This window comes from Balaenoptera physalus, assembly GCF_965194825.1.
Source record: "Balaenoptera physalus genome assembly, chromosome: 13".
In the NCBI taxonomy this organism is placed as follows: Eukaryota; Metazoa; Chordata; class Mammalia; order Artiodactyla; family Balaenopteridae; genus Balaenoptera; species Balaenoptera physalus.
The window spans coordinates 62,485,262-62,765,212 of NC_138892.1; the positions used below are offsets into that span (position 1 = coordinate 62,485,262).

A 279,951-nucleotide genomic window follows, 5' to 3' on the forward strand; every position below is an offset into this window, starting at 1 on the left:
TGACTTCTACAAATGGGTAATGGAAAACTCAGGATACAGTGCAAGTTTGGTCTGTCAACATCTTCCTGAGGGCCAGTCACTTTTGCCAGTCTCTGTTCTGTCCATGTTCCTAATCCCAGGTTTTTTCTCTGGAGAATTCTGCCTTATACCATTAGGAATGAAAGTTCCCTTGTTAGGAATCCAGGAGAAATGACTGAGTCTAGGAATGGGGTGGAATATATACATAAGATGATCCTGCAGCATCTTTCAGTGCCAAGAAGTAAAGAAATAATCAGAAAGACCCTGTAAGAGCTCCTGATAGACAAATTGGAACAACTTGAGCCATAAATAAATAGATAGACAAATAAATAATGTACTGGATTATAACCCAAATTATGAAATAATTATTCATGGTCCCCACTGACGTGAATAAGGGATTGACTAAATTGATCAATAAGGGATGACTGACAACTCTTAGGCAGAAGAATTTCATTTAGTTACATAGCTGCTCCCCAATCAAGGAAGGAGTGAAGAACTGCTCCCCCCTAAGGGTGGGCTGTGCACAATGACTTCCTTGCAAAGAGCACAGACTAAAAATGGGGGAAAAGAGTAACTTTACCGTCAAGAAATCAATCAAACACTTCCGCAGCCAGGTGATCAAGGGTAACACCGACAGTAGTAAGTCTGGTTCATAGCAAGTATCCTGGATATGATGTGATGAGAAGGGCACACGTCATCTCTGTGGTCTTCCTCCCAAACACCATAACTCCAGTCGATTCATGAGGCAACATCAGACAAAGCCCAATTGTGGACATCTACAGAACACCTGGGCAGAGTTCCCCAAAACTTTCAAGGTCATTAAGACAAGGAAAACCTGACAAACCGTGTTAGCCAAGAAGGAGACACAATGACTAAATGGAAAGTGGTACCATGGATGATACCCTAGAACAGAAAAAAGAATATTGGGCAAAAGGTAAGGAAATCCAAATGAAGTATAGACTAGTTAATAGTAATATATTTATATTGTTTCCTTCATTGTGAGAAATATAACTAAAGTGAGGTATTAATAATAGGGGGAATGAATGTGTATTGTGTACAGACCTCTTTGGACTATCTTCACAATTTTTTGTAAATCTACAACTATTCTGAAATTAAAAGTTTATTACGAAAAACACTTAAAGTGTGGGGCTCAAAGTAACATCTGTATTTTTCACTAAACGAATTTTGTACACAAAATTATGAAACAAGTAAGGGAGAGAAAGAGACAGAATCACAAAGGAACACAAAGACGGTTGCAGGGCCAGAGATACAGAGAAATCACTGAAGAACTAATGCTACAACAATAAGGTTCATCATCTCAAGCTGGCGTTAACTCTAGTAAACTGTCTTTCTTTTACGTTGTGTACTTTCTTCATTTTTTGGTGTTGAACATGTGTCATTTCAAAAGAGAAAGTGTGTTCCCCACGATGTCCTCATTGTATGACATCTGAGATTAAAGGCGGTTACCCTTTTTGGTACTAAGGAAGGAAAGATTCAGTCTCTAGATTAAGCTCCCTGAGATTAAACCATTCCGATTGATTTCCTTTGCCCACTGAGGACTGAATAAGAGGAAACGTATTTCTTTCGCAAGAGCAAAGACGTGTTTTTGAGTCAAGGAAGGACTCGGCAGTACTGACGGTCCTTAGATACTGGATTTGACTCCTAAGGAGGCTAGCCAATTGCCTCCTCCTGTATGGAGTCCATGTACCTGGAAAATATAGGACATACATTTTAAAAATAACAACCTCCAATAGAAAAACATTTTCCAGTTAGAGGCTGTATCCAAAGTTCACCTTACCTGAATCCTCTGTGATTCAGAATGATCACTTGTGAGCCATACCACGTGGATTCTAGCTGCATGGGCTAGAATGGCCAGTACAGCCCAGTGCATGGGATCCCAGCTCACGGTGGGGGCATGGGGTGCAGAAGAGCCAGAGGAGGGAGCGTTTCTACAGGTGCTGAGAGCAGGCTGCTCTTCTCTGCGCTGCTCCGTGCTCCCAGAGTCATCCCTACAGAATCCCTTGCTAGCTAACTCTTCATTGTACTTGGCCTTGAGAAAAGCTGACAGTAGATCCCAGGATGGGAGGAGAAAGGGCTTGAGGAGTTCTTCTCGAACAGCAGCTGGATTCCTTTAACCATGAGTTTTGCTGGGCAGTGCCTTCTCCTCAATGCTCTTACTTCCTGGACTCCAGGGGTGTCCCTTTAGCACTAGAAAGTGAGTGGCAGAGGAAAACCATCCTCTTGAGGTCTCGGAGGCCGGTCCACTCAGATGTGCCATTTTCCCCAACACTCTTACTGTCCCCAACCTCCTCATGCACCTATAGAACCCCCTTCTTTAACCCCACTGCCATCTGTATCTGTCCTCCCTCCCTTAAGAAACTCCTCTCCATCAAATGTAGTAATGGAAGACCTTTCCTTCCTGCTTCTGTTTGAAACTGCAAGGCTAGAATTTATCTGGATTCTTATGAAGGTTTTCCTTCATCCCGCGTTTCTATCTCTCCATTCCTCTTGCCTAATCTGAGTTTCTTCATAGCACTTGCAGGGTGTAGCCACAAAGAAATCAGAAACTGGATTTAATAGCCCTCTTTTTCGTAATAATATTGGTACTGTTAGATTGACACTATCATAGGTTTGTTTTAGGATAAAGCAAATAAGTAATATATCATTCAGAGCTCAGCTTTTCAGAGTGAGTAAAAGAAATACAGGTAGAAAATCATCCTGTATTCTATTTGAATTGGAAATATCAGTATCAACTTCTGATTTGAGTACTTGTCAATTATATTTTTACATTTTTCTTAGCTCTATCCATTGAAAAGTCAAAAAATAACTTTCTTTATTACATTTGGAAATTGCTGGTCTCCCAACCCACTCTTCTAAAATTGCAAAATAAAGAGAAAGAAGCACTTCTTCTGCCTTTCCTGTATCAATTAAATACATATTAGGTTACCTACAAAGGAAACCATGACAATGCCTTCCTTACAGATGACTGCCAGGTGATAAATGCAGAGGCAGGATGTTAAATTAATAAGTTACCAGTTTGCAACCCCTCATGAAATAGTCAATCTGAGAATTGATCAATGAATATTAAAATATTAGATGACAAATTTATTGGACACTCTTTAATGGAGGGTTAAGGCTGGAACTATGGATATACCTGGATCAGTCTTAACATCACTAAATTGAACAACTTGTATTATATGCCTCATGATCTGATGCAATACGGGGCACACAGCACCAGCTGGGACATAATCTTGCCTGAAACAATGGAACTAAATCTAATCAACTCTAATATAACTAGTAACGAGGAAAAACCGGCGTTAGAAGTTACGTGGCACCAACAGAAACAATGAGCCAAATCCAGAATGTAGCCGTTCTAGAGAAAAGAACAATTTCTCCACAAATCAGTGGTATATAAAAGAAAACAATGGAATCTCTTACAGAATGAAAGAAGCTTAAGAGAACCACCAGTCCAATGCAATATGTGAATCTAGTTAGGATGTTGCTTCAAGCAAACCAGCATAAAAAGACATCTTTGAGATAATCAGAGAAGTATGAACATAAATGAGTATTAGGTTTCATTAAGAAGTGACTGTTGCTCATGATCGATATAAAACTGTTGTACAGTTAGATTTAAAAGTCCTTCTCAAGAACTTAGACATGCATGCAAATATTGACAAGTGAAATGACTTCATGTCTTAATCTCCTTGAAGATACATCCACTAAAGTAGAAGATTTCAATATGAGAACTAGTGGAATTCGATGAGACAAGCTGAGAAATATGGATAAGTGTTTAATCTGGGGGATTGGTACATGGTGGTTTACATACTATTCTCTTTCATTGTATCTGTTGGGCTTTCAATGCTGCAAACTGTGATTAAGCAATAAAGGAGGTTCTTCCACTGAGGAGAGCACAAATACATTTTGGGATTAAATTTCTGATGATGGTAAATATGATGGCTTGTAGAAAACTTTCAGGTGACTCTTATCATGGCTCAGGGAAGGGAGAGGCCCTGAGCACAATGATGTCTTCATTGAAGCCAATCGTTTCCATGCAGCGCGAGAAAGGAAAATTAATATTTTGAATTTCAATTATTGCTTAATAGTTTAAATGCTATATGTATTTTAAATATAAATATATGAATGGGAGACTTCTGAATGTAGCTTAATGGAGGAAAGGGAGGCATTTCCCCTTCTCAGATATTATCTTAAAAGAAACAAGGAGAACAAGAAACGTAAAAGTAATCTCCACCCTCAACCCCCAAAAGGAAAACATCGTAAAGTCCTTCAGTCAAAAAAAAAAAAAACAGAAAACTCTTCTCACAGAAAGAAAGAAATCAAACACAGTTGTTGGGAAACTGAGAGAGAAGATGCCCTCAGGGCAGATCTCAGAAAATCCAGTGAAGAACACTCTTGAGAACAAACAAATCAAAACTAAACAATGTGGTGACCACAGAGGCACAGCACACAAAGTTAACCCTGAGGTTTTCCTACTGCCAGGCACTGCTGACTCATGTAACTCCTACTGTGTGAATGTGAAGAACACATCCTCAGGTGCAAATCCAAGAATCGCTGCTTTGCAACAGTCGGAAGTGGGTGTGTGTGTTCCAGGGAGGACCCATTTGCCATGAAGTTTCAAGACCCAGTGAAGGCAGGGTTGAGTAAGGGATCAGAGGCAAGGCCTATTGGCAACAGGTTGTCGGGGAAGCAAAGAAGACGGAGACTGAACTGCGAGCCACGCCGCAGCCATCTTCCTTGGCTTCGTCTAATTAAAATTAAAAGAATTATTCACACAGCCTGTGCCATAATGAGAATTCCTGTTAGCCTGGTTGCAGCCTGGCCCCTCCTCCCAGAATACTGTCTGCAAAAGACAGGTCCAGAAGGAGCTCGCCTCTTTCAAAGATGAGCCCTCGTTAGAAAGGAACCATTCCAGGCCCCACGAAGGACACTTTACATTGAAAGAGAAAAACAAGAGGCACTTAGAAAACACTCAACAGAAAAAAGTGACAAACATTATTACCGAAAGGCAATGAAATAAACAGCACGGTGAAATAAGAGAACAAAGGGGCAATAGAGTGAGAAATAAAAGATGATAATATTAGTTGATAGAGCTCAGAAAAGGAGCAGAGAAGAAAGATAAAGCCACAATAGAAAGGAAGGCCAAGCTGAAAGCAGCATAAGACGTTGCTGATGCACAGCAATGGACCACAGGTAAAGGTGGAGAAAACAGCCTGTAGGAAATAGCATGAGAATCGAGTGAAAACATAGATATGGGAGACAAAGTACATACAGCGTGAGTGCAACTGCAAAAGGGAATATATATGTGTGTTTCATATATATCTGTATGTATATATTCAATGTATATGCTCGCATGCATCACACATGCCCCAGGAAAAACACAGAAACATATCGAAGTGACGTGACTACAAGGATACACAGGGAAGTGGCAACACTGCTTTGTCTTCCTAGACAGGAGTGGGGAATGATCTTGAGCATGTAATTGTTTCCTTAACCATGTATTACTTGTTTAATTTTTCAGTTAATAAGTAGGTGTGTAAATATCAATATTCAGTATATAAATAGGCATTCTATGACATCTGTATCTGTAATGTTTAAATAGCTAGCTTATTAAGCTTCTAGTTTGAACTGTCAGTTTACAGGATACACAAAGGACACGAGATCATGCTCAGTAAGATAACATGACTATGCAAATGCACAGGACAAATAACCTGTTTTTTATTTTTTTTTCACAAATAGACTGCAAGTGGTAAAGCGGAGGGGGATTTAATGAATTAAATGATTTTACAGACATACTACTTTAAAGACATATCACCGAAATACAAAATGTATGGAACTTATTAGGATCCTGATTTGGACAACCAAAACTTAAAATATAAATAACACAAACGGATTTAGTTCAAGATTGAAGAGACACTCCTTAATGTTAATGAATGCATAAATATTAAGGATATATAAATGGTATTTGGTTATGTATTTAAAAGAGTACCTCATTTACAAAATAAATGTTGAATTATATACTAAAGAAATGATATGATCTGTGGGATTTGCTTTTGAATATTTTAAGATTGATAGGGAATTGGGTGGGAGTATAGAAGAAATAAGGCTGACCATGAGTTAATAATTTGTATAAAATCCAGTGACAGATATACAGAGGCCCATTATATTGTAAATCTACGTATCTAGCTGTGGGAAATTTGTAATGAAAGCAAAAATAAGTCATGTTTAACTTCTGCAATCAGTGAAAACGCTACTAATTATAGGTAAGGGATAAGCAATAGGTTATTTTGACCTCCAGTATTTCTGCCTTGTGGGTGAAACACCAGGCGAGAGGAGCCTCAGTGCATTTCATACACGAGCGTAACATGGAGAACCTTTGTGTGAGTCAGTGACTAACTCCCAGCTAAGTGAATTCACACTAGTCTTATTGTACTGAGAGCACTCAAAGCTGGAAGGCAGGAGAACTTTTCCCTGACTAAAGGAAACCTCAAATGCGATCTTCAGATTTCATAACTTTTCTAATAAAGCCCATGTGATCTCACTGTTGGTAAAGCCCAGCCTTCCCAACCTGCAGGCTCACCTTCCGGCACTGAGCCCAGCCCATTTTCTCCATATATAAGCCACTGCTGGCAACCTCGTCTCACCAGTCTGCTCCTCTCAGCTCTACCCTCCACCTCTCACGCCCTCCTCAGCCTCTTCGACTTCAGGAACCATGACTTCCAAATCCACCGTGAAGAGCCAAAGCAGCAGCCGCCGTGTCTTCAGTGCCGGCTCAGCCAGAGTCCCTGGGGTCAGCCGCTCTGGCTTCAGCAGCGTGCCCGTGTCCCACACCAGGGGCAGTGGTGGGCTCGCTGGAGTGGGTGGAGGAGCTGGCTTTGGCAGCCGCAGCCTCTATGGCGTGGGGGGCTCCAAGAGGATCTCCCTCGGAGAGGTCGGCTGTGGCTACCGTGGTGGATATGGCGGCAGCGCTGGAGGCGGCTATGGCGTTGGAGGTGGAGCTGGGAGTGGATTTGGTTTTGGCAGTGGAGCTAGTGGTGGTTATGGGCTCGGTGGTGGAGCTGGCTTTGGTATTGGCTATTTGGGCCCTGGCTTCCCCATCTGTCCCCCTGGAGGCATCCAAGAGGTCACCATCAACCAGAGTCTCCTGACTCCCCTCAACCTGCAAATCGACCCCACCATCCAGCGAATCAAGACTGAGGAGCGGGAACAGATCAAGACCCTCAACAACAGGTTCGCCTCCTTCATCGACAAGGTGAGCCGGGAGCACCTGCCCTCCACTGGGATTTCAGAGTCCCCAGTGGAGGGACGCAACCAACGTCCTACCAGGGGGAGCCTCGGCAGAGAGGGAGGAGGGGACTCGGGCCAGCTGTCCACTGGGATGCAGGATAGGCTCCATGTGGACCACAGGCAGAAGGTGATGGAAATCATTTACAGCTACTGATCCCTTGAATGTCTTCATTCCTGCCTGGGAAGCATTCTCCACTCTTGATAACCCTCAAGCAAAGGAAAGGAACTGAGAGAATGGAATGAGTTAGCTTGATCTTCTGAAGGGTCTAAGAAATTAAAAAGGGAATTACAGTGGAAACTGCACTTGAGCCTTAGTTGGGGTGGTGGCGGGGAAGGAAAGAAGACAAAAACCCAAAGGAAATGTCAGGAAAAAAAGACTCAGAAACAGGTATATGTGCATAAAAATACTTAACTTGTAGAACCAGATCATGAGCATTAAGGGAGCTTGTTTTAGAGGGACTCATGCACTAGATGGGAAAGAAGGTTAAATCCAATCATCAATAGGGTTGGAATTTAACCATTAGATTCTAAACATTTGACATCCCTTTAGCTGAGATACACTCTATAAAATAACTCTGTGCAATATACGAGAGAAATACTATTTTAAAGTACATTTGTGATTGTGCTTATCAAGAGGAAGAAAAGAAATGTTGAAAGTCACTGACTGACAGGCTCCGTAATGGAGAAGAGGGACTGTCTGCTAGCTCCCTGGGGCAACGTGGCCAGTGAGATCTGTGTGGTGTGAAGGCAAACAGTCAGGGGCGCAGCACCGTCAGCCTGAGCCGCTGTGCACGCTCTGGAGTAGCCCAGCACCACGGGGACCACCAGACCTGCTTGGGCACAGTCAACCCACCTCTCTTTCTGCCTTCCTGCCTTCCTACCTTCCTTCCTTCCTTCCTTCCTTCTTTCCTTTGTTGCACAGATAACCATCTTGTCTTCCTCCAGGTCCGATTCCTGGAGCAGCAAAACAAGGTCCTGGAAACCAAGTGGGCCCTGCTGCAGGAGCAGGGCACCAACACCGTGAGTCACAACCTGGAGCCTTTGTTCGAGCAGTACATCTACAATCTCAGGAGACAGCTGGACAGCCTTGTCACGGAGAGAAGCCGCCTGGACTCCGAGTTCAGGGGGATGCAGGACACGGTAGAGGACTTCAAGAAGAAGTGAGTTACAGGAGAGAAAAGGGCTCAGTTTCCTGAAGCCCACGCTTCAAGTCTATTAGATGACCAGGTCCAAATGAGGGCATGGTTCTTAGTAAAACATGTCCATGGAAATGAAACCACAATTCTTGCCTAAACACAAACCCCGAAGAACAAAAGGGCCATACAGGTGGATGGGGAGAGTAAAGATGTAAACAATTGAGGGACCACAGAATTCGTCTTTTAGGCTTACTGGCAGGAAAGCTCCATTTGGATATATCCATTGTGGGAAGTTGGGATCCCAGGCTGCCTTTTCTGTATAACCTTCACCACTGACTCAATTAGGTTTTACCCTTTCTAATTCCAGATATGAAGATGAAATCAACAGGCGCATGTCAGCAGAGCATGAATTTGTGAATCTGAAGAAGGTGAGATGAGTAAGATCAGGGGTTCATGTTTCTTTGCCGAAGGAGAGGACTCTGGGAAAAGAATAATCGGGGAGATTAAAGGAGGAGCAGACTGGGAAGGAGGGCTCGGCTCATCTGATCCCAAGTTGTTGGCTTCTTCCCCAGGATGTGGACACTGCTTACATGAATAAGGTTGAACTAGAAACCAAGGCAGACGCTCTCATAGATGAGATCAACTTCCTCAGAGCCCTCTATGAAGCAGTAAGCATCTTTCCACACTCTGTTTTATTGACTCTAAAGAGATTTGCAAAAATGGAAAATCTTAGGCTTGGGTGCCTCTGTAAATGTCATGGGAAAAGGGGATCTGACGATCTCTTGTTGTGCAGGAACTGGCTCAGATGCAAACCCACATCTCAGACACGTCTGTGGTCCTCTCCATGGACAACAACCGCACCCTGGACCTGGACAGCATCATCGCTGAAGTCAAAGCGCAATATGAGGTGATCGCTTGCAGGAGCCGGGAAGAGGCTGAGTGCTGGTACAAGTGCAAGGTGAGCAGTGAGGGGGAAGCTGGAGAAGAATCCCTGTGCCTCCCCGCTGGAGACCAGCAAGGCTTCCCGAGACTCCACTCAGGAAATCTCCATCTAGGAAGCGGGGGTCCTCTCAATGGACGTGTACCCTGAACCAACAGAGTAGATCTTTACAGTATTTATGTCCACGTCTAGTAAGTCAAAGAACCTAAATGTAGGACAAAAGCTACCGTAGATAAAGACCAAGGGATCTTTGCTTTAGCTTCACCCCAATGCTGGTTCTCAGAAACACTACAGAGGATGTTCTGGTCCTGAAGAGAACCAGGCAGTCAGTGGTCCTACCAAGGATGGTGTGTGATGGGTGTACAGTGTCCATGACCTTGTAACACCAATTTTCTTAAAACGCCTTGTGGACAAACCATTCGTTTCGATTTGTGAAAACCTTGATTAGTGTCCTGTGAAGCCCATGGACACCACCCTCTCTCCCTCTGGTTTACAGTACGAGGAGCTGCAGTTGACGGCGGGCAGACACGGGGACGACCTGCGCAACACCAAGCAGGAGATCACTGAGATCAACCGCATGATCCAGAGGCTGCGATCTGAGATCGACCACGTCAAGAAGCAGGTATGGTGGGGACCATGGAGGAGAAAAGCATCCTTTCCTTCCTAGGCCACCAGGGATCATCTACCACCATGTAGGGAATTCCTGGGCACTGAGGGAACAGCAGGGAGAGGAGGACATGTACTTCCTCCCTTAGTGAGTTCCCACAGGTTAGAGAGATGGATCCCAACCCAAGAGCAGGAAACAATTGCATGACAGGACCAATCCCAACTGGTCAGCGGTACAAAGATACAGTCTTGAGGCACTGAAATGAGATTCCATAAGAGGAATGATTGGTTTGGGAATGCAAGACACAAGTTGGCAAAGAGAAGGTCAGGCCAGAAAGTGTGAGGAAGATTGCTGCAAATATGCTCAGATTCGATGTGAAAAAGAAGCTGAGAAAAGACACAGGACAAATGAGGGCTTTCCAAACATGTGAAGTGGAAGGAAGGCAAGGTCGCAACAGTTTAAAGTGAAATCATCTCCTCACTGTGGGTGTCTGTGGTTCTGTGTGAGTTCGTGTGCATCCACATGAACTTACCCAAACTGTCCACATTCAGAAGAAGCCAGTGGGTCCATTTCTTCCAATGTCCCCTGGTCTTGGGTCTGCTGTAGTATCTTCCAGCAGTCACCACCTCCATCCTCTTTAGGGTGGTTAACACAGAAGTGCATAGGGAGCTCCTAGACTAGTTCAGGTTTGCAGAATGGAAAAAGACTGGACAAAAAGAATCAAACGTCCTCTTCCATGGAATCTGGGCTCTAGAGCTCTTCCTCACTGGGAAAGAAGAACCATGCTTCGTCTCCTCAGGAGTCCAGATTGCAGGTTCATCTGCCCATCTTCCCCTCTAGTGCGCCAACCTGCAATCCGCCATCGCCGATGCTGAGCAGCGTGGGGAGCTGGCCCTCAGGGACGCCAAGAACAAGCTGGCCGAGCTGGAGAACGCCCTGCAGAAGGCCAAGCAGGATATGGCGCAGCTAGTGAAGGACTACCAGGAGCTCATGAATGTCAAGCTGTCTCTGGACGTGGAGATCGCCACCTACAGGAAGCTGCTGGAAGGCGAAGAGTGCAGGTGAGTAACTCACACAACCTCCTCAAACATCTGGGTCCATGTCCAAGGTGTCCAGCCAGTGAGCACCAGTGGAAGGCGCTCTAGTCGTGGCCATAATGCCACTCCCAGAAAAGCACTTAGAAGGCACGTTCCCCATGGGCTCTCCTCACGCCCAAGCTTCCCACGCTGGTCCAGCTCTGGCTCTGAGGTCTCATGATGGCTGTGTCTCCTCTCTCCTAGGCTGGATGGGGAAGGCGTTGGACAAGTCAACATCTGTAAGTACCTTCACTTGCCTCCCTCCCTTGCCCTTGTGCCCTTCTGACTGGACTCTGTGTGGCAGAGTGAGCTCACCATGTCTTGTCATGGCCTTGTCCCCTTGCCTCTCCAGCCGTGGTACAGTCCACCGTCTCCAGTGGCTATGGCGGTGCCGGCGGTGTCAGCGGCGGCTTAGGCCTGGGCGGAGGCAGTGGCTACTCCTACAGCAGTGGTCACGGCATTGGAGGTGGCTTCAGTTCCGGCAGTGGCAGAGCCACAGGGGGTGGCCTCAGCTCCTCCGGGGGCAGCAGTTCCGCCATCAAATACACCACCACCTCCTCCTCCAGCAGGAAGGGCTACAGGCATTGAACACCTGCCATGGGCTCGGGGTCCCACAGTGTCTCAGGCTCCCTCTCCAGCTTCACTGCCCTTTCCTCCAGTTGCTTCCTCTCTCCTGCTTCTTTCTTCTCTTACTCCTTGAGTTCGAACTGAAGTTGCTGAGTGCCCTCATGTCCTGTCCGCCAACACCTGCCGCATCTGAGCTTCCATTGCTCACCATCGGAAGGTCACTGTCTGGGTCCTACTCCAGAACAGGGCAATGCCCCTAGCTTTCCACTGGCCCAGTATGTCCCATCTCACAGGTGTTGTGTTCCTCCCTTGCAGTGATCATGAAAGCACAAGTGACTAGTTCTATGATGTACGGGGGTCTCTATCCCTGTGATGCTTCCTCTGCTCTTTGCTCACTTGGATTGCTAAATAAAGCAGATTTATACTATAATGCGTGGTTTCATATTGCCTTGCTTTGTTACCAATGGTTCTTGCGGTTTTCACCGGGCAAATGCCTTTTCAGGAATGAAGCGTACTCCCAATCCCCATGTGCTTCACCCCCCTCCTTTAGAGAACTTCGACAAACAGCCACTTAGCTTTGGGATGCTCAGATTTCCTTCATGGATAAGATTTCATCTAAATGTTTGGCAAATGTAATGGGAAGAATATGGTCCACCATATTGTATACTCTTCTTTTAATTGCCCATACCAAGAAGTAATTGTTGAGTTTCTCTTCCTTCTTCTCTAAGATCATTCCACTCATGCCCAAGGGATCAACTCTCAATGTCCAGTAGGGGAAAGGTATTTCTGGCCTACCATAGCAAAATGACATTTAACAAGAGAGTAAGATGTTTGATTTTTACTTAGAGTTAACTTCATGACCAACAAACTTGCCTGACAAGGTGTATCAAGGGTAATTAAAGTGTATATACTGCTGAACTGAAATTCTATTTCTAGAAATGTATCTTGAAGAAATACTACAAATGCAGGAAGAAATATGTACATGGATGTGAATCCCATCTTCCCAGCAGGGAAAATTAAAGGCAGGAGAGCTGGTCAAACCATCACAAAACTCAGATTCTGGTTTCTTAAAGTGTGAAGGCAAAACGAGAATGGAAATATCTACCTTCTCACACCTTAAGACTCTTGCGGAGATGGATGAAGCTGAGTCCTTCATCTCTCTGGTGTGCTCTGGCTACAGTGACTTCTCTGAATGGGTAATGAAAACTCAGGATATGGTGCAAAGCTCATTATTCACTTGGGCTGCATTTTGTCCACACCATTCCCTATTTCCTCATGAGGGACCATTATCTCCCTTGCCCCCAGGCGCTTACAACACAAGCAAAAGTTTCTTGGATTCAATAATATAAAGAGGGTGAATCTGGATCCTTTTGTATCAGTATCCTGCTGTATTCACCTATAACCATTCCCCCAGCAAAGTGGGCAGCCTCTCACATTGGTACCTCCTCACTTTGCCCAGAACTTCCCCAACAGCAGGTATGTGACAATTGGGTTCCAAAATCTAAGCCCACTTAGTATTTATATTATTATGTACCCGTGAGGAATAATGGAAAGAAAATACTGACCAGGAAAAATATATAGACTATAGCAATGAATAATAAACAGGTTGCAAAATAATATGTACACATGGATTTATCTTATTAAAATCTTATGGTGCATGTGCTGATAGCAAAATGGCAGACTGTAAACCACCAAGCTCTCCTTTTGTGAAAGAAACATTGAAAAAACAACCAGAAGCTGTCTGAACAAACTTTGTAGGAGCTCTGGAAAACACTCAAAATTTTACAACAAACAAGCAAATGCCCAGTCAAGGAAATCCATCTTCAAAACGATAGCAAAAGCTTTGTGACAATTTTCCTAGCACTTGCCCTGCCCTATACCTGGTGTAGTTGTGGTCTTGAGCAAGCAGCAGCCTTGTTCTAGATCTTTCCCCCCACCCCTCTCCCACCCTCCAGTCCCCTCTCAAACCCAATTGCTCCTCTTGGCCACTCTCCACACTCAGCACATGCATCTTGAACCAGAGAGCAGATGCAGATTATTTTCAAATTACTGTGCAAGTCTCTTCAAACACATCTGGGGCATTCCTGAAGAAGTGATACAAGATTCTCACCTTTGTTCCACATAAATCCAAATGCAGGCAAGAGAAGCAGCAGGTACAGTTAGTAAAAACTGCAGGGCAGACTACAAACCCACAGAGGCCTGGGGCAAAAGACTACGGGAGAAGATACGCAAGAGACCCTCTGACCATCTAAGGTCTAGAGGCTAAGCTGGAGTGGGACTCTGGGAAATGAGGACATTCAGGAGCAGCTGTGTGTATGAGAGAATTTAGAAAACTGTGCCTAGGTCCAGACAAGACACATGCCCAGAAAAGTCTTGAGAAGGTCTTAAGCCTTAACCTTGGGCTGATCTCTAGGTTCAGAGCAAGCCCCGCTAAGTGGTGAAGGAGTATCCAGTCACAGGGAGAGTTGGTTGTTCTCAGTTTGTTATTTTGGCTTTTGGTTGTTGTTTTTTTTCAGCTCCTGGTATACAAGAAAATCTTCATCAAGACAGTAGCTGAACACAAGCTATAGGAGCAGCCTGATGTTGAGGTTTTACTGCATGCCAGGCACTGTTGACTCATTTAACACAACTAGGTCAATGTGAAGGACAGGTCCTCAGGTGCAAATCCAAGAATCCCTTGTTTGCAGCAGTCAGAACTGGGAGTAGGACCTGAGGCAGGACCACATTTGTCATGAACTTTCTAGAAACTGGGAAGTAGAATTGAATAACAAATCAGAAACAAGGCCTATTGGCAGCATTTTGTTAATAAGAGGGAAAAAAAGCAGATAGACTGTGAACTTAAGTCACTCTGCAGTGATTTGTTGGGCAAGGTTTTTAAGGAATAAGAGAATTTTTCGCACAGCCTGTTAACCTGAATATGGCCCCCCAGCTCACTCCCCAGAATACTTTCTGCAAACGACTGGTCTAGAAGGAGTTCACCTCATTCAAAGATGAGCACTAGTCAGAAAGGAATTGTTCCAGGACTCACTAAAGAGGATACACATTCAAAAATGAAATGAACAGGAAAAACAAAAGGCAGATAATGATCACTCATCAGAACAAAGTCACTAAAAATATTGCCAAAATAAAACAAACCCTCTATAAAATTAAAGAAGAAAAAGCATATAATGAGACAATAAGATAAAACATTACTTACAGAAGTCAGATATGAGGCAGAGAGAAAAACAAAGCCAGCAGGGAAATGAAGGCCAAGTTGATGTCAGTACAAAGGACAATAGATGTGCTGAATGCACAACAAAGGGCATATGGGAGAATATAGAGAAAAGAGAATGGGGGTCATAGAGGGAGTTAATGAGGGGTTAAAGGAGGATCAAGAGGATATATAGATAAAGAAGACAAAGTAAATTCAACACAAGAATAATTGAAACACCTGAAGGAAAAGAGTATACACACACATACGCAAACTCATACACACAAATTGTCCCCCCCCAAAGCACAGAAACATCTTCAATTAGGTGGCTGGGGATTTGCCCTGAAATTTATTTTGATAGACAAATGTGTACAATTTAGGCATTTTTAAAATATGTAAATATTGTCTATGGGTATAAAGAATGAAACCTTGCCACTTGTGACAACATGGATGGATCTCTAGGGCATTATGTTAAGTGACATAAGTCAGACAGAGAAAGACAAGTACTGCAAAATCTCTCTTATATGTGGAATCTAAAAAACAAATTTTCAAAAATTTAAAAACTAAGCTCATAGATACAGAGATCAGATTGATTGTTGCCAGAGGCGGGGGAAGGAGTGGGAGTGGGAGAAATGGGTGAACTGTTTTCGTGAGGGTTTTTTTAAGTTTAAATAAATTAAATTTTAAAAGCCCACAGAGATAAAACCACATACTATTAGAATGGCTAACATCAAAATAATTGAGGATACCAAGGCAACAGTATGGAGCAAACAGAACGCTCATACACTGCTGTTGGAAACTCAAAATGATGCAACCACTCTGCAAATGTATATATTTATGGATGTATATATATGTAATACTCAATCTTATACACTTTCAACTACATCTACTTCTGGAAAAGTTTAAATACACAAAATAAACTTATTATTCTTCCAGATTTAAGATTCCAGATTACAGGAATATAGAGGAGAGAGTAACATGGGGAATGACATCAGAGGATGCAATCACAAAAGCCAAAGAATGGAAAACTCTACAGGACAGTTAACCTAGTTTATTTAACAAATAAATGGCCAAAAAGATGAAGAGCTAAATGATGTAAAGGATGTATTATTTAAAGGATGTATCATCCAAATAAACATTTATGGACCTTATTTGGACCCTGAATTAAACAAACAAATTATAAAAATAAGTAAGAATAAAGGGAAATTTGAATGTTCACTAAACTTCGTGATGTTAAAGAATTACTGTTAAATTTTTAAGATATAAAAATAGCATTTTGGGGACTTCCCTGTCGGTCCGGTGGTTGAGACTCTGCACTTCCACTGCAGGGGACTCGGGTTCCATCCCTGGTCAGGGAGAACTAGGATCCCACATGCCGTGCACTGTGGCCAAAAATAATAATAATAAAAATAAATAATAAATGTTTTAAAAAATAAAATAAAGTAAAAAAACCATTTTGGTCATTTTCTAAAGAGTCTGTCATTTAGACATAAATACTGAATTGAATATGAAATCATATGACCTTTCTTCTGGAATTTCCTTTCAAATAACTTAAGGTGGATGGAGAAAGTAGGTGGAGTTATGGATGAAATAAAGTCAGCCTTGAGATAATAATTGCAAAATCTGGGTGATGGGTATCCATCCTTAATAGACAAATAGGGGTCTATTATGTTGTTCTTATACTTTTCTGTCTGTTCAAATTTTTACATACAGAAAAAACAAGTCAAATTTAACATATTTGTAATCATTGGGGAAATGGTAATCTTTCTATTAGGGCATAAGCAATAGATTGCTGTTAGATTTCCAAGTTCTCAGCTGTTGCAAAAGATGAGACTGGAATTATGGATGAAATAAATCTGGCCTTGACATAATAATTGCAAAATTGGGGTGATAGGCACGTACATTCTGATACACAAGCAACGCATATTGAACGTTTGTTTGAGACAGTCTAACTCCTAGCCTCAGTGAATTGAGAATAGTCTTGTTGTATTGATATAAATCAAAGATCAAAGGCAGGAGAATTTTTCCCTGGCTAAAGGAAGCCAAAAAGCAGTCTTCGTATTTCATATCTTTTCTAATAACCCAGGTATGATCTCACTGTTTGTAAAGCCCAATCCTTCCCAACCTGCAGGCTTACCTTCCAGGACTGAGCCCAGCCCATTCCTCCCTGTACACTGGCTGCTGGAAACCTATCTCATAGTTTTCCTCTCAGCTCTACCCTCCACCTCTCACGCCCTCCTCAGCCTCTTCGACTTCAGGAACCATGACTTCCAAATCCACCGTGAAGAGCCAAAGCAGCAGCCGCCGTGTCTTCAGTGCCGGCTCAGCCAGAGTCCCTGGGGTCAGCCGCTCTGGCTTCAGCAGCGTGCCCGTGTCCCGCTCCAGGGGCAGTGGTGGGCTCGCTGGAGTGGGTGGAGGAGCTGGCTTTGGCAGCCGCAGCCTCTATGGCGTGGGGGGCTCCAAGAGGATCTCCCTCGGAGAGGTCGGCTGTGTCTACCGTGGTGGATATGGCGGCAGCGCTGGAGGCGGCTATAGCGTTGGAGGTGGAGCTGGGAGTGGATTGGGTTTTGGCAGTGGAGCTAGTGGTGGTTTTGGGCTCGGTGGTGGAGCTGGCTTTGGTATTGGCTGCTTGGGCCCTGGCTTCCCCATCTGTCCCCCTGGAGGCATCCAAGAGGTCACCATCAACCAGAGTCTCCTGACTCCCCTCAACCTGCAAATCGACCCCACCATCCAGCGGGTCAGGACTGAGGAGCGGGAGCAGATCAAGACCCTCAACGACAAGTTTGCCTCCTTCGTCGACAAGGTGAGCCGGGAGCACCTGCCCTCCACTGGGATTTCAGAGTCCCCAGTGGAGGGACGCAACCAACGTCCTACCAGGGGGAGCCTCGGCAGAGAGGGAGGAGGGGACTCGGGCCAGCTGTCCACTGGGATGCAGGATAGGCTCCATGTGGACCACAGGCAGAAGGTGATGGAACTCATTTACAGCTACTGATCCCTTGAATGTCTTCATTCCTGCCTGGGAAGCATTCTCCACTCTTGATAACCCTGAAGCAAAGAAAAGGAAAAGAGAGAATGAAGTGGATTAACACTTACCACTAATGGGTCTACAATGGGATACAAAGAAAAGGCCAGTCACTACCTTCTCTGAGATTCTGGCCTACCTTTCCAGCAGGAAGAAAAAAAAAGAAAAAGAAAAACAAAGAGAAGAAAATAAAAGTAAAATTATTTTCCATCCAGGTGAGAAAAAGAAACATTTGAGATGTACAAATATTTATAATTTGTTTTTTTTAAAAAAAGTTATTCTAGAAACAGAGCATGACCATCTATCAAGAGTGTTTTAGAAGAGATACATGCACTAAATGGGAGTTTAGATTAGAATCTAATCATTAGATATCATTTAACATCCCTTTTATTTTAGAAAATAAAAGCTTTGTATAATACATCAGGTAAAAACTATTTTAAATTACACTTTTGATTCTGCTTGTCAGGAGAAAGAGAGGAAGTGATGAAAAAATCACTGATAGGCACAATAACTTATAGGGCAGGAACAGCTCAAAAGTCTATGGGGGAATTTCATCAATGAGATCTGCCGGTTTAGAAGGAAGAATATCAGGGGAGCCTACCTCCCAATCTGAGTCTCTGTATATTCCCTTAGTAGCCCAGCACCATGGACACCACCCCAGCCTACTTGGAAACCTGGTAATACAGACACTTGTTCCTTTCTTTCTATGTCTAGCAAACGACTCTCTTGCCTTCCTGCAGGTGTGGTTCCTGGAGTAGCAGAACAAGGGCCTGGATACCAAGTGGACCCTCCCTCAGCAGCAGGGATCCAAGCCCGTGAGGCTGACCCTGGTGCCTACGTTTAAGCAGTACACCAACAACCTCAGGGGGTGGAAGGAATCTCTCCTCTTCTTTAGTGGCTGCCCAGACTCAGAGCTCAGACACATGCAGGATCTGGTGGAGGACTTCAAGAACAAGTTGAGTTACAGGAGAGAAGTGAGCTCAGTTTTCTGAAGCCCACACTTCAAATCTACCAAGTGACTAGGTCCAGTTGAGGGCATGATTGCTTAGGAAAAATATCCAATGGAAATGAAAATTTCCATTGGCTCTTTCAAAATCCTTTACTCACTGGCTCAAGCATCTTTCATCATCCTCTCTGGAAATGAAGAAGAAATCAGTAAGCCTGCAACAGCACCGAATGAACCTGTAACACTGAGGAAGGTGAGCTTAGCAATATTAGGTGTCCCCATTCTTTTGTTGAAGGCTGGCAGAGCCCACACATGGGAGGAGAAGATATTGGGTGGGCTGGGAGTAGGGGTCGGCTGACTCCGAATTGTTCTTCCTTTCCCAGGACGTGGTTGCTGCATGAATGAGGTTGAACTGCACACCAAGATAAATACCCTTAATGATCAAATTGAACACTTATGTTCTTACTTTGAGATGGAGAGAACCTCACCCTGTTTGTTCGTTTTTCTGCTTAGGAGACTGAGTGGATGGAGTGTTTGGGAGTTGGATCTCATAGATGTATATCACTGGAAGCAGAGGTACTAACGATCTGTATCTGGTAGGAGTGCTCTCAGATGCAGTCCTACAGCTCAGACGTTTCTGTGGTCCTCGCCATGGGCAACAATCATAATGTGGACGTGGACAGCACCATTTCTGAGGTCAAAGGCCTATATGGGGAGATTGCTCAAATGAGGCAGGCTGAGGCCAAGTCCTTACACCAGACCAAGGTGAGCAGTTGCCAGCAACGGGAGAGAAATCCTGTGCCCCTTCGAGGGTCCAGCCACCACAGGAGGTCTTCCAGGTCCCGACGGAGAGGGGTAAGGGACTGAATAGCACCCTGAGTATGGGGTCAGAAGGACCAAGACAACTGATGGCTGCAAGGCACTTTATTTAGAATCTACTGAATCTTATATAGACAGAAGAGGAACTCATTATTAGACAATGAACCCATAGAATGGTTTATCGTCTCAGTTCAGTCACCACCATGGACGTCAGCAAGTTTACAACAACTATCCTTGAACATTATCTTCCCTTAACCAGGCACACACACAGCCCCCAGCCATAAGGAACAACCAGGACTCTCAGTTCCCTGAGGTCTCCTGGCTTGAGATAGCTTTGCTAATCTCTTCTACATTCCTCAGGCCTGGGAAAAAGAGTGCATTCCAAGTCAAGGGTAAGGGCTTTGCTTTTTGTGAGAGACATACTGTCTCCTCCAGGAGTTACCTCCGGCTAAGACTGCATGCTTCCCACATGCCCCCGCCCCAGGTGGTTACACTCAGCTGCACCAGCCTACCAGCAGTTTTTTGAGTGGAGTTTGAAATACAAAGACCCTGGATGATTTCATAGGAGGTCTGTCATTGCTCAGTTCACATAGACAATTAAAGAATTTACAGTTAGGCCTATTGAATAAAAAGAAAAAAGAGTTTAATGACATTGCCCTACTGAGTTTTGCCTTCAACCTCTTCCTGATTGTGAAATCCCTTAGATATCACTAAGAACATCACTAGTTTATTGAAAAAGTAGGTGCTCAATGATCCTACAGAACTATTCAGTAGTGCAGCAGCAAATAATCTTGTGCCATCTACTATATCTAGAGATGTCACATCGTTTGGTGTGAGTTTATTAGATAGCTGGGAATTGACAGCCATTTTTGGCATGTGAAAGCCCATAAACACTTTATCTACCCGCATGCACACTGTTTCTCTATTCTTCTGGACTACAGTGTAAGGAGCTGCAGGTCAAGGTACATAGACAAGGGGATGACATGTACAACACCAAGCAGGAGACTGCTGAGCTCAACCACATGATCCAGAGACTGATCTGAGACAGACCATGGCCACATGCAGTCCACCATCTCCAGTGGCTATAGCAGTGTCAGTGGTGTCAGCAGTAGCTTAGGCCTGGGCGGAGGCAGTGGCTATTCCTACAGCAGTGGTCACAGCGTTGGAGGTGGCTTCAGTTCCGGCAGTGGCAGAGCCATAGTGGGTGGCCTCAGCTCCTCCAGGGGCAGCAGTTCCACCGTCAAATACACCACCACCTCCTCCTCCAGCAGGAAGAACTACAAGCACCGAAGTCCTCCTGTTGGTACTTGGTCCCACATTGTCTTAGCCCCCCATCCAGCTGCATTGCCCCCTTCTCAGGTTGCTGCTTCTCTCCTGTCTCCGACTTCTCTTGGCCTATGAGTTAGAGCAGAAGTGGCTAAGTCCTCATTTCCTCCGTCTATACTGGCTTCACCCGAGCCTCCATTACTCACTATCAGAAGGTCAACAATCAGTGTCATGAACATATGTAGGCATCCTACTGATGTTCCCATCTTATTATCAGTTTCATCAGTCTACCATGATTCTAGGAAGAAAATGACCTATGCCCTCCTTGAAAACTGACAATCGAGATCATGAAAACAGAGCAGGGAATCTTCCCTTTAACTGTCCTGCCCATTCTAGCTAGACTCAGGAGTTCCCCACAGAACAAATAAGTTATCTTCCCATGCAGTGTCCCTAAATGGTATTGACACCACCCTCTCAGCAGCAGTTATATCCCTACAATGTTTTTCTCTGCTCTCTTTGCTTTCTTTTGTTGTGTTGAATAAAGCAGATTTCTAATATAAAGATTCTGTGTTAGATTGTAGTGTTGATCATGTACTGGTTCTGAAACTTACTCAACCCACTCAGTGATCCTCATCTTTGGAGAACCACCTCTCAGCCCCACTGACAACTTACCCTGCTTCATACCCAACTCTATCAGTCAACATCATGTGATACTCAGTTATTCTGTGGGTGGATGACTACCAACTACTATTCAGCCCTCTGCCACTCAGGGTTTTTTCTCAAAATGGAGTCTTTGAGAGAGTCTCTTCAGCAAGTGGTGTTGGGAAAGCTGGACAGCTGCATGTAAATCAATGAAGTTAGAACACGCCCTCTCACCATACACAAAAACAAACTAAAAATGGCTTAAAGACTTAAACATAAGACATGACACCATAAAACTCCTATAAGAGAACATAGGCAAAACATTCTCTGACATAAATCATACCAATGTTTTCTTAGGTCAGTCTGCCAAAGCAACAGAAATAAAAACAAAAATAAACAAATGGGATCTAATCAAACTTACAAGCTTCTGCACAGCAAAGGAAAACATAAACAAAATGCAAATACAACCTAGAGAATGGGAGAAAATATTTGCAAACAATGCGACTGACAAGGGCTTAATTTCCAAAATATACAAACAACTCAACAACAAAGAAACAAACAACCTAATCAAAAAATGGGCAGAAGACCTAAAGAGACATTTCTCCAAAGGAGAAACACAAATGGCCAATAGGCACATAAAAAGATGCTCAACATGGCTAATTACTAGAGAAATGCAAATCAAAACTGCAATGAGGTACCACCTCACTCTGGTCAGAAGGGCCATCATTAAAAAGTCTACAAATAACAAATGCTGGAGAGGGTGTGGAGAAAAGGGAACCCTACTACATTGTTGGTTGGAATGTAAGTTGGTGCAGCCACTGTGGAAAACAGTATGTGCGCGCCTCAGAAAACTAAAAATAGAATTACCATGTGATCCAGCAATCCCACTCTTGGGCATATAGCCAGACAAAACTATAATTCAAAAAGATATAGGGTGGCGGTGGCCTCATAGAACGAGTTTGGGAGTGTTCCTCCCTCTGAAATTTTTTGGAAGAGTTTGAGAAGGATAGTTGTTAACTCTTCTCTAAATGTTTGATAGAATTTGCGTATAAAGCCATCTGGTCCTGGACTTTTGTTTGTTGGAAGATTTTTAATTACAGTTTCAATTTCATTACTTGTGATTGGTCTGTTTATATTTTCTAATTCTTCTTGGTTCAGTCTTGGAAAGTTGTACCTTTCCAAGAATTTGTCCATTTCTTCCAGGTTGTCCATTTTATTGTCATATAGTTGCTTGTAGTAGTCTCTTATGATCCTTTGTACTTCTGTGGTGTCAGTTGTAATTTCTCCTTTCAGGATACACAATTAATGCACAGAAATCTCTTGCATTCCTATACACTAACAATGAAAGGTCAGAAAGAGAAATTAAGGAAACAGTCCCACTTACTAGTGCAACAAAAAGAATAAAATACCTAGGAATAAACCTACCTAAGGAGACAAAAGACCTGTACGCAGAAAACTATAAAACACTGATGAAAGAAATCTAAGATGACACAAACAGATGGAGAGATACACCATGCTCCTGGAGTGGAAGAATCAATATTGTGAAAATGACTATGCTACCCAAAGCAATCTACAGTTTCAGTGAAATCCCTATCAAATTACCAATGGCATTTTTCACAGAATTAGAACAAAAAATTTTACAATTTGTATGGAAACACAAAAGACCCCAAATAGCCAAAGCAATCTTGATAAAGAAAAATGGAACTGGAGGAATCAGGCTCCCCAACTTCAAACTATACTACAAAGCTACAGTAATCAAGACAGTACTGGCACAAAAACAGAAAATAGATCAATGGTACAGGATAGAAAGTCCAGAGATAAATCCATGCACCTATGGTCACCTAATCTATGATAAAGGAGGCAAGAATATACAATGGAGAAAAGACAGCCTCGTCTATAAATGGTGCTGGGAAAACTGGACAACTCATGTAAAAGAATGAAATTAGAACAATTCCTAACACCATACACAAAAATGAACTCAAAATGGATTAAAGATCTAAATGTAAGACTGGACACTATAAGACTCTTAGAGGAAAACATAGGAAAAACACTCTTTGACATAAATCACAGCAAGATCTTTTATGACTCACCTCCTAGAGTAATGGAAATAAAAATAAACAAATGGGACCTAATGAAACTTAAAAGCTTTTGCACAGCAAAGGAAACCATAAACAAGACGAAAAGACAACACTTAGAAGGGGAGAAAATGTTTACACATGAAGAAACTGACAAAGGATTAATCTCCAAAATATACAAACAGCTCATGCAACTCAATACCAAAAAAACAAACAACACAATCAAAACATGGGTGGAAGATCTAAATAGACATTTCTCCAAAGAAGACATACAGATGGCCAACAAACACATGAAAAGATGCTCAAGATCACTAATTATTAGAAAAATGCAAATCAAAACTACAGTGAGGTGTCACTTCACACCAGTCAGAATGGCCATCAACAAATAATCTACAAACAACAAATGCTGGAGAGGGTGTGGAGAAAAGGGAACCCTCTTGCACTGTTGGTGGGAACGTAAATTGATACAGCCACCATGGAGAACAGTAGGCAGGTTCCTTAAAAAACTAAAATAGAACTACCATATGACCCAGCAATCCCACTACTGGGCATATACCCAGAGAAAACCATAATTCAAAAAGACACATGCACTCCAGTGTTCACTGCAGCACTATTTACAATAGCCAGGACATGGAAGCAACCTAAATGCCCGTCAACAGAGGAATGGATAAAGAAGCTGTGGTACATATATACAATGGAATATTACTCAGCCATAGAAAGAAATGAAATTGGGTCATTTGTAGAGATGTGGATGGACTTAGAGCCTGTCATACAGAGTGAGATAAGTCAGAAAGAGAAAAACAAATATTGTATATTAATGCATATATGTGGAATCTAGAAAACTGGTATAGATGATCTTATTTGCAAAGCAGAAATAGAGACACAGATGTATAACAAACATATGGATACCAAGGGGAAAAGGGGGGAGTGGGATGAATTGGGAGATTGGGATTGACATATATACACTATTGATACTATGTATAAAATAGATAACTATTGAGAACCTACTGTATAGCACAGGGAACTCTACTCAATGCTCTATAGTGACCTAAATGGGAAGGAAATCCAACAAAGAGGGGACATATGTATGAGTATAGCTGATTCACTTTGCTGTACAGTAGACAGTAACACAACAGTGTAAAGCAACTATACTCCAATAAAAATTAATTAAAAAAAAAAGAAAGATGGTCCAGGTTAACAGATGACACTCAGATTAGCATGGAGGCGGTTATGGCTGGGAACATTCTCCAACAACCATTTTCAGTGTAAAATTCTATACAAGTTTTGACAAGCAAAACAGATGTTAGAGGTTTATTCAAATCTTCCCAGATATCAGTGTCAGGGTTACGATTTTGATGTTTAGACAGAAACAGATTTTTAGGCCAAGTTTACACAAGCTTATTCTAGAATTTGGCTCATCAGGCTTTCCAACCAGGTGCTACCTGTATGCAGAAGAATAAAAAGCAAGGAAAAATTCCATAGGAACAACAATTACCAATGCAATTATAATAATTTTTGTTAATTTGGAGCCACAGCAGAGACCCTCTGCCCTGGATCATGGATCAAGTTGCAATCTAGCCTTATGCCATGGTGGTCCACAGATGTGCAAGGGTCTTGCAGCTGAGCAGGTCACTAGGCAGAAGTTTTGGATCTGGGGAAGACTTCTGAGAATTAGTGACCACCCTACCCTACTATTACGCAGCTGTAGGGTTTGAGTCAAGGGAATGATGGAAGCAGAGGTCAGGAACTACCAAGCTGTACAAAATCCCAAAAGCTGGTGGGGAAACTTCCCAATGAGCCAGGCACAGACTCTGGTTCCCCCTCCCCATGTGAAAAGCTCCATGACAGCAGGTTACTTACAGGCTTCTCTCACCACCCTGGAATGAAGGCCAGATATGTCCCCAGTTCTGTGGAGGCCAGCTACATGTCAGCAGCTTGACCTTCAGGGCAGGCATTACTATCCCAGTCAGCTATGAATAGGGCCACCAGACAAAATAGAGCCTGCCTAGTGGAACTTGAATTTCACATAAACAACAAAAACATTTTAACATAAGCATGCCCCAAATATTGTATGGAACCCACTTATACTAAAACATTATTTATTGTTATATCTGAATTTAAAATTGAACTGCACATCTTATATTTTAATTTGCTAAACATGGCAACCCTACCTATGAACTACAGATATACTGAATGACAGACATTGAACTACAGACAAGGGCGCTGGTGGTTGGGCTGCTGCTCCAAATTTCTATTGTAAAGCCGCAGGCAATAGGCAAGGACCAAACCCCCGCACAAGTCAGCTCAAACAGCCTTGAGATCCCCTGGGGTTTCTCACAGTTATGTGCCATCACTGGTGATTCCTAGTATCCATGGCTTCCATGTCTCTATAATTTCTCAGGCTTGATCCTGGGAGAAGGAGACAGCAGTACACCTGGCTGGCCATTTTAGCCAGAACTTAAGCCATGGATTGTTCTAAAGGACATTGTGCTTATTTATTACGTATGTGATTTGTTAAACGATGTGAACACGGAGAAAAGGGTGAAAGCAAATACATGAGTCAAAATATTAATAGTGATTGATTCTGAGGAGTGGGAATTTGGGTCAATGTTCTTTTCCCTTTTGTACTTTTTTGCTGCATAAAAGTATATCTTCCTTTTCCCCCATTGAAATACTACTTTTATTACATTGAATTCGTACATTCTCTGTCCTGTTCCAGTCATCTCTTTGTGCGATCACACCACTGTCATTACTAAAGCTTTCTATTCCATGATGGTTTCTGATACAGTGATTTCTACTCATTGCTTGTTTGTTTTCAATGTTTTCTTCTTATTCTTGTGCATTTTGTTTTGTGGTTGCTGTTGATATTAGGTTCCCCCAGGGATCTTACAGTTTTTTGTTGTGAATTAGAACCTCTTCTGTCATATTTTCTAATCACTGGAAGGTAGTGCATGAGAGTTACTGATTCCTGTACCAACCACCTTGTTAAACTTTATCCCAGTTCTGATGATGAAGTGACAAGAAAGAGGCAGAGCCAGGATGCAAGGACCGACCTGCCTCCTTTCGTAATCTTTGCTATTCCCCAGTGCTAGGGCGGTGTGGTCTCACCCTTGGACTCTGGCTCCATCAGTTCCCCTTCTGGCCGTGGGGAGAGGTGCAGGTGTGGACCAGGAGGGGCCGACCTGGCCTCCCCCATCACTCCAGCCCTTCCCGGCTGTGCTTGCCCTCCAGTGGAGATACCATTGCGCTAGGGTGCTAAGAGCAAACACAGGAGTGGTCTCCTCTCCTCAATGGGACATCTGCTGGCTCATGACATCAGCTGGTGACATACCCCGCACCGAGGGCAAACACCAAGGAGTGTTGCCCTTGAGCCTGAGAATGCCAGCCCACACTGGGAGGATGAGGAATGACTGCTTTTGCCCAAGCTGTCACAGCATCCCATTCTCTCCTCCCCCAGCTCTGGACTCCATCCAAGCTTTATTTTGTCTTTCCTCCTCCTGAGAACCTTACCAGTCTCTGCAGCCTTATTTTCCCCGCTCTGACCTCTCGTTTATTCCTTGGTGATGTAGGAGTGATGAGTGGAGTACGACTGTCTTTAGCCTGTATTACTCTCATCTAAAAACATGTTTTCCAAACCTCATTATTTGCTCATATATGCTCTATGTCACTCAGCCACCCAGCAAAGTCACTCAGCAATACCGTGTAAGGTTACCTGTGGCAGAGCTAGCTTTTAGACACTGCAGATAATTGAAAGGCAGGTAGGTGCATTATTAAGCTCATGTTGGATTCAACTGAATTATGTGCCTACCCTTGAAGAAAAATCCCTCTCACTTGACAGAGCCAGAACTACACCCATAAACACACACACACACACACACACACACACACACACACACCATGTAAATTAAGAGGCAAGAGTGGTGCATGCATGCAAAGCATAAAGGTACGTGAACAGTGGCAGGTCCAACTTCAGAGAGGCTGTCAATTCCTTCAAGTGAAAGGCAGTTTTTGAAAATGTAGGGAAACCACATTCTAGAACTAAATCCATAAAATACCATGATACCTAAACAACCTTATCAGGGTGCAGCGTATAGGTACTAATCTCACAGAGACATTAAATGCTCCAGAAAAACAAAACAAAACAAGCAAACAAAAAGAACTCCATTTATTGCAGAATCACACCCTCTCAATCATTCCAGAAAGAATCAGAAATCTCACGACTTCCCTGGAGAGAGGATTTCCTTGTTTACCATTAGACAGTAGAAGCCCTTTGTTACTGAGTTGAATTCCTCTTGCTGAGTTTAAGTGTATTCTATTCCCTGGTGGCTACAACAAAGCCGAAGAAACAGATTGACCTCCTTGCATCATGCCTTTCCTCTCCCCTCACACCTCCTATTTCCCAATACCTTCATCATTTTCACCTCTGGGCTCACTCCAGGCTGGCCAACTCTTGCTTAATAAACCAGTGCTCGGGGCAAGTGGAAAGCACATTGAAGCATTCCTTTAAAAGGAATTAGTGTTTCACATTGGCCTGATGGGAGCATATCCAGAATATCCAACAGAGGAGAATCACCAGAGGGCACTGAGGCGTCTGCCTGTGGGATCATACACCATTTTAGCCCTTTTCCAGGAAGGAAGGTGAGAGCAGCGTCCTGGCCGCTCAGTGTAACCTGCAGCACAGACATGGCGCTGGTCTGTTTTGTGAAAACTATTTCATTCCATCCGATTCCAGAAATACACCTGGTTTTGCAGAGGGCTTTTCCTAGAAGCCCTCCGGGGAAGCTGCGTATCAGTCAATCACACTTCGAGCGCACGCAAGAAGAGCTGACAAGTTGAAAGAGTCCTGCGCTGAGTCCTTCTTCAAAGAGACGAATTCTTTTGCAGTAACAGGTCACAGATCTTAATTTTTCATCCCTCTGTGTCTGGGCTTTTGAATATTTACCCTCTTAAAGCAGAGCATGGAGAGCTACCTGCTCTCCAGTTACCTGGAGCCAATCGCTCCCAGCTTAATGGCTCTTGGTTTCCCAACACCATCGTCATTGTCACCATCCTCATCACCAGCGTATGCTCACACGGTGCCCGCAGGTCAGCTGGGTGTCAGGCAGTCCAGAATGAGGCAGGGACTCCGAGGCCAAGGCTGGATGCTCCGCAGGCCCCGCCCTCCAGGGGATGGTGGAGAACACAGCCCCGCATCCAGAAACTCCTGCCCGTGGAAATACCCAGGTAAATAATGTGTCATCAAAAGGTTTTAGACAGTAATGCAGCTTTACAGACAAGGTGGGTGTGCATTCAGCAGATCGATGCAATCCCATCTCAAGGATCCGTGAATGGAATCACTCTGTGATTTATCAGTGAGAAATGTTCAACCAAGCCGGCTCCCCCAGCCTCTCCTCCCACGCTCAGGAGGTTGCGTCCTCTTGTGTGCACCCAAAATGTGGTCCTTGGAGCCAGCAGGGAGAGCAAGGCTCGTCTGCAGCCTTCAACATCTATCCTGCATTCAGTCATGCCGCTCACTGTCTGAATTTCACCTTTTTAAATTCTGTTGTATGCCACTTTATATGACTTTTATTGTTTCATATAAGTACGTCAATTTTATCTTCCTCACAGCCCAGCAAGCCCCTGGGGGTGGGAACCATGCAGAACCTTTTATCCAGCAGGGATCAGGGTGGCATGGGCACAAGTCCTGTGCTGGGGGACAGGGGACAAGAGTCCTAACTCCAGATTTACTCTCAACTTCCTGTGGGACTCTAGGCCTCACTCTCCTCATCCATAGAACAGGGACCTCTGTCACACGTACTTCATGAACTTTTCTGGAGCTGAGGTGAAAGCAAGGGCCTGGGGTCTACACCCCAGGGTCATGGCCTGGCCTCCTAGACACCTGGCAGCTGTGTCAGAGCTTCCCGTGCACATGCTATGCCTACTCCTATCCATACGGCGACACTATCCTAATGGTCCGTTCCCTGGATGTGTTGGTAATGGGACCCCCCTCACTCTGGTATCCCAGTGCCTAGTACATTGTAAGTTCCACAGACATTTGTTGAATGAATAAATGAACAACTGCATCTTGTCTGAAGGCTCAGGTCAAAATAACTGGGGCTGAGAGGATGAGACTAGAAAGCAGGAAGGAAGAAAGCGTTTCCATGACATCCAAACCCACGAGACACTGGGCAGTGCCCAGCCTAGCACAGGGGTGAGGTTGACACATCCGGCTGTTTCTTCCCAGCTGGTGACACACACACCCACCCTCAACAGCAACCCCCAAGCCCAGTAATGAGCCAATGGGATGGTGTAAAGAGCCTCCCTCGGTGCTCGAGTATCACCCAGCCCACCCAGCCTGTGCCCACAGACCATGACGACGTACCATGTTTACCTCACCGGGATTCCTAGGATTCCATCTGTTCACAGATGGCCCAGGAAGAGCCACAGGGGCATCCCATTGCTCCCCCACTTTCCTCTCCCAGCAGCATCCCCGTTTGGCAACTCCTCCTCAGCACCAACCAGAGAGACTTGGTGAAGTGCCCCCTCCTGGGGACATGGGAGGACATTAAGATGGTCAGAGGCAGATGGCCAAGACACATATGAATCCTTCCAGATGCTTTCTGTGGGGGGGGGCACTGTGAGGGCCCTTGAGACACTGGCATCGTACCACCCCCTCCCTCCAGGAAGAACCCCAGCTGTGCTTCCCAGGCAAAGGGGGCTTTTCTCACTGGCTCTATGATGTGAGGGAGGTTCGGGGCAAAAGGCATCAGAAGGGATCGGGAGCTCTGGCTGGTCTACCAGATGACTGTGTGGCCTTCAGTGGCTCCTGTCCTTGGTTTTGTCCTCTCTGAGCCTCCCTCAGCCCTAAAGATTGACTCTGCTCCTTTGCTTCACCTCTCTATCCCGACGCACCCAGTCAACACCACATTCATGTTGAGATTATCGTCTCGTGAATGTTCTTAGGACGTGGGTGGCCATGTGTCCATCCATGCTTTGTACGTGCACATCTGCTGGGTGTGTCTGAAGCTCTTGATCATGGAGGGAAGGGGCTGCTCCATCTTGCTTCTCTTAAGCACAAGCTTGAATGGAAAGAGCGCTCCAATTTGCTGCTAAAATTGAGGAAGGGGCCTTGAGGGCCACCTGCCCACCTGCACCAGGCTCTGTACCTGCCCACTGAATCTAGACCTGAGTGAAAGCCCTGGTTATGTGGGCAATGGAGGGGAGCAGATCAGGTAAGGTCTGGCCGTGCACAAGTACACATCCCAAGTCCTGAATCTCGGTGGTTTCTTGAGGTCAATTGGCACGTTTAGTCCCTTTGGAGAGGAATTGTTGCCACTGAATGCAGGAGCAAAGGGGTCATGTGGTGGAAGGTCTGACCCCTGTACAGGCAGGTTGGGTGGTGCCTGTTAGAGATGCCAAGTGTTGAGGAAGTCGGCTGCCCCGGCAGGAACAGTCAAAGTTGAAGAGTGTTTCTGGTGGGATGTCTCAGGTACCATTGCAACAGAATTATCATCTCTGTACTCAGTCCCCAGAAGTTGTAAGACTCAGGTTGTGACTGAACCTCCAGATGGCCCCAACCCCCTTTCTCTTTCAGTGTGAGCTCCGGGAGGGAAGGGGTTTGTCTGCTTTGTTCACTGCTATATCTCCTGTGCCTGGATCAGTAAACACCCGGCATATAGCAAGTGCTAATAAATAGTTTTTAACTACAAGCAGAACTCCTTGAGACAGTAGGAGAGGGCTGTCTGGGAGGGATCTAGAATATTGAGGGATTGGGGGTGGCTGGCTGAGGCCTGGGGACTTGGACACTGTACCCAGGGACCCTGGCTCTGAGCATCAGCCAGCCTGCTCGAGAGGATGACCCAATCCCCTCTGCCCCCTCCAGCCTGCCCTACTCCGGCCCTGGCCTGGTTGGAAGCCAAAGCTCCTTGGTGTGCCCCCCACCCCCATGGCCTTGGGAGGTGTGCCTCCATGTTTTCCTCCCCTCTTCCCCTGACTTCAAGCCCTGGTTGCCACCTCGGGTCAGTCTCCTTGAAATCCACCACAGCCAAAAGCCTCAGCATCCCTCTGAGGATGGGAGAGACCAACCCAAGCAGACGGTGCAGGAACAGGGAAGTGGAGGAGTTTGGCGCTCCCAGCCTTGGGCACCAGAGCCCATACTATAGGTTTTGAATCCACGGCTCCTCAAACCTCAAGAAAACTCCTCCCAGATAGACCTAACAGTACAGTGTTGGAGAAACTCAGGAGATCTGGAGAACAGAAAGGAATATGTTCCTGAAGCTCTTCTTCTTTTTTTTTTTTTAATTAATTAATTTTTTTTTTTTTTTTTTTAATTTTTGGCTGTGTTGGGTCTTCATTTCTGTGCGAGGGCTTTCTCTAGTTGCGGCAAGCAGGGGCCACTCCTCATCGCGGTGCGCGGGCCTCTCACTATCGTGGCTTCTCTTGTTGCAGAGCACAGGCTCCAGACGCGCAGGCTCAGTAGTTATGGCTCGCGGGCCTAGTTGCTCCGTGGCATGTGGGATCTTCCCAGACCACGGCTCGAACCCGTGTTCCCTGCATTGGCAGGCAGATTCTCAACCACTGCGCCACCAGGGAAGCCGCTCTTCTTTAAATTAGACAACCTATGTCCAGTGAGCCGCAGTCACAATTCTCTGTAGGGTGCTACAAGGCAGGGCAGGGGAAAGGGGACACACCCCAACCCTCCAGACCACCAGGAAACCAAGGCAGGAGGAACAATACGCCGATGTGCAAGCCACACACAGGCCTGCTCAGGGAACAGGTGTGAAGGGGCTGGTCTTGGGCACAGTTTATCTGAGAAGGCTTCTTGAGGGGAGAGTTCACAGCAGAATTATAAAGGAGGTTAAAAATCGAAACAAGAAACCTCGTTGGCAGGAAGGAAAGCAGAGGTGTCATAGTCTCTAAGTTCTGAGGTTTTAAAGTGGGAGGCCGGGGTGTCCTAGGCATTCAGGTAGACATTGTCCACCAGGGTAAAGGTCACAGTGAAGGTCAAAGGTCACAGGAGGGGGAGTGAAGGAGAAAGAGAGGTAAGACATATCTGTTTCCATCTACTTCACCAAAGTCAACGAGTAAGACAATCTAGCTTTGGAAACAACGGTCCAGGTGGGAAAATTAGAGAGAGGAGTGAGGGAAGGAAGGAAGTGGGCAACCCCAGACAAGAGGTGATGGCCAAGGGAAACAAGATTGGAAACAGGATGAGACGGCAATGCCTGGAATAGGCTCCCAGGAGAGGGTTTGGGAAAGAAAAGCGTGACCCAGGAGGGAATGCAGCCTGGAGCATCCTCCGCACTGGAAGCTTGATGGGCAAGAGCTGCGGTGACCCCCATTCCCGTGGACGGGCCAGCAAAGGCCCTCCCAGCCTTGCCCCTTCACCAGCTTTTGTTCCCTGGAAAGCTCTGAAGAGTTTCCTCAGCATGGCTCAGGAAACAAGTGTCCCTTCTTCTGGGAGAAAGATCATCATGCCATTGAGTACAGAACACAAAGACGATTATTCTTTCCACCGCAGACGCATTCACCACCCCAGCTGGGATCTGGACCCGTTGGCAACCAGGCAAGAGAACTCCTGTGCTCCTCCTGGCCTGTATCAACAAAAGCTATGATTCACGGGTTCCCTGTGGAAACTGAGACTGTCAAACAACCTCTCGATGGAGGAGAGGCCCATTCCCTGGCCTCAGCCCCAAGGAGGAAATAGCCCAGAAAACAGAGAGCCGCCGCTCCGAGTGCCAAGCTGCTGCTTGAGGCTGGCGAGCATCTGCCAACCCATCACCTGCACCTCTGAAAGGACCCCTGTGTGGAGAGACCACGGAATGTGGCTCTGCTTCTCTCTAGCTCGGCAATGTTGGTCTCCTTCATTTACCAAGCGGGGACTCAGTTTCCTCATCGACAAAACAGAGGCAGCATACATTTCAGCTTCTCTCTCCCTCTCCCATCCTCCAAAGCCACTGCAAGAAGCAAGAAGTCAGCAAGACAAAAGAAGATCTAAATATTTCTCTGTCTGACTCCGCCCCCACCCCCCGCCCCCCGGATGTGAGATGAAGACAAAAGGGGACGAGAAGCCTTGGAGACTCCTTATCAATTTAGATGGATAGGGGCTGGAGGACACAGTCAACAAGACCAACAGGGATCACTATAAACTTCCCTCTTAAAACTGCTTTTGCTTAAAACTGAATCACTTTGCTGTATATATGAAATATTGTAAATCAATTATACTTTGATTTTTAAAGAATAAAAAAAAAAAAGAACTGCTTTTACTGCATCCCATAGGGTTTGGATCGTCATGTTTTCATTTTCATTTGTCTCTAGGTATTTTTTAAAATATAAATTTATTTATTTATTTTTAACTTTTGGCTGCATTGGGTCTTCGGTGCTGCACGCGAGCTTTCTCTAGTTGCAGCGAGTGGGAGCTACTCTTCCTTGCGGTGTGCGGGCTTCTCATTGCAGTGGATTCTCTTGGTGTGGAGCACGGGCTCTAGGTGTGCCAGCTTCATTAGTTGTGGCACACAGGCTCAGGAGTTGTGGCTCCTGGGCTCTAGAGTGCAGGCTCAGTAGTTGTGGTGCAGGGGCTTAGTTGCTCCACGGCATGTGGGATCTTCCTGGACCAGGGCTCGAACCCATGTCCCCTGCATTGGCAGGCAGATTCTTAACCACTGCGCCACCAGGGAAGTCCCGTGTCTCTAAGTAATTTTCGATTTCCTCTTTAATTTTTTCCATGATCCATTGATTGCTTAGTAACATATTGTTTAACCTCCACGTGTTTATGTTCATTGCAGCATTATTTACAATTGCCAAAATATGGAAGCAACCTAAGTGTCCATCAACAGATGAATGGATAAAGAAGATGTGGTATATATATACACTGGAATACTACTCAGCCATAAAAAAGAATGAAATTTTGCCATTTGCAGCAACATGGATGGACTTGGAAGGCATTATGCTAAGTGAAATAAGTCAGAGAGAAAGACAAATACTGTATGATATCACTTATATGTGGAATCTAAAAAATACAACAAACTAGTGACTATAACAAAAGAAGAAGCAGACTCACAGTTATAGAGAACAAACTAGTGGTTACCAGTGAGGAGGGGCAATACAGGGGTGAGGGAGTGGGAGGTCCAAACTATTACTGAGCGTAAGATAGGCTACAAGGATGTATTTTACAACACGAAGACTATAGCCAATATTTTGTAATAACTGTAAATGGAAAGTAACCTTTTAAAGTTGTATAAAATATTTTTAAAAAAATTTTTTAAAGACTAACAGGGAAAACAACCCAAAAAACAAAAAACAAAAAACAAGTCCTCTACTCAGTGTAGCCACTGGGGCTTTTTGATGAAGGATTAAAGGGTCAGGATCCTTGGCCATCAGTAGGAAAAGTGGCCAATCAGGGAGACTTCTGGAATAAGGCGACCTGAAACAGAGCCAAGAGGTGGTGTTTTACTGCGTACCACCTTTTCATAAGTTACTCAGTGTGCTTTCATTTTGTCTTCCCAACAGGACCACAAGCCTGTTATTAAAGAAGAAGAACGTGTATTGTGCTTCTCTCGAATCCCCGCAGGCCTTGCTCAGGACAGACGCCCTGCTGGCACTTCCTTCACACACGCGTGATTATATCAGGAAAGAAGACACAACAAACATCGGCTCAGCATTTACATGTTCTCAGCGTTGCAAACGCTGTTTTGCCATGAATAGTCATCACAAACCCCGCTTTACAGACACCCACACCGAGGCCCAGAGAAGTTTCATGACTGGCCCAATGTCTCACCACTAGGAAGCGGCAGGGCTGGGATTCAAACCCATCTTCCCACTCTGTCAACTGCTCTCCACGCAGGCAGAAGACCTGGCCTTGAGGGTCACGTTATACAGGAATGGACAGGACGTACGTGCGCGCACGGACGCACACACTGACGCCCCAGGATGTCGTGTGTGACCCGTGCAATAGAGATGGCAGCTTCAGAGTAAAATAAAGGGGCAATCAAAACGGGGGGATTCCCGATAAAGATGAGTGTAGAGCAGGCTTTTCAAGATCTGGAGGGACTGCTTGAGCTGGGGACGGGGTCGGGAGGGGGGATAATTGCCCAGAAAGTGCTCAGGAATAAGATGCGCACCTAAGGGACAGAAAGGAACAGGAAACAGTGAACTGCAGTCGCTGGGGTTGACACAAGATGTTTGGACAAGAGGGAGTTGGTCCCAGGCCTAAGAGAGCGGTTTAGAAATGAGGCAGTGTTTTCTGAGTCCATTATAAGATGCATGATTAGGACGAGACTGAAAGCAATTTACCTGCTTCTCATTCAACGGCTGATCAAGTTGCGACTAGAAAGGAGTTTCCACATGCGGGAGGGATGTCAGGGAACCAACCAGTGGCTTTTACACTGTTTCCAGAGGGGAGCTGAGTGTGGGCTCAGGGTTGGTGGATGCCAAGGAGATGCCATCAGAGGGCCTGCCTGAGCACGCCCCTCCCCTCCCAGAGGCCCATAAAAGCCCAGGGGGCCAGGGCGCCCCAGCTGCCCTGTCTCCTCCATCCCGCTCCACACGTACCCACATCAGGAGCTCTCCTCGCCAGCCTCTCCCAGCCACCACGTCCAGGCAACCTGCTATCACCTTCCAGACCGGCAGCCGCAGGGGCTTCAGCACGGCCTCGGCCACCACCCCAGCCACCGGCCGCTCTCGCTTCAGCTCTGTCTCTGTGGCCCACTCCCTGGGGGGGCAGTGGAGGACTGGGAAGGATCAGCGGCGCTGGGGCCAGCTGTGGAAGCCTCAGCCTCTACAACCTGGAGGGGGACCAAGCGGGTCTCCATCAGTGGCTGCAGCAGCAGCTTCCGAAGTGGCTTTGGTGGCAGGGCGAGCAGAGAGATCGGGGTCAGTGGTGGGTTCGGCTATGGGGGCGGAACTGGAGGGGGCTATGGGGGCTCTGGCTTCTCCATCTGTCCCCCTGGAGGCATCCAAGAGGTCACCATCAACCAGAGGCTCCTGACTCCCCTCAACCTGCAAATTGACCCCAACATCCAGCGGGTACGGAAAGAGGAGCAGGAGCAGATCAAGACCCTCAATGACAAGTTTGTCTCTTTCATTGACAAAGCGAGCCGGGGGCTGCATCTGGTCCATGCGGTTGGGTTGGCAGGAAGTTTTGGAGAGGCCCCGGCCAGAGCACAGCCGTCACCCAACGACCTCCCTGTGGGAAAGCGCATCCGCTCAGCAAGCACCTCCCGGGGGCAGAGGTATTTGCAGGTGGGGCCAGCTTGCCCCGCAGAACCTGTGGGAATTTCCCCTCATCCTCTTTGGGAGCCATGCTGGCTGGTTCAGTCAACACAGAGGGAAGAGTGAAGCTGTTAAATTCCCTGGGCAAACTAACCTAACCGAGAACAGGTGTTGTAGAGACACTTACCCCAGGAATGGAGGCTCCCCATCAAAGTCTCCAAGGCCCACTGCACTAGTTCTGTGGAGCGCCAGAGAACATCGGGGTGGCTTGATGGGCTTTTCCATTTTGACCTGGAGTTGTCAGTTATATCATTGGTAGATGGGCATACTTTTCCTCTCTCCCGTATTAATTGGGGTGTCTGGCTCTGCCTCCCCAGTTTCTCCAGACTTCATTCTCTTCTTCCCCTGTCCAGGTGCGGTTCCTGGAGCAGCAGAACAAGGTCCTGGAGACCAAGTGTAGCCTCCTGCAGGAGCATAAAGCCACCAGGGCCAACCTTGAGCCCATGTTTGAAGCCTACATCAACAACCTGAGGCAGCAGCTGGACAGCCTGCGGGGAGAGCGCTCGAGGCAGGAGATGGAGCTGAAAAGCATGCAGGACGTGGTGGAGGACTTCAAGAGCAAGTGAGTGGCGGCTCAGCCCTGAGGCTCCAGGGGAGGCTCTGCTCTCCGGAAGTGTCCAGGCCAGTGGGAAACAGGGCACACACTTAGGGTACGGAGGTGGACTCAGGAGAAGAACTGGGACCCTGCAGTCAAGAATGTTGAGCCTCGGGGCTTCCCTGGTGGCGCAGTGGTTGAGAATCTACCTGTCAATGCAGGGGACATGGGTTCAAGCCCTGGTCTGGGAAGATCCCACATGCCGCGGAACAACTGGGCCCGTGAGCCACAACTACTGAGCCTGTGCGTCTGGAGCCTGTGCTCCGCAACAAGAGAGGCCGCGACAGTGAGAGGCCCGCGCACCGCGATGAAGAGGGGCCCCCGCTCGCCGCAACTAGAGAAAGCCCTCGCACAGAAACGAAGACCCAACACAGCCAAAAATAAATAAATTAATTAATTTAAAAAAAAATGTTGAGCCTTTGAGGAGGGGCTGGGCTTAGAGATGAAAACTAACATGGGCACGTAGAGTGTGATACACATAACCCTGCAAACTCTGGAGATGAGGGAAGTAAGACTCTGAGATAGCAACCAACTCATCCAAGGTTATACAAGTAGCAACTCATGAGTTATGAACTACACCCGTAGAATCTCATGCTCACATTTGTTCAACTCAATCCCATTGCTGACTTACACAGTGTTCATGCATCCACCCCAACCCCGGCCAAGGCTGGGAAATGAAGAAAAAGGAGGCATATTTGCTGCCTTCTTCGTGAAACCACACACACACACACACACACACACACACACACACACACACACACACATACACACCCTGCTAAACATAGCAGTATGCTCCTGCCTATAGATACAAATAATTTCTTATTTTTATTGTTTTAATTTATATCTAATGTTCTTGGTCCAAACAAAATAAGTGACTTGATAAGTTTTGGTTACTGTTTGTATAATGTAGTAAGAGTCCAGATTTTAGAGTTGTGCTAACATGGTAGCCACTAGTCACATGGGGCTATTTAAATATAAATTAATTTAAAATTAAATAAAATTTAAAATTCAGTCCCTCAGTGACACTAGCCACATTTCAAGTGCTCAGTCACCACATGTGACTAATGGGTCCCATAATGGATGCAGATACAGAACATTTCCATCACCACAAAAGTTCTGTGGAACAGCACTATAGAATCTAGTCAGGTTTACAGTGTTGGCTCAACCACTTACTGGCTCAATGACCTGAAGAAAACTAACCTCTCTAAGCCCCAGTTCCTTTGTCTGTTAAAGGGGATATTAATAGTACCCACCTCATAGGGGGATTGAGAATATTAAAGCAAAACTTGCATGTTAAGTACTTAGTAGGCTGCCCAATGCCTGGTATATACATGTTAGCTATTTTTATTGTACTGATGATTAGGTATATGCGTGTAGTGACGCAAACATAGACAAGAGAAGCAAGTGCAGATGGGTAATTTATAAGATCATGCAAATGTGGGGTAACAGTGTTTCAATCCAAGAAGGCTTCCTGGAGGAGGAGACAAAAGCTCAAGGTTGAGAAGGAAAGAGGTACATTGGAGGGATATGAGGGTGAGGGTATCTGTTGGAGTCTGCTGCTGGTTAAAGGATGGCAATGTTCCTGTGGCAGGTGTCTAAGAGGCTTTTGTAGGGCCACGTGATGCTTGCCCTCTGGCAGAGGGACTGTGAACTGGGAAACACGGAAGGACAATTGCATGGAGTTGGGTGAAGCCAAGATGCTCAGATCTAATGAAAAGACAACTTGAGGAAACAATAAGGAAAATCAGATCAGTTTTCCCAGAGAACTTAGAAGAAGGCACAGTACTGAAAATTCTCTGGACAATAGACGGAACATAAAAGCCGGGGAGACTCTGGTTATATCCATCACGTGGGTTAGTACTTCGTGGTCTTAAAAACATAACAACAAGCTGATTCATAGACAGGGAAAAAGCCTCTGAGAGGTTAAGGGACCTGCCCTGGGTTATTCAGCTGGTAGGCAGAAGAGACAAAGCCCAAACCACAGCCCAGCTGTCCAGAGCCTCCGAGAGGGTGGGGTTGGCTGATGCTTAGGAGGTAGGGTGGGAAATGGGTTACCTAGAGCAGACGTAAAACTTCCTTCCCAGAGATCAGTGAGCAGGGGGGCAGGGGGTAGTGAGGTTGCTGCTTAGGGGCAAATTGAAGATGAGAAAACTTGGTGGAGGGGGCAAAGGAGAGGTCTCTTATTAGCCTGAAGGATCTGCTTCCCAGGCTGCGGGGCAGGGGCTGAGAAGAGAACAGTGACGCAACGTGAGGGTGCCATGGGGTGCAGGCACCGGCCTAGGCCTAGGCTGTCTGCCTCTACTGTTCTCTGTTCCTCCCCTCAGGGCCCCTGTTTGGCTTGGGCGAGACCATGAGGTAAAAGGAAGCACCCCGTCCCTTCATGGGACCTCTTAGGAGCAAAGCTGTGAGAAAGCAACCTCAGAAAGAATGAGGGGTGGTTCTGTTTTGTGCTGTTTTGAGTTCGGGTTTTGTTCGGACAGGGGTGGTTGCTTGATGGATTTGGGGTAGGGGGCACATGTGTAACAAACAGGAGAACAGTGCTACAGCAGCACATTTTCCCAGTCTGCTCTGGAGACCCACCTACAGCCCACCCCCTTGCTGGACCTCACTCCCAGAGCCCCTGCTCCGAACACCCATCCACTTCATCCTTCCCGCAGGAACGAAGAAGAAATCAACAGGCGCACGGCAGCGGAGAATGAGTCTGTGGTGCTCAAGAAGGTGAGGAGACAGGGATGCTCTGTCCTGCCTCCAGGCCCAGGCGGCCCCTTCCGGGAGTGACAGCTGCCACTTAAGCCAGCGGCCCTGTATACAAGGCTTTATTTAGTTTGCGCAGCCAATCTTGGAAGCAGGTTCTACTTTAGAAGTGAGAAAACTCAGGTTTGTGGAGGTTAAATAAGTTGCCACAGGTTACCCAGACAACCAGAAGCGAGTCAGTATCCAGGGCACCCAAGTCCGAGCTGTAAATCCCGACACCAGCCCCCTCCGCCACGTGGGTCCAGTGCAGGGAAAGGGGAAGCAAAATGGGCCTTGTGATGAGCTGGGTCTGTAGGATCTCAAGTTGGGCTCAGGGATGGGTGTAGGACAGGGACCAGCTCCAGGAGTTGTGGACCTTTCTGCTGGGCGGGGATGGGCGGAGGAAGGAAGAGAATCAGCCCCGGAGCTAATCTGGAGAAGGAGGAAGAAGGGAGAAGCAGTGCGTGAAGGCGAGGAAGGGACAGAGTGTGAGGAGGAGGGGAATCCTAGGAGCAGGCTGGGAAAGTCCAGAGGCAGGGGGGCCCAAGGGCCAAGGATGGGCCAGGTTGTCCTCACAGCATGGAGGTGACATGGGAGGTCTTTCCACGTGGCACCAGCTGATGAGCAGGTGGGCGTTTCCTGAGAGCCCTGGTGCACACAGAGTTTGGATCCCCCTTGCGTTCCACTCCATCTATAGCTTGGGATAGAGAAGCACTCTACTCCGTGGGAGCTGAAGTTCTCCAGCCTAACTCGCAGACAGAGCGGCCAGCTAGCCCAGGAAGGGTGAGACTCAGAGTGACAGCATGTTCTGTGCCCAGAACATGGACGCCACCTACATGAACAAGGTGGAGCTGGAGGCCAAGGTGGAAGCCTTAATGGACCAGATCAACTTCCTGAGGGTTTTCTACGCCACGGTAAGTGGGGCTGATTGCTCCCCGCTTCTGGAGAGGAGCTCAGAGCACAGAGGCTGCCAGCCCCTTCCCTGGTCTCCTCTCTGACGCTCGCTGCATGCCTGAGTTAGAATTGACGGGGCGGACGCTGCTTCCCCTACCAAGGGAGAATGTGAGGTTTCCCAGGGCAGCTGGTGGGTCAGACGATGTGAAAAGTTCGAGCATGTTCTGTTGGTCAGACAAATGAACTGCCTGTCACTCGTGGTTTCCCTAGAACTATCTGAACAACCTGGCTCACCCAGCCCAGCTCAGATTTACCTGCTACTCTTCCTAGAGCGGCTGCAGGATGATGCAATTACTCACATCAAGTGGCACCTAGTGAGCCCTCGGGTGCTTCTGGAAGCACACAGCATAATTAACTGGCTCTCCTGAAGATGCATTTTGTTGTGTGCCTCTATAAGCCCAACACTGAGCTCAGGGCTTCAGGTACAGTGCTGGGCAAACACAATCAAGGACCTAAGTTCTTGGAGCTTCCATTACAGTGGAGGAGGTGGGCAGCACGGAGAGAATCACTACACCATTTTGGGGGGATGGAGAAATTGACAACAGGGGGACAGTGGCAGGCAGATGGTGTAGGATAATCTGTAAGGACTGACGATCCAGAAATGCTCAGAGGAGGCCCAGGTAGCTGGAGTAGAGTGAGTGAGCTGGGGAGATGGGACACCCTTCAAAATATTACCAACTCCACTGTTCATACCAGAATGGAATCATGTAATCAAGAACCCAAAATTTCTCCGCGGCCTGGGGCTACATTGTGTAAGAGTTCAGAGCCAGATTCCTTCCACATCTGCCTCATTTCAGACCATATTAGAATTACTGTCCCAAACAGAAATGTCCTGATGACGATGGGGAGGGAGGGAGGGAGGCTCACGTGAGGGTGTGGGCAAGGCAGCTGGGCCCCAGATCCTGCAACAGACACACCAGGGGAAGGAACCCAATGAGCTTGTATCAGAACTGCCCTGGGAAATAGTCCTCCCCCAGAGAATCCTCCAGGCTCAAGAGTTTTCTCTTTCCTTTGAGCTAGCCATGACATCTCTCTTCTGGAAAGTTTTCTTTCCTTTTAACCCTGCCCTCTCCACCTTCTCCCTCACCCTCCCTCCCTTTTCGGTTCATCCTCTACCACCCTGTGTGTCTATCTCCCTGTCTCTGAAATGTCTATGGTGTGGATTTGCCTGTCCCCAACTCTGGCCAGAGCTGAAACTCTTTAAGGCCTTCCACCATATTCCCTGCCCACAGGGAAGTTCCAAGATAGCAGACCTGGAAGAAAGAGGGAGTTCTTCCTTTGTTCTTCCTTGCCCTGAGCTGGCATGAACTCAGCTCCTTGAAGGAAGCAGAGGTAGGGTGGGGGTGGAATAGCGGAGTGAGGGAGACACAGAGATCTTTTTGAGTGGCCTTCACAGGGTGGTTCCCCATTGAGTCCAAAGAGTTGTAAGCCCTCAAAACACCTGCCATGTATTCAAGACCAAAACTCACTCCAAAGGCAATACAGACTGGTTGCCATGCTGCTCAAAAGAAGACAGAGTTCATGATTTCAGAAAAAAGTCAGTCCCGTTCTGACGGCTCAAACCCTTCTGAACTTCCTGCTCCCTGTGCCTGCCTATTCCCTGAAATCGCTTCAGTAAAATGTCACGCAAGAGGGAAGAGATATGGGGATATGTGTATATGTATAACTGATTCACCTTGTTATAAAGCAGAAACTAACACACCATTGTAATGCAATTATACGCCAATAAAGATGTTAAAAAAAAAAAATGTCACCGAGCTCTCTAGGTCTTGACTGAGTCTGTGTCCTAACCCACGCTCAGAGGGCAACCTTGGAAATGGAGTTCTCTGGGAGCACGTTCCACGCGCCCACAATGCTTACTCCAGGGCAGAATGAGAGTCGCCTTCCCCGGACACCATGCAACAGGACCTCCACCCCGCCTCTGCTTCCCACCATCCCCCACGGTCTCTTGTTACACCCCTTACCTCCCCAAGCCCCAGTCTTCCCTCCCCAGCCCTCTGGGACCCAAAGTCAAGACAATGCGAAAGGGGACAGAGTGAAATGTCACAGTTAGACTGAGAATTGCCATGAACAAGAAATGTTTGAGTTCCAGTCTCCTAATCTAGACGTGGGAAAGCCGAGAAACAGAGCAGACACTATGCATATTGGCGGTAGACCCCTGATTCTTAACCCAGACTCCTCCCCACCAGAGCAGTAGAGCACGGTGACATCAGAAAGGATGGGACTGGATCCCAGCCTATCCCGGACAAGTTGTGTGGCTTGGGAGTTTTACTTAACCACTCTGCTCCTCACTTTTCTTATCTGTAAAATAGAAACTGCATCATGGTGTCATCACAAGAATTAAATGAGATAATGGATGTAGAGCTCAGGGTGGTCCCAACACATAGTAAGCACCCAATAAATGTAACTATTATCGTTGACTTGATTTTGATCTGGAAAAAGGTCACAGTGTGGAAGGGAAAGACCAGTCGGCCACAGTGGTTTCACTGATGGGACTGATGGAAAGGCGAGGCGTTTCAAGCATCTCCAAAGAGCTGTGACCTGGGTGCTGGGGAGAAAGCCTGTATCCTGCTTCCACCTGAACAATTCCTGAGGGCAACAACCATCCCCAGAGATGTCCTCGGCCCAGAGCAGGCTCTGTCTACCTCAGGGAGGCTCAGGATGGGGTGTGGAGACAGGGAAAGGAACCCTGACTTAATGGCTGACAACAGTACGTATTTTGGGGGCCAGTTGGAGGATGGAGGGAACAAAAAGTGCCCACCTAACTGAGAAGTTATCTTGAAACCAAAAAACGAGGCAGGCGGCTCCATTTAATCAATGGATCAGTTTATTACAGGGTAACTTACAGGGTGGGATTGGGTAGACAACGATCTGGAAGCATTTGCACCTGCACTCCACATCACCAAGGGGCCATCGGGACAATTTTAGAGTTAATTTGGGGTACAGAGGTAGGTGCTTGGAAACAGGACGTGCATTCTTAAGTCAAGGTTTATGAATGGGTAACTAGTCTTGTGGGTGCCGGGAATATGTCAGGGAAGATTGTCATCATTGCTTGGGGACCAACAGAGCATAGGGGCCACCTGTTCCTAATGATTATTAAACAATATCTGTTAACTACAAAGCCCTTGATGACAGAGAAGTAATTTACTGCACAGTACAGCCCTAGGTGGGGTCAGGGGAAGGACTGGAGGAGCTGTATGGGCCAAGATGGCGTCAAATACGCTAACAGCTATCCAGGGCCCCAAAGAGTCTCGGGGAAGCATCCACTCCTCTCCCTTCCTCAAGCACAAGGCATCTCCTCTTGAGTCCCCTGCAGCCTTTTTTCGACTAACCAGGCCCTGGAGACAACAGTCACATGTCTGGAACCTTCTATCTCAGAAGCCCTAGAGGGACAGTGGCTAGGTAGCTGAGCCAGAGCCAGGACTCCGCCTGGCCTGAGGAGGCCAGGGCCCCGCCTGCTGAGGGAGGCTTCTCTCACGCCAAAAGCCTCCCTCCCTGGGGGCTTCTAGGACCAGCTCAGAGCCCGTGGAGGGCACTTGGGTCTGGAGCATGCGCAGAAAAACATAGAAACAGCCTTGGGGGAATAGAGCATCCTCAAGCACATGTAACTTGGCCTCTAATCCCGGAGCAGCCAGATAGATAACTCATGCCCCGCCCCTCCCCCGACCCCAGGAAAGGGCATAAGGTCCCAACTCTCCCTTTCCTTGAGGCCGAGCCACTGAACACGCCAAACATATCTGTCTGGTTGGCCCCTTTCATCGCCCGCATAAACGAGGAAGACGGACAAATAGGATTTTTATGAGACCCACGAGCATTGACCATTGGCTCCTGCCCTTTGCTCTTTGCTACCCTAGTTACCCACCTTGGTACTCAGCAGCTGCCAATATGCCAAGCTCATAAACCTGATTTCGTGGTGATTTGGGGTTTGGCCCAGCTCAGCCCTCCCTCCCCGACCAGACAAAAGGGTAGAGGCTGAGATGTCCTGTAACTCGCGCCCCCGCCCTCCTGCCAGGGCCCCGTCTCCCTGCTTCTCTCTCCCTCCGTGTCGTGCCACTCCTTCCAGCAGGGCTGCAGATGTGGTAGCCGGAGCTTCAGCTCTTGCTCGGCCATCCCTCCCCCCACCCGGATGGTCACCCACTACGCAGTGAGCAAGGGACCATGCCGGCCCATGGGCCGCGGAGGCCTCTGCGCCCTGGGCTGCCTCGGCTCCCGGATCCTGTGCAACGTGGGCTTTGGGAGGCCCCGGGTCACCTCCAGGTGTGGCCTGCCTGGCTTCGGGTACCGCGTAGGTGCCGCCTGCGAGCCTTCTGTCTGCATCCCCCCCACCCCCGTCACCATCAGTGAGAGCCTGCTGGTCCCACTCGAGCTGGAGATCGATCTGACCGTGCAGAGGGTGAAGAGGGACGAGAAGGAGCAGGTCAAGTGCCTCAATAACCGCTTTGCGTGCTTCATCAACAAGGTAGGAGGGTGGGCGCAGGGGACCAGGGCCATGGGAGGCAGAAAGCACCCTGTGGCTGCCCCAGGAGCAGGGAGAGACAGACGGCAGAGTAGCCATGGTGGATCCCTTGGCCTCTCCTGTGCTCCACGACCCCTAATCACTGAAAGCTGGTTAGATCAGGCTCAGCACTAGATATTTCTGCTTGCTTGTCCTTTTTTTAATATGTCATCTGTCTCTGGATATTATCTGATAAAATCACCAAGGGGCCCTGAGGTCAGACTACAAGAAGAACTTCCAAATCAATGATAGATACTGAAAGGGCAAACCAAGGAAGCAGAGGCCTGCCCTTCCTGATGAGGGTTTAACGAAAGAGCCGTCTTCTGAGGGCATGAGCTGGGGCGAGACCCTTGGGCCTGGAGGCAGGGGTGGGCACTGTGACCCTGGAATTTGCCATCAGCTTAGGCCTGAGATGAGGAGAAGGTGGGGCAGTCAGAGCTAGGGATACAAAGTTGCAGTGACCAAAGTCTTACATCTGTCAACCCCCGAGCCTCAGCTCTGAAAAGCTTCAGGGAAGGGTGATGTGCTGCCTTTGGAAGGCGCTGGACTGGCCTGTCACCTCAGCTGCTTCTGGGCCTGTCCCTAAACCCCAGGGAGGCTCTTGCGGTCAGGATACATGCCAAGGGCTGAGCTGGTGTTTCTGGTGACCCCAAGTTTAGGGCAAAGAGTCCTGAACTGGCAGTCAGGAGACCTGGACCCTTGTGCTGGCTCCACTCCTGACTGTTACCCTGAGGCCCTCTGCAAACCACTCGCCTCCCAGCCTCAGGGACCCTGCTGCCCAGTGGGGTAGGGGGCAAAAATGGATTGGGAGAATTAAAGGAACTAATATATGCAAAATGCTCCCAAAAGGAACTTGTTTTAGTAAATGGGAACTGTTAGACTTACAGTTTTATTTTGAAAGGTCATTAAGTTCTGGTTGTAAACTCATCCTAACAATGTGGGCCCTGATTGTCAGCTACGTCACACCACCTTCTATGAGGCTGAGAGCCTCCTGGTAATGGGGCCGTTGAGGGCAACATTACTTCCTCTGCCGTTTTCTTGAGAGATGGTGCACAAGATGCAAAATCCAGGGCGAGGACCAGAGACTGTGTGTGCCCTGCCAGTGACTAACTTAGCTGGGTGACCACAGCCAACTCACTCAGCTTCTCCTAACCTCGGTTTCCAAGCCACAAAAATAAAGGATTGGGCCAGCAGCTCTCCACATTACTGTGACAGGGACATGTTTTGGACTCAGCCACTAGGATGGCACAGAGTAGCACCAAGTGTTAGCACCAAGCCTTTGCGCTTTGTCCCCTGAGTGCCCCTGGGCTGTAATTGAAGAAACCCCAATTCCCAGTATACTCACCAGCTTACATTAGTATGAAGACGTACAAAGGTCTCCCCATAAGATCCCAAGTAGGAGCTTTCAGCAGCAAAGTAAGGCTTGAAGGGCTGGGATGGCTCGACCCAGGTTACCGGGCTCATGGGAGGAAAGCAGGGCTGGAAGGAAGACCTGTCCCAGGCCTCTTGGGAAAGCCCTCTTTCCTTTACAGCATGTGACCCTGGGTGGGAGGTGGGGTCTTATGAGCCACCCCAGGCAGGGGAGACACACAGACACAGCAGCAGCGTGTTGGGAGTGGGAGCACAGATGGATTCCACTGCCCCCACCAGCACTTACTCTCGCCAGCCATGGCCCCCAGGGTCCCCGCACCCCCATAACATTCTGTTCTTGGCTGTAGGTCTGGTTCCTAGAGCAGAAGAACAAGCTGCTGGAGACCAAGTGGAACTTCATGCAGCAACAGAGGTGCTGCCAGAGAAACATCGAGCCCATCTTCGAAACCTACATCTGTGCCCTTCAGAAGCAGCTGGACTGTGTGACCAGGGACCAGGCCCGGCTAGAATCGGAGCTCTGCAGCCTCCAGGACATGCTGGAGGCCTACAAGAAAAAGTGAGTCTGCCCTGCTGCCACCCATCCGGGGGACCTAGGGCAAGTGACATAAACGATCTGGGCCTCAGTTTCCCCATCTATAAAATGGGAAGCTGAAAACTTAGTTCATTAGGTGGTAGCACAATCAGGTGGGATAATTCAGGCAGAGCATCTAGGATACTGCCTGTCTGGCACACGGCAGAAGCTCTGAGATTGCGGATTTGTCTTCATCTCCCTTCCCACTACGCTCTTCCTCTCTTCATGTGAAATAAGTTTTCTCCTGCCGTTCCCGGCGCTCCAGGGTTCTGCCCTACCACCTGCTCTGCCTTATCTTCCATCAGTCCCTTGGTAGATCCTGCACACTTCTCAGTCCCCAAACAGATCCCCAAACCCTCCTCCCTCCGAGCTTGGACTCCCACTGTTCCTTCTTCCTGATAAGCCCTTCTTGGGATTTCTTCGCAACATTTGGGCTAATACAATATATCCCATCCTGCCTCCTCCTGGTGCAACTAGAAGTCATCACCCCCAGTTGCTCCATCTCCCTGTCTCCCTCCCAGTTCTTTGTGGTGAAGGTTGTATAGCTGGCCCTCCCTGAGAACAGCTCCAGACCTGACTCACACACCAGAAGGTAGTGGATAAGCATGTGTTAATGAAGAACTCACAGGCTAGTAGATTCAGTGCTTCTTGCAAGAAGCTGAGGCCTAGATAAATTGCCTCATTGTCCTGGGTGGGTCTCTCATGCCAGCGGGGGAGGGTTGAAAGAGACACATCTCCATTGACAGTGTGAATATGCTAAGAGCAAGGATTTGGTGGAACGGAGCCACGTTGGGGACACACATGCTGCAGGTGTCAGCCACATGTCTCCTTGGGGCCAGACGCTGTGCTGGGCAGTGTGGGTGTGATAAAGTTGGGAAAGTCTGCCTCTTTCCCTCAAGATGCCCTGGTCCAGTCAGCACAGACCTCCACGCATGCACACCAACAGCTACAAGGTGGTACAAGGCATGAGGGGAGAGGAATCCCAAGAGAGCGAGAGAGCAGATGTGGCCCAGGAAGACTTCCTGGGGGAGGTGCCATTTTGCTCAGGGCCTTGAAGGACATGTTTCATTCCAGTTGTTTCTTATAAAAGAGGAGTCCAGAGTAGACCACAGAAAAGAAGATGGGACAGGAGCAGGTGACAAGGAAGGACCAGAGTGTGCAAGTGAGAGGGGGCAACTCAAGCAGACTGTGACAGGCGAGATGTGGTAAGGCCATGGGTGGGGTAAGGCCAGCCCTCTCAGCAGGAGCGATGCCTTTCTTGATGGATACAAGAAGGGCAGGGGACATGTTTTGCAGCTCAAGATGAAGACTTTTGATTTTAAAAGTGGGGCAATAGGAGAAGGATGAGACCAGATGGTATTTTAACAATAATAGCAAATACACAGTACCCTGTGCCAGGCACTCACGTGGTGCTTTGCAGACGTTAACTAGTGTGATATTTGTAACACAACAGCTCTGTGAGGCAGGACCAGTGTTATCCTCATTCTACAGATGATGAAACTGAGGCCCAGAGAGGCGCAGTCACTTACCCAAAGTCACATGACTAGCACAGGACAGAGCTGGGGTTGAAACCCAGGCGGCAGGCTCAGTGTCCAGAGCCTGCGCAGCGGCAGACTTATGCTGGAAAACGGAAGGACGGGCGTCAGGAAGCATGGGGAAGCTTTTAATGCATCGATGTCGCTCATCAAACTGAGTCATTCGGCCAGACTAAACCCCTGACCCTGATTCCGTTGCCTTCGGGGGCAGTGAGTGGGTGAGGAGCTCTTCGGGGGCAGTGAGTGGGTGAGGAGCTCCCTTGGAGCCTAGAGGAAATAGGCGGGCTGTCTCTGAGGATCTGATAAAGTGAGTAATTGCTACCTCTGCAAGTGAGCTGCAGGTAGAGGCCAGGCTCAGAACTCTCCTGGTGAGGAGGGGCATGGGGTCAGCTGGGATTTCAGTGACTACAGCCAACTCTCAGAATAACTCAGAAAAGACAGCTGTGCCAGCAACAGGCAGCCAACTCTTCACCGCCCTCCCAGAGGAAATGACTAGATGACGTAAGCTTCCTCAGCAGCAAGATAGAATAAAGGTAGATTTAAGAAGGACTTCCCAGAGAATGATTCGACACAGGAACAGGCTACTGGCCAGTGGCATGGAAGGTAAACTTGCAAAGTGACTAATGAGAGGCTATGATAAAAGTCGTCTGTGTTGAGTGGATGGAGAAGCCAGAGGTGTCCAGAGATGGGGCTGGACCTGGTGCCTCCCTAGGGCATTCAGACGGTGAGACACAGATTTGCCCCCAGAGGCTCCTACCCTCAGGCCTGATACCAACTCCCTTCCAAACCCCACAAGCCCAACTAAAACATTTTCCCCTGCCCATTCCACCAGATATGAAAAGGAGCTCTCCCTGCAGCCCTCTACTGAGAATGAGTTTGTTGCCTTGAGGAAGGTGAGGGAGGATGGCCCAGGGAGGGAGAAGGCCCCCTGAGCTGGCCCACTGGGCCTGGGGACGCTCAGCCCCTGGACCGTGTCCAAGTGTGCCTGCAGCCCGCCCACCCCGCAGACCCTGGTGCCAGCCCCACTGACCCTGGGAGGGAGGAAGGCCAGCCTCCGCCGCCCCTTGCAGAAGGGCAGGGAATGACCTGGCCTCCACCTCCCAACTCGTGTTAAGGGTTGTATTTACACCTGCCCAAGAAGCTGGAGATGTTGCAAATGCCAAATCAAAGCCAAAACAAAGACTCTGACTAAGACTCCCAGAGATGAAAATCATCTTGTTGATCCCTCACATAGATAGCGACGTATTTTCTGGCCTGAGGTCCACGGGGCGCTCTGAGGAATGCATTCAAGGCTCCTTTAACCCCATTCCCTTCAGATGCTTCCCCATCAGAATGCCAGGCCCAGGCATGGGGTCCTGGGGCTGGGGATCCCTCACTCCATCCTTGGCTTTGTCACCCCTTCCCTTCCACATGGGCCTAAGCGAGGAAAGGTGGGTCCCACACCCGCCACCTGCCACCACCTTGCCTGGGAGGTGGCCCAGCTGGCGGAGGGGTGGCCCCAGGTTACGACTGTCACTCCTCTGGCCGCAGGATATGGACACAGCCTTCCTGATAAAGGCTGACCTGGAGACCAACGTGGAGGTTCTGGTCCAGGAGATCGACTTCCTGAAAAGCTTATATGAGGAGGTACCCACAGGTGGTTAGCCAGGGGCCAGTTCTGTAGGGATGATGGGGTGGGAAAGCTCCTGCCCTGCGGGTACCTTTCAGGCTTAGAAGTGAGCAAGTGAAGACATCAGCATGGGACAGCTAGTACTCAGGCAGAGAGACTCCCAGAAGTCGGACGGCCCAGAGCGTGGCTCTTGGTCTCTGTGTAACTGGAGGGAGTGGACGAGGAGCAGGCTGGTGGCCGAAGGCCAGGACAGCTAGGCAAAGCCCGCGCAAATCTGCTGTGGGAAGGTCAGAGCTGGGTCTCCTCTTTCTTCCCCCCTCCCGCCCCCACTTTATCCTCAAAGAGCTCACCCGTTCTCACCCGGGGTCCCCACCCCCGGGAGATCAGCCTGCTGCAGTCTCAGATCTCAGAGACCTCCATCACTGTGAAGATGGACAAGAGCCAGGAGCTGGAGGTGGACGACATCGTTGCCCGGATCGAGGCCCAGTACGACGAAATCGCCAGCCGCAGCAAAGCCCAAGCAGAGGCCTGGGTACCAGAGCCGGGTGAGGCCCAGGCGGGGCCCAGGGGACCCCAGACCCACTATCCACCAGGAAGCGGGTGAGGAGAGACTGAGGGCCATGCCACGCCCAGCCCCCGTTGTTTCCGCCAGGCCTCAGGCCAGGTCCCCGCAGAGAGTGTGGGAGACCCCACAGACAGCCCAGGGCTGGCATCAGAGCTCCCCAGCTTTATTCAGCCACAGACTCGCTGGAAGTGCTCCCCTAAGTAGCATTCAAGGAATGCTAATTGGCAATGATGGCAAAAGGACTCTGGGCTTCCGGGCGTGGGAGGAGGCTGATGGCATGGGGTGGTTACTAATAGTGGAGCAGAAACCGTGATTCAGGTGGCCCCAGACTTAGGTAATTAGGGCCTTGCTGGGAGGGCAGTTGGTGTCCCTGAGGGCAATTTGATTTAACAAATATTATCATCTCAGTCTTACCCACCCTATCTGTGAAAGGCACCATTCATTATTCACTCACTCATTCATTCATTCATTCATTCATTTATTGAGCATCCATCGTTTGCCAAGCACCATTCTAGGTGCTGGAGGTCCAGCAGGGCACAGCAGAAACAATCCCTGCCTTCGTGTCACTTTCATTCCAGAGGCAGGGGCAGGGGCGGGACAGGCAAGACAAATAAGTACAGTGGATGTATGTTAGATGGACACGTGCTGTGGAGAAAATAAATCAGGGTGAAGCGTAGGGAGTATGGTGTGAATACGGTTTTCAACAGGGTGGCCAGGGAAGGAGGGCCTTACTGGGGTGTGTGGAACCATGAGAATACTAAGAGTCACACCATCCCCATCCTCAAGGAAATTACAGTCCACGGGAGAGAAACGTGTAACCAGCCAAACTGAAATACGAGGGAGCATGAAGTGACCGCTAAGGCCGAGCTGCAGGCTAAGGGAGTAGGATGATGACGGAAGTAACAAATTGTGTCTGGAAAGGCGGAGGCACTGGGATGTGGTCTGGATCTTGAAGGCCAAGTATGATTTCCATAAGCAGAGCATGCGGGAAGGGACGTCTGGCTGAGGGCCAGCATGAGCCAGGTCGGAGAAGCATGAAAGGAAGCACCACGAAGGAAATGCAGCTGGAGACACAGGGCCGGATCACAGCAGATCTGCAGAGCTGCACTGAGGCCTTTGGACTTTTTTCTGAAGGCAATGGGTACCAATCTCCAGGGAGTGTCCCAAGCAATGCTCTACCCTTTTTATGGAGATCCATGGTGATCAAGGTATCAAACCCTGGCCTGCAGTCAGCTCCCTGTGACTCAGTCTGTGGCTCACCCACGGCCGGGTTTTGCTCCGGCCGGCCCCTCCTCCAGTTGCTCTCCTGGGCCGTTCATCGGTCAGGTGGGCTCAGGGAAAATAACCTCAGTTTCCCATCCTCCTAAGTTAGAACCAGAAAGATAACTCTATTATTTAAAAATTGTATTTAGCTGTGAGGATCAGAAATCAATAGTAATAATAACACTTGAAACAAATTTGATTTTTACTTTTTTCTCAAATAATTTGAAAGTAAAGAAATAGACTGCCCACAGATGACTCTGGGGTTCTATGTTACCATCAGGAACACAGGCTCCTTCTAGCTTTCTATTCTGTCATTCTTAGCACAGTGCTTTAATCCTCATGGTTGCCCCATGTCCCAAGATGGCTGCGATACCACCAATCTCACATGTTCATTCCAAGCAGGCAGAAGAAGAGAGGGCAAAAGGAACATGACAACTGAGTCATCTCTGACTTTAAATAGCTTTCCTAGAAGCCCTACCCAGCAATGGCCGTGCACCTCGTTGATGAGAAAGCTGAGAAATATTCTCTTATCTGGGCTTCTGTTTGAAGAAGAGGAGAATGGATATTGATTGGGCAACTATAGGCTTTTTCACAATAACCAAAGAGAGTGACTTGTGCTTATCTTGCTTTGCATTTTCTATGCAAAACGCTCCCATCCATTATATGCGGAAAACATAAAGTTGGCTAATTTTTTAATCTATTAATGTAATCTATAACACACTATTCAGAAATTAGATTCAATGTGCAAAAGTTTTAAAAAAAGTGTTAAGCCAAGATAGGAAATATTGCATTTTGTTTTCAATTGTTTTGAAGGAGAATATACAAACATATTCACCCTGGCGGGGGCAGACATACTATATCCTCAGTCCTTGGTCTGTTAGGTACCCCAGGCTGAGCACAGAATCCCCTTCCAAGGTCCAGAGCAGGAATGGAGCAAAAAGGAGGGAAATCCCAGGGCAGAGAGAAAAGGACAAGACACAGAATCACTAAACAGAGAGAAGGGGAGTTTGGAGCTTAGAGGAGAATTTAATAAGCCTAAAGATTCAGGGCTGGAATATGAGAAAGGAATAAGGAGTAGCCCAGAAAAGGACCAGAAATGGATAAGGAATGGGGAACAGAACAAGTATAAGAATCCAAAAGCACCTGACCCAGGAAGTCAGGAGAGGAGACACGGGGGACAGTGGGAAAGGGGGCTGGGAGGGACCACAGTGTGGGTGCCCAGGTTCTGACCTCCCTATCCGGTAGTATGAGGAGCTGCGGCTGACAGCCGGGACCCACTGTGACAACCTCCGCAACTGCAAGAATGAGATTCTGGAAATAAACAAGCTGATCCAGTGGTTGCAGCAAGACATTGAGAACGTCAAAGCCCAGATGAGGCCATCAGAGGGTAACCCGCTGTCCGGTCTTGGTCACGATGGGTGGGTCCATCCTCCCTGGGGGCCCAGTTGAGGAGGGAATAAACTTGCGCTGTCTCCCACGAGAGGGAGCGAGCCCTTTCTACAGAAGAGCAGGCCCACAGCAGGATGAGCAGGCCCAGGGAACAGTGAGGCCCCCAGCAGAGGTTGGGCAACCTGCTTTCATCAAGATGGAATAGCAAGGGGCTTCCCTGGTGGCGCAGTGGTTAAGAATCTGCCTGCCAATTCAGGGGACACAGATTCGAGCCCTGGTCCGGGAAGATCCCACATGCTGCGGAGCAACTAAGCCCGTGCACCACAACTACTGAGCCTGCGTGCCACAACTGCTGAGGCCCACGTGCCTAGAGCCTGTGCTCCACAACAAGAGAAGCCACCGCAATGAGAAGCCCACACACTGCAACAAAGAGCAGCCCCTGCTCACCACAACTAGAGAAAGCCCGCGCGCAGCAACGAAGACTCTACACAGCCAAAAATAAATAAATAAAATAAAAACATTTTAAAAAAAGAAAAAGAGATGAAGTTTAAAAAAAAAAAAATGGAATAGCAAGGATGCTTCACCAGATGGGAGTATAGAAAAGATGTTCTCCAAGGCCCCTTCCAACCAAAGACTCTAATTCTATGATCCTGAAATTCAAGGTGACTCCACAGAGTTCATAAACTCAGACTCACTCTCTTCTCCTAGGCTAGTGAAGACCAGGCAGACACTTAAAATCTATTAGTCACAAAGAAATTGCTTGGCTTACCTAGAGGAAACTCACAGAACTCCTTGAGGTGTTATAGACAGGAGAACTGGTCCCCATCCCCCAGAGGAACCAGATGTCACAATCCTAGGATGAAAACTCACAGCAGATTTGAATCTGGCACATAACCATGACTGTAGGAAAAACTCGCTCTTCCTCCTGTGTCCCTCCTTTACCCTCCCACTATCACATTCACAACACTTTCTGATACCAGATATGGGGGAAGGGTGTTTCCTTACTAACCAGTTCTGCAACACCAGCTGGGTGTTCTACAACTTAACGCACTTCTGACACTACCTACCTGGAGATAGCATCAGGTCCCACAGGTTAGGGACTGCTCCCCAAGTCGCACAAGGCTGCCTCCAGTTCAGATGCTAATCACAAGTCCAGGTTATGCTTCTGACCAATCGGCTGTATATTGGAGGTCTCCGTGACCCCCCTCCTCAGGTTCGATTAATTTGCTGGAGTCGCTCACAAAACTCAGGAAAACAGATTCCTTTACATCTACCGGTTTATTATAAAAGCATATGATAAGGGATGCAGATGAACACCCAGGTGGGAGAGATGGAAAAGGCAAGGTATGGGGGAGGGGTGTGGAGCTTCCACGCCCTCTCCAGGCGTGCCATTCTCCCCACATCTCCACCTGGTCACCAGCCTGGAAGCTCTCTGAATCCTGTACTGTTGGGATTTTATGGAGGCTTCCTCTCAAAGGCGTGATCAATTATTACCTCCGTTCCCAGCCTCTCTCCCCTCTCGGGAGATTTGCGGGGTGGGCTGAAAATTCCCAGCTTCTCATCATGGCTTGGTCTTTCTGGTGACCAGCCCCCACCCAGGAGCCCACCTAGAGTCACCTTAATTAAGCAAAAGACGTTGCCAATACCCAGGAAATTCTAAGGAGTTTAGGGACTCTGTGTCAGAAACCAGGGTCAAAGACCAAATGTTAGAACAAAGGATGCTCTTAGTGTGCTTATCACTTAGGAAATTACAAGGTCTGGGGGAGTTCTGTCCAGAAACTGGGGGCAGAGACCAATATATATTGTTTCTAATTGTCTCACAACGACTGTGTTCTCTGTTCTTCTAAGAGTCAGCCCAGGGCTCCAGGGCGCCCCGTAATGCCTTTCTGTGCCCTCTCCTCCCAGCGCTGCAAACTGGAGGCTGCCATAGCCGAGGCAGAGCAGCAGGGCGAGGCGGCCCTCAACGATGCCCGCTGCAAGCTGGCGGGGCTGGAGGAGGCCCTGCAGAAGGCCAAGCAGGACATGGCCTGCCTGCTCAAGGAGTTCCAGGAGGTGATGAGCTCCAAGCTGGGCCTGGACATCGAGATCGCCACCTACAGGCACCTGCTGGAGGGCGAGGAGCACAGGTAAGTCAAGGATGGGCACCAGGTACGTCTATTCTCCTGCCCTCTGGTTGCTGCTGCCGCCATTGCCCATCCCGCAGTCGTGGAAAATCTAAAACAGCATGCAGACCACAGGCCCTCCTCGCTGACAGGGTCTGTGGAGCAGGCAGAAGCGGTGGGGTGCCACGTGCTTCTTGGCCTCATTCTCTGATGCAGTTCCCTTGTGTCTCCTTTTCCTCCCACCCCTAGGCTGTGTGAAGGTGTTGGGCCCATGAATATCTGTGAGTAGATGAGCCCTCCCCAGTGGTTCTGGGGTCTTGGGAGCTGATCGACCCTTAATAGACCACACTGGCCCCTGCCCAAACCTCAGCATGCTTCCCCCACCCCAAAGGAAGAGTTCTGTTTGCCTGGAGCTCCTGGCAGATGGAGAGGCTCTCCCTCAGAGCTACCCAAGTCTATGGGAGTCAGAATCAGGAGCAGACATGCAGCGTGGTCCCAGTGCTTCAGGGCCCAGAAGCTGCAAGGAACCATATAGACAAGGGGATGCTTTTCTAGAGAAAGAGGATTTGAAGCAGGCTCAGACAAATAGAAACAGAGAGGGTGAAGCAGAAGATAGGGCTCTGGGGCAAGAGGAGAGACATGTGGGGAACTGCTAAGCACTTTATGTGGCCGGAGTGAGAGACATGGAAGTTGGTAGCTGGGATGGGAATGTCCTTAGAAGTGAGCTGCAGCAGGTGGGGGCCTGGCCTGGCCGAGATGTTTCAGGGCAGGGCCCTGAGCATCCCTTCCTGTTAGCGCAGCTGTGAGCAGCTCCAAAGGCGCCATCCTCTACGAGCCAAGTGTGGTCAGCACACCCATGTACTGTCCAGGGGACACCAGTGTCCTCAAGAGCAGCGGGGGCTGCAGCATCATGGGTACCAGTGAAATCTACATCCCCTGTGAGCCCCAGGGGCTACTGGGCTGTGGAAGCAGGCGGAGCTTCAGCGTGAAGCTAGGGGCTGGGGGTGGCTCTTCCTGCCACAAGTGTTAGTACAGCCCCAGAGGCTAGAAGCCCAGGGGACAGGGCACCAGTCCCCAGCCTGGATGTTGTCCCCCTGCCACCAGGGTTGAAGACAAGGCTATTCCAAAATCCCACCTTCCTGTACTGATCGAAGTTTTCCCTTGGGTTTTCACCGTGAGCTGCCCCTCAGGTATCTTCAAGAGTCACCTTTCACTTAGCTGTGTGCAGACCCTGCGCTAGGTCCTGGGGTGGGGGTGGGATGCAAAGAACGGAAATGCATCCGCCGTATCCCTGGACCACTCACAGTCAGGCTCTAGTGCGGCCAAGAGAATGGCAATGGCCCCCAAACACTTCTCTTCCCCACGAGAAGGCCAAATGGGCACATCACAGTTCTGCTTTCTGGATCATCCCATGGAACTTTCCCCACAAAGCCAGCCTCCCCCGACCCCCTTACATTCCCCTCCTCTCTTACCTCGGTCTGTCATGCGCCTAAAAAGTGAACTCCTTTCCACACCCACCTAATACATGCACTATTACAAATATCAATAGGAGACACCCCCAAATCCCATTCCAAATTCCCAAGCCAAGTGCCAGGATTTCAGCTTCGCTCGGGACCTGTCCATGGTCCTCTCAGTTAGCACACAGAATCAAGAGGTGGTCTTTGGGCAGTAGATTTACCTGCTCAGGTGTGTTGAACTGGCGCTATAAAAATACATTTTTTCCTGAGCTCACAGTGGCAGCTGACGGCTAAGAAATGCCTAGCACAAAGGCAAGGGGACATGGAGTATTTACTGAGCAAAGGGACAATCAAGAGCTGACGTTATTTGTTCAATGGAATCAGCCCCACCCCTACCCTCTGTACGCAGCCATCCCTCTCCTGCTCCCTCTCCCTTGAGTTCCTCTTGCTTTGGGTCTGATGTGAACGTGCTTTCCTGGTTGCAGTGATACGGGGCTGCCTCAGCACACTTGGAGGCTCTGACTCAGGGGCTGCGAGGGAAGAGGAGGTGCTGGGCTGACCCCACCTCCCCAGAGCACACCTCTTAGCCCTGAATTGTGCTGCATCTGCAGAAGCCCTGCCCACCCAGGGATCCACGTCTCTGCCATGAGCCTCCGGGCTTGTCTATTCCCAATAAACTGACGGTTCCCAGGCTACAGGAATCAGGATTATTGGCACTGCTCTGTGGAGGGCAATGAGGCTGAAGGGGAACTGATGGGCAGCTTTGGGGAACTGGGGGCCGGTGCGGGGTGTGGGGTTGGGAGTGGAAATAGAGGTTATTATACAAAAGGGAAAACTACATATGAATGATTGGCAAGTGGCCTGTGGAGTGAGTGTGGAGCCATACAAATTCCACTTCAAACCTGCACATCACACCCCAATAGTTTGCAAGTCACCTGCCACGTTAAAAACCACAGCCCTATTCCCCACAGGCCTCCTCACCACATGGTCCCCCGCATATGTCCTAGAGAAAGTCTGTCATGTCTGTACTCAGCAGCCTCAAAGCCTGGGCTCTGCCTCCCCAGCCAGGTCCCCAGGCAGGGCAGGTGCAGGCCTGGGGAAAGCAGGGAAGACAGACAGCAGACTGGCCAGGGCGGGGCACCCCCTAGCCTCCTCTCCCTCTCGGGAGCCCCAGGACCTGGAAATGAGACTTGGTGGCAGCAGTTCCACCCTCTGCCTGGCCCTGATCCCCTCCCTGTTGCCTCACTGATCCCCTGTAACAATCCCCCCATTACAGATGCCCCCTTGTGGCTCCCCTCTCTTGAGCGCTGGGATGCAGCTCCTCTTCCCCCACAGCCCCGCATAGGGCATCTCTTCTGTGCCAAGCCCTGCATTAGAAGCTGGTGATACAGAGGTGACTACAACACGCTCGGAACCCTAGGGTGACTCTCAGCCTCACAGAGGAGTCATAAGCAGTGACAGCCAGAGAGAATGGAAACGACAAGAAAAAGCAACTTGTGATTATGCCAGGCAAGGAGATCAGAGAGAAGTTCACAGAGAAGATTACAAGGGTAGGGTCTGAACAGACAAGGGTTACCGATTTATGGGCAGGATATTCAAAAGAACCCATCCACTTGCTTTTTCATTCATTCAATATAATATTTATCAAGCACCTGTTATGGGTCAGACCACCCAGGGGCTGGTGTCTCTGTGGTGAACAAGGCAGCCCCAGTCAGGGCTGACCTACCAGTAGGGACAGTAGACACAGTTCCTAGAGCCCATGGTAGGGACCATAAACTGGTGCAGCCACTTTGGAAAACAGTCTGGCAGTTCCTCAGAATGTTAAACATAGAGTTACCATGTGACCCAGCAATTCCACTCCTAGGTAGATACCCAAGAGAAATGAAAACATGTCCACACAAAAACTCGTACGTGAATGTTCATAGCATCACTATTCCAAGAAGTGGAAACAACCAAATGTCCATCAGTGGATGAATGGATAATCAAAATTTGGTCTATCCATACAATGAAATATTATTTGGCCATAAAAAGGAGTGAAGTACTAATACGTGCTCCAACATGGATGAACCTTGAAAACATGAGGGAGATAAAAGAAGCCAGACACAGAGACCACAAATTCTATGATTCCGTTCATATGAAATTCCAGATTAGGGAAATCTATAGAGACAGAAAGCAGATCTGTGGTTGCCTAGTGGGCTGGAGGGAAGAGAAGATGGGGTGGGGGGGAGAGCCAAAGGTTTCTTTTGAGGCAATGAGAACATTCTAAAAGGGACTGGGGTGATGGTTGCACTTATCTGGGAATATACTAAAACCACTGAATTGTACATTTTAAACGAGAGAATTATATGATATGTGAATTATATCTTAATAAAGCTGTTTTTAAAAAATGGGGCCCTGGCCCCAATCCATGCCCCTGGGGCTTACAGCCTACCTGAGGGTACAGACCTGGAACAGGAAATTACAGATGTCAGGCTTGTTGTGAAGGAGGACATAACTGAGGGTCCCACCCTGGTCACAGGCCTCGGGAAGGTCCCCAGAGGAGGGCGCAGGCAAGCTGGATCCCAAAGGCCAGCAGGACTGAGGGGAAGCAAGGAAGCCCAGCGGGGGCTCCATGCTGAGAGATCAGCAACCGTGAGCCAGAGCACGCAGCGAGAGGGCCGGTGACTTCAGGGAGGCACATCCACACCCAGGGAAGGAGGGGACGGGACAACGGGGGCCTCATGGCCTCCATTCCCACTTGAAGTCCTGTCACTCTGGACCTGGCCCTAGAGCCAGCTAAGCTCCTTGCTGATTAAGCACTCAAAGCTCTGAAAACTACAGGAATGCTCTGGCCTGCAGTCCGCAAAAACAGAGATGACAGTAGGCCACCCACCTCTGTCCCAAAGATGACTACCCAAGGCCCAGGAGACACCCCAGTGGAGTAAAGGAGGAGAAGGAGAGAAGAGTCCCCCACCCTCACCATGAGGTGGGCTTGAGCCTGGCGACCATCCCTTTGGGAATTCCCATCCCAGAGTGGCCCAGGCCCCAGGGGAAGGGAGACTTGTCTGGAACCATCCACTAGGCAGACTCATCCCAGTAGTGAGGGCACCCCAGCTCAGTCCTGGATGTGAGCTACAGGCCCCGCACGCCCTTCTAGAGCCTCCCCCAGGGGATCCCCCTCAGTGCTGTGCAGCCGTGCCCCCATTCTATCCTTCTCTCCAGGGAGGAGGTGACTCTAGGCAGACAGGACAGAAGCGCTTCCTGGTGGTTCCCTGGGCGGTTCACCTCCATCACCTGGGCAGACATCTGAGCTTCTCCCAGGACCTGCCCTGCACCTACAGGGAGGATCAGGGCCCTCCCTGCCCTCGGAAGGAAGGGAGAACCGACTGCTGGAAGCCAGAGCCTCCCTGCATTCCACTCAGCCTCGGGAATCCAAATCCCAGCCCTTCCCAGAGCGCCCCCATGAGGACAGGTGGGGAACAGCCCACAGAGGCCTTGGGCGGGTGGGAGGACCCTGAATGAAGCCCCTTGTTTTTGTGTCTGTCTCCCCCGAATGTCTCCCATTTCTTGTCCCTCTTCTCCTTAGGAGAGCCTTCCTTGCCCCACTGCCTCCTCTCTCAGATGCCCTCTGCCCTTCCCCTGGGTCCCCCAGGATCCCTTCCTCATCCCAGTCCCATCAGTGGCCCCAGGTGGACCCACTACCGCCGCTTTCCCCTTGGGGATCGGATTGGGGGAAATGGCTGCAGAAATGGAACTGTGGGCGGAGGAGGGGAACTTCTTAGGATCACCGAGTCTGGTAAAAGGAAGAGGGCTGAGCCCAGCAGGCATCCCAGCACCTAATCTTGATGTCAGGCTCACATCAGCACCCCATAAAGGTTTGTTGAAGCAAACTGACCTGCACGCCTGCGAGCAGGTCACCTGTCACATTTCACCCCGACAGGGGATAGCTGTGTGGGCAAGTGAAGAATTTGGGCTAAACCTGAAAAAACTCATCCTGCCTGAAAGGGTGGGGATGGGCTCAAGCAAGAGGGGTGCTTTGACTCTCCCGGGAGGTGTTTAGATTCTATCCAAGCATCACTAGTCTGTCAGGGCAGAGGGCTCTCTCCTCATCGCCCCCCTCCTTCTGCTGGGGGACTGCTGAGCTTCCCTTCCCACCAGGGCAGGTCTCAGCGTGAACACCTCCCAGTGAGTGCCTCTCTCCTGCGCAAACTTGTCCCTAGGCAAAACGGAAACACTCTGAAGAAGGCGGCTTTAGCAAAGCCTTCTCACCATCTGGATTTCCCTGTCACCCTCCTCCCCTCCCACAGGCACGCGCGCACACACACACACAATCACACACACAGTGCAGCCACGGTGCGCCCAGGGTTCGCAGGCTCTGCTCAGCCAACCAGAATGGCCCCCTCCCCTCCCATCCCCTCCTCCCCGCCTTGTCCTCATCAGCAGTTCCCCCTCCGCCCCAGGCGGTTAGCATCGAGATGAGCCAGCAATCTGTCTACACTAGCTCAGCCAGCAGATCTCAGGATTACATCCAGACCAACTCTCAACAGGAAGCAGAAACTGTCAGAGCAGCAAAAGCCCCAGCCCAGAGTTTCCAGGGCAACTCCACCCCTCTCCCCACCTGCCACCCTTTAAAAAATGGCTGAGGATTGTGTTTTGCATTGTCTGGTGAGATAATGCCTCAGAACTATAAACTGCTGATGGCGACAGCCCATCTCCGAAAAGGGGTCATGTGTGACTGGTCTCAATTACCCCCACCCCGCCTGGGCTGTTAAGGTTGAAGGAAGCTGAGCCACGGGACAGCCCCGGGAATGGCTGGTGGGGAAATGATGCCGCAGCCACTGGAGCGGGAAGTAGGTGGGGTGCTGGATGGGAACAGAGATGACGGCTTACCAGTGAAAGGAGGATTGTGCAAAAGAGAGGGGAAGGGGGCAGAGAGAAAAAGAGGGGGACGGAGGGGGGAAAGAAATGGATGACAATGACCACACCAGGCTCCGCACAGCACACACCCCAAACATTTTCACGTGTAACCCGCACATACTGTGCAGTAGGTATAATTCCATCTTACAGATGAAGAACCTGAGGCTTAGAGAGGTTAAACAATTTCCCCAGGTCATTTGTATACCATGGAGAGCGAATGTTGCACAGTGATAATAAAAGGCAAGCAGACTTTTAGTTGGGTGTATTGTTGTTTTTAAGTTCTCTGCAGACAAGCACCCCTGACTGCCTACATCCAGGATGTGCCACTACCGTGCCCTCTCCATGCCACTGCCCAAGGTCACACTGCTGACTGACGGCAAAATTGGGATTGAACCCAGTTCCATTTGACACCAAGGGCTGTGTCAAGTCTTCCGTTCCCGGCCTGGCACACTCACTGGTGTCCTCTATGCCATCCCTCCTGCTCCCTTCCCCTTTTCCCCTCCACAGGGGTCCCGCATCCCCTTCCCAGCCACCTGGATCCCCTTGCCTGGCCTCAGCAGAGGGGGATGCCCTTTCCTCCAAGCAGCCAGGCTCGCACCCCAAGAGGCTGGAGCTGGAGGGCAAACTGGGTTGACCCTCTCTGAGCTCTTGGATTTCGGCACCATCCACCTCAGGGTCATTCCTGTTCATTTTGGAGACTAGAGTCTCCTCTTCCTGAGATACTTCCAAAGCCAAATGACCAAATTCCTCTTCTTTCACCCCCTGTCCTCTCTCCCTTTTTCCTCCTGCTTTTAATCTTGGTGGTGTCTTCATTCATTCAACAAAACCATATAGCATGCCTCCCACATGTCCCCACTATCCTAAGCAGGAGACACAGAGGAGGAAAAAAACACACAGCAGTGCCTGCCTCCTGAAGCTTGTATTCCAGCCTGGGAAGACAGATGATAAACAGGCAAATCCATGCAGGAAAGGACCTCAGACTGTAAGCACTGTTAAGGAGAAGAGGAAGCGGGGAGGGGGAATAGAGAGTACATGGGGGAGGGGGCTTTAAAGAGGGGGCGACCCATGAGCAAAGAACTGGGAGAGTTGAGGGACCTGGCCATGTAGCCATTTGCAGGAAAAGAGTTCCCAGCAGAAAACAAAACAAAACAAAAAAAAAAACAGCAAATGGGAAAGCGTCTGAGTAGGAGTTTTCCTGCCTGTCTGATGGACACACAGGAGGCCAGGGTGGCTGGAGCTGGGTGAGCAGTAGGACGGATAGAGGGAAGTGAGGTCAGTGAAAGAGGAGGGCAGACTATGGAGAGTCCTGTATGGCATTTACTCTGAGCAGGATGGGAAACCACTAGAGGCATATGAGCTTAGAAATGGCATGATCTGACATGTTTTTAAAGGACCACTCTGACTATGGTGTTAAGGAAAATCAGAGGGGGCAAAGGAGGAAGCAGGGTGACCAGCTGGAAGGATACTTCAATAGACCCTGTGAGGAGTGATGGGCTTGGACCAATATGGTAGCAGTGGGGTGATGAGAAATAGTAGGAGTCCAGGTATATTTTGAAGGTAGGACTTGCCAATGGATTGAATGTGCGATATGGAAAAAGCTGAGGAATAAAGGATGACTCCCAGATTTTTGGCCTGAGTCACTACAAGGATAGTGAGCCTGGCAAGTGGAACATATTTCATAGGAACAACCAATCGGGAGAACAGCTTTGGATAGATGAAGGTTGAGATACCTAATCGATATCCAAGTAGAGACGTTGATCAAAATATACATGTGGGGCACAGAAGGGATGTCTGGGATAGAGATGCACCTTGGCAGTCATCAGTGGAAAGATGGTATTTAAGTCATGAGGCTGCATGATGTCATGAAGGGAACAAGTATAGATAAAGACATGAACAGGTACAAGGGCTGAGCACAATGATGCTGTGGTGTGTACAGGTTGGGGATATGAGGATAAACTGGTTGAGAAAACTGAAAAGAAGCAGTCAGTAATATGTAAAGAAAATCAGGAGAATGTGGTGTCTGGAAACCAAAAGAAGAAATTGTTTTAAGGAAAAGGGAATGATCAACTATGTCAAATCCTGCTAAGTTAAATGAGAGCTGAGAACAGACCAGTGAATTTAGCAACCTGGAGGTCACTTGCAATCTTCACAAGAAGTATTGTGTTATTATTATTTTTCTGCTTCTCCCTTTAGACATACACCTGATAGCTGGGTCTGTATAAAAGAGTAGTAAACTAGGAACAGAGGAAAACTTCCTCAACTTGATAAAAAATATATATATCTACCAAAAAACTACAGCTAACATTGTACTTAATGGTAAGAAACTTGAAGATTTCCCACCAAAAATCAGGAATAAGGCAAAGATGTCCCCTCTCACCACTGCTTTTCAACATCACATGCAGTAAGACAAAAAAAAGAAATCAAAGGTATAGAGATTGGGAAGGAAGAAAATAGTGAAGACCTGAGCTGCATAGCTCCAGAGAAAAGCACATATCCCCTTCCAAGTAGAATCCCAAGTGAGTATCCAGTCAAGCACACGTTCCCCCAGGCACAGACAAGTAGGACAAATCATGTCACCCTCTAGAATAGAAAAGGCAAACATCTGTCTCTGGGTCCTGAAATACCTGTGATATTGATTAACAATGATAATGATATCCAGTGACTTAGAACTTTTCATCTCCTACCCAGATTCTTATTGCTTGGTGTCTCTCCCTCCTAACCAAAGATTCATCAATAATGCAAGAAACCTGCATAGGCAGGACTATAGATCAGCCCTAATGTGTATTTTGGGGGCTCAAAATCATGTGGTTAACTTTCCACACAGATACATGGCCAAATCATACAGAATTTTGGCCTCAAATTATGCCACAAAAGTATTGGTTGGTGGAAGTCCTCAAGATTAATCTCCCCCCACCACCATGAGGATAGAGACCGTCTTTTCATCTCTGTACCCTCGGCACCAAGTACATTACCTGAGAGAGAGTAACTGGTAATTGTCAAATGAATAAATGAATGTATGAATGAATGGATCTCCTTTGAGTGTCTCAAAGCAGACATGTATCTACACTACCTCAAGTGAGCTTTAGTGACGATTCAATTTTTATGTAAACGGTGAAATCAGATCATAGAGGTCAGATAAAACACTGCAAAATGTTTTTGGACTGTTTAATCCATCTACAGGGATGCAACAAACTGTATTCTCACCGTATCATTTCTTACTTAGAGCTATGAAGACCCTGCCTGTCTTCTGCACACCCCCGTCTATTGAGGGGGTTATCTGCATAGCTGCATCCCTTGCAGCCTCTGGCTGGAGCAGTTGCCATCCTAACTTTCTGGCGGTTAGCCACACTTGCTGTGGAAAGTCTATTGGATTTATGGCCAAAGCAAATTAAGGTCCCCATAATGGCAATTGTGGTCGACTTGTGGAAAAAGTAGGACCATAACGTTTATGTGTTTATACGTTTTTAATGTTTATAGGTTTGATGTTATGGCCCTGATTCTGAGGATTATAGGTGTGTCTGAGATTAGCTCATTATGAAGGAGGTTACAGGCTGGAAGAGTTTCTGCTAACTACCCAAGCTCATAAATGCTTCCGAATGGCTTTTTCCATTTTTATGGGGCCAATCCTCAGGTCCTCACACACATAAAAGAGCTGAGAGGGATCCACTGGCCTCAGAGGGACTCCCAGCTCCAGCTCACCCTGCTCTGCCGTCGCTGCTTGGCTCTCAGCCAGGACACCATCATGTCTCGCCGATCCTACACAGTCAGCTGTGGTCGCCGTGTGGGCAGCTTCAGCTCTTGCTCAGCAATGACCCCCCAGAACCTGAACCACTTCCGGGCCAGCTCTGTCTCCTGCAGGAGTGGGTGCAACTTCCAGGGTCTTAGCGGCTTTGGCAGTCGGAGTGTCATCAGGTTTGGATCGTGCTCACCCAGGATAGCAGCTGTGTGCCCTCGGCCCATCCGCTACGGAGTTGGCTTTGGTTCGGGCAGTGGGATGGCCTTTGGCTTTGGTGATGGTAGTGGTGCTGGTCTGGGGTTTGGAGCTGGCAGTGGCCTCGGCTATGGCTTCAGCGGCCCTGGCTTTGGCTACCGAGTTGGAGGAGCTGGAGTGCCAGCAGCCCCATCCATCACAGCAGTGACTGTTAACGAGAGCCTGCTGACCCCTCTCAGCCTGGAGATTGACCCTAATGTCCAGAAGGTGAAGAAGCATGAGAAGGAGCAAATCAAGACCCTCAACAACAAATTTGCCTCCTTCATTGACAAGGTACTTGTGACAGCTCAACCTCTGGGTCTGGGATGATGAGACCTAAATGCACTGAGATGTTCTTTCCCTTCAGAAGAACTGGTCCAGACCTAGGGCATCGACCTTGACCCCAGATCCTTCAGGCATCAGCCAAAGGCATGGCAGTATGATTTCTGGGTCACTCTGCTGCAGAGCAAGGATTAGCCTGAGGAAACGCTGCATGGAGGGATAGATTAAGACAGCGGTAGTGTCTTCTGGGGGAAGGAGGAACATCCAGCCAAATCTGAAGGCATCTGAACAAGCTAAGACCTACCACCTAGCCACTTAGAAATATCTCCCAGACAGGCTAGAAACACGAACACCTACACCAGGTGTTGGCTGGTACAGGTTTAAGAGGTGTTATCCTTTGAGATCCTCATGCTTTCTTTGAAGTTTTCACGGTTTCTGAGGCTGAGTGGCCACACCTGTTCAGGCTTAAAGAAATGGAGAATGGAGTTGAGTAATTTTTGTACAAAGCAAAGAATTCATACCCCTCCCCCACCTGGGATATCCAGATTCAGCTGAGTCGCCTAGATTGAGGGAAACAGTAGGGAATGACCACTGGTGGTCACTGGTCTTCAGGCTGATGAGAGGAACAGAGAGGTGGAACTGACAGAGAGGTGGAACTGACACAGCCCCAAACCCATGTCCATGAAGACATGGGATGCTCTGTTGTGTCTGAGATTGGAAACTCACCTCTGTGAGCTTCATTTCACTCTGAAAGGAGGGGTTGGAGCAAATGGTCTCTATGTTCTCCTCCAGCTCTATAAGTCTCAGCTGATGGAATTTCTGGGGTGATGGGTATGACTTATGACCTGAGAATTCCCACCTCCTAATACCACATCCCAGCCCAATGTACTTTACTCTGCTCCTCATTCCCTGCTAGGGATGGCTGAAATCAGTTTTCAGATGTAGGCAAACCCCAGCTCAGGTAGAATCGATCTCCAACTTCCCAGTGAACCAGCCCTCACCTTTCTCAGAGGGTTGAAAGGGAAATGGTTGAAGAGCTTTGGTTCCAAAGCTTCTGTTTGTAGCTAAGCCTGGTTGAGCGTGAGGAGAGGTCGCAGACCCGCTCCGCCAGACTCTACTGAGTTAGAGGAGGAGCTGAAGTCAACAGAGGAGGGAACGATGTCACCACAAGTTTAAGTCACCTCTGGCCATCTGAGCAACGTTGACATATAGGTAACTATATCAAGCACTTCAATTGCCATGTCTTTGCCCCTGTGGATTTAGGTGCAGTTCCTGGAACAGCAGAATAAGCTCCTAGAGACCAAGTGGAACTTCCTCCAAGAGCAGAAATGTGTCAGGAGCAACCTGGAGCCCCTGTTCGAGAACTACATCACCAACCTGCAGAGGCAGCTGGACGTAGTGAACAGCGAACGGGCCCGGCTGGAGGCTGAGAGGAACAGCATGCAGGATGTCCTTGAGGGTTTCAAGAAGAAGTGAGTGGCTGCTGGACTGCACTGACCTAGGATGGGCATGGGCTGGTCCCCAAAGCAGCAGCCAAGCTTGGATGAGAGCTGTTGGAAGGATCAGGGTTGAATGCTGGTTTCAATTCCCAGCCTGAAGACAGGGGTGGGGACGTGATATGTATGGGAGGAGGAGGCCCTCCATGGGTCCTGAGGAAAAAGGGGACTTGGAATTGGGCATGGTTGTCCCTAATCCTGCCTGTGAGCATGGGTGAGTTGACCCCAGAAAAGGAAACTCTCTGGTTTTGAGAACAGTGCCCAAGTCCAGCCACAAATAGGGTCCTACTTCCTCTAAGGTCAAGTGCAATGACCCTAAGGCTTTTCCAGCAGAGGAGCACAGCAAAGGTCCAGATTTTTAGACCCCGCATCCAATTTGAGAAAATAAAAGGGATTTGGAGAAACCAAGGGCCGTGGACTCATAAAAGGTCTTAAAGATGGGACAGAGTGGTTGAAAACATGCAGATGGCAACAGGAAGCCAGGCTCCTGGAAGGAGCAGAGAGGTCACAAGAGGTGATAACTGGGGAGCTGGGAGTAACCGGCTCTCAGTTCAGAGTGAGAACTCACCCTCTTCATCCTTATCATCCAGGTATGAAGAGGAGGTGGGACTCCGGGCCAATGCTGAGAATGAGTTTGTGGCTCTGAAGAAGGTAAGGAGAGCAGCAGGCCCAGGTAAACTTCTCCTCCAGGCAGGCAAATGTTCTCGCAACTCCAGGACACTGCCCGGGCAGCCCTGTGAATACTCACACACAGGGGACCCCACTGTTGCGGTCACAACAGCTTCCCTTCGAAGTTCTGATTTGGCCTCCAATGACTTAGGATTGGGTCTTCATGAGAGCAGAGGTCTGAAGGGATGACATTTGAAGAGTCTTGGATTATCCAGACTCTTCTTGCCTCTAAATAAGCATCAGAAAATGTCCAGCATCCCTGGGGGTTTCATGCTGTATAAGGGAGAAGAACAAGAGTCACTAAGCTGTATTTCCACCCAATGACTTTCCCATCTGTCCCACTTGGCCTGGCCCTGTGGGAATTGGCCTGGTCTTCCCACCCACCTCCAGAGCCTGCCAAGGTGGGGAGGTGAAACAGTGCACAACTAATGAGTATTTTATCCTTCTCTCTTTGATACAGGATGTGGATACAGTTTTCTTAAATAAGTCTGATCTAGAGGCCAACGTGGATACCTTAACTCAGGATATCGACTTCCTGAAAACCCTATACATGGCGGTAAGGGCTCATCCCCTCTGAGCCATCCAAGGAGCTCAATGCGTGGTCTGGACTCCCTGGGGGATTCACTGGACTAGCGTATTTTCTAACATTTGGTATCATACATCTTTCCTCCCATCCAATCTATATCCTCTATATGTTGATGTATGTACCAGTGGAGAAGGTAAGGGGAGCAGGCTTCTCAGCAGCCTGACTCAGGTCTATGAATCAACTCCTTGGATCTATGAGCCAACTCCTTGTGGACCAATCAAAAGACTGGGGTCTAGGAATGTCACTTCCTATCTACTGATGAGAAGACCCTGGAAAACTGATTTGCTAGGAGATGCAAGAAAAATTGCGTTACCTAATTAGTCAAATGAACTAGCGATCTTTTGCTTCTGTTTGGTCTGGGATAGACCCAATCAGAGCTAAATGGCTGGCTCTGAGTGGAAAGGCTGAAGAAAGCTCCCTCTGGGGCCCTCACCTTGCAGGCCAGTTCCCAGCCCTCCCCCAGCCCCACCCCCGGTTCTATTAAGGACCTGGGATATAGGAATTCCTAGACCACCATGTTCTAGGATATTGTCAGCTCTCAACGATCCAGACAGGCCCAGCCACTGTGTGGATAAACCAACGAAAGTTTAAGCTTTAGCATGGTCTCACTCCTCTCCATGAAGTCCCTAGGCCCCCATGGTTTTAATAGTCACCTAAGAAGTTAAGGTGTTAAAGGAATGTCTCCTAGTATATAACAAGGGTTTAAAGTCAAACTGAAACGGTTCTGGGCCACCTCTTTTTCTTTGCTTTTGGTTTGGATGATCTGCCCCATTGCTTTGCTCTGAACAAACAAGCAATGCTCTCTCTCCTGACTCCACATCCTGGGGACCCTGTGGCAGAGCCCCGGCCACTGACGGGACGCTGAGCCCATCTGTCTCGCTGATCCTACAACACAGGAAATCCAGTTGCTGCAGTCACACATCTCTGAGACATCAGTCATCGTGAAGATGGACAACAGCCGGGACCTGAACCTTGATGGGATCATCGCCGATATCAAGGCCCAGTATGAAGAGATCGCCAGGCGCAGTCGGGCTGATGCAGAGGCCTGGTACCAGACCAAGGTAGGCAGGAGGGCGCTGGGGAAAGGGTGTAGGCAGCCCTGGGGTCAGACTCATGGATGACAAAGTGGGCTGTGATCTTGACCCAATCTTCAAGCCCTCGGAATACCCCTTTCTCCCCCACCCCCCAGTATGAGAAGATGCGGGTGACAGCTGGCCAACACTGTGACAACCTGCGTAACACTCGGAATGAGATCAATGAGCTGACCCGCCTGATCCAGAGGCTGAAGGCAGAGATCGAGCACGCCAAGGCTCAGGTGGGCGAAAGAAAGGAGAGAAAGCCCCACAGGGAGGACAGGCAGGGCCCCAAGCTTTGGGGAGCCCAAGTCGGAAGATGTGGGGGAGGCCACCAGGACCCAGAAACAGAGGAATATAGGAATTAGTCCAGGAAGACTTCCTGGGGGAGGAAAATGTGGAACCAGGGAAAGAGTCTCCCATGTAGAAGGAAAGACCTGGGGCTGACTTAAAGGGGCAGGTGAAGCAGAAAGAATGGCTTTACTCTCTGGACCCCATTGGTCTTAGAGCAGCAGAAATCAGTAAGTGCAAAATCAGTGAGGATAGAAATGGAAGATAAGCAATGTTCCGCTCCCTGGTGACATCAAACTACAGGATGACAATCCCTGGGAAAGCAGCCTCCACGGGCTCCATCCCTGGCTTAGCACCAGGCTATGTGCCCACTCACAGGGGGCAGAGTTTCTAGCCTGACCTGAGGATCCCCTAGTCCCTGCCAAAGCCCACCTGCAAACTGCCCTCCCCACAGCGCTGCAAGCTGGAGGCCGCTGTGGCCGAGGCTGAGCAGCAGGGCGAGGCAGCCCTCAGCGACGCCAAGTGCAAGCTGGCGGAGCTGGAGGCCGCCCTGCAGCAGGCCAAGCAGGACATGGCACGGCAGCTGAAGGAGTACCAGGAGCTGATGAACGTCAAGCTGGCCCTGGACATCGAGATCGCCACCTATAAGCGCCTGCTGGAGGGCGAGGAGATCTGGTAAGTGCTCTCAGGGCAGTAGGTGGGAGTGGGGTCAGACTTCTGGCTTCTAGAAAGACTAAGTGGGGGAGGGAACTATGTGAAGAATTGCTGAAATGGGCACTCTCTAGAGGTAACTATTTTTTCTGCAAACCTTAGACCCCTTGGCAGGGGTTTAGAAGATGGCTCTAGATCTGTGCCTCTCAGTGCAAGCCTGTAGACAGGCTGCACCAGAATCACGGGGAGTTCTGCTTGATTGGTCAGCTTGTTTTAAAATAAGAAAGAAAGAAAAGAAGAAGACATTCCCTCAAATATTTTGATACAATAGTTTTGGGGCAGGGATTAGGAACGTGTCGTTTTTCAAAGCTCCCTGATGCTTGTGCAGCCAAGGACGAGAACCACTGGTCCACTGGTCCACTGAGCCAAGAAAGCCCTCTGATAGCACCTAGGTTTTCAGGGAATGACACCTTGTGAACTTGTTTCTTTCTCTCTCCAGGATCTATGAAGGTGTTGGACCAGTAGACATATGTAAGAACCTTCAGTCTTTTCCTCTTCACACATTTCTCTCCTGGGGCCCTTCAAATTTCCTTTAAACTCAAGCCCACGTTGGGGTCAGGAGCCCATGGCCAGATTGGCCATGACAGCCAGGGGAGCAGGGACCATCTGGCCCCTAAACTGAGAGCAACCCTTTAGCTGAGGTCTGAGACATCCCCAGAGCCTTCCTCCCCGGAGCTAAGCAATCACAAAGGTTTGCAGGGCCTGGTAGGTGGGAGAGGGTTCCAGAAGAGAGTCAGCCTTTTTGCTTTGGGTGGTCTTGTCCCTCAAGGGCAAAGACCGGAGGAGGAATGGAAAGGCCTGTACCAGGGAGTTCCCTCCCCTCCTGATGGCAGAGGATGGCAAGGCTAAACGCAAGTCCCCTTGCTGCTGCTGCGGCTACTGCCGCCAAGCAAAGCGCTCAGGGCCTGTGCTGGGCTCTGCAGGATAGCGACACAAAGAAGGTGAGACCCAGCCCCTCCTCTCCAGAATTATAATCTTCTTGAGATGGGTCCTATCCACTGTCAACCTAAATCTCAAAACCCCGGGGGGAGGAATAGGCACGGGCATCCCCCTTTTATTCGATCAGAGAAAATACAGGACTCGCCAGAAACCACAAAGGTAGTCAATGGCACGGCCAGAATTCAAACCCAGATTTCTGATCCAAAAAGCGCAAATATACACAGCTGTGTATGCTAAACCGGGTGGGTCACAGATGGCAGGAAGGATCCTGGTGAGAGGAGAAGGAAGACAGGGGGGCTGTCCACCCTGGGGGCTGGTCTAAGCAAGGTTTAATCAGATTAGGGTCCTGGGTCATGGGGGTGTGCCCAGTGAAGACCAGAGGGCTAGAGGGCGGAGCCATCAGTGGGTCAGGAGGAACGAAGGACTACCTTTTTGATGGGCAATGTGGGGACCGCCAAGGAGCATGATATCGAGAGAAGCCCTGTGGCTTCATGGAAGCTACTGACGCCGGTGCTGGGTAATCCAGGTCACTACCCGCCTCACTCAGCCCAACCTGACTTTGGCCGTATATAAATGATGGTGGACTTACGGCTATATGCCAACACCCGGGGAACTGGCTGAACTCTTCCATTTAAGTCCGAATGTTTGACTTGAGTGGAGTCACAGCCTTTGAGACACCCAGACAAGAGAAGGGAAAAGTGGGTACTGATTATGTAGACAGTAGGAACTACTTGGACCCAGGCCACTTCCCCTGATGCCGCCGCCCGTCCCTCCCCCCACCCCCAGTGGGAGGCGGAGGACGAGGCAGCCTCACTGAGGGTTTCATCCTCCCACAGCGGTGAGCAGCTCCCGGGGCGGCCTGGTGTGCGGGCCCGAGCCTCCGGTCACCACCTGCAGCCTCTCCCGCGGCGGGGTCACCATCTCGGGCCGCACCAGCACCCGGTCCAGCGGGTTCTGCGGCTCGAGCGTGGGCGGGGCCCAGGTCGTGGGCGGCGGGGACGCGCTGAGCGCGGGCTCCCGGGGGTGCTCGGTGCTGGTGGGCGAGACCTGCGCCCCCAGCGTCCCCTGCCCGCTGCCCACCGAGGGCGGCTTCAGCAGCCACGGTTCCAGCGTCCGCCTCGTGTCCACCACCACCTCCCGACGGACCAAGTACTGAGAGCCGAGCGCCGGGCCAGCCACCGACCGGGAAGAACCATCTCCACGCCTTCTGCTTCTGTCCCCAACGTGCCCAGATTCTGGGCCGAGGGCGCTCTAGGTACCCCTCCTGCCAAGAAGCCAAGGGCTGCTCTGCCTGGCCTGTGCCCTCTGGGGGGATTTTTTTCACCACCTAGACGCTCCATCCACAGCCCCAGCGGACTGGCCTGTCCCTGGCTCCCAATTTCCTTCCTTTGGGTCACTCCTCACCACCCAGCCCAAAGACCTCAAGAAATGCAGATTCAATACAATTACAAAAATCAGCATGTTGGGGAGAAACAGGCCAGTTCAGAGCGATGGTGTGTCTGGGCACCATCGCCGTCCTAGCTTTGGATTAACTTAGAGAATGGAGAACTGGCTGTCCACACGGCAGGTGTCCTCAGCCGCCGTCCTCTGCTTCCCTCCCCTTCCTTTTCCTGGCAGGAGAAGTTTCTTTCCTTCTCTTCCTGACCCAGAAGGATCCACCGTTTTCGGTGGGCCAAGGGATCCCTGAGTCCCCAGAGATGGTTCTTCTCCGAGTGGCATAGGTCCTAGCTGCTTCTCTTCCTGGGGTGTTGGGGTAACCCTGGCATGCGAGTCCACGAGGTGGGTGGGTGCTGGTAGAGAGGCGGACCCTGCAACACTCCACGCCGCTGCTGGCGGTGTGAGGGAGGCCCAGCTCTGTTCACTGCAGGGGTGTTTATGTCTGCACGCTCCAGGGAGGCCTGGGCTGGGGTGGGTGCCTGTCTGTACTGCTCTTTGTGTGGCTGGGATTTCAATAAACTTGCCAAGCTAGCATCACTAGGACTCTGGCCTTTCCTTCCCAATCACACTGGGGATGGGGGAGCTTGCCTCCTAGACTCCACTAGCCCACCCCCCTGGGGACTTGCCAAGGGCAGAGGCTGGTGTCCTGGGACAGAGGAGGTACTGAGGAAAGAGCGCTCAGGCCCCTCCCTGGAGGGGCTCACAGCTCAGCAAGGGAGATGAGACATATAGCAAAAGCTCTGAAAACGAACGCCAAGCAGCCCGCTTCTCTCCACGCATTGCCCTCCAGCCTCCTCCCTACCAGGGCGAAATCTTTCACTTGTTCCCCAGGTCCCACCCCGCCCTCAGTTCCTCTGGGATCATTGCAGGGGCCAAGAGACCCAACCATGTGTTTAGCGGGTTGGAACTTTCAGTCCACCCTCCCCAACCTCCAGGGAAGGAAGCAGGGCTGGAGGTTGAATCAATCAGTCAATCCTGACTATGTAATGAAGCCTCCATAAAAAACCCATGAGGACTGGGGGATTCAGAGAGTTTCTGAGTTGGTGAACATGCGGAGATGTGGGAGGAGTGGCACACGTGGAGAGAACGCGGACGCTCTGCACCCTTCCCCCATACGTTGCCCTATACATCTCTTCCATCTGGCTGTTCCTGAGTTATATCCTTTTATAATAAACTGGTAATCTAGTAAGTAAAATGTTTCTCTGAGTTCTGTGAGCCACTCTAGCAAATTAATCAAAGCCAAGGAGAAGTCTTTGAAACTTTCAATCTATAGCCGGTTGGTCAAAAGTCCAGGTGACAGCCTGGGTTTGCATCTAAAGCAGGGTTGGGGGTGGGCAGTCTTGTAGGACTGAACCCTTGACTGTGGAATCTGATGCTATCTCCAGGTAGATAGTGTCAGAATTGCATTGAACTGTGGGACACCAGCTGCTTATTGGTACAAGAAACCCCATGAACACACACACACAAACACGTTGGAACTGTGACCAGAACTCTTAACGTGCGTCTTGTGCAACCACAGAGGACCCCACACCATAGAAAGTCCCCACCCATGGTTTAATGACTCTTGTCATCATCTTGAAATCCTTAATAATTTTTAACAAGGGGCTCTGCATTTTTATTTTACATTAAGCCCCACAACTGTGTAGCCAGTCCTACCTGAATAGCTGCATTTCTACTAAAAGAATTGAACATGTAGTTTAAAATCTTCCAACAAAGAAAACTTCGGGCCCAAATACCTTTCCTGGTGCATTCTACCAAATATTTAAGAAAAAATTCAACCCACATTCTTCCAGAAAGCATAAGAGGAGGGAAAACTTTCCAACTCCTTTTACGAGACCAGCATTACCCTGATACCAAAACCAAGCAAAGAACTAATAAGAAAAGAAAAACTACAAATCAATATCTGTCATGAACCTAAACATAAAAATCTTCAACAAAATATTAGTAAATTGAATACAGCAACAAATAATAGATAACACATCATGGCAATGAGTTTATCCTAAGAATGCAAGGCTGGTTCAACTTTCAAAAACCTATTAATGTAATTCATGACATTAACAGACTGAAAAGGAAAAATCACATGATTATCTTAATAGATACACTAAAGGATTTGACAAAATTCAACCTCCAGTCATGATAAAAACTCTCAGCAAACTAGGAATAGATGAGAACTTCCTTGACCTAAATGGCGTCTAATAAATAAATAAATAAATAAATAACAAAGTAACATCCTACAGTTAACAACATACTTAATGGTGAAAGTCTGAATGATTTCTGCCGTAAGACTGGGAAAAGATAATGGTATCTGTTCACACCACCCTTAGTCAGTATTACACAAGCTGGCCTAGCCAGTGAACTAAGGCAAGAAGAAGAAATAAAAGTCATATGGTTTGGAAAGGAAGAAATAAAACTCTTTCTATTTTCAGAAGACATAATTTTCTATTTAGAAAACCCCAAGGAATCTTTTTTCTAAAACCTACTAGAACTAGTAAGTGAGTTTAGTAAGATTATGGGATGTGAGTTCAATGTACAAAAACTAATTGCATTTCTATAAAAGCAAAGAACAGTTGGAAATTAAAACATTTTAAAGTATTTTTAACATTCACAATAGCACCCAAAAAAGTGAAATACCTAAGTATCAGCCTTTAAAAAGGATCTGTATGCTAAAAACTACAAAACGATAATGAAAGAAATCAAAGAAGACTTAAATAAATGGAGATATATACTATGTTCATGAATTGGAAGACTCAATATTGCTAAGACATTGATTCTCCCCCAAAGATGACATAAGGTTCAAACCTGTGGACTCACAGACCCCGGTTCAAATCCCAGGCTCTCTACTTAAAATAGCTGTGTGACCAAAAGTAATAATAGGCAAGAATAATACTTATAGATTGAACTGAGCAGAGTTTCAAGTGTGTTTTGTGTTTTAACTTGATTTTTTCAACAATCTTAGGCAGTAGGCACTTTAATAATTTCCCTTTTGACAGATGACAAAATCAAGGCCCAGGGGTCAAAGCAGAGGCATTCTGACTCAAGAACTCAGACTCATCACCACCATGCTGTTCTGTCTGTCACAATCTCACTAAGCCTCTTGCCTCATCTGTAAAATGGAAAATAGTTCCTATTTCAAAGATTATTAGCACATAGCCTGGCACACAGTGATGCACAATAAACGGTTGCTACTGTTTTGATGGTGATGGTGGTGGTGGTTCTAGTTTTACTACTAATGGAGAAGAGCTGTGTTCAGCAGCTCAGCCACTCCAGGACCAAACACGGGTGGACACCGAAGTGTCAGCGGACTGTTTCCAGCGACTGCACCGAAGCCCCAGCTCTGATCCGCAGGCAGGCGGCTCCCTAGCCTTTCCGTTCCGGCAACCAGGACTGAGCTTCTGCGCGGCTGCCTGTCGGGCTTTGCTGCCCTCTGCTGGCCACCAACTTCCCTGGAGACACCGCACCAGGGCATTTTCAAAGCACTCTCGCAATAGGATTTTGTGGAGGGAGAGGGGAGTTTTTTGTTTTTTGTTTTTTTCTTTTTTTTAAATCAATTTCCCTAAGTTTTTTTTTAATTTTTGTATAGTTGATTTACAATATCGTGTTAGTTTCAGGTGTACAGCACAGAGACTCATTTCTATATACATATACAAATATGTATATAAATATTCCTTTTCAGATTATTTTCCCTTATAGTTTATTACAAAATATTGAGTACAGTTCCCTGCGCTATGAGAGGGGAGTCTTTTAAAAACAAATTGTTTTCTCCAAAACTGTGTTTAGGACACAAACATTGAAACACTGAATAGCAACTTTAAGAAAAGAAATCCACCCCCTCACTCACCAGCCCAGCACAGCACTGTTTTCACCATACTGTGTCTCTGTCAGTCTGTGTTCCCACAGATGCTCAGAAAACCACAGCCTTGAATCAGGAAAGAGCCATGGAGGGCTCTGTGCCCCATGGTTTTCAAACTAAGTGTGCTCCTCAGGGCTCAAGGGCCAGAGTTTCCCATCAGTGGCATTTAATGACACACATAAAATATTTAAAGTATCCAAGACATCCATTCATTTACACAGTCATTCAATCCGCAAGTATTTACTGGACACTTACTCTATCCCCAACACTGTTCCAAGTGCTTGGGAACCATCAATGAACAAGATGGACAAAAATCCTGCTTCCATGGAGTTTATTTTAGGGTGAGAGGAAAGACTGATAATCATCAAGAAATAGAATAAACAGGGCAATTATAGGGTGTGTTAGAAGGTGTTAAGTGCTATGGAACAAAGAAATAGATCAGAGCAGGATAAGCTGGATGGAGAACGCTCTGGGAGGAAGAAGGCAGGTTGCCATTTTTAAAAGAAATGCCAGGGAAGCCTGTTTGAGAGGTGACGTTTGGGCAAAGAGCCACAGGTGGCAACGGAGCAAGCCATGTGGTGGAGGGAACAGCATTCAGGGCAGAAGGGCCAGTCAGTGCAAAGGCCCTGAGTCAGGAGTGGGCCAGGTGTGTCTGAGGAGCAGAGGGAGGCCGGTGTGGGTGACGAGAGCAAGGGGATGAGGTGAGAACTGTAACAAGAGGGACAGGCGGTGCATCATTAGGACTTTTTTTCTTTCTTTCTTTTTTTTACTTTGAGTGAAATGGAGAATTATCGGGGCATTTGAGCAGAGGAGTGACACAGCTCAGTGTCTTAAGGGGATCACTGGAGTGGGGGGGGGGCAGGGTAAGCAGAGACCAGCATGTCCATCTTATCTGTTTGTATAGCTGGATAGATAGATAGACAGATAGACAGACAGACAGACAGATATAGCTAGATAGCTAGCTAGATAGCTAGATAGCTAGCTAGCTAGATAGCTAGCTAGCTAGATAGATAGATAGATAGACAGACAGACAGGCAGGTTTATATAGCTGTTTTCCTCCTAAGATTTAGGGAAATGGTTCTACTGCTAAAGAAGAAGAGAAGGAGGAGAAGGAAGAGAAGAAGACGAGGGAGGGGGAAGGGAGGGGGAAGGGAGGGGGAAGGGAGGGGGAAGCTGCCAGGAACCCCAGGGTGGAGTAGGAAACCTCTCTCAGCCAATTAGCACTTGAAGACTTCCTGGAAAAAGTGGCCTCTCGGGAGCATTTTAAATTATGGGAGGGCCATGGGTTTTCGGGGTGGACATTCTGACACTGGGTGTGGCTTTCAAAAGGTGGGGGTAGCACAATGGGACAGGACCAAAGAGCATGATGAATGCCAGCACCCAGGACAAGAGGGTGTGGAGGAGGCTAATTGGAGTTAGCCAGGCAGCCCTGGAAAGGGCGTTTAGTGAGCTGCCTGCTGAGCCAGAGAAGAAATCACAGCCTTGCTCTGACTAGTCCAAAAAGGCTTCCTGGAAGAGGTGGCCGTCTGTTCTGGGACATTCCAGGCAAAGGTGTGACCAGGGAGAGGGCTTGGGGATAGGGAGAGGGGGCCGGAGAACCCACAGGGCACATGTGGGCAGTAAATGAGGAGAAGGCCAGTAAAGAGAGATCCAGCTCCCACCCCAGCACCCAGACAAGGATCTGGTCTCACTAAGTAGTGTGCTTGGGTGATGGGTAGAGATGGGCATGGTTCTATGGGTTCTCCGTGCCTCCCTTGGGTAGAACCAGATGGCAAAGACCCAGGTCCCATAGGTCTTCACAAACCCCCCAGGGCGTTGTGCCAGATTGGCCTGATCTGTGAGTTTCTCACTTGCCCAGGATGACCTGGGAACAGCCCCATAAAGACTCAGCTTCCCCCTCCAGCCCAGCCCCTTCGATCCAAACCACCATGTGGACGGTCTTCCTGAGCATTCCCCACAGGCCCTGGGCTCTGCTGCCACCTGCAGTGAGGCAAATTTCACCCAGCGCCCACGAGCACATCCTTGTGCTGGGCGGGGCCCGCCCTCACTCCCGGCACACCCGCCCAGGGGCTCACACCCTGGTTCTGAATAGTCCTGCTGGTCCTGGATGGGTCTTTTATTTCTGAAGGCAGTGGGGTATCTCCAGGTCTCCTGAGTCCCCTGGCTCCCCTTCCCCATCCTCAGTGCCTAGGCCCAATTTGAGGTGGAGGCTTGCGGGGTGTGTGTGTGTTGGGGGCCTGAGGGAACAGCTGACACAAGAGCCTCCCTCTGGGGCTAAGCCTCCGCTCCCTCCTGCTACCAAGAGGCAGAAATGGGTTTTCCATCCTCTTCAATCAGCTGAAGGAGAGCAGAGGCTCACGGGAGTTGAGAAGCGGATGAGGTTTTATGGGCTCTCCAGGCTGGCAGAGCGGAGGGCCCGTCCCTCCTCCACCTCCCGTGCTCAGGCCCCACCCTCCTCACTTTCAAAGGGTCCGAATCCCTCTTGGCCACACCACACCATCCAGGTCTACACCACCATCAGTCAGTGAGCTCACTGTCCGAGGCTCAAGGATACATCCCTGGATCCAGGCCAGCAGGGCCCCACTTGAGGGGTGGGGACTGGGAAGCCATCCCCCGTGCTCCCCAGTATAGCCTCCTCTCTCCACCCCAGACTCCACCCCAAATTTGTACACTAGTGAAATCAGGTTAAAGAAAACATTAAAAGCAGCCTTGAAAGGATAATGAAATCATAAATGTGCAGAGGAGGTGAAGCCTGTGGACGGGGCAAGGAGCAGGCCCACTCTCTGCTGGGTGAGGGGATGCAGGGGGTGGCAGGGGAGTTTCTGATAGGAAGCAAGAGTCCCTTTCCTTTATACAGACCCTTTTGGTCCCCAAAGCATATTCTTGTGTATTATCCACTTAATCCCCCCAACAACCCCAGAAGATAAGAATGAATCCCACATTATGGCCAAGGAATCAGAAGCTCAGAGAGGTTAAGAGCTTCCCCAAAGCCACACAGCTAGGTAGTGTCCAAGCTGACACTTAGACCAGGTCCTCCAATTTGGATTCCATTGCCCAGATTGCTAAATGCCAGCTGCTTCACCATGGGTGACTATGATCTGAAGACTATTTGGGGCCAGCTAGTGAGGCCTCCTGCTCCTTGCCTACCCAAGGTCTCTGCCCTACGTGGAAGGACAGGTGTGGGATGTGGAGATAGAAACCAGTCAGCTTGGCGCTGGGCAAAGACCTGCAGTGGACCTGGCTGTGAAGACAAGGGCAGACCCAGGATGGAACGTGGGGCATCTGAGGGAGGATTCAGGGAACCGTGGCACAGGGACAGCATTCGGTTCTGGGAGGCTCCCTGGAGGGGTTGTCACCCTCAGAAGAAGTTCCTCAGCCCTTCTTCCTGAAGTTCCTGACCCCTCAGGGGCCTGGCTATCCTCCCTCAGCACCGACCGCATCCCCAGGTCTGTGCTCAATGAACATTAAAGACTATCCATCATTATCCTAATAAATGGCCCCAGGACACACAGGGATGCAGGGATGTTAGAAGGAACCAAGAGTTCAGAGCCCCCAGGAGCCAGAAATCACAGTGTCCTTGGATAGAAAAAAGCCACCTTCCCACTCCCGTCTCTGCAGAGCAGTCTCTGAATGTTCTTCTAGGGGTGACAATTCTGGGCCTGACAAACAGGATGAGCCCCTGCCCTGGCTGGTGGTCTTGGAAGGAAGTGAGACTCACAGGACCTGTTTCTTCTTAAAGAGCCCAGGGACGGTGTCCAGAGCAAGACCGTAGCAGCGAGGTTATCCCAGCTTCTGCCATCCTTTCAGCCAAGTGGGAGAAAGTGGCTAAAGGGAGGCGCCCCCCTTATCCACAAGGGGCCGCCACTGTGGCCACTGAGAGTTGCAATTTTGCAGGTGAGAAATGAGGACTCTGGAACAGAACCTTCTAGGGTGGAATCCAGAAGGTTCTAAGAGACCACGTGCTCCAGCCCTCTGTTCTGCAGGGAGCATGGTCAAAATGGCCCCTCTGGACCTGAACCACCTCCAAGCAATGCTGCCTGAGTGGGTTTGGACTCACCTGATCTATCAGCCTCTGAAACACATCGATGTACTTGAGAATGTGTTCAGTGTGGAGCCAAGAGGACAGAGGTGAGGACCGCTGGTGGTCTCACCCAACCTGGGACCCTAGAACTTCTCCCTGGAGACAGTGGCCCCAGCCCCTACCCCATGCCCAGCCACCTCAGACTGTTGTGGAGTTCAAACCCGCCTCCAGGTGTGGGTGGAGACCATCTCACAGGGAGACTGTGAGAAAATTAATTACCTAATGTACATAAATGAGCTTTGAAGATGAAAAGTGCAAACGCACAGTATCCCTAATAACATCTTCAATACTTTTAAGGAGGCCCAGAGTTGCCGCTGAGCTCACCTTTAAGACGAGTCCTTGGGGAGTTGCTGGCAAACTCCCCAAGCCAATAAACAACATAAAATGACTTTTCACTCCTTTCATGCAGCCAACCCCAGCTCTCCCCACCAATAAAAGGACCAGGGAGGATCAGAGGAACCAGAAGCATCCTAAGCAGTGAACCCGCCGCCCTCGACACCCCAGCGCGCTCAGCCTCCATCCGATCAGACCCACACCATGACCTGCCGCTCCTACAGGATCAGCCCAGGATGTGGGGTCACCAGGACCTTCAGCTCGTGCTCAGCTGTGGCCCCCAAAACTGGCAGCCGCTGCTGCATCAGCGCTGCCCCCTACCGAGGGGTGTCCTGCTACTGGGGGCCGACGGGCTTCGGCAGCCGCAGCGTCTCAGCCCTGGGCTCCTGTGCGCCCCGCGTAGCGGTGGGCGGCTTCCGCGCCGGCTCCTGCGGCCGCAGCTTCGGGTACCGCTCCGGCGGCGTGTGCGGCCCCAGCCCGCCCTGCATCACCACCGTGTCGGTCAACGAGAGCCTCCTCGTGCCCCTCAACCTGGAGATCGACCCCAACGCGCAGTGTGTGAAGCATGAGGAGAAGGAGCAGATCAAGTGTCTCAACAGCAGGTTCGCTGCCTTCATCGACAAGGTCAGTGAGGCCTGGGATGGTCCAGAGACGGCCCCAGCCCTGCCCTCCCCCTCGGGAGGATCTGTAAGGGAGCCAGCACGACAGCCAGCAGCGGGAGAGAAATGCAGACCAATGTGCGCGGAAGGATCCGTCTTCTCGTTTAATTCCTGCAAAAGTATATCGGACACCCACTGCGGTCCAGAAATCGAGTCTATAGTCTAAAGTGTGTGTGTTTCCCGAGACAAGACAGCGTGGGAATATCAGAGCTGCCGCTGAAACACAGGGCTCTGGGTACCGGAGGAGCGGGAGACAGTGGGGAGAGGCGACTCCTGCGCTGGGGCAGCTCCGGAAGTGCTTAGGCTGCTGCTCAGAGCCACGCCGCCTCCCCACCCTCGCTCTGCCCCTCCGCCGCGCGAGTCCTCAGGCGGGCTGCTTGTCCGCCTAACAGAACCGGCCTCACATGCTTGGTGTGAGGATTCAAGGGGTTCATGCAGGGACAGTGCTGGCACACAGTAAGTGCTTGATAAACGTTAGCTGTTAGCCTTCTTTTCCAAGGACAGTAGTGGGCAAGGAGGTGTGACAGTTAACCAAGCAGGCTTGGCAGCCTCCTTCATGGATGCAGAGCTGGGAATGGGGAAGGCAGGGCCGCCAGGTTGGCGGGAGGAGGCCCACCAGTGCAGAGCCTGAGAAACCCAGAACTGCCCTGAGGCTGCCTCTCAGAAAGGCCACCTCTGCGTCTCCCCTCACGTCGGCTCCTACTGTGTGGGCGAGGCCTTACTCCAGCTGAGGAAGTAGGACCAGGCTCTGGGGTCTGGGATCGGGGGCAACAGGGGTACCTTCTTATTATCCCTTTCTCTTTAGTGATCTCAGTTAATCCTCAACATGACTCAATAGAGTAAAATATCATCTTTATTTTTTGAATAACAGATTGAAGCTGAGGGTTCAGTGAGCAGCTTAGACAGACTATGGTGACAGGCAAGTGAAGGGGACTCAAGGGACATGAGATCCTGACTCCTTACTAACTATGAGACAGTAAGTTAGTCATTTCATACCTTGGGGTCTCTGTTTCCGTTTCTGTACTATAGGAGAAATAAGATCTCCCCCCAAAGGGTTGTGAGAATTGAATAAAATTGATTGATAGGTACAGACATAGACAAAGATGTGCGTGTGTGTGTGTGTGTGTGTGTGTATCTTAGCACAAGTCCTGGCACCACATAGTAAATATTCAATAAATGTTTGTTGCATAAATGAATAAATGAAGAATGACTGGTAATGAACAAGTCATAGTTCAACTGATTGAGCACTTACTGTGTGTCCGAAACTGTTCTAAGCACTTTACATGTAGTAACTTGGTCAGTTTTCACAACTTTAAGGAAGGTACTATTATCATCTCTGTTTTGGAAATGAGAAAACCAAGCACCCAGAGGTTAGACAACTTGCTGTTACAGTGGCAGACCTGGGAGCTGAATCAGACCCTTGGCCTCAAGCCGGGGGCACTCACACCCACAGTGCCTCCCTTGCGGACTGGGAGCAAGGCCCGCTGAGTCGCAGACACTCCATGGCTCAGCCCTCGCCTGGCCCTGGCTGTCCAGAGAACATCAGAGCAGAGGGAGAGAGAGCTCTGGGGAGGCAGGCACCTCCCCAGCCTCCTCCTGAGTCTCTTTCTCCCACCCTGGGCGGCAGGTGCGCTTCCTGGAGCAGCAGAACAAGCTGCTGGAGACCAAGTGGCAGTTCTATCAGAACCGCCAGTGCTCCGAGAGCAACCTGGAGCCCCTGTTCAACGGCTACATCGAGACGCTGAGGCGGGAGGCTGAGCGTGTGGAGACCGACAACGGGAGGCTGGCCTCGGAACTCAACCACATGCAGGAGGTGCTGGAGGGCTACAAGAAGAAGTGAGTGCGCCCGACCCAGAATAACAGGGGCAGTGGGAAAGCTCCTCCCACAAGCCTCTTGAAGCAGCTTCATTAAGATTCCTGCCTGTCTATCAACAGGGGCTGCCTGGGACCCAAGGGGATGCTCAGTAGGGGCCTAGGTTTTTTCAGATTCTTTGGCTCCACCTCAACCCCGTGGAGGCCCGTTGAGTCTTAGAGCTGTTTTCGGGGGAGTAAGGAAACCCAATGGGGTTCTAGAGCTTTCTTGTTCCTCCCACTCCTGCTCACCTTCATGACACGGGCTCCGTGTCCTTCCTGCCCGTGGCACCACCTCTCTTTGGATCTAGGATGCAAAGATGACTTTAGACTTGGGGGATGGAGTGTTACTCATCCAGAGGCAGCAGGAGTGGGGTGGAATAAGCCAGGCTGGGACAGGGCTGGCCCACGAACAATGCACAAAATAGACCAAGGAGAGGACAGGATGACATTGGCAGCGTTCATCCCTTCTGAGCCCCGGAAGAGCTTGCCCAGGAGCTGAGATGGTTGCCAAGCCCCGGCCCCTGTCTCCCCCACCCCCAGGTATGAAGAGGAAGTGGCCCTGAGGGCCACAGCAGAGAACGAGTTCGTGATTCTAAAGAAGGTGAGGGGCTGGTCACAGGGCAGGGAGGGAGGGGCACCCTCTGGTGGCCTCCACCGTGGTGGGTCACCACACCGACCCAGAGGCACCTTCCGGGGGCCTCTTCCCACATGCATGCCCCCTCCTCTTCGCCCCACTGCCAGGACGTGGATTGCGCCTACCTGCAGAAGTCAGACCTGGAGGCCAACGTGGAGGCCCTGGTGGAGGAGTGTAGCTTCCTGAAGCGCCTCTATGACGAGGTGAGGAGGCCCTGCCAACCAGCCAGGAAGGGGGGAGGGAAGGCGTGGGGACTGGGGGGAGGTGTTGTGTGCACGTTTGCCCCCTGAGTGATGGAAGCATGTGAAGAACATGCACGCACATGCAAGAGGGGCCTGTCGTGTAGCTGTCACAGACACGTGCAGGTAAGCCCCAAGGACGGTGGCGCTCGAGCGTGCTTGGGCCTCTCTGTGCCGGCGAGCCCCGGGGTGTTGCAGCGTGTGTGCCTGTGTGCTGGCCTTTGTGCGTGTTGGTCTCTACATGGATAGGAAAGAGTGTATGTGGGAGGGGGGTAGGGTGGGTTTCCAGTTAGAGAGGGGGTCTTAATTCCTGGACAGATCACTAGTCCCGGCATTCAGACCCCAGCTCCCTTTGAGTCAGGACTTTTTCACATGCTGGGCCTCAGTTTCCCCCTTTGTTAAGTCATGGGCTGTCGCCAGCTGACCTCCAAAGCCCCTCCCAGCTTTACTGTCTTATGATGTACCTGTGTGTGAATGAAAGGGAGTGGGAGTCATGTATCATACATGACCAGTGCCCCCTCCAGGGAGTGGACATGGCCCCCAGGGCTGGAGCACGTGGCCCAGACAAGGCACCAGAACCAAATGCATTGGCTGTCGGCCCCCCAGGAGCTCCAGGTCCTCCACGCCCACATCTCAGACACCTCAGTCTTCGTCAAGATGAACAACAGCCGGGACCTGAACATGGACTGTTTCGTCGCCGAGATCAAGGCTCAGTACGATGATGTTGCCAGCCGCAGCCGGGCTGAGGCTGAGTCCTGGTACCGCAGCAAGGTGAGTGGCCCAGGGCACCTGCCTCCTAGACATGGCACTGGGAAGGATGAGAGGTGTATATTAGAAAAGGCTTCTTTCGTCTGGGGATTTTGATCTTTAGGTGTGGTAAGAAAAGGACTGACAGATCTCAGTTTGGGCGTCAGGGTGGGGCTGCCATGTCTGGCTGCACAGGCTGAGCACTGCACAACCTGCACGATCATCCGTGTGGTCCTGAATGGATGGGATGCCCCATCCTGAGCCTCAGGAACATCTCTGTTTCCCCCAAGTGCGAGGAGATGAAGGCCACGGTGATCCGGCACAGGGAGACCCTGCGCTGCACCAAGGAGGAGATCAACGAGCTGAACCGCATGATCCAGAGGCTGACGGCCGAGATTGAAAATGCCAAGTGCCAGGTATGGGTTCCGGGAGAGCTTGAATACCCAGCACAGGCAGACTGCAGCACCAGGCCCTTTGCCAGCAGGAGAGCAAAGGTCTGGCCCTAATCAGGCCTCAGAGTGTGCCCGTGAGGAAGCAGGGGTCCAGAGAGAGGGCAGGGCCCCTGGCACATCACGCTGCACTGGAGCTGGGATGAGCCGTGTCACTGACGTCCCCCTCCCTGGCCACCCTGCAACGCCACCAAGGAGAGATGGTGAAAAGTGCCCATTCCTCCCTCGTGTTCATAGTCCCATTAACTACCCGTTTATAGGTAGTTAACCTACCTTTTCTCTGGGACCCTTGCCCCAGCTCCCTCAGCTCAGGGGAGCCAAGTTGCACCTTCTCTCTCTCTCACGCTCGTCCTCACATCTCCTTCCCCACAGCGGGCCAAGCTGGAGGCCGCCGTGGCCGAGGCGGAGCAGCAGGGCGAGGCGGCCCTTAATGATGCCCGCTGCAAGCTGGCGGGGCTGGAGGAGGCCCTGCAGAAGGCCAAGCAGGACATGGCCTGCCTGCTCAAGGAGTACCAGGAGGTGATGAACTCCAAGCTGGGCCTGGACATCGAGATCGCCACCTACAGGCACCTGCTGGAGGGCGAGGAGCACAGGTGGGGTTAAGGAAGACCTCGGGGTCTAGAAGGAGGAGGCCCTGGCCCTCTGGCGGTGAATTTCGCTGAGCCCAAATGTGAGCTGTATCTCTGCCCGCTGCTAGTACAGCTCAAGCTTCAATAATAATGATAATTTACTGAATGCTTATTAGGCCTGTGCTAGGTGCTCATTTTAACCCTCACAGGCCAGTGAGGTAGGTATCATTTTTCCCATCCAAAGATAAGGAAATAAGGCCCAGCGTTCAGTGACTTTCTCGTGGCCACACAGTTAACAAGCACAAGAGCCAGGACCTGCACCCAAGACACCCATTGTCTTCCAGTAGCTTCCTAAAGGAGACTGAAGCTTGGCCTGCCCCAGAGGCGGGTGCATTGTAAGGATGCACCCTATGCCCTTCCTGGGCATCAAGCCCTTTCACACACGCTGCTGCATTCAGTTCGACTCTCCTTTCTGTGAGCCCGATCGGCACTATCCAGGGTGGGCCAAGTCATTCAGATTGGAGGCAAGGGGTGGAGTTCATAAACTCACTCACCTCTGCTGAAAATCAGAAGGCCTTGTCTCTGTGGTCAGAGAATAGTTAGAGAGTGAGCATTTAATACAGACTTTGGGGGAGCACTTCCTGCCTCTTGCGGGTTGGATCTGGAAGGCCCTCTCTGTGCCCAAGCAACCATCTGCCTCAGGGAATCCAGCTCACCGCTCACAGTTAACGGAGTTTTCTTTCCCCTTAGGCTGTGCGAAGGTGTGGGCTCTGTGAATGTCTGTAAGTACCCCCTTGAAACACCCCTAGAAAAATGGCTTTGTTGATGGGCAAATCTGAACCTGACAGCCTAACCCACTAAACCCAGAATGTTCCAGGCCTGGGAGGGAGGGGGCCTTTCATGCCCCCCTCTCCCCCTCCCCCCCCACTCTTCCCTGGAGGCACTAAACGAAGGCATAGTTGAGCGCCATCCACTGGTGGAGATGTGAACTGCAGGCCAGGGTAATAAGGACACAGTAGCTTTGCCCCTCTGAGTGTCGGGGTCCTCGATTCCTTCTCACCCAGGTGCCCAAGAACAGCGGTCCCCAACCTTTTTGGCACCAGGGACCAGTTTCGTGGAAGACAATTTTTCCATGGAGATGGGGTGCGGGGGGATGATGGTGGAGTGATGGGGAGCAGCAGATGACACTTCGCTTGCTCACGCACGGCTCACCTCCTGCTATGTGGCCCGCTTCCTAGGGGTTGGGGACCCCTGCCCTAGAAGGCTGAGATGCTGAGGAGAACAGGGTCTGAGTTATGAACACTAAACCCCTTTGAGGAGGAGGGAGGTCCTGCAGTGCAGAAGCCCCTTAGGGCCTGTCCTGGGGTTGGTGACATCACAACAGGCCACTCAGCCCTTCCTGTCCCCTCTCTTCCCACAGGCGTCAGCAGCTCCCGCGGTGGAGTCACCTGGGGGCCCACATGTATAGCACCACCCCAAGCCGCCAGATTGCCTCTGGCCCCGTGGCCACTGGGGGCAGCATCACAGTGATTGATGGCGCCCGACTCCTGCGCCCCCTGTCAGCCCCACATCTCCAGCTTCAACTGCGGGAGCAGGTCCGTCTGCTTTGCCTAGAGTCCGAGGCCCCGCCTGCGTCCCCCGGGCACGGAATGGTGTGTGAATGGAAAATGTGTGCTTGCTGCCAGAATCTTCCACGTGTTCCTCCAAGGGAAAGACCCTCCACTGCTCTCCGCCACCTTCTCATTTTAGGGACTTGTTTCCTGGTTCTCCAACAGGCTTCAGTTAGAGAGAGTCATTCCCAGCCCTTTTACTCAATTCCGATTTGACTCCTAAATACCAGTGGCCAATTTGTATTATTCACCAGGCTCTCTGGGACCCTACCGGTCACCCAGGGCCGCTGGACATTGTGAAAATTTGGCCTTCTCCTGGCACAAGGAATAAGCCTAACTATCCAGCCTGGTCTCCCACAACCTGAGAATCAGAGAGGAAGCAGCACCCCGCCACTTCCAGCAGCTCCCCTCTCCTGGCCGGGAAGGTCTCTGCAGGAAAGAATTGCCGCTTGGTTATTTTTGTTTGTGTTCGGTTGTCTCTCTAACCGACTGCCTTCTTCTGGGTTAACCTGTTCCAGCCAGACTCCTCCTGTGACCTCCCAGTTGAGAGGCCCATTATGGGGGGAATTCTTTTGACTTTGGACAGGTCTCGCTATTCAATACACCTTTATACATTTCAAAGAAAACACCATGTTTGCTCCGAGGTCACCCCCTGCCGGTGTAGGAGGGATCTGTCCAATGCTGAGTGGGTGGGATGGAGAAGGTGAGGCCACTGCCTGGGTCTCCCTCTCGCTATGACTGTCTGTGGGTGCCTCGCCTTCTGGGTTGTCTCAATCTTTGTTTTAATAAATGCTGCTGCCATGCAAAGACATGTGATCTTGTGAAGAACACTGTCTCTGTGCCTGCAACATGTCCGCCACTCGGAGCCCTCTGGCCCCATCTCCAGCTGGCCCGTCCTTTCCAACCCCGTGCAGTGTTTCCCAGCCCTCCAGTGATTCTGCCTCTTCCCATCCACTTCCATAGCCTGATTCCAGCTCAGACCCCTCAGGCCTGGACCACAGCTCCAGATCCCCACATGACCTCTTTCTCCCCATCCACACCCCACAAACCCCCCTCCCCTCCCCAGCAGCCAGAATGCCAAACTCATAGCTCTCATCCCCTACTGCCTGGCTCACACCACTTCCCAGTATATGCATGTGCTCCTTATGTCAAACACAGGCTCCCCCATCTCCCCTTTCCCCACCCGCTCCTCTGCCCTGTGCAACCCCTCCACCCAGATTCTCACCTTCCCAGATGCAGGCTCCACCCAATGGAGACAAGCCCGCCGCCTGAGGCCTCCCAGGACTATCCCACTGGACGCATAGGCTACCCCACACCCCTCCTCCCATTTGCCTTTGCTCAGCACTCGCTCTGCCCCCCTTCCCTACCCTCCCTCCCCACACACACACATCCCCCGCTTCCTGCCCCACAGTGTCTCAAACCCTGAGGATCTCTGGTTCTTTCTTTGTGGCTCGTGTCCAGGGATGTCACTGGGTGTGTCTGGACACTGGATCAAGCTGGAAGTTCCTGGAGAGTAGGAAGTGTCTCCTCCTGGCTTTGACCCCCAACCAAGCCCCAGGATGGGGCTCCAGAACATGTCAGGCCTGAGATGGTTGGATGAACTCAGGCAGCTGGTAGAGCAGGAGGTGTAGACATCAGCCCTCTTGGACTCACCTCCATTTCTCCATTAGGAGAACAGACTGGCCATCACTATTCCAGGCAGATGTCCCCCTGCCGGCCTCCTCTGCTGCCCCATCCCTCAGCCTGTCCCTGCGAGGAGATGCTAAGGGCCTGTGCATTCTGATGAATCCTCATCTCAGACCCAAAGAGCTATAACTCCACTGGAGGCCTCTCCCGAGTGCTTTGGCTGCTGCTGTTTGAGGTTTGCCAGCTGACACCAGACAGGCCTCCTCCAAGTTTCTGGCCCCCTCTCCTTCTTTCTACCATCTCTCTGGGCTTCAAGGGCATGGTCATACTCACAACAGGCCAACATTCAGTTTAAGGCACATCATTCATCCACAGGAAAGGTTAAATCTCCAGGGCTGAAATGTAAGGAGATCAAAATCTGAGCATCAGCTCTGCCATGTCTCAGAGAGACGCTGGGCAAGAAGTGGCCTCCATGCTCTGGACGTCAGCCTGGGGGCCTGTGCAGTGAGTCTGTGCTTGGGGAAAACACCTTGATGTTACCTTGGGTCTGGGCCAAGCATAACTAAAATGCCAAACCTGATACCCCAAAATATGACACTGTGCATTGAAAACTCAAACAACCAGGAGCTGGGAGATATCGATAAGCTTTTTAATAAGTTTCCATATTTTGTGTGCATGGCAGCCCGAGGTGCCATCGGCATGAAGAAGAAACCTCTCCCGACCACCCTCCTTGCAGCCAACAGCAAAAATGCAGAGCAAGCTCTTCTCTTTTCAAAGGATTCTGGGTCTCCCACAGCTCTCTCCTGAGAAAAGAGCTATTCCTTGCAGAAACGGTACACTCCAAGAGTAACTGAGGATTAAAGTTTCATTAGAAAAAAATAAATTTTAAGGAGAAGCCAAGTGGTCTGAATCTCTCAATCAAGAACAAGCCAGAAGAGCAAGGGGCCCAGACAATAAAGTAGGCCCATGTCAGTGGCTCCAGGGCTCTTTCCTGGGCTCTTTTTTTTTTTTGAAACTCCACAAACCAAGCTGAGACCCCCATCAAGAGAAAATCAGACCTTCTATCCATATTCTACTCCTGTGCAAACATTCAATGCCCCTCCCCAAAATACACAGGATCTCCAAAGGATAAGTAAGTATGGAATATAGTGCTTTCAAAACTCAGGTAAGCTTGGGCTTTGGGGTCTTCTTCACTCCTTTCAGAGGCCACAAGCGCTCTTCCACCAAGTCTCAAATCCCCTCTGCTTTGCACCATCCTCACAAACACCCACACCCAGGCTGCTCCTTCTCCCGGTCCTGGTGTTGCCAACTGTTCCCTGCTTCAGTCCTTGGGATCTCGGGAAGTACAAACTGGAGCCGTTACCCACCCGAAACAAGCATGGTGAGAAATGCAGGGTAACCACATGATCAAGGAAATCACAAAGTGTAACCCTCTTTGGAATGGACAGGGACATTGGAGATGACCATCTGGGAATCACCTCTTGTCTGGATACCCCGCTCTTATACCCTTGGTGCTACTGAAGAGTGGTGGTGAGAGGCAAGTAGCCTGGGAGGGGAGTGGGTCAAGGCAGCACTCAGAAGATGAGCTTTTGCATTAAATATGGAGGAAACACTGGAGGCACAAATATGCATATACACACCCTCCACCACCACCATCAGAAAGGAGAGGTAGACCCTCCCCCATTTCTACCACCTCCCCTTCCCCAGCCCCATCCTGGTACAACGCCTTTCCCTCCGCAGAGCAGATCTAGTGGCCTTTTGAACCTGATTTTCTCCCCAGCTCAAACTTGGTGGAATCCAGACCATGCTGTGCCCAAGATGCAGCCCCTGCAGGACCCTCTAAGCCCAGGAGGCAGAGACTAGGGGGATACCACATGAAGAAAGATCTGGAGAAAGATCCCAGAGTCCCAGGGGACCAATGTGCCCCTTGGGGACACCTTCTGAAGTCATCCCTGGCATTGCCAGGGAGAACTACTCAAAGGTTTTTCTATATCTTGAGATCAAATATGTATTCTTGTGACAAAATATCTTCTACCCAATCAGGTCTTTTTTTAAATCCCTTTTTATAAATCCCAAATAACGTAAGGTGAGAGAAGTAAGAGTTTTTCCTATAAAACAAGTGAAAGAAGGTTGTCCACCAGAAACCCCTCTCTCCATCTTATCACATCCAGGAGGGACACCCTTTGCATCTGAGGGGACTCTGAACAGACTTCCCTGGTGGGACTTCTTGGGGACTGTCAATTCAGGAATAGGCCGGAGACAGAGGTCCCCAGTCAACTGTCTGTGTCCAGGCCATCAGGGCAAATGTCCTCCCACCAGAAGTCTGAGTTTTAATTCTGGATCCCCACATAAGAGGCATGTGTGAGCTGCCCCATAATAAGGTCTATCCAAGATTCTTGGAGAGCAGAAGCTGTGGGGAGATGTTTCTACAAACATTTCCAGGAGGTTCTTCTATGTCACCTTCCACACCTTATCTCTGGAGTGTCGTAAGGTAGGATCAGTTGGAACCCCTCATCCGGAAGCATTCTGATGCACCATGATTTTATTCTCAAGGAACAACCAAGGCAAGGCAGTGGAAAGTATATGAACATTGACATTCCCTAGACCTCAGTTTGGATCCTGGACTAGCTGTGTGACCTTAATAAAGTTATCAACTTCTCGGGACCTTAATTTCCTTGTCTGTGAAATGAAGATAATACTGTTGCTGTGAGCAATGGATGAAATACATACATGATGCGCCAGACACTTAGCTGGTACTTGTGAGCACAGACTCCATTCTCCTCCTCTCTTCTGCCTTTGTCCCCACCTCACCCGGCATGGGTGGCCCATACTGGCTCTGACCTTTTGACAAAGTCAGAGGAGAATGGCAAAGAGATGAATCTGATCCTGTGAGAATCAGAGAGAAAGTCACCTCAACGGCCAAATTATCTGAGCCACCCTCACAAACCAGTGACTCTCAAACTTTAGTTCTTATAGGAGTCACCTGGGAGCTTGTTTAAATGCAGATTCCTGGGCTCATCCCCAGAACCTCTGATTCAGTAGTTCTGGGTGGAGCCCAGCATCTGCATATTTAACAAGTCCCCTCACCCCCAGCCCCTCGGGGATCCTGGTGGTCCACGGACCACACTTGGAGAAGCACTGAAACAATCAGGGAAAACAAGGAAGGGCGCAGGCACTGACCTGGTTGCTAAGAGAAAATCTCTGCCATGACATTTAATCACACACACCAAAAGAGAAAAGGAGCCATACAGGAATTACCCAAATACAATAAAACTCCAAATCACCAATAATAAAAACCTGGGAAGATTAGCCTCAGTCTTTCCATGCTGACATATGCATAGTTGGGGGATGCCCTGGGAACATACAATCTCTCAGATCAAGCGAAGGGACTCCCAGAGCCCCAGCCCCACTTGCCCTGCTGCCCCCTCAACACTGAGGGGCTATACAGAGCCCTTCGTCCAAGGGCAAAGCACAAGGGTGCACCCATGCACTGCCGCCCCCTACCTGGGTCCCTGCCCAGAGGGCCTGGCACACACTCAGTTCTTAGTAAATGTCTACTAACCTGAAGTTAGTTGGGGAAGAAAATGACTAAGCGATTTATATCAAAAAGCCTTTACATCCTTTCCTGGACCACAGCGAGGGGAGAATCAATGGAGGTGGCAAGAATGCCAAACCCAGGGTTGACAGTCAAAGAGTAAATCATAACTCCAGTGAGGAGGAAACCGGAGAGTTAGTTCTGGCTTCCCAGCAAGGGGCAATCTCTAAACTGACATTTGGGCCTGAGAGGGAAAAGATTTCCCCGTTCCTCCACTTTCCACCCTCGCCCCGTCAGACCCCATCTGTCCAGAGTCCCACCCAGCACTATGCAAACCGCATAGATCTCACACTGGAACAGGCCCCCACTACAGAGGGGGAGCAGAGGGCACCGCTGCCGATGGCCATGCCTCCCAGGCCACGAGGGATGGTGGAACTGAGGTCCCCACAGACCATGACACCCTGGGAATGGTTCACACCTGTAAGGAGACAGCAGGTCTGAATTCTCTTCCATTCCAGACATGGTGTGACCCAGAATTTTTCTGGAACCAGTGATTAACTCTCTTCACATGGTAATGGACCTGTGACATGAATCTTTTTAAACTACAGGAAAAGCTAAACCCATTGCCATCTTCTTGAAGGAGTGCGATTAGCAAGTTGGACACCTAAATCTACTTGACTAATGTTGCAATGTTGAAATGTTTAGGCAAAAACTGACTGATCACAGGAGAGGAATCATCTAGAAATATGGTTGCTGGAAAGGTGAGGGGAACAGATAGACACCTAGGCTAGGGGCTGCATCCACACTGAATTATTAAAGATACAGATTTAAGAGATGCTTTCAGTAGCCCCAGCTGATCAGAATACACAGCCCATGTTTTTTTCTCATAAAACATTGTACCACTTGAGGAGTATTCTGTGTGGCTGAAAGACTTGGGTGACTTTTGCAGAACCAATTAGCGGATCCGAATTCGCCACATGCATAAGCTTAGGCTTCATAGATGCTCCAGATGGATCCATGTAGGGGCCAGATATTTTGGACCATCCATTTCTATCAGCTCCCTCACCCAGTGCCCTGTGGACAGAGGTTCCGTCACCAGTTAGAGGAAACCCGATATTAAGGCCACTGACCCCCAAAGAACCATGCCCACCCACCTTCCCAAACTTACAGGTATTGATGGAGCCCATGCCTTCCCACACCCTGCAGGGGAGAGGAGAGTGAGCGGTTAGCACCTGGCTCCTCTGTTCTTGAAGCAGGCCTGTTCTCCTCCATCCTGAAGCGGGGAGGGGGAGATATGAGGGGTGGGGCCTGCTGCAGAAGGATCAGGGCTAGCACTGCTCCTGGGGATCCCCAAAGGACAGGGGAATGTTAGTTTGCAGGATCCAAAAGGCCACTTTATGCCGTGTTTGCTTCTCGGCCATGGAAACTCGGGGTGCTGAAAAGTAGGGGTAGGGTGGGGTGGGGTCACACTCCTTGTCCCTGTGCTAGGGACAAAGGTGATGGGAGCAGCTACTGCCGAACTGGACAGCTCTGGGTAGGAAATAGCTTCCTAGCATCCAAATGGATCCATTTTTATCTCAAGCTTTTAAATGTTACCCCAGACACGCACCTGACTTGATAAATTCAGAGGGAGGCTGGAGAGTGTGGTAGTTAAGAGCCTGGACCCTAGAGCCAGGCTGCCTGGGCTCAAATCTGGCTGAGCCACTTACTAGCTGGGTGATCTTGCCCAAGTCACCTAACCTTTCTGTGCCTCAGTTTCCTCAGCTCTAAAATGGGGATGATAATACCACCTCATAGGATTGTTATAAGCTCTATGTGTAAAGTGCCTGCAGACGGAGCCTGGCATGCAGTAAATCTGATGTAAGGGTTTGCTGTGAGCACTATAAACATTTCGTTATGATGAGACATTATACCAGGACCTTGCACTCTTCATAAACACCTGTACTTTCTGTTCTATCTCTTCCCCGTTTTTTAAAAAACTCCCAGCTTCAAAACTTTTCCTCCAGGAAAGCTCTGTTCTGATTCATTCTTCCTGACTCAGAACACTTCTCCACTCCACAGCTTCTCAGGGGATATATGCTTCCAGCTCACCTTCCTCCTACGTGAACCTGGCTTTGCCACAGCCTCGGAACTGTGCCCTTCCAGAAGATTCTATTCTAGCAAATGCCCATCACGGTGCCTGTTGGGCCACAATACTGGCAGCAGCTATCTCCAAGTTGAGTGATTATGCCTGCTTTTATTTTCTGTGTTTTCTGCAGTGAGCATTATTTGTATAATCTAATTACACACGTTATATGCAAAAGGAGAAGGTCTATTAAAAGGGCAGTGGCCACCATACGCAAATATACTAAACCGCCTTTTAAAATCTCATGTGTAGGGAACGATACATCATTCATTATATGATCGAGTTATCAACACACTGATGATGATTTCCGTAATGAAAGTAAGTTTCACGGTGCAAATGCCGAGAGCCACACTGAGTGCTGGCAGGTGGATTAGGGACTTACGGGTGCAAAGGGGGAGACTGTGCTGGTGGCTTCACTCAAAGGCCTGAGGAAATGGACAGAAAAGTTTCCCTGCTTTGGTCAGCCACGGCCAGCTGCTTTGGGTGCCACTCTTGTCAGATTTCTAACACTACCCAGGTTAATAGAGTCTCTCCATGGGTGCAGCCCTGCCCGGCTACCCTGGATAAAGATATTCTAATTCTGATAATAATCTGTTTCTACATACACTTACTATGTTCTGTTAACCCTTTGAATCCCTGCAACAGCCTGAAGCAGTGGATTTTATGATTATCTGTTTTACAGACACTATTAGGACACTGAGGCATAAAGGTTCGAAGCTAGTAAGTGTAGAGCTGGGATCTGAACCCAGGGGATCTGGCTCACAGCCTGTGATCTTAACCTCTATACTCTACTCGCTGGTCTAGCCTGCTCCCTGGGATGGGATCCAACTCAGAGGCAATAATGACATGGCCACCCAAGGCTAGAGGCCCATGTACCATCCGATGTGTAAATCCACGTTGCTCCCTCCCATGCTGACTTCACCTGACCCTGATTCTTGGCTCAAACTGTCGGCACAGCCTGAAGTGTCCTGTCCCTTTCCTGCCCCCTTAGCTCCTCTACCTCCTCCCCTGAGAAGCCTCTGACATCCTCCCTGGGACACTAAGCCCAGTCACCTGGAGGATGGATGGATTTGTGTCTGTCCCTGTCTTCCCTCCTGGGCAAGGATACTGCGCTGCTCCTGTCTATTCGCTGGTCCTGAACCCCAGACTATCCAGGCTGATAGAATTCCTTGTCTGTGCATCTTAAATCGAATGGCCTTTAACAAACCTTCTGAACGATTGCAGCTTTCACAACCCACTGAGATGTGACTGCAGAAACACCCTTTCAGCCAACAGGGTAGCATAGTTACCTGGGAACGAGCTTTAGGTGCAGCTGGAGGGGCAATGCGGGAAGGGAGAGAGATCGCTGGAGTGCTAGCCGGAAGGCTGATGCAGTTCTAGCTTAGCCACTAGCTAGCTGTGATCTTGGACGAGCCCTTCCCCTCTCTGAGCCTCAGTTTCCCTATCTGAGAATGGGGAAATGGCAGGACTCTCTAGATCTCTAGAGACTTTGCCAGTTTGAATGCTCTCTCCCTGGAGATGAGTCAGTGAGGCACTCTTCTAGCCCGGAGTGGGGATGTGAAGTGACCCTGGACCCGTCCTCACTGGCTCTCCTCGCCCTCCAGCAGTTTGCGGTAAGTGGCGATCTCCATGTCCAGGCCCAGCTTGGAGTTCATCACCTCCTGGAACTCCTTGAGCAGGCAGGCCATGTCCTGCTTGGCCTTCTGCAGGGCCTCCTCCAGCCCTGCCAGCTTGCAGCGGGCATCATTAAGGGCCGCCTCGCCCTGCTGCTCCGCCTCGGCCACAGCGGCCTCCAGCTTGCCGCGCTGCAGGGAAGGAGAGGAGGGAAGGGGCTTGAGAAGAGTGCAGGCTGTGGGAACCCTGGTCAGGCCATGGGAGACCTTGGTCATCCCAGTTCACTTCCATTCAAAATGGTCAACTTTTAAATTACCTAGGCAGGGAAATCACAGCCATTTAGAGCTTTTTCCTTCATTTCTTAAACCACCTTATTGTAAAACTCAAGTCCATGGTGAGTCATTAGGGGAAGGAAATGTTAGCACTAGAATCGGACTAACACTAATATAAGATAATCATCTTACATTTTTATACTGTTGCTGTTTACAAGGCACTTTCGCAGATGGTATCTTATTTGACCATGAAGTTACCCCTGAGCTTGTCAGAACAGGCATCGTTATTTCCTTTATGGAGATGAAGAAGTTGAGAGTCAGAGACGTTGTGACTTGCCCTGAGCTACCCAATTAGTTAGTGCTAAGCCCAGATTCTCAGAGGCCACTGTATGGGGTCTCATTCCTTGGCCCACTGAGGTCAGCATGCTGGAACAAGTTCCCCACACACTAACTATAGCTCCTTCCTTTTGCCCAGCTTAAGAAAGTGTAAGGCACTCCTACGACTCAATAGCAAAAAAAAAAATAACGACAAAAAAAATTAACCCAATTTTTTAAATGGTCTAAGGATTTGAATAGACATTTCTCCAGACAAGACATATAAATGGCTAACAGAGATATGAAAAAAAAGTTCAGCATCACTAATCCTCAAGGAAATGCAAACCAAATCCACAATTTCCCAGGCTATCAACTGTCTGTTAACTTTATAGTCTTTCATTGAAGTAGAATTCTTAATTTTGATGTGATCATGACAATCTATTTTGTTATCTCGTGGTTTTGATTTTTAAAATTTTTTGTGTGGTTTTGATTTGTAAGGTTTGCTTAAGAAGTCTTTTCCCACCCTTAAGTTACAAGGATATTCTCTTACATTTTCTTCTGTTTGCTTTATACGTTCATCTTTCATGCCCAGGCCTTGCATTCATCTGAGGTCCCCCATGGTATATAGTGCAAACTGGACTCTGGCTCTACATAGGCTTTCCATACAGTGGGTCTATTTTTACTAATCTCACCAGCTGAATAAACAGCCCTTTGCTTGTTGCTACCGTCACCAAATACTAAGTTTACCTTACATCAAAGGGCCTGTTTTGAGCTCTCTCTTCCGTTCCAGTGGTCCAATGGTCCATTTACCTGCTCCTACACAGGTGCTAGACATTTTTATTACTGTGGCTCTCGAATCCTCAGACTTTCTCTTTGCTTTCCTTTTCCTTTTCTTTTTTTTTTTCATATTCTTTTCCATTATGGTTTATTACAGGATATTGAATATTGCTTTCCTTTTTCATAACTGACTTTACTATAAATGGACTTTGTTTTTTTGCATAAAAACTATATTGATCTTATCAAGTCCCTCAAAAGAAATTCAGATGGAATTTTATTGCATTATACTTATAAATTAGAGGGAATTGATATCTTTAGAATATCAGGCCAAATTATGTCTGAATACGATATAATTCTACTTAATCACATTTTCTTGTTTTTTTTATAATAAAGCCTTACACTGTTTTTCATAATGACTATGAATACTTTGTTGCTATATCACAACTACTTCACTGTTTTTATCACTCTTAGGAATGGTATCTTTATTTTTCTATTTATTTTCCAATTGGTTGCCACTGATACAGAAAAACACTTTTAATTTTTGTAAGTTGACCTTGTAACTAGCACTGCTCAACTCATCCTATTATTTCTAGAGTTTATTGGTTGATTTTTGTTGGGTTTTCTATGTAGCTGATCCCACTGTCTACAAATAATGCCAGTCCTATCTCTTCTAATACTTGCGCATATTTATTTTCTTGGCCAGGCGCTCGGCCAGTATGTCAAGCATGACATTGAGAGCGGGCGCCCTTGTCTTGCTCCCAGTCTTCATTGGAATGAGCCCGAAGTTCATCCTTTAGGTCTGACACCCTCTCAGCTCCACCAGTGCTCATCTACTGCCCTTTGAATAGTTCTGTGCTTTTCTGCCTTTCTTTGCCTGGTCGTGCCTCCACCCTTCCGACTTTTCCAAGCCCTTTCCACCCTTCAAAACCCAGCCCAAGCCTGACCTTTCCCACAGAGCCTCCCTGATTACACCAGCTCAAGGTGAGCTCAGCCCCTGAAACAGATGAGAGAGGCACTTTGTCAGGTAATTGACAATCAATCACAAACTGCCTTAAAAAGCAGGTGTCTATTACCCGTTTAACTTGTACCTATTTCCGAATCTACCGGACTAAGCAGTCAGCTCCTGGAGGACAGAATAAACAGTGGTGGAGTATGTGAAGGTTCCACGTTTTATCAGCTCCAGGCCATAGGCCTCAGGGTGTTGCAAGTTCAAGGTCAAGAAGGCAAAACTGGAGGCGGCAAGATTGGAGAACAAAGCAGGCAAAGCGGAGACAGTCCCCCTCCTGGGTCACAGGCGATGCAGGCTCAGCCTCGGGTGCTTTCACAAAGACCATCTCGTTTCACCCTTATGGAGGCCCAGGAGGCCAATGTTCCAATCCTCACTTTTCAGACGAAGAAGCAAGGCACACAGAGAGGGACTAGCTTGTCACGCAGCTAGTCAGAGTCAGAAATGGGATTTGCATCCACACCTCCTGACTCTCAAATCCTCTACTTCACTGCAGCAGCCTCCTCGCTTCCACGGCCAGACAGCAGACAGGCACAGCCAGGGCCAGGATAGTCCTCTTGAGCCCAGTGATTCTACCTCCAGTAATTTATTTTAAAGAAATTATTAGAGATGTGCACAAAGATATATCTGTGAATGCTCATCACAGAGTTGTTTATCAAGAACCCATGAAGAAGGGACCAAAAAGTAAAAGGCTCATGGTTATTAAGACAAGAAGAAATGACAAAAGTCAGGGCATCCACGGGTCACAAGCCAGGCAGACAGGCAGGTTACCACCAGAAAGCCACACGGTTATGAATAAGGCCCGGTGGTGCTCGCAAACCCAGGGAGGTAGGCAGGCATCAGAGGACCAGAGCTACAGGGCAAGCTGTCATTCCAGGCAGCGGGGCCAGGTCAGCCCCCAGGCCAACTCAGGCCAGCCGTGTGAAGGGCAGGCACAGGCCTTGGCGACTGAACCAGCCTGGGATTCGGCCAGAGCCTTTATAGCCCGTGGTGAGGGCGGGACCCGATCCAGCCTGGAGCCCAGGTGGAAGAGAGCAGCCTTTCAGGCTGCTGCTGTCCCCTTGTCAGCTTCCTGTCTACAGCTGTTTTCAAGGGGCTCACCCTGTCTCAATTCTCTCTGTTCCGGGCCATTTGCAGATAGGTGCTCTAATTCAAGCTCTCTAAGGTGGCCATGATTGCCTCGTAGAGCTGCAGGGCTGTGGGCTGTTTTCTGCTCACGCAAGGATGACACTTCACAGCCGATGCTCACTGTCCCTTTGCAAGATTCTGCTGGCCGCATGCAACCCGGACCAGTCACCGTGTTGAAGTACTCGGGATGGGGGAGGCACCTCCTGCCTCTAGGCACTCGCCTCATCCTCCCAGCATCCCAGCGAGGCCTGGATTGCCGTTCATAGTTTACAGGTAAGGAACCTGGGGAAACGTCACTTGTCACGGGTCACAAAGCTAGTAAGTGGCAGAGCTGAGCTTCCAACCATGCTTGTTATCTCTGGAGTCCGTGCTGCCGCCATCTCCCATCAGGACAGGGGGCTGGGTTCGCTCACAGCTCCCCCAACCCAAAGAGGTGGGTGTGTCTACACAAAGACTCTCAGTGAAGGGTCCAATCTGATACTGAGCTTGCTGGGTTGGGGCAGATGTGCAGGATCAGAGGACAGAGGCACAATTACCAGCGTGGTGATAGAGAAATGCTTCGTGGAAGGCCCGCCATCTTGCATCCCTCGGCATCTGACCGAGACTTAATCTCACGTAACCATTGCATGTGCATTGAGAACTGCCCAGATGCTCACCAGTTCCAGCTTCGAGGGCTGGCCACCTTCCTTCAGTTTCGCTCTCAGCCGTGGATTTCCCAGGCCACCGTGCTCCTTGCCTCCGGCTCTGAGCTGGGCTGCCCACAGAGCGCGAGGACCAGGACCAGGACCCAGGGCTCCTGACTCCTAGACTAAGGTTCCTTCCACACCTTCAGAACTAGAACTGAAGGCCCTTGTGTCCTTCCCCGGAGGGTTGGACAGATCAGAGAGGCCAAAGGAAGGTGGCCAGATGGGGTGGCCACCAGCCAGGCCTCCTGACGCTGCCCTTGTCACCGCAGGTGTCAGCAGCTCCCGGGGTGGGGTCGTCTGTGGGGACCTCTGCATGTCGGGCTCCCAGCTGGTGACGGGCAACACCTGCAGCGCCCCTGCAGCGGGAACCTGGCGGTGAGCACCGGCCTGTGAGCGCCCTGCGGCCAGCTCAGCAACACCTGCGGAGGGGGTTCCTTCGACCTGGGGAGGTGCTAGGTGGCCCCCAGGGAGAGCCAGAGAGGCCCCTTCTGCCTGCCAGACGTTCCACTGCCCCCACTGCCAGCTGAGAACAGCGGAGCCTCGGTAGCTGTCCCCCTCGTTCTGAGAATACACCACACTCTCCTTCCCATCGGCCGCTTCTCTGCTCCTCTTTTCCCACTGGAAGGGGATGCTGCGTGGGAAGGGACCCCTCCCTTCCACTGTCTGGGCCTCTGGCCCTGCCCAGGAAGAAGGGCTCTCCTTCCCAGGAAGGAGCACTGCTGGACCGCCTCCCCCAGCTCTCTGGCCTCTTGTCCCCCGTTTTTCCAATAAACTGAGGGCTCCGCTTTCTGTGCTGTGATGTGTTGCTTTCTGGGAGTGAGCCCCTGTCCACCGACGGGTGAGCACCTCAGCCCATGGAGGTGGCCTGAGGACTGGGGTGCTTCTGGCCTGCTCTCAACCTGTGCACCTGCAGGGCATGTCCCCAAACGGTTCCAACCTCCCCTGGACAGGCAGTGCCAACCTGCCACCTCGGTCACGCCTCTGGGTCTGGGGTAGTTGGGGACTTATTCTTCTGACTGGTTTTGAAGGGAACCAGAGGAGGGCATAGGATCTGCTGGAAGGCTGTGTGTGCACGTGCGTGCAAGTGCACGCATGTGCGTGTGCGCGCTTTCTGGGCACGCCACCTGCCTTTCTGGGCACACATTCACTCTGCTCCCCCGCCATCACCGCCACACACACGCACCAGAGCAACCACCACCAGGGGGCTACCTGTGTCAATCTGGACCCCACCCCACCCATTCCCACTGCTGCCCATCAATCAAGGGGAGATGAGACCCTTGACACCCACCCCTCCGCCCATACACGCCTCTTCGGCACCTGGAGCAGCCTCCCCCCAAAGCCCTGTAGCCGGTGAGGGGAGACTGTCTACTCGCTCTCTCAAGCGCTCAAGGGAGCCCCACTCACTGCCCTCAGCCCCAGGTACCTCAGATCTTCAATTCTGAGGCTAAGCTGGCTCCTGTGCCTCCAACATGGCCTGACCTCACCTGTCCTCTGTTCAGGGAGAGTCTGGGAGGTCTCGGGAGGAAGACCTTCAGGAGCCCTAAACCCCATTCCGGAAGCATCAGGCCTGGAATAGCCCCGCTCCCGTGCTGTCATTTCCTTCTCACTGGCCCTCTCCTTGTCTCCCTTCACCCAGCCCCACCCCAGCCCCAGTGCTGGTCCTTCCTCAGACCCTGAACTTTCTACGCATCTCACCACACTGTCCCAGGAGGACCCAGCATCTTCCCTCACTCCCTCCTGGTGTCTCTAGGGTCCCCTCAACTCCTCATCCAAGCCCTCTCTGCTCCCCATTGCCCTTGCCCCCTCCCCCTCTGGAGCCCTGAGTCTCCAGCCTTTCACTTCCTTGTTCTGCAGGCCAGGCTCTCAGTTCTTCCCTGACTCACTTTCCTCACCCAGACAACCTCACCCTCAAGCAAGAAAGTGCCTCGGCGTCTTTCTCCCGCTCTTCGGCACACACTCCCTGGGCAATCACATCGGCCTCTTGCCTTCAGTTCCCACCATGGTTAACGTCCTCCCTGGTCCAAATCCTTCAGCTGTACTCAAGTCCCGATGGCTCTCCTGCTGCCCTGACCTCACTCCTCAGCTTCAGACCCACTTGCCCCAGTTCCTCTAAGACCTCTCCACTTGGCTGTCCTGGAGACTCTTCCAACACAGCAGACCTTCAAGCTGTACTCACTATTTCCCACTCTCTCCACCGGTGTCTCCTGCTGCCTCTCCCCTGTCAAGATCATCAACACAGTTGCCCAAACCTGAACCTAGATGATCTATCCAGGCATTCACTCTCACCCTCAAAACCAATTAACCCCCACGTGCTTTCCTTTTCTACCTCCTAAGTACCCTTCTCATCCATCCCTTTCCTCTCTCTCTGCTGCTACCACCCACATTCCAGCCACCACCTTGGCTGGAGTCCTGCTCATCTCCCCTTCCAGTCCATACTATGCAGCAGCCAGAGAGATCTTTACAAAACACAGATCTGACCTTTCAGTGGATGAAGTCCAGACTCTTCACCATGGCACGCCAGTCCTGTGTATCTGGCTGTGACCCATCTCTCAGTGTCTCTCATCACTCCCCACTGCCCCGCTCCTTCCTCCCCTGCTCTGACTCAGGGACCCTGAACACTTGTCACATGAGGGCTGGACAGGGGCCCTACAAGGGCTTTTTCAGTTCTGACCTTCTGGGGAAGTGACTCTGAGCTCTGCTCTGGGATTGTAACACCTCCTTCCCAGGGACTTAAGGAGGATTCTGTAATAACTGCCAGCCTTGGGAGGTCATCCAGGTGCCACCTGGGGAAGCCCAGGGAGGCTCCACATTTCTGAGGTCATGCACCTGCCTTTCACCTACCAACTCAAGGGACCAAGCAGGACTGACATTGCATACTCGCCTTCTGTTAGAACCTCCCGTCCTGAGTCCCTGAGCCCTACCTTACACCTTACAAAAATTTTTAAAGAATTATAGCAGTTCTAACTACAAGGGACAGAGACCATTCAAAATGAAAAGAGGCCTCTGGGCTCCTAACCTCCTACAGACAGGAAGCAGGCTAAGAACACATGGGCTGTTTATCATGGAAAAAAAAGGATGATACAGAAGGCGGAGCCAAGATCCCAAAGGATAGAGCCAAGAGCAGAGGAGAACCACTTCCGGGGAGCAAAACTAGGCATGAATCAGATATACTTACTCCCTGCCACTACAACAGGAGGAGTTTGCAATGGGTCCCCGACTGTACTTAGAGTTGTTATGAATCAGGGACTTCCAAGTGCCTCCAGCTTTTCCTCTTTCTAAACGGGAGTGCGGGAATTCCCTGGCTGTCCAGTGGTTAGGACTCAGCACTTTCACTGCCGTGGGCCGGGGTTCAACCCCTGGTCAGGGAACTAAGATCCCACAAGCCATGTGGCGCAGCCAAAATAAAAGTAAAAATTAAAACAATAAATGAGAGTGCAGACTATGGCTATCCTATCCCATCTCACCATTGCATGATAGGTGTGGTGGACATAAATAATTGCTATTTAATTCACAGGACTTCAGATTGAGGTAGACCATAATGGGGGAGCTGCCACAAAAGAACCATATCCCAAGAGCTTCACATGTAACTGGATTGAATCCAAAGAGCAAGATCCTGAAATTCAAGCTGATATAATAATGGGGAGAAATTTGGGGGGGATCTCTGGAGGGGTGAGCATATGTTGTTCGTGGGAGGGACATGAACTGTTGTGACCAGAGAGTGCACTGTGGGATCTAGTCTCCACAAGTGGCCCCAACAATTCCTTCCCTCTCTGCACATATAAGCCATCACAAGGAGGAGCCTATTTCCTCTCCCCTTGAATCTGAGCTGGCCTTGTGACTGCTCTGCCCAAGAGAATGTGGTGGAAGTGAACTTCTGAGCTCAGGCCTAAAGAGGACTGGTTGCTTCTGCTTCCTACCTTCCTTCTTCTTGGAACCCAGCCACCAGGCTGTGAGGAAGCCCAAGCAGCTACATGAGAAAGGCTCATATGGAGGAGAACCAAGTCCCTGAATGCCAATTATCAATGTATTTTCTCTCAGCTCCAGATTCACCCATCATTGTCTGCTCTGTGAAAATTTAGAGGGGCTCTTTAAATATTTTCCTTTGTTTGCTGGCACAATATTAAGCTTTGTCAGTAGAGGGCGCTGGAGAGATATTGCAGGAGGAAGGGGCTTTCCTTCCTGGTTCCAGGTTCCTCCTGGCAGATTCTGGCAGCACCCACAGTTTCTCCAGAACTGCTCCTGCCGTGCAGTAACTTCACTGCTGCAGTGCACGGTAGTCAGCAGTATCGTGTGGCCAGCAGCTTCCAATATCCTTCTCAGGTGGTTTTGAGGTGGAGACATGTCTTCTTGAACAGGTTTCCCTAGCTTTCCCTGGATCTGAGGTCCAGATCTTGGCCACAGGGGGTCCACTCCCTTGGGTGCACTCTCTCAGGCCTAGGGGTAGGGGCTGCTCCTTATATCTGCAGCTCCTGTATGCTTTATTTTTTTTTAATAAATTTATTTATTTTATTTATTTATTTTTGGCTGCGTTGGGCCTTTGTTGCTGTGCACGGGCTTTCTCTAGTTGTGGTGAGCGGGCGCTACTCTTCGTGGCAGTGCGCAGGCTTCTCATTGCTGTGGCTTCTCTTGTTGCGGAGCACGGGCTCTAGGCACGCGGGCTTCAGTAGTTGTGGCTCGCGGGTTCTAGAGCACAGGCTCAGTAGTTGTGGCTCACGGGCTTAGTTGCTCCGCGGCATGTGGGATCTTGCCAGACCAGGGCTCGAACCCGTGTCCCCTGCATTGGCAGGCGGATTCTTAACCACTGCACCATCAGGGAAGTCCAGCAGCTCCTGTATGCTTTAGATTTTTTGCTTCTTACTAGCCAATCTCTCATTACTCAATCCCCTGTTATAGTTAATAATTCTTTATATTAAACTTCATCTGTTCAAATTATTGTCTCCTGATTATGCCCTGACTGACACGTCCTGGCCAATAGCTCCAGCTGAACTCATAGCTGGTGGTTAGTACCAAATCCAGCCCCATGGAATGAGGTCATTTTGGACCTTCCAGACACCCTAACATCCCAAACAACATCACATAAAGTAGAAGAACTGCCCAGTAAGCCCATCAAATCATGAGAAATAATAAAGCATTATTGTTTCAAGCCTCTAAATTTTGGAGTGATTCTTTATGTGCAGTAGATATCTGAAACCTCCCTACAACCCAGGAGATATCATTATTCTATTTTACAGATGAAGAAGGTAAAGCTCAGTGAGGATTAATGACTTGCCCACAATTACAGAAATAGTAAATGGCTGAACCAACATTCAAACATAGGTTTGTATTAACCAAACTCTTTTTAATACCTAATCTCACTTAGGGAGCCAGAAGGGACCTTAGGAATAATGTCCAACATCCCTCATTTTATAGCCAAAGAAACTGAAGCTCAGAAGGTGGAAGCAATTTGCCCAAAGTCACCCACTTAAGAAATGGCAGAATCGGGACTCTGAATTAGAAGCCTGGTTCTCCTGACCCAAAGCTCTTCCTCTCCCTCACACTGTCGTCCCACATGCCTTCCTTCACCCATTTCCTCATGTACTTTCCCCCTCCAGGAATGTGCCCAGCAGGGTGGAGGGGACGATCACCCTGGTTGAGAAGCCCTAGGGCACATCTGGCCATGTCTAGGGACATCTTTGGTTGTCACAATTGGAGGTGAGGAGTACTTCTGGCATCTAGTGGGTAGAGGCCAGAGCTACTGCTAAACACCCTACAATGCACAGGACATTCAGCCCCCAACAAAGAAGTCTCCAGCCCAGAATGTCAATAGTGTTGAAGTTGAGAAACCTTGGTCTAGAGAAACCCATAACCACACAAGGCAGGGAGGGATTCCCTGCCTCCATGGGTCTTCTCTTGTTTTTCCAAGCTTCAGGTCGCTCGAGGCCAGATGGGCAGCTTCTACTGCAGTCATTTTCACCTACTGAAAAATAACTAAGTGCATGAGAGGTCGTGAGGAAATCTCCGGCAGGAAGCACCTACCACAGGAGGGCCCTGGCATTTGCAAGACTCTGAGGCACCAGGTTGGATTAGCTACAATTAGTTTATTGGAAACAAAGAGTGAAATAAAGGCAAACAAACTTGCAGGCAGTTGACTCACTGGCTTTTATAGAAGCCTCTGCAGGCATCCCTGGAAGGTGATGGTCTCCCCCTCCAATGGGTCACATCCCTCACAGAGTTACAGGAAAGCCACCATCAGTGTTCTTTATCTCCATTCCATAGGTACAAGCACACTGGCAGATTCCCCAGTATGCACAGATGGGGCGATTCTGGGGCCTGTCCTGTTCCTCCAAGCTTAGGTGAAGGGATCAGGCAAGACCAATGAATCCAGCAAAAAACAGAAGGTGGAAGAAAGGATGAATCCTCAGAACAACAAAACGACTACTAGGAAAGGCTACAGAAAGAAGCCAAGGTGCGCCCCAGCCTCACTGGGGCTCAGGTGCCGGGGGATGGCACACAGAGGGAGTAGTAGCTAGGGAGCAGGATGGGCAAAAGGTACACATCTGGAGACTGTTCTCGGGAGGCCAGCCGCCAGCGGTGCGTGGGGCAACGGAAGGGGCGTTCCGGTTGCGAGAGATCCTGGCTGGGCGGAGGGCGACCCTAGCACCTCTTAGAGCCCACGATGCTGTAGCCCAGACCGGAGCAGGGGCCGCAGGCGTCGGCGGTGCCCACCACCACGTTGCCGCTGCAGGGGGCGCTGCAGATGCTGGTGGTGACAGCAGGGGCAGCGCCGGAGGTGCAGAGATCGCCACAGACGACGCCACCGCGGCAGCTGCTGACGCCTGGATGGGGGGAGAACAGGCAGAGTCTCGGGTCAGGCACTGCCACAGCCAGGTGGCTTGGGGCAGCGAAAATGCCCCCTCCCCAAAGGCACTGTGACCACCCAGCTGGAGAAGGGGGCGGGGCGGGCTACTTACAGACATTCACAGCCCCGACGCCCTCGCACAGCCTGCGGGGAAAGGAAAAGAGAAAGGTCAGTGCCCTGAAAAGCCGCTGGACCACACAGCCAAGGTGAAAGGTGAGGTCCCCCCACCTTCCTTCTGCGCACTTGCCCAGGGGAAGGGGCAATTTAGCGGTAGCCGGGTCACTGTATGGGTTCTGGAGACAGATCACCTGGTGCGCCGGCTCTCCACCCTTTATTAGCTGAGCAACCTCAGAAATGCCCTCCCTCAGCCTGCCTCCTCCTGGGGAAAATCTACTCCCTGATCTGTTGTGAGAATGAACTCAGAATACGCCTACAAGTGCATAATGCCTGCCACACAGTAAGCACTTCAAAAATGGTAGCTGCTACTATTTATTTCGGTTCTTATGGACTTGTAAATGCAACTGAGGCGCAGCAGATTTAAATTCCTGAATCTGGTCTGATTGGTGTCACTAAAATGTGAGTTTCGGGAGGACAGAATTTTTTGTCTATTCTTTTCCCCATTGCAGACAGTGCCCCAAACGATGCCTGGCTCAATAAATAACTTGCATGAATGAATGGGATGTTAGAACCCATTTAGAGCAGGCTCAGAGACTAGCTACACCAATTCCCTCACTTAACAGATGGAGAAACTGAGGCCCAGAGAGAGGAAATAACCAGTGCCGGAGGCAGGGGTATCACTCCTGCCACCTAACTCCACCCAGCCCGTGTTTCCTTCCCACACAACGCTCTCTCCTTAAGGAAAACACACAGAGTCCCTCTGAGAGACCGTGGCAAAGGGTTGTCAAAATCAGCTTCAGAAATGTGGAGAATCCGCAGCCCACCATCTACCATCCCACGCCCAGGTTTCCTAGGGAACCCACACCAAAGCTTCAGAGTTCATTCCAAGAGCGCTTTGTGGCAAAGGGGTGGACCTCTCTGTTTCCAGTGCTACCTCTGTGTCTCTCCAGCGTTCAAACTCAGTCTTGAAAAAGTCTCTCTCCCAGAATTCTGCCCCAATGAAACTACCCAGGCCCAGAGAGCCCCAGTGCCTCTGAACTCTCCAATGCAATTACTTGAGTTTGTTGTGAGTCTCACATGTGATCACTTTGATTCCAGCTACCAAACCTGTGTCCCCATTTCCCCAATACACAGGGTGCTTCCTCTGCATCCTCACTCTACTCTGCCCAGGGCCAAGGGCCTGGCTGGACACGAGAAGAGGAAGGCTCAGGGTAAGAGCACCTGACTAACCTGGGGAAAGAACCAAAGGGCAACAGCCCGGGGCTGTTGTCCTCATAGGAGCTGTTCAGCCACCCCCCTCCAGCTGAACATAGAAGGCTGATGACCAATGGGTCTCCCCACGCCCTCAAAACAAGCAACAAGCAAAAATGCCCAGACCAGGGCAACTGCTTCAAGGGACCAGTCCCTGCTGTCTGTCTATCCTTAGTCCCACTTGCTGCAATGAATGACCACTTAGGGATGCTCACTGTAGTTAGAATATATAAGTGTGTGTTGATAAAACCCCCTATTGGCACAGGTAGGCCTTCCCTGGTGGCGCAGTGGTCAAGAACCCGCCTGCCCACACGGCAGGTGGATTCTTCCCTGTTCAAGCCCTGGTCCGGGAAGATCCCACATGCCACAGAGCAACTAAACCCATGCGCCACAACTACTGAGCCCACGTGCCACAACTACTGAATCCCACGTGCCTAGAGCCCGTACTCCGCAACAAGAGAAGCCACTGCAATGAGAAGCTCAGGCAGCACAACAAAGAGTAGCCCCCGCTCGCCGCAACTAGAGAAGCCCACACGCAGCAACGAAGACCCAACGCAGCCAAAAATAAATAAATAAAATAAATTAATTTTTTAAAAAGACAAAACCCTATTGAAGCTGTCATTTGGGGAGAAATCTGAACTCCCAGGGCTGGGACCAGGACCAGGCTTGAAAAGAGAGCTGGAACCCCAAGGAGCATGTGCAATGAGGGCCCGGGAGGGAAGAAGCACTATAGAGGGAAGGTGGCCCAGCCCAGACAGGGCTTCTCAGGAACAGCAATTACAAAGGCCTTGACTCCGGGCTCTGAGAAACAGATTTGCAAAAGGCACCAATCCCAGATCAGCACGTAAGTGGGCATGAGAGACTCAAATGGGGCTAGAAACATACCTAATGAATAACTCAAATTACCTGTCCAGTTGCAGGATGGGGAGGTTTGGAAACAGGAGTCAAGTAGGAATGTGAGGGACAGCACACTGAGCCCCAGGCAGGGCTGAGGGAGAAATGCGGCTGCAGTACCCACCTGTGCTCCTCGCCCTCCAGCAGGCGCCTGTAGGTGGCGATCTCGATGTCCAGGCCCAGCTTGGAGTTCATCACCTCCTGGTACTCCTTGAGCAGGCAGGCCATGTCCTGCTTGGCCTTCTGCAGGGCCTCCTCCAGCCCGGCCAGCTTGCACTTGGCGTCGTTGAGGGCCGCCTCGCCCTGCTGCTCAGCCTGGGTCACTGCGGCCTCCAGTTTGGAGTTCTAAGGGCCCAGAAGAGAACAAGGTAGGTTATGGTCCCTGGGTCACTGTGTCCAATTCCTGGATGTGTCCAGTCTCTCCACCCAGCTGGGATCACCCCGGACACAGGTCTCTGCTCTTCATCACCTGGGTCTCCCTGAGTGGCCACAACCTGGGACTTGAGTCATGCAAATGGGCTGGAGAATGAATGGTGAGATCCAGTTGGGTGCACACACTGCCTGTGGGACCCCGGGTGGGCCTCAAACGACCCCTACCTGGCACTTGGCATTCTCGACCTCGGCCGTCAACCTCTGGATCATGCGGTTCAGCTCGTTGATCTCCTCCTTGGTGCGGCGCAGGGTCTCCCCATGCCGGATCACCGTGGCCTTGATCTCCTCACACTGGAGGGAAGCATGGAGGCTCATGAAACTCAGGATGGGACATCCCACCCACTCAGGACACCACAGATGATTTGCAAATTGTACAGTACTCAGCCTGTGCAACCATACGTGGCAGCCATGTCCTGCTACTATAACCTGAGAGGGGTCTGCACTTCTTTCACCACCTCTAGGAATCAGAATCCCCAGACAAAAGAAGCCTTGTTAATATATACCACACATCCCTGCCACCATGTCGAGGAGGCAGGTGCCCTGAGACACTCACCTTGCTGCGGTACCAGCTCTCAGCCTCGGCCCGACTGCGGCTGGCAACGTCGTCATAGTTCGCCTTGATCTCGGCCACAATGCTGTCCATGTTCAGGTCCCGGCTGTTGTCCATCTTGACGATGACCGACGTGTCTGAGATGTGGGCGTGGAGAACTCGGATCTCCTGCAGATGGTGGGGTGGGAGGATGCGTGTGGTTTACACCACCCCCTCCGCCACCACAGTGTGTACCCAACCTTCTCGGCCCTCCTTGGTGTCTAGCCCCTGCCCTCTCTGACAGCCTCACGGACTGCAGCTCCTGCCCAAATCCCTGTCCCACTCTGATCCCAGACCAGCACCCTCTCCTCCAGGCCCGCTGCTGGTTTTCTGCCTGGACCACAGCCCCTCACCTCCTCATACAGTTGCCGCAGGAAGTCGATCTCCTGAATCAGGGCCTCTGAGTTGGCCTCCAGGTCTGACTTGCAGAGGTAGGCGCAGTCCACATCCTGGGAAGGTGGGGAGTCTTTGAGTTCAGAGGACCTCTGGTGATCACCACCCCCAAATTCCCCTCTCTCTTCACCCATTACATGGAGGTGAGGGGAAAAGGATTCCCAGAGCTCCTGTTCCCGTCCCATCTCCATACCCTCTGCCCTTCCCCAGAGGCACCTCACAACCTCCTCCCCTTCTAAGAACAAACCCCTCGTGCCTTGGAGATGGGTCACCAGCCTTTCACTCCTCCCACCTGAGACCCCTTCCCTCCCAGCTCTCCTTCTTACCCTCCCCTGTACCAGGAAGCCTGTCAGACTGGCTCCTTCACTCAGCCACCGTGACACTTCCCTGTCCCCCAGCAGTCCTCCAAGACTCCACCTGGCCTCTCCTGGCTCTGCTCCATCCTCCCCCAGATCCTGAGACTGTGCCCCTCTTCTTAATCAGACTTCCTGCAGCACTAGACAGGACACCGTCCCTCAACAGAGAGCCTGAAGCTGCCATGCCTCCATGGCACCCCAGCCACAGACCACCAGCTCTGAAGCAGCACAGAACATCCAGAGGTCAACTCAGCCATCCCCCTGCTTCAGGACAGGGTGCTAGTGGATATTCCAAGGTTATTGCCCTTCTCAAAGCCCTACATGTGCCTTTCATAACCTAATCTCTGGGAATTTCCCATGCTGACTTGGCAAGGTCACTGCACCCCGCACTGAGGTTGAGACCATGGGTCTCCCCAACAAGAGCCTGTCATTCTGAGATCCCTCGTGTCTCTGCTTCCCGATCCCATGTTACTCACCTTCTTCAGAGCCACAAACTCATTCTCTGCTGTCGCTCTCAGAGCGACTTCCTCCTCGTACCTGAGGCAGAAGAGGGCAGAAAAGGAGGTCATGGCAGGGCAGGTCTCCCCAGAACCCCCTCCACTTCATACCAGTGAAGGAGGCAATATTAGGGACCTGCCAACACAGCCTGCCCCCTGGCAGCCCTGCTGGGGTCCCCTGTGGTTGGATTTGGGATGTGTTTGTGATTCTCTCTCCACTTTGAATTGAGGGGTCCAGGGGGCTACTCTTCTGGGACCTCACAGCCCTGTTCCCAAAGCTGCTCTGAGGTCACGTCTGGAGGAGAATAAGGACTCAGCACCAGCCCCATGCTAGGAGTGGACGGCAGCACCTGTGGGGCACTGCAGCCTCCCGTCACCTGGGTGTCCATCCTAGCTCACCTGTGGGGGGACCTATGAGTCCCAGAGGCCCTCAGCACTCTGCACCCTAGACGATGGGACACCAGCAGCCCCAGGACCTGGCAGCCCTGAGCGACACTGGGACTCATATCCCATCCAGGTGCTACAGGTGGGAGCCTGAGAGGCCGGGAGGAGATGGCTTGGGAGACTGCAGAAGCCCCCTCCCCACAGCCCGCAGGGCATAGCTGCTGGGTGATCAGGCTCCAAGAAGAGAAGGCTGAAGGAGCAGAGAGAGACCTCCTGGGGAACCACGGCCCTGCTCTTAGGCGTCTGATCAATGACTGCCCGATGTGACGATCCTGCTGCACACCGCCCACCTGCCCTGCAAGGTCACTGCCCCTTCTCGGAAATTCTTCTCCAGTCTCATCCAATAGGCTTTAACTCAAGTCCATTCCTGTGCCCAACATCATCCCTGACCGCACTCACTTCTCCTTGTAGCCCTCCAGCACCTCCTGCACGTGGTTGAGCTCGGAGGCCAGCCTCCCGTTGTCGGCCTCCACATGCTCAGCCTCCCGCCTCAGCGTCTCGATGTAGCCATTGAACAGGGGCTCCAGGTTGCTCTCGGAGCACTGGCGGTTCTGGTAGAACTGCCACTTGGTCTCCAGCAGCTTGTTCTGCTGCTCCAGGAAGCGCACCTGCCATTTGGGGTGGGAGGACAGGTCAGATGGCTCCCACTGCCCCAAAGCCTACTTGGGGCATGGGGGGATGGGGGAGGGCGCTGATTGCTTTAAGGTAAACTCCCAAACCAGGAGCTCAGCAGAGATTACACAGAGGGCGCTGTGGAAGACAAGGCAACTTCTGGATTTCGGGATTGGGATCTATGTTTGGATTTTCCAACTTAGTGGTGAGAGCAAGGGGCTGGGAAAGATCAGTCCCTGCTCAGGTGGACTGAGTTATCCTGACGTGCTGAGCCTAGGTGGCATGTGGTCAGGAGCCAAGTAGAGGTCTTTTTGCCTCTGACTCCCCCATCAGTGCCCAGCCTGAACTGAGCATGGGTGGGTTCAGGAAAGGTGTGATCAAGGACACCCACCCAAAGGCTGACCTGTGGTCCTCTTGCTATATCTTATGTGCATTTCTTGTGTCTTGTTCGCATGTATGGCCTTCTTCCTCTGACATGCGGTTCCAAACCTTGTCTTTGTCTGTCTGTGGGGACCCTGCCTGTCTGGACAGAGGTTGTATATAATAACAATTGCCTAATCAGGAGCCCCTGCTCTAGACTCATCTCTCTGATCTTTCTGTGCCCTGGATATGTGTCCATCTCCTCCATTAGACTGGCAGCTCATGGGCACCACATCTCTCCTGCCCCCCGACTACCCCTTCAGTGCCTACCCAGGAAGGGAAGGTTCAGGAAGGGTGTGATCAAGGACACCCACCTTGTCGATGAAGGCAGCGAACCTGCTGTTGAGACACTTGATCTGCTCCTTCTCCTCGTGCTTCACACACTGCGCGTTGGTGTCGATCTCCAGGTTGAGGGGCGCGAGGAGGCTCTCGTTGACCGACACGGTGGTGATGCAGGGTGGGCTGGGGCCGCACACGCCGCCAGAGCGGTACCCGAAGCTGCGGCCGCAGGAGCCGGCGCGGAAGCCCCCGCAGAGGCTGCGGCTGCCGAAGCCCCCGGTGAGGCCGCGGTAGCAGGAGATGCCGCGGTAGGGGGCGGCCGTGACGCAGCAGCGGCCGGGCCGGGGCCCGCAGGCTGAGACGCAGCTGAAGGAGCGGCCACCGAATCCTGATCCGCAGGTCATGATGCTTCTTTGGGGCACGGGAGGCTCTGAGGAGGAAGACGTCCTAACGGAGGGCACAGTGGACGAAGATGTTTACTTCTTGGACATCGTTGGACCTTTTATATATGTGGAGAGCCTGACGCATCCACGGGTTACGAGCAGTTAGACGCGTTTATAGGCTTGGGCTGTTTAGCTGCTGTTGCTTCTCCCTTAATGTGCTTAATTGGGGGCCAGATGCGACCAGATGTTTCTGGCCTTTACCCTAAAATGCACAATTTTTGACTTCAAAGGGCCAGCTCACCTCCCCCACCCACCCCCAACCTCCCTATACACAGTTGGCAAAGCTCAGGGTTTGGAGGATGGGGGAGGAGTGACTCAGGTTAGAATGGAGGGCGGGGAGAGGCGGGGCTGCGGCTCCTCCTGTCCCGCCCCATTTGATGGAATCATGCCGCTGTCCGTGGTGCCCCGGAACACTGGGGAAGTGTGAGATCAACAGAAGGTGTGGAACTTGAGGCGCGCTTGGTGATTTCCCTCACACTGACGGCCTCTTTCTGCACCACCAAAGCCCCACACTTACATAATCTCTCACTTAATCACACACACAAGCACACCTGCTCCCAAATCCCTCACCTACACCCATCAACATATTCTCTCTCTCTCTCTCATACACACACGTACACACTGTGCACTCACATGCTGGCCTTCCCATACACCATCTCACACATACTCACACGTGCTCACATACACACTCGCCTACCTTCAGTTGCACACAGACCAGTCCCTAGGCCACTTATTAGACCTTCCTTGTCAACCTATGCTGAGAGAAGGCAATCCCTCCCTCAGAGTCTCCCATGAGGCCTAAGGGGGCACACACGGGCTCGATGGCCTCAGGAATGCCCAGACATTTCCAACAGGGCCCCAACCAAGGATAGCCTGTCTAGAGTTCATCTCCAGTCTCCATGTTTTCTCCAGGACCCAGAAGGACTGGAGTAGACACAGCTGTTATAAATCTTTATAGCATTTGGCTCAGAATACCAGAGAATCATTCTAGATAGGGACGTATAAGGAGAGCATCCAGCCCCCTGCCATCACCCCCCTTAGCCCGTACTGCTTCCCATGCTCTACCAAACCTGCAACCCCCTTCCCTTTACAGCAGTTTGTCAGTAGCCTTGGAAGATGTCAGAACACATCCATTTTGGTGTGTGCCATCCATCCAGTATGGATAGGTTGGGCCTTGAACCGTAAAAGGCTGGGTAGGAACCAAGGCTCTGCCAGGAATAGCTCTGTGTGATCTACGGGCAAAGCAGTTCACTCCTCTGGGAAATGGATTAAGCCTCTTCTTCCTAGTGCTGCCTTGGAGTATTACAGAAATGCGCATATGCTCAGTAAACTCCAGAGCACAGTGCAGATGTGCTTTATTGTAATCATTAAGAAGCAGCAGGCTCTGGGACTGCATTTTTTTTTTTCAGAGTTCACATTGTGACCCACCAATAGGAACAACCAGAATTTTAATGAGACAGATTAGGGCAAAATCAAGTAGAGTAGAATATAGTAGAAAATATTAGAGTGCAACATATGTAGTAAAAGTAACATTTCAGGATCTTTTGTTTCAATAGCATGTGATATGTATGTATGTGTGTACTTAGTCATTATGCAAAGTTATTTCTTAATATAATTGAAACTAAAAAGTTTAAGTACATGGTCTATCAGTTAAGAACACAGACCCAGATTCCAAACTGCCTAGTTTCAAAGTCCAGCTCTGCCACTTTCTAGCTGTGTAACCTCAGGCAATTACTTAACCTCTCCGTATCTCATTTCATGATTTGTAAAATAGGGATAACAGTGCCCACCTCATAAAGTTTTTATAAGGATTAAAAGAATTAATCAATGTCAAGCACTTAGAACAGAGCCTGACACACTCTAAGTATGTAATCATATTAGTGGTAGGTATCGGTGCTGCTGTAGTTATAGTGGCAGGTTGGATGGGGAGATAGAGATGTGTTATTGTTGCTGATGCTGTGGATGTAACAGCAGGTTTGACGGAATATACCTACCCACATTCCTAAACCACCTATGTAAAATTCCCACTAATGGTACCTATCTGAAAGGACTAATAGAAGGATTAAATTTTAAAATACATGGACAATGCTTAACTCAACACCTGGCACATAGCAAGTGCTCAATAAATGTTATCAACTATTATTCTACCATGGAGGTCAGTCCAAGGGGCAGGGAGGACTGGAGACCTTTGACCATCATCACTTCCTTTATCCTGGAGAAGAACCCAAAATCAAATGTCCATCCTCAAGCCCAACTGCCCCAGGGAAGGCCCAATGAGAATCTCTCCTCTTAGGCAAAGGGAAAATGTCACCAATCCTTGGGCAACCACACTACTGAATGAAAAGAAAAGCTTGGACAGTCCAGAAAGTCTGTTCTCTGTAGTAACTGATCAATTTGTATGTCTTATTTGGCCTTATTGGAAGTCCTCAGCCATAAATCAATGACATGCTCATTCATCTTGCTTTTTTGCCTGATTCTGAAAACTCCTGATTGGTCAGTAGCCCAGGGATACCATGGGGTTGAGAGTGGGGGATTTGCCATTGATAATCCCTCCAAGTATAATGGAACTCCAAAGAGAGCAAGAGAAGTCAGGCTTTCACTGCGACTGGAAAGATAGAAGTTGGATTTGAGGAAAAACTTGCCAGAGGAGGTCAAGTAGTCATGGTTTCCTAAGGAGCTTGCATTATGTCTCCCATTTAGGGAAGCTTTATGTAAAAGAGAAACACTGTTTATTCTGGAGTGGCTGTCACGTTTGTGGAGACAGGGCAAACCAAAAGACCTTCTTATCTGGAGATCACAGCCTCTTCTTTTAGCCCAAGTAGATCTTGTTTCAAGGGTTGCCTGGAAAGAAGGGGTAAATCAGGTGGTTTTGACATTGAGAAGTTCTTGTTCAAGACTCCCTTCAGTCCATCCTGCTCCTCTGGAGGATGTTATAAGGCAGATTCCCCAAAATGGATGACGGGTTAAACAAGATAACATCTTGTTGTGGGATTCAGGGATTCTGTGATTGATGTGTCCCTGCAATCTGCTGAACTCTGTCTTAATTTTGGAGGGAGGGAGGAAAACACTAAGAAGAGGAAGGAGACATGGATTCTGGAGCTCCTGATCTGATGAGGAAGACAGACCCAGAAGTTCAGAAGTTCAAGAGAAATTCCAGAAGTCTGAAGAGGGCTGGTTTCTGGCTATACAATCAGATGCTCAGGAACACAATGCCTACTGATAGTGCCCATTCTGAGGCAATGTGAAATACAGCTGATCTGATGAGAAAGGCAAGAAAGGCTCCCTGGAAAGGGTGAGGACAGGCTTCAGTAAGGCAGCAGGAGGGACAGTGTTGGTCAAAAGATGTACATGGAGATGTTTCAGAGAGTGGACGGCAGGGGCACCTGAGGGCCCTTGCAGAAGAGGAAGGGATCATGAGATGCTGTGACAGTAGAGAGCCAGTTGAGACAGAGACCTCAGAAGCAGGGCCCATGTCATTCTGCTCCACGGCTAGAGGCTGGGAAGCAGCCTGTGGACTCTACATCTGGAAGATACCAAAACTGCACTCTAGGCTTGCAGGTATCCAAGAGGTCGTGCCAGAGCTCTGCCTCCTCACCAAGACAGCCTGAGACAGCGGCCAATTATCCATGAGAACTCACCAGAGGAGGGAGGGTCAAAGGCCATCCTGGAGAGTCTGGCAGTGGATGAAGACTGACTGAGGAGCTCCACCCTTGGTGAGGTCCATTCCCACTAACCAGGCTGAGCCCTTGAACCTCCCGCAGCCCACGTCCCTGTCCCATGAGGGTTCATTTCTTTAGAGCTGGAGATGAGGTTGCCCACCCCTTCAGGCAGGTCTACACCTTGTCCTCAGTGCTGTGCCCCTTCCCCCATCAACCTCCTCCTCCTCTGCTCTTCCACCCTTGGAGTGTCGCCCCACCATTCTCCCATGGGTCTTCTCCCTCTTTTCCTCCACTGTCCTCCACTTCCCTCCTCTCCTCTCTGTCTCCCCCAATCTCCCCTCCCTCCCATTCTCCTCACCCCCCAGCCAGTCTCCATCCTTCTTCCAAGTGGCCCTGGAGAGTAATAGTTTAACACCAAGCATCTTCTTCCTCCTTTTATCTAGAAATCTACCTTCCATCCACTTCTCTCTTTCTTTCCCCAACCCTACCCCATCTCTACTCTGACCCGTGGCATTCAGAATTCTTGCCCTTGTTGGCTGCTTTTCCCTACCACCCCATCATCACTCAGGTCAAGGACTCAGGTAAAGAACACATCTACTCGCTGCGTCTTTCCTTCAGGCCCCAGCCAGGATCTCTCCCCACCCCATCCCTAGCCCCAGGAATGGCTGCCCTCTAGTCAGCTTCATCTGGTCCCCACCCCATCTTACCAAAAAGCTTTGCATAATTAACCATCAAGCTTTGATGGCTCCATTACTCAGCACTTAATATGTAGCTGGTATTCATTTCATTCACTAGACAAATATTTATTGAGCACCTACTATGTGCCAAGCCCTTGGAATATAGCCATGAACCAAACATTTGTACCCATTGGTGTGCTGCAGGGTTTGCATTTTTGTTCATGATCTAGGTATATGTCCAGCTTTTCTCTTAGAACTGGAAGCTCACATCAAATAAGGGTGAGTTCATCCTCTGGCCCTGAACCCTGGGAGCACACTGAAGGACCCTGAAGAGGTACTGGAGGGAGGGATTAGTGAGTGCGTATGAATGTGTCCTATACAAACACCATCTACCATGTGATACTTTAGTGATGACAGATGGTGGATGGATAGGAGTGCAGTGAGATAAACTCATCCCTTCCACTGGGATCAAACACACCAAGCTCTGAGTGCCAGCTCTGCCTCTAACTACACAACCTGAGCAATCTCTTAACCCTCTAGGCCTCAGTGTCCTCATCTGTAAAACTAGAATAATATCACCTGCCTCAGAGGGTAATTGTAAAAATTAAATGCATTAACGAAAGTTGGGCAATCAGTATAGTATCTACTATGAAGTAAGATGAACATCAAAAGATGTTGTTATAAGTTTGGAAGAATATTCATAAAATAGTTTTCTACACTAAGCATATGCTACCTGAATAATTTTTTTTAAAAAAATAACCATATACCCTAGAAAAACTCTTGCACAAATACACCAGAAGACATGGAAAAGAAAGTTCATGGCAGCTCTGTTCATAATACAAACTCTGGAGACAACCATGAGGCTACCAGGGTGGAAAGATGAATAAACTGTGACATATTCATACAAAGAGTACAGTCCACAGTGAAAATGAACACAATACAGCTACAGGAAGCAACATTGAACGATGGAATACACACAATATGATTCCATTTATATGAAGTTCAAAAACTGGAAAACTAAATCATACATGGTTTAGGGATGCATTCCTTGGTCCTTAAACTGTAAAGAAAAGCAAGGGAATGATTCAACACAAAATCCCAGAGAGGAGCCATCCCTGGGTCAGGAAGGAAGGGGGTACAGTGCGAATGAGGCTCACAGGAAGCTCCTAAGTTACACATATGTTCTATTTCTCCCTACAGGTGGTAGGCACACCACCTATACTTTCTTTTTTGGGGGTGGTATATTTCACCATAAAAGCAATTTTAACTTCCATAAAGCTCCCATTGCCAGAGCCAAGACCACGGAGTGGTCATTCTGCCAACTCTTCCCCCCTCCCCTCTTCCCTTCCCCCCCCCCACCCCCCACCGCAAGCTTTTTTACTCCAAGAAAACCTACAGATTGAATGTCTTTTTAGGTCTTCAAAATTAGCAGCCATTAATAATACCTGAAGTTAAATGAAATGGTGCTACGTTTGAATTTTTTTTAACATCTTGTTTTAAATTGCTTGCTGCTCCTTTCAAATTGCTTAGCAAAGACCAACCATTAGTAATTAGCTCATGTTTACGCGGTCATTTTTACAGGGAGTTACACTGGTAGAAAAGGCAAAGCGTGTGTGAGCTGCAACCTGACTCACAGGGCTTCTCCTCAGGACACCCGGCCAGCTGGCTGGCTGGCTGGCAGCACCACAGCTCCCTGTGGGCAGTGCTCACAGTGGCGGATGAGGGCATGAATGGCCTCAGAAGACCTGGCCCAGCTCCCCAAGCACATAAAGTATCAGGAGCCACGCCCTCCTCTGGGATGGCAAAATGGCTGACACAGTCCGTGACCCCATGTCAGTCCTGTCACAAGCCCCACTCCTGAATGTTTTGCACAGACACACTATTCTCTTTTCCCAAACCCTCCCTCCCTCCTGCCCTAAGCTGATTTGCCTGCCTTTGCCCCTAAGACACAGCAGCTATGGGGGCGGGGCGGGGGCGCGGGGGAAGACTGCCAGCTGCGGCGTTTCACTTCTCTTTTCTTCCCTTCCATTTAATGCAAACCCCTGTACTTAATGGTATCATTTTTCTAGACCTGCTCTATTGGAATGGGGTGCTTCACGGGTACATAGAACACAGTATAACCTATCTAGGTACTTACAATATACCAGAGGTAAACAAACAACTAAAACTGCTGTTCTCCATCCCCTTCCTTCAGTTCGCGGCCACACGGTCCTGCAGATCTCCACCCCGCCCCCCAGCCTCTCATTGCCCTGTGCCACATGCATGCCCATTGGCCCTCCTGGTTCCAACCATTCCAGCCTCCTCTGACTCTGCCCACCTTCCTTAGACTGACTCTCCCCAATCCTATATCCACAGATACCCTCTCTCTAACAACTTCTCCACCCTCTTGAAAGTTTGCAGGAATTAGAAAATCCAGGGGTTGCCATAGCCTATAGGTGAGAAGGCACTGCATCTCCTGAGCTTCATTACTTAATAGATGGGAGACTGGAGCCTACCCGGCTCTTTGGTGGGGCTAATGGCAGACTCTGGGAGGGCTCACGCCATGGAGTACTTCCCAGAACTTCTGCTGCCAACGTCCTTGTTCCCACGGTGAGCCACAGCCACTCCCCGCCTCTGCAGAAGACCCTCTAACACTAGCAGGAGTTATATCCTTTTGATGTGATTCGATTTGGGGTGGTCCGGGAAGATCCCACATGCCGCAGAGCAACTAAGCCCGTGTGCCGCAACTACTGAGCCTGCGCTCTAGAGCCAGCGAGCCACAACTACTGAGCCCGCGTGCCACAACTACTGAAGCCCCCGTGCCTAGAGCCCGTGCTCCGCAACAAGAGAAGCCACCGCAATGAGAAGCCCGAGCACCACAACGAAGAGTAGCCCCCACCCGCTGCAACTAGAGAAAGCCCGTGCACAGCAACGAGGACCCAACACAGCCAAAAATAGATAAATAAATAAATAGATAAATATATTTTTTTAAAAAACAGAAGCAATATTGTAACAAATTCAATAACGACTTTAAAAATGGTCCACATAAAAAAATATTTAAAAAAAAAATAGATGGGAGACTTTGGTTGAGTTATTTAACCTCTCTGAGCCTCAGTTTCCTCATCTGTAAAATGGGGATAATGATACATACTTCATATGGTTGATGTGAGAATTAGAGATCATTTATGGCATATAATGATGGTCACATAGTAGGTGGCCAGTAAAAAGAAAATAGGACCTATGTTGCCCTATGGAGTTCTTTCTAATTGTAAAGGGGAAAATGTACTCAAGTGATCCGATTTAGCATCACCAGTAACAGGACAACCTGACATTTTGTGCTTCCTGGGGTGATACAGTAAGAGTTATAAAGCATCAGTTATGACGTATTCTGCCCAAAGATGTTTCAGTTAAACCCAGTCAAGCCTCCAGACCAGCACTATCTAATAGAAGCTGGTGTGATGGTGGAACTGTTCTGTAGCTGTGCTGTTCAATAAGGTAGCCAGTAGTCATGTGTGGCATGTAATTGAGGGACTAGATTTTGAATTTATTTAATTTTAACTAATTTAAATAACCACATGTGTCTATTGGCTACCATACTGAACAGCCTAGCTCAAGAGTTAATTTTCAGTGTACAGAAAATACAAGAGATAGAGCCATAAGGTAAATCAAGAAAAACTATTTTTAAAAATTATTAGGACAATTGGGAAATTTTAATATGGAACGGATAGTAAATGACTCTTTGGAATTATCGTTCTTTTTCTTGCATGTGAAAATGGTACTGTCCTTATTCTTAAGAAATGCATGCTTAAGTATTTAAGGGCTCCATGTTATGCTTTCTGTAATCGTCAAATAATTGGGTAAATGTGAAAGAAGATATGGCACAATGTTAACAACTCTTGAATCTGGGTACCTGGGTGGAACACATCAGGGTGTTTGTTACACAGGTACTATTCCTTCAACTTTTCTATATGTTTGAAAACTCTCATAATAAAAGTGGAAGGAAACATAAAACACAAATATTTAATAATCTGCTGGCTGCTGCCATGACAGGAAAAGCCAGGTGTATTTCAGCAGCCAACTGGACTTTCTGCAGATGGGGGAAATACAGCTTTATGTTATAGTAGAACCTTGGCCACTACTGGGATGGAAACTTCTAGAAGTTATTTATAAATATCGCAGTCTTTCCTGGGTCCCCCACTCACACCCTACACACATACAGTTTGCCTGCTTCTGCCCCATCTGGCTTCCCTTCTCTTCCCCTTTTCTTGGCCCCATTCTTCCCTCCCCTCCCCTGCCCTGCCCTTCTTTCTCCAGTACCCTCAGATGTGTGCATGCCCTGCTGTCAAGGCACTTTAAAGATGAAACATGCTGAGTTCACCTACAGCCCAGGGGTTGGCATCCTTTACACAGAGGAGGGTGCGGGCCACTCCACTATTAAAGCACATTCTAGAGAGGCGTTGGACCCAGCTAGCCACCCAAGCCCATAAAGCACAAATTGCAAAACCCCATCTGCATAGCCAAGCCCCTTTCTACCTGAGCATAAATAGGACCCAGGCTTCTAGAGGAGGACATTGGAGTTTCCACAAGACTCCAGTTCTCCTATCCTGTCCTCTGCAAGCCAAACCTCCAGAAGCATCATGACCTGCGGATCAGGATTCGGCGGCCGCTCCTTCAGCTGCGTCTCAGCCTGCGGGCCCCGGCCCAGCCGCTGCTGCGTCACGGCCGCCCCCTACCGCGGCATCTCCTGCTACCGCGGCCTCACCGGGGGCTTCGGCAGCCGCAGCCTCTGCGGGGGCTTCCGCGCCGGCTCCTGCGGCCGCAGCTTCGGGTACCGCTCTGGCGGCGTGTGCGGCCCCAGCCCACCCTGCATCACCACCGTGTCGGTCAACGAGAGCCTCCTCGCGCCCCTCAACCTGGAGATCGACACCAATGCGCAGTGTGTGAAGCACGAGGAGAAGGAGCAGATCAAGTGTCTCAACAGCAGGTTCGCTGCCTTCATCGACAAGGTGGGTGTCCTTGATCACACCCTTCCTGAACCTTCCCTTCCTGGGTAGGCACTGAAGGGGTAGTCGGGGGGCAGGAGAGATGTGGTGCCCATGAGCTCCCAGTCTAATGGAGGAGGTGGACACATATCCAGGGCACAGAAAGATCAGAGAGATGAGTCTAGAGCAGGGGCTCCTGATTAGGCAATTGTTATTATATACAACCTCTGTCCAGACAGGCAGGGTCCCCACAGACAGACAAGGACAAGGTTTGGAACCGCATGTCAGAGGAAGAAGGCCATACATGCGAACAAGACACAAGACATGCACATAAGATATAGCAAGAGGACCACAGGTCAGCCTTTGGGTGGGTGTCCTTGATCACACCTTTCCTGAACCCACCCATGCTCAGTTCAGGCTGGGCACTGATGGGGGAGTCAGAGGCAAAAAGACCTCTACTTGGCTCCTGACCACATGCCACCTAGGCTCAGCACGTCAGGATAACTCAGTTCACCTGAGCAGGGACTGATCTTTCCCAGCCCCTTGCTCTCACCACTAAGTTGGAAAATCCAAACATAGATCCCAATCCCGAAATCCAGAAGTTGCCTTGTCTTCCACAGCGCCCTCTGTGTAATCTCTGCTGAGCTCCTGGTTTGGGAGTTTACCTTAAAGCAATCAGCGCCCTTCCCCATCCCCCCATGCCCCAAGTAGGCTTTGGGGCAGTGGGAGCCATCTGACCTGTCCTCCCACCCCAAATGGCAGGTGCGCTTCCTGGAGCAGCAGAACAAGCTGCTGGAGACCAAGTGGCAGTTCTACCAGAACCGCCAGTGCTCCGAGAGCAACCTGGAGCCCCTGTTCAATGGCTACATCGAGATGCTGAGGCGGGAGGCTGAGCATGTGGAGGCCGACAACGGGAGGCTGGCCTCCGAGCTCAACCACGTGCAGGAGGTGCTGGAGGGCTACAAGGAGAAGTGAGTGCGGTCAGGGATGATGTTGGGCACAGGAATGGACTTGAGTTAAAGCCTATTGGATGAGACTGGAGAAGAATTTCCGAGAAGGGGCAGTGACCTTGCAGGGCAGGTGGGCGGTGTGCAGCAGGATCGTCACATCGGGCAGTCATTGATCAGACGCCTAAGAGCAGGGCCGTGGTTCCCCAGGAGGTCTCTCTCTGCTCCTTCAGCCTTCTCTTCTTGGAGCCTGATCACCCAGCAGCTATGCCCTGCGGGCTGTGGGGAGGGGGCTTCTGCAGTCTCCCAAGCCATCTCCTCCCGGCCTCTCAGGCTCCCACCTGTAACACCTGGATGTGATATGAGTCCCAGTGTCGCTCAGGGCTGCCAGGTCCTGGGGCTGCTGGTGTCCCATCGTCGAGGGTGCGGAGTGCTGAGGGCCTCTGGGACTCATAGGCCCCCCCACAGGTGAGCTAGGATGGACACCCAGGTGAGGGGAGGCTGCAGTGCCCCACAGGTGCTGCCGTCCACTCCTAGCATGGGGCTGGTGCTGAGTCCTTATTCTCCTCCAGACGTGACCTCAGAGCAGCTTTGGGAACAGGGCTGTGAGGTCCCAGAAGAGTAGCCCCCTGGACCCCTCAATTCAAAGTGGAGAGAGAATCACAAACACATCCCAAATCCAACCACAGGGGACCCCAGCAGGGCTGCCAGGGGGCAGGCTGTGTTGGCAAGTCCCTAATATTGCCTCCTTCACTGGTATGAAGTGGAGGGGGTTCTGGGGAGAGCTGCCCTGCCATGACCTCCCTTTCTGCCCTCTTCTGCCTCAGGTACGAGGGGGAAGTCAATCTGAGAGCGACAGCGGAGAATGAGTTTGTGGCTCTGAAGAAGGTGAGTAACATGGGATCGGGAAGCAGAGACACGAGGGATCTCAGAATGACAGGCTCTTGCTGGGGAGACCCATGGTCTCAACCTCAGTGCGGGGTGCAGTGACCTTGCCAAGTCAGCATGGGAAATTCCCAGAGATTAGGTCATGAAAGGCACATGTAGGGCTTTGAGAAGGGCAATAACCTTGGAATATCCACTAGCACCCTGTCCTGAAGCAGGGGGATGGCTGAGTTGACCTCTGGATGTTCTGTGCTGCTTCAGAGCTGGTGGTCTGTGGCTGGGGTGCCATGGAGGCATGGCAGCTTCAGGCTCTCTGTTGAGGGACGGTGTCCTGTCTAGTGCTGCAGGAAGTCTGATTAAGAAGAGGGGCACAGTCTCAGGATCTGGGGGAGGATGGAGCAGAGCCAGGAGAGGCCAGGTGGAGTCTTGGAGGACTGCTGGGGGACAGGGAAGTGTCAAGGTGGCTGAGTGAGGGAGCCAGTCTGGCAGGCTTCCTGGTACAGGGGAGGGTAAGAAGGAGAGCTGGGAGGGAAGGGGTCTCAGGTGGGAGGAGTGAAAGGCTGGTGACCCATCTCCAAGGCACGAGGGGTTTGTTCTCAGAAGGGGAGGAGGTTGTGAGGTGCCTCTGGGGAAGGGCAGAGGGTATGGAGATGGGACGGGAACAGGAGCTCTGGGAATCCTTCTCCCCTCACCTCCATGTAATGGGTGAAGAGAGAGGGGAATTTGGGGGTGGTGATCACCAGAGGTCCTCTGAACTCAAAGACTCCCCACCTTCCCAGGATGTGGACTGCGCCTACCTCTGCAAGTCAGACCTGGAGGCCAACTCAGAGGCCCTGATTCAGGAGATCGACTTCCTGCGGCAACTGTATGAGGAGGTGAGGGGCTGTGGTCCAGGCAGAAAACCAGCAGCGGGCCTGGAGGAGAGGGCGCTGGTCTGGGATCAGAGTGGGACAGGGATTTGGGCAGGAGCTGCAGTCCGTGAGGCTGTCAGACAGGGCAGGGGCTAGACACCAAGGAGGGCTGAGAAGGTTGGGTACACACTGTGGTGGCGGAGGGGGTGGTGTAAACCACACGCATCCTCCCACCCCACCATCTGCAGGAGATCCGAGTTCTCCACGCCCACATCTCAGACACGTCGGTCATCGTCAAGATGGACAACAGCCGGGACCTGAACATGGACAGCATTGTGGCCGAGATCAAGGCGAACTATGACGACGTTGCCAGCCGCAGTCGGGCCGAGGCTGAGAGCTGGTACCGCAGCAAGGTGAGTGTCTCAGGGCACCTGCCTCCTCGACATGGTGGCAGGGATGTGTGGTATATATTAACAAGGCTTCTTTTGTCTGGGGATTCTGATTCCTAGAGGTGGTGAAAGAAGCGCAGACCCCTCTCAGGTTATAGTAGCAGGACATGGCTGCCACGTATGGTTGCACAGGCTGAGTACTGTACAATTTGCAAATCATCTGTGGTGTCCTGAGTGGGTGGGATGTCCCATCCTGAGTTTCATGAGCCTCCCTGCTTCCCTCCAGTGTGAGGAGATCAAGGCCACGGTGATCCGGCATGGGGAGACCCTGCGCCGCACCAAGGAGGAGATCAACGAGCTGAACCGCATGATCCAGAGGTTGACGGCCGAGGTCGAGAATGCCAAGTGCCAGGTAGGGGTCGTTTGAGGCCCACCCGGGGTCCCACAGGCAGTGTGTGCACCCAACTGGATCTCACCATTCATTCTCCAGCCCATTTGCATGACTCAAGTCCCAGGTTGTGGCCACTCAGGGAGACCCAGGTGATGAAGAGGAGAGACCTGTGTCCGGGGTGATCCCAGCTGGGTGGAGAGACTGGACACATCCAGAATTGGACACAGTGACCCAGGGACCATAACCTACCTTGTTCTCTTCTGGGCCCTTAGAACTCCAAACTGGAGGCCGCAGTGACCCAGGCTGAGCAGCAGGGCGAGGCGGCCCTCAACGACGCCAAGTGCAAGCTGGCCGGGCTGGAGGAGGCCCTGCAGAAGGCCAAGCAGGACATGGCCTGCCTGCTCAAGGAGTACCAGGAGGTGATGAACTCCAAGCTGGGCCTGGACATCGAGATCGCCACCTACAGGCGCCTGCTGGAGGGCGAGGAGCACAGGTGGGGACCATCCCAGCCTGGCCCTGAGCTGCCCATTCCCACCCCTTCTACAAGAACCACCCTTGATCCTGGCTGAGCAGGGATCTGGGACAAACCTATCATTTATCATTTGGGGTGGGGGGCGGTTTCTGAGGACTATTAATTTTGACCCACTGCCCCCTCCTTCCTGACCACTTGTGAACCCCACCCCAAGAATTTGTAGAGCTCTGTTGGCAACTCTGGCTCAGTCACTAATGTTGATTTTTTCCTTTTCCCTCTCAGACTGTGTGAAGGCGTTGGGGCCGTGAATGTCTGTGAGTAACCTAGGCCCTGTGTGGATGAATTTACTCTCTTCCTGTAAGGGATGGAAGGAGGAGTTCCACTGGACCTAAATATAAGAGTGGGCTGGCATCACAGGAGGAGGGATTTGGGGTTAGACAGCAAGCAAGGACCACTTCTTTGGGACTAGAGTTGTTAAGTAAAGATGCTTGGAGAGGTGCATCGTCGGGGAGGCCGGAGACTCGGCCCCCCAGAATTTTGACTCAGCCTTTGGTGTTCGCAGGTGTCAGCAGCTCCCGGGGCGGGGTCGTCTGCGGGGACCTCTGCGTGTCCGGCTCCCGGCCGGTGACTGGCAGCGTCTGCAGCGCCCCCTGCAGCGGGAACCTGGCGGTGAGCACCGGCCTGTGTGCTCCCTGCGGCCCCTGCAGTTCCATCAAGTCTCGTGGCGTGGGCCCCTGCGCCAGCAGCTGCCGCAAATAGGCACCCCAACTCAGGCCCGGCCCCGGCAACCCTCCCGCGCAGCCGGGCAGGGCCCGCCTTGCCTGGCCCCGCCCCGCCCCGCCCACCTCTGGGCGGAGCAAGCCCTAGGCTACTTCTCTGGCTCTTCGAAAGGTCCATCCCACTCCTAGCCTCTCAAGCCTGTGTGTGATCCCCTCTTCCCGGGCTCTGCCGCCCACGCTGGGAAAGGCTACCCTAGAAAGAAGTCTCTTTGGCCACCACAGGAAGGGGACTCCGGGGCAGGGAGGACCAGGATCAGGACCTGGGCTGCATGGGGCCAATGGCCAAAGCTCCCACTCTGTCCCGGCATCTCCCCTTCCTTCTCTGCCGTGTTCCTCTCTTTCTTGATCTGTGTTTCCAATAAATCAATATAGCCAACCCTGGGCCTTGTCTGCACTTCTGCTATCCTCCTCAGGGGTCGAGGTTTGGGAGGGTCCCCAAAGTCACATGGAGCAGAAAAAGCCCTAGATCTGGGGTCTCCACTACAGTCCTTTGTCCCTGGGCTCACAGCACTCTCAGATTTAGCCAAGCATTGTGCTAGGCCGCTACATCCTGTAATTTTATCCATACCACCTTCACAATATCTCCCACAGTAGCCAGGGCAGGGCCCCACCCTGAGTTCGGTGGCACAGCTGGGGTTTGAACCCCGTGAGCATGTTTAGTGCTCATTTCACTAAACCACAGCTGCCTCCCAGAGAACATATCTGTGCACATCTGTAAACCTACGGGTAGATGCACCAGTCACTCAAAGCTTAAGGAAACATCACTCCTGGCTTTGGTGGGGAAGACTCAAGCCTGAGTAATTTCCAAGAATTCTTTAAGGGGTGAATACATGAACATGACTTAAACTTTCAAAAAGCCTTTCATATGGCTGTCTTTTTTTAATGGAGTCCTTTTGGGGTTTGGAGACCTTCCATAGCTGATAAATTGCCTCAAAGCTAGAAAACAGCACGTAGCAAGAAGATGATGTGGTGTAGAGGTGAGCACACAGACCCTGGAGCCAAACTGCATGTGTCCAAAACTGAGCTCTGTTCCTAGCTGAGTGACTTCAGGCAATTTACTTACCCTCTCTGTGCCTCAGTTTCCATATGTCTAAAGTGAAAATGAGAAAAAGAGCACCTCTCTTTTACCTCCTAGGGTTGTTGGGAGGATTAAGGAATTTCATATACATAAAATACCTAGTGCCTGCCACAAAATCACAATATGCATTTATCATCAGTAGTATTCTTTTGCAGAATATAAAGTAGAAATCCCTCCTGGGATCAGGGCCATGGGCAGCCTCTCATTACACTTATATCTGTGATCAGAGATTGCAAGCACAGAAAGAAATCCCCACGTCTTCCAAGCCATCAGGCTCCTTCATGCAGGAAACCGTCCCCGCCACACTGATGAGGATATTACAAGTGCTGGTGGGAGTGGGGAGATGGCCCCTCAGCTTCACTATAGGCCAAGGCAAGTCCCTGAACATACATCTGTACAGCAGAGTGAATCTCTAAACTTCCAGTGCCGGGCCCAGGAAACTATAGCAGAAATGGAAGTCCCCATCCCCATCTCTAAGTGTGATAGAAATCATTGAGAATATTGAGAGATCAGAAGTGAGCGGTCTGAAAAGACACTGGCTCTTTTAAAAGATGGGATTAATTCCAGGTCTCCTGGCAACCAATGTGTCCCCTCCACCCTCCAATGGAATTCTGAGGACAGAGCCCTCAGAGAGTTCCAGAATATGCAACTGTTCTAACCAGCCCTCTGTGCTGTGACACCACACAGCTCAGAAGTAGGCCCTGTCTGGAGTCCAGACCTGAGGCCCCAGAACCAGCTCTATCCCTCCATCCCTCCCCAGTTCAGAAGCCACCAGTCCTGAGGGACTTCTCATCTCTGTCAACTGACCCCTCCCTCTGCATCTCACTAGTCTCATCAGCCCAGTTGGACCTTGATAACCTGTCATACTTCACTCTCTCACCCTCCCTCTGGCTCTGACCTTCTCTTTCCTACTCCAGTTCCACAATCTTCACCTTCACAGATCTAGGTTCCCACTCCTGGACAGCTCAGGCAGAGGAGCGAGGGTGAATGGATCACATACATATTGCCCATGATACAGAATGGTGAAGAAAATGAAACACCTCGCTGTGTGACATTTAGCAAGTCACCTCCCCTTTCTGGGCCTCAGTGTATTCACTAGTGAAAACAAAATGATTGGACTAGATGACTGCTTAGCCATTTAAAGTCTCTTAGCCATTTAAAGTTCTATTATTCTTTTTAATCGAAGTATAGTTGATTTACAATGCTGTGTTAGTTTCAGGTGTACAGCAAAGTGATTCAGTTTATATATAATATATATATATATATTCTTCCTCAGATTCTTTTCCATTATAGGTTATTACAAGATATCGAATATAGTTCCCTGTGCTATACAGTAGGACCTGTTGTTTATCTATTTTATATATAGTAGTTTGTATCTGCTAAACCCAAACTCCTAGCTTACCCCTCCTCTCACCTTTCCCCTTTGGTAACCATATGTTTGTTTTCTATGTCTGTGCATCTATTTCTGTTTTGAAGATAAGTTCATTTGAATCATTTTTTTTAGATTCCACATATAAGTGATATCATATGATATTTGTCTTTCTCTGTCTGACTTACTTCACCTAATATGATAAACTCTAGGTCCATCCATGTTTCTGAAAATGGCATTATTTCTTTTTTTTTGATGGCTGAGTAATATTCCATTGTGTGTGTGTGTGTGTGTGTGTGTGTGTGTGTGTGTGTGTGTGTGTATATATATATATATATATATATATATATATATATATATATATATATATATATACCACATCTTCTTTATCCGTTCATCTGTCGATGGACATTTAGGTTGCGTCCATGTCTTGCCTATTGTAAGTAGTGAAAGCTCTATTATTCTTTAGGAGATGTGGGAAAGGATGAGGAGCTAGAGGGAAGTAGGGGACCAGGTGCCATGCACTGTGCTGTGTGCATGCTGTGTCTTCATTCCGCACAGCTCACTGTCTATAGTCTGCTGTCTGTGAGAGGAACAGAATGATTGCAACCAGGTACACACACGTGTCTGGGCATCTGTGTGGAAACATGTACATTTGTGTGTAACTGTGAGGGTTCCTATATGTGTGATGATGTGTGTGAATGTGTGTATACCTGTATATATGTGCTGAAGAGAGGACTTTTGTGGGTACGTGTGAGTGCACAAGTGGACTCGTGTTGGTGAGATGGGGTCACAGATGGAGAACTGGGTATGGTGGGAGTGGTGATGGGAAGGTGCTGCTGGGTGTTATCCTGAGGAGGTGACCTCTGACTAGGGAACCCTAGCTCTAACCCTTTGGCTCCCCTATGTACCCCTCCTGCCCTGCAATTACTGTAGCACCAGCCAGGGCAGAGGGAGATCAGTTGGCCTTCTTGAAGTTGGAGAGCCTTCTTTAAAGGTGCTCAAAACCCTTCCCAAGAACTCCAGTAAGTGAAATATTAATTACATTCATATCGATACAATTCTTACTATGTTTTCAACACTTTACATATAGTAATATAGTTAATTCTGAAACAACGCTATGATAGGTACTATTCTTGTTTTACAGATAAACTGTGGAGCAGAGAGGTTAATTAGGGAGGAAAAATAAAAGGGATAAATAAATCTTCACTAGTTAGGTCTGGGGAGGGCAGGACTGAGGCCCAGAAACAGGTGAAAAGTAACAGCAAGATTGGGAACAGAATCTGGGCCCTTTCTTCTTATTCCAGACTGGACTGGTTGATAAATTGCAGCTAGAATCACATCAGGAAGGACTGCATTTAGACTCATCAAGACACTCTCAAGGAGGGTCTCGTGAAACACGTTAATAGTGGAAGAACAGGGCCCAATTCACCCAAGGACTGAGCAGACCAAACAGGACCACAGAGCCTCAGCTCGTTCATATCTACTACGTGGCAGGCTCTGGAGACAGATGGATGAGAAAGGTCACGTGCTCGAGGGGCTCGAATAGAGATGCGAGCACAGTGAAGTCACGTCCAGCACTTTAAGTGCCGCTATCAAGTGTGAGGCAGGCGTGGGGAGCCGATAGGGACTGATCCCTCGGGATCCCCTTCTGCTGAGAAGCAACTGATGACAACCCTCCTCCCTCCAGAAGTCACTCCAACTCACAAAGCTTGTAAATGAGTGAGGACTGACTCCCCATAAATGCCCCAGGCTGGAATATGGCCCGTGGCCAGAGGAGCCACTCAGAAAAGTGGTCCCCAAACCGCAAGCATTGCTGGTGGCCCATGTGGCCCTGGCCCAGCAAGTGAGTAAAACCTGACCTCATGGCCCTTGGGATCTCCCGGCCTGACATCAGGCCTGGGATTTGGAAAGAGAACCTGTGGTCCACAACCAGTCCTCGGTGATGCTGGATGCAGGATGCTCACCGTCAATCCTGCCTACAGCTCCTGGCTGGGGAAGGGCGGCATTTCCTTCCGCACATCCCACAAAGTTCCTTTGTTGACATGATCGGCACAGCAGGAGCTGGAAAAACTTGACCTTGAACCTCAGAGAATCTCCTTACCTCCTAGCAAAATGCAGGGAATAAGGAGTCCAGCTGAAAAATCTTGTGGAGGAGTGGCTCTGCTTTCAGGCAGCTGCTTTGCATTGGGAGTCTTGGTAAGAATGTTTATACAACTGGTGTCAGTCAGAAAGGATCAAAAGGGTCTGATGCATGAGTCCAGTGCGGCCATGTTCCCTACCCCTCAGGTGGATGACAGACTTCCAGCCAGGTTCTGGTCCCATTCCTCTTGCATGAGACTGCTCTGTTTATCCAGCAAGGGGGGCCTTTTGGGTACCTGTTCTCTGGGCTGGGACCCAAGAGAACACAGCAGACACTCTGGCACTAGTGAACCTTAAAAGGTAAAGCCGGGGCCTCTGGCTAATTATGCACCTTAGCCCCACCCAGGGACATAGAAAGCAGGGACCATTGTTCCCCAGATGCATTGGTGATGTAATCCTTTGTGCAACAGAAAAGAATGTGAGCTTGCTGAGTGGAGGCTTCTCTCAGGCCTGTATGGCCAAGAAAGAGCCCAGAAACCCAGCCTTTCTCTGCTCACCCCACCCGCACAAACTGGCTTAACTTCCGTCCCCCCAAAGTTGCCTTGTGAAAACTCAGACCAAACTACACTGTTGGAAGCCATCCAGAGGCTGCAACGCCATGACAAGGTCATGGGGCGCTCCAGTGCGGAACTGCAAGGCGGAACCGCACGTGGAAGGTGGACTACACTCCTTGTAAAAGCAATACTTATAATTTCTATACATGTAAATTTAAGTGTGGCAGGATTTGCCCCAAGGAAAAATCTTAGATTTCCTGACTTCCCCTTTGAGTACTGTTTGGCAAGGCCCGGTGCCTAAAGAGGGACATTGGGAAACAGTGACTAAATCTGGACGTAGGGAAATGTTTCTTTGGAAAACACCATCCTCCCTAGAGATATGGCCATATGAGGGTGTTTATGATGGTAATAATAATTTGTGGTTCAATATTAATGGTAGTTTAATGATATTTGATCAATTAACTGGTGAACAGATATGTTCTAGATTAGGGACAAATAGAAATGATTTGGAAAGTTATTCTTTAATAGATTATTGGGATCCTAATATTGTTTGTTGCTATATTAAATTGCCTTTGAGTAGCAATATTCAAAATAGAAATTGTAAAATATATTTTAGATATTTTAATGGCATTATAAAAAAGGAATGTCCATGTAGGAAAAGCTATGTGGGGGCTAGGGATATATAGAATATAAGGATATATTTAGACTTAGGTGTTAAGGTTGGTTAACCACCAAGAATAATTCTTAGAACATGTACTGTACGTAATGGTAACCTTGGAATTTATCTTATGAGAAAATCTAGAAACTAAAATGTATGGTTTACGTAATCTTTTAAGGAAATCTTTGTGGGTTCAAAATGATTCATTCTTTCGACTCAAAACAATAATATTACAATGTATGTTAATGATTTATGTAATTCTACTGTAATCTATATATGAGTATATGAAATAAAGAAAGCACGAGATGGTGCTATTTTTACTTGGCTGAGTCCACGGGTCTCAGTCTCCTTCCTGTTGTTCATCGCCGACGCTGTCCATCCTTTTGGGGTATCCTGGATCCTGTTGGAGATGGATTCCGACACTACACCATGGATCTGGAAGTAGAAGCAAAGCTGGAGTCTCTGATTCCAAAGCCCATGTTTTCCTCCACCGTGGTATGCTGTTCCCAGCCCACAGTCAGATCACTTGTTCAACTAAAACCTGGGCCACCCAATTGTGTCTATGTCCTCCAGCCCCAGTCTGCCAGGGCCATCTTCCCCAGGGCCTGCCTTCAAGCGCCCCTGCCAGGGCAGCGGAAGGAGGTCCACCTTCATCCCTATCTCACTGTATGTCTTTCTGGTCCATGTCCTGGTTTGTGGCCTGCCTCACCACCAGACCGTCATCTCCAGAGGCCCAGGACTAGAGTGTCTTGCCCACCAAGCACTATGCCTGACCCTCAGAGGCCATTTTGCGCTTGTAGAGTGAGTGAGTGGATGAATGCATGCAGTTCTCAGCAACTCCGCCAAGGACGGCTGCCTGTGGACCCCAGGCTAGGAATAAGTCCACCATCATGCACGAATTAACCCCTTCTTTCCCTTTCACCAGGGACCCTCTGACACACACACACACCACACACACACACACTCACCAACCTTTAAGATCCTGGTTCTATGATACCACCATCATCTGAAGTCACGTGGACCCACACACCAAAGGGTTCCCCCTTTTCTTTCCCCTCCCCCATATCCGGCCAGCTTTGTCTTTGCTCTGGAGATAAATAGCCTGAGGAATCTAGGCACAAACAGCTGGAAGGCTCCATTCGCTGCATAACTTTTTATTGCAAAGGAGGAGTCCCAGGAAAAGAGTGGGTGGGGTAGTTCAGAGGGGTGGGGCGCTGGGTCCAGATAAGCCAAACGCCTTGCCTCCCAGCGGCACAGCGTCCAGCCTGTCCCCACCCTGGGGATGGGTCTGTCATGGTCCAGTAAACTACATTCCAAGACTTTACACTCTAAGGTGGGGGCCAAGAGGGAAAGGTGAGGCAAGGGCCAGAACCGTGGCAGGGGGCGTCTGAGACACAGCGCTAAGTCACTGGGGCGGAAGCTAGGGTTCCTTGACTTCTCCTGAGCAGGGCAGGAAGGGTTCAGCATCCACGGGAGCCGCTGCAGCTGAAGCCCCCGACACCGCCAGGGGAGCCGCAGGGCGCGCAGCCGCCGCCAGGGGCGCTCGTCTCCAGGGCGCCGGGGCCAGCTCCAGACGGCAGCTGGACCGAGAGGCCCGAGGTTGAGACCAGCCCGCAGGTGTTGAGAGCGGCTGGTGGAGGAGGAAACCCCTTCTTCTCCCCTGCTCGCGCCGCCCCCGAAGACAGACATACAGATGCACAGACAACCCCCCTCCCCCAGGAGACAGACGTGCAGTGCAAACTCCCCAAAGTGTTAGAGACACAGACCGCATCCCCCAGAACCAAACTCGGGAATCCCCCCGACCCTGAAGTCAGACACGGATTCTCCCCACACGAGAAAAAAAGAGTCTCCTCCACGGGGATAAACACACAGAACTTCTTCCCACACCCCAGGACACACCAAGAGATCCTCCCCGCAAAGAGCAGACCACAGAACGCCCTCCCCCAACACACACAAACACAAAACAACCACTACGAGAGGGAACAGCCCCCCACAAAAGGGAGACACACAGAGGCAGCAGACCCCTTCTCCCTTCCCAAGAGGATACACACACAGCAGGTGGCGGGGAGTTAAGATTTGACCCCTCTAACCCAAGTTACTCTATTATTTACTTACTGATGTTCCCTGCCCCAAATCCCAGGCCAAGCCTGCAGGGAGAAAGAGGAAGCAGGTGAGTGAATCCATCTACCAGGCAGAATATTCTCCATTCTTCAAGACAAAGCACTCCTGGCCCTCTCCAGACAGGCAGAAATCCTTCCATTCCTCAAGCTGCTTGGTTCTCTCAGATCCCCTCAGCCCTTTTGAGTAAAGACTCCTTCTGGGCCTTTAAACTCAACCCTTCCTGCCTTAAAGTCAAATAATTCACTTTTATTGATGAATTCTTAGAGAAGGGAGAAGGCAGAAGATCTACACTGTCTTTGGCCTAAACTTATCTTGAAATTAGAGACCATGAGGGGGGCACTTTGAAGGAGACCGCAGAGGAGATAGGTCAATTGTCTGGAGGATATTGTTCAAGCCTCATCCAATCAGTTTCCACCTGTGTGTCCTTGAGGTGGTCTTTTACTCTCTGACACTCAAGTTTTCTCATCTGTAAAATGGGGATAATAGCACCTCCCTCCCAGGGTTTTGTGGCGTTTAAAGGAGACAATAAATGCAGATTGTCTGTTGCACGGTGCGTTCCCTTTCCTTCCCCTTAGACTGGTGAGCCCAGCTGGAGCTGGCAGCCCTTGGGTCTCTACCTGCCTAAGGTTAAAAAGCCAGGCCCTACTTGTTGCCATAAACCCTGCCTTCCCCAGGCCTGGAGGCGAGATGGGCAGAGTTGAGGAGAAGGCACCCCACACTGGGGACTTTACTCCCCCTGGCTGGGCCTTGGTCCCTGCAGCTGTCTCGATAGACAAACTGGCCCCTGCTTTCTGATCCTGGGGGTGAATGAATTGCCCATCACAGGTGCCAAAGGTGCTCGTTAGCTGGGATCTTTGGTCTAAAGGGCTGTAAGATGGAGGGAAAAAACTGGCTCCAGGAGAACAGATCCCTGGATACCCAGCTCACCTCTCCCCACCCCTCCCAAGCTGGCGAGGACCCAGGTGGTGCCCTCCCTATGCCCCTGCACCACCGCGTCTCAAGCACCGCCCAGCCCTCACCTGCTCTCCTCGCCTTCCAGCAGTTTGCGGTAGGTGGCGATCTCAAAATCCAGGCCCAGCTTGACCATCACGAGCCCCTGGTACTTGCACAGCTGCCGCGCCATGTCCTGCTTGGCCCGCTGCAGGGCGGCCTCCAGCCAGGCCAGCTTGCTCTTAGCGCTTCCTGAGGCACCCTCCTCCTGCAGAGCTGCTGGGTCCTTGCCTCCTCTCTCTAGTTCGCAGGGCTGGAGGTGAAGGGAAGACCACAGACAGGAGGACATCCTTGGCCCCCACCCCTCCCCACTCAAGGATCCAGACCTTTCTCAGCAGCTGGAGGGCCAATGAGGGATTAGAGATCGTTGTGAGGAGTGAGCGTGCCTGTTCTGAACGGTGCGTTTGTGTGTCTGCCTCACTCCCAGGATGGAGGTTGGGGCCAGCCGTCTTGATGACTGAGAGCCTTTTGCATCTAGTATAGTGACACTGCTAAAATGAGCTAGGGTCTGGGAAGCATCAAATGCTTTTCTGGGATGGGAGTTGGAACACTGGAGAGAGTCTGAGCTGCTCCAGCTACCTCATCATTAGGTGTTTATTTTATTTTAGTTTATCAAACATTTATTGAGCATCTATTCTATGTTCCAGGTGCTGTGTTGGGCCCTGAAGTAGGGTAGGGATAAGGAAGTAAGGAGGACAGGAAAAGGGGCCACCAGAACTAGGTCAGGGTGCCCACCACCACCACCAGGGAATTACCTTTCAGAAGCAGAGAGGAGCCCTACAAAAATGTGCGAGGCACCAACCCTGGCCCTGAAACAGGAAGAGCAGTGGGTGACATGGTTGGTTTGAGTACCCAGAGGAAAGGGATGGACACTTTTTGGTTCTATGACCACCTCCAAAAATATCCAGTTCCTGGAATGTGTTTGTCTGGGCCTTCATTCTCTTTCTTTCTCTTCAAATCCCAGCCTATTGGAATTCTAGCCACTGAAACTTGTGCCCTTTTTGTCCCCAGGTATGAAGAGGAAGTGGCACTAAGGGCCACCGCTGAGAATGAATTTGTGGCCCCGAAGAAGGTGAGTGACCCCAGAATACATGTCCCACAACTCAGAACCAAGGACAGAGGCAGAGGGAGCTCTCTGTGATTCAGAAAAGCTGAGCAACTTCCCCAGAATCACACAGCCCAACCTCTCCCCTATTTCTTTCCCCAAATGCCCCAATGCTCCCTGGGTGGCCCTGGACATCAGAGTACACTGCCTGCTTCAAGCAGGGTAATCATTCACCATCCAAGGGCACTCCCATCTGGCCAATGGCTTCCCTCCTCCTTCTGCCCTGTGCCTGGCAGAAAATAGGCACTGCATAAATTTTTGTGAACGGAAGAGTACATGAATGCTTGGGGATGGCTCTATCCTCAGGCCAGCAACAGCTGGGAGATGCTGGCATGAACAGTGCCGTTGTTCCTCACCTCTTAGACTTGACTCAGCATAACTGCCATCAGTGTACTGAGGCACAGAGATCAAGCAAGGGTCTCGCCCTGAGTCACATTGGCTTGGGAGCAGAGCTGATCCCTGGGACTTCTTCTGACCACAGATCTCTAGATTTCTTTCCATGAGATTCCAGAGCAGAGGGGGGTGGATCATCATTAAAACAGCCATTTTACACCAGAACCTAAGTTTCATGATAGTGCAAGCTGTGCATTCTAGAGAGATCATCCTAGTGGGTACCAGAGGAAATGCCTGGAAACCTCAAGACCCCCTCCCTTACCCAGACCTGCTTCTGACCCCTTGAACTGAGTAAAGGACTTCATCAATGCCATGACACCAGGCACTGGAATGAGCAGCTAAGGAGGGCCCAGAGAGTGTGCCCAGCCTGATGGGGTGCCGCTCCCTGGTGGGGAGAGCTCTGTGCTGTCTCCCCAGTGAGACTCCTGTGCCACCCTCTCCCTTTAGGATGTGGACTGCGGCTACCTGCAAAAGTCAGACCTGGAGGCCAATGCGGAGACCCTGACCCAGATCGACTTCCTGCAGCAGCTGTTTAAAGAGGTGAGGGGCCACAGAGCAGTGGGGCAGCAAGGAGGATGGTATTTGGACATTGGAAAGGACTTGCCACCATTTGGCTTCTGAAACCCCTGGGTGAGGGGAGCACAGGGCAGAGTTGAGGGACCCGAGGCAGGTTTACTGTCAGAAGATGAAAAAGTATAGCTTCTTGTCTTATCTGCCAAACCCAAACAAGCTGTTGTTCCTGGTTACTGTGGTGATAATGATCGCAAATTGTATATTCACAAATCAGGCACAGATTGTAAATTGCTGCCCGATTTCAGAGGCCCTGACTGAAATCAGGCAGCAAGCCTCAGAGCTGGGCTCCTCTCAGCCTTGGGACTTTGGTCCTGAGAGGTTCCAGGGTTGAAGGGGAGATGTCACCTTTGTACTGGGGCTTCAGACAGTGAGGCTGTGGAAGAAGCAAGGGCAGGAGACAGGGAAGGACCATGAGAAAGAGGGCTTCCGGGAGTGGGGCTATGGTCCAGGAAGCTCTTACCACTCCCCCACTTCCCCTCAGGAGCTCCAAGTCCTCCACGCCCACATCTCAGGCACCTCAGTCATCGTCAGGATGGACAGCAGCCGGGACCTGAACGTGGACTGCATTGTCGCCGAGATCAAGGCTCAGTACGATGACATGGCCAGCCGCAGCCGGGCTGACGCTGAGTCCTGGTACCCCAGCAAGGTGAGTGGTCCAGCGCCCCCTTCCCAGAACAGGGATGCTAAAGGCTGAAAGTATTAGCAGGAGGGATGCTAAAAGGGCTTTGGCCTTTGTCTAGGTGGGATGGGTAAGGGAAGGGCAGGCAGCTCTCAGGATGGGGTGGCCGATGTGCAAACTGTGGGGCTCAATGCGATGGCATATCCTGTGTCCCATGAGCATCTGTGCTGCCCCCCAATGCGAGGAGATCAAGGCCACGGTGATCCGGCATGGGGAGACCCTGCGCCGCACCAAGGAGGAGATCAACGAGCTGAACCGCATGATCCAGAGGCTGACGGCTGAGGTTGAGAATGCCAAGTGCCAGGTACAGAAGCCTGGCCCACCCCTCAGCGTAGAAAGAGAACAGGGTTGGCCTGCAGCAGGGGGATTTAAGTCAGACACCTTGCCAAAGTGTGGGAAAAGGAGCAACATCAAACTTTAGGCAAGTCTTCTCCATGGAGAATGCTCTCCGTTCCCGCTGAATGTGGGGTGCAGGGAGTGGGCTGTGGAGGGGAACGGAATGACCAGGGCTTTCATGGTCCCAGGGGCAGAATGGGGCAGAGGAACTAGCACCAGTCTGAGAGGCAGGAAACCTGGGCTCTCAAACCAGCCCTGCCACTAGCTCACCATGTGATTTGGGGGAAGCCATTTCACCTCTCTGACCCATTGTTCTAGATCACTGACCACACACTTTGATGTCCCCAGAGGTTAGTAAGTGAGTGAAGCAGGCTGTACTGAAGGCACTAGGGTGTGGTAAACTGGAAAACAAAACAAACGGGCAGAGCTGATCAGATCCAACTGAGGCAGGCCCTACAGAAATGCAGGTCCAGTGTGGCCGGATCCTCTGGTTTTTCAAGAGAAGCCAGGAATTTGGATTTTTACATTAAATTTCAAAAATTAAGGACACTGTGCCAACATTCCCCAAGAGCACTAATTTGCAACCCCTGACCTAACAAACAAGTAAGGCCCCTTCTTCCTCTGATAGTCAATGGTCAGTGGATACCTAGTCTCTTACCCTAAGTCCAGAAGAAGGAGCCTTAATAACCCTCCCCTGTCCCCCAGAACTCCAAGCTGGAGGCTGCCGTGGCCGAGGCGGAGCAGCAGGGCGAGGCGGCCCTTAATGATGCCCGCTGCAAGCTGGCCGGGCTGGAGGAGGCCCTGCAGAAGGCCAAGCAGGACATGGCCTGCCTGCTCAAGGAGTACCAGGAGGTGATGAACTCCAAGCTGGGCCTGGACATCGAGATCGCCATCTACAGGCGCCTGCTGGAGGGCGAGGAGCAGAGGTGAGGACCACATCTATGGGGATGATGTCTCTTCATCCTCCAAGCTGTGCTTAGAGCTAGGAGCCTGTTTGCATATTATTTGCATCTAATTTGCATCATGATTACTTGGAGGAGGGAATTTGCAAGTTCTGCTCCCCCCAACTAATTTTTGACTCTTTCCTCTCCCCACAAGGTTGTTTAAGGGCATTGGTGCTGTAAATGTCTGTAAGTTATCTATACTGTGGGTTCTGAAATAAGAGCTTGGGGCTCCTGGTGGTCAGTCTTTTTCTTAAAGGGCCAAATAGTAAATATTTTAGGCTTGCGGGTCATGCAGTCTCCGCTCAACTGCTTAGCTTGTTGTAATGTGAAAGCAGCCACAGCCATAGCAATACTTCAGGAATAGGTGTGGCTGGGCTCCAATAAAATTTTATTTACAAAAACAGGAGGCGGGGGGCGGGGGGGCGGGGACGGGGGGCACAGTTTAAGACCCTGAAAGGAAGGAGGGGGATGTGGCAGTGAATGATTATGATAACTTAAATAGCTATTTCAGCCTATAGGGAGGGCCTGGGCTAACAGTTTATCAAGGATGCTTGAGGTTAGACTACTGGAAGAAGTGCCCAGGTGTGAGGTTGTTTGAGGGGGAAGGGGGAATAGAAATAGAGGGAAGGAGCTCTGAGCAAGAGAAGAGGGGGTGGGGGGACTCTGGCCCGCAGGCAGGAGCCGCTGGTGATGACCTTGCGAGGCGACTCAGCCCTGTTCTCTCGCCTCCCCCGCCCCCCGCAGGTGTCAGCAGCTCCCGGGGTGGGGTCGTCTGCGGGGACCTCTGCGTCTCGGGCTCCCGGCCGGTGACGGGCAGCGTCTGCAGCGCCCGCTGCAGCAGGAACCTGGGGGTGAGCACCGGCGTGTGCTCGCCCTGCGGCCAAAGCAGTGGCGGCAGCCAGCTGGTGCGGTTTGCTTGGTGCCTTCTGCTTCGTAAATACACCGCTCCGCGAGCCAACCGTCCCTGCCTCCGGCGGCGGGTCCCAGAGCTCGGAAAGCCCCTGGGCTTGCGGCGGAAGGGCTTCAGGAACCAGACGGCCTGACCTGCCGCAATTGCTGACTTCTCCTCCTGCATCTCTCTCCCCGCTTGTCTCTTCACTTCCTCCAGGGAGGGCAGGCTCTTCGCCCACAGCTCTGGCAGCTCCCCTCCATCCCCAAGAGTCTAAATGACTGGTTTCCCCCAGCCCTGGGCAAAGAGCCAACCCTGACTCCGGCTGCTCTGGAGGCTTGGACGCCTGTGGCTTCTAATGGACAGATTGGTCCCAGGGCCCCTCCAGCGTGGACCTGCTGCTGCTTCCCCTGCCTCCTAAACCCTCCCACGGTAACTGAGGTTGCATCTCCCAGGGGACAACTTTATGCCCCGCCTGGCTCCCTCTCTCTCCCAGGAAGGGCTGATTTGCCAGTTGGCTGGTCCATCCCAAACCCAGACCTAGGGCGCTAAATGTGTGGTCTTCTCACCACACACTTCTCACCTCTCACTTCTCACTATGTTCTCTGACAGCACAGGGCATTGGCTGGGGGAGCGGGTGGGTGCAAACAGCTCTCCCACCCCCTCAGCAGGAGAGGACTCCAGTGCCCACTTCCTGGCAGAGCCAGAACTTCCAGGGGCTTCTGGGCTTCTTCAGGAGAGGAGCTGGAATCAGGCCCAGCCCTGGGAGGGGTCAAGGCCTCACTCTGGATAAGAGTCAAGTTCCATAGAGCAGCACCCCCATGGCACCAATGTGCTGTCCCAGTTATCAGGGCAGACCCTGTGCTCTCGAGCCCTCCCCTCCCCACCGCCTTCCCCGCCCAGCCTAATGAAGCCAGGATACCAGGTGGTGGGCATGGGCTCACCCAAGCCTCAGAAAGCAGCTGCTTTATTGGAAGCTATTCTGACATCATTTTTCAGACTGCCTTGCAGTCTTGGGACCAGGGATGGGACCAGGGATGGAGGTCCTTTTGAGACGATGGTGTCTCCCCACACCAGGGACTCAGTTGCGTGTGCTCCTGCCGGGGACGGATGTGGTCCTAATGGATTAGGCCTTGGGGGCCCCAGGCCCTCCACCACTGGAGAATCTCAGGGCATTGCTGCCCATGGTTCCCCCGAAGGTCAGCCGGCTGCCAGCACCGCCCGTGGAACTGACCACAGCTGAGAGAGAAGGGAGGAGGTCTCCATCGGCGTGAGGCCCACTACCCGAGGCCCCCACCCTCCTGTCATAGCTGCCCATCTCCCTCCTCCCACCCACCTCCCTTCCCACCAACAGCCAGGGGCCAACCCAGAAGGAGCCTCAGACAGAGATGAGGGCAGCTCCACACTGCCCCCACCCACCCTGTCCGGTGCATGGCTTTCCTGGGCTGTTGAGCCTCTCTGGATGGGAGCTGCAGGCCCCTGCTGAAAGCTATTGAAGGGAAGGAGGCTCCCAGCCTCCAGAAGGCCAGGCCTTCAGGCCGATGTGCCATCCAATAGACCCAGCCTAGTGTGGATGGCATAGGTGATGGGCCCGCAGCCAAGGACTTACAGATGTTCACGGCTCCCACTCCAGCTCCGGTCATCCTGGGGCAGAGGAGATACCTGTGAGGGCTGCTCTCTCCTCAGCACTGGAGGAAGCACTCCCGCACCCCTCCGTCCAGGCCCTGAGCAGAACTGAGGTTCCTTCCTCTGTCCCCACACGTTCAGCCTTCCTTCAGCCTTTTCACTTTGGCCCTCCTGCCTACTGGCTACATGACCTTGGGAATGTCTCAGAGTCTCCACTTCCTCATCTATAATGGGGCCTAACTCAGTACCAACCTCAGTGTTGTTTGTGAGGGCTAAATAACATAAGTTACCTAAAGCCCTGGGCACACAGGATTCTGTAAATGGCAGCTGTTCTCGTTGTTTATGTAGATGGCTGCCTCTCTTAACCAGATCATAAAATCCTCAAAGAAGGCTGGAGCTTATTGATTCCTGCATCTCCAGTCCTTAGCATGAGGTCTGGCACACGGTAATTACTTAATATGTGTTGAAATAATTAGTGAATCGTTGACTGAGTGAATTCAGCTCCAGCCGGGACTGAGGGGGGAGGGAGGAGAGGGGGTGGTTATAAGCAGGCTGTGGGGCTGAAACAGGTCTTGCCCTGGAAATTAAAAATCTATCCGAGACAGCTGGGTGTTTGTTTTGTGACTCACAGTTCCACTGTCACCAAGCCCTTGGCCTTGGGGATGAGTTTACTCTGCAGGGAGGAGGAGAGGCCTCAGTTTAGTGGAGGGAGTGAGGGAAGCCCAGCTGCAGCCCCAAATCCTGGAAGGGGGCAGGGCAAAGGTCAAGAGCAAGGGCAAGAGATGGGGACACTAGGAAGCTTCCAGGCCACTTGTCTGTTGACTGAATGAGTCAATCAAGCCATCAAGGTACTAATGAAGACCCAACTTCATGGACATAGATGTGGAGTTTTTTGTGAGGAATTCCCTGTAAGACTAACCCAACCCAGCTTCATCTCAGGCTGCAGGTGAGTATGCAAATATTTCTGGAGACAGGGGGAATTTACCTCCTCACCACGCTCAGTCAATACCACGTGACTTAGCCCTCAGTTATGTAGTGAGAAGCAGCCTGTCGCCATGGAAGGTGCCTGGACCAGGAATCAGCAGAGCTTGACTGCACACTGGCCCTGTCCCCTCAATTAATGAAACTAACCACAATTTCCCCTTTGTACACTAAGGAGTCAATAATACCTGTCTTGCTTACCTGATGTGTTCTGAGGATCAAATAAGATAACCTTGCTAATAGCCACCCCCCCCCCCACACACACACACGAAAGCGCTGTTACTACTTCAACTTTCCCTCTGAGCTTACACCATATGGTCTTTCCCTCTCGAAAGTCATCTCATCAAGGGCAAAGAAGCAAGCATCATCTGTACCCTCCCTGCACTTCCCACACGCAGTGCCCTGCAGAAGAGGGTACACAGGAAATGCTTGCAAATGGATGAATGTCAAGCCCCAGGCCTCACTGAGCCCCAGAAGGATCCCCTCTCCAGATTCTTTGTCCTCACCGGCTCTCCTCGCCCTCCAGCAGCTTCCTGTAGGTGGCGATCTCGATGTCCAGGGCCAGCTTGGTGCTCATGAGCTCCTGGTAGTCCCGGAGCTGCCGGGCCATGTCCTGCTTGGCTCGCTGCAGGGCGGCCTCCAGCTCCTCCTGCTTGGCACGTGCACCCTTGACGGCCAGCTCCCCACGCTCCTCGGCCTCGGCGATGGCAGCCTCCAACTTGGCACGCTGTGGGGAGTAGTGGGGCTTTGAGCTGGGGGGGCAGGCCTCACCGGCCACTGCCCTCCTGCTTCCCCATACTGCAGTGAGCATCTGGGCACCTTGCTGACGGTGGCTTCACTGGCACCAGCCTCCTCTCCCAAGCACCAGGGAATCCCAAGGGTTTCAAACATGGGTTTTGATACCCAATGCGTAGCTTCCACTTCTGGCTCTGCCACTTACAAGCCATGTGATCTTGGATGAATCAACCCTTCTAAGCCAAAAGTCTCCTCTTTTCTAAAATAGCAGTCATCACAGTATGTATAGAGAGATATTGCAAGTAATGAAATAATACAAAAGTCTTTGGCACAGTGTCTGGTAGACAGCAAGCATTTAATAAATGCTATTATGATCACTATTATGAGTAAATGCTAGTATGATTTACAAATGCCCGCACACCTGACCCCTAGCTAGAGGAGTTCCAAGGCTATGGGATTCTAGTTTAGTCCTCAAATTTCAGGCAGCTGACCAGAACCAAAAACACCTTCAAAATAGGAACCAGTTTGGAACAGGCCCAGAACAGGGAGACTTGGAGTACAGAGACGCTGCTTGGAACCCCTAGACTCCGAGTCAACAGGCCCCAGGTTTGGGCAGGGGTGGTGTGATTCACGACGGACGTGAGCAGCAGCTGCCGCTTCCTGCCTGGCCTTAGTGTTCCCTCTCTCGTGGCCCGTCCCTCACTAGAGGAGCCTATTTAGTCCTGAGCCGCTTCTTGTTCAGCCCCGAGAGCCACCATCCCCATCCCCTAGCGCGGTGCTCCTCCTCCTGCCCTCTCACAACCGTGCTCTGCCCTCAGACCCTCTCCCCTCAGAGCACGCACTCTTCCTCTCTGCCCAACGCCCCCAGTCCTGCCCAGGAGGCTGGCTGATGCCCTCTGCCCCCATCCACTGGTCAGTGCCCTTTCCTGTCACACTGGTGCCCCCTTGGCAAGGCCATGCCACTGCCTCTGATACCCCGACGGTGATAGACACTGCAGCTCCAGAGTCTGGCTCTGCCCTGTTGGGTAAGAGGAGAACCGGATGTGGCAGAAGCTGCGGCGTTTAGGAAACCGCCATTCATCATTCTGTGCCTCCCCTCCAGGGCTGGATGCTGGCTTGCTGCACCGGTGACTCACAGCCCTGAATCTGTGCCAGGAGAAAGCTTCCACCCTCGCCCTCATGTAAAAAGGCCTGCAGGGCTCCAAGGGGAGGACATTTCTGGGTAGATCACCCCCACATCCCATCCCCCAGCTCATCTGGAAAGTAGTCACCACCCATCAGCTTCCCTCCCTCCCCACTGCAGACACCCGCCCAGGCTTAGCTGCCCCGACCACCCCCATGCCTTGGTCAGGGCTTGGGGGACCCTTCCTCATCAATACCCCCCACCCCAGCTTCACAGCACCTCCTCGCATCAGTCTGTCGTCTGAGACCTGTGCCCTGACTATGTGTCCGGTGCTGGGAAGGGAGGAGCAGTGAACCAGACGGGGGCCCCTGCTCTTAAGGCATTTGTAATATCCCAGTGGAGGTAGGGGACAATACTTATTTATACTTAATTAATAAGTCTTACCTAATAAGTCAATACTAAAGTAATAAGACAGAAAATTTCAGAGAGTGATAGGTGTTTCAGGAAGCTCACACAGACTGCTGAGAGAGCGGCTGGGTGGCTGAGGAAGCCATCTCTGAGAAGAGGTCTTTTGTCCTAAACCCCAGGGGTGAGAAAGGGGCAGCCATGTGCAGAGCTGGGAGAACCACATTCCAGGTAGAGGGAACACCAAGTGCAAGGGCCCTGAAGCATGAAGATGCTTGGCAAATGTAAGCTACAGGAAGCAAGAGCGCAGCCAGAGAGGGAGTGGTGAGGAGTGAGGTCAGCAGGTGGGGCGGGGCCTTGGGAGTCATAGTGAGGGACTCTGCTGGCCTCCGGCCTGCCACCCCCCACACCCCTTCCCCCAGGTACACATCGCACCCAGAGCTAGGTGCAAGGAGAGGGCTCAGTACCAGTGTGGTAACGAATGGTGGTTCTAGTCTAGCCAGCCAGCCTGAGGCTCCTTCCACAAGCTCTATGCCCAGCTAGGACTCCTGTTCTCCCTTCGGTCAAGCAGGACCTGGCCAAGAACATTTCGTCCTAGAGAGCTCACAGGTGGGCCCGAGAGACTTGAGCTGCACCAGCCTCGTCCCCAGAGCAGCAGGGGCGGGGTTGACACCCTCGCCCCCAGCCTCCTGCTCCTCATCCTGAGCGTGGTCCCAGCCGGCTGCCCTTCACATGCCCCAAGGAGAAGGGCTGGTGCCCACCTGCTTCTTGATGCTGTCGATCTCAGCCTGCAGCCTCTGGACGGCCCGGTTCAGCTCCGCAATCTCATTCCGGGTATTCCGGAGGTCGTCCCCGTGCTTCCCAGCCTGGGCCTGGAGGGTCTCAAACTGGAGGGACCACACAGAAGAGTATGGCAAGGGGTGGGCCGTGATTACAGGTGACTTGTCTTCTCCCGACCCAAGGAAGGCCCCAGGTTCTGAGTGACAAGCCCTCCCAGCTTATCTTCCCAGGGAGGGACAGTCTGACTCCCAGCAAGCTTTGCCCGATGCCAGGAGGCCAGACTCCCGGACAGTGGGGTTGGGGAGGGGTTCAGTTTCCTGCCAGCCAGGATGGGGAGGACAAGGATGGCTCACCGGGCCCATTCCCACTGATCCCGGGGCTCTTCCCATTCCCATTATGTCCTAATGCTGGAGAATCACTGGAAGTCTGAGATCCTCACCTATTAACCTCTTCGTCAGCACCACCCATTTTACAGATGCGGAGAATGAGTCCCAGAGAATAGAAGGGACTGGCCTAGTGTCACACAGTAAGTCGTTATTGGCATGCATGTGTCCTCCCACGCACCATGGATGACTCCCTATCTCTGCAGAGACATTGCCCTATGCTGCTTTTAAACCCTCAGGCTCCCTCCCCCAGATCACTGGTTTGCCCCAGCACACCCCCTCCCCGCCCATTCCCTCAGCACCTGTACTGTCAGCTGCCCTGCCCACACCCAGTGCATATAACGATTAAACCTGCTCTGGAGCCCTTAGACCCAGGATCTGGTCCCTGCTCTTCCATCTGCTAGCTGTGCAGAGCTAGACAAATCACTTAACCTCTCCGTGCCTCAGTTTCTTCATCTGTAAAAGGGGGATAATAATAGTGCCTACCTAACAGGGCTGTTCTGTGGGTTATATGAGTCAATACAGGTAAAACATTTGAAACTTTGCCTAGCATTGTGCTTACTTGCCAGATTTTAGCTATAATAATTATTAATCCATGTCCATTTCCTCTGCCCTCTCCCCCCACATCAGGCTGGAATCTCTCCCTGGGCAGGGACCTGGCCTTCTCCTCCTCTTATTCTCAGGACACTGGAGACCACCACAGATTTAATCCCTGGTGTCTGTCAGCACAGTGGGACCCAGACCCCAAAGGCTTGAGACAGGGTGAGGAGCAAGGGAAGCCGCCACCAAGGACTCTGCCAGGAAGAGAAAATATGCCTCCAGCGGCCACCCACCTTGGTCTGGTACCAGGCCTCGGCCTCGGCCCGGCTGCGGTTGGCGATCTCCTCGTACTGGGCCTTGACCTCGGCGATGATGCCGTCCAGGTCCAGGGAGCGGCTGTTGTCCATGGACAGGACCACAGACGTGTCTGAGACCTCGGACTGCAGCTCTTTCAGCTCCTGTAGGGACCAGACAGAACATCAGGACTTGGGGCGTGACCCATCCCTGTCCCCGTGCCCATCCTGGGATTCCCCGCACACTAGGGAAAGAAAAAGGGAGAAGAGACCAGAGTGGGAGTGAGTCACCAGGTAGCCAGGGGGCACAGACCCAGCACCTACTAAATAGCTCCACCAGCCCTGGCTCCCAGAAAAGCCCATTAGCACCTTCTGAAATGAAAGAGTCTGGCAGGATCACAGCGGACAGACAAGTGACAGTGTGGTGAACTGCGGCGGCTCCTGGCTGCGAGGTGCTAGTGGAGTTGAGCTCTGCTGTGAAGGGGGTCACAAGGGGGTGGGTAAAATAAGTCATGTTCCACCCTATTATGCACACTCTGCAGCCTTTAACACCGATGATACAGCCGTATTTACGGACAGGGAACTAGATCTGTGGTATACTGTTACATGAAAAAAGGTATGATTCTATTTTATTAAATATATGTATTTCTATATCTCTATGTGTATATATGCACAGAAGAAGTCTGACAAGGTAGGTATCAAGATGATAAGAGTAGGTATAGGAAACTTGTTTTCAATTTTATGCTTTACTTAATTCTCTAGATTTTCTGCAATGAGTATGTATTTCATAATGAGAGGAAAATAATTATATATACATACACACACACATATATATAACATGTGATAGACATATGAAGGCCCACACTGAGACCAGAAGTACCCAAAGCCAGCCTCAAGGATCCAGCCCCTGAAATTAACACACGTGGAAATTCTCTCGGAGTTGCTAATGGAGGCTGGATGTGCAGGTAAAGACCAGACTGAAGAGAAATGAGAACTGGTCTGTAATTTGCGTCACGTTTTCCTATGTCCCAGACCAGCCAGATGATCGGCCACCCTATCTTCTGCCTAAGTCCAGAGACTCACACTGATGGGATGAAGAGGTTTTTAAATCCCCTTGAGGGAAAGGAACTGGAAGCCCAGGGCAGGGCAAGCGTGAGCAGGAGGGGAGATGGGAGGGGCAGGCAGAGAGGGTGGCCGAGCGGTGGGTGTAAATCCTCAGGCACTCCAGTCTCTCCTGACTCAGGCTCCCCTGCAAGCCCACCCAGCCCACCTGTGAACCCTGTCACAGCCCGGATCCCTCAACATCCTCCTGGTTCCTTCCAGCCCCTCCCAATCCCCCTTCCTGACAAATGATCATCCCACCCTGGTGTGCTGCTCCAGCTCCTACTGAACTCCTCGCCCACCATGGATTCCTGAATCCAGAAAGAATAAAGAGTAGGATCAACTCCCCTACATGCACCCAACACACACCCCGGCTGACCCAGAGGCAGGGGGTGGACCAGATAGCCCCCTGGCTAGGACATGCAGGTTGTGGCACATCTCCCAACCCTGAGGTCCTCACCTCCTCATAGAGGGTCCTGAGGAAGTTGATCTCATCATTCAGGGCGTCCACCTTGGCCTCCAACTCCACCTTGCTCATGTAGGCAACATCCACATCCTGGGAGGGGTGGTGGTAAGAAGGGGGAGAGGGACACCATGTCCTCAGTTCGCGAAACACTTAGGGGTGGGAGCAAGCCAGTACTGTCCAACCCCCAGAACCAATCACCGCTGCCCTACCAAGAAACGTACAGCTCCTCCAGGCTGCCTGACACGCCCACGGTGCGAAGTTCCCTCCACTGGACCCACCCAGGCTCGAGAGGAACATCATCTCCGCGCAGACCCAGGACTGGAGGTGCCTACTCAGCGCTGATAGCCCAGAGCAGCCTGAAGCCCCAAACCTAGCGCTTTACCAGTTCCTAAAGGCTTTAGTGGTTTAGACACACCCCCGGCTCTGCCGCCTACTAGCTATGTGACCTTGAACAAATCACCTCAACTTTATCAGCCTCAGCTTCTCATCCGTCAAATGGGAGAGCATGAAATCATTCAGACTCCAGGACACCGCTCCCAGAGATGGCAAATCTCTAGCCTAAATATGTAGCTTGCAGCATGGGTGATATAAGGCAGGTGGGCAACAGATAACACCGCAAGTCTGGGCCCCTGAGAGCCATCCTTTGCTGTGGTTAAGCTCCTGTGGAAAGGGCTCACTTCCACTCATCCCTGAATCTCCAAGGGCCCAGCACTCCGGGGCAGGTTACATTTCTGTGGATGGGCCTGGAACACTGAGTGAGTGTGTTTTGAATCAGAATCTTAAGTCAATCCCCTCTAAGATATTCCTAAGGCCTTCTGACCTCACTTGCACACCTCCAGGGACGGGGAGCTCACTTTGCCTCAAGGCACCCCATCCTATTCATTCAGTAAATATTTCAGGCATGCCATGTGCCACCCTCAACTGTAATTAAATGTTCTGATAGAGCACTTCCTTATTTGGGGTTGAAATCGTCCCTTCTAACCTCCATCCTGTAGTCATAATTCTAACCCCTCCAAAAGCCCAGAAACAAGTCTAGTGACTCGCCAGACACACCTACACACAAATACACACACACAGACATGCAGACACATATGTTCACATACGTACACGAAGCAGGCTTATAAATGGCTGGCTTCCAGATCTCTCCTTCTCCAAGCCCATCGCTCCCTTCTTATAGACCCAGCCAGACCCTGACCACAGGTCCCTACTGGCTGCTCAGGTGAGAGGCATGTGGTCCCCTGTCCCCTGTGCTTCCTACAATGCCACCCACCCTACCTGTCTGACCCCCTCACCTTCTTCAGCACTACAAACTCATTCTCAGCAGCCGTGCGACGGTTAATTTCATCTTCGTACCTGCAGTAAAGGAGGGGAGCATGGTGTTGGTGCAGCTCTGCCTCCATCCCCCCATATCCAGGTGTGAAAGTCTGCCATGCATCACCTTTACCCCCTCCTTAATGACACACCTGAAAAAACAGGTGTCAGCTACGAAACAAAATGTCCCTGACTTTTCCATATGGCTGTTCCTAGGGCTTTGAGTCTTGGCAGGCATGGGGGTGAGGGAGCTGGGAATATATGTGAATCAAAGGACAAAGGCTGCATATACTGGGAGTGAGAAGACGAATAACAGCCAAGCTTATGGACCACTCTGTACGGGGCCTGCCCCATTCTGTGCTTCCCATGCCTTCTCTCAGTTAATCCCTGCATTCTCTCCGTTAATCCCTACAACAATCCTGTAACAATGGTGCTATGATTCGCAGGGAAAGGAACAGAGGCACAGAGAGGCTGAGTCCTCTGTCCAGTCACCACGCTGCTAAGTGGCAAAGCCCGGACCTGAAGCCTGGCCATCGGACGCCTGAGCTCACACCTTAACCTGCTTAATCCCACCCGCTGAGGGTGAAGAAGGGGCCTGAAGAGGAGGAACCTTGTGGACTCAGGAAGGAGGAAGAACCAGCCCCCAACTAGGTGACAAGCCCCCATCGCTACTCCCAGAGCCCCCGCCTCCATCCCTCTTTCTCCCAAGGAGCCAGCCCCCTGCCCATAGGAGGACGCCAGCAAAGCAGGGCACAGAGCAAGAGGGCAGGTGGGCCTGACCCAGTATTTACTTGAGGATTCAAAATAGGTGTCAGAAGCAGAAAGTCAGCAGTGTCCACGAGCTTCTGGAGAACAGCAGGAGCGATGTGGGGCAACTTTAGCGGGGAGCAGGATGCTCAGGCAGGCAGAGGCCCTCCAGGAGCCCAGACCCCCAAAGTCCCACTCCCCCAGGGCCTCTAGAAGAGTTAGGAAAATATCTGCAAGGCCGTCTGTCCACCCCTGCTGTGCCACTGGGCCCAGAGGATGTGCAGATAGGAGCTCCCTGGGCAGCTGCACTCAGGACCCCTTCCAGTTCCTCCTTCAGCCCCGGCCTGGAGCTCAGCCTGGCTCCCCAGGAAAGTGCTCTGTGGGTTCTGGGTTGGGGGGGTATGTGTGCACAGATGCACACCTGACAGCAGGGGCTCACGGGTCATCCCAGGCCTTCCCTGTCCTGCACCGGTCTGCTTCCACCTGCCTTCCACCTGCCATGGGATTAATCCTGTTGACTGTTGCCTTAGAGAAGTTGGGGGTGGGGATGGGGGGGGGTTGGGAATGGAGAGACACTCTCTGCAGAGGCCTTTGTTTGTTCTACCTCCAGTCAAAGCCAGTGTCCCTGCTCCGGCTTAGTCATACATCTCGCCAGGCAGAGCACAGAACTCACTCATTACCCCGAGTGCCCACTGGGCAGGGATGCCTGGCCCAGCCTCTGGCTTTGGTTTCTATTCAATGTGAACAGAGAGTTCAGCAGGCACCTCAAAGGCCTGTCCTCAAGACCCAGCCTTCCCGGCCTCCAGCCTCCCACTCCCTGCCCCTCCTCACAGCCTCCTTTCTGGTTCCTGCCCTGGCCGCACCCACCCCCAGCCCCCACAACCCCTCCCATCGCTCACAATGATCATGCTCTCTGCTTCTTTCCTTCCCCAGTTGGTTCCAGGTCTCCTCCTGGGAGTCAGGGGCCCAAAAACAAGCCCCAGCTCTCCCAGTGACCTACTATGCGATCTCGATCAAGCCCCTGAAACTTACTGGACTCTAATTCCTCACGGGAACAAAACAGAGTTGTTCTAGAATAATCTGAGGGTCATGCAAGTTCTGACGCACATCATCTCTTGCCCTGCCCTTTCCTGGGCCTTGGTCAGGCTTCCGAAGGGAGCAGTGCAGATCAGGGCTAGGCTGAGATATTTCACCGGGAGTAAGTCAGAAGAAAGGACCAGAGCGACTTGGAAACGGCCCCCAGAGACAAAGAGGAGAGAGGAGAAGCAGGGAACGTGTTAATCAAGACCTTCCCTTCTGGGAGTTGTTGTTCTGAGCAGCTGTACCCCCTGACCCCTGACCCAGAGAGGATTTGCAGAGGGTGAGCTGAGAGGGGCACATGGGCCCAGGGCATGGATCCCAGCAGGTCGTACTGCGGGGCAGTACTTGTTCTTGAAGTTTTCCACGACGTCCTGCGTGTTCTGAAGCTCCACCTCCAGGCGGCCCCCGTCCAGCTGCAGGACCTCGAGCTGCTTCCGCAGGCCAGCAATCTGGGCCTCAAAGATGCCCAGGAGGCAGCTGCTCTGGGTCGACTTCTGCTCCTGCAGCAGTGCCCACTTGGTCTCCAGCAGTTTGTTCTGCTGCTCCAGAAACCGCACCTAGAAGGGGCGGGAGAAGGAAACTCATGAGAGGCAGATCGTGCCACCCACAGTGCGGTTGGGAGGGTCTCCAGCCATCCAGCAGAATCCACGCTCCCACTGGCTCTTCCCCCAACCTGGGCCCCTAGCCCTTGGCTCTCTCCTCCAGGATACTCTCTGTCTCAGCTGTCTCAGAGTGTGTCCAGGGCTCAGGTCACTGACATGTGCCAGTGTAGGGCCTCCTCGCTCCTCTGCTCCCCATCGCATCACAGGCGATGGCCTCCACCTCCCTCTCTGAACGGCTGCCCCCTTCCTGTCTGTGTCCTCAGCCCGACTCGGGCCCCCTCCCTTCAGGCTGGGACCTCATCTCTTCCTCTCTCAGTATCCTCTCTCCCCTTCCCTCTTTCTCCAACAAAGCCTCAAGACAGGATGCTACAATCAAGCCAATGTAAAATAAGTCCCTAAGGAGCACCAAAATGACTGGTGGTGGGAAGCGAGCCTCCTCAAAACCAGCAACACAGGCAGCAGGATCTGGGGGCTGCAGCCGAGCATCAGCGGGGGGAACCTGCGCCTGGGGCTTCCTGCGGAGGCTGCCCCAGAACTTGAAGGATGTGTACAGTCTGAAGGGTGAAGGAGAGGAGGACATGGGGGACCAGGGAAGCAGAGAGATGCACAAAGGCAGGAAAGGGAAAGCCTGCTCTACGCCCAGGGGGGAGGCCCTGGCCAGAGGGGCCCAGGGGGGCTAGCCCTTAGTTCTTGGGTCCAGCCCCACAAGTGCGCTCCCCCCCCCATCTCTATGCCCCACCCCTTTGGGACATAAGAGGAAAAACACCTCTTAAATGGCCCTTCCCCGGGACCCTCAGTGCCCCCAGATGGGCTCTCTCCAAGGGCAAGTATAACCTCACCTCCTACCACCAAAAGGAGGATGGAGGACCAGGTAGGTGGGGCCGATGGGGCCAGGAGCCTGCCTCCCTCCAGCCCTTTATTTCCAGCATCTGCTAGATAATAAGTGGGGGGGAGGGGAGAATCTCACCCTGCCCCATCTCTGACTCCGCACAGCCCCCTCTCAGAGAAGGGGGCCCAGAGAAAGAAGTCCTGGCCTTGGCATCTGGAGTTCCCAACCTGACTCAGATGACAAAAGCTGCCCAAGAACCCCAGCCGACTCACAGACACAGCCCACCAGGACAACCGGACAGACCCACGCACACATTCCCGGAGGAAAAAGCAGGGAGATTTGGGTAGCTTACTGGAAGAGAGGGCTTGGAGGCCGAGGGGGACAAAAATAGCTACAGGGTTCATGGAGAGGGTACAGTCCCAGATATCGGCGGAAAGAGAGCAGGCACCAGCCCCCCCAGCCCCTGGCCCACGTGCGCTGCGGGGCGGCTGCTGGGGCCTGGATCCTGGCTTGGGGCAGCGCGGGCCGCTCACCTTGTCGATGAAGGAGGCGAACTTGTTGTTCAGGGTCTTGATCTGCTCGCGCTCCTCCTGGCGCACCTGCTGGATGGAGGGGTCGATGTTCACCTGCAGCGGGGTCAGCAGGCTCTGGTTGATGGTGACCTCGCGGATGCCGGCGCCCGCTGGGCCCCCGTAGGATGAGCGCGCTGCCACGCGCGGCCGCGAGGCGCCAAGGCCGTAGAGGCTGATGCTGCTGCCGCCGAAGCCGCCGGGGCGCACCGAGTTCAGGCGCATCTGGGTGCCTCGCCCCGGGAAGGCGGAGGAGCGTGAGCTGAAGACCTGGGAGCTGAAGTGGATGGACATGCTGGCTGGGCCGGGCTGGACCGAGCGGCGGGCGACAGGGGGCCGAATTCGCTGACCTCCGGGCGACTTGGCCGCTTTTATCCTCTAGGCGCGGGCGGATAGGCTTACACAGGTAGGGGCGGGGCTGGCCGCCGGCCACCTTTCTCTGCCCGCCAGCTCCTCCCGGGGCCGCGCTTCCGCCATCGCGCCGTCCACCCCTCCGAGGCCCAGGCTTTCGGTCCAAGCCTGAACCGTCCAGAGTGGGGAGGAGGGCCGCAGAGGCTCAGACCCCTTGGTGCAGGCGGACGCAGAGAGCGGTGGAAGACAGCGGTCCCAGTCGATCTGCAACGGGCTCAGTCAGGGAAGGCTCCCTGGAGGAGGCTTGGGGAAGGAGTGAAGAATATCCAGATTCCTGAGACAAGAGCAGAAAGATCAAGCGGTAAAAGATTGGAGGAAGGGGTGGACAAAATGTTCTAGCCCAGGAGTCAGCCCCCAATCCCCTCCCCAAGCTACTGAGAGCCAGAAAGGCATTCGCCGGCAGCCTCCGTCCCAAGTCCAGCTCCTCCTTGAGAGAGCTCGGCTCTTGAGTAAGCTGACCTCAAGGTGGGTCTGGGTGAACTGGTTTCCCTGGCCACGTGTCCCCACGCCTCATTTGCATACAGAGACCAGGCCAAGTGGGGCATGACCCCACTCTTGCCCCTCTCCTCCCCGCTCCAGTAGACATCTCCTGGTGATGGTTACCCTGGGCCTGCACTTCCCCCTGCCCCAGATCACATTTCTGTCCACTTAGTTTATTTGTCCCTGGAGAGGAAGGGGACACCTGTTTGTATTTGAGACACTTTGTGTGAATGTCTGTACACTTTTGTGTGTATGCACCTGCCCTGGGCTTGGCTGCGTGCACACCCTAGGCATGTGTGTTTACATATGTGTCTGCATGTCTGTGAATGTACTTATACAAGTGGGCGTCTATGTTCGGGGGGGCAGGGGGATAGGTGTGTCTGTGAATACACGCTTGCACGCCTTTGTACGTATGTCTGTGCAACGTGCTTGTATTTGCCCTCAGACACTCCTCCCCATTCCCCACCCCTGCCACTTTCCTGTTTAAACGTCCCCAGCTCTCATCACCTCCCCCACCTGAAACCACCACCAAACAATTCCCAGCAGTTTCGAACCCAGCCCAAGATGGGAATAAATGTGCTGTTAGCTCTGCTAGAGGGGCAGCCTGAGGAGCCTTTGGAAAAGACAGCCGACAGGATGTTGTCACCTTTAGTCCACCTCTAGTCCCGCCCAGTGAGCTGGCCAGGTTGTCACTTCAGACCAAGCCCTTGGGGGCATCCTGGGTGGAGGAGGCTGGGGATGGAATGCCCTTCCTGGTTTCCATTTCAGTTAGACAAGGAGGACTAACGCACAGGAGCCCCTTCTCAGTGATCACAGTGGAGACCCAGGCCCCTTCCCCTCCCTGTCCTCCATATTGGTGTTGGGACAGCTCAGGCCAGAGGCTGAGGGATGCCCAAGGAGACCTTCAGTGTGTCTGCTGCAGGGTGTGTGTGTGTGTGTGTGTGTGTGTGTGTGTGAGAGAGAGGGAGAGAGAAAGAGAGACACACACACACACCACATCACACACATACACACTCACATCCATATATGCATACATAAACACTCCCACACATTCATACACACACACCCCACATCACTCACATGAACACATGCACATACGCACGTATATACCACATCACACACACACACACACACACACACACACACACACACTCATACACTCCAAAGTCCTTACCCTTCAGCGCTCATCCTCTTTTCCCCACTACCTCCTACCCCAGCCCCCTCGCCCTCCACCCCCTAAACCCACCCAAGTTCCACAGCTGCCCCCCCACAACCTGGATCTGCCCTCTAGAGGCTACGCCCTGCCCATGCCAGGAATCCCTCCCTTCCCCGCCACCCCCATTGCTTCCCTAGAGCCTGGCCTGGGAACGCTGGCAGGGCAATGCTGGTGACCCTGAATAAGTCGCTGCCCCACCCTGGGCCACAGCTTCTTCACCAGAGACGAAATCCTCAGGTTCATGGGGAGAGCGAGCTGGGAGGACACTACAAAGGAGAAAAGGTCTGCGGGCTTTTCAGGCCCAGGATGCAGCCTCGCCTCGGCCACATTTCCCCATTCCAGACCCACCCAGGATCCGCCCAGCGCCTCCCCATCCCCTCCCCCAAGCGTTCCTGGTGGCTCCAGCCCTCACCAGTCTCTTCCTGTCTCTCCATTCCTAGGCCAACGCCATGAGCCCGCTGGGTGCCAGGCTGCCCACAGAAACACCCTCTGGAGGACTTCACGAGGAGTGTCAACACCGAGAGGCCGAGGATCAAGTTCCTGCCCCACAAGATTGCCCCGTCCATTGGTTCATCTAAACCCAGTCTCCCACCAGCCCATGCCTCTGCTGGCCTCACGGAGACCCTGTTAGGAGATTCCGGGCATAATCTTGAGATGAATTAATTTCCAAAACCTTTTCGCAGTTGTTCTTCCGTAAACCAGAGGCTCACTTCCATCTCTGTAGCGTTCTGTCACACAGACACACACACACACACACAGACACACCCGCCATGCACATCACTTGTCCCCCCACTGCCCGCCTGGCCTCCCCTGCACCCCTGGACCCAGCTGTGAACAAACAAGCAGCCCAAGTTCCGCAGCCCTGCTTGGTGTCACTAAACCTGTCCAGACACCGCCGTCCTGCAGCCCTCAAAGCTGGAACTGGCTGGTCCTCTCTGGAGAGGTGGGAGAGACATTCTTTCTGGCTCCATTACTCATTGTCCATCCCCTCAAAACACCTCCTCAAATTCCTAAAGAAAAAAATCTTTAAGGCATAATGTGTTTTCATTGTCTTGGAATTCCAGTGATTGCAATCATAACAAAAGCCATGTAATATTTTCGCGTGGAATGTAATGTCTTAAAAATAAAGTCAAATGACAAAACACATATATGACAGCCAACAGGCTTTCCAGAAGAGACAAATCCATAAGGAAAAGACAACACAGCAGAAAAGTGGGCAACAGACATGGATATTATCAGCCAATGCTTATAGAGTACTTACTTAGCGTGTGCCTGGCCCTGTTCTAAGCACTTCGCATAGTGTACGTTATTATCTCATTTTAAGAAGAAATTGAAACACAACGAATTTAAGTAAATGGCCCGTGGTCACACAGCTAATATGTAGAAAAGCCAGGATTTGAACCTTGGCAGTTTGAACTACTAGGTAACTTATTAAAAAAGAAAAGAAAGAAACAAAATCAAATAGTAAATATGAAAAAAAAATGCTCAACTTCATTCAAATTAAAGAAATGCCACAAGAATAGCAATAAAAAGACATTTGCACCTGTCAGATGATCAAAGACGAGTTTGCTAACAGTGTTGGAAAGTGTGTGGGTAACAGAAAGTTCTGTCCTTTGTGCGCGGGATCGTCTATTGGCGCATCTTCTTTAGAGGGCAAGTTGGCAAGAGCTATCAAAATTAAAGACATTTGCCTTTACCTCAATAAACAAAACAAATAAAATGAATACACTTGTCCTTGATCAAGTACATTCACTGCCAGGAACTTATCCTACAGATGTTCTCACCAAAAGTGCACACGTACATGTGGTCTCTACCTCCATTATTTTATACTAGCGAAAAACAGGAAACAACATAAACGCCCATCAGTGGGATGTGATTCAATGCATTGGGCTACATACGTTCAGAGGAATGCTATCTATTGAAAAGAAGAAAAGCCTTTATATACTGATTGAAATTTTACCTTTATATATTGATTGTACAAATCACTGTAATTTTTACAAACTCCCAGGAGGCTCATGCTATACCGCGTCCACCCCCTCCCCTGTGGCTGGTCCCTGCGGGCCCCACAGTCACCTCCTAATCCCCTGGCCACTCCCTCACACTCACCAGGGACTCTGGCACCTGGTCCTGAGTGCTCCTCTTCACCCTGGCACCCTCATCTCCAGGCACGTGACCCACTCAGCATCTTAGCCTGATCATTCCCTAGCTCCTCAGTTCCAGTGACTTTCACGTTCATCCTTTTTCTCTTGTCTCTGCCCTTGTCCCCTCTCTAGACCCTAAACTGGTTCGTCTCTGAAGTTTCAAACTCTGATCTCACACCACGGTATCATTCATAACTCTCTCACTTGCGGCAGATGGGTTCTTCAGCCACATCAGCATCTCCAGTCCTGAACCCAATCATTCCATTTTCTAACCCCCCACTACCCTCCTTCACACTTTCTTTCCAGCTTGGACTCCTTGTACCCCTCCTTCTCTGGCCCCTACCCTTCAGTCTCCTCCACCTGGATAAACCCCCAGCCCTGTTTAGCCTAAACGCTGACCTTCTCTGCTCTAAACTGCAACGCCTCGTGAAGAAAACCGTATCCTCCAGATCCGGCGTCACCACCGACTCACAGTCCCCAGGCTCAGCTGCATCCTCTTTGCTGCTAAGGGTTTCTCTCTGCCTTTGGTCAGCAATTTCTCCCAGTCCCCCTGGTTGCTGCTGCAAAGTTTCTTTACTCTCTTCCTATCGCCCACCCTGTACCCTACACCCTCGTTCTCAGCAATAGATCATAGCCTTCTTCTTCGCTGAGAAAATCAAAGCCCTCTGGTTAAAAACTCTCTTACCTTCTTTCCCCCACCTGAACTTACCTCCGCACCCATCTTTTCTCTCTGCCTCCGGGCTCTGAGGACAGACTGTCTCTCCACCTGCGCCCTGGATGCCAGCGTCTCGCACCTCCTCAGATACGGGCTTCCATTCCGTGGCCACCACTCCCTAATACAGTCACCCTTTCTTTCTCCCCTGTCCCTCCCCTCCCTCTGACTGCCTTCCGTTTGTCTGCATGCACGTTCATTGGCGCTGTAGGGGTAGAAGCCAAATGTCAGCGGGCTGAGGTCTGAATGAGGCAAGGACGAGGAAACTGTGAGTGCCGAACACAATTTCTAATGGAGCCTGGCAGGAAGAGGAAGCGAGACGGGAAATTAATTTGAAAGGAAAGAAAACCCAAGGGAAAGGATTATTGTAGGATAAGAGACTTGAGCAGGCAGATTGGCAGAGGAGAAGGAGAAGGGCCACAAAGAGAGATGTTAAGTATGAGAGGGGGGCGGAGCTAATTAAGGGAGCGAGGGGGGTGGGGGTGGAAGATGGATTTAAGAGTGGGCTGCGGGGGCTTCCCTGGTGGTGCAGTGGTTGAGAATCTGCCTGCCAATGCAGGGGACACGGGTTCGAGCCCTGGTCTGGGAGGATCCCACATGCTGTGGAGCAATTAGGCCCGTGAGCCACAATTACTGAGCCTGCGCATCTGGAGCCTGTGCTCCGCAACAAGAGAGGCCGCAATAGTGAGAGACCTGTGCACGGCGATGAAGAGTGGCCCCCGCTCGCCGCAACTAGAGAAAGCCCTCGCACAGAAACGAAGACCCAACACAGCCATAAAATAATAAATAAATAAATATATAAAAATTAAGAAAAAAGAGTGGGCTGCGGGGTATCCAGCCCTGGTGTAGAGGACAAACGCCTACGTCTACGGCAGGAATCAGCTAAGGGTGGACAAAGATCTAGATATTCCAAGGTGTGGGCAGAGGAGGCTAGTTCAGAGACGTTTCTACAGACTCTAAGAGAATGGCTATTTCTGCTTCCAGAACATTCTGTGGGGCTGTTCTCACCAAGTGCTCTACCCAGTCATCCTATGCACGCACTTTCTCTGATCTCAGTCTGCGTGACAGTGACTCTCCCTAAAGGAGATCAGCAGTCTCCAAGGAAACCAGGCAGCTCCAGGTGAAAGGTGGAGACTCTGACTCAGCTGCGCTTCCCAGCTACACGACCTTGCAGCTACCTTCTGTGAGACTCAGTTTCCCCTTCTGTAAAATGGGGGATTAAGAATGTCTGTCTCATGAGTCCTTTTAAGTATTGAAGAAGATAATGTAGAAAATGTACTTAAGGACTCAGTAAGTGGGAGTTGTTGCTGGTCTTGGAGCACCTGCCCATGGCGATTCCTACCGTCTCTTTTCTGGTAGGAGCCCAAGGAGGTTGGGACTTGAGACACCACTCCCCTTGATGTGCCCTTCATTTGACGACTCGGTGCTACTGGGGGGTTTACAGGGTGTTCCATTACCCGAGGTGGTGGCGCCACCCCCCACCCTGCTCCCATTCCTCCATCCCCCGTCCCCATGGCTCTCTTTCCTGCACGCTGCCCCTGGCAGTCCTCACCCACCCTCTCTTTCTTTCCGTCTGCATCCTGGCATTTCCCATGTACCTGCTGGACTTTCTGGGCTTGTGGAACCGGATATGCAAAAAATCACTCCCCTACTTCTTGGCAAGGTTCACTGTGATGTACAACGAACAGATGGCGAGCAAGAAGCAGGAGCTCTTCAGCAATCTACAGGAGTTCGCAGGCCCCTCTGGGAAGCTCTCCCTGCTGGAGCTGGGCTGCGGCACAGGGCCCAACTTCAAGTTCTACCCGCCTGGATGCCGGGTGACCTGTATTGATCCCAACCCCAACTTTGAGAAGTTCTTGATCAAGAGCATTGCTGAGAACCGACACCTGCAGTTTGAGCGCTTCCTGGTGGCTGCCGGGGAGGACCTGCACCAGGTGGCCGACGACTCCATGGATGTGGTGGTCTGCACACTGGTCCTGTGCTCCGTGAAGAACCAGGAGCGGATCCTCCAGGACGTGTGCAGAGTGCGGAGGCCGGTGAGTGCCGGACGTGAGGAGGGAGAGACCACCTTCACTGCGTGTTAAGCCGCTAGAGCATCGGGCTGCATAGACGCCTGTGGGCTTCAGGTATGGCTCCCACGGGCCTTAGACAAGTCACTTCATTCATTCCTTTGATCACTGATTTATTCAACAAACATTTAAAGAATGCTGACTCTGTAGCAGCGCTGTCTTTCCGGGGTGAGAAATGAGCCTCAGAGACGTTAAAGGACTCGCACAAAGACAGATGGCTCATAAAAATGGCAGAGACACAACAAAAATCCAGGTGCCCTAACTTCTAGGTTAAGAAGACCTAGGCCAGAGATCTCACCAAGCCATCCCTCTAGTGGCTTCCAACCTGGGGTCACCTAAATCCCATCACAGACTCCAGTTTTCTAACGATGAGAACACTGAACCTCCCAGAGGGCTGCCAGAGCGTCTCCCTTCTGCAACAAATGAGAATGCGTTAAGTACACAGATAGCCATCTTCATTTATAGCATATGTTCTTCATTTTTCACCTTGGGGCCTCAGGAGTTATCTACATACCATTCTCTAGCCCTCTCCTCAAGCAACAGTCATTAATCATTTGTAGAAAATGAACAACTATGCTGGGAAAGAAAGGGAGAGTCAGGGCAGAGCAGTTCTCCAACGACATTGCAGATGGTATCACCTTGCATCTTTGGCCACTGTTAACTTTTCAGAGTTCCTTACGTCATTGTCTTTAATTAAAAAGGCAATTAATCAATGTGTCCTACTTGCTTAAAAGAATTCAAAAATTCAAGAGGAACATAGAGGGAAAAATGAATGTTCTCCCTTCACTTCTTTAAATCGCACTCCCCTTACCTGTCCCTGTAGGTCACTATGTTAGTGGGTGTCCTTCTGGTTTTTTTCTTTTTTAAATTCATGTTTCTCCTCCCTGGTGTTTGGCAGTTTTTCTATCTATCTCAAGTTTACTAATAATTACTTTCAGATTTCAAGTTATATTTGAACCAGTACTTCCCCATCAACATATCAGAAGTGTAGAGTCATGTGACACCCTCCACCTATTTTGTTTTTTATTTCCTCATCCTCATCCCCTCTTTCCTCTCAACACCGTCAGTCTCTCCATCCCATATCCTGGGCTTGGTTGAAATAATCTGTCATTTTAATTTCAACTTTCTGCTAAGGATTTTCCCCCTTGTCTTCTATTTCAAAGATCTTTTCTAATTTATAACATAGCTAAAAGTCAATTTATCATCATCCATTTACTTGCTATAGATTTTACTAGATTTATTGCTCTCCATTGCTTGATATGCTTTTGGTCTTCTCTTATCTTAAGATGTCTCTGTTTTCATTCAAATTTAATTTTCATTTGTCTTAACTACCTTCTTGAATAGGTTCCTGAGAAATGGTTCACGGATCTTGCAGATCTGAAAATGTCTGCCTTCTACCCAAATACTTTAACAATATTTTGGCCAAGATTCCTTCCCCCTGGAAGCTGTGAGTCTTTTCCATGGCCCTGGGGCTTTCCAAGTTGCAGATGATAACTTCAGTGCCAGTATAATTCTCTTTCCTTTTCAGATAATCTGTTTTTGTTGTTGATTGTTTTATGTCTGGGGGTTTTTAGGATTTTCACTCTTTTTTTTTTTTTAAGTTCTGAAATTTCACCAGGGTCTAGGGTTCTAAGAACTCAAAGAACTCAAAGCTTCTGATGTATCTCCTCTGGGATCCAGCAAGAAACCAAACTTCCCCCAACCACTCATTAGCTGGTTAGCTTTTTATCCTATTGGTTGAGTATCCCAGCAGGACAATGGGAAAAAGAAAGTCTCCCTTCCCCACTTCAGCCACCATTTGCCCAGTATGCCCCAGATATAGATAGATCGAAGGACGGATGGACCCCTTATTTTCTCTCTTGCACTTGAATCCCTGTTTCCTGCATTCTATCTCTTCCTCTTTCTTAGTTTACCCCTTAGTTTTGATAGAGCATATCCTCCAGTAGCTTTCTGAGAAAGGTGAGGTAAATGTGTTGATAAAATGCATGTCTGAATATTCTTTATACTCAAAACTAATTCATAGTTTGTACAGCTGTAGAATTCTGAGTTGGAAAATGTTTTCCCTCAAAAATTTTAAGGTTTTCATTGTCTTCTAGCTGCTAATATTACTGCTGACAAGTTTGAAGTCATTCTGATTCTAGATTCTGTATATGAAACTTTTTTCTCCTCTCTGTAAGTTTGTAGAGTCTTCTCTGTTCCCAGTAAAATGATTTGTTATCTGTTGGAGATTTAGTGGTCCATTTCAACCCGCAAACTTATGTCCTTCAGTTCTGGAAGTTTTTCTGGGATTCTTTCTTTTTTTCGGCCCCCCCCCCCTTATATTTTCCTTGTTCTCTCTTTCTGGGACTCTTCTTACTTAAATGCTGGACCTCTTTGAACTGGTTCCCTAATTTTCTTATCTTTGATGTCCTATTTCCCATATTTTTACCCTTTTTCTCTACTTTCTAGACTCCTTCATATTCTTTTCAAAATAATTTACTCAAGTTTTCATTTCTGCTATCATAGTTTTTATATTTCCAAGGGTTGATTTTTTTTCTAACTATGCATTTTTTTTATTGTATCCTGTTCTTGTTTCAAGAGTAAACTATCTTCTCTTTTTCTTTGAAAATATTAATAAAAGGGAGATTTTTTTTTTTTTAATATTTTCATCTCCCTACTTAGTCTCTGCTTCCTCCAGATTTCTTTTCCTGTTTGTTTTCTGAGCTTCAGTTTTTATGTTGGAGGCTCTTCTCAGATGACTATCGGTCCATGACTGATTACTCACATTTCCAGAGTCAGCACTAACAGTTCCATGAGCATGCATGAAGCATGTCAATGCTAGGCTCTCTGTAGAGTGAGCTAGCTGAGCTATTCACATGGAGAGATTCCAGTAACAGTGTTTTGGGTCTTTCCTTTACAGCTGGTCAGAAAAATCTTCCAAACCCCCTCCTGGAATCTGTAAGTCTGACTTCTAGCATTCTGGAAACCAAATGAGATAAGAGGGCTGGGGCTCTCAGCACTTGCTTGTAAACTTTACTTCATTCACCATCTTCTCAGTAAGGTGTCTATGCCCCACTGTGCCTTGTTATAAAGACCCTCTGTTTAACCAACTCCAGAGAATAAAACTGAAGTCCTCTGTGGAGGTGGGGAGGAACAGTATCTGGCTATTCTGAGGAGGGGAGGGAATTCCAAGGTCCAATGGCTCATAAATAGATTTCAACCAATCTTCTAGATTTTTTAAATCAATTTTATTGAAGTACAATTTGCATACAATAAAATGCATCCATTTTAAGTGTACAGTTGGATCTGTTTTGATAAAAGTATACACTCGCGTAGCCACCACCAAAATAAAGATATAGAACATACCCATTACCCGCAAAGGATTTCCTTGTGCCTCTTTATAATCAATGCCCACAACCCTAGGCCCCAAGCAAACGCTCATCTCTTTTCTGTCACTATAGAATAGATGTCTCTGCTAGAATTTCATATAAATAGAATTATACAGTAAGTACTCTTTAGTGTCTAGCTTTTTTGCTCAACATAAGTTTTTTGAGATTCATGCTGTTGCATGGGTAAGCCTTCATTTCTTTTTGTCGCTGAGTAGCATTCCATCACATGAATATAGCACAATCCATACCTTTTATGGACATTTGAGTTCTTTCCAATCTGAGGCTACATTGAATACCTGATATGCAAGCTCTTGTACATGCATTTTTTATGGACATACATTTTCATTTCTCTTGAGTAAATAAATACCTAGAAGTGGAGTTGCTGGGTCATAAGTAAATATATGTTTAACTTTATAAGAAACTGCAATGTGATTTTCCAAAGTGGTTATGCAATTTTACTTTTCTACCAGCAACACATGAACATTCTAGTTGCTCCATATACTCACTAATACTTGATATTATCAATAATTCTAATGAGGGTTTGGTGGATCTCACTGTGGTTTTAATTTGATTTCCCTAATAATTTATAACATTAAGCGTATTTTCATGTGGTTACCAGCCATTCATGCATCTTATTCTGTGATGTGTATGATCAAATATTTTACCCATTTTTAAACTGGGCTATTTGTCTTCTTACCAAGTTGTAAGTGTTCTTTCTGTATTCTACATTCAAGTCCGTTGTCAAATATATAAATTATGAATATTTTCTACCAGGCTGACTTGACTTTTCATTTTCTTAATGATGTCTTTTGAAAAGCAAAAGGTTTTATTTTGATGAAGTCCAGTTTATCAAATGTTTTCTTTCATGCTTCATGCTTTTTGTGTCTTAGCAAAGAACTCTCTCTCTACCCCAAGATTGTAAAGATTTTCTCTTATGTTTTCTTTTGGAAGTTATATAGTTTTACCTTTTATGCTAATGTCTATGATCCATTTATAGTTCATTCTTGTGTAATGCATCAAGTTCTTTTTTTTAATGGATACCCAGTTCTTCCAGGACCCTTTGTTGAAAAGACTATTCTTTCTCCATGGAATTGCCTTTTTGTCTTTGTCAAATATCAATTGACCATATATGTGTGGGTCTATTTTTAGATTCTATTCCATTCCATTGGTCTATGTGTCTATCCTTTTGCCAATATCATACTGTCTTAATTACTGTAGCTTTATATTAAGTCTTGGAATTAGGTAGCTTAAGTCCCCCAGCGTTAAGCTCTGTTAGGGTAAGTTTAGAGTAGTCTTTACTCTGGACTACCTTGGGCTTTCCACTAGTGCATGATCCTTCTGGGGTCTCTGCTGAGTGCCCCGGGTGTTTATGAAGGACTCTCCTCTCTGATTGGTTCTAACTTGAATGAGCTCTGAAAATTGTTCAGCTTACAGCTCCCCAGTCATTCTTTGCCTAACCTCATGGAATATCACTCAACGCATACAAGACTGGTTACTCAACCATGGACCCAAGGAGAATCCATGCAGATTTCTGAAGCTCTCTCTCTGTAGATCCCTTCTTTCTCCCAGCTGGCTTAAGAGTCAACTTTCTTGGGTCTAAGATAGTGTATTTAAAAACCTAGAGTTTTCCTCCCATGTGTCTCCTTTACTACTCACACAGAACACTTCACTTCTGACACTTCTGGTGGCCAAATGTATGGGAAGTTTTCCCCACACCAAGCAATTCTGCAACACCATCCAGATGTCCTACAGTTTACTCCATTCTGGCACTTATCCACCTAGAGATAGGGTCAGGTCCCAAGATTAAGGACTCAATCCCACAAAATTGCCCCCTCCCTTCAGCCACCAATCACAAGTCCAGGTTGTCAGGTGTGCTTCTGATTGATTTGCTATAAATCCGAGGTTCCCACGACCCCTTCCTCAGGTTCCATTAATTTGCTGGAGTGACTCACAGAACTCAGGGAAACATTTATGTCAACCAGTTTATTAAAGGATATGATAAAGGATACAGTGGACAGCCAGATGAAGAAATACATGGGGCAAGGTGTGGGAGGGTCCCCAGAGCAGGAGCTTCTGTCCCCATGGAGTTGGGTTGCATCACTCCCCCAGCCCCATCCATGGATGTTTTTAGCAATTTAGAAGCTCTCCAAACCCCCTTCTCTTGGGATTTTATGGAGGCTTCCTCACATAGATGTGATCAATTATTAACTCCATTTCCAACCCCTCTCCCCTCTCTGGAAGATGCGGGGGAGTGGAGATAAAAATTCCAAGCTTCTAATCGTGGCTTGCCATCCAGGAGCTCACCCAGAGCCTCCTGAAAAGAACAAAAGATGCTCCTAGAGCTCTTATCACTTAGGGAATTATGAGGGATTTAGGAGCTCTGTGCCAGGAATGGGAGGTTGGGGGGCAGAGATCAATGCATTTATTTTTCTAGTAGCTCACAGTTAGTTACAACTTGTTCTACTTTCTAGCTTCCAGAAGTGTTCTGCCTTAACCCTTGCTGTTTTCTTTGTCTTACACACAACAGTTCTGCTATAACATGATATATACATTCCTAAAAATCACCGTACTATGTGTACATCAACTATACCTCAATTTAAACAAAAGGTTTTTTTTATCACCATACTGTGCAAAATCATGCAACAAAACCACAGAGCTTATGGAGGGGAAAAGGGCTTAGGGGCACAATACTCAAAAATGTCATCAGTGACCCGTTAAAAAAAGATAGGAGCCTAATAAAAACAGTAGCACAGTTTTACACATATTAAATGGCTAAGAAATACATAACAGCTACAATAAATAAAGCATTTTACCTGGAAAAAGACTTGACATTTGCTTGTGGACATGGGCACCGGAAGGGCTACAGCTTGTGAGTTATTGTGAAGTTATTGTGAGTTGTATGTTATTAGCAGGAGGAGGGTTACCTGAAATTTGATGGAAAGTTGTAACAGCTAATGTGGATGGGTGTGGGTTGTGAACTGAGGCAGGTGGTAGTTGTTTGAGTTGTGTGCGTTTTGTGTATTTCTACGTGGCTCAGTTATCCGCATTCACCCATGTGCCTTACACACAAAATTGTGCAAAAGCAGATGTGAAATTCACATTAGGCTCAAATCGTTCCATAATATATCAATCACGTTGAAATGAATTCTCATTTTCAAAACAACCAACTGTATTTGTATCCAAACAAAGTTCACTGCAGTTTTTGTGAGTTTCGGAGAGTAAATATGTGTGTTCAATCTGCCATATTTATTTCTTTCCGCAGGTGACTCCCCCAGGTAGACAGTGGGACCTGCCGGAGTAAGGACAGGTGGCACTCTGTCAAATTTCCCCACTGTCTAACCCAGCATCTGACCCTCAGTGGGTGCTCACTGATGTTGGTTTAATAGAGTTCCAATGAAAGTTGTTCTTTGGCCATTTAATGCATCAAACAGACGAAATATTTGTGTGAATTTATGAAGACACACTATTTAAAATAGGTTCCCATCTCCAGGAGATGCCCTTAACTTCTTGGAACATACAGCAGCCAAACATTCTAGCTGGAATTTCTCCGGTCAGCAATTCCTCAGCCTAGCTAGACACTTCTTATTTGAAACCTGTCAAGAAAGAGCCAGAATGTTCTGGAAGGGGCTACTTTCTTTCAGCCAACATTACAGCTCCCACAGGCCCATTGGCCAGAGAGCTATCCCTTCCTCATACCTCTGTGTACACAGAACTAAAAAGAAAGCAGTAGGCACTGCAAGGGCCTCTGCATCTCAGGAACTTAAGACCTGCCCTTTGTCAGTCAGGTTCCAATAGGGAGAAAATGGTCACACTAGTTATTTAAACAGAAAGAATTCAATGTAAAGAATTGTTAACTAAGTACAGAACTGTTAACTGCGTAACTGAAAGAGAACCCTAAGATATCAGGGAGCTGGCACTGACAGAAGTAGATACTGTAACTAGGGCTGAGGGAACAAAGGGAAGAGGTTAGAAGTGTTAAAACTCAGAACCTTAGAGGAGGGGCCCCTGAAACGCAGAACTCTGAGGCAGAGGCGCTGCTTGGCTGGCACTGATACCTCTAGTAGGGGGCAGGATGAAACTGATGGATTCTTCAAGTGTTGGGAAAACTGCCAACTGGATTCAGCTGCTGCTACAGGAAGGCAGGGCTGCTGCCAGGGTGAAGACACATTGCTGGGGCATTGCGTGCGGACCGGAAGCCCACAGAAAGCAAACACCCTGCAGTCTCCCTCTGGCACCCCCTACTGGCAGATCCTAACAGAGCCAGCTGGAAAAGCCAAGTCGCAACTCCACATTGGAGCTAAGGCACAATAACAACTATTACACCCGTCAACTGGGAATCCCATCTACCCGCCATCACATTTTCCTGAGCTGACTAAACCAGCCCATCGTTTGGGCATTTGCCCCATATCACCCCTAAGTCTTTCAGGGAGAGCATCACCAGCACAGCCCGGAAAACAATTGCCTTAGTCATGGGTTGAATAATGGAGATGCCTTGTTATTGGCTTTCTCACCGAGTTGTGCAATAAAAGTATCTTTGCAGTTTCCATTCCTGCCATCACTCCTGGTAAACAGCAGGTACGCCTTAAATGCTCCTTGAATAAAAACAAACTTGTATTCAAATACATGCTAGTTAAATGAAGTAATTGCCTATTAAAGTATAGGCTCTCTTTTTTAAATGATAATATGCCAATGTCATTTCAGTGTGGCATTCAAATTAGGTCAACCCTTTAGAGCTACCTGGTTTCCAGTCCTAGCTCAACCAGTTACTAGAAGTGTAACTTTTAACAGTCTCCCTGAGCCTCAGTTTATCTCTGATATCTGGAAAACACCTACTTTGCAAGATACATTAAGGATTAAATGAGAAAGAGAAAACAACCTACACAGAGCCTGGTACATACTGGGTATTTCATAAGCAGTGAGTGTTTTTATTATTGCCTTAGGTAAACATGCAGATGGAAAGGTGTAGCAACATTACAGCTGTAATTATATTTAAAAGAAAACAGGCGCACAGAGGGGAGAAACTGAAAGGAAATACACTAAAATACTAAATAGTGGTTGTATCTGAGTGGTAAAATTATGGATGACTTTCCTATTTTTCTGTTTTCCAAATATTAATCACGCAGTTTGGAACATTTAAAATGGCAAAACAAGAATCATTCTGAAGGACAAGTTTTGAGAAAAACCTCCCAAAGATCAGGAAAAGTAACGATTCATTGGTCAGTAAAAAGTCTAAAATGTCGTCTGCCTGCCTGTATTATTCAGTCCCAATGCTATAAGATGGGGCCAAGGAAAGTAGGCATCCACGCCAGAGAGCTGTAGGGCTAGGGAGTGACGGGTGCTTGTCTCTACACAGAAGAGGGCATCCGTGCTGGGGGCAGTGGCTACAAGAGGAGATGATGGATGGGAGAAACCTAGAATGAACCATGTGATGTTGGGATTGATATTGAAGGTATAAGTGTAGACTCATGGCCTTCAAATTAGACAGATAAATTAAAATACATAGATTTAAGTTGTGTATGTGTGTATACATATACATATATGTGTGTATATATATATATTTATATATACATATATTCCCTATCTCCCTTCACTGATGTCTTAGATTCAGTAAACTATTGTTTACTCGCTAAATACATCATATATTTCCATTAAAAGTCTCATTATGCCCATGTTGTCCACCACCTGAACAGGTTTTTTTTGTTTTGTTTTGTTTTTTTAACTTATTTATTTATTTTTGGCTGTGTTGGGTCTTCGTTTCTGTGCGAGGGCTCTCTCTAGCTGTGGCAAGCGGGGGCCACTCTTCATCACGGTGCGCGGGCCTCTCACTGTCGCGGCCTCTCTTGTTGCGGAGTGCAGGCTCAGTAGCTGTGGCGCACGGGCTTAGTTGCTCCGTGGCATGTGGGATCTTCCCAGACCAGGGCTCGAACCCGTGTCCCCTGCATTGGCAGGCAGACTCCCAAGCACTGCGCCACCAGGGAAGCCCCTGAACAGGTTTTGCAGTCACTAGTCCAGAAGGTTAAAGCTTGAAGGTAACGTTCTGTTCCTGGCTTAAGAGTCAGAAAATCACTGACAACATTTCAAAAGCTGTGAGCATACCTACTGCCCAGATCTTGGTTTCTAGATACCATCCTCCACTAAAAGAAACTAATTTCCCTCGGAGAAATGACAAATTCTAGGGCTGGGACAGATAAATCACAAGATGAGTCAGGACTATCTTGTTCCGGAAAGTTGGGAAGTGCTTAAAGAATGGAGGGACTATATTAAAAGGACACAGAAGCCAGCTTGAAGGGGCTCCCACTGGCCAGAGCTGAGATAATCTGAGCCTCAAGATAAATAATAAATAAAATAGGGATCCCTGAGTCTATACTAATATAAATAAATAAATGTGGAGTAGAGAAAGGGGTTTTTTTTCCCCTACAGAAGATGCCCACTAATAAATGTAGAAGTAATCCTGGATTTGTCAACCATCATAGTAGTAATTAAACCAAGAAACATGAACGATGCTCATGGAGGAAGTTTGGTGAGGATCAGGATATTTACATGGTCCCAAAGTGTCTTTCCACAAAGTGGGTTTTTTTAATTTTATTTTATTTATTATTTATTTTTGGCTGCATTGGGTCTTCGTTGCTGCGCACTAGCTTTCTCTAGTTGTGGCGAGCCAGGGGGCTACTTTTCGTTGCAGTGCGCGGGCTTATTGCGGTGGCTTCTCTTGTTGCGGAGCACGAGCTCTAGGTGAGTGGGTTTCAGTAGTTGTGGCACATGGGCTCAGTAGTTGTGGCACACAGGCTTCGTGGCTCCGTGGCATGTGGGATCTTCCCGGACCAGGGCTCGAACCCGTGTCCCCTGCATTGGCAGGCGGATTCTTAACCGCTGCGCCACCAGGGAAGCCCCACAAAGTGCATTTTAATTACAAAAAGGAAAAAAGCACTTTACAATGGAGAAAACCGGCAGACTATTATCAAAGTTAACATCACCGGTAATGGGACAAATTGAAATTGTGCGCTGCCTGATAGGATACAGGAGGAGGAACACAGCATCCCTTCTGTGGTACTCCTGGCAGAAATGCATACTCATGAGGAAACATCAGACAAACCCAAATTGTGGATTATTCTACAAAATAACTGGCTTATTATCATCCTCAAAAGTGTCAAGTTCATGAAAATCAAGACTGAGGAACTGTTCCAGATTAAAGGAGACTAAGAAGACATGAGACCAAATGCAGTAACAAGATTCGGAACTGGATGCTTTCGCTACAGAGGATATTACTGAGACAACTGGTAAAATCTGAGACCCCCTCAGACTGGGGTCTGCGGATTAGGTGGCAGTAGTGTATCAATACTAATCTCCTGGTTTTGATGGCTCTAATGTGGTTGAGTGAGAGAGAGAGAATGCCTTTGTAGGAAATACACATTAAAGTATTTGGTGGTAAAGGAGCATCAGGTCAGCAATTTGCTCTCACATGGTTCAGAAAAAAAAGTTCTTCATACTATTCTTGCCACTTTTCCATAAGTTAGAAATGAGTCAGAAGAAAATAAAGTTCAAGAAGTTTATTTCAGCTGTGGCCAAAAGCTCTGACTCTTTATCTCAAAGATAAAAACAAAGGCTGCAGCCAGTTTGGTCAGCCAAACCTGTTTGTTTTGACGGTTGCGGACAGACTGCCAGGCATGGGCTGGGCAAACAGCTCAAGGGATCAGACCAGAGGCTTGGAGGGCTGGGATGGCAGCTTTGGCCATGGCTTATGCAAGGAAACTCAGCATGGAACACTTAGGAAGAGCTCAGAAACTTAATGGCGTCTGGGACTTGGGGTAGGAGGAGAAGCAAACCAGGATTCTTTCCACACCCCACTAGACCAAGCCCCCTCCCATCAGACCCTAAAGGCTCAGAGAAGGAGGAGGCTGGGGGAAAGAAGGGGAGAGGGAGAAGGAGAGAGAAGAGACGACAGCCTTGGATTTCTGGTATTGTCACATTGTTGATACAATAAATATATACATATATATATATTTTTTTTTTTTTTTTGGCTGCGTTGGGTCTTCGTTGCTGCACGTGGGCTTTCTCTAGTTGTGGCGAGCGGGGGTTACTCTTCATTGCGGTGCGCGGGCTTCTCATTGTGGTGGCTTCTCTTGCTGTGGAGCACGGGCTCTAGGCGCGTGGACTTCAGTAGTTGTAGCACGCGGGCTCAGTAGTTGTGGCTCACAGGCTCTAGAGCTCAGGCTCAGTAGTTGTGGCGCACTGGCTTCGTTGCTCTGCGGCATGTGGGATCGTCCCAGACCAGGGCTTGAACCTGTGTTCCCTGAATTGGTAGGCGGATTCTTAACCACTGCGCCACCAGGGAAGTCCCAATAAATATATATTTAATCCATAAAAAGTCACCAAACTTTGCTGTCCTTGGACCTCTATGCCATTCCCCAGTGTTGTGTCCCCAGCAGCAGTGGGCAGGACCCTGCTGATGAAGTAGACAGGGGGACCAGGAGAGGGCTGCCTCTGAAGCAGGTGTCCCAGCCACCAGTCACTGAGGGATTGTGAGGTTTGGTTTTTTGCCACCCAGCAAAGTTGCTGCTTCATTTTTTGCATATTTTAATAGGTTTAGTGTTTTCCCTGAGATAGTTCTGCAAATTTCAAGAATGGAAAAGCAATGTTTGTCCATGCATATCTCCTCTGTGTGACTATGAGCTGCTATAGGCGAGAGCTGTGCAAAGTCAGCCTCAAGTAGCACTGTTTTATCCACTCTTTCCCAGTCCCTAATAAAGGCTGGGCCACAGCCAGTGCTCAGTGAATGCTTTGTTTCTCTCTGTGTGTGTGTGTGTGTGTGTGTGTGATTTAATGGACTTTTTATTGCATGTCTAGGTGGCAGAGATAAGTCCCATCACCACACAACTTCCCTCCATTTTTCCACCTGCAAAGGCTCTCTGAGGCATCTCATCCCAAATCATGTGTTGTATGTGAATGTCTGGAGTGTGTTGAGTGACTGAGAGATGGGTAAGCCATAGTTAGATGCCCTTAGAAACCAGTCAGTTCCCAGCTTCAAAGAAGCAGTGGCTCCTAGCGATAAGAAGCCAGGCACAGGGGATCTGCACAGTGTAGCTAAAATACTGAACGTTGCAAGAGATGCTCATCTCCACCTAAGCTCACCCAACACATGCGCACTGTCCGTTGTGCTGAACAGTCACATTTTGCAGAGACAGGGAAGGGCAGACCCCCTGCCCAGAGTCACGGGTATAGGAGAGAGAGTTCAAAGTAGGAATTTCCACATCTCAGATGTTCACCAAAGCCTAGAGAAAGTTCATCTGGGTCTTCATTGGAGATCACTGATATCTAGATGAAGAAGAGAGGCTCTCGGGTAACCAAGACAGAGCTCTGGATGTCACAAGCTGGATTCAGGAGCTCTGATAGAGATGAGGCCACCCCCAGGCCGGGCCCAGCCCCAGGGCCAGAGGCCGCACCCCCAGCAGCAGCAGCTATGAAAGCAAAGCCTTCTAGGGCTTGGCTGGGTCCTTTTCAGCCTGTTCTATCTGAAAAGCACCTATATATCACAAAGCCCATATCAACAGCACCTTCAGCCCACAGACCTGGGGGTACTCAATTCAGCCCCAGGGGCCTACCTTCCCAGCTCCTGAGATCCAGTTACTGGCAACGGGCATCGCCTTGTGATAAGGTAGCAGCTAGACACGCACCTGCTCCTGCCTGGGTCCACCAACTGACCCCAGTGTGACCTCCCTCCTCCAGGACGTGGGCTTGACTCATGCTTCCAGAATGGGAACCCGAGGATTACTGCTGCCCCACGATACCTGACTCATAGCTGGTCCAGGGGTAGCTGTGGAAGGGGCTCAGAGCAGCTGTCAGCTCTCAGGGAGGAGACACCTATCGCTTCCTGAGTAGCTGCAAGGGCCAGGCATCAGGCACACTGCCGCATTTCACTGGTATGATGACTCTGTGGGGTCATTCCTAGAAAGGAGGAAAGTGAGATTCAGAAAAGATCATGCGCTTAGCCAGCCACCCACTTACCCTTGGGAGACTCCCTGGAGCCAGCCAGCACCACCCCTGGGAAGCACCGTTTGTTCATTCATTCCTCCAGCCAGTATTTATTGAGGGCTTCCTGCCCCCTGCTTCATGGCCACTCAGTCCCTGAGGGCAGCCTGTAGGAGGCCCACCCAGCTCCCCTGGAGGAGGCTGGCTTGGCTGGGAAAGGGGTTCCTGGACCCCAGGTCCACCAAGGTGTCCCACAGGTATCCCACTCTCTGTCAGCATGCTGCCTCGGCGCCCGGGGAGGGATCTCTGGTTGCGACTGGGGCATCAGCTGGGCAGTGGGCCCCTGCACCCAGTAGGTGCTTCAGAGCAGGAAATGTGCTTGCTCTCCCAGGCTTCAGCCTGCGGCGGGTGGGCAGGTCGGGGAGGCAGTCTCTTCTCATTCCTGTGGTTTCAGGTGCCTGGGTGATGTCAGGCCTGAGCGATGCGTGGGACTCACTATGACTGGGGCCCAACTGGGGGTGGAGGCATTTCTTTAAAAGCTTATAAATCACTACTTCCCCTTTCAGCCCAGCCCCACCCCTGGCTTAGGAGGAGTTGCTCCTCAGGCACCCAAAGACAGCTTCCCCCTCGCCCTCCTTGATGCTCACATGTGTCTATGGCGCTGCAGATCCAAACAGTCGCCCTTCTGCGGATCTCCTATCCCCACACTGCAGTGATAACGTGTACCCACAAACCTACCTCACAGGCAGCCAGCCCATCTTGGGCACACAGGTGCACACTGTAAGCAGCCCCGTGCACGGGCTCACACACACACACACACACACACACACACACACACACACACACACACGTGTCCTCATGCTACTCCCATGCTCACTGGTGTCCTCAGGCACAGATGAGCTCCTAACTGTCAGAGCCCTCAAGCTCCTCCAGGTACCCACAGAAACATGTGCCTTTCCACTGGCACACGTGCTCTGGAGTGTGCGCACGCACCAGTATACAAGGGGCTTACACACGGGCAACAGTCTGCAGGAGCCCGCATTCCATTCACACACACGCACACCCTTGTACGCACTCTACACAGACATAGACACACTCCAGTCACACACCCACACCAGACACACTCGCCCAAGTCTCCACACACCTTCACACGCTCAGGCACACCTTACACAAACAAGTGTGACTTTCAGAATGCCTGGGGTGAGAATGTGAGCCAGCAGGGAGCCAAAGCCAGTACGAAGCCGCAATCCCCAGCCTCACCTCCAGGGGCCGCTGTCCGGTCCGCAGCCCCAGCTCAGCTGCAGGGACAGAGCCCGCCTCAGGCACAGTCATCCCAGGAGGACCCTTCAGGAGGAGAGGGACATTCTGGAGAGAAGACAGCCCTGAACTCCCCGCAGTGTGTGGGGTGACCTCCCACCGAGGTGGGCAGGGATTCCAAGAGGGGAATCTGAATGGGGGCAAGTGAGTGGAAGAGAACCGCAGGGAATAAGGAGCAGATGTGAAAAGGAAGACCAGGAGGTCCTGGAGGGAAACAGGAGACAGGGAAGGATTGGGGACAGAAGAAGAGAGAATTGGAAGGAGATAGAAAGGATGGTGCCAGGGCGGGGTGGGGGGTGGAGGGGGGGGTTGGGGGTGGGGAGAACTAGAGGGAGGAGTTAGGGAGACGTGTGAGAGATGAGAAGGGAAAGAGGGCGCCCGAGACAGCGACGAGGCTGAGAGCACCTCTTCCAGGACCAGGAAGGGGGTGGTGCTTTCTGTCTCCTCGACCACCCTCCACCCTGCCCCACCATCAGCAGTCCCCTAGGGGGTGTACTCTGCCCCGGTGCCTTGGCCAGCCCTAACCTGCCACCCGCCTGACACCCATGTGAGGATGACTTCCAACAAGACCCAGGCGGCAGGTGCCCCAGGAGGGGGCCCTGGGGTGTGAGCACCTCTCAACCCGACTCACCCAGCTGCTCCCCTAGAGCGTGGAGAAAGCTGGGAACCCTGAGACACAGCTGGAAGTTCTCCTTGTTGCTGGAATCCCTCCTGCCGGCCGCAGGGAGGCCTACTGCCTCCTGCTCAGGGCTCTGTGGAGTAAGAAGTCGAGCCATAAAAATGCCAAGATTTGCAGATTTTCCGAGCTGGGCAAGTTCCAGGTTCTCGCCCCTTTATGCCTAAGCTGTCACCCCATCTTCCCTGTCCTCCTAACCCTGGAGGGCTCCGTCCAATTCTCACAGGATAGGTGGTGAGCCTGGTAAGCTGGAAGGTTCTGAGAGAGCAGCTCAGATTACAGAGGAGCAAAGGGGGCCTTGGACCCGGCCTCCTGTCCACCAGCTCTTCACCCTGGACACACTCCCAGAACCCCTGTCCCTCCGGTCCCTCCGAAAGCACTCCAAGAGCTTCGCATCATGCCCAGAGCCCCCCTTGGGCCATCTGCCACAGATTCTGCCTCTCCCACCTTCTGTGCCCCAGGACTCAGGCCCAGACGGAGGAACAGTGACTGCTTATTGCTTGGATGCCCCAAGTGACAGGGACAAAGGTACGGTGCTCTCTATTTTACAGATGAAAATATTGAAGTTCAGAGAGGTGGCCTGTCTTGTCTGAGGGCCTGTGGAGCAGCCCAGCATCTGAGATGGGAACGGAGGAGGAGGCGGAGCCAAGGCCACAGTCAGGCCCCTGGCCTCTGCTCTTCCTCCAGTTTCAGCCCTATGGCTCAGCCTTCCCCCTCCAGCGGAGCCCCGACTCAACCCCTACCCCTGTACCCCACCCCTCCCACCCGTGTGGGCACACCTCAACTCCCCGCTCCAGACCCACGCCCCACTCTACAACCATCCCGCTCCCTCTCCCTCCCCAGGAGCACGCCATCCCCCATCACTCCCTCCTCCTGAAAGCTGAAGTCAGACCCCTCCATCCTCCCCCATTCCCAGAGCGCTGCAGCCCCTGCATGTGACTACGTCTCTCCCCTGCTTCAAAACCCTTCAGTGGCTCCCCCCTCACCTTGAGACAGAGTGTTCACTCCTCAGCCTGGCATTCAAGACCCTTGCGAACTTTTCTGGCCTCATCTCCGCCCACTCCCCACAACACCCAGGCCCCCCCGTCTGCTCTCCAACCATGCCCCTGCTTTCAGGTCCTGCCTCAGCCTACCGGGCTCAGCTTCTGTCTCACCCCAAGCAGCCCCACACCACCATTCATGGTGGCTCGAGTGTCGCCCTCAGAGCTCCCGTAGCCCCCTGGGCTTCCCCCAAGAGGCCCGTCTGAATCTCCCTCTGCGCAGGCAGGACCCATTCAATCTTTGCCAAATGATTAACCTCAGTGCCTGGCACACAGCTCAGCTTCTAGCAGGTGTTTTATAATTGGCTAATAATGATTAGACTCTATTTCAATGATGGTGTCTCGGGCTCTCCTCTCCACAAATGCGGGCCAAGGAGATGCTCAGTGCCGGGTGGGATAGCTGACAGTCAGCTTCCCATCAGCCCTCCATCCCATGCTCCCTCTCTGGACGCTACACCTGCCTCTCTCCATGGGGTTCACAAGCAGCAAGACCCACTGCAGTGCCTGGGGCCCCAAGGACCATCCCTGGGAGAGTTGGCTCGACATCCCAGCGAGGAGGGTAGATGCACATCTTGCTGACACACAACTCCCTGCTCACCTTAATCCCCTCAGACTCTACAAGGGCAATGGGTGGCCAGGAGGGCCTGAGACACCACCACCCCCCTCCGCCTGCCTGCAGGTCTCTGAGGCCTCTGCAGAGCCACCCAGAGGCCCCCACGTGCATCTCCCTCCTCAGCAGCTTTCCCAGCTCCTTCAATTCCTGGAGCACCTAGAGCAGGGAGACCATGCATGTGAGCCCTGCCCTTGGGAATCTTCCAAGCTGGGAAGTGAGGAATGATCCTGTAACCCAGGGGCCAGACAGACCCAGGGACAAAGCCAGACCAGGATGCAGGTGGACACGAGCTGGTGGGTGATGACGGCCGCAGCAGTCATGATGGCTACTCCTCATTAAGCACTTATTAAGTGCAAGACTCCAAGCTGAGCAATTTATAGATGTTTTCTCATTTAATCTTCCCATTACGTCTATGGAGAAGATATCCTTCTTATTTTGCAGACTGAAAGAGGAAGCCCAGAGAGATCTAGCAATCTGTGTGGCATCGTACAGCTAACCAGTGGAAGAGCTGAAACGTAAATCCAGATCTGCCAATTCCAAAGCCCATGCCCCTTCCACTCCATTTCACAGCCACTCCGGACTCCAGGTGGGGATTTGTTACTTCCCTTCCAAAGAGGCCTCAAGGGCTCCCCACTGCCAAGAGCATAGCCTCCCCCAGCTGAGGTGCCCCACGATCTGGCCCCTGCCTGCCTTCTGTTGCCACCCCGCCCACACCCACTACACTTCGGATTGCAGTCTTGCCAATGTCCAAGTCGAGCCCTCTGAGCTTCGCTGTTCACTCAGGCTCAAATATCTGCCCCCATTCTACAGATGAGAAAACGGAGGATTAAGAATGTTAAGGGGTTTCCCTGGTGGCGCAGTGGTTGAGAGTCTGTCTGCTGATGCAGGGGACAGGGGTTCGGGCCCTGGTCTGGGAGGATCCCACATGCCGCGGAGCGGCTGGGCCCGTGAGCCACAACTATTGAGCCTGCGCGTCTGGAGCCTGTGCTCCGCGGCGAGAAAGGCCGCGATGGTAGAGGCCCGCACACCGCGATGAGGAGTGGCCCCTGCTTGCCGCAACTAGAGAAAGCCCTAGCACAGAAACGAAGACCCAACATAGCAATCAATCAATCAGTCAATCAATCAATCTCTGAAAAAAAAAAGAATGTTAAGTAACTAGCCCAAGGTTACACAGTCGGGAAGCAATTGAGCCTGGTTGGAACCCAGGTCATTAGAGCATCAAGTAATAAAGCATTCATTTGTGTTACAGACAATTAGGGGATGGGAATTAGCAGGACATGCTGCCAGTAGTGCAGAAGAAGGTAGGGGAGAGTAATCAGGTTTGTTCCAGAGTGAAGGAGGGCCAGGCTAGGCCTTCAGGAATGGCAGGGTCTGGATGGGGGAACTTGAGAGGGGAAAGTCTAAGAAAACTACAGACAAGAGAAAAAAGAGACAGAGAGAGAAAGGCTGGTCAAAATTAGGGAGGCAATGTACATGGTGGAAAGGGCCGTGTCATGGGAAGGCCCGCAGTGTCCTCCAAATTACTGTGTGACCTTGAGCAAGTCCTTTCCCTCTCTGGGGGATGCCTTGACTGTAAATGCAGGATAGATGAGCCTTGATGGTCTCTAGGGTCCCACCTGGCCCTGACATCTTAGGATTCTGACTCTGTGTGTTGCGACTGGGCCTTAAAACATAGGATCTGATCCCAGACCCATTGGCATGGGGCACAGGCTTGGAAACCAAGAGCAGACAGGGGCCGGTAGTCAACATGGCACTTGACAGGGCACACTGGGGGTTGGCCCCAGTTACACACCGAGGATGGCCCATGCATCCTCCTTTTCCACACATCCGTGCTGTACCTGTGGACTCACTGCAGTGGGTCCAGTCCTATGGAAGCTGGAACACAGGGGTGAATGAGTCAAGGTGGAATTGTGGGCTCAGGGGGGAAGGTCCAGGACATGTCCAGCACAAGCTAAAAGCCCAGGCCCCAGCTCCTCCTCAGGAAAGGGGAAGGGAATGGGGGTCCCTGAAGAAGGGGAAGAGAAAACATCCTGAGGGTAAGGTGAGGGTGTCAGGACTAGAATAAATGGTCTGCCCAACTGGAGGACATTTGGGGAACAAGAATGGTCCCCAATCAAGACAGCATTGCACCCAAATATAGAGTACATTCCAGACCATCAGCAGAGGGGTTGTTCTCCCTTGGGTCCCTGTGGTACAAAAACACAGATACACTGGAGGGCTCAGCTGGGGCAGAAAATGTACCACTAGAGACTGTGGACACACGTATGTGTGCACACGCATGCACACACACATGCACACACACAGAAACTCCAGCACAAAGACCTCCAAATCAGATCATCCATCCCCCTCACCTCCAGACTGAGCCCTTCGAAGTGCTCTCTCTCCCCAGAGAACACGCCCTTCATGTGCCAGTGACACACAGCCCTGAAAGTCAGAAGGTCTCGCTGTCTCACCTTCATCCCTCTTGCTGCAGTTCTGATGCGCCTGCTTCCTTTCTGACTCAAGAGGTGCCAAACAAACAGGCCCACCCACCTCTGCGTGGATGACTTCTACCCTCTGGAATGTGAGCTCACCTCTTATCTTTCCTGCCTCTTTGACCTCCATCTCTTGCCCTCAAGAACCCTGTCTTAATCACCACTGAACACTAAACTAGGGGAAGAGTGAGCCCTTGGGAGCCCACCTGGTCCCCCAGTGGCCAGCCCCACTGGACCCTCAAGATGTATCAAAGAGCTTGAGACTATCAGGATGCAGAGTGAGCCCTCAGTGAGGACTGCCCCACTTACTAATATGTGTCCTTAATTATCCCACTAATCCATCTCCTGAGTAGGAAGTCCTTCTTGAAGTCTAGCCTCAAGCCCTCGTGCCATGGTATGAGTCAGTGTACCACCTTTGTTGGAGTCAGGAGACCAAACTGGATGAGGCTACACTGGTTGGCTAGAGGAGCCACCTTCCTGGAAGGGGATGAGGCCAGGAGGGAGATTACGCAGGCGCCGGGCCCAGGGCTCCACCAAGCACCTGCCATGGCTCCGATGGAGATGGGGGCGCCTGCCAACTTACCCCGCCCCATGATCTCATAGCTGCGTTTGCCAGGCGCTGGCTCAGGGAGCAGGTGCTGACAGCCAAAGATTGGGAACAGAGCCCAAGGACAAGAAGGCGGGAAGGCTGCAAGGGACAACAACAGAGCCGTCTCCACGGGGCTGAGACGCAAGGTCCCTCCAGCCTCCATGTGCCACCTTTGGCTAGTGACGCCCCATCTCGGCTCCTCTTCCCAGGCCCCCCGATTGCCCACCCATCCCCAAAGGACAACAGAAAAGGGGAGGAGAGACTCCCTCTTCCTCCCCAAGGGTCAGTCTCTCCATTTGCATCTCTTTCGGCTTCTCTCTGCTCCAAATCGCTGGCCCTGAACAGGATGCTACAGTTTCGAAGCACGGAGAGCTTGCTGGGCGGGAGACGTATGGTCAAATGTTGTCATTCTTGAGGATGCTGCAGGCACGCATCTAAATGCCAGTTAAAAGTGACTATGAATCCCTAAATAGTTGCCTCTGTCCTGGTTCAGGCTGTCCCCAGAGGTGTCAACCCTGGTCCCAAGGCTCTCCTGAGTCTTGATCCTCAATTCTTCCTCCCGAGGATGCCCCCGACAAGAGCTCCCCTCCACCCACCACGATATCCACCTCTGGGGTCAAGAGACCCCTCCACGCAGCTCTAGTTGGATAAACTGCCACTCTTGGACTCCGCACGGGGACACCTGGTGGAAACCCCAGGCCTCAGAGTGAAGAGTCATCTGGTCCGAGGACTGCAGTCAGAGCCCTGCTGGGCCATCAGAGGCTCCATTTGCCTCTTGATTCAAAGGTGAAGCCCTCAGTTTGGGCTGACAGCTCTGTCCCTCGGGATGCTCTGTCTGCTCCCCATTGCACTCTCACCTCAGCCAGCCTCCCTCTGCAAACTTCTCTCTCCCCACCAGGGAGCCCTAGCCAGTCTACCCCTTCTAGCTGCTCAGCCCTGCTTCATGGCCGACCCTCCTACAGGGCGCCACCCGGGATTTGCCCCTCTCCCTCCTCAACCACTGCCCAGCACTACTGCCCGAGGCGCATCTGCTGTTCCCACCTGGACCGCAGCCTGGGATGTGCTGGTCACCCTGCAGGGAACGCCTCGAAAACCACAGCAGTTCCTCTTCCTCAAATCCTGGGTCTATCCCACCCCCTCCCCCACCCACACAATCTATCCTCCCCTCCCAACTCCTGGCCCTCCAGGTCCCTCTCTGTATAGGAAGTGGGTAGACTAAGGGCCCCTCCCATTCAGGAGCTCTGTGAATCTGAGGTTTCTCTCCACTGCCCCAAGCCCAGGCCCAAAGCAGCCAAGCGTGGAGACAGGCTGACTGCAGGTCTGCCGTCATCGTCATCACTGTCGGCTCCCTGGCCCCTGAGAAGGAGGCAGGAGGCCTTATTACCATCTTCCCTCCACTTCTCAGAATCCCCCTCAGTCTCCCAGAGGCCCCGCACTCCTCCCTCATCTCTTTCCCCAGACATCCCAAGAGAAGCCACCTGGACGGTCCAGAGGCCAAAACTCAGCCAAACTTCCTGGAGGGGAGGACCTGGCTCAAGCCCGCACCACATTTCTATGTCATTTCTAAGTGGCTCCAAGTGGGCTGGGCAGATGTGTGTCAGATCAATCCCCACCCAGGAGGTGGGGCAAATTCCCAGGGTACCAGGTCACTGAGCCAGCACTCTGAGGCATGGCTCCTGGGGACAGGCTGGCTCCAGAATGATGATGTCACTGGGATGCTAGGTGCCTGCTGTCCCCCTTGCCTGCCCCTACCCCAGGAAAGACTTGTCCTTCTTCAGCTGGTCCACACCCCCCGGCTCTGGGAAGCCTTTCCCGGACAACCCCACCCAGCTCTTGCCACAACCTATTCCCAGCTCCCTAGTGACTTAGGTCCAGAGTTTTCCGTGTATTCAGTTGCCCTTGTTTATGTGCTGCTTTGCAAATGTTCTCATAAAGCTATATATCTTGGGACATCCCTGGTAGTGCAGTGGTTAAGAATTCGCCTGCCAATGCAGGGGACACAGGTTCGAGCCCTGGTCTGGGAAGATCCCACATGGCGCAGAGCAGCTAAGCCCGTGCGCCACAACTACTGAGCCTGCGCTCTAGAGCCCGCGAGCCACATCTACTGAGCCTGCGAGCCACAACTACTGAAACCGGTGCGCCTAGAGCCCATGCTCCGCAACAAGAGAAGCCACCGCGATGAGAAGCCTGTGCACCGCAACAAAGAGTAGCCCCCGCTTGCCACAACTAGAGAAAGCCTGCGCACAGCAACGAAGACCCAAGGCAGCCAAAAATAAATAAATTAAATAAATAAAAATTTTTTTAAAAGCTATATATCTCATGGTCATCACTAGTTGTGGGTCCCCGTATTAATTCAGCCCATTTTGCTAGAGGATTAGTTTCTGCCCTTAAGGAGTGCCAAGAAAGACTCTGAAATCTAAGTCACATCTCTCTTCCTGCAATTTTTTCCTCTTGATAATCAAGCAATCTCACTGATGAAATGGGCAGTTTCATCATCTCACTCCCAACAATGGGCAGCTTCTCCCCATGGCCAAGTTCTTGCCTTGATTGCCAACGATAATGCTGTATGCCAGCAGGAATCTCTGGGGAGTATCTAGAAGAGGTCAGCTCTTCCTCAAGGGAAGTTTCTCACTTTGGAACACTGCGAACCCTTCCCAGATCAGGTTCCCTCTTCCTGGCCTCTGGAACTAGGCTGAGAACTAATGCAGTGTCCCCACCAACACACTGGGGTCCCTCAGACACTGCAGTTGGATGTAGGGAGAGACTGACATGGGATTGAATCTACACTAATTGTGAGGGCTTATTTCAGTGCTCCAGACCTTGGTTTCCTTACCTGTAAAATGGGCACAACAGTAAAACGGAGTTGACATGTGTAAATCAGGCTGAAGCAAGTCCCACCTCTTGCAGAGGAGGATGCTGCAAGTCACTTCAAGGTCATACAGCTAGTTCCAGGGGTGCATTCGTTAACCCAGAAACCCTTTAGTGAGTCCCTACTGAAACCGAGCAGAGGGCTAAGTTTATCTGCTTATCTAGGTAAACTTATGGTAGGAGGAGGCAGACCTGTGAGTGGGAAGCATCAATAGGACGGAACAGGTTCAAAGCTATAAGAGAATATGAACAAATTGCTAAGGGCTCACAGAAAGGGACCAGCAGCCCCTCCCCAGCGTCTCCTTCTGAGTCCAGAAGGCTCTTTTAACTTCATTTCAATCATAAAAGACAGTTTGGTACAATCAGCCAATGAGGCTTCAGCAGTGAGACTCCAGGGGGTAGCTTGCCCTGAACGCTGCAAACTCCTGGGCTGCCCCAGATCCCCCCCTCCAACTCCCCAGGGGCAGCTCCAGACCAGCGCCTCTTGAGCACAGACAGGCTTGCTCAGAGAGGCTCTCTTCATCGGCAGAGGTGAGGAGGGACTGAAGGCAGACTCCTGTCTATGGGAGCTAATGTGGGTCAAGGGCACCTTGCGGGGAGGGGCAGCAGGAAGCAATGTTGGGTCCAGGCGGCAGCTGCCCTGCCCGGGCAGAGACGGAGGGCAGGGCCCGGACCTGGGTCTTCCTGCCCAGGCATGACATCAGCCAGCTGACATTCCCAGCCCACCGGGCACCCCGGAGGACTGTGGGGGAGGGTGGGATTTATGCTTCTCCCCAGCCCCACTGACACCCCAGCGGGAAATGCTTTGAGCTCGTCAACATCTCTCTGGCCATGGGCCCAGCGCTCCTGTGGCCCTTGAATGATGGGGCAGAAGCCAGGTCATTAGGCAGGAGAGACTATCATTAATGCAGGTGATGCCACTGCCACACGGACAATGGCAAACAGTCATTAGAGGCTGTGTCACACGGGTGAGGCAATGCTGGCGAGGCGCAGGGAGCCGCCCCTCCCCCAGCGCAGCTCACACACACTCGCACGCTCACCTGTGCACACACACCGAGGAGAAAGCAGGCCCACACTGCCCCAAGCACACGTTCACGCACTCACACACTTGCCCACTCACATGTTCACACACACACACACACAAACACAAAGGGCCTGAACAGACACACTGCCCAGAAGGGTCCACAGGATCTGGGATGTCCCCCCACACACATCTGAAGGGCAGGGTTCCTGGATCCTTCCACAACCAGGTACCCAGACACACAGGTATCGCCCCCTGACTTGAGATGGACACACAGACCTCCAAGGGCCCCAGAGGAGAGAGACTTCAGACACCCCCTCCCATCCCACCCACTCCCTGCTTCAAAGGACCAGCACCCAGGACAGAGAAACCACGCAGAGCGCAGAAGCAGGCAGGCCACACGTGCCCTAAGGGTGGGGACCACATTGGTTTTAACACTGTAACCCCCTCCACACCCCCAGCTCTAATGGCTAGCACATGCCCTGCCTTACTTGAACCCCCAAGAAACGATCTACTGTAGGTATGTTTCTAAGCACTTTTCTGAGCCCCCCAGCGGGTGGAAGGGAGCAGGGGGCCGGCTGAGTCCTGGGTTCAGATCCAAGCTCTGCTACCAGCTGGGTGTATTCGTTTCCTGCTGCTGCTGTAACCATGAACTTAGCGGCTTAAAATAATACAATTTCATTGTCTTATGGTTTGGAGATCAGAAGTCCAAAATGGGTCTCCATAAGCTAAAATCAAGGTGCCAGCAGGGCTGCGCTCCTTCTGAAGGTACTAGAGGAAGATCACTTCCCCACCTTTTCCGGATTCTAGAGGCCACCCACCTTCCTTGGTCCCCTTCCATCTTCAAAGCAACAGGAGTCTTTCTCACAGCATCACTCTCCTGGCACCCTCTTCCACATTTAAAGGACCCTTGTGATTACACTGGGCCCAATGTAATCATTCAGAGTAATCTCTCCATCTCAAGAGCCTTAACTTATTCATGTCTGCAAAGTCTGTGGCCATGGAAGGTAACATATTCACAGGCTCTGGGGGTTAAGACATAGACATTTGGGGGGTCCAAGACATTTGGGGCGGTCCATTATTCTGTCTACCACACTGGGTGACCTTGGACAAGTCCTTTAACCCCTCAGAGCCCCAGCATCTCCAACTGTAATCTAGAAATAGCTCCTGCCACATGGGTGGTCATGGCGACTTAGAAGCCACATGAACGGGAAGCTCTGTGCCTCACACTGGGGGTAGGGGGTGTCCTGGGCCAGCAGCGCTGCCCTCTCCCTTTTGGGCTTCCTGAGGATAGAGGAAGAAGAGCAAGCTGCAGAGAAAGCTGGGTAAGGGATCTCAGAGGCTAGCGAGGGGGTGGGTGTCTGGGGGCTCAGGCAGGACTGGGAGGAGGTACGGGGGTCTGTGAGGGTCCCGGGATCTGGGCAGCTGTGAGGTCCTGCCTGGAGGGCAGCCACTCCACACGGCTACGGACACACATACCTGCAGTGACCCGGGATGGGGCAGCAGGCGTACCGCTCCTGCCTGTCCCTGCCTTCCTCTCCCTCATCTGCCACCATCTGTTTGCAGGGCTCTGGGGCCAGCGGGCAGGCAGGAGCCCCAGTCCAGGCTGCCATTACCCTGCTAAGTTCAGAGTGCAGAACAATGACCCAGGAAGATAAACCCCACATAGAGGAATCGCCCGCTACAAAACACTGATTAGGCCCCAATCTCGCCCAGCGCTGTCTGCCCACTCAGGAGGGAACAGGCCACCTCAGAGAGGAGCTGAGGGCGTCAGATTCCCACTGGCCGGTCCTGCTCCATCCAGCAGCCCAGGCCACGGTGGGGGTCCAGCCCTGCACCCTGCTCCCTCTGCTCCTCACCCCACCTTCCCTTCCCTACCCCTGCCTGGTCCATCCCCACCCCGGCTCATCCCCGCCTCTCCCAGCCCCCAGCTCCTCCCAGCTTCCCCCAGAACCTCAGAGCTGAACTCAGGAACGAAGACTCCAATCGGGACTTCCCTGGTGGCGCAGTGGTTAAGAATCTCCCTGCCAATGCAGGGGACATGGGTTCGATCCCTGGTGCAGGAAGATCCCACATGGCGCGGAGCAACTAAGCCCGTGCGCCACAACTACTGAGCCTGCACACCACAACTCTTGAAGCCCGTGCACCTAGAGCCCGTGCTCCGCAACAAGAGAAGCCACTGCAATGAGAAGCCCGCGCACCGCAGAAAGAGTAGCCCCCGCTCGCTGCAACTAGAGAAAGCCCGTGTGCAGCAACGAAGACACAGCACAGCCAAAAATAGAAATAAATAAAATAAATTTATTTAAAAAAAAAAAAAACTCCAATCAACAGGAGGAAGCCTGGGCTGAGGGCTGCATTTAGAGGCAGAAGTTCCAGGTGCCAATTCCACAGCTCTGCACGATGAGGGGGCAGGGATGCCTGGCCTGCCAAGCAGTGTTGGGGAGATGAACTTGGGTCACCTGTTGGAGCGCTTTTTGTAAGCCTGGGTACTAATTTGAGTTATGGGGACATATGGAAGGACTTCCTCCTCCTTTTCTCCCAGAGACGCAGTGGGCAGGGCTGGCCTTGGATTGACCTTTCATAGACAGCTGTCTTGGAGACTCCCCCCATCTCACTGCATCAGGAGATTCCCCAGCAGGTGCTGGAGGAAGGAGACGGAAGGATGGAGAGGGAGGGAGCGCTCTTCTAATTCCTAGAGGGGATGCTGCCCAATTCATGAATCACTAATAAAGCCAATTAGATCTTCAATTTTTTTAAAAAAAGAACAGAAAGAAAGGGACTTCCCTGGTGGTCCAGTGGTTAAGACTCCGCACTTCCACAGCAGGGGGCAAGTGTTCGATTCCTGGTCGGGGAACTAATATCCCACATACCGTGTGGCACGGCCAAAAGTAAAAAATAAAATAAAATAAATTTGTTTAAAAAAGAAGGATGGAGAGAGAGAGGACACAGCTGCCTGCACGTGGTAGGTCCTGATAAATAGATGTTGAGTGCATAATGTTCAACCCCTGAGCTCCTACTCTATGCCCGGCATTGTGCTCAGTGCTACGGATACAAAGATGAATGAACCACAAACCACCATCGCTCAAACGTCGGTTCTCCAGATCCATCCTGAGGGTCTCCCGTGTGCCGGGTATGGGCACTGAGGAGTGCTGGATGAGCGGGACATCCCTGCGCTGGGGGGTGGTCTGCGGGCTCGTGGCTACCCACGGGGCCGTCCAGCCTGCGTCAGCTGGCGCAGTGCCCAGCACCACCCTGGGCTACAGCCGTCCTGGCAAGCTCGCACCTGCCAGGCACTGACGGCTCCGCAGGGAGCAGAATATGGTTTCGGTCTATTATCAGGGCAGATAAAGCAGCAGCTGAAGCTCAGGGAGCAGTCTGGGCTTACAAATAAGCATCTCCAGATGCCCTACCACTCCCCCATTCTGCCTTTGTCAGCCACTCTGGCTTTCGAGTCCCTCTTTGTTCCTCGCTGAAAGCAGCCCAGGGAGGACGACCCTCCTAAATAGTTGAGTGCAGTGCCAGGAATGGGAGCGTGATAGCTGCGTGCAGTGCCAGGAATGGGAGCGTGATAGCTGCGTGCAGTGCCAGGAATGGGAGCGTGATAGCTGCGTGCAGTGCCAGGAATGGGAGCGTGATAGCTGCGTGCAGTGCCAGGAATGGGAGCGTGATAGCTGCGTGCAGTGCCAGGAATGGGAGCGTGATAGCTGCGTGCAGTGCCAGGAATGGGAGCGTGAGGAGGCTGGAACCAGCCGGGCAGCTGGCCTGGAGGCAGCGGCTGGATGGAAAGAGAGTCCAGAGTTCAGAAAGAGCTGGACTGGGAAGCAGAGGGGTCGGTAATGTGCGGAGAACATCCAAGTCACCACCCTGCCGCCCTGATCTTTGTATGTGCCCCACTGCTCATCACAGGGATAGGCGCCCAGGAGAAGTGCAGAAAGCATTTCCTGAATGAAGGCACAGTTGGCCGCGGTAGTTAAGGTTGGCGGTTTCTCCACTGACCAGGATTCCAGGTGTGGGGGGACTCACTGGAGGGGAAACTGGGTCCCCAGATCCTGTCTAATGGGGGAGGGTGCTGGAGGAAAGAGACCCTTGCCTAAGAGAGCCATGGAAACAAGTGCTAAATAATAGAGGACACACCATGTTTTAACTCAACAACTATTTCCATGCGCACCTACTATATGCCAGCGATGATGGAACAGTGGGTAAAACAAAGTCCTGCCACCACAGAGGCTGCTTTTGAGAGCTCTCCCCATCAAAGACAAGTAAGGGGGCTATCTGGGAAGACTTCCTGGAGGAAGGGGGCAGGCAGGCTGGCTGAGTGGCCAGCATGAAAGCTCAGAGGCAGCCAGGAGGGAGGGCCATGGGGGAGGGAAGAAGAAAGCTGAGTGTCTGAGGCCTGAGAAATGAGAGCTGTTGGGAGGAACCATCCTCGTGGGTTGAGCAGCCACAGTGGGTGGATGGAGAGGGGGCAGGAGGCCACTAGGAGTCCCCTGTTGCTGGGACCTGGCATTTCCTCCTGGGGAGGAAGGAGGTGAGAAGGTGCAGCATTTCCCGGGGAACAGGTGTCTGTGCTGCCGCGGGGCCCTCCCTGGGAGCAGCCGGCGGAAGCGGGGCCTCCTGCCAGTTTCCCTTTGTGCAATCCTCCTTCCTGCCCCCTCCACCCAGAAGCAGGCCTGGCAACCCCGCCAGACGTCACTGGCATGGGCCCAACACCCACACAGCTGGGCAGGGGCTGAGGTACCCTACATGGAAGGAGAAGGACCTGGGCAGCTTATGGCTCGGTCCCTGCCCTGCCCCAAATGCATGCCTGACCAAAGTCTAAGCCTAATGGGGCTTCTGCCAGCTTAGGGAGGCTTCCTCCTGCCTCTTTCTTTTGCAAGAAGGACCATGAATCTTCTCGCCCACCTGAGGCACCTGGCCGTGACAGGAGGGCATCGGAGTTCCCACCCTGTGCTAAGCAGGAGCCAAAGGAGCGGGAGGCCAGGCCTCTGGGGGTCCACCAGTGGGCGCGTGACACCCCAAGCGGAGGACCCAGCGTCTTGCTCCACGACCCACCTGGGCTCTGTCGCTCTACACCATCTGAAGCTCTTGATGTTGTAGCCTGTGTTGCAATATCATATAACAAGTGCCCGGTGTGGAAGGGTGGCCTTTTACTCATTCCAGAAGGAAATAGTCATCAAGAACCTACTATGTGCCAGGCACTGTGCCAGGCCCTGGAACCTCAAGGCATAAAACCATCATGTGGTCCCGGGGCTCACAGAGCTTGACAGGGTAGGCAGGCACAAGTAAACAACCAACAACAAATCATCACAAATTGGGCTAAGTGCTGTGAGGACAGGAAAGTGTAATTAGCCTATGCTTACCTCTCCCTGACCCCAGAGGCCTGCCCTCAGTACAGAATGCCCATACCTGCCTGACCTCCCCAGAACACTGCTTGGCTAGAGACCTTGGATCACACTGGAAACCACTGAGTACCTGGCATAACAAGGGGATTGACCACACTGAGAGGAACATTTGTCGAACCAAATTGGAAAAAAGGATTTTTAATTTAAAAAAATTCAAATCATCCAGTACAATCTAATTTTACAAGCTACTAAGGCCCAGAGAGGCCAAGCATTTGGCCCCAAACCACACAGCTGGTGAGTAGCAGAGCCCAGACCAGAAACCAGCTCTGCCACCACCCCATGCTGCCCCCTAGTCTATCCTGGACCAGTTCACAGCCTCCAGGGCTCTGCAGCCTCCTGGCCCATCTCAGATGCCTTCTTTGCAGATCAGCACTGGCTGATAGAATTGTACGCGGCGATGGAAATGTTCTGTATCTGCGCCAGCACGGACACATGACGTCGCTCGTCAGGTTCAGGGAAACGGGGCCAGTTTGGTGGGGGTGGGAATAGGCAGGGCCTGTGGAGAGAAGGAGAGTGTGAGGAGATGAAACACAGAGAGGAAGAAGGGCAGTAGGTGCAAAGGATCTTGTTTGACATTCCAAGGAATCTTCTAGACCTTAATCCATGGAGAGCCACTGAAGGGCTTTATGCCAAGTGATGAGATGCCTGCATTGCAGCCTTCCTGGGTCCCCAGGGAGGCTGCTGCTCCTCTGGGCTCTGTAGCACCTCTGACACCCCAGTCACGCTGGCTCCCGTCATCGTCACCGTCCCACACGAACAGTTTGCTGCCATCTTAGCCTGAAAGAACCTCCCCACACCCTTCCTGGACACGTCTTCCTCTTCCTTCAAGCCTTTGCTCACTGCCCCAAACAGCTTCTCCCGGGTCAGTGCCTCTCCCGTGTCTCCGCAGCCTGCCTGGCATGTGGAGGAAGCTTCATAGGCACCATTTTTAATGTCTCCATCCTTGCTATTGGTCCCCCTTTCTTGGCAATGGGACAGAAAGGAAGGGCAGTGGGCCAGAAAAGGAAGCTGTCTTCTTACCATCTGGGGCTCGATCCCACCTAACTGTCTTTAAGTTGAATGCTCAGTTCTCCAGAGCACCTTTGGGTAACTCAAGTCTGCTACTTCTTGCTGACTCCTGCTGACCTCCGTCAGCCCCTGTGTTTTCACAGGTCACAGTCCCTGGCTTCGAGGCTGGCCTTGCAGGGCGGTCTCTGGGGTCCGAGCACTGGGTGGCCTTCCTTGCGGGTGGCCTGGCTTCTTGGAGGCATGGAGGGCACGCTAACCTTGGACGCTGCGTGTGGGGAGAGGGATGTGGTCCCACCTGCTGCTTCCTCTCTGGCCCAGAAGGCTTCCTTGGGTGCAGTCATAGAGGTGTCTTTGGCTGTCACAGCTCTGGCTGCTGAAGGGGATGTGCAACAAAAAAGCTCCAGACATAACTCCATGGAAGCACCCAGACCCACCTTCCTCCCCTTCTCCTTCCCTACCCTAGCTTCACCCATGCCTCCCTCCACCCCTGAATTAGCATCCTTGGGGGTCCACTGTACAGACCTCTGACTTTCCACCCTAACTGAGGACCTGACATAACTCTCTCCTGGCCTTGATATGGAGCCCAAACTTCCTAGGGGTTCAGGCCCCCAGGGAGCAGGAAGCCTGGCAGGGGTTAGGAGAGGGAAGATGGAGGGTGGGCGAAAATTTCAAGTCTCTCTGGGGTATGTCTGGGTACCTGGGAAGTCTCCCAACCCCTCCTGGATCTACTCACAGACTTCTTGGGGCTTCTGGTGGGGCATGAGCTTGGGTGACCCCAGCTGGAGACAGCGTCTTGTGCCCCTTTGGGATTCTGGAAACCTGTCCTGGTTGATCCTTACATAGTCCAGGGACAGAAATCTCCATCCCCCACCTTGCACCTCGAGTCCACCTCCTTTGCCCCTGGTCCCCTGTAACTGGCGACAGGAGGCAATCCTCATCATCCAGGAGGCCGAGAAAAGGTGGAAGAGGGACAGGGGCTGGCCAGAGGTAAGAATGGGGGAGGCTTGGGCCCCTGAAATTAGTCCTCAGAGAAGCAAGGGGGAGTTTTCTTATTTTCTCTACTTCCTCCTTCCTTCTACTTCTCTCTCCAGGTCACTACCCGCCAACAGCTGATGTATCTCCTGCTCACTCCCATCCACCTCTTGTTTCTTGCCTCCCTGCCTGCCTGTCCCTCTGGGAGCATCCTGGTCCAGGGCTCCTGCATCTCTCAGCCCTGGGATAGGAGAGGCATCCTGGCCCCGCAGCCCACCCGGATGGAGTTACGGGAATGGCACGCCCGTGTCACAGTTTCAGTGCCTCGTCTGTGCCTCTTCCCCATCTGGCCCAGGAAGGCCCGGGATAATGCAGAACAGCAATGCATAGTTGCTGGATGAATGTGCCAGTGAGCACATCCTCGCCTGCCTGAGGCTCTGGGGCGGGACGTGGCTCTGGGCGAGACCAACAGGGACTCCGGCAAGGAAGGCTCTTAGCCTCACCACAGGGCATGATGGGAAGGCCGGGTCACTTCTCCAGGAAGCTTCCCAGGTGAACCTGCTTAGGTTTTCTGCCCCTCTCTCCTCCTCTCTCCAAAATGCACACCCACACCTATGCCCTCGCCTGGGTCAGTGCCCTCTCTCTTTGTGCAACCCGTGGCTTGGTGGAAAGAATTTCTGAGGGCCCCAGAACTGGGGACTGGGAAGCTGAGAGTAGACTGGGAAGGGCTGGCTTAGAAGCTAAGACAAGAGGAAGGACTCATAATTCCAGTTGTCCGGGTTCAAATCCATTACTTATAAATTGCTATCAACAGACCAGACCCTCAACCCCTCCGAGCCTCAGCTTCCTCCTCTGTAAACAGGGGCTGATGAGAATTAAAGCGTCTACAAAGGATGAGTGTCGTGAGGATTAGAGGAGCTAATCCATGTAAAGCACTGGGGACATACATGATATGTCTGCTGCTATTTTGGCACCAGCAGAGCCCATATGCCTTTGTCTGCCCTCCCCGCTCCCCACAGAGCACACGGGGGTGGCCAGGGTTGGGGCGGGCAGGGTGCTGAGTTCCACCACATGTTATTCAGATATCAGGTCAGGGAGGCTGGGTGGGCCGTGCAGGTGGGCGCTGCATGGGGGAGGGGAAGCACGTGTCAGGAGGGGTTGGGAGACTGCCCAGGTACCGGAACTTACCCCAGAGACACTGCAGAGACACCCCTGCAGTGACCAGAAGTGTCTCAGCAGCCCACCCCCAGCATCAGAGCCTGGGATCCAGCCTCAGTATAGACTCGTGCCCTCGGGGCAGATTCCTGTGCCCCAGTGGAGCCAGAAATGCCCATTGTGTAGGACAGAGGTCTGGCCTGGGAGGCAGGAGGCCTGGAAGGGGCGATGTGACCCGGGCAGGAGCTCCCATCTCCAGCCTGTCTCCCCCTCCAGTCCCAGAGATCTCTCCACCCCTGACCACCGGAGTCTCTCCCAGACACGCTCCTGTCTCTGCTGTAGCCCCACCACCTAGGGTGGTGAGCCAGGTCCAGGGAGGGCACACACAGCCATCCAGCCAGGGCAAGAGCACCCAGGGACATCAGGCCAGGGAGGAAGGAAGAGAAAGGTCCAGGAGAGCTGGAAATTCCCTGGAAGTGGAAGAGTGGGGCCTCCAGAACTTCAGGAAGGCAGGAGGGAGTGCGCTGGGCTGGCCGAACCCTCTGCTACTCCATCAGAGGCTCTGTGGGAGCAAATCAGTGTCTTTTCTATTTACACTTCATATTTAAGATGAAACCAGGGCAGGAGAAGGAGAAGAGGGGCAGGAGGAATGGGAAGAAGGGGGAGGAAGGAGGCAGGGGCACCTTCTCATAGCCCTTGAGGCAGAGTTGCACTTGACCCTGGCCATCTTCCCCTCAGGCTCAGATCCCGGAAGGTGGGCTCATGTCTCAGCCACCATCCACGGAGGGCTTGGTACCCAGCCCTCTCCCAAGTTCTCTGCATATACCACCTCCTGTGGGTTTGGTATCTTCATCCCGATTTTACATGCTAGGACAGAAGTCAAGGAACATGCCAGAGGCCACACCAGTGGTGAGCAGCCAGGCTGAGTCTTTTTTTTTTTTTTTAGGTTTGGGCAGGGATGACTTTGTTTTTATTTATTTGTTTGTTTGTTTATCTGGTTGCGCAGGGTCTTAGTTGCGGCAGGCAGGCTCCTTAGTTGTGGGATGTGAACTCTTAGTTGCGGCATGCATGTGGGATCTAGTTCCCTGGCCTGGGCCCCCTGCATTGGGAGCACGGAGTCTTACCCACTGCACCACCAGGGAAGTCCCCATGCTGAGTCTTGAACCAAATCTCGCTTGTCCAAAGCCACGGGCTCTTGACCTTGACCTTCTGTTTCCTCTCCAGCCCTTCAGATGGTGGAATGCACACAGTAGGTGCTCAATAAATAATAGATCAAAGGCAGGAAGGAGGGAGAGCAGGAGGAAGAAAGGAAGAGGAGAAGATAAGCCGGGAGACTCTTGCGCACGTAGAAAATAAACAGTCAAGGTGCTGTTTTCCAATGCCAGGCTGGCACGGTACCCAGGACGGCTGTCTTACACTCGGGAGCCCAGGGCCTGTGCTTGCCTCATCTTTTCCAGAAGTATGTAAGCCTAGATACGTCAACCTTCAGGTATGCAGTGAGGTCTTCGGTGAGAGGCATAGCTCTCTCTCTCTCTTCTCTCTCTCTCCTTCTTTGTTGAATCTGCCTTTCCTCTGGCTACCACCCTACCCTTACCCAGCCAGCCAGCCCAGCCATGTCCCTCTCCCCTGGAGCCAGGCCTGGCTTGGTTGGGAGGCCTATGAACAGCCCCCCTCAGCAAGGCAGATCCCTGCCCCGGGAGGAGATGGGTACATGGTGCCGGGGGAGGGGCGGGAACCACATCATCTAACAGGTTGGTCGGGCTGGGAGGCGTCACGCCTTCGTGGAGCTAATGAGCCCTGTGCGACAGGTGTCTGCCCCTCAGTCCCCAGCCTGCCCTGCCTGCGACCGGAGCCAGCTGCCACCACCCCTCAAAGGCTCGCTCGCCCATCCCTGCGCCCTGCCAGCTCTGGGTCCCGTGGGCTGCAATGGCCTGCCGCTGCTGCATCGTCGGCTTCGGCAACCTCGACAGCTGTGAGGTGACCCAGGCGAGCAGTCCCTGGCCTGGGACCTCCGGATGGAGCAATTACAGGGCCCCTGAGCCGGGCTTCAGCTCCGGCAGCCTCACAGGCTGCCTGACAGCTAGCACCATCCCCAAGGTGACAGTGAACCCCAGCCTGCTGGTACCTCTGGACCTCAAGGTGGACCCAGCTATCCAGCAGCAGAAGAGCCAGAAGAAGGAGGAAATGAAGGTCCTCAATGATAAATTTGCCTCCCTGATTGGCAAGGTGAGCAAAAGGTGTGGAGGGGCTCTCTCAAAACTAAGCCCTAGGCAGGTGGCTGAGCTCTGTATTTCCCAAGCATCACGTCTCACGCCCGCCCCCAGCCAATGGGAAGCCGGCACTGCTAACTCCGCAGGCTAGCTCTGAGCGGAGAGATGGGGAGGGAAGTCCCTGCGCCATCCTGACATGGGGGAGAAAGGGCCCCCAGAATGGCCTCTGAGGGGTGTCAGGATAATAATGTGCTGCATGGCCTGGGGTCACCCTCCCTCCCAGGCGTGGACTAGGGAGGGGCTCTGAGTATGACCAAGAGGATGCCCCCTCGTAGGAATGGCTGATGGGGCCACGGGTTGCAGTGTGACTCTAAGGTAGATGGACAGGGCCCACCTTCCTGTCCACGCTGCTGGCTCTGTTCAGCTTTCCAGGGTCAGAAACACCGGCAAGGGCTGGGGGGGTGGGGCGTGTGGGGCGGCCAGAAGGAGGCTGCAGAATGGGGATGCAGCCCTGGCTCGTCAGGAGATAGGAATGCGAGGGATGGAGTCAGAAACAGGTGGCGAGCCAGTCCTCCCTGCACCCACCTGAGTAGAGGGATTGAGTCCCTGGCACCCCACTTCCTGGACCCCACTGCCATGGCCAGCACGCTGGTCTGGGCACTGGTGTCCATCTCCGGCCCAGGGCAAGGGCTTCAAGGGCTCCAAGGAAGTCCTGTCCACCTCCCAAACCCTCTCCTCACTCACCTCCTCCAAGAACCGCCCCTAACCAGCCCTCGCAGCTCTGCTCCCTCCCGCCCTGCCCGAGAATAATAGTCAGATAGTAACAGCTACTGATCGTTAACAGCTTACCATGTGCCAGGAACTGTGCTGGGTACTTTACATATTTATCTCGGTTTCCCTCAACCTTAGGAAAGAAGTCATTTTCATGCCCATTTTACAGATAAGGAAAACTCAACTTTCTTGCCCCCACCCCCGCATCCTTCTGCCCCTGGCTGGGTCCTTCTCTTCCCCTTGCTCTCCCAGCCTCTGTGTCCCTCTGTACTTCCACTAGGTGGGCACTCACAGAGAGGGGAAGAGGGAAGAAAGTAACATCTAGAGGACCAGCTTGTGCTCTGCCCACACCACCCAGCACTCCACAGTGGCTAGTTCCCCGACTGTGTAGATGGGGAGACGGAGCAACCCAGGGGTGAAGTGCCTTGCCCAAGGTCACACAACCAGCAAGGGTACGGTCTGGACTTGAACTCAGGTCTGTGAGACACGAAGCCAGTAGCCTCTGAGGTGGGAGTCATTTCTCCCCGGCCCCCTCTCCCGCATTCATGTGTCCAGACCAGCATTCCTGCGCCCACACCTGGGGTGCCTGGGGTAGGGGTGTGGAGGGGAAGTGACAACTGGAGGACAAGCATCCTAGGAGAAGAGCCCGCTGCCCTGGGAAGGCAGGTCCCTGCAGAGCCACCTCCTCTCCAAATACAGCTTAATCCCTTAAAAGGAATGTTTCATGAGCTATGTAATTCAGCGCGGATGGGTGGCTTTCTCCCTGAACGCCAGGGCTGATATCACCCTGTGCCTCTCCGCCATGGGGACAGAAGGGGTGTGTAGGCACAGGGAGGGGCCCGAGGGGTCTGGGTTCTGTTCCCAGGGCCAGGACGATGCCCTCTGAGATCTTCAGAAGAACTGGAGCTTCCCAACCCGCAATTCAAGCCTTGGCCTTGAGGATGGTGCTCTTCAGGGTGGGACGCAGGCAGCCGGGGTGCCAGCCCCTTGGGGAAGCTGATCGCTGGGGCTCTGCCCAAGGAGTCTCAGCTGATCCACCAACTCTATGGAGAAGGTCTGTTATTAGCTCAAATCCCTCCTTGTAAAGACCGTGAGGGCCCAAGTGGAAGCAAGCAGAGGTTAAGAATGTGAAACCTGGAGTCGCGTTGCTGGGTTTGAATCCTGGCTTCACCTCTGACCGGCTGTGTAATCTCAGGCAAATTATTTAACCTCTCTGTGCCTCAGTACACGTCGGTGTAATGGGCTTGTCAAACGGGATCATTTTTGAAAAGCATTTATAAAGTCCTTACCAGGTACCAGGTGCATTCTGTTTGTTATATTAAAAATACCATAAATGGGCCCAGCCCAGGGAACTCTTGAACCCATTTAGTCCCTTCCAGGCAGGAGGGAGCCTGGGAAGAGGGAGGGAAGGGCCCTGATGGAGGGAGGGGTGGAGGAGCTTCGTGGGTAGGGGTGCAGCATGGGGCTGGAAAGAGATGCATGAGCCGGTGGGTGAGAGGCCATCACCAGTGGAGGGGCGGGCTCTAGGCAAAGTGAAGAGACAGGCAGGGCCACCCTCCAGCTCCGCATCCCCTTCTGGGCCCTCTGAGGCACCGAGAGAAACCAGAGAGCACTGAGGAGGAGGAGGAAGAGGGAGAGGGTTGGCGGGGAGAACCCCAGGAGTCCACCAAGGGGCCCTGGAGCAAAGCTAATTCTTCCACTTGCAGGCTGTGTTTCCTTGGGCAAGGCACTTACCCTCTCTGTGCTTCAGACGCCACCTGCCTGCTCTGCTCCTGCTCTGAGGGTAGCCCTGAGCTCATGCCAGTGGAGGGACTGGTACAGCTGCAGCCGTGAAGGAGGGGGATGAGGAGAAGCAGCAGCAGGAGAGGAGGCCGAGGGAGGAAGGGGGTGAAATACCAACAGCCAGCAGAGGCCGCCGGCTGGGCCCTCTCGCCTTCATATGCAGACACCAGAGGGGATGGAGGTGGGACAAGAGGAAGGACTACCAGCGGCGCCCAAGGAGGCTATAGAGAGGGAATCCCAGAGGGGTGGTAAAATGCCTGGGGACAGAGAGTTGGGCAGAATGTCTTCCCTTGGTCTGTGTGGCCTCTGGAAGTCACCAGAGCCACCCGGCACCTGCACGCGGGAAGGCACAAACCAGCCCTTCCTGACGAAGAGACCCTAAGGCTCCTTAGGCAAAGCCAAGTTCTGGCTGAAGGCAGAGGATGTGACACCACCTCCACCTGAGGAATAGGACCTGCAAGTGCCAGAGGCATCGCTCCGAACGCTCACCTGCCTGGACTGTGGGCCATGGGCTGGGGACGTGAAGCCTCCCAGGTGGTCAGCCCCCCTCCTCAGAGGGGGCCCCAGCCCAGCCCAGGCTGCTCAGCTCCCTCCACAAAAAGCACATCTCTCCCCACCCTCGTGTGGGCCTGCTTTTCAGTGGGGCGGCCCAGGACCCTGGAGTTGGGTCACAGTGAGTTCTGTGCTTCTGAGCCTCAGTTTCTTCATCTGTAAAATGGGAAGCAGGTAGACCAGAGGCTTGCTCTCTGAGGCTCCTCCTAGAGCTGCCACCTACGATCTAAGGGCAGGGGTCAGCCAGGACAGGGAGGAAGGGGAATGAGAGGGGAGTGCTCGGCAGCCTTGACAAGTTGGAAGCAGTTAACCCGGCACCTCACAGGGTGCCAGGATTTCCTGCCCTCCCTAGGCCTTTGTTCTGAGAGGGAGGAGCCCTTCTGCAGGGAAGGTTCTGGGTGGGGGATGAGTTTCCATCACCACCCACTGAGACAACAAGCAACTCCCCCAAGGGCAGCAGGGGGAGGGGGCTTCCTTGGATCCCCCAGAGGCAAAAGTGCCCTTGAACTGGCTGGCCAAATGCACACCATCTCCCGGCAGGCAGGTACTAAAGCATAGGGGATCGAGGTTAGACTAAGGGAAGGACTTCCTGGTCTAAAGGGTTTTTTGGTTGCTTATGGGTGGAGGAAGGAGTCTCACATCTCTCCTCTCACCCCACCCCCAGTATAAACATGGGGCTCTTACTTGTCAAAACACAGGGAAGGTGGAGTGAGCAGAAACCTGCCCTCACCCCCACCCAGCAATCCCTCACACACACAAGTAGGACAGAAACTCTCTTGACCGCATCCCTACTGAACCTGTTTGATTGCGATGACGGCAAACTGTAGGCTTAAAGTCAGCTTCAAGCAGAATTTGCCGGTACCAGTGGGAGTTAAGGAGGGGAATGACAGCCCACAAATGCCATTGTCCAGTGTTCCCGCTGGTGTTGTCTGCTGCAAGGGTCAAAGGGGCCTTCCCCAGAGCATCAGAGTATCTCAGGGAAACCTGGGAACGTGGGTAGGACAGAGAGAGAGGCGAGCCCCCGTGGCACCCAAATTCAGGAGGAACAGGACCACGAATGTCCAGAGCAGGCAGCTGCCATCAGATGGGCCTGTCTGTGAAGCTTGGCCACCGAGTTGCTGTGTCACCCTGGACAAATGACCTGACTGCCCTGGGTCCCTATCTCCTCCTCTGTATATGAAGGGTATAGACCAGCTGATCCAAAAGGCTCCTGGCTGTGGTTCTGGCTCTTTCAGGATGTGATCCTGGGAGCTGATGCCAGCCGTGGACGGGAGGAGGTCCAGCTACTTGCCTGTGGTCATAGGGAACCTCACCAGGCTCGTTGTCACAACATCCTCACGACAACAACAGCCTGCACTGTCCAGGGGCCTAGCCCCCAGCCACCCGTCTTGCCTCGGTGGTTTACCCGCGTCCCGGGCTCCGACGGCCTAGGGACCCCAAGAGGCGAGCAGTTGGCTCTCAGTCTGATAGGGAACGTGGTAGATCAGGACAAACGAGAAGCAGATAAACCGAGGAGGGCCGAATACTGGAGGGAAGAGGGGAGGCGGCTGGGAGCACATGGGGGAGGGGCCGGGATGGTGGGAAGGAGAGTGAGTGCCCGAGAAAGGCTGGGCCTGGAGAGGACAGGCGGGGTGGGGAAGAGGCAGGGGGAGCCCGCAGGCTGCGCTGGGCTGAACTGGGCGGAGGGAAGCAGAGGGCTCAGGAGGGACCCTGCCAATCTGCCAGCGGCGGGGGAGGAGCTGTAGGAGCCCCGCAGAAGTCTGAGCAGGAGAGTGTGAAGGACGCAGAGTCTGAAAGGAGCCCTGGGCCCGGAGCCCTCCCAGTCTTTGTCCTCAAGGCAAGACCAGCCCTAACTAGCGGCAGAAGCCCGCCCAGCAAGGGCAGCTGGGTCCCCGGGCCTGCAGAGACCTTGCGGCCGACCGGAGGCCTATGCTGCAGCGGTTCAAACATTCTAAGCCCAAACTGCCTGGATTCCCCACCTGGCCCTGCTGCTTGCTAACTGTGTGACCTTGGGCAAGTTATTTCACCTCCCTGTACCCTGTTTCGTTGTCTGTAAAGCGCAGCTGAAAATAATACCTACCCCGTCGGGTTGTTTGGGGATTTAATGCGTTAAAGATGTCCAGCCTCTGACACCCCACGTTCCCTGGGGTCTCCCACCCAAGTCCCAGGCAGGCCTGGAGAGCCTGTCACATGCGGGCACGTTCACAGCTTAGTCCCCCTTCCCTCATCTCCTTGGTCCTGCCCCTCCCGTAGGAAACCTTGGCTAATTGTCCCCACCTCCCTGGGATTCTCAGATTCCATCCTTTTATCTCACCATCTGCCGTTTGAAAAATCGGTAACTGGAGATGCCACCTGAAGGCTCTGAGTGAGGGCCCCGGGTGGGTGTGCTCCGAGCAGAGGCGCTGCCACTTCCCATGGAGGCCCCCGGAAGGGGGGTGAGCTGGCTGGGCCGCACCTGGCCCTCTCACGACAGCCCTTCCTCTCTCCCAGGTGCAAGCCCTGGAGCAGCGCAACCAGCTGCTGGAGACCCACTGGCGCTTCCTGCGGAGCCGGGACTCGGCAGCCTGTGACCTTGGACACCTCTACGAGGAGTACCAGGGCCGACTGCAGGAGGAACTGCGCAAAGTGAACCAGGAGGGGGGCCAGCTTGAGGCCAAACTGCTGCAGGAGCTTGCGATGGTGCAGAAGTTTCAGATCAGGTAGGGGGCGCCCTATGGGGGATGTGGGCCGGGACTGAGGCTGGGGATCAAGCTGCACTCAGGGGCAAGGTCTGGGAGCCCAGGCCAGAAAAAGAGGAAACTTCTTTAAAAAACAATTCTTTAGTCCACACTTACTTATTGAAGACCTGCAATGTGCTAGCGGTTCTCTAAATATTGGGAGGATATGACAGTGAAGCTACAGTTACCCCCCAAATAGTGACCCTTACGACGAAGCCAGTCTCATGCTGGCTGACAGCCAGGCCCTGTGCTTGCTGGCCCCTGGGCACTGCTGGCATCCCCATACCCTCCTCTTGTGCCCATAAACACACTGGCTCTCGGCCACATGACCCTCTGGCAACGGGAAGTTGTGTCACCAGCTAGAGCAACAGATGGGCTCCTGCTTTGAATGTAGCTTGGGATTTTGATCTCTCTTGGACTGGCAAGAGAAGGGGGCGGGTGCAGGCAGGGAGCAGAAATGATGGGGTTTGCTTGCACAAGGAAACAATCCCCTAGAGGTAATGCGTGCCTGACCTCAGTGGTGGACTTGGGGTCTAGAGAGAGATGAGGAAAACAGCCCCAGCCTGCAGCATGCTTTTATAACTTAATGGGACACACAGACAGGGGGACAAGCAGCTGGCAACAGTACGGCCCAGTGGTTAAGGGCCCAGGCTTGAGCATGACTATGTCCTGTGGAAGGGGGTTACTCCCTGCCCACACCCCTCATTAGCTCCGTGACCTCGGGCAAGTTGCCTCACACGTGAACCCCAGTCTCCTCCCGTGTGGAGTGGGAACGGTGATGGCTGATGCCAAGCCAGGGCTGGTGTGAGGAGGAAGCCGAGAGTTCAGCGTGGTGCCTGGGGCTGATAAACGGCCACTCTTCTGACCCCTGAAAGGCTGAGTGCCCAGCACACAGCGGTCCTTGACTCGGGCTTGCTGAGCTGAATCAACCAGTCTAGAAAGGCAGACCAGTTACTCTGGTAGCTCAGAGGAGAGGTGACCCTTTCTGACCAGACAATGGCCACGGCTTCAAGGACAAGGAGGCTGGGCAGAGCAGAGAGGCCGGTCTCCTTGCAAGGAGTGAGAGGAGGACACCCTTGCAGGGTGAGGAGAGGACAGGGTGCGGTTGAACCCACACCCTCCTCCGGCAGGGCTTGGGCCAGACCCCAGGCCAATGATCTGAGGCGAGGCCCAAAGCCTCCAGAGTCAGAGGGTGGAGGCAGCCTGTCAGGAGTCCAGGGACCTGGCTCAGCTTTTGCCCACCGCCTCTCCGCATGGCCTCCCCTGCTCAGACCACATTCAGAGGGGAGGGTCACACAGGGAGCTCTCCCCTCTCTGGGGACCTCAGTTTCCTTATCTGTGGATCTGGCTGGAACTTCCCAGCCAACTGGCATGATCTGCAGCCCTGGCCTGGGCTGGTCCTCGAGGCTGGGCCCCTTTCTGACCTGGGGGCCACCTCTCCCCCGAGCCCTGCCCTCCCAGGTCCTAGGGAAACACACAGGGAATCTGATTGCCCATTCTGACGGGGACGAGGCAAATCATATTGGTGCACCAGAGCCCACGACTCATTTCACTGATGCCTAGCAGGTCTTTGGCCCTCAGGGAGCAGAGAATGGCAGAGCTGGATGGCAACTTCGATCCTCCTTTTATGGGGAAGGAAACAGAGGCCCAGAGAGGGCGGGGGCTTGTCCTCAGTCACATAGCCACGCATACTAAGTCCCATCCCTAACCTCACAAGCTCCCGGGTGAAGCTGCTCCCGTGAGAGCAGCCAGATCACATCCACAGAGGCACTTTGTAACTGGAAGTTCTGTACAAACACTACTTGTTGTCTTAATCTGGCTCAGCCCCCCTCATTTGGCCTGCTGCCTGGTTTGCATCTGCTGCCTGATTTTACTATTTAGGCTCAGGGCCTCTCTTCACCTCTCTGGGTAGGGAACACTCCTGAGTTGGGGGAGGTAAGGCTGGACGGTTTCTGGGTCTGCGGGCCAGAGCCATAGAAGCTGAAGCCTGGCTGTGCAAAGCCTGGGGCCCCCAGGAGCCAGGAGACGCCAGGCCAAGCCCTGACAGGGAGGGGTGTGCCTTGACTCTACAAGGCCGATGAGATCAGCTTCACTCCTAGAAATAAACAAGTTTGGGGGGGGGAGGTATGGGTGTGACGAGCTGAAAAGGGCTAAGAATGGTTTTGGGAGCCAGTGGCTGACAGACTGGCAGGGGATTGGTGGTGAATGGGGGGACATGGCATCACGTAAGCCTCTAGAGGAATGGAGACTTCCAAAAGCTTTGATGTAGCAGGGACCCCAAGGATCAGCTAGCTAACCCCTCTATTTACTAAGGATGAAGCAGAGGCCCAGCAAGGGAAAGCAACTTGCCCAAGGCCACACAGCAAGTGACTCAGGAATGTCGCGTACGATTGTGTAAGCTGTCTGCTGCACAAGAGCATCTGTTTGAGGGGGTGAACTGGAATTGAAATGCAGTGGAGTCAATGAGAAGGGGGCTGGAAGGCTGCACAGAAGGCTGGGAAGGGCAGTGAGGGGTAAAAAGGAGGTTTGGCACCTAGGAGGGCTCCCCACTGGACAGTTCTCCCCAAGGTCCTGCACCCAGGCGGGCAGAGCTCTGCTATCCAGAGAAGGGGGGGAAGGGGAGAGGCTGGACACAGGGTGCGCGTGGGGAGGGCCAGTCAATGGGAGCTGCTCGGCTTGGGGCTCCCCAGACTCCTGTCCCCAACTCAGGAGGCCCCCAGATTCCAGAGAGAAGCCTCTTCAAGTCAGATTTGTGAACGATGTGCAGAGAACTGCCCCCTCCCTCGCCTGCAATGAGGATTCCCGTGGTTTCTTTCTGGAAATGCTGAGACAGAGGGGCTGAGGGCCGGGGCCTGGTGTTGGAGAGGAGGGAGCTTGGGTAATAATAATAGCAGTAGCTTTAGTGGATGCCACGCAGCGTTGTAAACACTTTATGTATTAACTTATTTAATACTCACGACATCAACATTATCATGACAAAGGCACACAGAAGTAGCCTATCCAAGGTCACACAGCTAGTTAACAAGACAGCCAGGAATTGAACCCAAATAGTCTGGCTCTGGAGCCCCACGCTTAACCAGCACACTACACGAGCCTCCAAGCCCCTCTCTGTGCCTCCATTTCCTCATCTGTGAAATGGGACCAACAGGACATCCCTGGCTGGGAGCTCTGAGGGTCACAGGAGGGGGTGCAAGTAAAGCTTCTTGGGCATTTTGTTTGCCCTGGCAGGCCCCAGGTTGCAGACCAGTCTCCCTGGCCCTCCCCACCACCCTGCCCCCATGACCCGTACTCTCAGAGTCCCTCCAAACTCTCGGAAGCCGAGGCAGTGACCGGGGAGAGCGCAGGCCCTCAGCACACTGAGTTCCAGAGACCCAAGTGCCCCATGGGCTCTCACCCCCTGGGGCCTACTCCTCTGAGTCCCTCAGGGAGGCTGGGGGAAAAGAAGGCCTAGGGGATGGCAGGTCCAGCTAGTTGACATGGGCGATGGGTGACACTGCCCCATCTGTGAGGTCAGGGACTGGGGCAGGCGGGTGGCTGTAATTAGAGCTGCCAGTGATTCAGGCATTCCCTGGAGAGGAGGGGAGAAAACAGGAAGCCACAGAATCCCCACATCTGCTGGGGCAGGCAGGGCTGCAGGTGGGAAGCATGCAGCTGGCCGACACCAACCCCGGGGGCCAAGAAAGTAAGGTCAAGGATCCAGGGAGCCTGTCTCCGCATCCAACAGTGTCCTTGTTCTGAATACGAGGTGGGCTCGAGCAAGGAAGAGGCACATCTGAGGAGAGAGGGAGCCCACCTTTGGGGGACGCTGGTGGGCTTCAGCCCCCATGCACAGGCGCAAGACCACACCCCGATAGACAAGCGAGGGGGTGGAGTTACCTGCCCCCAAACACACCGGGGACCCATCCGACTGCAAAGTCCATGCCCTTCCCGTCCTCCCGCTGCGGGGAAGATGGCATGGTGTCCTACTGTCTAGCAAAGCAGTGGGGATAAGGGTGGGGCTGCAGGGGCAGGTAGAGTTAGGAGAGGATAACGTGTGAGCAAGATGCTCAGAGCAGACTCAACCAAAGGCACAGCTTGTTTGAAACTGAGACTCTCCGGGGAGGAGATGGGAAAAAGATGAGGGAACAAAACGTCAGGGTGAAAGGGCTGCACAATCAGGAGAGGCTTCCTGGAGGAGGTGAATGTGAAGCAGAGCCAGGAAAGGGGCAGATGCCACTGGGAGAGGAATGGCTGATCATCAGGAAGGAGAGAGCCTGGAGAGCGGGATGCCTGCTTCCCCAGAGCCAACACTAGGGTATCGTGGAGGAGAGGGGCTGCATCCACCTGAAGAAAGGGATCACGTTTTCCTAACTGGCACAAGGCACCAAATGGAACTACAGAGGCCCTGAGCCCCACCCAAGGAGGGTTAAACAAACCCTCACCAAGTCCCACCACATCCAGCTGAGCAGCCCCTCTCTCTCTCCGTCTCTCCCTGCCTCCCCCTTCCCTCCCTCCCCACCTCCCAGGTATGAGGACGAGGTCTCCAAGCGCACGGACATGGAGTTCACCGCTGTGCAGCTGAAGAAGGTAGCCTCCCCAGCCTGCCCCGGGGGCTCCTTCCTCATGGACACTCTGCCCTCTTTTGCTCAGGATCCCCAAGCAAAGCCTCCAGAGGCTGAGTCCCAGGACCACAGGCAGAGAGACAGGAACCTGTCCCCACCCTGCTCCTTCTGCCAGGCTCTGAGCCGCGTTCCCTCTGGGAATCACCCCCATCTCACCCAGGAAGCAAAGTCCCCCCTACCCCACCCCTGCCCTGGGACCCCTCCATTCCCTCTCCCATCATTCACTGCTGCTCCCACCCCCAGGACCTGAATGCAGAGCGTCTTCGACAGACACAACTAGAGACCAAGTTAAAAGGCCTGAAGAGCTTTGCGGTAATGATGAAAAGCATCTACGAGCAGGTGAGAAGATGGGGCCAGGGTCCCGCTGAGGCGTGGGTAAGGGATGCAGGGGAGGCAAAGGTGTCCAGTGGGTCGTGGAAACTTCAGCAGGCACTCACTGTTGCCAGCCACAGATGTAACAATTTCCTAAACCCCTTGCATGCCGCCGTCAATAATCCAACATGTCCCCTCGTCACTCATTTCATGGAGTGTGGCAGGTTCCCACAAAGCCTCTCTCAGGGAGAGCCCTGCCTTCATGTGTGCTGGAGTGCTGAGGGCATGCAGGGGACCAGGTACATCAAGGGTCAGGAGGTGGCCTCAGAGCAGGGAACCAGGAGGCCTTGAACAACCTTTCTAATTGAACTAACCTCTCTCTCATCCCCGTAGCCTAAATTGCAGACACCCACAGTTCTAGCTCTGATAGGCCTTCACTGCACCCTCCTCCACTTTGGGGTCAGGCAGGAAAGACCTATAGTCAGAGTCTCTGGTTCCCAGACAAAAATGACGCAGTAGGGACTTCCCTGGCAGTCCCGTGGTTAAGACTCTGCACTTCCACTGCAAGGGGCATGGGTTCGATCCCTGGGGAACTAAGATCCCACATGCTGCGTGGTGCAGCCAGAAAAAAAGACCCAGTAAATGTAGACAGAGGAGCCTCCAGACACGTTCTCATTTGTCCTCAGCTGAGCCTGGGGGGACAGCGGCCCAGCAAGGCCTGTCCCACTGCCAGTGCCGCCAGCAGATGAGCCCTGCCACTGGACTCCGCCCCTCGGTGCCACTCTGCCTCCCGGGCATTCTTTGGGACGTGTGTGCTCCTCTCTATATCCCCCGTCTCAGGGGTGAGGAGGCTGATGGGGCGATGCTTCAGTTCATCTACAAGCAGGCAGGACCCTAGTTGGGAATGACCGGGCGCAGCGGCCTGTGTGCTGCAAACCGCTGGTGCCAAGCTATGGCAATGCAGCCCAGGGCAGAGCAGGGGTCAAAGTCACCACCGCAGTCAGAAACGTCTGCTCAAATGGCCCTAGGGCTGCTGACCATGGCTTCAGGGCCTCGCCCTGTGGAGACGGAGACTGGGCCTCGTGGCTGCACGTGGGCCTCAGTACTCTCCGGCGGCTCAGCCCCCAGAGGGGCTTCCGTGGGCCTGAGACCTGCCTGCAGCCATGGGAGGTGGCAGAACCGAGAGGACACCCCAACCCTCGCCAACAGCAGGGAGGCAGCCCTCGCAGGCAGACGGCTCCAATGCCCACCGAGTGGCGTGGGGAGCGGGTGAGGGTTTCCGCTGCCCACACTCACCAGGCTTGCTGCCGCCCCGACAGACGTCAGCAGGACCAACGTTTCAGCCTCTGGTCCGCCCTGCTCGCCCACACCTCCGCGAGCCCAGGGCCAGGTGGAGGCCCTACAGGGGTAGAGACGTAGCTGAGGAAGGTCAGGCATAGCCAGCCATCTATCTGAGCATTGCTGGAGGCACACCCGCCAAACTTCTGGGCCCCCGCCCCAATGGCCAGACTGTGAACTCCATTCAGACTCCGCAGCCCTTGGGCCCCAATCCTGACTCAACTTTTTTTTTTTTTTTTTTTACCATTTCTGTGACTCAGAGCAAGTTATTTCTCCCCTCTGTGCCTCACTTTCCTCATCTCTAAAATGGGGAGAGTGATCGTAGCAGGCTCGTCGGGCTGTGACAGGATAACTCCGTTCATTCACTGAACAAATGTTTATGGCATGCCTGCTAGATGCCAGGCACTGACATCACAGCAGTGAGCCAGGCGGGCAAGTTCCCTGCTCTCAGGAGGGCACAACTTAGCTAAGAGGCGACAGGCTAATAAGCACCTATCTGGACAAGATCATTTTGGAGGGTGAAAAGTTGCTGGTATGCAAAGAAACAGGGTGATGCCTTACTGCAAGAGGGCAGGGAAGCTTCCGCCCCTGAACCCGAGTGTTGACGGGGGTGCGTCTCAGAGGAGGCCCAAGCGTGTGAAGGCCCAAACGAGGAAGATGCAGCTCAGCAGAGATTTGAGGAGGCTTCTGCCAAAGGAAGAGCTGTGTGAAGCGCCTGAGGCAGGAATGATTTGATCCTGGGAGGGAGAGAAAGCAGCAGCTGTGGCGAAGGCAGAGCGGGCAAGGGCCAGCTCATGCAGGGTCTGGGGCCCAGGATGGGCTGTGGGCCTTATTCTAAGCATGATGGGCAGCCCTTGGTAGGGACCAGCGTGGGTGCTACAGGCGGGGTAAAGGCATGGCCTGTGCTGCTGGAGGACTGCAGTGGAGAAAGGGCCACAGTGAACGCAGGAGTGCATTTAGTATTACTTATGTTATATTATAAATACCATCATATTATATATTATAACAATATATTTAATATATTTATAATATATATGAAATAATATATTTTTTATTATTACATATTATATATAATATATATAATAACAGCAGTTATTATTGCTTTGGGAGGCAGCGAGGTGGCAAGTTGATATCGGGCCGTGAGGTTTGAGTTTCTCTCCACACACCTCTGTAGGCTGAGAAGGCAATGCTGACCTACTGCTAAAAAGATTCCCCACACCAGTGGGTCTCTAAGCTGGCACTGCCTAGTAGAAATATTATGCAAGCCACATAGGTAGTTGTAAGTTTTCTAGTAGCCACATTGTTTTAAAAAGCAAAGAAACAGAAAAAAATATTTTTAATGTATTCTATTTAGCCCAATATATCCAAAATATGATTATTCAACATGTAATCCATATAAAAAATGAATGGGCTATTTCACATTCTTTTTCCCATTCTAAATCTTCTAAATCTGGTGTTTTACACCTCCAGCTCATCTCAGTTTTGACTGGCCACATTTCGTGACCACATAGAACTAGTGGCTACCACATCAGACAGAGCAGGTCCAAGCACAGGAAGGTGCCAGCCATGGCCACCTCAGGTAGAAGGAAAACATGACGGGATGTGAGTAGCTCCAGGTGAGGCCAGACTCTCTGGTTTCAACTTTGGAGCAGACACCAGAAAAGCACGGCTATATAGGCCCACCCCAGGGTCCCAGGAAAGAGCCCTCCCCTCTCCCCAAAACACACACACACCACACACACACGCACCCAGGGTAAGTTGTGGAAGGCCTTTCCCAGAAGCCAATGGCCATAGGCTGCTCAGGGCCTCATCTACACACTGCAGCCTCCCAGGCAACCCCCTTACCCCTCACCTGCAGGAATACAGGCTGTGAGAGGACCCTGGGGCCCCCATTCCCCCTCAGCTTCCAGGGTACAGCCCAGCTCCCAAGTGCACTGGGGCCTGGCTGCATCCAGCCAGAACGCCACGTGCCCCACCCATACGCTCTGGTTCCAGGGAGATTAGCTACGGAATCCACTGACAACCCCCTGCAGCCAGGCACACCTAGGATTCTGATGCCTGCAAAAAGGACCTGGCATGACTAAGCTGCTTTGGCACCTGCCTTCGTGGTGCCTCGGGAGGCTGCTCCAGGCCCTGGACACTTCCTCCCGGCTCCATCACCGTTACCAATCATAACAATAGTTTCCTTAGCTGTTGCTTATTGAGCACCTACTACATTCCAGGCACCAGGCTGAGTGCTTTCCAGATGTAATCTTCCCAATAACCCTATAAAGTAGGGATAATGATTAAGAAAGCATGGACTTTAGAGCAGCTTCGATTTGAATCCTGGCTTGGTGATTATGTGAACTTGAGCAGGTTCCTTTATTTCTCTATGCCTCAATTTCCCCATTTGTAAAATGGGGAGAACAATAGCACCTAGCTCACCGGCCTGTTGTGAGGATTTATTTTGCTAATATATCCTAAAACACTTAGAACAGTGTCTGGCACATGGTATTTGTTAAATGTTAGCTGTGTTCAGTTCCATAATTATACACATTTTTCAAATGAGAAAACTGAGGCTCGGCTAAGTTTACAGACTTGGTCAGGGTTGCCCAGGTAATAAGATGTGGTGGTACTCAGAGCTCAGTTCCCTTTTCTTTTGGCCGCGTCATGCGGCATGCAGGATCTTAGTTCCCCAACCAGGGATTGAAACCGTGCCCCCTGCAGTGGAAGCGCAGAGTCTTAACCACTGGACCGCCAGGGAAGTCCCCCAGTGCCATTAAACACTGCATTTTACCAAGCAGTACTGGTACCCCCTCAGAGTCACCATCTTCCCTGACCTGGGGGACCACAACAAGAGTGGTCATACACATGGCAGCCTCCTCAGACTCTGGCTCCTAAGAGAAGCTCTAAACTGTACCTCAGCTTAACTCTTGCCAACTTGGAGGTGCACATCCCATGATGGCACTTCCACACCACACAAGTCAGTATTGTTATGCCCTCTGCAGCCCGGCAGGGGCCGGCATGTCTGCAGATGTTCTAAACCCTCCACTTCCTGCTGTTGTTTACCATGCTCATGCTTACGCTGCCTCTTTCCAGAAAGGATCTGAGGCTGCCCCATCAGCTATGTTTCTCGCATCCTTTTGCCCCAGTGGTGCCCTGTGTTCTGACAGCGCCCTAGCCTTTTCCTGGTCCACAACAAACGCTACCCTAGGCCTGGGCTGGAAGTGTCCCTGGAGAGCTTTGTCTGAAACACCCCAAGTCCACCAACTTACACAACATGGAGACTGAGGAAGCCCCAAGCTACATCTCTGAAACTGTTCACAGCCAAGCTCCGGCCGGGATGTCCGTTCCATTTGGGAGATGTCAGTCTCCAAACATTACCCGAGGCAGCAGAGGTGGGGCATGAATCCGTAGGCACCGTCAACCTTATTCTGGCATGGGTTGGGGCCTCCTGCTGCCCTGCTCCGAGATCTCTGTTAAGTTCATCTGAAGATCAGCCAAAACTCTCCATCAGGAAACCCCTAAAGGGCGGCTGGCCACTGAGCCCAGAGTCCCGCTGGCTCCAGGGTGGAGACAGGGTGCTGCCACTGCCCAAGCTGCCTTTTCCAGGAGGCGATCCTGACCACCAGAGGTGCTAGTGGGCAGGGTCGGGCAGCGAGCAGACAGGGGAGGGGCGGCCTTCCTCTGCAGGCCTCGCAGCCGCCCGACCCCACGGTCCACAGCCACAGGGACACAAGCTGCAGGTCAGGAGTAGCGGCATCCGCAGGTCCAGACGCCAGAGCTTCAGCCACAGCCTCGCTGAGCATAAAGACAGATGAGGGTCAGGAGGGGGCCCAAAGTCAGGAACCTAGATCAGAATGCGGTCATGAGCCAAAAACAAAACCTGGATCTGAGCAGGCCCCCTGATCCAACTGCCACTTTTCAGGAAATGCAGGGGCCACAGGAGCACGTTAAACACCAACACGCAGGGCAATCGGTAAAATTCAGACTATGGGCAAGCAACTCGGTGTTTTCAATACGAAAAAGAAAAACAATAAACAGAGACAGAGAGAGATGGAGATGGTATCTACAAAATAAGAGAGACTTAGAGACATATGGGCCAATGACAGTGTATGGACTTTGTTTGGATCCTGAATCAAACACAAACTTTTTTTTTTAATTATATATATATATATATATATTTATATATATATGCCATAAAAATGAGAACACTGACCAAATTTTGATGATTGAAGTAAGTGTCAAGGATGGATTGTGAACACCAGCAGAAGTAACTATGCCGACCCTGTCCCACCCCCTCCCTCCCCCGGCTGAGCCCCGCACCCCCTCCCAGGGTGCCCGGCCCCCCTCCCTGCTTCTCCGAGGCTCTCCGGCCACCTGCCTCACTCTGTCTGTAAGATGCTGGCCACGGACACTCTGCTTATACCCACTCACTCCTTCCCACACGGGCCCCACCCAGGTTGTTGATCAGCACCTCCAGGGAAAGCAGCCCAGGGCCCTGGAGGTGACACCTTGCAGCCCCTACAAAGACACCTGTCCCCACCTGCCTTTCTAAACACCCCTGAACCTTCAGGCCAGAAAGCTGTCAGGCTGCGGGGCATGACAGAAAGCAGATCTGGGGCTTCAGCTCCTGTGTCCACCCCGCTATGTGAGCTTAGCAGGAGCAGCAAAGGCTCTGGAGTCCAGCCCTGCACTCACAGCTGTTTCCATCAACTCTGTGCGCTGTAGTTTCCTTCCTCTCTGTAATCTGGGGCTAACAATCGTGCCAACCTGATGAGGAGGAAATGTGAGGATGCCTGGAAAGCCCTTAGCACACACACAGCCTGGTCTATCATGAGCCCCCAGGGAAATGGGAGGTTTTTACCGCTTCCGGGGTCTCTGAGGACATAGGCTAGCATTTTCTGGGCAGAGAAGAGGGGAAAAGAAGGATCCCAAAGGACAGAGAGAAGAGAAGATATTGAGGCTAAATCCTGCTGTGGCCAGGCAAGCCCCTCAGCTAGACGGGGAGGGGCACTGAGTCCCCAGGTTGACCCTGAAGTCACCTCTGCCTTGGCCGCTGGCAGGGGAGTGGGGATGCACGATTGTCAGCCTCTGGACCACTCCTGCCCTCATCATTCATGGGCTTCCATCCCAACATGCATTCAACAGAGACGTTCCCCTGCCAGGTTTGGAGGCCTCGAGGTGAAAATGGCTCATCCAGACCCTCGGGGAGCTCCCGTCCCGGGAGGGCAGGAGTAGGGGAGGCCAGCTGCCCAATGGTAGAATTCCCTCAGGCCCAGAGGTCCTGGGCCCTTTCCTCCCCTGCCAGGAGAGGAGAAAGGTGGTCCGCCCTGGGAGTGGACAACAGTGTAGACAGGGGGAAACTGAAGAGGAATAAGGCTTGTAGGGTGGGCCCCTGGAGCCAAGAGTCCCTCCCTGCCCTCTCAGAGAGGAAGACCAACAGGTGGGTGAGCGGGGGCCAAGAGCTGCTTCCCAAGAGTCCAAGCTGGGGAGGCGGGGCAGGGAGGCATCTATCCTCTGATCATCTCTCCGGGGAGACAGGGAGGAGCCCGCCCTCCCCTCGGCCCGGGGGATGAAGGCACAGTGGGGACTATGTCTGGCTGAGGGTCTGGTGCCCCCCTACCAGCCCTGAGCCCCCAAGTCTGTGCCCGGCCAGGAGCTGAAGGACCTGGCAGCCCAAGTGAAGGACGTGTCGGTGACCGTGGGCATGGACAGCCGCTGCCACGCTGACCTGAGCGGCATCGTGGAGAAGGTGATGGCCCAGTATGGCGCCGTCGTGGCTCGCAGCCTGGAAGAGGCCAAGGCGTACTCCCGGAGCCAGGTTCGGAGCTCACGAGCAGGCTGGGGAAATGCAGCCGGGCAGAACGGGCTGCAGCAGCGATGGCTGAGGCCGCATGCTGAGACCCTGGGAGAGGGGAATGGGGAAACACAGGGGGGACGGAGCCCACAGCAGTGAGTTCACAGGCAGGAAGGAGAATGTGAGAGCCCAGCGCTGTGCCTTGGCCCCTGGCAACGCCAGGCCAGATGTGGGCACGGCCCGTGGGGCTCAGTCTAGGGCAGCCAGGAGAGGCCATCCAGAGACGGACGGACGTGGTGAGGGGAGGAGGTGGAGGCTGGCCGGGAGTGGTGGGCCACAGAGGAGGAGGTGGCGCCGGGGTGAGGAAGAAGAAGGGGCAAGGGGCCAGGGTGCTGGGGGGACACAGTGAGTGGCCCCTCACTGCCGCCTCCTCCATGGCCTCCAGCTGGAAGAGCGGGCTGCCTGCTCAGCCAGGTCTGGGAACAGCCTCCAGAGAAGCCGCAGCAAGATCACTGACCTCAACATGCGCATCCAGAAGCTGCGATCCCAGATCCTCTCCATCAAGAGCCACGTGAGCGTCTGAAGTACCCACCTGGGGGTGGAGCAGGGAGGAGCGTGGGACACACACTCTCGCCCACTCTCACACATGCACACACACTCACACATGCTGAGTCGAAGCAAGCCCTGGCTGAGTGACCCTGGGCAAGTCACTTAGCATCCCTGGGCCGCGGTTTCCTCATCTGTCCTCCTAAGATGGCTCTGCAGATCGCATGAGCCTTGCAGGTAGAAGTGCTCTGTAAACTGGCCGGGGCTGTTGGAACGCTGAAGGGCCCCGCCACATACACCCAGAGCCCACCGCCTCCCTCCAGGCCTCCCACCAACTACACGGAGAGAAGGGAGGGGAGGCCTAAGCCCCAGCTTCCAGCCAGAGAAGTGCCATCCTTTAAGGACAGTTGAGACAGGCTCCTCTGGGGGCCTGTTGTACTTCCCCCTTTGGTGGCCTTGGGGAAGTGCCTCCTTAGGTCTAACTGAATGCCCTCCTGCTGCAAGGCGACCCACTACCACGCTCAGGAATGCCGTGCTGAGTCCTCCCTCCCCATGCACACCCCCACCAAGGACAGAGGTGGGCTCCTGGCCCTGGCCTGGTCTCTCTCTCCCACCTTGCTCACTGACCCCTTCCCTCTGTCCTCCTGGCTGCAGTGCCTGAAACTGGAGGAGAACATCAAGGCAGCCGAGAACCAGGGTGAGCTGGCCTTCCAGGATGCCAAGGCTAAGCTGGCCCAGCTGGAGGCCGCCCTGCAGCAGGCCAAGAAGGACATGGCGCGGCAGCTGCGCGATTACCAGGAGCTGATGAATACCAAGCTGGTCCTAGACATCGAGATTGCCACCTACGGCAAGCTGGTGGAGGGCGAGGAGAGCCGGTGAGGAGCTGGGCCAGCGGGGTGGGGCTGGAAGGCAGGGAGGCGGGGTGGGGCTGGAAGGCGGGGAGGACTGGAGGACCAGCCCCACAGGAAGCCAGCCCTCTCCACCCCCCTGCCCGCCCCCGGCATGATTCTATGAGCCTGGCAGGCCTGGATTCAGGTCCTGGCTCAGCCACTTAAACAAACTGGTACCTCGGTCCAGTTCATTAAATTTTCAGCTTTCCCATCTGGAAAATGGACCGATCATAAGCGTGGCTCGCCTGTGGTGCGGAGGATTAATACGATCCTGCATGCAAATGCCTGTCACAAATTAGTGCTCAGTAAATGACAGCCATTCATGCAGGGGAAAGGGGACAGAGCCCAGAGAGGACAAGCTGGCTAGCCAGGGTCACACAAAAGGGCAGCCCAGAGCTGGGAGTGACAGCCAAGAATTGCCCTCCACATGCCAGTCCCCAGGCCCCCAATCCCAGGGGAGCTTAAGCCACAGGCTCCCTTCACATCCCACCATTTCCTCCTCCCCCAGGATGGACTTGCCCTCAGCCACTGTGATCAGCTGTATGCAGTCCAGATCTAGAACTGGTGAGCTCCCTTGCCCCAAGAACCCATGGTGGGAGGTGGACAGTGGGGGAATCATGGCCCTAAAGTCATCATATTAAACGGCTCCCAAACCTCCAGCCCGTACCCTGCCCCACCCCTTTTGTTCTCTGTAGCTGCCTCCAAGTATGGCCTCTCGATATCCCCCTCCCGGAAAAAGAAAAACAGGGAACACCCCGTGATCAAAATCATCGAAACCTCAGAAGAGTTCCTCTCGCAGGAGTCAGAGGTCTCACAGTAAGGCCGCTGTCCAGACCCCAGGAGCCCCACGTCATCCCCCTGTAGCAGGAGGAACATAAGCTACACTCAAGAAAGCAGCTTGGAGCCTCTAGGCTGGGAAGGAAGACAAACCTGACCCTGAACTAAGAAGAGGAGGGTTGGAAACAGTGACTGCTTTTCTGTGGGTTGCCAGGGATCCGACAGGACTGTCACCAGCTATTCAAAGTCACTGGGCTCCATAACAGTATCTCACAGTCCTACCCTTCCAACCTCTGGCCAGAGGTTTTCCTGACTGGGTAAACTGGAATCGGGGGTCAGTTTTGCCTGCACCTCTTCGCTCCTCTGAGTCTCCTCCCCCGACAGAGGGCTCTGACCAAGGTCCCTTTGACCCTTTGCCCAACCCTTGCCCTAAGCTCACATCTCAAGTCTTGCCTTGCCTCTGCCTCTGAACCGAGGCGGTGCCCTTGCTCCCCTAGCCCTGGCCAGCCACGGACCAGGGGCTGATGGGACTGCCTGGGCAACCTCTGTATCTGGAGTTCCTGGGGAGGCTGGGTGCTGAGGACCCCTGGCTTTCCTGCATCACCTGGGCTCCCCGGAGACCTGACAGTATTAGGAAGTGAGGGGAGGAGGCTCCCTGGGTGTTTGGGACCTGAGCCTGGAACTCTGAGATCAGCGCAGACACCTGTGCCCCTTCCCTCCTCCTGTGGGTCCCTCCCAGCAGGTCACAGTCAGACGTGGACAGGCTGCCCAGCCGGCTCCCAAGCACCTTTTCTAGAAGCTATTCTTGCCATGACGAACTCCCTGGCAGGGAAGTGGGAAGCGGGGAGGCCGGATGGCAAGCGGAGATCAGGCAGGAGAACTGGACCCTCCTTTCTCCTCCCTGCCATCCTGGGGTTCACCACCTTGCCTGGGATCTGAGCTCTCTGCCTCCCACCCAGGTGTTTCCCAGCCTGAAACCTGGCTTGGGTGCACCAGGCCCTTAAGAACCCTAGCCCCACCCCTGCCATGAAACCCCAGGCCCATTTCCCATGAATCCCACTCCTGGGCGTCTCTGTTCTCTCCATGGGGCCAAGCAGCCAGGCCCTCCCCTCCTCTGCACCCACACCTGTGGGTTAGAGATCCTTCCCTTCTTCCCCCTCCGCCCCTCCACCCTCCATGCCCTCCCCCCCTGCCGCCGGGGTGGGAGGGTAGGTGGGTCATGAAGAAGGCACTGTCCACTCGGGTCTGGGAGCTGCTGAGCCCTTGAGGTCAGGCGGGAGGGCCCCAATAACAACCAAAGAGAAATTCTGCAGCGATGCAACAAGAAGATTTGGGGCTGGGAGGAATGCTCCTCTTTCCTCCTCTTGGCTCTCACCTTCGGGGCCTTGCAGGGGGATCCTGGCAGCTCCAGCCTGCCACCCCATAAGCCACCTTCTCTCCTTCCCTACCTGCCCCTTGCCTCACCTCCTCTTCTAGCCCCAGTTTTGATTCATTCATCTTGTTTTCCAGGAGAGGGTGGCCCAAGGCTCTGGCCCCCTCCTAGGCCTCAGGGTCCTCCGGGCCTGTGGGAGGCACTGAAGCACTGCTGACTCTCAGGCTTGGGGGAACTCAGACATATGCTCATCCTTCAAGTCCCAAAAGGGTGCTGATTGCTGCTTTTTCTCCGCCTATTTATTGGTTTCCAAGGGAGCAAATCCTCAGTGGGGATACAAGATATAAAAAGTATATATATTATTTTCTCATAACTTATGTGTCTTTTAACTTATTGCTTCCCTTCCTGTTTCTGCATAATCAGTGCTATGTATTATACTATCTGGAGAGACAACACATACTCCAGCCACCCCACCCGACTGGCTGACTATCTTGGGGCAATGCCCCCTTCTCCCCGCCAAGGGATGAATAAAGTGCTGAGATTTGTCCATGGATAAAGCTGTGTGTCTGTTTTTATCTCCCCTCTCAGGATTGGTCAGTCACTGGTCAATCAGGTTGACCACAGGACTTTGGAAATTCTCCAGTTATGGGGAAAGGAGTCCAGGGACCTAGTTATACCTTCAAACCAATGCAACTTGGACACACAAAGTTCTCCTGCCCCACCATCCTACAAGGAGGCTGTACCGGTGCGACCTATGTTCCCAGCGCCTCCCGATATGCCCAGGCACCACGTGGCCGCCTCAGCAAGCCCAGACACGGGGGATTCCCTATGTGGTGGCGGTTCCCCCTCAAGCTCTTCTGTCCGACTGTGCTGGTTGGCACAGCCCAGAATATTTCTGATAGGTACAGGCCTAATCCTGCCCTATCAAATTCTAGATCAACAAACAAGGATTGAGGGCCTTCTCCAGGCCCAGCCCCGTGGTAAGGCACCTACGAGCATTCCCCACCCCGCCACCTCGAGCAGCTCACTATCAGGTCAAGAGAGGAGCTATCTTCTCAGGGTAGCCATCTGAACTTCCTCTCCACGTGAGGAAGGCAGGGGAGAGGGGCTTGTTCAGGGAACCCGGGGATCAGAACAGGAAGAAGAGATGTCTCAAGGACAGGAATCTTGGGGGTGAAGAAGGGCCTTTGAAGCCTCCGTGTCCTGGCTCACCCACTCACTGGAATGAGACCTCAAACAGAGCCTCACTTTTCTCACCTGTAAAATGAGCATACAGCTTCCCTACTTACCTAAAAGGGTGTTTGGGGATCTGACGAGATGGCTGGGTTCACTCCTACCAGGAATAGCACATGTCGTGCTTGAGCACTCCGAACCGTAAGAGCTCAACAAAGGTAAAGGATTATTAGTGACGTCGTTATTGTTATCACAGCAGATGTTATGGATTAAAAACAACCCACTAGTCGAGAGACTAAAATCAGGCAAATAGGCCTGAGGCTGGCTCTCTCAGGGCACAACACAGCCATGCCCCTGGGCTGGAAGACTAGAGACTTCCATTCAGAGTTTATCCATTCTCCTGAGGCCCCTGAGGGATGGGCTCCGCTCTCAAAGCTCAGAAGAGACGGTGGATAAACCCCATTCCTATTCAGGAAGGGCCTGGGAACTGAGACCAGCTCTCTTACTTATATCATCTTTGTTTTCTATTGTATTAGTTCTGAATTACTACTTATCTTTGTTTTCTATTCTGTTAATTTCTGAATTATGAATTTCTGAATACTAATTTGAATTTCTGAAACTGAATTCATAATATCTATAACATAAAAAATAACCTATTCGTTATTTCCTTTCTTCTACTTTCTTTGAATTTATTATTTTTATCAGTTTTTGACTTCTTGAGTTGAATCTTTAATTTTCCATCTTTCTTCTTTTTCAATATAAGATTGTCTAAAGACCATAAATTTCCTTTTATGTACTATTTTGACTGCTTCATATTAGCATTTTTTATTAGCATTTAGTTAAAATGATTTTATTCTTTGACTCATAAGCTGTTTAGAAAGCTCCCCACACAAGGGTCACGTATTTCACATTTACTGAGCACATACTTGGTCTGTGCCTGGCCCTGCTCTGGATGCTTAGGGAGACATTAAATCCAGCCAGCATTTATCTCTGTATCCTGGCCTCCCTAATCCTCTACTTTAGCCATGCTTCCATTGCCTACTTTTGTGCCTTTTATCCTCTAAACTCCTTGTGGGCAGGGATTGCACCCCATTACGTCCCCAGGGCCTTGCACAGTGCCTGACCCATGGCAGGTTTTCAATAAAGTAAAATTAATGAAAGAATGAATGAATGATGTACCTCCCCAACCGAGGTCTCCTAGCCTAAAAGTCCCATGAAGGGGAGGGCATATCTCCTCAGCCTTTGTGTCCCTGGTGCTAATGTAATGCCTGGCAAGTTGAGGGAGCACAGTTAGTGAACAAAGACAGAGAGAGAAGGGAGAGGGATAAAGAGAGAGAAAGAAGAGGAGTGCAGAGAGGGAGGGAGGGACGGAGGGAAGGGAAACAATGACTTCCCTACCCAAACAAGGATGCTCTCCTGCCCCTCTCCTGCCAGCGGAATATCCTGACTAGCTGCCGGGAAGGCTGGAGTCTGATTCCCCCTCCTCGTGCAAGCTCCCTCCTTCCTCCTCCTTCCCACTCCTGGCCTCCAGAGTGATTCAGTGAACACCTAGCCAAGGGGACAATCCCTGCTCTGAGTACAACAACAAAAATAAGCCCCTACCTGGGCTTGGCTCTTTCTTCTCCTTGGTCTCTGGTCCTCCCAACCACCTGTGAGATGGGCTGGACAGGTGTCATTAGCAGAGGCCCGGAGAGGCCTAGCACTGTAACTTTGGTCACCCAGCAGATAAGAGGCAGCATGTTGGTTCCCTGGAACCATTTTTCATCTGTAGACTACCTGCCACAGGGACAGTAAAATGGCCAAGCCCAGGAGGTGGTGAAGTGCAGACTGAAGGTCCCCACCTTCAAACACAAAGGGTGCTGGGGCTGAGTGGGTACCCAACAGCTGGTGCCCAGCCTGAGCCCCCAGGCACAGTGTGGAAGATCAGGGCTCAGGGGTCTTGGGCCAAGACTAAGTCAGTGCCCTGGTAGTTCCAGAGAAATCTTCCTCTAAGGGGTTCCCAGGGCCAGGGCCCAAGGCAGGCCCTGTGTGCTGGGAGCTGAACACACGACCTCCCTTCCTGCCTCTTCTGGTCTATGTAGGCCTGAAGAAAAACAGCTGGAGAGGAGGCAGTCCCTGTGTTTGGGAAGCTCCAGAGGCTGATGGTGGGAAACAGAAACAGAGAGACAGAACCAGAGATACCTGGGCAGAGCTCAAGACCTCAGCACTGGGGCCTGCAGAGCAGCTGGGGGACTTAGTCAAAGAGGGCTTCCTGGAGGAGGGGAGGGAGGTGGCTTGGGAGGAAGGGTTGTCTGGTCTGGCAAAGAAGAAAGCAGTGGGAATGGCCTGGGGGCAGGAGTGGAGCAGATTGCTCAGCCTCTGGCCTGGGCAGAGAGCAGGTTGCAAGTACCAGTAACCCCTGAAACCCCCACCAGGAGATAAGCCAACAGGGGCAGGCACTGTGCCTTATTCAACTGTGCCAAGCACACAGTCAGCGCTTACTAAATGCTGAATAAATGAATGACGGCATGAACGGCAGGTGACTGCAGCTACTGAGGGATGCAAGATTTACTCGTGAAGGACTTTTTGAGCACCTACTATGTGCTGCGCCCTGTGCTAGGTACAACAGGGAGGAATGGGGTAAAATGGGGTCCTTGCCCTCAAGGGGCTTCTGGCTTCTGGCCAGGATCCAACTCATGGTCCCCTGTCGTGGGGAACCCTCTGTTGTGGCCGACCACGTGACTGATCCCTGTGGGACCTTGGGCAACGCTGGAGTTGTTTCTCCATCTGCAAAATAAAGGAGTAGATGAGTGCTCCTGCAGATCCCTCAGGGTCAGCACCCTGACGGTCCCCTTCTGCTCATCCCCTGCATACTCACCTCAATTCCCTGGGCAACACGCCCTCCTTGCAGGCAGCAGTCAGAGGAATTGAGAAGTGGCCAGCAGAGCAAATCCTGCTTCTCGCTGTGTGGTCTTGGGCAAGCTCTGGGAGACAGAGTACCTGTCTCGTAGATCTGGTGTGAAGTTTTAAAGAGATGATGCATGATAAAAGAACTTAGCGCTGTGCCTGGCACATGCTAAACGCTTAAAAATAACAATAATAGCAAATATGCTAACTGTGGGAGCCTTTCCCCTTACCCCAATGGAGTTGGAACTTGGCCAGGAGTGGTTAGGCAAGATCTGCCCAGCCTCACTTGCATCTCCCTCCCCCCCCCCACCACCCCGCAAGGAGAGGCCAGGGCTCAGAGATCTGTTGCAGGGCGGCTGAGGATTAGAGAAGGGAAGGGAAGGGAAGGCGCCCAACCGTCCCGTTCCCGGCGGAAGCTGACCGCCCACATTCCGCTAGGGAAAGGTCAGCGCCCGCCCGACTTGCGCGCACCTCGGCAACCACTGCCCTCTGCCGGCCGCGGCGAGACCAGCACTTCTTAGGAGCCTGAGCCTGCAGAGGCTTTCGCTCCCCTGGGGAGGGTGAGGCGGGAAGCAGGGAGGGGGTATGCGCTTCCCAGCGCTGAATCCGTAACCCAGATCCCCGCACATTTAGCGCAAATCTCAGGCCTCAATGCTCAGAGGCCCAGGGCTGAGCCCTCAGAGCTGGGGCCACAGACTAAGCCATCTCCTCCCCCCACCGCCACGCCCCCGATCATCGCCCGCCCGCAGGGGCAGGCTCAGCACCTTTCACCGAGAGGCTGCCGCAGCCCACAGGCCTCAGAGACCCTGACCCCACCTGGAATACTCAGCCCCCAGGTGTGGCTCCTTCTCATTTGTCAAGCCAAGCATCACCTCCTCAGAGAGACCTGCCCGTCTAAAAGAGCCCTCACCCCCACTACCTGCACACTACTTTTTATTTTCTATTTCATTATTACCCTGTCCTGTGTTCCTCATAGCACTTAGCACAACCTGCTTTGTCTGTTGATTTTCCCTTCTTTAATGTATCAGCTGGGATCTGGTCAGGAAAAGAGAAACCAGGCTAGGCATTTCAAACAGAGAGGATTCAACGCAAGGAACTGAAAGTGTGGGTATTGAAGGTGTAAAGAACAAAGCAGGAAAGCAAGAGGTATTCTAGAGATTAGTAAACACTGAGGCAACGTCATCCCTAGGGCTGAAAAGGTGGCCTTACCCAAACCCAGGAGTCCCCAGGGGGCTGGTTCTTGCACATGGGGCAGGGAATGGATGGGTAAAACATTTTCCTTCTACTGGGAACAGTTGGGACTTAAAGACCGGGTAATTGCTCTGACGAGGTGGCCAAGGCCCATGTGGGCTTCCAGAAGGTGTACTGCACGTGCGTCCTGGTGGAGAATGTGTAACCCCTGCAAACCCCCTGCTGGAACCCTCTGTTCAGAAACACAGACATCTCCCAAAAATACACAAGTGAGACTACATCAAACTAAAAGGTTTCTGCACAGCAAAGGAAACCATCAAGAAAATGAAAAGGCAACCTACGGAATGGGAGAAAATATTTGCAAGTCATATCTTTGTTAAGGGGTTAATATCCAAACTATGTAAAGAACTCATATAACACAATAGCAAATAACAATAATGATTAATGACCTACTGTATAGCACAGGGAACTCTACTCAATACTCTGTAATGGCCTATGAGGGAAAAGAACCTAAAAAAGCGTGGATATATGTATACGTATAACAGATTCACTTTGCTGTACACCTGAAACTAACACAACATTGTAAATCAACTATACGCCAATAAAACGTTTTAAAACTAAATAACAATAATAATCCAATTTTAAAGTGAGCAGAGGAACTGAATAGACATTTTTCCAAAGAAGACATATAGACGGCCAACAGGCACATGAAAAGATGCTCAACATCACTCGTCATCACGGAAATGCAAATCAAAACCACAATGCGGTATCATCTCACACCTGTCTGAATGGCTATCATCAGAAAGACAAGAGGTAACAAGTGTTGGTGAGGATGTGAAGAAAAGGGAAACTTGTACACTGCTGGTGGGAATGTAAATTGGTGCAGTCACAATTGGTGTAAATTGGTGGAAAACAGTATGGAAGTTCCTCCAAAAATTAAAAATAGAACTACTATATGATCCACTTCTGGGTATTTAACTGAAGGAAACAAAATCACTATCTTGAAGAGATATCTGCAGTCCCATCTTTATTGCAGCCAAAATATGGAAATAACCTAAGTATCCAACTATGGATGCATGGATAAAGTTGTGGTATGTATACTACTCAGCCATAAAAAGAAGGAAATCTTGCCATCTGCAACGACATAGATGGACCTTGAGGATATTATGCTAAGTGAAAGAAGTCAGACAGAGAAAGGCAAATACTGTATGATCTCACTTACATGAGGAATCCAAGAAAAGCAGACTTACAGAAACAGAGAACAGATTGGTGGTTGTTAGAGATGGGGCGGGTAGTTGAGGAAAAAGGAAAGAGAGAAAGAAAGAAAGAAAAAAGGAAAGAAAGAGAAAGGGAGAGAGAGAGAAAGAAAGAAAGGGAAAAAGAAAGGGAGGAAGTGGGGAGGAATGAGAGAGAGAGAGAGAAGCAACACCTCCCCCACTTTGACTGGTATATTTTTGTATGATAATAATTTTTTTCAAAGAGAGAAACCTGCCTCTCCCTGTCCCAACTAAGGCACAAGAGTTTGGTGGATATTACCATAGCCACTCAACTTCTGTCCCAAAGAGAGCAAGAAAGAACCAGAACACTCCTGCCGTCTCTTCCTCCCCGCCCCCAGTCCTCCAGCCCTTGACAGGTTTATGGCAGTTGGGGCTCAGCTGAGGCCTAAAAGTCAGGGACCCCCGTGTCATCAGCCCCCATCACCAAGAGATGCGTGCCACTCAGAGCCAGCACTCAGCATTCCCTTGACAAATATTTATTGATGCCTACAGTGTACCAGGCATGTTTTAGGCTCTGGGGAGAGAGCATGAACAAATCTGCCCAAATCCCTGCTCACATGGAGTTTACATTCTCATGGGGAGAGACAGATAAGAAAGAAACGTGTTACAAAAGATATAGTTGGCCAGATGGCAATAATAAATGGTATGGAGAGAAATTAAGTGGCAGTGTGCATAGGGAATATTGGGGGTGGGGGGGAGCCACAAGAAAATTCAGGGAAAGCCTCACTGAGAAGGAGACATTTCATCAAAACCCAGACAGGAGTGAAGCAGAGAGCCACATGGATGCTTGGGGAAGAGCATTCTAGCAGAGGAAACAGCAAGGGCAAAGGCCCTGAGGCAGGATCCTGCCTGGCATGTCTGAGGACCTGCAAGGAGGCCAGTGTTGTAGCAGCAGCAGTGGAGGGACAAGGGGGAGAATGGGAGGAGACTGGTCAAGCTGGGGGCCAGGCTGTGCCCGGCCTCATGGGCATTACTGGACTCCAGCTTCAACTGAGGGAGACGGAGCGTTTGGGATGGAGAGTCAGATCCTGACTTCTGTGGTAAGAGGCAGAGGACCAGAGCAGAACAGTAAGATCTGGAATTTTCCCAGCCCAATATTTGACAAGAAATAAAAGAGAGAAAGAGCCTTCTCTGCCAGGCTTTCTTTTACCCCATAATGTCCATTTTGGAGAATCAAAGGACAAGCCGTAGGACACCTGCCGCCATTAGAGCCTAAGCTCCTGGAGGCAGGTGGCACCCTGTGTGACGTGCTCACCACTGCACCCAGAGGGTCTCACAAAAGGGCCTGGCATTCAGCGGGTACTCATTAAAGATCTGTGGAAGAAATGTGCAGACGTACCGTGAGGGAACCTCCGGAAACTTGTAATAGGCTCCGCGGCCAAGGTGTGTGTCAAGGATGGTGCTGGGCACCTAGCAGACATCGCCCCCTTTTCAGGAGAGCTTGAGTGCCTTGCCCAGGGTCACCCCAAGGCCGAACAGGAATCAGACGGCAAATCTGTCTGACTGCAGGGCCCTCGCCCCCTTCTCACTGCCACAGAGGCCCAGCACACCCTGTCAGGCCAGTGGGTCACTCCCATCTCCCTCTGGCTCGCCCAGGGCCCTCAAACACCAGCCCAGAAGGCTCCAGAGGGGGAGGGGGCGTCCCTTTGCCTGTCCCTCTGAGGGTGTGTGAGTCTACGGGTACGGGGGGTGGGGGTCTGACCCTCCGTGGAGAGGGTGTATTTCTGTCCCACTGGGAATCTGGCCCTCCTGGCGCAAGGTCGGTCCTCCGGATCCCACCTCCACCCGCCCTGCTGGTGGGACTGTACCTGTGTTTCACCCCCGCCCGGCCGGTTCCCATCCCCGCGGACCTGCCTCGCATCTCCATCCGCGGGCCCCGAGCGCCCCCAGCCGACCGCTGCTCCGCCTGCACGTCCACGGCCAGCAGGAGCCCGAGGGCGTCGGTGCAAAGGGCGGTGCAATGGGAAGTTCCCCGACACCAAGGAACCACAGGGGAGTCCCATCTTGGATTGAGGGGGGATTGCCTGCCACACGCAGTAAGGGGACAGGGGCACAGAACTCACAGATGCATCCTCCAGGCCCTGGGACTCTCCTGCAGGCTCCCTGGAGCATTTTCCGGGATACTGGGGATCTGAGCCTTGAGAGAGGTGGGTGGAGAAGGCCAGGGGGGAGGGGCAGGACCGGGGCTCCCGGGGCCAGACCACACTGGGTCCTCTGCCCCTGCCTGGGACTGAAGAAAACCCAGGCTGATCCCCACCCCCAGCCTTAATCCCTCTTATCCCCTGCGTCTTCCTCTTTTCCAACCCCTTGCCAATCATATCCCTCCCCAAAATGGCTTTCCTTCCAAATCCTCAGAAGTCCCAGTGCCATCAACAAGGCCATCGCACATCCCATCTTGGCACTGAGTCAGGAGCTTGAGAAGGGGACAGAAGGTGGGTGAGCAGGAGGGCAAGGTCAGCCTTTGGAGAGGACGACATATGCACAGGCTCACAGCTGTGTGCAGACGTGAACGCATGTACACAGCATGTGCACGTGTGCACACATGTGCACTCAAGTGCTGTATATGTGAACACATATGCACAGATATGCCGTGGGTACATATGTGAGTCACATGCTCACACACGAGCATTGCACGCACACCTCCATGCCTGGGCACAGGTATCCACACCTACAAGCAGGTGTCCTTAGATAAACACAGACTGATAACAGGTCTGCCATCAAAGCCCACATCTGCACACTTGGGTACACACACAGCCCTCAGTCGATACTCATGTGCACACACGTCTACACACACCTGGAGGAAAACTAGACTCTGGAGTCAGAAAGACCTCAGTTTGAACTCTGGCTTGGCTTTACCACTCTCTTGCTCCGTGATCTTTTGTGTGTGCAGCTTTTCAAAGCCTCAGTATCTCTGTCTATAAAGTGGGTAATAAGGGTGCCTGTCTATCGGGTTGTAAGGATTAAAGGAGCTAATGAATGGATCAGGCCCGACACGTAGTAAGCGCTCAGCAGTGGCAGCAGACAGACCCCCATCCTCAGGCCTGCGTGTGACGGTGACTATAGGGTAACCAGAAGGGTTCCCATCTAGGGATTGAGGCAAGGAGGCCCCCAGCACAGGCACATACGTGTGCACACACGCCGGGGCTGCTTTGTGTTCCTGCTGTTTGTGCAGGCTGCTTAGCTACGAGCTGCGCTGAGGAGCACGTGGGCCCACACGGGAGCCTGGCCCTCCCACCCCAGCCTGTTGGCACAGGGCCTGCCCAGGATTCATTCCTGCCTTCCTGCTGCCTTCCCTCTTCCTCTTGGCCACAGACAGTTGGGGTACGAAATGGAGGATTTAGGGAGCCACTCACCCTCCTATCCACCATAGGCTTTGCCCTGCCCACGGTGAGTTAGGGGTGCTGCAGGGGCCCTCCCTGAGACAGAGGGAGCCTGGGGTCCTCCTTGTGGCTCTCCAGCTTGCCTGACACCCCCTCTCCGTCTCCTCACAAGCCCAAGTCTGCTGAGACTATACACCTGGCGGGGTGAGAGGTGGCAGGCCCTGCCCCCACACACACACACATGCCCCCCCATGGCCTCCTGGGAAAAGGAAGCCGGCCAGTATCCCTGTGAGCTCCTTTCCCAAGGACTCTAAGTCCCCTCATGAAACCCCGCCCCCCAGGCCACTCCCGTGGCCACCCTAGTGCCCGGGGCCGGTAGGGAGAGGAGCTCCTTAACCTGGGTCCAGAGCAGAGAACAAGCTGGGCTCATAGGCTGGCTGTGAAGACCACACAGCAGGTCACCTCTTGAAAGTGTGCCTTTCCATCGCCAAACCCCCAAACTATCAGGCCCCAAAGGGATGACTGGGACTCTTCCCCTTGCCTGTCCTCACCCCCAGGTGGGCAGGAAGCACCTGGCAGGAACCGCTGCCATACTTCATGCAGTGACAGTGGCGTACATACTGCCACACTGCAGACAGTAAGAGCCCCTTTCTTTGGTAAACTGGCCCAAAGATAGCGGGTGCAACCTACCCAGGCCCTTCCCCTTCCAGGTCCCTTCAAAATAGGTCAGGGCCACCTCACACCTCAGGTGTAGGGTTGTATGACAGTAGCACAGGCATCCCAGGGGTGACACCCAGCCACAGAAGTGTAGCCAACCACCTTATTTTACAGATGGAGAGACTGAGGCCCAGAGAGAGGAAGGGCCTTGCTCTAGGCCCGCAGTGGAGCTGGGCCTCCGGACCCCTTGCCACCCTCTTTGGAGACAGCCAGGGCTCTAGCAAATCTCCCACTCAGAGTTTGTTCTGTGTCCTGGGACTGCCTAACTGGTCAGGTAGAAAGAGAAGGAGGGGATGCACACCCCCAAATCAGCTGATATTCTATTGAGAGGAGATGCAGGCTTAAGAAGGCTTCTTCCCAGGGCCTGGCCTTAGGGCTGACAGGAGTATCAGTGCCCAGACAGGGTCCCTTCTGGAATTCCAGGGGCCTAGAGCATGCCAGAATGAAGGGGTCACTGGTGTGACCACAAACAGGCCTGGGGTTGGAAAGGGGGACCCTGAACATATTCTGAGACCCACACCCTCTCCACCACTGCGGCTTTGCAGTTGTAAACCCCAAAAAATGTGGAGATAAGAAAACGGAAAAAGAGCACTGGACTGGGAATTAGGGGCTCTGGGTCTGGTCCTGTTTCTGTCACTAACTCATGGGGGGAAGTTGAGCTTCAGTTTACCCATCTGTCAACTGGCAATGGGATTTGTGCTCTCCCTGCTTCCACCACCCCACACTGCCAGAGCCTGCCCCTCTGCGATGGGATGGGGTGCAGGGGACCGTGAGGCCCCTCCCTGAGGAGTCTTGCCCCGGAGGAGCTGCCAGTCTGACTGGGGAGGTGGGCAGGGACGTTCTTTACTGTCCCCGGCCACTGTCCATGAGCCTCTCCTATGGGTCAGGGCTCACGACAGTACTGGGAGGTAGGGTCATCGCTCTCTTTTACAGATGAGCAAACTGAGCCCAGAGCCGGGACTCCAGCACAGCTCTGGCTGCCTCCAGCAGGACAAGGGGGAGGCCACCGGAGAAGGGTGGCCCAGGGCCCTAGCCACCCACCATCAGAGCAGGTGTGTCATGCCGCTGCGGGCAGGGGGTCCCCTGGGCCCGGAAACTCAGGAACTCGGGATCTGTGTCTCCCGCACCGTTCCGCGCCCACCCCCACGGCTCACGACGGGGACAGGACCCGGTGTGGCGCCAGGTCCCGGGGAGGGGCTCGGAAACCTGGTGTCCGCCCGCCCGCGGGTCGGCGTGCCTGGGCAGGGAAGCGGCTTGGGGCCGCCCGGGCCGGACGGGACACGACGCGGGCGGCGACGCCACATCTGAGCCCCGCCGCCTTCGGGGGCGCCCCGCCCGGGGCAGGGGAGGAGGAACTTCCCAAAGCCGGTCGGGCCCCGCCCCCTGCCGGCCGCCGCAGGTGGATGCAGGTCCGGGAGAAGGCGCCGCCTCTCAGGTCCCACTACCCCAGATCAGTCACTCATCAAACACTTCCTGCCTGGGGCTGAGGCTGGGGGTCCTGCAGAGGGGAAAGCCAGAGCCTGGTAGAGAGGCCTTGCCTTCTACCATCTTTGACCTGCCAAGCCTCTCAACCAGCCCGGCAACACCCAACACACCCTAGGCCACACCAGCGACACCCTCTGCACACCCCGCAGCCAGGCTGCAGAAGTGGCCTCCAGTTTCTGGACTCCCCTTGCCCAGAAAGTGGGCAGAGCTGGAGCCCCCTCTTCCTGACTCCGAGCTGCTCACACACCCTCCAAGCACACGTGTCATGCTACCCTTGATGTCCACCCCTCCTCCTGCCTACAACCCAGCCGGGAATGTCCACCCAGTCTTTGCCTGCCTGCTCTAAGACCCCTCAAATACCAACAGCAAAATGCTTATGTAGGGGCTTCCCTGGTGGCATAGTGGCTGAGAATCTGCCAGCCAGTGCAGGGGACACGGGTTCGAGCCCTGGTCTGGGAAGATCCCACATGCCGCGGAGCAACTGGGCCCGTGAGCCACAACTACTGAGCCTGCGCGTCCGGAGCCTGTGCTCTGCAACAAGAGAGGCCGCGATAATGAGAGGCCCGCGCACCGCCATGAAGAGTGGCCCCCACTTGCCACAACTAGAGAAAGCCCTCGCACAGAAACAAAGACCCAACACAGCCATAAATAAATAAATGCTTATGTAGCAATTACTATGGGCGAACACTGTTCTTCCTGCTTTATAAACATCATACATTTAACAAGCCTGCCCAGAACAAATGCTGCACCGCCCCTGCCACACACACACACACACACACACACACACACACACACACACACACACATATTTTGTGCCTGTCAGTAACTCCATGTTCCCAGGTCTGGGCTCATGTGGCTTTCCTATTCCCCCCCACCCCACCCCGTGCTGGCTGCTGTGCTTCAGAACATTGAGCACTGCCTGTCATTCCCTCCGCTGAAGCCCCCTCCCCCACCACTGTGCCCCGTCCTCAGGCAGCTCTGTGGGCAGCAGGCGCTGGGGAAGGAACAGAGACTCTAGTCCCAGCCACTATGCACTGCTGTGCTACCCAGGGCAGCACAGGATCCTCTCTACGCCTCAGGTTTCTGAGCTGCGGGAAGAGGTCATTTCTTAAGGCCACGTCAGACCCCATACCAATGTGGGGTTTTGTATACAGTAAGTGCTCACTAAATGCATGAACAGCTGTTCACAGATTGTGACCCTGCTCTCAGCCCTGCTTTGAGTCCAGGACCTGGGAAGAACCGTGCCCTCTGCCTCCCGTGCCCTGGCCTTCCTGGCTTCTAGAACTTCCTGATAGATCCTAGTCCAGGCCCAGAGGAGTCCATGACAGGAGGGGGTGATGATCTGTGAACAGGCCTGACAGTCTCCTCCTCCCTCTAACCCTCTTCAGGGCCTGGCACCAGCATACAGGCCAGAAGAGAAAGATAGTCCAAGTTCACATGTGTTCAGAATCCCCCATTAGAGCACCATGAACCAAAGGTCCCTGTGGGTTGGACCTACAGGGTCTACCCTGGAGTTTCCCATCTGTAAAATCAGGAAGATTCAGCTGACCATGGTTTTCAGCATGTACTTGAAGAGCTGCCCTTAACAAGCTCATAACACTTATTGAGCACCGACTGGTGACAGGCACTGCCCAAGGCACTGGAAAGACAGGCTGCTGCGGGACGCAGAGAAGATGCTGGCAACCAGCTCAGATGCAGAGGCAAGGACAGAACCTGAGGCAGCAGGTTCTCTTCCTGGAGAGGGGAGCATGCACAAGGTGTGGAAGGCGAGGGCAGGGCCAGCTGGCTGGGGAGCGGCAAGGAGAAGGGCATCCCTGTGGGAATTCAGAACGGAGCCTCGGGTTTCCGCAAACCCCACAGGTGGAGGACAGGAGACAGTCCTGACCTCCAACTCACTGTGGCCTGAGCGCCGGACAGTCACATCCTCCAGCGGACAGGACAAGAAAAGAGGGGGTTAAACACACAGCAGAAGAGACCAGAGCCAGGCACCAGGCAGATCTTCCTGCTAGAACTGTCTGAATTCCAAACTGGCAAGAGACTGAGGGGTTCCCTGATGCCCAGGGCTTTCAAGAAGGGGTGTCACCAAGAGGCTTCAGGAGGGTCCTTTCTTTAGAGGGCTGGGGGCAGACCTCTCAGGGCCACTCCACGCAGGGGAGGCTGGGAATAGGACAGCAAGTTTCAGCCATCCTCACATGTCTGGCCTTGTTTTCTTCACACAACAGAAGTTACTTCGTCAGCTTCCTGGAAAACCTCTGTGCAATCACTGATGGAGAAGCCCTGCCCCAGGCCTCTCTCTCTCTCTCTCTCTCTCTCTCCCTCCACCCTCTGTTCTGACGCAGGAGCACAGACCCGACCGCTCCCAGCACAGGCTTGGGACCTGGCCCTCACCCTGTCCTCTCCCAGCTGGGCCATCAAGATGCACTCACCAGCACAAAACCCAATGCACCCCCAGGCCCAGGCCCAGGCCCAGCCAGATGGGGAGGCAGCGGGGAGAGCACACAGCCTGTGCCCAGGAAACGGGGCGGGGCTGGGGGTCAGGAGTCCCGGGCTCTAGTCCCGGCTCTGGGCCTCAGTTCCCCAAGCTGCACAGTGAGGGGCTGAACTAGATAATATCCAAGGATACTCCCAGCTCCAACTGTTCTAGGACCAACAGGAAGACACAGTCCCTTCCTTCACTGCGCCCACAAGGAGGCCAGGGCCAGAGCAGGGGCTGCTTCCAGACTCTACCCCCACCACGCTGTGTAACCTCTCTGTTGAACTCACTTGCCAAAGTGTCCTGGCAGAGGGGCTGTTGCTAGGGTCAAATGAGATAATGCTGGAAAACTGCACTGGGAGCATGGAGTCGGCACTCTCACCTTTCGTCTCCAGGGTGAAATTCCAAGATGGTGCATCTGGCACACACAGGGTGACCGGCACAGGAAGATACAAAACACATTGTACTCAAGGGCTGGGGAGAGTATGGCCAGGAGGTAGGCTGGGGGCTTCCAGGGAAGGTCTGCTTCTCAAGGGAGGCTCTGGTCGGGAGCTGGAGATGCGAGCATTACAGACAGGGAGACGGGTTTAAGGAGGGGGCACCTGCTTCCTCAGGCCGTCTCCACCGAGCCCCCTCGCTGGGAATTAGGCAGGCTGAGCCAGACCACCCCACCTGGAGAACTGACCAGGAGAACTGCCCTGCGACCCCAGCTCCCTTGAACAGAGAGGGCGGCCCTTGCCAAGGGAGCCCAGCAAAGGCTCCTGGGCTTGGAGAAGGGAGCCAGGGCTGTGTGGTGTGGCCTTGGCCTGTTAAGAGTCTATAAGTGAAGGGACACTCCATGGGGCTTAAGATCCTTGGGGGAATTCACGACCCCTAGCCCACCTCCCTAAATGTGCAGAGGAGGAAACTGAGACTTGGAAAGGAGAGCTCACTTAGCCAAGGTCACACAGCAGCGAGCTCCCTCTCTGAGCCCTGACTGTCTTTTCTGCCTCCCAGGTGGGGAGGGCCAGGCCTCCCCGACTCCAGGTGCCCTTACCCGGGTCTGGGGCAGGTGTCAGTGTCTCCATGGAGACCGGGGGTGGGGGGCATTGTTGGGCTCAAGGCCAGGACTGGGATACTGCAGAAGCCAGCTTCTTCCTGAAAAGGGCGGGGAGGCCCGAAAGCAGGGAGATAGCCTGGCCTCCACCTGGCAGACAGCATTTGTTACCTTGTAAGGTACTTTCTCTTCTCCTTCAAACAGCTTCTGACCGAACTAGGTGGGGCTGTGTGTGGAGGAGGCGAGGCTTGTTCTTGGAGCTGCGCCTACTTACCCACCCAAGGACACCTGAATAGCCCTCCCTGGGAGCAGCAGGGTCCAGAGCAGCCCCCTAGCCTGTCAGAGAAAGGCAAACAACATACAGGCACGTCTGAGGACCCAAGCCTGGCCTGGGAACCACGATCCCTGGGTTCCCACCCTCGCCCCTCTGGGAGGGGTTGTCTACCTGCGCTTAACCTGCGCTGCTTCCCCCTCACCTCTGATTTACAGCCAATCTGGCTCTCCTGCCCTCTCACACTCACACCCAGACATACACACAGCACCTGCAGGGGGAGGTGGGGGGCAGGAGGCAGGAGGCTGTGTGGAAACCGCACTTGCTATCCTTCCCTGAGGGCAGTGAGGCCTGGTTCCCCAAGGAGGGAGCTGCCCATCAGGGTCCCAGGGCCTCCTGCCTCTTGCCCAGAGGAAGCAGGCTGGGCACTGCCCGGGAGTCCAGCAGGGCCATGTCTGTCTCCGTCTTCGGAGGCATGGAGGGATCCAGGACCCAGGGCCGGTGGCCGGGAGGGGCAACAGGGTCGCTCACTCACCGGACCCTGTGGGGCCCCTGCCTGACTCTGAGTGAGGAGTGGTGTCCGGGGGTCCCAGTGACAAACTGGACTGAAGTGGAGGACCGGGGCCAGGCCACCATCACTGATGTCCCACACCTGGCACAGGGCAGGCCACACTGAACACCTGATGAGGGGCTTTAAGGCCGGCTGGTCACTCACTAGCTATGTGACTTTGGGCAACTATGAGCCTCCTTAAGCCCTGGTTCTGCCTCTGTAAAGTGGGAGTGATAGTTTCCTCCTCCCGGAGTTTGGGTTGACAGTTTGGACAGTAGCACATGATGGCCTGCAAATGGCCTTTACTGGGCAGCTGAGGAAGGCTCAGTATGCTCCCCAGGGTCTCTGGCTGTGTCTGTGGACACCAAACCATTTCAGCCCCTCCAGGCCCTAACCGGAGGGAGCTCCAGGGGTACAGGGCACTTGGTCACCGAGGAACACCTCAGGAGGGGCTCACAGCACCACCGGGGAAAAAGCACTGAGGACAGGGCCCATGCCAGGCAGGCCCCTCTGCCCCCAGGTCGGCATGTCCTGGCCCCAGTGCCATCTGTGCACACAACTGTGTGTGTGTGTGTGTCCAAAGTGCCGCCAGGCCCCCTGGGCCACACCCTGGTGACTCAGGGCTATGGCATGCACCCTGCCCAGCCAGTGGGAAAACAAAGCCACCAACTCAGGGCCTCGGCATCCGGGCTGAGTCACACGCAAACACACCCAGCCAGGTGCCCCCATGCCTCCCAGGCTGGTCCCACCCCAAGGGATCTGCAGTGGAGAGCAGAGGCAGCCTCTCACACTGACGAGGGAGGGAGGGAGGGGGGTTGGCGTCAGGGGTTAGGGTTAGGGGTATGCCCGGGCGCAGCTGACTGACAGGCGCCTGACTGACAGACAGGTCTCGGGTCTAGACCAGGACCATCAGCCCACCTCTGGGCCCCCAGACTTCACTCACCCCAGGCAGCAGAGTCACAGGCCTGACCCTGGGACCCCAAGTCTGGCCCTGAAATGTGTGGGAATTGTGACAAGGTGAGACGGCCAGGCCTTCCAACTACCACTCTGGTTAAGGCCAGGTGAGGAGTGGTTTCCCCACCTGAGCCTGGGAGCCAGGGTGGTCAGGAGAGGGGCCAGGGCTCACCCTGATAAGACCCTCCATCTCCCTGACCACCAGTAGCTCAAAGAAGGAGCAGAGGTTCCCAGACAAGTGTCCAGAGTGAGAGAAGACGCCCAGGCAGGAGAGCAGGAGAGCAGGGAGCAGGTGGGTGGCCTTCACTGGCAGGCAGGAGCCCCAAACCCCAGGCCAGCCCAGTGTGGCATGGGGCCCCTGCTTCAGCTAATACCCAGGCCCTAGAGAGTCCAGGGCTCAGCTGCAGAATGCCACGTCCTTGGGTCCCCGCCTGAGCACAGACGGTGGAGGGGGTCCTGCCACCATCTGGGGCCAGAGCATCCAGTCTCCAGCCGAGGCCTTAGCTGAGAGCAGCCCACCAAAAAGGGAGAGGACAGACCCAGCAGGACACCACAGGGCAGACAACCAGATCCCTAAGACCCTCAACCAGCTGCGACCATGCCCGACCCTAACACGGAAACCCTGACCCCAACCCAACCCAAACTAACCCCAAACTGTGCACGACGCTCACCTGGGCTTGCCCCACCCCCATCCTGAACCCATAGCCAGATCTGACACTGCACTAACCCCAACCCTAAGGCCAAGTCTGAACTGTACCCAACCTTACCCTGAATCAACTTCACTCCAAACCTGGGTGCTTCCCTATGCCCAAACCTTACCCCATTCGCAAAACTCAGCCCTAAAGCAATCCCATCCCAAACCCCAGCTCTGACCTGCACCCACTCTCAGACTTTTGCCCAAAATTCCAGTGTCAGCCCAACTGCAGCCCCAAACCTACAACATTCCTCCAAACGCTGCCTTCCCAGGCCCTCCCTTAATCCTAACCCGTATTCCACATCCCAGTAGACCCCACGCCCTGTCTCTACTCTCACCACCGACCCTACCCCAAGATCCCCAAACCCCAAGCTCCCCACAAGCCCACTTCTACCCCACCTGCCCCCATTGAGCCCACCCTGTGTCCATTTTCTGACCATCAGAGACCTCTGCTGAGCCCTGGAGTGTCAGGTGGGGCATAGATCCAGGGTAGTGGGTCAGGTCCCACATGCCCAGGCTGCGAGTCGAGGTAAAAGGGCAGGGGCTGTGGACAGGACGTGCCCCCAGTAAGAACGGCAAGCACTCTGCCAGTACCATGAGCCCTGCACCCAGTGGCCCCATGTGAGGACTTGTATGGGGTGGGGAGGGTGTCATTCAGACTCTGGGCCTGCGCTAGCATGCCTGTCCTACCAGCTGAGGTGGGAGTTCCACTCAGGGCAGTCCAGGGGCCCACTGTGCCCACCCGGCCCAGAAACCCACCGCAGTACAGCCCCCAGCCCACTCCTCTACCCCAGACCCTGGGGTACCCACACCTCGGGGGAGGGAGTCAAACCCAGGTCCCTGAGACTTGTGCCAGCACTCCCCAGGGGGCCCCAGCACCCCTACCCCCTGTCCCTGGTCTATAGGCCCAGTAGGCTGAGCTCGAGGCCCTCCCTCTGCAGTCTGGGGGAGAGGGAGCAGGGTTGCCTGGCTGGTGTCAGCCGCTACCTCCTGCCCCCAGGCCCAGGCTGCATTCCCAGCAAGCCAGGACCTGCCACTGGGTAAACAAGCCGCGCTCAGCACCCTCTTCCGCTGTCCTCCCAGACTCCAAGGTAGCTGCTGCAGCCAGATGAGAAGGTCTCTCCCTCCGCTCTAGCCTGGGGGCTTCATGCTGCAGTTTCTGTCACGAGACTCCCCAGGACTCCTCTCAAGCAGGCCCAAGCACCCCAAACTCCTCAGGCCGCCACAGCCTTCTCTCACCCACTCAGCCCTGCACCCCAGAGACCCTGCACCCATGGCAGCAGCATGATCCTGAGTGGGTCCCTTCCTTAGCCTGCCACTCTCTGTCAGAAGACCTGGCCCTTAGTGGGACAGTCAGGAGCTGCGGCTCCATGCCCCCCACCATAGCAGGCAAGGGAGACCCTGAGAGGTCGTAACTCATCACACCTCACGTAGGAGGGTTAGGGGGTAAATTGCCTTGCCCCACCTCAGGCCTCAGCCAGTCCAGGGCTCGCTCCAGAAGCCTGGATAAGCGTACGGGGCCTCTGGAAGCAGTGGGAGCTAGAAGACGCAGGGAACGCAGGGATGGGGAAGGCAGGACCAGGCCCCCGGGACAGCGCCTCCCCAGACCTCGGCCCTGGAAGTTCTTGCAGTCATCCAACCTGATTCCCTACAACGCAGTCCAAGGGGAGAAGGAGCTTTTCCTCCTCTCCGTCACTCTGGGCACCAGTCAGGTCTGGACCCAGGCGCCTCTGGCCTGGTGCCCACTCTTCCCCACCCCTGCTGCTCTCACTGGTCCTGACCCTGCCGCTCCCATGCTTAGCAGAGGGACCCAGCCCTCCCTCGTCCGGGGGTCCGGGCTGCCCAGAGTCTCCCCACAGCTCCACTGCTGCCCGTGGAATTCACGGCAGGACTCCCACAGAGTGTCAACCCACCCATCCCAGCAACCAGACCCCTGCTGCTCTCCACCTGCCCCTGCCCGGGCCACGCTGGCCCCTTACGCTCTCCAGAGAGGCCGTGCGGTGTCAGCCTCCTGGCTTCGCTCAGCTGCCCCACAGCCTGGAAAGCCCTCCCCTCCACTTCCACACAGGAAGCAAACCCTATCTGTCCCTCAAGCACCAGCTCAAAGGCAGCCAGGACTCCTCTCAAGCAGGCCCATCTCCTGCCTGCCGCGCCAGGGATGGAGAGCTGTGGCCGGATGGTCTGTGCCCTTGGGAAGCAGGAGATCAGGGGTGGCAAAGACCCATCACAAAGCTGCAGGACAGGGGAGGTGGACGTGCCCTCAGAGACAGAGCACAGTGGTCTGGGCCTGGGCTTCCCGGGAGGGGACTCCTCTTGGCGGAGATGGGGCTGTGATTTCACGGTGGTCTTGTCTGACACCTCCATCCCTCCGCAACCGGCTTCAGGCCACTGGGTGGCAGCTGGGGGCTAGTGCTTCCCACCTGGAGCTCCAGCACTCACGACAGTTTTGTGACATTGATGTTACTGTCCCCATTTTACTTACTGGGACACTGAGGCTACAACAAGGTAAGACTGCCTACGTGGCAGAGTGGGAATTAGATCTCAAAGCCCACCCTCCAAAGAACTAAAGACTTGCCACAAGTGGGTGTGAAGGTAGGGTCCCCTGGGGAAGGGCCAGGAGGGTGGCAGAGCCAAGGCCAGACTTTCACCTAAGTCGTTGAAACCCTACAGCAGGGTCCCCGGGCCCGGGGGAGCAGCCAGTACCCCAGGGCACCTCCACAGCCGGTAAGCGACTGATGCCCTGCCCGCTCCCCCCACATTCCAAGTGTCGTGAGCAAACCCAGCACCGCAGTCCGTGCACCGAGGAACGCACCCACACACCTCAAACCCGCCCCCGCTTCCGCCCCCACTGTCCACATGCAGACCAACCAGACCGGCTGCGCCGCCACCGAGAGAGGCTCCAGAGTCTCCCCGCCCCCACTCGGAGCCGGCGTGAAAATATTCCGTGGCGCACTAGCGCCCCCAGCTGACCATTGTGGGACAGGCAGGGCACAGGGACCCAATCCTGGCACCAGGCCAGAAGGAGGAGTCCTGCGTGCCCCAGGATCCCTGCCCGCCCACCATTCCTCGACCTCCCTGAGCGCCCAGGGTCAAGTCGGAGGGGGTGAGCCAGGAGCAGAGGAGAGGAAAGGGCGGGCCTGGGGACCGCATTAGCACAAACATGGAGGGGAGAACAGCAGGGCCTGAGGCTGATGGGTGGCTGGAGTGTGGGTTTCTGCCTTGGACTTGGTGATGGATCAGGCCCGGGCTGGAGAAGGGACAGTCGAATGGGCCTCCCAGATTTCTGGCACCGGCTGGATGACGATCAGAGCTACAGGTGAGAACAGGTCTGGGACAGTGGCTGAAGGACTTGTCTTGGTCATGTAGGCCTTGAGGGACCTGAGCGACATCCTGTGGAGACCAGCAGGAAGTGGGCTGGAGAGTCTGTGGACATGGCAGGGAGGCAGGGACATTCATTACAGCGCTGGTCCCCTCTCTGGCTTCTGACCCATCCTTGGGCAAGTCTCTCAGTGGGTTTGGTGTGGATTAGCTGCTCCTAGGGTCCCTTCCTGTTCTTGTACTTGTCATTACCTGCCCAGCCTCGCTCTGCCTGGGCCTCAGTCCCCTGCAGAGCCCACCTAAGAACACACTGAGGACACAGATAGTATTAACTCCATTTATTGAGCACTTACTAAGTGCTAGGCACTGCGCTAGGTGGCCTCACCAGCCTGGGGGTAAAAACTGGCCACTTTGACATCAGTGCCCAGATCAGAGGGGCTCCTGGGCCCCACCCATGTGGCCCCCACCCATGTGGCCCCCCAGGTACTTCCAGGGCCCCCAGGGATGCTGCCTTGCCCACAGACAGGCACATGTAAAGGCACCCTGCCTCAGTGGCACTACGTTCTAGATGCTGCAATACCACCGTGGGCAAGCCTGATCCCTCCCTTCATGGAGCTCACATTCCATTCGGGGGGAAAAGAACAGTAAACAAATATGTACAACATTGTTGGAGTCACTTCATGGGTGTGAAACCCACGCAGTCACCCAGGGCCCCACACTTGGTTTAATGCTCTGCTGCCACTGTCTTGGAATTCTCAATAATTTTTTAACAAGGTGCCCACGTGTTCCTTTTGCATTGAGCCTGCAAATTACGTAAGCAGTCCTAAACATAGTATGTTCGATGGTCGTTGCCATGGAGAAAAATGAAACAGGAAAAGGGAATGGGGGTGACAAGGAGGAGGGATGATAAATTTAAATAAGGTTTCATCCAAAAGCGATGGTTAGTCAAGACTTGGATGAGGTAGACAAGACAGAGGCAGCCAAACGGCTGTCTGGCTGAGGACAGGGCAAGGGCGGAGGGCAGAGGTGGGACGTGGCTGGGGTGTGAGGAGAGGCAGGAGGCCAGGGTGGCCAGAGAGAGGTGATGGAGAGAGGGCTGCTAGGAGGTGAGGCCCGAGAGGCCCCCGGGCTAGTCACTCAGGACTTGGCTTTACTGTGAGAGACAGGAAGATACAGGAGACTGGTGACCAGGGTGCTGACGTGATCTGACTTGAGGACGTACCAAGAGCCTCCTGCTGCCACGTAGAGGAAAGCCTGCGGGGCAAGGGCAGAAGCAGGAGACCACTCTAACACTTTACTGGGATCCCCGTTACTTTTCTGTGTCCCCAGTAGACCTGATGGACTAGGGGTGGGGAAGGGGAGTAGAGGCCTCAGGGCTGATGCCCAGGTGTCTGGTGTGGGCAACCAGGTGGGCAGAGGAGCCATTCCACAAACCAAGACGGGGACCATCACAAGAGAGCAGGGCCAGTGGGGAGATGAGAGGCCATGGTTGCAACTTTCACCTCCGAAGCTGACCTCAGGCCCAGCCGGGGTCAGGGGTCCACCCACAGACACCCACCCCCCACCCACCCTCGAGCTCATCTGTTCCTAGATGCTGTGGGGAGTATAAAAACCTGGCCCTGCCCCTCCCTTCTCTCCCCTCTCCCTGACCCCTCCCACCCTTGACGAGGGAGCTTCTCTTGTTCGTCTCGGACCTCCCCAGCCCTTCCTGTCTCTCTTACAACCTCCGGGAGGTGAGGGCTCCAGCAATAGTTAATTTGCATTTCACTTCGATACGTGACCAGCAGGCAGGGCCACCAAGTCCAGCCTTCAACCAGGGTCCCCTCTGCTGCATCCTGTGTAGCAGGTGCCCTCTGCTTTCATATCTCCAGGGCCCAGGAGCTCACTCTCTCACCAGGAAGCCCAGCCCATGCTTGGACAGCTCAACCAGCCACCATTCACCTCCCTGTTAGTCCCTGCCTGGTCTTCTCTGAAGCCACGTGGAACACAGCGGCTCCCTCTTCCATGAGATGCGGGCAGGGGGAGACAGAAATGGCTTACTAAGCACCTGCTCTGTGCCAGGCACTTGGGGTGCAGAGGCAAGCAGCGTGCTCGGTTCCTTGCCCTTAGGTCACGTGACAAGTCCCTGCAATACAAACTGAAAAGGAAAAGAACAGCGAATTTTATCGAGCACTTACTATGTGCCAGACAATGTTCCAGTGCACTTTATGTGTAATAAAATCATTTAGTTGTCCCAAAAGCCCTCAAAGCTGGGCTCTGTTAATTATATTCACCTATGCATTGGCCCAAAGTCCTGCAGACACTATGGTGAACCAGAGTTCACGCTCAGAGGAGCAGGCTGCCGGAGTTAGCAACTAACTGCCTGTTTTAAGTGCTGGCCAGAGTTTTGCTTCTCAGTTTAAAGGGCTTCTCTCTTCCATCATCTCCAAAATACAAAATGCCTCTTCTCCCCAGAATGGCCCGCGCAGGTGGGAAGGGGCACAGTCCTCTGGCGCCATCTAGGGGCAGAGACATGCATTGCAGAGGTTTAAGTGCCGCCGTGGTGGGCGCCCCCGCCTGGTAGGGACCCAGAAGGACTAACTGCAAAAAAACATCCTATTAGGACGTCAGGCACCGCCCACCTCCCACCACGTGGGTGTGGTTCAGCACTGTAATGATGACTGCACACCTGCTTCATCTAGTTGCCAATCAGAAGACGGCTGCCTGCAGAACTGTGTCCCTAAAACGTTATTGTTTCTTTGGAGGGGGGGGGGGTCCCAAGCCCTTTTTTTATGAACACAGGTGACTTTAAGTTCTGCAATCTGATGCTCTGACAGACGGCTTCATACAGTCCCTGAGCACTGTTAGATTGTCCCTGATTCTGGAGTTAGGTTGACTTGAAACAGAGACCTTACTGGGGGATGCATGTAAGGGGGTATCGCTCACAATACTGGCAACATCCTTTTCCTTAGGATGGGGGTGGGTACATGGATATTCATTTTATTATTTGTTAAACTTTGTCTATAAATTTTTATAGATATGAAATATTTTATTTAAAACGTATTAATTCTTTTAGACAAACTTCCCAATGTTTGAAACCAACTCTATTATCGCCCAGTTGTACCCACAATGAACCACAGTGAAACAACCCTGGAGGCAGGCCCCCAGGGAAATCTCAGTTTCTGACCCCACGCCAGCCACCCAGAGAATAAAACCAAGCCCCGAGGCCAGGAAGCTGCATGCAGCTCTATCCTGAAAACTCTGCCCCTTGAGCTACCGAAGCTTAATGTGCAAGAACTACAACGGGTGTTTCACTCATTTGACAAATAGTTAGTAAGCACTTACGATGAGATAAACACTGTGTGAGGTGCTGGGAATCCAAAAGTGAGCTAGGCATGGCTCCTTCCAGCAAAGAGGTGACCCTTTCGGAAATGAGTTCTGACCATAAACAACAACAGGACAAGATGGGGAGTGGGAGGTGCCATAAGAGGGAAGGGGGGGGTACAAAATGATCACTTCTATCTTGGAAAATCTGGGAAGGCTGCCAGGAGGAAGAGGCATAGAGCTGGGCCTTTAAGAGCACTAGAGGTTGGCTGCTGGAAGGAAGAGAGTCATTCCAGAAGGAGGGAAGAGGGTCAGGAAAAGCCCAGAGGGAAAGGATCCAGGGGTAGGTTTAGGGAACAGCAAGAAAAAGATGGATTTTAGAAAAAGAATCCTGGATTCTCAGGCGGGACAGGTAGTTTGGTTTTCCATAGTGGCAGGCCTGGAGTGGGTCTAGACTTGACTCAGGAGGAGTAGGGAGCCATGGCAGGTGTTTGAGCAGGAGAGTGCCCCATCAGAGTTGCAGCTGTGTGCTAGGTGCTCGGAGCAGGGAGCAACTGAAGCTGACCAGTGAGCTGGCGGCGTAGGCCTGTGCTGGGAGGGGCGAGCAGAGGGAGAAAGGATTGCCCCTTCGGGTCTGTCTCTGTCAGTGAGTCTGTGCAGGGTCAGGAGTCATGTGGCCGACCCTCCCGCCCACCCAGCCGACCAGAGGAGGTGGGAGTTAACCAGCCCAAAGCAGTGTGTGCATAGCACCCACTGGGCCCTGAGGGGCCACAAGAGATGCAGGACAAGAAGCCCAAGCCCACCCATAAGAGCCAGGGGCAGCTCCCTGGAAAGTTGCCTCTACGAGGTGGAGCTTTTAGGAGCCCACTGAGCCCTTTCCTCCCACCAGAAAAATCCCCCCCCCCCCACCCATCTACTCGCTAAGGACTGGTCTCACCACAAGAGATGCATTGCTTAGATCCAAACTTTAGTCCTTGTAGTAGATTGAATGGTGGCCCCCAAAAGATATGCCCACGTCCCAGAATCTGTGAATATGACCTTATTTGGCAAAAGTGTCTTTGCAGATATAATTAAGGATCTTAAAGTGAGATCATCCTGGATTATCCAGGTGGACCCTAAATCCAACAACAACTGTCCTGATAAGATACAGAAGAGAAGGGCCTTCCCTAGAGGTCCAGTGGTTATGACTTTGTGCTTCCACTGCAGGGGGCACAGGTTCGATCCCTGGTTGGGGAACTAAGATCCCACATACTGCGTGGCACAAAAATAAAAAATAAAATAAAAATTAAACAAAAAAAAAGTTTTTTAAAGTTTCAGAAAAGGAGGCATGGATACATAGAGAAGGAGAAGGTGATATGAAAGCAGAAGCAGAGATCGAAGCAATGCAACCAGAAGCCAGCTGTTATTGTTATTATACTGATGCACAGAGAGGTTAAGTGATTCACCCAGGGTCACACAGCTTCTGAGTGATGGAGCTGAGATCAGTAGCCAGGTTCCTGCCCGCACCCTGAATCATTACAGGAGCCTCTCCCATCAGCTAAATGCTCCCTGCTTTGCTTCTCTCACAACACTGCTCTGTTTCCTTCTTTCTGAGGACAGCCTTGTAACCAAGGCCTTTCTGCCCCAGCTGCTGGGAAAATCGAGTCAACACTAACACCCAAGTACAGCAATGGGACTACCCTTCGTAGTCCCACCAGCTTTGTTTTCTTCCCAATTAAGGGGCCCTAGTTTTCTATTTTATTATTAATGATAGCCTGCTTCTTTCTAGAGAGAATGCGGAAGGCAGCATGTATTAAAGACGCAGCAGTAAGACCAACACAGAGAGCTAAAACGCTGGGCCCACAGGAAACAGCGATTGTACAAGGCTGACCGAGTGGCCACAGATGCTGTGATTAAGCGTCCGGGCAGCCAGGGCGGAAGAGGAAAGCTGATCTGTTACTATCTGCAGGAAGCAGGCTCCTTTCTCAGTGGGAACAGAGTTTTTCCCTTATAATAAACTCAAGTGAAAGTTGCTCACATGGTCCTTGGTATAGGGAACGCTGAGTGATGTGATCCACTGGCTACGTCCTGAAAAACTATTTTTGCAGCAAAAGGAAAGTGTATTTCGTGTGACTCTTGGCCAACGTCAAGGGCACCGCACTGAGCCACACTCAGGGAGCGAGAGTCATCCAGGAGAGAGACCAGCATGGTCCAAGGACAGACTGGCCAGAACTCGGAGACCCAGACCTGGATGGATGGCTCAGCCCTTCAAAGCTGTGCCCTAAACATCCTCCACAGGCTTTGGTTTGTGAAAAATCGTGTTCCCTGAGAGCAGGGTCTAGTCTTTTCGTGTCTGCAGTGCCGCTCCCGGCTCAATGCCCTCAACAGCTGAGCTGGTTGGGAAGGTGGGCAGAAGGATGGCTGGGGCCGGCACCACGCCCCCTTGCCTAGTGCGGCGGGCACTTCCTTTGCCCCCCATGTCTGCTCTCCCCTTCTGTAGAAGCAGTGGAGCCCTGATTTGTCACTGGGCACATGGGCGCCCTGGTGTTTCCCAGCACCCTGGGCAGCTGGCCGTGGTCATGCAATAGGACAGCCAACAGGATGTGAGTGGAGGTCATGAGTCCCGCCTCCACTTTGAGGAGACACCCTCTCCCTGTCTCGCCCCCTCCCGCTGGCTGGAAGCCAGAGGTGGGGTTGGCAAGTCAGCGTGGATGGAGCTCGCCTATCAGCGTGTGGAGCAGCAAGACAGAAAAAGCTTGAGACCCGATGCTGTACAGCTGCTAAGCCAGTCCTCGATGTTCCTACCAGGACGGTACGGGACAGAAAACCAAGTTCCATCTGCTTAAGTCACTGTTATTTTGAGTCTCTGATGCATGGAGAATGGATAGCCCAACTAATACCCCAGTGAACCCAGGAACTCGGGTGAAAAGCCATCGTCTTTTGTCCCTGGGTGCTGGGTTCAACCAAGCAGTCTCCCCTGAGGCTAGTTCCCAAGTAGAAGGATGGCTGTTCCCACTGAGGCTTTTCACGCATTACCTCTTCCTCACAGCAACCTTGCAAGGGACTACACGCTGTCCCTGTTTGGCAGATGGGGAAACTGAGGCTCAGAGACAGGACCAAACCTGCACAAGGGTTCAGAGGCACTGAGAGGGGGAGCCAATCTCAAATCCAGGTCTGCCTGCTCCAGAGTCTTTGCTCCCGTGACAGAAATGAGAATTGTTCACCACTGAACCAAATGCAGACACGCTGTTCTCTGAGCGGGGGAGACCCGTGTCTGCAGGAAATGCCTTGGTCAGCCTGCCTGACGTCTGAGCTCAGATCCCCCAGGTCTGCGTGATGGGTTGTGACAGTCAGTCGGCAGGGCGCACCAAGCGCGGTGGGGTTTCGCAACCCTACTGAGGCCTGGTTCCCCAAAAAATCCACTGAGTGCGGGGCGTGGCGGAGACCCCACGGGAGAAGGGCCCTTGCGTGGGCAGTGACCCAGGCTGCAGTCAGCTGCCGCAACGTTTCAGACCTCCTCCAACTTAGTAACATAAACAGCATCTGGTTTATTGTGCTCACGGAGTCCAGGGGTCAGGGGGCTGGGACAGGGTGTGTGTTGGGGGTGGGGGCTGCGGCCTCAGTGGGGAGGACTCGAGGGGCCGAGGGTGGCTCAGATGGACGGCCGGGGCTAGAATCATCATCACTCCAGCTTCTTCCTTCACATGTCTGGACCAGACGATTCAAAAGCTGACCTGGGCTGCCACTGGCAACTGGAGGATCCACGCAGGCCTCTTCACGTGGCTGCTCGCAGCATGACAGCTGGGTCCCAGGAGGAAGTGTCCGGAGAGGGTCATCGGGAAAGCAGCGTTCCCAGAGGCCCAGGCCAGCGCTACCTGGCTTTTATGACCTAACCTTAGATATCATATGGCATTGCGTCCACTGTGCCTATTGGTGAAGTGGTCTCAAGCCCACCCAGTTTTAGGGAGGGAACATAGATCCCACTTCAACGGCAGGAGTGTCAAAGAACTGGGGGCCATATTTTAAGCTACCTAGTCTCATAACACCTGAGGGTATCTCTTCAGTCGACTTACCTGTATGATTCCAGAGTGTTCTAACATCAAAAAATAACTCCCCTTCCCATAGCTGATGCCCAGAATTCCCCTGGAGAGCTTTAGTCTTTGATCTTGAAGTGACTTTATTCTAAAACAAGCCCCCCCGCCCGGCCCCAGCCGCCATGGGAACTGTGCTATAGGCCTGACCCGCCTTATGCCTCAGTGTCGGCAGGTGGGCTCACCAGGTCTTTCCAGAGAGCAGCCAGTGGCTAAGAGAGGAAGAGAGAGCACCTGGGCCATTGTGTTACACCAGAAGTCCATGCTGACTGGATGCCCGGGAAGGGGGAGGGAAGGAAAGAAGGGGGGGGTCCTAAGGTCCAGGGGTAAACTTGGCAATGTCACCATTTAGCTGGTCCTCTCACAAGCGTCTGCCTCACCCCCACCTATACCCACTGCCCCACATCCCACTGGCTTCTGAGAAACAGGACTCCTGTCCAACGCTGTCCCTCTGAGGGTCCCGCCCCACTCCTATCCCCCAATCTGGGGTGGCCCTCTCTCTCTTAGAGCCAAAGATCTGTTAGGAGCAGATTCAGCATTGTTTTCCATTCAAATCAGCCTCGTCTGAATACTTACTGTATCAGCAGTGTAGGAAACAAGCCAATCTAGGTTAAGAAAGGGGGGTGGGATTCAGGGAATTAGATGCTTATAAAATCACGGGTGGAGGCAGGAAGCTGGCGGCTTCCAGTGGAATTGTTGAGTTCAAGGACACACCAACATACCACCAAGTCACCATCCGCAGAGCAGGAATTGCTGCAGCAATGGCCCCCACGGCACCTCCGCCTTCCAAATCCTGCACAAGCGGGATTTGCATTGGCTCTACCTAATGCACTCTAGCTGCAAGGGAGTCTGAGAAGGGCGGTTTCTGGCTTTCTGGCCCCCACAGTGTAAAGGACGCATTGAAAGAGGAGGGAATGGATGCTGAGATCCGGGGCACCGTACCCAGCACAGATGACAAGGAAGGAGTTTGCTGGACCCATCCCCCTCCTCTCAGGCACCTGCAGAAGGTGGGGTCTCTCATCTCCCCAACACGTGTCCCCTGATTTATTTTTCCTGCCATTGCTGTGTCAGCTCTAGAGCCATCAATCGCCCTGTGGGCTTCCTGGCCTGAGTAAGCTGACGTCCTCTCTGATGCAAAGTGGAAGGAGATGGGGTGACACTGGCTCCCTTTGCCACCGTGTCCCTTAAATCTCCCCCAAAGGCACATTTACTCCATATGCAAATTTCTTTACTGAAACATTTACATAAAATGGAATTACCTCTTCTGAGAGAAAACGGGTAACTCTCCAACTGACTTGGACTTTCCCTTGTGGCTCACTAAGGAATGTACCTAAAGACGAGGGCCTTTCCAAGGAAGGGACTTCCCTACACAGTGTACCCCCCTCCCACCTCTCCCTCCCTCTCCCTCCCTCTCCCTCCATCTCCATCTAGCATCTGCCTCTTCCCGAAGGATCCTCCCCCCTGCACCTTCCTTCCTAAAGCCTCAGGTCTGGGTCCTGCAGCCCTAAATAGTGTCCCCTGCTTCAGTGGGGTGGGGAGAGGAAGCAGTGCCTAGCTGCCTATCCCTACAAGCCCTGGGGGGTTGGGGGATGGCTTGGAGAAAGTGGGGTGCAGTCCGGCCTGACATTGACTGGAATTCTCCCATTGGGTTCCTTTTCATGATTCCCATTAGAGGGAGCTAGACACCCACCAGTGCCTTTGCAGGTGGCTCCAGCCTAGAGGAGCACGGGAGCACCTCCCAGGGACCAGAAGTTTAGACAAATGAGATTCAGAGGAAGAGCATTCTCACATTTTCAAGGTGCCTGTCCTGCTCCAGAGGTCATCGGGTCCCCATTAATCCATCCAGAATCCTTCATTTCTTCCTGGTCCCCCAAGGCCTAATGGAATCAGAAGAGAAGGGCTCTGGCCTGGATTACCTTCTTTGGTTCAGAGCTTCCCTGGGAAGAAATGAGGGTTCTTTCAACTTCCCTAGCACACTTTCAGGGTGCCTTGGGAGCTTAGAGGAGGGGGTTTAAGCTGAGACAGACAGCCCTCCCTCATTCCCACCACTGCATAAGTTAGGGGGTGCGGGGGGTCGGGGGAACATGGTAAGGGGAACATGGGGCGAGGAGAGTTTTGCCGTGGGGCTCCTTGGAAAGTGGCTTTCTTGCCCTCCTAAGAGAGCCTCCCAAACCCATCCTCCCTCTCTCCCAGGACCTGGATGGGAAGCCACAGCCCAGGGAGCTGCTATGCCCTCTTGGGCCACACGAGGGCGCCAGTCTCAGGTGGATGCTGCGCCACATCTGCCTGGAGAGAGACCACTGACTCCCCAGGCCTTGACAGACTGAGCCCACATCAAACCAGCCCTGAAGTCCATCCTTCCTCTACACTGACCAGTTGGTTGAGCTGAAAAGCTCCCTTTACTGCTTAGCCCAGTGTGAGTGAGGTGTGTCCTTGCAGGTGAAAGCTTCCTGCTAACTCCAGGTGCTTCTCAGGATTGTGTTCCCCAGTCTCCTCTGACCCCACCCCCAATCACCACCCCTACTACTGGGCTAGACGTGGGGAGTGCAGATAGGAAGGAGGCACAGCCGGACTCACAGAGAGACAGACAGACAGACAAATTGTCGCCAGAGTGCTAAGTGCTGCAGTACAGCTGTGCTATTGTGAGCATGACCTGGCAGGTGTGGGGTCCTGGGGTGGGCGCTACAGAACCCCAAACAAGAGGTGTGTTTGAGCTGAGTCTGGGGTTATGCAGGTAAACAAGTGGCTCCAGGCTGCAGGACCAAGGGCGCCCGGGCATGAAGGCAGAAGACAGTCGACACAGGCAGGGAGCTACGGGGAGCTGGGGTGGCTGGAGCGGAGGGTGCATGTGGGGACAAGATGGGGGATGCAGCTGGACAGGTGCACCTAGACGGGGTGGAGGCATAAACCAGGTTAAGGAGACTGGACTTTATCCAGAGGGAGATGGACAATCAGGGAAATTTTAGGTAGTAACGTGATTACAGGGCAACGCTGGCCAATAGAATTTTCTGCAGTGATGGAAATAGTCTGTATCTGCACTGTCCCATATGGAAGCCACTAGCCACATGTGGCTACTGAGCACTTGAAATGTGGCTACTAAGACTAAAGAACTGAATTTGTAAATTCTACTTGATTTTAATTAATTCAGTTGTAGCCACAGGTAACTAGTGGCTACAGTAGTAGACAGTGCAGATCCAGAGGAAGGACTGGAAGGGAGATTTGGAGGCAGGGACATCGGTTAGGAGGCTATGGAAATGGTCCAGGTAAGGGCCTGAAGACAGTGGCAAGGAATTGGAGAGGAGGGCACAGATGCTAGAGGTGGATGCTAGGAGGACTCCCAGGGTGACCTGGGTGATGGGAGGCTTGCTGTATCATCACTGAGAACAGGGACCCGGGATGAACAGGGGTGGAAGAGATGGCAAGGTCAACTTTGGACAAGCAGACATTGAGACGCCTTGGGACATCCAGGTGTACGGGCGTCTAGTAGGTAGTTCTGTATGCGGCTCTGGTGCTCAGGAGAGAAGTAAAGCTGGAGAGAGAGATTTGTCAGTCACCAGTGGTCACAAACTGGCAACCCAGGGCCAGCTTTGGCCACAGGTGGAAGTTGGGATTGGCTCACGCCATTTTTTAATGGATCCTACATTTTAAAATCAGTAGAATTCATATAAAAATCTGGATTTCCATCTCCTCTTGAACAATCAGAAGATCTGACACCATCAGGCCTGAATCCCTCCTGCAACAGTCATCTCAGGTCCCTTAGGGGGCGCCCTACGTTTTCCACCTAGCCCTCGTGGGCACTGTATTTGATCACCCGATAGTATATTGGGTAGCTATGGTAGATGGTTTTGAAAGAAACTCACAACAATCCCCCCATCCCACAGGCCCCTTTACCGTGTGCCTTTGCCCCTTCTTTCATTAAGAATCTCTTAACTTCCACTCTTTTAAGTCCAGCCACACAACCAACATGACAACCACCAGTCGTAACCACAGCAGCCAGAGTTACACTCAGAAATTAAAGTTCAGAAGGTATAACATGGTAAAAACATACCCAGGTAAGGTCAGATTCATCTAACAAAACATCTCTCAACCAATGCAGCCAACTTCCCCACAGAGCCAGCCCATCAGGCCTTTGAGCTTCCGAGCCTTGGCCCCCGGTCCCCACTCCTCAGCCAACAGCCCAGGCCACCAAGCCTACTCTCTGGGTCAGTTCATTTTAGCCGACAAGGTTGCTGACTGGCAGTAGAGATTGGTCAAACCAAAGCAAACAAAATAGCTATTCAAGGAATGGGCTTCCTTCGTGACAATCATGTTAAAGGGAAACCAGCCAAGATCTATTGTGTCGCAGGAACCACGGAGCACGGTGAACTTTGGGTAAAATAGTTGTGGCACACTGAAATTCTTGAATCACATTTGCATCCTGCATGAAATTCTTGTACATATTTGGCCATTGCTCCATGCAGAGATTTATTTCACATAAGTAGTAGTTCCGAAATGTGTTTTTTTAAAACTCTCTTTGGAAAAAAAAGTGAATTTAAATTTAGTAATGTGGCATTACAGTCCTTGGAAATAAAATTAATTTTATACTGTTGTTCTGACAAAGTAAAGGAAATGCACGATCCAAAGAGGCATGATTTATGCTTTTTTTCCAAAGTTCTTCTTCTCTTCTAAAGGGAAGGTTTTCAATGTTTCCCCAAAGGATGTTGGTTGGAATGGTGGTCCCATGGGAGGCTCCTTTAAAAAAAAAAAAAGAGGAGGAGGGGGAAAATCAATTCTTTGGTCAAATCTGCTGGGAAGTGCTCTGTGCTTCTCTTAGAGTCATCATAATATTGGCATAACAATGCCTCTTACAGGAACTGCAATAAAGAAACAATTTTAACTTTGCCTAACGCAATAATCCCCTAATTTATTAGATCACAGAACCCTATTTTCAAGCAACACCCATTAAAGTCCCTTGAGGCTGGGGGATCATGGAACCCACTTTAAGAAACACCGCCTTAGCCATGGGGGGGGAGGGGAGGTGGGGCATCAGCCTAGCTTTCCACCAAATGGTTTTCAAATATTCATCATTTCTCCCAAGTGACAAAGGACAAACTAAAAGTTTCTACTTTTAATTCATTTCTCCAACAGTTCCTATAATATTTGGTGTCTGATAAAGACATTTTAAACGAAAAGATACATTCAAATTTGGAACCAAACAGGCAGCACGATGTTCCTATTCGCCTGCCACCTGTGCCTTTGAAGTAGCTGTTTCTGCTCCAGCCCTTTCCACAGCCTCTGGACCTCGCTCCCAGGTGCTGGAACATGCTGTTCCAAACTTCAGCCAATCACACAGCCCAGTCCTCTCCACCCGGCTTGCACACAGGAGAAAAAAGTGTGCTTTTTTTTTTTTTGGCAAACCCATGAAGAGTGATATCTAAAGAACGGACAGTATTGAAAGCATTTGGAGTTATTGGATTTCCTCACAAAACCTCATTGTTGCTAAATCCAAAAGATGAGCATGACGATATCCAGAAGTCTGCCGACTATCCCCCTTAAACTTTGCTGTCATTTCTCTAAAGCTTCTGTTCATGCCAGCAGCATGTCATATGATCAGACTCCAAGGTGCCTCAGCTAGGTTCTAGCACATTTCTGGGAGCTAACACATCTTTCACTCGAGAGAACTAAGGGGCTAGAATCCATTTATACTTTCTCCCTCCTCCCCACCCTGTGATCAAAGAAGAAATTTAAATTCAAAAATTTAATTCATTCAAAAATCGATTTCCTCATAGCCTTCTGTGTGCAGTGAATGGAACAGCAAAAATCCCTATCCTATTGGAGCTGACATTTAAGCAGATGGCTCAGGCAGAGAAGTTTCCAGCTAACGTGGTAGCTCTTGTCATGACAGCCAGTCCAAGGAGGTAAATCTACTTTTAGCTGGGTTGTTGTTTTTTTTTTGTTTTTGGGGGTTATTGGTTTTTTTTAATATTTATTTATTTGGCTGCGCTGGGTCTTAGTTGCGGCACATGGGATCTTCATGGGGCATGCGGGATCTTTTTTTAGTTGCAGCATGCAGAATCTTTAGTTGTGGCATGCGAACTTAGTTGCGGCATGCGGGCTCTTAGTTGCGACATGTGGGATTTAGTTCCCTGACCAGGGATCGAACCCAGGCCCCCTGCATTGAGAGCGAGGGGTCTTAGCCACTGGACCACCAGGGAAGTCTCAGCTGGCTTGTTGTTTTGCAAGGAAGGGATTCAAAGTCAAATAGGAGGGTTCACATGGGCTGTCAACTGTGGGTGAAGAGCTGCTGTCATAGGGGTGAGGAGTCCAGGCTGCTGTGGGGAGAGACCCTGGCAGAGAAATGCCCTAGGATCTCCCCCGTCCCCGTGGAGGGAGCAGAGACCCGGGCTGCGGACACCTCCATCACGGACCCCTGAAGCCTGGGGGAGCAGCTGTGTACAAGGCAAGGTGACTGCAAGAGGAACACAGAGGCGACAGTGAGGTGAAAACGTTAGGGATCCTCAAGTGGTACAAGGGACCGAGTTAGTTAAGTCAAGTCACCCGCACAGCTTGAAACCCTAACTGGATCCTTTGCTAAAATACATCTTCAGCCTCCAGCAAAGTTCAGTGTGATCTGGGCCAGGGGAGGGGGCCAGCCAGGGACAGGGACAGTATTCCAGCAGAAGCTGTGCCACTTGCTGGCCATCTGGGGATTCTTGGAGGAGAATAGCATCAGGCAACAGATGCTCCAGCCTGAGAGCTCTCGAGTCCGGCCCCATAGGCATCCCTCTGTCCCCAGACACCGCTCCCCTTCCCGTGGGGCGTGTCCCCTTCCCACGCCCCTGCGCCATCATTGCTGGGTTGCTCTCTGGTTGAGTAGAGCATTCTTTGGTGGTTTCCTGAGAAAACATACAAGAGAGGTGCAGGTTCTGGCTCTCCGTGGAAGAGCTGGTCAGCCTCTCACTCATCCCCCCACCCCATCCCCTGACCTTGGCTCTCACCATGGCCCTGGTCCCTGGGCCTCCTCGCTGTTTGCCCCTTAACTGTTGGCTCGGGTGGGCTCCTTCCTCAGGCTCCCAGCTCTTGCTGTTCTGCTGTCCAGAAGGCTTTTCCCCACTTACCTTTATTGCTGTTTCTCACTCCGGTCTTTACTCAAATGTCACCTTCCCCATGACCCCACTTAATACTTCAACCTTTCCCCCGCACTCTCTGTGCACCCTCCCTGTTTTGTTTTTCTCCACAGCCCTTATTACCACTTGTTATGAATTGCAACCCCCCAAAAACAGATATGTTGAAGTCCTAAGCCCCTGGACCTCACATGTGACCTTATTTGCATTGCAGAGGCAATTGGTCAAATAAAAGTGAGATCACACTGGAATAGGGTGGGCCCCTAATCCAATATGACGGGTGTCTTTATTAGAAGAAAGATATTTGCAGTCAGGTGCACAGATGTCACGTGGAGAATGCCACATGACAATGAAGACAGAGGTTGGAGTTACGCGGATACCAGCCAAGAAACACCAAAGGGTACCAGCAAGCCACGTGAGCTCGGGAGAGTTCCCGACAAATCACAGAGGGAGCATGGCCCTGCCGACACCTTGGTTTTGGACTCCTGGCCTCTATAACTGTGTGACTTTGTTATGGCAGCTCTAGGAAACCAGTACGCCATCTGATATTCTCTGTTTTAAATTACTTGTGTTATTTATCATCTGCCTCACCTCACAAGAATGCCAGCAGCACAGGGGCAGGGACTTTTTATCTGTTTTGTTCACTGCTGCATCCTCAGGGTCTACAGCAGTGCCTGGCACAGGTAAGTGGTTTATAACATTGGTGGAATGAATGAATGAATGAAACCTATCATGCCTCTGTACCACTGAAGACCGGGCGCATGTCTGCCGCTACCTCTCCCTTCCCACCCCTGGGTGCCCTCTACCTCTCCCTTCCCACCCCTGGGTGCCTTCTGTGAAGCATAGCTGGCCCTCCATCACACCACCCTTTAACGCAGCTCCAGTCACCTGCCATCCACCCTACCTGAGCTACCTGAGCCCACCCTTGAACTTTGGTGTCACCTGGAACTGTCCCATCTGGGTCAGCATCGGGGCTGGACCCAGGGTCTGGCTGTCTTGGGTGCAGATGTCCCCTGGAGAATCTGTTATAATCTGAGAAGTGAGAACAAATGGGAGTCAAGAAAGAGCCCTGGTGGTCCAGTGGTAAAGAATCCGCCTTCCAATGCAGGGGACGCGGGTTCAATCCCTGGTCGAGGAACTAAGATCCCACATGCCGCCAGGCAACTAAGCCTGTGCGCCACAACTACTGAGCTCACGCGCCTCAACTAGAGAGAGAAAAACCCTCATGCCGCAACTAGAGAGAAGCCCATGCACCACAACAATAGATTCCCGCATGCCTCAACGAAGATCCCATGTGCCGCAACTAAGACCCGATGCAGACAAATAAATAAATAAATAAATAAATAAATAAATAAATAAATAAATCTATCTTTTAAAAAAAGAAAGAAAGAGCCCAGGGCCTGGGGCAGGGGAGCAGCCTCCTTCACCCGCAGGTCTGAGGGCTGAGCTGGAGGAATAGAACAGGAGCAGAAAGGGAATCAGAGCTGGAGGGGGTCAGGGCTGAACGGTTCAGGACAGAGGCTGTGAGGATGTCAGGGGGGCAAGGGCTTTTGCTGTTGTTGGGTGAGGCTGAGACACGTGGGTGGGTGTGTGGGTGTCCCGAGAAGGGACACGAGACGTGTAACTGAACACTCGGAGGGAGACTGTCAGGGGCGAGCCCAAGCTGGGGGAATGCCTGACAGGGACCCCCCAGGCCTGAACGGGAGAAAGAGGCCAGCTGGGCAACGGGAGGAGGAGGGTCAAAGGCCCAGAAGACACGGTGGAGAGTGGGCAGAGACGATGAGAAGAGGGAGCAGAGACCCAGGAGGGCAGCAGCTTGGGGACCTCATTTTGGACTCCATCCTTGGAGCAGTGAAAACCCATGCTGGCAGGTGGGGATGGGGGCGTCCAATAGGGAATGGCTCGACAGTCTACTCCTTTGTAAAAGATCGCTCTGGTGCCCGTGGAGAAGGGGTGGACGGAGAAGCACCGATGGACGTGGGGCTGTGGGAGAGGTGAGGCTGGTGGCCAGGGATGGAGCAAAGCTTTCTAAGGGGTAGAATGGACCACATCTGGTGATGGGTGGCTGCGCAGGGGAAGGAGGGGGTGACTCGAGGACAACTGCTGGGGAGGAGGTGGTCCCTCGCGAGGATGCTGCGCCCGGAACAAAGGGCTTCCTCCCCGACTTCCGTGCTCCCTCTCGCTCATTAAGCTCCCGCCACACCAGCCTCCTTTCGGTCCCTCAGACGTGCCAATCTCACTCCCACAAGAGGACCTTTTGCCCCGCTGTCCCTCTGGCAGGAACACTGTGCCCCAGCCCTCAGCCTGGCTAGATCCTCGTTTGGCCGGGTCTCGACGCAGATGCCGCCTCCTCGGAGAGGCTTTCCCTGACCACCTCCACCTGAAGTCGGCCCGCAGGTCTCCGCCCCATTGCCCTGCTGTGTTACCATCTGCAAATGACCATTTGTTCACACGGCCGTCAAACATCCCCTCCCACCAGCACGTGGGCTCTGTGGCGGGGTCCCTCTGTCTCATTTACCACGTATTCTCCAGTGGCTGCCAGCGGAGCTGCTGAGGAAATCATCGCAGAACGGACCAATGCATTAACGCGGCGTTCAGGACCCGAGTTAGGCTGGGGCTGCAGCTTTCAGAGCCATGGCATACAGGTGGCAATTTAAGCTCCAGGAGAGCAGAGGAACACCCAGGGCAAGAGGGTAGGGTAAGAGGAAGGCCTCGGACAGTTCTGAGACGCTTGGCATGCAAGCCCTGGGCGAGGAGAGAGGAGGTGCTGGCACGGGACCTTCAGAGAGAGGTGAGACTGGGACGAGGCAAAGCAAGACCTCCCCAAGGGCTTGCGCCTGGGAGCCAGGGAGCCTGGATTCAACTCAGGCAGGCGCTGCAGGGACCTGGGGCTCATTCCCTGAAATCCACATCACCTCGGGAATTCCCCGAAGTTGGTGTTATCCTTACCCCACTTCACTAATGAGGAAGAGGGTTTCAGTTACCCAGTGAGTGGCGGACCCAGAGTGTGGACCCACTATTGCAACGGAGCCCACGGTTTCAGCGTCTCCCCTCCACATCACCAAGCCTCCTCCCTAGCTATCGCGGAAGCCACGGGGACAGCTGTGAAGAGGAGGGAGAGGTCGGCAGTAGGTTGAGTGGCCAGAAGAGCAGCTGAGATAAGAACTGAAAAGCAGGTTCAAGCAACCATCCGGGAGGGGATCGTGACCGGTCAGCGCCAGTGTAGACAGGGGCCAGGCTGGAGAGGAGTGAGTGGGAGGTGAGGACGCAGGGACAGCAAGTGGGGGTAACTTTGGAGAAGTCTGACTGTAAAGATGAAGCAAGACACAGGGTAGTAACTGGAGGCGCCCTGGGTGCACAGGAGGGTTATTTTAAGGTGGAAGAAACCTGAGTGTTTTGAAGTTGGAGCCAGCAGAGAAGGAGTGGTTAAAGGAGCATTAAAAAAACTAAAGTGAAGGGGGTGAGGTGCAGAGGTGGAGAGAGCATCCAGTGGCGGGGGAGAGGGGTCCTTTCCTGGGGACACATGGAAAGCCCCTGGCTCCAGAGGAGGTCTGGGGACAGAGTGGAGGGAGTTTTGTTTGAAGGCGCCTCCTTTCTGTGAGAAGTAAGAGGTGAGGGCATCTGAGCAGAAAATGGGAGATGAGGGGTGGGGTGGGAGCAGGGGCAGAGTTGAGAGTGGGCTTGGTCCACAGTAATTCAGCTTCGGCAGAGCTGCCAGAAGCCGCAAAGGGTCCTGTGCGGGTCTGGTGACCATTCTTGGTGCCATCGGTCCACCCAGGGGTGAGGTGTTCTTTGGGGGCACTTGGCAGGCATCCAGGGCTGAGGTTGTACCAGGAGGGCTCCATGCGAGGAGTGAGGTCAGGCAGTGGGCAAATGGGATTGGGGCAACGCACCACGGAGTCTAACCTGGAGGAGAAGAGAGTGGGGGTGGGGAGGCGCTGAGGGATAAGGAGGAAGTAGGGACAAATGAAAATGTTGAAATGCACAGAGTGAAAGAGTAAAGGTGTGACCATAAAGCACAGCAGCATCTGAAGTAGGGACTTCAAAGACGGAGTAGTTTCCAGCTGTGTCAAGGTAAACAGAGGAACCGTGGGTGTGGGAGATGTGACTGAAGTCTCAGCCCTCCGGGCAGGATGCAGGCCTCACAGAAGTCACTGCAGCTTGGAAGGGAAGCACAGTAGCCATGGAGTAGGATGAGATCTTCCGTGTGTGCGTTTTGTGTTGTTTTGTTTTGCCCAGGTGAACCGTGTGTGTATGTGTGTGTGTGTGTGTGTGTGTGTGTGTGTGTGTGTGTTAGAGCATTCACACATACAAAGGAGTAAACTATAGAAAGGAAACCCATCCCTCTCCCTACAACGGCTTTGCCGGCCCAGAGGGACCACGTTCCCACTTTCTTCTGTATGGAGGCTCCTCCCCCATCACGCAGGCTTAGGGCAGTGGTGGGGAGGGGTAGCTCAGGGAAGCCATGTGCTCCAGAAAGAAGCCTTCCGCCCTCCCTCCCTCCAGAACTGTGGGGTGGGGGGGGGGGGAGTGGGGGGGAGATGGACACGCCCCAGTTCCAAAATCCTTTGTTCCCTGACTCCCAAGATAGCTGGCTCCCCGGCTTCCCTCCCACCTCTCTGGGCGCCCCTCCTCCACGGCCCACCATGTCCTCTCGCCCTGCCCTTAAGGGGTGGCCTGCTCGGCCTCCTCCTTTCTCCCCCCAACCTGGTCCCTTCCCACAGCTCCATTTTCTGCCTCTAGAGTCACCATGGCCTGGAAGTCCCTCTGCTGAGCCCCAGCCCCATACACTAATTGTCCACCTTGGATGTCCCTAACGTGCTTCCAACCCCACACACCCGAGCTGGACTCATCACCGCCCCCTCTGCCTGCGGCGCCCCCATCTGCAACAGCCATGAGTCAGTTTATGGACACCCAGCCTCTGTTCACCCCAGGACTGAACCGGGATTAGATTTGGTGAGGCGACAGCCCGCTCCTTTAGGCCTTGTGGTTTGGGGTGTCTGAGTAGAGCACGTGACCAAGGCTTAGGACATTCCATACTGGCAGCACAGTACCTCCAGGGTAACACACAGCCACAGCTGTTCCCAGGGTTTGGCCTGAGGGACCTGGGACCTGAGGGACCCTAACCCCGCCTCTTTCGTGATAGATATGAATCTGAGAGGCCATGAAGCCAACATCCCCTCTTCAAATAGAGGCTGAGACTAATAACAGGCACACTTACTGTGCCAGGCTCTCTACACATGGGGATCTCATTTCATCCTAACAAAACGTGTACTAGCTCGGCCCCACTTTTCCCCACTCTGAAGAGGAGGGATTTGAGCCACGAGGGGTTAAGTACCTTGCCCAGGTCACACAGCTAGAGAATGTGGTGCCAGCTTTCAAATCCAGCCACCTGATTCCAAGGCCTTGCTCTGACCACTAGACCACCCTGTCAGAGGCTGACAGAGGCTGCAGACCAACCAAGCCACGGGAGGCACAGAGGCCAGGCCTGCTCTCACTGTCAGACCTGAGTCAGGGCGGACCTGAGGCCAGAACTGCCGCTAGCCTTTGCAGTTATGTGCAGTATAAATTCCCCTCTGCTCAAGCCAAATATCTTTTGGGTTTCCTGTAAATTCAGACCAAAAGAGTCGTAACTGATAACACAGCCCCTCAGTGGGTGGCAGGCGTCACCACCCGCTCAGTAATTCAGTCCAAGAGCTGGGGCTTCGTCCTCCCTGCTCCCTCTCCTTCATCTCTCACATCCAACTAGAGACCAAAGCCTGAATCCCAAACATCACTTGGATCTGCCCCCTTTTCTTTCCACCCCAGTCTGCCCCCTTTTCTTTCCACCCCAGTCCATTTTTCTTTAAATAAATTTATTTTATTTATCTATTTTTGGCTGCACTGGGTCTTTGTTGCTGCGCGCAGGCGTTCTCTAGTTGCGGCAAGCGGGGGCTACTCTTCATTGTGGTGCGCGGGCTTCTCATTGCAGTGGCTTCTCTTGTTGCGGAGCACGGGCTCTAGGCATGCAGGCTTCAGTAGTTGTAGCACGCAGGCTCAGTAGTTGTGGCGCACGGGCTTAGTTGCTCCGCGGCATGTGGGATCTTCCCCGACCAGGGCTCGAACCCGTGTCCCCTGCATTGGCAGGCGGATTCTTAACCACTGCGCCACCAGGAAAGCCCTTTTGCTGGGTCTTGATCACAGCCTCCTTGCTGTCTCTCTACCTCCAGCCTGCTCCCACCCACAGACTTACCCCCCATTCCCTAAGATCCAGATCTTACCATGTCACTTCCCAGCTTAAAACCCTCCAGAGCCCTCACTGCCTCCAGGGTAAATTCCACTCCCGTCCAGGCTACCACTCCTCTGGTCTCACGTCCCTTCACAGCCAGCTCTACTTACCTGCTTCTAGGGTACCACCAGCCCCACACCCCACTGCGCCTCTGCCCCGAACGTTCTTCCTCCCCTTCTTCGCTCTGTGAATGCCCATTCAGTACCCCTTCCTCTACAAGCCGAGCCAGTCACGCTCTGCTCTTGGCTCTGTCAACGCTGGGCGCTTCTTACTGTCTGCGTTAGCTTCAGTCTCGTAAGCATCACTCTTTACTGGACTGTGAGCTCCTTGAGGGCAGGGCCTCTGCCTCACTCATCTCATCCGCAGCCCCAGAGCCAGCCTGGCACAGAGCAGTCCCTCAATAAACACTCATGGAAAAGATGAATAATCGGAGTGTTCCCGGGAACAGGGTGGGTGGTGGGTGGTTCTATACCTTTTCTCTGGGGGTGGCCAGGTTCGGAGGAAAAAATAACAACGTCACATGATGATCACCGCCTTTTATCTACAGACAAGCACACTATATATTTGATCCTCATGCCATTGTTGCTTCCATTTTATGGAGGAAGATACTGAGGTTCATGAAGGTTTACAGTGTAGAATTCAGTGCACACGCTCACAAAATCCACTCTTTTTTTGAGGCACAAGCTCTGGCCAGCCTATGGTCAGACGTCAATAGGTCAGCTGAATGAAGACGTGTTCTTGCCCACACTGGCCACAGGGGGGCAATCGATTGTTGGCGTGAGAGTCACTGCCCCACTCTTACCCACCCTTGGAAAGCTTTGGATCTGGGTGTGGAAAGGGAATAGCCAGCACTGAGGAGAGACCAGGGGAGAGGGGCCATGTCTGGGGTTGCTATTTCAGGATCTGCCAGAAACAGTCCAAACTGGAGCGGGGCCCGGGGGTTACCGCTAATGCCAAGAGTCAGGAGCTGGAAACATAGACCGTATACCCCAAACTTGCATTACCAGCATATTTAATAACAAGCCAAAGGAAGAGATAGGGCAGTGATGGGGCATTGCTGGGGCACCCAAGACCTCCAAATGGGGGACAGTGACCCACAGCCCTCAGCAGGGACAAGTCACTGGCTTGTCAGACCACGGCCACCCTGCATCAGAGATGGGACAGGGCCCAGCAGGCAGGGGGCTGGTCAGCGTCTGCGGGCACTGAGCATCCTGGGGGTGTAGCCTCTTCAGTGTCCAGGACACACAGCAGTTGCCCGGGGGCCCATTCATTCCTGGAGCGCTGACCTCCCAGACCCACACCATGAGCACTTCAGGAGGTTGGATGGAGCAGATCAGAGGCAGCAGCTGAGTGCAAGGATCCCAAGTTGAGGTCTCAGCACAATCCAGGTTTCTCCCAGGCTGTCATCTGCACCGCACATGGATCAAAGGTAGCAGGAGTTCCCCGTGCAGCCGATGCGCTGGAATGAGAGCTCTCTGGGAGACAGACCACGCAAGGTTCGGGAATCTGTAACAGACAGCCACCCCCTGTCTTTGCTGGGAAGGGAGCCAAGGAATGACAGACCTTTCCAGCTCAGAGTGAGACTCAGGGGCTGGAGGAAGGTTAAGGCAAGACGTCCAACCATCTGTGGCCCCGGCCTTTCCATCAAGGACAGCATAGGCTAATGGGCCATCTTGCTGGTGACCAGGTGCCTGGCCTCACTCCACGGCACTCAGACCTACAGCCATGCCCCACCTCTCCCTCCCAGCCGGAGTCTGAGAAATGCCTTGACAGCAGCACCCATTTCCCAATTTTCTAAATTCTTTTCCTCCCCACTCAGTCTGACAGCCTTGACCAGGGTCAGAGTTCCACAGCAAACATCTCAGTATCTTTCTCCAGGAACACTGAGGTCTCCAGCACATGCCACGGGCCAGCTACCCAAGCACTGAGCTGAAGGGACAGCAAAGGCAGGAAGTTGGATGAAGAAAGCCTTTGCCTACCCCCTCTTCTCTCACCCCACCGGGACACCCCCAGCCCTGCCTGGGTGCGAGCAGACACCATGATGCTGGGGGCACAGTCCGTCCCTCCATCAAATCTCTCTATGCCTCTAACACCAGCCAGACTTGAACCCAAAGGCCAACGCAAGTCATCACCTTGACCTCCGATCCCTCTGCCCTGTCCACTTGGATTTTTTTTCCATAGGTGTATATATTCCAGCTGACCCTCTGAGCTCACCCCCACCCTCAGGTTCGGGCCAGGAAAGCTTAGCCCAGCTGGTTGGGGAGTTGCTGAGGCACCTGGAAGGCCATTGCCAGCAGCAAGAAGGTATCTAGCAAGGCTGCTGGGAAGTAAGGATGGGAAGGAGGACACGGAGCGGGAAGGGAGGAGTTGAGGTTCCAGTCCCAGAAACCATATGCCGAATGTGGTGTGAAGGTTCATTCTTTTGGGAAGAGAGGCCATATTTTGCATCAGCATCTCAAAGAGTGGTGAGAAATCAGGGAAAGAGAGGACAGAGCAAAGAGGGCAACCCAAGGGGTCCTTCTCACTCAGGGATGCCACCCCACCCCCTGAGCTCAGAATCAAGCAGGAGCCCCAGGGTCCAGTTCCGGCTCTGTCATTCACTTGAGCATGTCACTTTCTTCTCTCTGAGCTTCCCCATTTGTAAAATGAAGGGTTCACAGCAGAACTGGAGACGCTGTCCCAGATGGGGAAGGAGAAAAGAGCATAGTATGGAGATGGGAGAAAGGATGGAAATGCAGCAAATTCAGCAGAACTTATGGGAAAGGGGGTGGGTGAACCTGGACACAATAAAGAGGGGGAGTTCCAGCCCCTCCCCCAGGACACAGCAAAGGGAGGTGGGGAATGTTCCCGGGCTGGCCTGCCGCCCTAAGGCCAGGAGCAGTCACAAACACACACACACACACACACACACACACACCTGGCCAGCCCTCTCTCCAAGGGGGTGGGATCAGCATGCCTGAGGTGAGAAGTCCACAGCTCAGCAAGGCCAGTGTGGCACAGCTGTCCGGGATTAGCACCAAATCCTGGGCTGCTCTGCACAGACAGGGATCACACGTCGTCAGCTTCACAGCTGAACCCTGCCCACTCCGGCCCCTCACCCCTCATCGGCCCCTCCTTGCCAGCACTCACTCCCTTCTCAGAGGGAAGGTGGGACCCTGCCTCTGCCCTGGCAGGCAGGGGAGGGGCTTTAGAGTGGGAGGGGCAAGAGAGGTCAGAGGCACCCCTGGTGAACAGCCCCACCCACAGAAACCTGGGAATCCCTCGGTACAACACTGAACAGAGGAGACAGACACAGAAGGCTTCCCTCGCCAACCCCTATGGCTCTGCCCAAGGCAGCCTTGGCCTAGAATTACCTTGTCTTTAGGCCACCCAGGCCCTTCCCTCCAGATGGTTCCTGTCCTTGGAGAGACAGAGGCAGGAGGGCCAGATGGAGCCCCTACAGCTGGGAACCCTCAGCCCCAGCTTCCTGGAGCAGCGCGCTCCTGAGGCCCCCCAGCTGTTAGGAATCTTGTCACCTACCCCCCCCGACGCACACCCCAAAGCCCCTTGCTCTGGGCCACACACGTCCCCCCACCTGAGCAGGGGCTGGGGGGAGGAGGCCCCAGCACACCTCCCCATCCCCCAGGGTCATCCAGGCTCCTGGCTCTGCCCTAAAACTCGATCCACACTCCCATCCCTGCCTCAAGAGGGAGGCCGCAGCGAGGAATCATACCCAAACCCCTCTCCGGGGAAAAGGCTTCCTGAAGGAGAGGACGGGAGGAAGCAGAAGCCCGGGGCCTGGGTTGGCTGAGTTCCTGTGGCCATGGCTCTCCCCAGCCTCCCAGTGGGATGGGCAGTGCTGGGGTGACACCACGTTGGGCCTTAGCACTAGGTGGGGCTGGCGCAAAGCGGGGTGGCATGGGTGCAGGGAAGAAGGGCTCCCCAGCACACTGTGGCCCCTCCAGACTCCCTCCTCTTTGATCCGCCCTGCTTCTCCCTCTCCCGCAGTTACACAGTGACCTAGAAAAAGGCCGTGGGTCGGGGCGCCGCTGGGCCGGAGAGACGACCCGACCGGGAGAGAGAGGGAAGGGCAGCCTCTCCGCTCAGATCCCGGCACCCCTGGGATAGCCGCCGGTCCCACCCCGTGGGCTTCCAGAGCTGGAACGGGAGTCGCTGAAAAGCTGGGTCTGTGGCTGAGCGCAGCGAGCCCGGTCAATACGACGGTTTCCAGCCCCTGCGCCCCCAGTCCCGAGGCGCTGCGGCTCTCATCTGGGCGGGCTCTCACCTGTGTGTGCGCGCGCGCCAGCATCGCCGGAGGGCTTCCCGCTGCAGCCGTCTGGCGCTGGGGGCCGCTCCCTCGAAGTCGGGCGTGGAGTCCGCGGGCCGCCGGGAGGCCGCGACCCCCGAGCGCAGCCGGGCGCGCCTTAGGAGTCATCCTCGCCTCCGCTGGCGCCGCCGGGCTCTCCCTCCCGGGACGCGCGCAGCTCTCGGGCCAGCAGCGCTGTCAGACCCTGGGCGCGGAGCAGGAGGCCGGCGCCCAGGAACAGGAGCCCGCAGAGCACGAGCAGCGACAGCACGCCCAGCACCGCCGCCTGCACGGCGCGCGGCCCCTCGGGGGGCTCCGGCAGCACCCCCGACTGGTTGCAACAGGAGCTCAGCCAGGCGGCCCGGGCTGTGACGTCCGCCTTCGAGCCGTTCATGCTTCACGCCGGCTGCCCAGAAGTGCTGGGGACCGCCAGATGTGCGGGAGCCCGGGGCCGGCGGGTGGGCGGCGGCCGCGTCAGGGAGGGGCCCAAGGGGCGGATCCCAGGCGCCGTGCGACCCCACCCCCTGCGTCGGAGCGCTCAGGCCCTTTCTAGACAAAGGGCTCCTCCAGTGTAGCTATGGCCCAGAATCCCAGGGCCGGTTGTTACTTCTCGGCCCAAAGGCCCACAACCACGCACGCACCCAACCGGCCAAACCCAGGAGTCCTGTCCCCAGGGCTCTCCCTCCCCCTTAGCAAAGGTCAGGAGATAGCCCTCCCTCAGAATCCCGAAAAGATCTTCCAGACCACATCCCAGGTGCTGGCAGGGTGCTGCCCCCGCTGAGCGGGACACGGGACAAACAAGGGCCATCCCCACTCCTGGGCTTTCTGTCCCTGGGCCAAAAAGGTCAATACTGCTAGGTGGCCCAGGTGGCCACTGGGACAGGAGGCAAATGAGCAGCCTCTAGACCCTTAGTGATCATAGCCTTCATCGTGCATCATCCCCTTGGGAGCCTCCTGGGGCTGGACAAGCAGGCCAGTGCCTCCTTGGTCCCAGGGGAGGGAGATGGAGGGCAGGAGGACTTTAAGGCCTGCCCCCATTCCTTTGCTCAGGCCCCAGAGCTCAAGGAGAGTTACAGACCAAGGGGAAAGCATAGATTTGAGTTACCAGGGCTCCTGTTCTGACCCTGAGTAAATCAGTCCCCTACCTCCGGGAAATCACACCACCAAAAAGGGATGGAGATGTTACTGAACTGCCCACTAAGGGGAGCTTGCTGCCAACTGGGTGTCCCACAGCCAAGCCAGGGTGGGAGACTGGAGCAGAGCCTGGCTGCAAAAAAGTAGAAAAGTCTGGGGAAGCTGGGATGGAGGAAAGATCCTCCCGCCCAGGTCTCCTGAGAACTCCTGTAGCAACCCTGAGCTCGGTTTCAAACAAAGTCACTGTCGGCAAACACCCGACTCAGCCAACTCCCCACAAGGGATGAGCTGCTGGCCTCTAGGAGGAAAAGAAGGTCCCCCAGACTGCAGCAGGCCAGCTAGGGTCACACCTCATCAAGGACTTGCTGAGAATTGGCCTTCCCCATCTCCAAACCCCTGGGAACCTCCTGAGTTCTCCAACTCCCCAGTGCCCCAGAAGTCAAGGGTAGGACATCAGAAAACCCCTCATGAAATAGCACATGGCCAAGAGTGGCCTGGAATGAGAAAAACGTGCAAACACTTCCTGGCCATCCTGGCACCTAACTGCTCCAGGACCATGGACAAGACCCCCAGCCCCTTTCTCCCTTAGCACAGCTGCTTATGTACTGCTCATTTAGTTTGGTTAGAACTGGCACCTATGTAACAAAAAGCATTGTAAAATATGGAAGACTAAATCAATGAAAAGCACACAGTGGAGTTCACTGATTTTGAGCATGCTTGCCTAGAAATGAGTGAGTTACCAATGTCCTAACAACTGGCGAGGGCCAGCCCAAACTGGAAGAAGTGTTACCGGACACCAGTCTCAAGGTGGCCAACCTCTCTCCAGAGAGAGAAACACCAAATCAAATGAGCTTTCTGGTGCAAGTGGGGGCCTGTGTGTGCTCTATGAAGACAGAGGAGATATTCTTTGGGGTCATCTGAAGGAAGACCAGATAATATAGAAGGCAGGGATGTCATAGTTTCCTTAGGAAGGGAGGAGAAATAGCACAGTCATATCCGAAAGCAGTAGATCCTGATCTGTGTCCTCATTCATGGGACTGACCATGGTCACACCTGCTTATGTGAATGTCCAACAAAGTACAAAATCAATCAGCTTTAATCTATCTTTAATCCCATCCACCCACTCCCCTCATCTTGGAATACTGCCCTCAACACACACGTGTGTCCTGGCAGGTCTGCTATAAAAGTGTTAATGTTTCAGGGCAGAACACCAGCCAAGGGAGAGATGGCTCAACCCAAACTCACATTCTCGACTTTATTCACCATCCTAGTGACGGCTCTTCTGTACAGTGTAGGAAAGGGGACCCCCACCAGGGGTGCGGAGAGACAGTGTAGGCCGGACTTGACCATCAGTGAAGGTGACAAGGATGACCAGAGACTGGCAACCACACAACAGGAAGCCAGGGGTGGCCCTTCCAAGTCTCATCAAAGACCCGGAGCGGGTTCCAGAGCCCCAAGGGCTAACAGGGCCTACCAGTACGATCCCCAGAAGCCAAGGTCCGCAAGCCATCAAGGAGCGCCCAAGGCCCAACGAGGCCTAGAGGGCCAGGGTGTCTTTGATGAGCCTGCGCATGGTGGTGGTGACGGAGGAGCCCAGGGCGTCGGTGATTTGGAAGGAGATCTTGTAGAGATAGGGCTGCACGTCCCGCAAGCCTGTGTCAAACACGTTGTCCACCTCCGACTGCGTGGGCATCTTGGGCAGGTACTCGTGCCGGTTCATCACCTCCACAATGTTGATGATCTTCTCGCAGAGCTTCTCACCCACCTTCTCCCGGCAGATCTGCCGCTCCTGCTCCGTGGCCAGGGCCACCACGTGCACCTTGACCGTCCACACTTCCCAGGGGATGCACTCGTCTGAGAAAGGCCAGCGAGACTTCTTCTTCTGATAGAACTCCAAGGACATCTGCCCCAGCCCATCGCCCCCGGAGTTTCGCAGAGCATCCTGGGGAAGGAGGAGCAAGAGTGAGCAGCCAAAGCCTCCGAGGGGTTCTCGCTCTGTGAGGGCCTGCTTCCTATGCCCCAGGGAACTGCTCTCCTAGCTTCTTTAGCCCTTCGGGGAGGGCAGGGAATAAGACCCGGAGAGTAAAGGATTCGTGTGAAGTGCCACAGCAAGCTGCCGGCCTAAAACTGAATGGTTCAAGCAAACAAAATCTGTGTGCTCACCCAACTCCTCCAGCTTTGCTCAGAAGTGATGTCTTTAAGCACATATTCTGGGCCAGGCAGGCGCTTTACACACACAATCCTGCTCGCTCCTCTCAACAGCTCTGTGCGGCAGGTATGTAACCTCCATTTTACTGAGGCAGAATGAGGCTCAGAGTCACTGGCCAGTCACCCTGCCAAAGTCCCAGGCCAGCGGATGACGGCGCCAGGGTTTGAATCCAGATTTCAAAATCTTTGCCTTTCAACTTTACAAGAAGGGCCTTCCTTCTCCTTCCACAACCCCGCCCCTTTGGACCCCATCCTTCAGAAGGTTCTCCAAAATCACCTTCTCTCCAACGTCTCCTTCTCCCCAGGCCAATTAAGCGCAATCCTACTTCATTCACTCAATGACAACGTAAACTCACAGCCTCTAAAGAAAAGCCCAGTGATCCTTAAATAGAGAGACAGAAGCCAAGGAACCGAAGGGGGACAGGAGGGGAAGGACAGACCAGACCTGGAGCTTCTCCCTCTTCTCCTCTGAGAAGCCAATGGGGCCACCTGGTCCGATAAATCTGCCTGTCCCCCCCGTGGGGTGTGGCGACCCCACACTCCTCCTCCTAGTGCAGCCGAGACCCTAAAGCACCTTTCCGAGTCAGGGCCCACCCAGAAGGTAAGGATGCCTCCCTCAAGTCCTTAACTGCCCATCAGGAGTAAGTCTCTCCTTCACGAACAAACTAAGCTCGTGTGCCCTCAGCTGACAGTAATGACAGCTGCCACTTCTATAATGCTTCCTGTGTGCAGGCTGTCAAGCACTTGGCATAGCTGACTCATTTAATCCTCATGGTGCATATATACCCCATGAGGTGGGTACAATTTTCATCCTAAGTTTACACACAGGGAAACTGAGGCTGGGAGGAGTGGACTCACTTGGCCAAGGTCACACACCTGCTGGGTGGTAGAGCCTGGCTCCAGAGTCTGTGCTCTTACAAGTCCACTGTGTTCCACGTGCCGCTCACAGGCATCTGGAGGACAGAGGGCTGAGTACCGCTGCCTCCCTTTGAAGGGGCACTGGGAAACTCTTATGAACTTGCCCTTTCTAGCCTTGGAGGGATGGGGGTGGGGAGCCCACTGTGGCCTGGGAGAGGGTCCACCCCCTGCAAGGATCACACCTCTGTGGAATGGAAGTCAGACAGACAACCCTCCTCCTCTGACCTCAGGGAACACCTTAAGAGAAATTCCCTTGGTTACTTTAAAATTTAAAAATATGCACTCAGGGCTTCCCTGGTGGCACAGTGGTTAAGAATCCACCTGCCAATGCAGAGGACACGGGTTCGAGCCCTGGTCTGGGAAGATCCCACGTGCCGCGGAGCAACTAGGTCTGTGAGCCACAACTACTGAGCCTGCGCGTCTGGAGCTTGTGCTCCGCAACAAGAGAGGCCACGACAGTGAGAGGCCCGCGCACCGCGATGAAGAGTGGCCCCCGCTTGCCGCAACTAGAGAAAGTCCTTGCACAGAAACGAAAACCAAACACAGCCAAAAATAAATAAATAAATAATAAAATTGAAGTATAGATGTTTAAAAAAGAAAAAAAAAAAAAAAATATGCACTCATTGAAATAGTGAAACACTGCAACACTGAATGAAGACAAAATAAAAATCACGCCTCCATTCCCACCCCGAGGTGACCAACATTAGCAGACTGCCGTGTCCCTTCCACCTTTCCCCTCGCCCCTACAGGCACACACAGACACGTGCCACGCTGCCCAAGAGACACTCCACTTGGATGCCCACTGCCTGAGCCCAGCAACCCTCCCTCTCAGGGAGTTTCATATAAGAAAGGCCCAAATGCAGAAGCAGAAGCAGAGGGCCATCAGTAGAGAGAGCTGCAGGGTCAGAGAGAAGGTCAAGAGCACAGGGGCAATGATGACCCCAGGGGCCCTGACCACCAATGCTACGAGGGCTTCCTGCTCTGCTGCCTTGTATTTTTACGAGGTCCCCTCACCTCCCCGCCCCCCACCAAGCCCTCCTCACCCACAGAAGCTCTGAAAGTGCCTGTTCCTTAGAACCTGAAAGAAGCCGACAAGTACACCCAGGAAGGGCAAGCTGTTCCAGCAGCAAGCCGGGGCGGGGCGGGGACGACACTCAGGGGCCACCTGCCGCCCACTGCGCCCCACCTTACCCTGAACTCCCCGACGACCTTGCGCAGGGCGCGGTCCAGCTCCTCAGAGGAGACACGCACGTAGGTGAAGTCGATGAAGTCGCAGTCAACGTCCTGGGTGCCCACGGTGCCGATGGAGTAGGTGCCCTCCTTCTTGTAGTGGAACTTGCCGGTGCTGCGGTGCAGGAGCACCGTGTGCAGCACCGCCAGCATGGCCTCCTCCACCTGCCGCCCCTCCACCGACACCTCCAGCACCTCCGAGCGACAGTTCATCTTGCAGCCGGTGGCCCACGCCGGGGTCGGGGACGAGAGTAAAGACGGGGGAGCTTCGCCCCACCCGGGGACCGCCCTGCAAAAGGAGCCGGATCAGATGTAGACACCTTCTGCATGACCTGCGTGTCACCTGTTCACTTCCTTCCAGGCCCAGCCCAGCCCCTGCCGCCGCAGCCCGTCTCTGCACTGCGCAGCACGTGCTGGCAGAGAATCACAGACTCTCGGCATCAGAGAAGGGGAGAGCCTCAAAGTTACCAGCCCAAACAACCAGCCCAGGCCTGAATTCCATGACGGTATGCAGTGCGGTTTACAGCAAATGCTCACTGTGCAACACCTGTCAGCCCCTGCCCTTGAGAAGCTGCCAGGATGGAGGAGAGACAGGCAGGTAAACATTACCGGAGTGGTGAGACTACACGGTGGGAATAAGAAGAAAAGGAAGATTGGAATCTGATTTCCTGGGATCTTGAATGACCAGATTAAGGCACCTGGACTCTGTCCCGAGGGCAGTGAAGAGTCAATGCATCACTGTCCGACACTGAATCTGTGCATCAGAAAGTTAACTCTGTTGACAAGCAAAGAATGGCTCGTCACTATTTTGGGGTCACAGACTGCTCTGAGAAGTCAGTGAAAGCTAAGAAGACTGGACTTGAAAACCCGACTGACACATACACACCAAGTCTCACGTTTCCATCCACAGACTGAGGTAAAAACTTGCCAATTTAAGGCAGAAAGGGCTGGGCAAGGAGTCCAGTTAGAGGCCACTACAGCAGTGACACAGAGACAGTGCAATGGGATACGGGAGAGTGAAGTACAGAGTGTGGGGTTTTCACGTCCAAAGGGCCTGGGTCTGAATCCCAGCTCTCCTATATCTTGCTCTGTGACCTTAAGCGAATCATTCAACCTCTGAGTCTATTTTCTTATCTGTAAATTTGGATCGTTATGAGGATTAAATAAAATAACACATGTAAAACACAGTAGAATAGTGGTTAAGAGCAGTGACTCTAAAGCCAGACGGCCTGGGTTGGAACCCCAGCTCTGCCAACTGCTCACTGTGTGATCTTGGGCAAGCTGCCTCACCCCTATGTGCCTCAGTTTCCCCAATCCATAAAAAGGGCATATTCACAATAGCTACCTTGAAAGGGTCGTCTCAAGGACAGGATGAGTAAGTATCTGTAAAGCACTTAAAGCAGTTCCTGACAAGTAGTATTAGCTGCTGTAATTATTTCATTGTCATTGATGAGAGATGACGCAAGGCTACAGGACAGGACTGGTAGAGGGAGTGGGAAGGAAAGAAGAGACTTGAGGGCTTCTCTGGTGGCACAGTGGTTAAGAATCCGCCTGCCAATGCAGGGGACACGGGTTCAAGCCCTGGTCCGGGAAGATCCCACATGCCGCGGAGCAATGAAGCCCGTGCGCCACAACTACTGAGCCTGTGCTCTAGAGCCTGCGATACACAACTACCGAGCCCGTGCGCCACAACTACTGAAGCCCATGCGCCTAGAGCCCGTGCTCCACAACAAGAGAAGCCACCACAATGAGAAGCCCACGCACCGCAACCAAGTGTAGCCCCTGCTCGCCACAACTAGAGAAAGCCCGCACGCAGCAAAGAAGAAGACCCAACATAGCCAAAAATAAAAAAATAAATTTTAAAAATTAAAAAAAAAAGAACAGACTTGAGAACCAGAACTTCATCAGTAACTGAATATGAGCCCAGCAGGAGAGGGATCAGTCAAATTTCTTAGCTGAGAGGGTTCAGCCTACACACCTCCCCTGACAGAGAATTCACTACCTCTCCCAGCAGGCCATTCCGTCTTTTCAAAGCTCTGTGCAGTGATTCCCTCTATGGAAGGAATCTGTCTCTTAGTGCTTCAAACCACTAAGCTTAGTTTTGATATAAAGAGCCACACACAGAATAAGTCTCACCCTTTTTCCACAAAGGAGCCTTTCGGATATTTAAAGGCAATTCTTCCATCACTCCCTTACCCCCCCGTCTACAGATTAAAGGTCTCCAGTCCCCATAAACATGCCAGCTTGACATCACATCTTATATCCTCAGGTCTGGCAGCTCTCTTCAAAGTGTACTGGTCTGTCTCTTTGTCCCTGAAGACAGGGCAGCAGTCCATGGACTGCTGAGAGATCAAGCTGGCTCTGCCTCTCGCTTGGCAATCAGCCCAGGACTACCTGTATTATCAGTTATCTTTTCACAGGTGTTAATCTTGACTGATCTCTCCAACTAGGCAGACAATTCCTTGAGGGCAGGGACTGTATCCTAGTCATCACTGGAATCTCAGTATACCTGATTCCTGGTACAAAGTGACTGCTCAATTCATCCTGATGCAGGAATTGTTGCTGGGTTGGTTCTCTAGTCTAACTCCATCCAGCAATTTCCATTTAAAGATTCCCAGCTCTGGTCCAGCTCCCCTTTCTTCCAAAAACCCCCTCTTGTATCCCCTGCAAACCATCAAACAGGCCATCCATCTCTTCACTTTTGCCCCAAACCCAGGCTCTTCCCTCATTCTCAGCGCTACTCTAGACTCCACTTCTTCAGGAAGTCAATACTAACCAACCTCAGCCTCCTTCCCAACGCGGCCACCTTTCGTCTGTGATGAGCTTGTCTGCTCCCTCACCCCCGACCCCGGTGAGCAGGGGACTTCTCCAAGGCAGGGCCTGGGAAGTCTCGTCCCTTCGGTGTCCCCAAGGCCCAGATCTGCAGAGCACAGGGGCAGAGGCTGACTGATGCCTTCTCTGAGTCAGGCCGGAGCCCAGGGTACCCTCATCCTCACCTTATGCGGAGAGGCTGGAGCGCGGGTCCCTCAGGCTGGATCTTGCCCTTCCTCCTCCTCAGGCGCAGGTACGCCCTCCGCAGGTGCGATCTCCGCAGGTACGCCGCAAACTCCGCGCGCCCGATGAGCCGCAAGAAATGGGCTGAACGCAAAAACACACAGTTATTCGGCTCCGCATCAAGAAACCCCGGCCGGACGCAGGAAGCACTTCCCGTCCGAGTCACGTTTCTCCAGCCACCAGTCCCGGCGAACCTCCACGGTCCAGGGCTACGCGGGAGGAGCGGACTCCTCCAGGTCTCGGGAGCGGCGCCCCGCGCCCAGCCTGGCCGGTCCCGGGAGTTCGAGGCGCGCCCGCGCTCGCACAGAAGAAGGGGGGCGCTCGGCTAGAACGGTCCCCCACCTCCCCGAATCGCCGTCCTGGACCTTCGGGCCACGCAACCACCCTCCCCGCGGGCGCCAGATCACCTCGGCAGGAGGCGGTGCCGGCGCCGGAAGCCCTGACCCTCCTCTGCGAGCCTGGCCGGTCCCACCTGCTCCATCGGCCTCCGGCGGGGGCGCGAGCAAGGCTGGCCGAGCCCTGACACTAGTGCAGCTACCCAGATAGTTCTACCTCCACTCCAGAGGACAAACAGACTCATACGCTGCTCTATAATTTGAAAGCTACCTTTTTCTGGATTATCTGTCGGCTTTTAAGATTTGATGGTAAGAAGTATCTCCCTCATTTGGACGAGTCCATTCACTCCCACCACCGAGGATGTTGTGTTTCGGCTGGAACAACTCACTTCCGCCATAGAGATTAGAGGGAAGGAGGGGCCTGATGGGCTCTGTGCTGCCTCCCTTGGCCGAGAGTAGTCATCGGCGGCGAGCCACCCCTGGAACGGAGCCCCAAGTCTGGGCTCAGAGTACTGGAAGGGGCATCGATCCCCCAAGATGAGGGGCATGCCATTTGGAGAGGTGCCCTGGAGATGAGCTCACACCAGTGTTCTGAGTGAATGGCAAAACTTTAGCTTGTTCAATGTGCATGATAGACAAGATCCCCGACCCCACAAAGATGCTGGACAAAGGGGCTTAACCTTACTCCGTTATCTTCACACAGGAGCACTTCTTGGTGCTCTGCCATGACGGATCTGGTGACATTTCTTGTAAAGCTTGTAATTGTGCCATTGCCTCTGTGTCTGCCTCTTGATGTCATTCATCCATTCTGATTTTCTCCTCTATAAATGGGGTCTGGGGAAGGAGAAAGCTGCCTGCTTTACAGACCAGCATCCTCTTCTAGAGCCTGGACTTAACCAGAAGGGAATCAGGATAAAATATTGAGAGGGGAGGATCTGTAAGGAGCCAAAGGAGGGGGACCCAGGGAGGTTAGAACCAGCCCCGGGGAGGGGGAACAAACAGAGCCTAGAGACTTCCCTGGCGACCCAGTGGTTAAGACTCCCCACTTCCACCGCAAGGGGCGCGGGTTCGATCGCTGGTGGGGGAACTAAGACCCTGCATGCCCTGTGACCAAAAAAAAAAAACAGAGCCTAACTTCCAGAGACTGCCAGTGAGTGAGGGGAGTGAATGACCGCTCTCTGTCCCCTGACACACTCATCTCAGGGCCCTTCACTGCCACTGTCCTGACATCCCCATCATCACCACTGCCAGTCACCGAGCTTTCCAAGGTACCACACCAGCACTTCACATGCACTAGTGCGTTGATTTCTCCAACTGCCTTTGAAAGTAAATACAGGTTCCCCCCAATTTACAGATAATGAAACTGAGGCTCAGTGATATGTAGTGATGTGCTGTGACGGCTAATGTTATGTCTCAACTCGACTGTGCCACAGAGTGCCCAGACATTTGGTCAAACATTATTCTGAGTGTGTCTTTGAGGGTCTTTCTGGAAGAGATTAACATTTGAATGCAGACTTAGTAAAGCAGATTACCTTCCCTAAGGAGGGTGGGCCCCATCCAATCAGTTGAAGGCCTGAATAGAATAAAAGGTTCTGACCCTCCCTGACTGCTTTCAAGATGGGACATCAGACTTGAAGTGAACTATCTGCTCCTCCTGGGCCTCGAGCCTGCCCGCATTTGGAATCGCACCATCGGCTCTCCTGGATCTCCAGCTTGCTGACTGTAGATCTTGGGACCTGTCAGCTCCCATAATCACATGAGCCAATTCCTCATAATATATCTCTTTCTATATATACACATCCTATTGGATCTCTTTCTCTGGAAAACCCTGACTAATACATTTGCCAAAGCCACACAGCTACTCTTTCCTCATTCTGCCAGTCTTTTTACCCACTCTCCTCCCTCCACACCTCACCTTGTCCCTGGAGCCTTTCCTGCCTGAGCCCCCTCACCTATCTTATCTCACATCCAGACACTGGCCAGTCCTTGCCTCCTCGTACCTCCCTGAATCCTTACAGGGCCATTCTCATTGCAACTCTGACCCTGAGTCCTACACACAGCAGGGTGGTCCTGTCAGGGAGCAAGGGTCTCAGCCCAAAAAAATGAGGCTGTGTGGAATGAATTCTCCCATCCTATGCCACTACTCCTGATGACCCAGATGGAATCATTCAATCATGCCACACCTGTGTAACTGTCCCCATGCCAGGCCGATGTCCTACCAAGGGGGACAAGTCACAATCCTGGCCCTCCAGGAACTCAGAGTCTCACAGAGGAAATGGACCAGAAGTTGTACCTGGGTGAGAAAACACAACCAATGGTATGAAAAATGGCAGCAGGTTTTGCAGGGGCCAGAAGGGGCCAGGATGGAAGCCACTGCTGTCATCCCAGAAAGATGCCTGTGGCCTGGAATAGAAAGTGACACATTCAGAGTGAAGAGGAGTCCCAAGCCCTGCTCTCAGCAAGCTGGGAGGTGACTGGGCACCAGTGGAAAACCAGGACGCCTGCAGAGAGCACACAACAGCAACCTGAGGAGATGGACAAGAAGGGGGCTTGGCAATTCCACGAAGAAGTGGGGCTACAGGGAATTATGCTGGGGAGGCTTCCTGGAGAAGGAGACAGAAAAGAGCTGGAGAAAGAGGTCTCACTGAGGGCTGAGAGTGGGAACTGAGAGTTCCGAGGCAGGACAGGCCAGGACAGAGGGAGCTGACTTCTCAGCCAGAGTCACGGCCAGCCAGTCAGACAGGCGACTGGCGAAGGCCCTCTGAGGCACATCTGCAGCAAAGGCTTTGTGGAGGGACCTCGAAGGCCAACCCAAGACCTTGGGAGTAGGCAGCTGGCTTCGCATGGCGAGTGTGGCCTCGGATGGCCCCGCCCCATCCTAGTGCGCCCAGGGGAGAGCTGAGCCCTGAAGCTGGCCCTACAGGCCACCCCCAGCCACTCCAGAGCTGACCCCAGTGCGTCACAGGGAGTGACTCAAGCCTCTGCAGCAACAATGAGTGGGACTGACGTCAGGCTGGGGGCCCCTGACAGTGGCCAGCTTGGCTGTGTAGCCGGCACTCTGCCTGCTGACCCTCTAATCTGAGCCAAGCCACAGGGGCGATGAGGACCAGCTGTCCCCTTCTGACATCTGCCCCCTGGGATCCTGGGCAGGGGTTGCTCCACCTCCCACCCTTTCTGGATGTCACTCCCAGCCCCACCTCTTCCAAGGCAGAGGAAATGGCTGGGCGGATGAGAGTGGCAGAGAGCATGAGAAAGAGGTGGCTCCCAGCCCAGTCTCATCAGGCAGCCTCTAGACCTGGGCTGGGTGGGAGGTGGCACATCTGCTGCCCTTTCCCCTGGGATACATGGGGCTCTGTCCTTCTGTGATGGGGAAGGGTGGTGTGCCTCTTTCTCTGAGAAGATCTACGTGTTTGTCTCTCTGGCCAAACTGGGGCGGTGCTTTATTTCTGTGTCCTGCCGGGGTACGGGGTCAATCTCTCCTTCCTGAGAGGTCTGTGCCTCTGTTCCTTTGGGAAGTGTGTGCACATCTGTTGTTCTTTGGAGCAGAGGATTCTGCGAGGCTATCCTTGCAAAAGAAGAGGCCTGTTTACCCACCCTTGGTAAGGGAGTCTCTCCACCTACTCCTGGGGGGCTGCTTTTCTGTCCCAGGTTTCCTATCGGGTGGGGTCACCTCTGTAGCTATCCTCATGGTACCCCAGTTACCTGGGATGGGGTCCAGGTCTGCTGCTTGGGCTACCCCAAGGCTGGGCGGGAGCCCGGGTGGCGGCCCTTTCCCTCTGATGTTCCTTGACCAGGGCAGTGACAGTCAGCACCCTGCCCGCCCGGCTCGCAGCTGGGCACTGCTCCCTGCTAACGCAGCATGTACTGAGACAGGCCCCCCCTGCACTCCCCTCCCCAGCCCAGCTGCCACCCCCGGCCCTCACAGCCGAGCTGCCATGATTTATGGTCCTGAGCCAGCACCTGGGTGAGACCTTGAGGAGACCTCAAGTGGCCCCCTGGCCTGGCAGGGTCAGGGCCCAGCAGGAGGCAAAGGGGAACCAGGGTGGTGGGCAGGATGGCCGGAGCATGGGCCTAGGGGTGGGGGACGGGAGGCAGACGAGGCCAGAGCCCCCAGAGCCCTCAGAGTCCAGCTGGGGACCCTGGAATGTGCCTCCCGCCCTCAGAATGTCCCCAGCTGTGTGGGGAAGGGGATATTGAAAGGGTGGAGGGGGGTTTCCTCAGCCTTGCACTCCTTCCTGCCCTTCCCACAGGGGGCTGGATGTTTCCAAGTCCCACTAGGCAGCCTAGGCCTTACCCAAACAGCCCCCAGCCCGGGGGCCAGGGCAGGGCTGGCAGCGGCCTGAGCCTGAAGCAGGGAGGAGCAGCGGTTTGGGGCTCCAGGGAGAGCAGAGCAGCCGCCGGCTGAGCTGTGGGGCTGCAAGGCCAGGCCCGGACAGGGAGGCAAGGCGGACGGACGGCGGCGCATCCCTTCAGCCTCATGTTCTGAGAAGGCCCAGCAGCCCTGGGGTCACTGCTAAAGTCAGGGGCTCGGCGGGGCTGGAGCTCATCCAGATTTAAGCTAAAACACGCTGGGAATCCTCAGCCCCAGCTCTCACGTGAGGGGACCCAGCAGTGCCCTCAGCCGGAACAGGCCCAACACAGCTGCCTCACGGCCACGGAAGGACATCGCTAGACCTGCGGACC

At 52.3% G+C, this 279,951-nt stretch overlaps 11 protein-coding genes, 2 long non-coding RNA genes and 3 pseudogenes across 24 annotated transcripts; 8 read left to right on the plus strand and 8 right to left on the minus strand.

The window, feature by feature from the left end:
- Positions 1-6,653: 6,653 nt before the first annotated feature.
- Positions 6,654-12,076, plus strand: LOC309641167 (keratin, type II cytoskeletal 6A-like). Its single transcript, XM_082420908.1, has 9 exons — positions 6,654-7,285; positions 8,266-8,480; positions 8,824-8,884; positions 9,029-9,124; positions 9,250-9,414; positions 9,893-10,018; positions 10,844-11,064; positions 11,284-11,318; positions 11,432-12,076. Exons 1-9 carry the CDS (start codon positions 6,746-6,748, stop codon positions 11,665-11,667), a joined length of 1,695 nt encoding a protein of 564 aa, XP_082277034.1. The 5' UTR covers positions 6,654-6,745; the 3' UTR covers positions 11,668-12,076.
- Positions 12,077-17,012: 4,936 nt separating this feature from the next.
- LOC309641161 (keratin, type II cytoskeletal 5-like) lies at positions 17,013-37,435 on the plus strand. The gene is made up of 2 exons (XM_082420904.1): positions 17,013-17,639; positions 37,208-37,435. The coding sequence occupies exons 1-2, from the start codon at positions 17,100-17,102 to the stop codon at positions 37,418-37,420; spliced, it is 753 nt and encodes a 250-aa protein (XP_082277030.1). The 5' UTR covers positions 17,013-17,099; the 3' UTR covers positions 37,421-37,435.
- On the plus strand, positions 32,188-37,201 carry LOC309641160 (keratin, type II cytoskeletal 75 pseudogene; annotated as a pseudogene). Its single transcript has one exon. The product of its transcript is annotated as a keratin, type II cytoskeletal 75 pseudogene (transcript).
- Positions 37,436-51,061: 13,626 nt separating the features above from the next.
- On the plus strand, positions 51,062-90,034 carry LOC309641329 (uncharacterized protein). The gene is made up of 21 exons (XM_082421174.1): positions 51,062-51,262; positions 55,840-56,060; positions 66,021-66,653; positions 67,905-68,113; positions 68,728-68,788; positions 69,267-69,362; positions 70,289-70,453; positions 70,582-70,707; positions 71,211-71,431; positions 71,907-71,938; positions 73,243-73,560; positions 81,501-81,587; positions 81,677-81,821; positions 82,332-82,731; positions 84,394-84,602; positions 85,161-85,221; positions 85,362-85,457; positions 86,100-86,264; positions 86,531-86,740; positions 86,954-87,282; positions 88,679-90,034. The coding sequence occupies exons 1-21, from the start codon at positions 51,148-51,150 to the stop codon at positions 89,082-89,084; spliced, it is 4,305 nt and encodes a 1,434-aa protein (XP_082277300.1). The 5' UTR covers positions 51,062-51,147; the 3' UTR covers positions 89,085-90,034.
- Positions 90,035-90,408: 374 nt separating this feature from the next.
- Positions 90,409-102,154, minus strand: LOC309641165 (keratin, type II microfibrillar, component 5 pseudogene; annotated as a pseudogene). Its single transcript has one exon. The product of its transcript is annotated as a keratin, type II microfibrillar, component 5 pseudogene (transcript).
- A 1,479-nt stretch (positions 102,155-103,633) lies between these two features.
- LOC309641157 (keratin, type II cuticular Hb6) lies at positions 103,634-121,151 on the minus strand. Its single transcript, XM_082420900.1, has 9 exons — positions 115,110-121,151; positions 114,163-114,371; positions 113,299-113,359; positions 112,427-112,522; positions 112,038-112,202; positions 111,650-111,775; positions 111,177-111,397; positions 108,903-108,934; positions 103,634-108,767 (listed from the first exon to the last, which is right to left on the minus strand). Exons 1-9 carry the CDS (start codon positions 115,476-115,478, stop codon positions 108,586-108,588), a joined length of 1,461 nt encoding a protein of 486 aa, XP_082277026.1. The 5' UTR covers positions 115,479-121,151; the 3' UTR covers positions 103,634-108,585.
- Positions 121,152-121,876: 725 nt separating this feature from the next.
- Positions 121,877-129,508, plus strand: KRT81 (keratin 81; the record flags this gene model as incomplete). The annotated part of the gene is made up of 9 exons (XM_082421175.1): positions 121,877-124,838; positions 125,577-125,785; positions 126,589-126,649; positions 127,426-127,521; positions 127,746-127,910; positions 128,173-128,298; positions 128,550-128,770; positions 129,032-129,063; positions 129,312-129,508. Exons 1-9 carry the CDS (start codon positions 124,470-124,472, stop codon positions 129,506-129,508), a joined length of 1,476 nt encoding a protein of 491 aa, XP_082277301.1. The 5' UTR covers positions 121,877-124,469.
- A 2,746-nt stretch (positions 129,509-132,254) lies between these two features.
- Positions 132,255-142,245, minus strand: LOC309641162 (keratin, type II cytoskeletal 59 kDa, component IV-like). Of its 2 annotated transcripts, none has more exons than XM_082420906.1 (4): positions 138,707-142,245; positions 138,410-138,633; positions 137,385-137,416; positions 132,255-135,704 (listed from the first exon to the last, which is right to left on the minus strand). In XM_082420906.1, exons 2-4 carry the CDS (start codon positions 138,511-138,513, stop codon positions 135,610-135,612), a joined length of 231 nt encoding a protein of 76 aa, XP_082277032.1. In that variant the 5' UTR covers positions 138,514-138,633; positions 138,707-142,245; the 3' UTR covers positions 132,255-135,609. The 2 variants fall into 2 exon arrangements, with proteins under 2 accessions (XP_082277032.1, XP_082277031.1); XM_082420905.1 differs by having other exon boundaries at positions 132,255-136,849.
- Positions 139,166-144,124, plus strand: LOC309641331 (keratin, type II microfibrillar, component 7C-like; the record flags this gene model as incomplete). Its single annotated transcript, XM_082421176.1, has 6 exons — positions 139,166-139,218; positions 139,392-139,452; positions 140,326-140,418; positions 140,933-141,097; positions 141,315-141,434; positions 142,160-144,124. 6 exons carry the CDS (start codon positions 139,166-139,168, stop codon positions 142,394-142,396), a joined length of 729 nt encoding a protein of 242 aa, XP_082277302.1. The 3' UTR covers positions 142,397-144,124.
- Positions 144,125-144,225: 101 nt separating this feature from the next.
- Positions 144,226-157,298, minus strand: LOC309641158 (keratin, type II cytoskeletal 7). 3 transcript variants are annotated; one of them, XR_014252545.1, is made up of 10 exons: positions 156,835-157,298; positions 155,216-155,427; positions 153,025-153,085; positions 151,727-151,822; positions 150,166-150,330; positions 148,931-149,056; positions 146,413-146,633; positions 146,216-146,308; positions 144,909-144,943; positions 144,492-144,538 (listed from the first exon to the last, which is right to left on the minus strand). XR_014252545.1 is itself a non-coding variant. In XM_082420902.1 (9 exons), exons 1-9 carry the CDS (start codon positions 157,162-157,164, stop codon positions 144,426-144,428), a joined length of 1,359 nt encoding a protein of 452 aa, XP_082277028.1. In that variant the 5' UTR covers positions 157,165-157,298; the 3' UTR covers positions 144,226-144,425. The 3 variants fall into 3 exon arrangements, 2 of the variants coding, with proteins under 2 accessions (XP_082277028.1, XP_082277027.1); XM_082420902.1 differs by lacking the exon at positions 146,216-146,308 and having other exon boundaries at positions 144,226-144,538; XM_082420901.1 differs by lacking the exon at positions 146,216-146,308 and having other exon boundaries at positions 144,226-144,538; positions 144,909-144,970.
- A 6,124-nt stretch (positions 157,299-163,422) lies between these two features.
- LOC309640504 (thiol S-methyltransferase TMT1A pseudogene) lies at positions 163,423-175,277 on the plus strand (annotated as a pseudogene). The gene has a single exon. The product of its transcript is annotated as a thiol S-methyltransferase TMT1A pseudogene (transcript).
- Positions 175,278-196,811: 21,534 nt separating this feature from the next.
- On the plus strand, positions 196,812-220,572 carry KRT80 (keratin 80). Of its 2 annotated transcripts, none has more exons than XM_082419208.1 (9): positions 196,812-198,594; positions 204,174-204,382; positions 208,906-208,966; positions 209,245-209,340; positions 216,290-216,454; positions 216,876-217,001; positions 217,631-217,851; positions 218,375-218,430; positions 218,527-218,698. In XM_082419208.1, exons 1-9 carry the CDS (start codon positions 198,295-198,297, stop codon positions 218,559-218,561), a joined length of 1,269 nt encoding a protein of 422 aa, XP_082275334.1. In that variant the 5' UTR covers positions 196,812-198,294; the 3' UTR covers positions 218,562-218,698. The 2 variants fall into 2 exon arrangements, with proteins under 2 accessions (XP_082275334.1, XP_082275333.1); XM_082419207.1 differs by having other exon boundaries at positions 196,814-198,594; positions 218,562-220,572.
- On the minus strand, positions 209,348-216,500 carry LOC309640483. Of its 2 annotated transcripts, XR_014252257.1 has the most exons (3): positions 216,365-216,500; positions 213,906-214,480; positions 209,348-211,388 (listed from the first exon to the last, which is right to left on the minus strand). It is a non-coding gene; the product is annotated as an uncharacterized lncRNA (long non-coding RNA). The 2 variants fall into 2 exon arrangements; XR_014252258.1 differs by lacking the exon at positions 209,348-211,388 and having other exon boundaries at positions 211,983-214,480.
- LOC309640485 lies at positions 216,884-257,936 on the minus strand. Its single transcript, XR_014252264.1, has 5 exons — positions 256,643-257,936; positions 252,782-256,611; positions 224,046-224,180; positions 221,305-223,029; positions 216,884-217,022 (listed from the first exon to the last, which is right to left on the minus strand). It is a non-coding gene; the product is annotated as an uncharacterized lncRNA (long non-coding RNA).
- Positions 257,937-263,099: 5,163 nt separating this feature from the next.
- SMIM41 (small integral membrane protein 41) lies at positions 263,100-268,484 on the minus strand. The gene is made up of 2 exons (XM_082422503.1): positions 265,022-268,484; positions 263,100-263,610 (listed from the first exon to the last, which is right to left on the minus strand). Exon 1 carries the CDS (start codon positions 266,781-266,783, stop codon positions 266,508-266,510), a length of 276 nt encoding a protein of 91 aa, XP_082278629.1. The 5' UTR covers positions 266,784-268,484; the 3' UTR covers positions 263,100-263,610; positions 265,022-266,507.
- Positions 268,485-268,753: 269 nt separating this feature from the next.
- On the minus strand, positions 268,754-275,877 carry ATG101 (autophagy related 101). Of its 4 annotated transcripts, none has more exons than XM_082422500.1 (4): positions 275,540-275,877; positions 274,876-275,017; positions 271,841-272,168; positions 268,754-269,465 (listed from the first exon to the last, which is right to left on the minus strand). In XM_082422500.1, the coding sequence occupies exons 3-4, from the start codon at positions 272,090-272,092 to the stop codon at positions 269,061-269,063; spliced, it is 657 nt and encodes a 218-aa protein (XP_082278626.1). In that variant the 5' UTR covers positions 272,093-272,168; positions 274,876-275,017; positions 275,540-275,877; the 3' UTR covers positions 268,754-269,060. The 4 variants fall into 4 exon arrangements, with proteins under 4 accessions (XP_082278626.1, XP_082278628.1, XP_082278625.1 ...); XM_082422502.1 differs by lacking the exon at positions 275,540-275,877 and adding an exon at positions 275,341-275,430; XM_082422499.1 differs by lacking the exon at positions 275,540-275,877 and adding an exon at positions 275,276-275,359.
- Between the last annotated feature and the right edge of the window lie 4,074 nt (positions 275,878-279,951).

Coding starts and splice junctions, on each gene's coding strand:
- SMIM41 (XM_082422503.1), bottom strand. CDS start 266,783: ATGAACGGCTCGAAGGCGGACGTCACAGCCCGGGCCGCCTGGCTGAGC.
- LOC309641162 (XM_082420905.1), bottom strand. CDS start 138,513: ATGGCGCGGCAGCTGTGCAAGTACCAGGGGCTCGTGATGGTCAAGCTG. Junction 137,417..138,409: donor CTGGAAGGCGAGGAGAGCAG/GTGAGGGCTGGG, acceptor TTCTCCCTGCAG/GCTTGGCCTGGGATTTGGGG. Junction 136,850..137,384: donor ATTTGGGGCAGGGAACATCA/GTAAGTAAATAA, acceptor CTCTCGGTCCAG/CTGCCGTCTGGAGCTGGCCC.
- LOC309641167 (XM_082420908.1), top strand. CDS start 6,746: ATGACTTCCAAATCCACCGTGAAGAGCCAAAGCAGCAGCCGCCGTGTC. Junction 9,125..9,249: donor TCAGAGCCCTCTATGAAGCA/GTAAGCATCTTT, acceptor CTTGTTGTGCAG/GAACTGGCTCAGATGCAAAC. Junction 11,065..11,283: donor CTGGAAGGCGAAGAGTGCAG/GTGAGTAACTCA, acceptor CCTCTCTCCTAG/GCTGGATGGGGAAGGCGTTG.
- KRT80 (XM_082419207.1), top strand. CDS start 198,295: ATGGCCTGCCGCTGCTGCATCGTCGGCTTCGGCAACCTCGACAGCTGT. Junction 216,455..216,875: donor AGGCGTACTCCCGGAGCCAG/GTTCGGAGCTCA, acceptor CATGGCCTCCAG/CTGGAAGAGCGGGCTGCCTG. Junction 217,852..218,374: donor GTGGAGGGCGAGGAGAGCCG/GTGAGGAGCTGG, acceptor CTCCTCCCCCAG/GATGGACTTGCCCTCAGCCA.
- ATG101 (XM_082422500.1), bottom strand. CDS start 272,092: ATGAACTGTCGCTCGGAGGTGCTGGAGGTGTCGGTGGAGGGGCGGCAG. Junction 269,466..271,840: donor AGGTCGTCGGGGAGTTCAGG/GTAAGGTGGGGC, acceptor CTCCTTCCCCAG/GATGCTCTGCGAAACTCCGG.
- LOC309641161 (XM_082420904.1), top strand. CDS start 17,100: ATGACTTCCAAATCCACCGTGAAGAGCCAAAGCAGCAGCCGCCGTGTC. Junction 17,640..37,207: donor TTGCCTCCTTCGTCGACAAG/GTGAGCCGGGAG, acceptor TCCCCTGTCCAG/GTGCGGTTCCTGGAGCAGCA.
- LOC309641157 (XM_082420900.1), bottom strand. CDS start 115,478: ATGACCTGCGGATCAGGATTCGGTGGCCGCTCCTTCAGCTGCGTCTCA. Junction 111,398..111,649: donor TCGAGAATGCCAAGTGCCAG/GTAGGGGTCGTT, acceptor CTGGGCCCTTAG/AACTCCAAACTGGAGGCCGC. Junction 108,935..111,176: donor CTGGAGGGCGAGGAGCACAG/GTGGGTACTGCA, acceptor CTTTCCCCGCAG/GCTGTGCGAGGGCGTCGGGG.
- LOC309641158 (XM_082420901.1), bottom strand. CDS start 157,164: ATGTCCATCCACTTCAGCTCCCAGGTCTTCAGCTCACGCTCCTCCGCC. Junction 155,428..156,834: donor TCGCCTCCTTCATCGACAAG/GTGAGCGGCCCG, acceptor CGCCCCTTCTAG/GTGCGGTTTCTGGAGCAGCA. Junction 144,539..144,908: donor AGTGGGAGCCGTGAACATCT/GTAAGTCCTTGG, acceptor CTTCTCTCTCAG/CTGTGGTCAGTTCCACGGGC.
- LOC309641329 (XM_082421174.1), top strand. CDS start 51,148: ATGGACAAGAGCCAGGAGCTGGAGGTGGACGACATCGTTGCCCGGATC. Junction 85,222..85,361: donor AGTTCGTGATTCTAAAGAAG/GTGAGGGGCTGG, acceptor CCCCACTGCCAG/GACGTGGATTGCGCCTACCT. Junction 86,265..86,530: donor AGTCCTGGTACCGCAGCAAG/GTGAGTGGCCCA, acceptor GTTTCCCCCAAG/TGCGAGGAGATGAAGGCCAC.